Source organism: Perognathus longimembris, chromosome 6 (assembly GCF_023159225.1).
Source record: "Perognathus longimembris pacificus isolate PPM17 chromosome 6, ASM2315922v1, whole genome shotgun sequence".
Lineage (NCBI taxonomy): Eukaryota > Metazoa > Chordata > Mammalia > Rodentia > Heteromyidae > Perognathus > Perognathus longimembris.
The window spans coordinates 37421337-37709694 of record NC_063166.1 but is presented as its reverse complement, the minus strand read 5'-3'; the positions used below and the strand labels follow the sequence as shown (position 1 = coordinate 37709694).

The 288358-nt window shown below is 41.5% G+C and overlaps 1 protein-coding gene across 2 annotated transcripts; it reads right to left on the bottom strand.

The window, feature by feature from the left end:
• Window positions 1–49862: 49862 nt before the first annotated feature.
• On the bottom strand, window positions 49863–260180 carry F13a1 (coagulation factor XIII A chain). 2 transcript variants are annotated; one of them, XM_048348563.1, is made up of 15 exons: window positions 260107–260180; window positions 257234–257388; window positions 239966–240154; window positions 194864–195115; window positions 173326–173444; window positions 171497–171604; window positions 152337–152511; window positions 142259–142397; window positions 108747–108850; window positions 106650–106738; window positions 86983–87136; window positions 78679–78966; window positions 72612–72772; window positions 62379–62515; window positions 49863–51533 (listed from the first exon to the last, which is right to left on the bottom strand). In XM_048348563.1, exons 2-15 carry the CDS (start codon window positions 257361–257363, stop codon window positions 51380–51382), a joined length of 2199 nt encoding a protein of 732 aa, XP_048204520.1. In that variant the 5' UTR covers window positions 257364–257388; window positions 260107–260180; the 3' UTR covers window positions 49863–51379. The 2 variants fall into 2 exon arrangements, with proteins under 2 accessions (XP_048204520.1, XP_048204522.1); XM_048348565.1 differs by lacking the exon at window positions 78679–78966.
• Between the last annotated feature and the right edge of the window lie 28178 nt (window positions 260181–288358).

Here is a 288358-nt window from a genome sequence, read left to right as displayed (position 1 = left end):
CTCTTTCACAAAGGATGAAAGATTGCTCTAAGGGAAAATATGACATATAGGAAATATGCATGATCACATATTTACCTATGAATCAAGTAGATACTGTTGAGTATTTATCTACCAGTAGCAGTAAACCCACTTGTGAAGCAAGAAAACTAGTTTTTTAAAGAGTATTTTTTCATGATTCTGGCTTGTGTTTATTTCTGTATTTCTTTTTTATTTCCCCCTAGGAGAAGATGGATTTCTTGAAAATGTCTTTGGTAGCCGAAACACCAGAATAAAATAGTCTGAGAAGGAACTGTGCTTGGTTTCAGGCCAGGATCCTATGTAAACCGAATGGAGTAGCCTGTGCTGCCTCCCTCCTCCACCTCATCCTCCACCTCCATCCTCTTCCTCCATTCTTCTGTCTCTCTCCCTCCCCCTCCTCCACCTCTCTTCCCTCCTCCCCTCGATCCTCCACCTCCCTCCTCCACCTCCCTCCTTCACCTCCTTCTCCACTTTATCCTCCTCCTCCCTCTTCCACCTCCCTCCTGCACCTCCCCTGCACCTCCCTCCTCCACCTCCTCCTTTACCTCCTTCCTTCACCTCCCTCCTCCACTTTATCCTCCTCCTCCCTCTTCCACCTCCCTCCTCCACATCCTCCTCCACCTCCCTCCTCCTCCTCTTCATCCTTCTGTCTCTCTCCCTCCCTCTCCCCCACCTCTCCCTCTCTCTTCTCCTGTCCTCCACCTACCTCTTCCACCCTCTCCTCCACCTGGCGCCTGGGCTTTGCTCTCTCAGGTCCTGCTTGAAGTCTTTCCACGCATCACATCCTTTTTAATTCAAATGCCTGGGAAGCTCCTGCACCCTTCCCGCGGCGCGCTTGCCCAGGCTCCCCAGGTCTTCCTGGCCATTCAGGTGCCCATGCTCCCTGCAGGGTCCCCCCCCGCCCCCCCCCCCAGGCCTGGCACCGCACAGCTGCTCCGAGGAGGGGGGGTGAGGGGGGGAAGTTTAGGTTGCAAACTTCACGTTGAGCCTGGAATGGGGCTTCGCAGCTGGGGAAGCAAGCCTTCCCTCCCGGGATCCCAAGGCTGCCTGTGCCCTGGCAGCTTCCCGGAGGTTAAACATCCCCACTTGTGGAGAAGAATCCATGAGGATCCGCAGTTCCAGCTCCACCGGACAGCGCGCTCCCCATGTTCCCTAAACGGAAGCCTGGTCTTGGATTCCTCTGCTGAGGTGGGCATGCCTGTTAGTTGGCTGCAGCAAAAGGAGCTCTAAACCACGAGATACATAAAATTGTTCCCTTCTGGCAGCCCTGGCTAGTTCCAAACTTCCACTGATCATAGGACATGGGAAATTGGAAAGGAAGGGGAAACACATAGGCTGGCTTCAAAAGATCTCAGATAGTATTCTAGAAAGTCTTCTCACATATTATTCTAGAAACTTAAGTCCCCTCACCTTTTTGTGCCAGCATGAAGGCTTGAACTCAAGACTTAAATATGTTCCCTGAGTATTTTTGCTTAAGGATGGCACTCTACCACTTGAGTCACAGCTCTATTTCTAGTAAGGGTCTCACAGACTTTCCTGCCTGGGCTGGCTTCAAACTATGATCCTCAGATCTCAGCCTCCCGACTAACTAAAACTATAGGCACAAACCACCAGTACTGGCTTTCCCTTCATTTCTTCTTAATTTGCTAGGAAGAAAGGATCAATGAACTATTGTATGTGCATCAGCTAATGCCATTAACATCCATATTAATGTAGAAACTGTAGCCACATATGTGCTCAATGAATGAATTCTGGTAACATGGAGCTGCAGGACTTTGCCTCTGTGGAGTGCCCTTTCCCTTGGCTAAGCCAAGTTCAATTCTGTCTTCCTTCCCCTTGCACTTATAAGAGGTTTTAATTGATGAAATAATGACCACCCTGTATGGTGAAAAGAGCACTTGTAGTGGACAGGGCATTACTAGTTTTACTAACCTTTCTGAATAGCAATTAAACGATTCAGGGTTTTCTTCTTACAGAAAAGAAAGTGAGCAAGGACATAGGCACCATTGTCCTTACTGAAAAGCTATTTTTGGCCTGGGTACTGGTGGCTTAGATCTACCTCCTAGCTATTCAAGAGGCTGCAATGTAAAGATCATGGCTTGAAGCCAGCTCAGTAGAGAAAGCTGTGAGACTCTAATCTCTGTTTAACCACCAAAAAGCCAGAAGTAGAGCTGCAGCTCAAGTGGTAGAATGCTAGCCTTGAGCACAAAAGCTCAGGGACACTTCCCAGGCTCTGAGTTCAATCCCCAGGATCAGCACAAAAATTTTTAAAAAAGGGAGGGGGAGCTATTTTGCACTGGCTCCATCTATGATAGGAAGTAAGTAGATGTTGTACTAGGCTGGCAAGCTCTGTCCCTACACCCAGTTTCTTCTGGTTAAATGGCAGTAAGGAGATTCTTGAGGGGCATTAAAATTATCACAAAAAATTTCAGATATGCAAAACAGAGTAAGAAAGTAAACTTGATTACTTAGCTCAGGAAAGTTTTTCAGTATTTGCTTTTATCTCTTTAACTTCATGCCTGAACTATTTTACAACAAATCTCATGTATCCTATCATCTTATCCCCCCTTTTGTTGTTGTTGTTCATGGTGCTTGAACTCAGGCTGTGGGTGCTGTCTCTTTTGCTTAAGGCTAGCTCTCTACCACTTTGAGCCACAGTGTCACTTCTGGTTTTCTGGTGGTTAATTGGAGATTAGAGTCTCAAGGCCTTTCCTGCTCAAGCTGGCTTTGAACCGCCATCCTCAGATCTCATCCTTCTAATTAGGATTACAAGCTTGAGCCACTGGTACCCGGCTACCATCTTATCCCTGCATACATAGTGTTTGTCTTAAAAATATTAGTGCTTTCTTAGGTTCATATCATTATTCACAAAATCAATGTTCTAACTTATTTTTTTTTTCCATTCCTGGGGCTTGGACTCAGGGACTGAGTACTGTCCCTGCCTTCTTTTGGCTTAAGGCTAGCTAGCACTCTACCACTTGAGCCACAGGGCCACTTCTGGCTTTTTCTATATATGTGGTATTGAGGAATTGAACCCAGGGCTTCATGTATACAAGACAAGCACTCTACTACTAGGCCATATTCCCAGCCCCATGTTCTAATTTTTATTTTAAAAGTTTAGACTCTGTGTGTGTGTGTGTGTGTGTGTGTGTGTGTGTGTGTGTGTGTATCCAAACAGGTTCCATCCATTGCATTTTGTTATTAGGGAATACACATTTAATGGCATTCTAAGTTGGTGTTGAGACATACACCAAATTTATTTTCTGCTGAGCAGTGTTGGTAGAGACTGAGGAGAATAGTGAAGCCACTGAAAACAGAAAAGTTGTGAATCTAAGAGTTTTATTTTTCTTCTCTTTTAGATTCTCACTTATAATATTTTCTATCCATATGTGTGTGTGTGTGTGTGTGTGTGTGTGTGTGTGTGTGTATGTGTGCCTGTGTGGGGCTTGAACTTTGGGCGTGGGCACTATTCCTGAACTCCTATTCTCTGGACAGTTGAGAAGAGAAGTAAGTTGTCACATAAAGCAATTTAATTTTAAAAGGAAAAGAAATAAAAACACCTTTCCCCTCTGGCCTGGGCTGTGGAGGTTGCATCTCACCATGCTCCCGACATGTGCCGAGTAGCCAGCTGTGGGCTTCAGGAACATGTGAGGGTGTCTTGAAAACGGAGCACATCTTCACCCTTGTAAAGAGGAAACAGTGGCAGATGCAGTGTATATGTGGGCTTGTAAGGAAAGGAACTTATGCTCTAGTGAGTCTAAGAAGAAATGTAAGAAGACATTAGTTGGGGACAAGTGGCTCACATCTGTAATCCTAGCAGATCCAAAGGATAATGGTTTAAGGCCAGCTCAAACAGAAGTCCCCAAGACTCCCATCTTCAAAATACCCACCAAAGGCCAGCCCAAAGCGTGGCTCATGTGATGGAGTGCAAGCCAAGCAAGTGCAAAGCCCTGAGTTGAAACTCCAGTATTAGCAAAAACTGCTAATGCAAAACATCCAAAGTAGCTTCTTAAAGTCATCACTACTCTTTATCATCCTTTCCCCACTGGTCCTGTGATGTGTACAAATTAGACTAACAAGGATACTCATGCTGCCCAACTACAACAGAAGTTAATAAAAGAACCCTTCTCATTGCCAGAGGGAAAACTTTATAGGTAAGCTGGGGAATATAATTAATAAGTACTACCAGCCAGGTGCAGTGGCTCACATCTGTAATCCTAGATACTCAGGAGGCTGAGATCTGAGGATCACGGTTCAAAGCCAGCTTCAGGCAAGAAAGACCATGAGATTCTTATCTCCAATTAACCAGCAGAAAAACGAAGTGGTGCTGTGGCTCACAGCGGTAGAGCACTAGCCTTATGCTGAAGAGATCAAGCCCCATGACTGAATATATACATATATATATATATATACACACACACACATATATATATATATTTATACATACATATGACCTATTACCTTTTTTGGTCACTTGATATGTAGGGAACTCTGAAGCTGAGCTGTAAGACTAGGAGAGGGATAAGAGGTTGGAATACCACCTCACCAAATGCTCAGAAGGCTGACAACAGGACTATATGAAGGGTGAGATAAAGGGACTGAGACTTTGGTCATAGCTCTGCCTGGAGTCAGTTATCACTGGGTATGCGCACTGTCTTACTATATCAATGATTGTTAAACCTGTACTAAACCAAATAAATAAGCTTGCCCTTGAAAAAAAAGAAATAAAAACAATGTCCTCAATCATTTGTAAACAGGTTAAGCAGAATATTTTTAATTTTATTTTTGTCTTTAAGTAGTTGTACAGATGAGTTACCATTCAACCAACTAGTATACTAATATAATGTATCTCAATTGATGTCAACCTTTCATCATTCTTCCCCAACTCCTCCCAGCCCTATCCCTTACCTCAATTTTCTTAATTTCATAGGATGCATTTAATTTTATGACTGCTTTTCCCTCTTTCCTCCCTTCATTCTTCTAGCTCTCTTTCCTTGATCCCATCCCCCATACCCATACCAGATTCCTGGTATTCATCTTGTTGGACTGTAAAGAATTACATTGTTCGTGTTTGCCTTTGAAACTACTGTTTGGTTAATACACTTATGTGTATACTTGGATTTCACCTCAAAGTGTATACTTATGTATTTATATATTAATTTTAGCTTTTCACATATGAGGAAAAACCATATTTTGGTCTATTTAAGCCTGACTTTTAACATGATTTTTTCCCCAAGTCCCTTCATTTTTTTTTTTTTTTGGCAAAAGCTAGATACCCACAACTTGAATCTAAGAAAGAAAGACAGAGAGAGAAATAAAGAGAGAAAGGAAGAAAGAAAAAAGGAAGGAAAGAACATGTACTACTAGATTTGTATAATTATGGAGAAAACATATAGAAAGGTGTTGGCATGGATATAAACTTGGAACAATTTATCCTTCAATATATGCTACATTTTTATAATTCTCTTCAGTGTTCTGTGTGACTTGCTTTTAGCAAACAAAGGGTGAAAACTCTCTGAAAGGTGAATTTTGGGAGAAGTGCAGGGGACTTATCACTAAGCACTATCTTTTCCTCTAAACTCCATACCTAGCACTGCCTCAAAGCAAGTTTGTCTGCAGTGGTGAGGGCCAGGCAATTAGAGCTAGAAAACCCCCAATCTAATGGAGGAAACAGGATTTTGAGAGAATAACTCCATGACATTTGTTTTTATATATTAGGTGCTTGGAAGTGAACTCTGAGTCAATCATGTGCTAGGCAAATGCTATAATGTATGATATCTTCTTGAGTCATTTGTATGGAAAGCATCCATGGGAAGAAATCAAACAAGTCACATTCAAACACCATTCTCTATAGCTTCTTGAATCTCGTTTTGGTTTACTCCATTTTTTCAGTTTATGAAACTGTTGATTTAGGCTGGGAAATCTGTTTCTTAAAAGTTTGAGGAACTTGTAAAACATTCTAAGCTCAGTCTTTTGGGGACATGTTTCTTTTTCTCCTATTTTCCTGAAGTAATTAATCTATGTCAACTTCAGTTTCTTTATGAATAATTTTGGCAGCTATTACTTTTCTCATGGAATGGTCTTTTGGGTTGTGTTTTTAATTTTTAAGCCTGATATTATGCATTGTGTTCTATTATAATATTTAATCTCTTCCATACCCATGCTTCACACTAATTTATCTATAGTTTTATTCATCTGTGTTGTTTTTGGTAGTGTAATAGCATTTTAATTTAAATATAAGTAAAGTATAAACCATAAATCTGAAAAGACAGAAACCTAAACATTACTGGCAGGCACCCCTGGGCTGTTAAATTATAAATGATTTAATTTTTGTTAATATTTTCAGTGTATTCTGAATGCATTGGGCTTTACTTATGGGAAAGATAATATTTTAACATAAGTAATGTGTCATAGCTACCAAACTTGCTTTTCAAGTGGTACTTTAGTGGCATGTTGTCTTTGTCTCTCAGTCACAGAGCACTGTCATGCAAGAAACAATTCCATCAGCCATTGGTGTGGGAATTTAAATTAACACAGGTTTCCAGATGCCAACTAGGCAAGAAATAAAATACATATTTGTATATTCCTTGTTCAGAAATTGAACTTCTAGGAACTTTTTTCTAATGTAATGATAGTATACTTGCATGAATATGTTTGTAAAAAATGTATGTCTGGATATGGTATTTTGAGGGTTTTTTTTTAATGGTTGAGATTTGTTTGAATCAGGTTTCAAAAACATGTTGTGCATAAGAGTCATAGGCAATGCTTCATTAATATGTAATAAGGATAATATTCGTGCATTGCTTAGTGATGGGGTAATGTTCTGAAGTACTTGACACTGGGTGATTCTGTAATTGTGTGAATATCACAGAGTGAATTTATACAAACCTAAGTGACATAGGCCAATCACTTGATGCAGCCTCCTGACATTACAAGAGATGCACTAAACCATGAGATGTATGAGTTCACTGCCAACATAACAAAACACTATTTTATAGTTAACTTTTTCCTGTGAAGCCACATATATGACATACTAGGTGGCTGCAAACTTAAGCTCCATGATAGCCTTGTGGGACGACCACTGCATATATGGTTCTCATTGACCTAAACATCATCTTGTAGTGGACAACTGCACATAAGCATTTAGAAAGTTCCCAAGGTGGGTCCACATTGTCTGCATGTTAAGATATGTAAATGCTCATCTGTACACATCACTTGGAGGCATTTCTAATACCTCCCTGTCATTTTGATGTGCCATTTCTGTTATCTTCCAGTTACTGAGGCCTTTGCAATAGACTTCTAGATGTCTGTCTTACCACCAACTTGCATCTGGTATTGAGAACATTGTTTTCCTCAAAGGTATTTTTACTCATCTTATGTCTTCCTTGTGATTACTACTAATGTAAGCTATAAAGGCTCTTTATCAATATAGAAAGACCCTGTTGTTTCCCACTAAGGTGTGTGTGTGATTTTATTTGAAGATAAGCAGAGACTAATAGGGAACTATAAACATAAAAGACTATTAAAATAGCTTTTCTCTGGGTAAGTCTGAATTTCCTTATAATACCATTTTTCCAAAGGCTATGTAAGCCCAAGAAGGTCCACTCAGGAAGGGCTACTGTCTTTGACAGCATGAGGAAGCAAGCCTTTCTACTATGAACATCTAGAAGTAAATGAAAAAGTAGCGAATACATGATCTTTCAAATACAGAGTGAATAGGTAGGGAAGGAAAAAGAAAGGTCTAGTGCCAGAAAAGAGAAGAAATGTAACTCCCTGAGTGATCTGGGCATGAATAGATGCTGCGATGTCCAGTACCTGGAGAGGAGAGTATATAATGGTCTTCTTAATTTAGGAGCTCGAGTGTCATCACCCATATAGGAACAGAAGTTGGAGACTCTGCCCCAGGCAGAAAACTCTGAGAGAATGGGAATTTTGAAAGGGCTACCACCTCAGCAAACAAGTGAGTCAGAACAGGAACCTAAAGCTAGCTGGTATCTACAGGTTTTCTGTAGGTTCTTTCTAGAGCCTAAACTTGAGCATCACAAAAGTTTCACTACTCCTTCAGTCAGAACCTCAAGCCAAACCAAGAAATATTAATGGCATTCATCCTGGGCTTCTGGTAGCTGCATGTGTATTGGAGCCAGTGTCATGTTTACTGTGAAGGAGAAAGCCATTACCCAGACCACACAGCCTCTGCACAGAAAGGAAGACTAAATTAAAGTGTTCCGCCCTACAAATCACAAAATAATCAAAGAAATAATTCAACACAAGCCAGAGTCATAAGATATAGATAGAAAGGTTACCTATCTCCCAAGAGTTTAATTAATAGATTGTTTGAAAGAGAGTATCAATTGTGTTTAAAGTAATGGAAGACATAGGGTCCCAAGAAAAGAACAGCCATCTTTGGAAGGGCTCTAATTCAAAGTCTTAACAACATACTATTTAGTATAGTACTCTTTGTATATGTTAGAAAACAATTATGACAAGAACTAGTGAAAAGGATATTGTTAAAGACTATCCAAGAGTCATAGTGAAATCCTTGGTACTAGGGCTGCAGAGATTGGAAGAACACAGTTCAAGGTCAGTCCAGGTCAAAAAATGTTGTGAGACTCCATCTCTACCAGTGACTGGGTGCAGTGGTGCGCTGCCTGTCACCACAAGCTATGTGGGAAACACAATGTCTCTGTGTGTTATCCTAACCATACAGGAAAGCTCAAGTGGTCCAGGCTGGGCTGGGCATCCATGAGACCCTATCTCCAAAATAACCAATCTGGGAGGCGATGACAGGATGGTTCTGGTGGTAGAGTGCCTGCCTACCAAACGCAAGGCCCTGAGTTCAGACTCCATTACCATCAAAAATCATAGAATTTAGTTTTTCTTTCTGAAGATTCAATTACTCACAGTCATTATAGTTTGGAAAAATGAATGGAAGATTCCAGAAGCAAGCAATTCATAAGTTTTAAACTGCCATTTATGAGTAGCATGATGAAACCTTGTGTTGTTCATCTGCTCTTCCTGAAATCTGAATCATCTATCTGGTTTTTACATTATATATGCATCCTGCCCTGTGGCAACTGAGCTGGCAGGGGGAGACACAGAGAGACAGAGAGACACAGAGAGAGACAAAGCAAAGAGACAGACAGAGACTGTGAGATGGAGAAAGACAGAGAGGCAGGGAGGGAGCAGCAGCTGAAAGTGAGACAGGGATGAAGGGAAAGAAAGTGACAGACAGAATCACAGCACAGGACATATTGCTATAATTTCTCCACAGTTATTCCCTCTTTTAGTACCTAGTTTACAAATTAAACTCTATCATAGGCATGTATATACAGGAAAACCATTCTGTCTATAGGGTTTCATAGCATTTGTGGCTTCAGGCATTTACAGTCTCTTGAGGATAATGGGAAGGGGAAGGGTGGAATTGTAACTGGTGTGTGTGTGTGTGTGTGCGTGCGCGCACGCGCATGCGTGTGTGCACAAGTTCAGGGGCTTGAACTCAGGCCTGAGGGCTATCCCTTTACTTTTGTGCTCAAGGCTAGTGCTCTACCACTTGAGCCACACTTTCTGCTTTTTGGGGTCTAATTGGAAGTCTCATGGACTTTCCTACTTGGTCTGGCTTTGAACTGTGATTCTCAAGTCTCCTGAGTAGCTAGGATTATTGATATGGAACACCAGCTTCTGGCTTGTAACTGATGTCTAAAGTTTACTAATAGTAGGATGAAGACACTGTCTTCCATCCACATTCACTAAGACTGGAAAATCTTAATGGGAAAGGAGTTCAAATACCACCTAATCTGTAGAGGGTTCAGGTAACCATCAGTGGTGTAGCTGATCTAGACTCCTGATCAAGTGTGAGGTAGGGTTTTTTAAAGCTCTGGAAGATGATGCTCCCTAAGCAATTAGCCTAGAAGATACTGAAAATGCAAATTTGGAGCAAATGTTTCTTGTGTGGCCATGGGAATCAAAGAAGTGGCATTTAAGAAGTTGTCAAGAGCTAAGAGAGCTTCCATGGAAAAGCAGGGCTGGGAAGAAGGGGAAAGGATAGCAAGCCCTAGGAAAACATCATGCTCATTGGTAATTAGAGACCAAGGTTGCTCATTCTGGCTTTCAAGTCAGTTACAGGGAAATAGAGAATGAATGGGCAGAGGAAATGGAGGAGATGCAGGAGATAGTCAATCCATTTATAAGCATCATAGAGCATACATGTTATACAATTGAAGGCAATAATATTTGTGCTGTAGTACTATTCATGTGTTCCATTTACTGGCCCCTTAAAAGAGAGTTCAACTCTCCTTTGCTGTTTAGCAAATAGCTTTATGTGTTTTCCTGAATGCTTAATGTTTTCTGGCCAGGGCCTGGTCAGGGAGAGCTGAGCTTGATCAATATTTGAAGTCTCTGCTTAAATGTCAATGTTCTGTGCATGACTTTGTGCAGATGTTTGCTGGGAGGTAGATCATACAATCATGGTGGTTGGAGAGGGATTTACAGGTGCAACACCTGATGGAATAATGAGTAGACGAACGTCACAATCCACAGAACTACGTCCTCCTACGTGACTGAGTCAAATATTTTCATTTTAACTTCACCGATGTGGCAACTGGAGAGCTCTCTGGAGGGGACAGAAAAAAGTTAAGGCTTGAGAACAAATTCCTATGCCCAGGTGCGTTAATCTATTAGGGAAGCTCTAACTAAATATGAGGGAATAAAGAACAAAAATTTAGCTCTCATTGTTTAGAAGGCTTGGAACAAACATTTATTTTCCATTGTTTAGACGGCTGGGAAGTTCAAAGTGCTAGGAGCTGTGTCTTCTGGGGGGCTGACCTCCTGCTTCCAAGGCAGTATGCTGTCCAGAGGGGAGGGAGACTGTCCTCCTGCAGCCAGGAGGAAAGATAGAGGGGTGAATTCCTTTAGTCAGGGGCAGTGTGCTCTCCAGAGTGGAGGAAACTGTACTCCCACAGACGGGTGGAAAGATAGAGGGGTGAATTCCCTTAGTCAGGCCCTTTAAAAGGACATTTGATCCCCAAAATGAAGGCTCCCCCTTCACCTCCTGAACCCCCCACCCATTACTCTATGTGTGTGTGTGTGTGTGTGTGTGTGTGTGTGTGTGTATGTGTGTATGTGTGTGTGTGTATGTGCTGGTCCTGAGGCTTGAACTCAGGGCCTGAGTGCTGTACCTTTGCCCTGGGTAAATTCTAAATTACAGTAAGTCTTAAAGTGGAGGTGAACAGAGGGTGCTGGAGTGAGGGAGAGACAGAAAGAGCAGAGGGGGAGGGACAGCAGCAGCTGCTTCAAAAGGGCTGTCTTCAAAGCAGATTAGTTGAAGCTTTAAGGAAAGAGCTTTTTTTGTGATGAATTTGAGCAAATTCTGTATTGTTATCAATTACTATTAATGGCAAATCTATTCCCCCCAGACAAAAGTGGTTTGTATTTTAGAATTCTAAACTCCAAGCATCCCTGTTTCATAAGGATCTTATTGGTTTCCATGAAAGCAATTGCATATCTGATCACTTCAGAGGGTGCTGTATTAAACTAGGAAGCACCATATACATATTAGTTATTTGTATGTGTAATAGACAAGTATGTGAAAATAGAACAGTGTCAATTGCTGAGATGCCACAGACTATCATGCCTTTCAGAGTGAGGCAGGAGAACATCTTCCATGGATCAAATGTTTCTGATCCCTCAAAAATTGATGCATTGAAACTCCTTCTACTAATGTGATGCCATTAGAAAGCATGGATTTTGGTAGATATACTAGGGGTCTTCAGAGAAGCAAAACATTGGCCTTTGGGAACACACACACACACACACATACACACACACATGGCATAGGTTCTCCATCTGTGTTACTATCGGGGATTGGTGAAACCTGTAAGAGGTGGGGCCTGGTTAGAAGAAGTGAGGTCATTGGGGGGCAGGTCCTTAGAGAAGATATTAGGACCTTATTCCCTTCCTGTCTTTGTCTTTGCTTTCTAGCTGCCATGAAGAGAACAGCTTTCTCCACCACTTGTGTCCTGCACATGGTATGTTGCCTTGTCTCAGGTCCCAGAGTCACAGGGCTACTTGATCATGAACTAATACCTCTGAAACTCCTAGCTGAAAATAAAACCTTAACCCATTTATTTTTCTAATTTTAGGAATCTGTTACACTAATGGGGAGCTGACAAATATTACCACAGAGGCTGGGATTCATGGTGGATGGTGACCATCTGAGGGCAATTCTATACTTCCACCCAGGAGCATTACCCACAGGGGTGCGATGCACCCCAAAGTGAGATACACTAACAGGATCTAGGGGCTGGGTGAAGCATCTCAAGTTGCAAAGCAGAGCCCATATGAAGGAGGTAGAAGTTGGAAGGTCCCATGGGAATATGCATCCTAGTTACCCCAGTCCAGTAAGACTTCTTTTTAATCTTCCCTTCTCACCCATTCCTACCCTCCTGCTCCTCTTCCTGGATCAACCCTGAGCTTGGTGATTGGATGAGGAGCTGTAGAAAGACTTAGTGGCAGACAGAAAGGAAGCTATGGACACGACCCTTTACTGACTTCCTCTTCCTGTAGCTAGAATGTTTGGATCCAACTGCTTTATTATCTGGAGGCCTGAGGAGACTTTATTCATGGGCTGGAAGCCCCACTCCATAGCTGAGTCTGCATGTACTATCAGTAAAGGAATAGTACTGAGAAGAATAAAATTTTCTGATTATATATTGGAAGTGTCATTCATTCAAGGAAGTATTTACAGAAATCTTCTTAAGGGCAAGGGTATGTCAAATCTACCCCTTTATCCCTGTAGTGGTAGGAATATGTGGTTCTGGAGTGATAATATTCTTGACATTTGCCTGATGAAGTTTCTTTTTTTTTTTTTTGCCAGTCCTGGGCCTTGGACTCAGGGCCTGAGCACTGTCCCTGGCTTCTTCCCGCTCAAGGCTAGCACTCTGCCACTTGAGCCACAGCGCCGCTTCTGGCCGTTTTCTGTATATGTGGTGCTGGGGAATCGAACCTAGGGCCTCGTGTATCCGAGGCAGGCACTCTTGCCGCTAGGCTATATCCCCAGCCCCAATGATGAAGTTTCTTAAGCAGTCAACACAATCTGAATCAGACCTCAGATTTACTGGATGCTACTCTTGAAAAATTTGGGGATTCTACTCTTCCAGATGAACAAATTCCTAAGTGGGCGGCCTATGCTACCACCTAGGTGCTGACTAGAAACTATATTTTGCAAGTACTGATTCAGCATATTCATGCATTCATTAATTAATTCATTAATCCATCAAATATTAACAAAAACGTCTCCTGTTTTCTGGGCTGAACAGGCCTGGGATTATTCAGTTAATATGCTTGGCCCAAGGACCCAGTCCATTTTCTCCAGGAAGGAGGAATGTAGGAGCTCAGAGATGGCATCTTTCCCCCCTGCTCACTGAATCTCATGAGAGGGTTTCGGTTTCCTTGCTTGGCCTAGTTCTGGTTAGAACTGAAACCTTGCTTCATATTTAATAGAGGTTTTGTTCTCCCTCCACACAATATATCGATTCTTATGATTGGACCTTTTTGCTCTTTCCCAAACTGCATTACCCACATTAACAGCTAGCTTAAAATGCCATTATAAAACCATGTGGGTCTTAGTGGAAGAGAAAAAAAGGAAATGAACCACTCCAAGCTCCATCTCTTCCAGTAAGGAGGCGTTCCACAGATGGAGAAGCCTGGCAGGTTTGCTTTTTTGCCTCTCTTTGGACATAATCCCCAGAGCTTTCTAGGCAGCTTTGTAGCTAGCTGGTCACTGCTTGCTCAGCTCTGTCCTGCAGACCTGGAACATTAAGATGTGCAAATGATGGGTCCCCTCATTCTGTACTCTCTCCACTAGTGAGCCTTCTATCCCATGAGTTTGCTCATATGCATTTAAGTCCTATCCTCAGCCTTGGTATATTCCATATGGAAGGCATAAGAAACTACTGAAGTTCCCAGGTTAGCAAAAACAGACCCAGTTTGGGGGCTCTCTCTTTAGGATCCATAGGCTTTCTTGGCTAAGGGCATATCTGGCCATTTTGACACACTCTGGATGTGCTTTGACATTTTCCTGAGTATCAAAGAGATTTGGAAAAGGGATGATTATTTTTATTTGAATTCTTTTTCTTAAAGATACTGTAATCAAGTATGATGCAGAGAAGTGATGGCGCCTCAAAGGCAGAAGTCCTGCAAAGAAAGCCCTCAGGAATTTTGTTTGGTGACAGAAACCTAGCTGGTTGTACCACTCATAATTTTTGTGTATGATTTGGTTGGACTAAACATGGCCCATGTTTGCTGAGAGACTGAGATTAATTTCATGCGTCACTTGGCTGAGTCATGATGCCTACATATGTAGTCAAATATTCCTGTTTCACTGTAGATTACTTTCTATAATATGGGCCTCATTCAATCAGTTGAAGACATGAATGTAACCAAGACTGAAGTCTCAGGAAAAGAAGCAAATTCTGCCAAAGACTGATTTGGAGCTTGAGTTTCAGCATTGGTTCCCTGGCTCTTTATTTTGCCCATCATTTCTGTAGATTTTAGATTTGCCAGTTTCCAGAACTGTGGAAACCAACTCCTTGAAGTAAATCAAGGATTGAATTCATAGATTTTTGTATCTACAAATTAATAAATCAGGAATGGAAAATACTAAAAATTTTTGCATTGGTACTAAGAGCATAGAGATATTTTTCTTTTCAAATATAGTAATTATTTACATAATACTTGGTTGCATCAGATAAGCAATCTTGTGAGTATTTGAAGTATATAGTAGGTATGGAAATGTGTAGGTACTATGTAAATAAGCTCTTTTATATAAGGGACTTGAGCCTCCTTAGGATTTGGCTATCTCCAAGGGTCCTGGGACCAGCCTCAGCTTAGAAGCTAAGGGACATCTGTCTATGCCCACTGTGGTAGTTCTGCTTTTCTGGAGAACCCTGAGTAACATAGTCACTAACACCTGAGGATTGCATCCTCAAGCAATGCTGTGTCAAGATGGTGATGAGAACTGTTGAGAGGAGCACTGAGCTTAGGTAGGATGTCTATTCTTGATGTGAAGAAGGAGAATTCAGCTTGAGTAGATTGCAGATTCTCTTTAGAGAGTAACAAAGTCTACTTGCCCAAAGGACCAGACATGGCAGTGGGTGGCAGGGAGGCAAGAAGAAAGGGAAAAAATGTACAACTGTAATGGGGGCAAATTGTTGAGGATATTAAGAAACATAGATTTTATTTGGTGTGTAACATGTGTGGAGAAAAGAAAGGGAGGACAGGATTTTATTGGGGAAGAATAGTCCAGAAGCATTTGGTGAGATTCCTACCAAATATGAAGAGGAGACAACTGAAGAGGAATGAGAAATTATGAATAACAGAGATGATCAACCAGGTATCCAATACAGAGCCTCAGGACATTACTGCAATAACTATACTACACATCTAACTTTCAAAATCAGTATTAAAGGTTCTGGGTTTGAATCATTGGGCATTTTTGATCCTGGCAGCAGTATTTTCAGCTCTATTGTAAAACCCTTTTTGATTCCTGCAAAATAACTTCCAATAATGTATATTACTCAGGAATTAAAATGGCTATCCCCCTGTGGGTGGCAAGTCCCATGGTATACCTTCACTTTGCCAGGCTTGGCAGTCTGAGAAGCTCTTGAAATGAGACCTGTGGGTGGAGGGAATCAAGAAGACAGACCTCCTTTCCACTGATTTGAACATTTCCTCCTTCAAATTTTGGTGATGTTGGAGGAAACAGTGATATAAAATGAAAACACTTCTGCATTTTCTTCATGGCCTCATACCAGGATCTAACATAGTTAATACAACTTTGAGTTCCTGGTTGACCTCTCTAACCCACTTGCAATAGATTTTGAATTGTCATCGTGAGGCCCTGTCTAAGCATGTGCAATGATAGATAGACATGACTACACCGGCAATGAAAGCAAAAAGCTTATGAGGACACAATTTAGGAGCTTGTTTAAGAAGCAGTTACCATTCCACTATACCATAAAGACACTTCCTTATATGTGTAAGGGTACCTGTAATAACTGAAGTGATAACCAAACTGTTTCGCCTACTTGTGTCATATAAAATAGTTACTGAATTATGAGGGCATCTTCTGCTTTTATTCTTCAGACTCCAAGATCCCATCATGGAGAGCCAGGAATAATGTTGAAGTTGAATGTCTCTTTAGTTTGTGTACATCTTCCCTTTCCAGGAGCTAATGATCTGTGCTTCTCACAAAAGGAGCTTTTCTGAGTCAACTTCTTAATGGCATCACTTCATGAGATTTCTTTTTGCCTGTCTGCATCTGTCCAGGAAGGCCTCTCCCATTTCCTAACTCTCCTTTCTTGACTCCCTTCTTAGGAAACTTTTCTTCTGCATTTACAGATCTGTATGTAATGGCCACAAGGCCAGCAGGCGTCCTTCCAAGTCACAAAATCATTACTCCAGCTCAGACATTGGTCATGTCTGAAGATAAAAGTGAGAGACATAATGGGGGTGGGGAGAGAGACACACACACAGAGACAGAGACAGAGGGACAGACAGATAGAGACAGAGAGGCAGAGAAAGTGACACACAGAGAGACAGAAAAGGAGACAGAGAAAAGGAAAGGGAGGGAGAGAGGAAGAGAGAGCTCTTGACATGTTTTCTTTCTTAATTTTACTTTTCAAGAATTTTTCATTACTTGCTATGCACTAAGACTTGCTTTGGTCATCACAGAGACTGTGGTGGTTGGATTGGAGGAGCCCCTGGGCCAAAGGATATATTATCACAGTTAGATAGTAGGAGTACATTTTCCAAGATCTACTGTATGATATGGTGATTATGGTTAAGCATATTCTTGAAAACTGTAAAGAAAATGACTGCTATGTGCTGCCACCACAAAATGATAACAATTCGAGGTAATGCATTTGTTAATGAGCTAATTTAATCATTTTACAATGTATATATATATATATATATATATATTTTAAAGCATGATTTAAAAAACCCTACACACATCACGGAACTAAAAAGAAATAGATAAGAAGTAGACTGGCTTTGAATTTATTTTTTCTTTCCTTCCCCTTGACCATACCTTAAAGATAGAAGCTTAAGGGCTGGAGGCAGACACGTAATCACATAGGATCAAAGATTGCATGTATTTTCTTATATGTGGAAGTGAGAATTAAAAGATGAACATGTATGTAAACATACAACAGCAGGACTCCTGCTGGCCTTGTGGCCATTACATACAGATCTGTAAATGCAGAAGAAAAGTTTCCTAAGAAGGGAGTCAAGAAAGGAGAGTTAGGAAATGGGAGAGGGCTTCCTGGACAGATGCAGACAGGTAAAAAGAAATCCCATGAAGTGATGCCATTAAGAAGTTGACTCAGAAAAGTTTCTTTTGTGAGAAGCACAGATCATTAGCTCCTGGAAAGGGAAGATGTACACAAACTAAAGAGACATTCAACTTCAAATATGTTATAGTGTGCATATGTATATATGCATATTAAATGCTGTGGCACCATTTTTAAGATGAGAAGGAGATTGTTAAAGGGGAAATAATTCTGACATGCATTGCATCTGTGAATGAAAATCATAAAACAACTCACTGAAAGCTGTTGAGTAATAGGGTGTAGTAGAGAATGGAGAAAGAGTGAGGTGGTCAAATTGATTAAAACATTATATATACATGTGTTAAATACCATGCTGAAGCCTGTTTGGACAATTAATGTACATTAAAAAGTGAATGACAAGAATAAAAACAGGTCCTGTTTGGTTTTGTGGGCACTAAGTAGAGGGGAGAAGTAAAAAAAGGGTGAGCATGTTCAAATTATTTTGTGTACACGTATGAAAATGAAACAATGAAGCTTTATGAGCTGAGATGGCAAAGGGAAGAAGAAAAAAGGAGATGATGAAGAGAATGAGTCTGATTAAGATATAATGTATGGACAGCCAAAGTAAGTTCTAACAGTACAGGGATTCTGAACAGGAAGGAAAAATCGACTTTGCTGGTCTGAAAACACAGTTTTGAGCTCCGGGTGGCGTCCCGCCGCAGCGCCAGCGCTGGCTCCGGCACAGTGCCGGGCACAGCCCCCAGCACTCCACGCAGCTAAAGCGAGAAATACTCCAGACGGCAGCCGAGCACGGAGGACCTGACATCGCAGAGACAGCGTGAGTACCCTGCAAAAAAAATAATTATTCTCACTTGTGCCTACAGTCCAGCTTCTGGAAGGCATCCCTGTCCCCACCGCCAGAGCAAAGCGCCATCTTTGCCACTGGCATAGGGTCAGACCAGACTGGAACTGAAGCGGGCCTGGGGAAAGCGAGGTCAAAAAAGCCATCTTTGAAAAGGGCAGGAGGGGCGGAATCAGTGAGAACCAGCTCCGCCCAGAAGAACGCCCCCTGCCCTGGCAGGAGGCGAGTCCGGGGATTATCCAGAGATGCCCCGCCCTGCCCGCCGGAACTTCTAAACTTAAAGCAAAAGCTGCGAGCAGCTACCAGGGGCACGGAAACAACAGAAGGAGGAACAAACAGTTCCGGGGACAGCTAAACGGTCCCGTCACAGAGGAAACTAATTCCCAGCCCAAAACGGAGCTGCATTCCATAGCTACCTATGCCAAAGAGGCCGCCTCCCTCAGGCAAGCAACTCTTAGTGGAGCAAAACAGGCCAGAGGCACCACGCTCTGCTGAGTTCACAGTCTAGTCAAGTCCAGGCATCAATGGCAGCGGCCCCACAGCAGACAGAGGAGCCACAGTTCCTGTGACTGCCTACGTCCCCATCGACAGAGGACGCCCAAGGCCTGCCTGCAAGCTGTGCGAACCTCAGAGACCCACGATTGTACCAACAGGCGAGAAAGTCAGAACAGATCCACCCCTTGCCAACTGAAATCAAGTCAAACCAGCCAATCAGGAAAATAGACTGCAGTCCACTGCAGGGAAACCTGAGACTGGTTTCTTTTTCTTTTCAAACATTTTTTTTTAACTTTTCTTTTAAATTTTCTTTTTAATTTTTTCACACCTGAAACATCATTGGCTGTTTTTTTTTTTGTTTGTTTGTTTTCCATATTTTACTGGTTTGTTTTATCAAGTTTTTTTTTGTGTTTGTTTATTTGCTTGGGTGTCCCTTTTTTTTGTGTTTGTTTATTTGCTTGGGTGTCCCTTTTCTGTTATTTTCCTTTTTATTTACTTATGCTTCCTTGAAATAATTTTTCTCTGTTTTGTGTATCTGTCTTCCAGTATTTTTACTTCATTTCTCTCGTTGCGTCCTCTTCCTTTAAAAATTACTTTCCTATAAATAACACCTACACCCTTTTCTGCTAACTCTCCAGTGTCTGTCATTTTATCAATGTGCTTTCTACTGATTCTACTCTTCTCCACATTTCCACGTCACTGAAACTAAACCAAAATCACCACCACCCCCCCCAATACACTTTACTCTATTCTCTTTACTACCTCCAACTTACCCTCCTGACTTACTGCCTGGACCTCCAGGCTCCATTGACTCCTGGTTATTGGATAGAGGGTATCCCAGCTTAATACGAGTGAATCAAAGGGGTTCATAGAGAAAGCCAGTCATAAAAGAACTTAATATAAAAACAAGAATTGTGTATAAGGTTGTAACAGTAAATAAGTAACTACTGAATACAGGGCCCAGGATCAGATGTTATATTGAAATTGTATTCTTTAGGAACACCAAATCTAACTTTATAGACAGGTATACAAGTTATCTGTATATAATTGTGAAATTGTAAGATTTACACAACAGTGCTTGGTAAGGGCTGCTTTGGGTCTTAAACAGTGCTCACAGGTGCTGGTAGACTGGCATTCCCAATCCAAATGGGCAGAAGAAACACAAGAAAGATGGCAAATAATGAAGTCTTATCCCCCACCCAAAACAAGCAGGAAGCAGAGCAGTCAATCAAAAACATAGAAGAAAACCCCCAAAATGCTCTACAAAGTTTACTGATAAACATGATAAATGAAAAGTTTGAATCTCTTCAGTCAATTATGTTAGAGCGTGAGGAGGCAAAGCAAAAATTAATGGAGAATTTCATGGCATCCACAAATAGAAAGATAAGTGAGCTTCAAGAGTCAAATGAAAAGATAGCTACCCAACTTAAAGATTTGAGAGACAACACTCAAAACCAAAGTAATGAAGTTAATGAAGTAAAGAAGTCCATACAGGACCTAAGAAATGACATGGAAATCATCAGGAAAGACCAGTCAGAAGCAAAAGAGATTCGAAATCAAGTAGCTAGCCTACAGTCCCGACTAACTGAAGCAGAGGATCGAATCTCAGGAGCTGAAGATTCCTTAGATTCTATGGAGAAAGATCAAAAATCAATACAAATCCAGTCCAAGCAACAAAACAGATCGCTACAGGAGATTCAAGACACAATCAGGAAGCCCAATTTAAGGATAATAGGTATTGAGGAAAACTTGGAGAAAGAGGTTAATGGGATAGGCAACCTATTTAACAGAATATTAGCTGAGAACTTCCCAAACATCCAGAAGGAAAGGCCTATACAGATACAAGAAGCATTTAGAACCCCAAATCGACCAGACCAGAATAGGACATCCCACCGACACATTGTGATCAAAACAGCTTCAGCAGAGTGCAAGGAAAAAATACTCAAAGCTGTTAGGGCAAAGAAAACAATCACATATAAAGGAAAAGCAATCAGAATTACCCCAGACTTCTCAGCAGAGACCATGAAAGCAAGGAGAGCCTGGAATGAAGTATACCAAACTCTAAATAAAAATAACTACCAACCAAGAATTCTGTACCCCGCCAAACTCTCCTTCATAGCCGAAGGTCAAATAAAAGTCTTCCACAATAAGGAAAAACTGAAACAATATATCTCCACCAAACCAGCTTTACACAAAATCCTTAAAGATGTACTATACAGGGAAAATAATCAAGATCCCAACACAGACAGAGAAATGAACCCTAATTAGTAAACACTAGATCAAGAAATGGGAAGACACAGCTTTAAACAAGACAGTGATAATGAAAGGAACAAACGATCACCTCTCAATCCTAACTGTCAACATTAATGGACTTAATTCTCCAATCAAACGACATAGGCTCATAACTTGGATGAAAAATCAAGATCCATCTTTCTGCTGCCTCCAAGAGACACATCTATCCAGCAAAAGTAAACATCTTCTAAAAGTGAAAGGCTGGAAACAAATCTATCAAGCAAATGGCCCCCATAAGCAGGCTGGAGTTGCAATCCTAGTATCAGACAAAATTGACTTCAAATTAAAAAAGGTAAGAAGAGACAAAGAAGGTTACTACATACTAGTAAAAGGATCTCTCCAACAGGAAGAAATAACCATCCTAAATATCTACACACCAAATGCAGGAGCACCCAACTTCATCAAACAAACACTACTGGCTCTAAAAACATTCATAGACCCAAACACAATGATAGTGGGGGACGTTAACACTCCACTATCACCTCTGGACAGATCAACACGCCAAAAACTGAACAAAGAAACCACAGAACTAAACAATTGCATAGACCAACTAGACTTAATCGACATCTACAGAATATTCCAACCAGCAAGGACAGAATACACATTCTTTTCGGCAGCACACGGAACATTCTCCAAAATAGATCACATCTTAGGGCACAAAGAAAATCTGTACAAATTCAGAAGTATCAAAATCATTCCCTGCATTCTTTCAGACCACAATGGAATAAAATTAGAGCTCAACTCATTCAGCCACCACAGAAAATCCCACAATTCATGGAGACTAAAGAACACACTGCTGAACCATCAGTGGATCATTGAAGAAATTAAAACAGAAATTCAAATGTTTATGGACTTCAACCAAGTTGAGGGCACAAAGTACCAGCTCCTTTGGGACACAGCAAAGGCAGTACTCAGAGGAAAATTTATATCTCTGAGTACATACATCAACAAACTGGAGAAACAGCAACTCAGTAATTTAAGGAAGCACCTTAATTTTCTGGAGAGAGAACAGCAAGCCAAACCCCAAGTCAATAGACGGAAGCAAATAATTAAAATCAAATCAGAATTAAATCAATTAGAGACGAAAAAAACCATCGAAAGAATCAACAAAACAAAGAGTTGGTTCTTTGAAAAAATCAACAAGATAGACAGACCCCTGGCAAACCTGACCAAAGAACGAAGGCAGCACACTCAAATAAACAAGATAAGAGATGAAACAGGTAGCATCACCACAGAAATAACCGAAATTCAGAAAATAATAAGGGACTATTTTGCAAACCTTTATGCCAACAAATTCGAGAACGTGGAAGAAATGGACGATTTCCTAGAAAAAATTGATACCCCCAAACTCAACTATGAAGACTTAAACCTTCTAAACAGACCCATATCCAGTATTGAAATAGAAACAGCAATAAATGATCTCCCATCCAAGAAAAGCCCAGGTCCAGATGGATTCACCGCAGAATTCTACAAGGCCTTCAAAACAGAACTCACTCCAATATTTCTCAAACTCTTCAATGAAATTGAAAGAGAATGTTCACTGCCAGACTCATTTTATGAAGCCAGTATAACCCTCATCCCAAAACCAGGCAGAGACTCATCACGGAAAGAGGACTACAGACCAATCTCCCTGATGAACATAGATGCAAAAATTCTCAACAAAATTCTGGCCAATCGACTTCAACAGGTCATCAAAAAAATCATACACCACGATCAAACTGGATTCATCCCAGGGATGCAAAGCTGGTTTAATATACGCAAGTCAATTAATGTAATCCACCACATCAACCGGAGCAAGGTAAAGAACCACATGGTTTTATCGCTGGATGCGGAAAAAGCGTTCGATAAAATCCAGCACCCATTTATGCTAAAAGCCCTGGAAAAACTGGGATTCCAGGGAACATTCCTGAATATAATCAAGGCAGTTTATGACAAACCAACAGCAAGCATAACTCTAAATGGTGAAAAACTAAAGCCATTTCCTTTAAAATCAGGAACAAGGCAGGGATGTCCATTCTCTCCCCTGCTCTTCAACATAGTACTAGAATTCCTAGCCAGAGCAATTAGGCAAGAAGAGAATATAAAGGGGATCCAAATAGGAAAAGATGAAGTTAAACTTTCTCTCTTCGCAGATGACATGATCCTATACCTAAAGAATCCCATAGACTCTACCCCCAAGCTACTAGAGCTGATCCAAAACTTTGGTAAAGTTGCAGGATATAAAATAAACCTTCAAAAATCAATGGCCTTTCTGTATGCTAACGACCCGAAGACCGAGGCTGAAATCAGGAAAGCAACTCCTTTTGCAATAGCCCCCAAAAACATAAAATACCTAGGAATAACCTTAACCAAAGAAGTGAAAGACCTCTTTGAAGAGAACTTTAAAAGCTTGAAAAATGAAATTAAGTCAGAACTAAGAAAATGGAAAAACCTCCCATGCTCCTGGATTGGGAGGATTAATGTAATCAAAATGGCAATATTGCCAAAGGCTATCTACAAATTCAATGCAATACCCATTAATATCCCAACACCATTCTTTAATGAAATAGAGGAAGCAATCCAGAAATTCATATGGAACAATAAAAGACCTAGAATAGCAAAAACACTCCTAAGCAGAAAGAACAGTGCTGGAGGAATTACAATACCCAACTTCAAGCTGTATTATAAAGCTATAGTAATAAAAACAGCTTGGTATTGGCACCGGAACAGGCCTGAAGACCAATGGAACAGAATTGAAGACCCAGAATTAAACCCACAGAACTATGCCTACTTAATCTTTGATAAAGGAGCTAAAACAATAGTATGGAAGAAAGATAGCCTCTTTAACAAGTGGTGCTGGCAAAACTGGCTCAACACATGCAACAAACTAAAACTAGATCCTTATATATCACCCTGCACCAAAATCAATTCCAAATGGATTAAAGACCTTGAAATCAAAACAGGCACCCTGAAGACACTAAAGGAAGGAGTAGGAGAAACACTTGGGCTCCTTGGCACAGGACAGAACTTCCTTAACAAAGACCCTGAAAGGCTACAAATCAAAGAAAGGTTGGACAAATGGGACTGCATCAAACTCCAGAGCTTCTGCACGGCAAAGGACATAGCTCTCAAGATAAACAGAAAGCCCACAGACTGGGAGAAGATCTTTACCGGACATTCAACAGACAAAGGCCTCATCTCTAAAATATATGCAGAACTAAAAAAATTACCTTCTTCCAAAACAAAACTGCAAAGAACCAATAGCCCCCTCATCAAGTGGGCTAAAGACTTACAAAGAAACTTCTCTGATGAGGAAATGAGAATGGCCAATAGACATATGAAAAAATGCTCTACATCACTGGCCATAAAGGAAATGCAAATCAAAACAACATTGAGATTCCATCTCACCCCAGCAAGAATGTCATATATCAAGAAAACTAATAATAACAATTGTGGGAGGGGATGTGGCCAAAAGGGAACCCTACTTCATTGTTGGTGGGAATGTAAACTGGTTCAGCCACTCTGGCAAGCAGTATGGAGATTCCTCAGAAGGCTCAATATAGAACTCCCCTATGACCCAGCAGCCCCACTGTTGGGTATCTATCCAAAAGCCCACAAACAAAATCACAGTAATGCCACCAGCACAACAATGTTCATCGCAGCACAATTTGTCATAGCGAGAAGCTGGAACCAACCCAGATGCCCCTCCATAGATGAATGGATCAGGAAAATGTGGTACATTTACACAATGGAATTTTATGCCTCTATCAGAAAGAATGACATTGTTCCATTTGTAAGGAAATGGAAGGACTTGGAAAAAGTTATACTAAGTGAAGTGAGCCAGACCCAAAGAAACATGGACTCTATGGCCTCCCTTATTGGGAATAATTAGTACAGGTTTAGGCAAGCCATAGCAGAGCATCACAAGGCCCAATAGCTATACCCTTAGAAACACATAAGATGATGCTAATTGAAATGAACTCCATGTTATGGAAACAAGTGATATATCACAGTTGTAACCACTTTCAACGTCCTATGTGTATGTGTAGTTTCTATTATAGATAATGTTTTGTATCACCTTCCTATGTTTGTACCTACACTATCTCTGTAATCTTATCTGAGTATATTGGAAACCGTGTTTACTGGTATTGGAAGTAGGAAATTCAAAGGGAATACCAAATTCGAGAGACACAGGGTAAAAAAAGAGAAATAACTACAAAAGCAATACTTGCAAAACTGTTTGGTGTAAGTGAACTGAACACCAGGGGGGAGGAGGGAAAGGGGGGGAGGGAGGGGGGCATGAGGGACAAGGCAACAAACAGTACAAGAAATGTATCCAATGCCCAACGTATGATACTGTAACCTCTCTGTACGTCAGTTTGATAATAAAAATTTGAGAAAAAAAAAGATATAATGTATGCGTGTATGGACATGTAAAAATGGAACCACTGGGCATCAATGGCTCATGCCTATAAACCTAGCTACTCAGGAGGCTATGATCTGAGCATCATGATTCAAAGCCACCCAGTCAGGAAAGTCTGGAAAGATTCTTCACTCTAATCACCAAAAATGGCCAAATGTGGACTGTCACTCAAGTGGTAAAGAGCCATCCTTGAGCAGAAAAAGCTCAGGGAGAGTACCCAGGCCCTGGTTTAAGCTCCCGGATCGGCACACACACACACACACACACACACACACACACACACACACACACAGAGAGAGAGAGAGAGAGAGAGAGAGAGAGAGAGACTTCTTGTACAGTTAAATGTTGCTAATAAAAATATGGGAGAAAAAAGAATCACTGGAAAATAAAGAAGGCTCTTGTGGAAACTGGTTGTATTTAATGAGGACCCATTGTCCCCTACTTCCTGCATCCCTATGGGGATTTTGTTGCCTGAACTTCAGCAACTCTGTTGTGGTAGAGATCACATGGCTAAAATCCTTCCCCAGTGGAGCTCCAGGGACAGTGCTCAGGCACTGGTTTCAAGCCCCAGGACTGGCCAGAAAAAAAAAAATCTCATATAAAAACCTTCCCCAGACCCAGATGTGTCTCACTTAGAGCAAGAGCAAGTCCCAGGCATGGTCCTGAGGCCTCAAGTCATCGTCCAGCTACCTGCTAAAACCCAGCATCCACACTCTGCCACTCACTAACTCCATCCCAGCTACCTGGATTTTGATGTTCTCTTCAAGATACTTTTCTGCTTCAAAATTTGCTCTTGCAATGCACTCAGATGGGAAAACCTTTGCCTGAGAGACATACATGGCTCCCACATACTCCTTCAAATGTCACCTCTTCACTGAAGCTTTCCTTGATGAGTCTATCTAAAATGACAGTACCGGCTGAGAATGTGGCTTAGCAGTAGAGTGCTTGCTTAGCATGCATGAAGCCCTGGGTTTGATTCCTCAGCACCACATAAACAGAAAAAGCCAGAGATGGTGCTGTGACTCAAGTGATAGAATGCTAGTATTGAGCAAAAGGAAACCAGGGACAGTGGTCAGGCCCTGAGTTCAAGCCCCAGCACTGGCAAAAAAGAAAAAAAAATGACAATATCTACCCTGCTGTTGAATCCAATCCTCCTTTCCATGCTTCCCTGTGGTTTCTTTTTCTTTAGTACCTAAGTCTTAAACAATACATATTTCAGTTGATTAAATTGCTATCATCTTCAATGTCTGTGAAGGACTGGTTTGAGGATCCCCTACAGATAGCTAAATTCACATATACTTAAGTCCCTTCTATAAGATGCCATAGTATAGTCATATAATCTTTGCACATCCTCCTGCGTACTTTCAATCATCTCTGCCTATACTGAACACTATAAGGTGAATGTGTCAATAGTTATATTGTATTAGGGAATAAAGACAAGAAAAGCAAGTCTGTGTTCAATAGAGACACAGTTTGTTTTTCCAACTATTTGGCTGGTGGGCTTTCGGGATGCGAGCCCATGAATACAAGGGTTGAATGTATTCATTATCTATATTCCTCAATTGGAATGGATGCTTCATGAGGGCAGAAATGTCTGTTTTCTTACCACTCTGTTCTGTGCCAAGTGTTGTGGTACATAGAACATGCTGATTTCATATGCTGATTAAGTAGTCAAATCCCATCACCCCAGCGAGTTTTGGGGCTTTTAGCTATATACCTTTAACTGTGAACTGCCCTGACAGATGTTCTGTGGCTATGACTTACAGACCAGATTTGTAAAAGTTTGATGATAAATTCTTTGTCACTAATAAAATTGAAAGTCACTGGTGAGTGACTTGGTAAATGGCCTACAGGATGAGAATGAGAATCAAAGAATCTTGATACCTTCTAGGAGTGATGTTGAAGTAGCTCAGTGATTCATAGGAAACAAAAATACAGAAATGTCAGCACTATCAATCCCCCCATCCCTCAGCTAAATTCACTATTACAGAGAACTTGTCTTTCAGATGTATTTCAAATATTCCTACCAGAAACATGGTCAGGGTTTGTTATCTCATCACACATAGTTCAGAAGAAGAAAGCTGGATTTGTACCAAACATTGTTTATCCCTACGGAACATTTTATTCTCTCCTTCCAGCAAGCACAACACAAACACCACAGTTTTGGGAGCTCACTCATTCTTGATAGATTAGCTTCCCAAATGGCTAAATCAGCCATGCAAATCCATTCTGTTGTTGAGGACTCAACAGAGAACTGCCCTGGTTTGGGCATGACCTGAACAATGTGTTTGCCACTAGAGGATCTTAGTATTTGGATAACATATGCCCTGATCAAGTTAGTGTTTGCTTACCCTGAAAACCCTCATTCTTTAAAGACAACCCTTGCTCCCATCTGTACCCACAATGGCAACAATTTTTATGCTTTCTTTTCTAGAAATTTTTTTATTGTAGGAAGTGAAAGGATATGTCCCAGCCATCCCAGGGGACCATGCAGAGATAGTCACAGATAGGAGAAGACGGTTCATAAGGAGGTTTATTAGTGGGGCCATACCTCCCATAGGAGAGGGAGCAACATGGTGTCTGGCTTTTGCACCTCATCCAGGCTGTAGCTTCTCTGGGGCTAAAAGGGAAGTAGGTAGGTCAGTGGGAGTGGCCCATTATAGTTCTAGGGCAGGGACTTTAGGTATGGGTGGATCTGGGGACTAATGGGAGGAGCTGAGAACCTGAGGCGAGGTAAATTCTAACAGAAAGGACTTGAAAAAAAATCATACTAAGTGAAGTGAGCCAGACCCAAAGAAACTTAGACTCTATGGTTTTCTTCATTGGGAATAATTAGTACACGTCTAAGATAGTCTGAGCAGAAGATCCCAATAGCTCAATAGCTATGTCCATATAAACATATAAGATGATGCTAAGTGAAATGAACTCCAAATTATGGAAACAAGTGGTATATCATTGTTGTTATTTTCAACATACCATGTGAAATTATGTCCTTTTTCTTTTGTCTTTCTTTCCCATGGTTTTGCCCCTGATATCACTGTAACTGATCTTAGTACCCTGGATATTGTCTATATATGTATTGGAACTAGGGAAGGTAAAGGGAATACCAAAATTGAGAGACAAAGGATAAAAAGACAAACCAATGCAACAGCAATACTTACAAAACTATATGGTGTAAACCAACTGAACAACTCATTGGGGTGGGGAGGAAATGGGGAAGGGGGAGGCAGAGGAAAATGAGGGAGGAGGTAACAAGTTAGATAAGAAATGTACTCACTGCCTTATGTATGAAACTGTAATCCCTCTATACATCACTTTTACAATAAAGAAATGAAAAAAATATTGTAAAGTGAAGTACAGAGGATTACAGTTACAAGTCAGGTAATGTATACATTTCTTTTTGAACAGTGTCACCCCCTCCCTCATTTTCTCCCCATTTTTCCCCCTCCTGACCCCCTCCTCTCCAAGTTGTATAGTTCATCTCCAACATAGTATCTACAGATTATCATCACTGAATTAGTTCACCCTTTGTCCCACAATTGTCATGATTTCTATTAACACAGATAGTCTTGCCTATTTTTAAATTTCATTTATATGGAATTACATAGTGTGCCTAATTTTTTTGTTTGGCAAATTATATTGAGATTCATTCACCCACACATATTCAGCTTCTACTTTCTTACTGCTTAGAGACATTCCTTGTGTGAGTGCAACAACATTGTTTGTTCATTCTCCTTGTGGGGACATTTGTTTTTTCTCTTGTGCAGAAAGTTGGTATTTATTCTTAATGTACATATATTTTCCATTTCTCTCAAGTAAATGCCTAAAAGTAGAATTTTTGGCTCATGAGATATGTATGTTCTGAAAGACACTTCCAAATATTTTGTGCTTTTCCCTAGAAGCTTTGTAGTTTTCAGTTTCGCATTTAAGTCTATGATTCATCCTAGATGAATTTTTGTGAATGTTGTATGAGTCAATTTATATTTTATTCCCTATATGAATAACTAGTGGTTCTGTAAACATTTGTTGAAGACTTTTTCTTTCCATTGAACTGCTTTGGTATCTTAGCACAGAGTTTGTCATACAGCAAGACTGTGGGTTTATTTCTGGACTGTTACTTTTTGATTGTTCTGTTAGGATTATCTTGACATCAATATCTTGATTACTGTAGCTATGTAGTGAGAATTAAAATCAGGTTTTGTGTGTGTGTGTGTGTGTGTGTGTGTGTGTGTGTCTTTTAAAATTATCTTTAAGTAGTTTTACAAAGGAGTTGTCAGTTAACAAAGTAGTTTATGAATACAATGTGTCTTGATCTGTGTCACTCCCTTGAACAATCTCATCTCTGCTTTCACCCACCCCTTTCTCTTACTTTATTTTGTGGTATATACAAAGAGTTCTTCACTACATTGTTTCTCCTCCCCCCCACCCCCCATCATTGTCTAGCCCTCTCTTCTGGCTTCCTTTGCAAATACCCATTTTCTGGTGCTTATTTTGTTGGTCTTTGACTTAGTCTTTCTGAAAAAAATTGTACTATTTGAGATCTCCATAGTCTATATATGATTTAATCAATTCATTTGGAACTGCTTGCATACCACACAGGGTATTTATTTATAGATTTGTAGGCATACTATATCTACCATTAATAGGAGAAACGATACAGCCTTTGTATGTCTGGGTCTGGCTTAGTTCACCTAATAAATTTTTTAAAAGTCTTTCTATTTTATTATAAATGGTACAATAACATTCTTTCTAGTTGTTTTGAGTACAATTGACATGTAAATTTTAGAATCAGTTTGTCAATGTTCCCTTCTGGAATTTTTGTTGCAGTTGGTTTGAATATATACATTAATTTGAGAAGAGTTTATATTTAACAATATTTAGACCTCTAATAACATTGTACATTTCTTCATTATATATTTATTCCTTCATTTAATTTTAACTTGGTAATTTTTATAGTTTCAAATTTTATTGTTTTATTTAATTATTTTATATTTTCAAGTGATTGTAAATAAAATTTCAGAAGATTTTATTTTTCAAAACTTGATGCCATTATGTAGAGATATGTGTGATCCCTCTATGATAATTTATTCGTACAAAAATGTTAAATTCACTTGAGATATCTATTAGTTTGTTTTTTCATTTTCCATAGAATTTTGTAGGTAGAAGTCATATCATCTCTGATCTAAGGCATTTTTACTTTTTTTCTAGTTTACATATTTTTATTATTGCTTTTATTTATTGTCGTAGTTTAGACCATTTAAAATGATGAATTGAAACAATGTACTTTGTTTTCAGTTCAGTCATTCACTATAATAATCTGTTCAATGAATGTTTTATAAGGTTAAGAAAATTGCTTCCTGCCTTACTTTTACTTTTAAAACCATTAATAGGTGCAGTGTTCTTTTACTTTTGTATATCTATGAAATAATTATGACTTTTTTTTCTCTGTGTTTGCTGGTCCTCATGCTTGAGCTGAATGAGGGCCTGGATGTTCTCCTTGAGCTTTTGTGCTCAAGACTAGCTTCTTAACTCCTGAATAAATACAGATCCACTTCTGGATTTTTGGTGTTTACTTAGAGCTAAGAGTCTCACAGATTTTCATGCCTGGGCTGGCTTTGAATGGTGACTCACAAATCTCAAACTCCTGAGTAGCTAAGATTATAGGCATGAACTACCTATGCTTGGGCTAATCATGATTCTTTTCTACTTAGTTTTGTTCATGTGTAGACTTAGACATTGATTGGTTTTCAAGTGTTAAAGCAATTTTACATTCTCTGGCATGGCCTGGCTTGGGCCACCCCCCCACCCCCCCGCCCATTAGACTCTTTGTGTATTTCTGGACTTGGTGTACTGTGTTTGTATTTGTGACAAATATTAGTCTATAACTTTATTTTCTTGCAATATCTTTGTGTGGTTTTGGTATAGGGCTATTGCTGGCTTTATAGGATTAGAAGCCTTCCACTTCTCCCTTTTTATTTCTGGAAGTTTATTCCTTTCATATCCTAGCCAGCATCTGTTGCTGTTAGTGTTCTTGGTGATTGCCAATCAGATGTGAGTGTGAGGAAAACTCAAATGTTCCTTTCATTTGCAGTCTTTTATGATAAAGGATATTGAAACTTCTTCATGTATTTACCAGACATTCATATTTCTCCTTTTGAGATTTGTCTGTTTGGTCCATTTTCCCATTTATTAACTGGGCTGTTGATTATTTGAGGAATTTCATTTTTATGTGGCTAGCAGGGGATGAGGAGAGAGAGCAATAGAGTAAGTTAATCTCATTAAAATGTAACATATATATGTGTGTGTATGTGTGTGTGTGTGTGTGTGTGTGTGTGAAATAACAAGGTTAAGCTTCTCTGTACAATGAATACACACTAAAAAATGGAATGACGAAATGAAAAACAGTTGGTACCAGCAGGAGGTAGGAGGGTGGTTGAAAAGAAAGTGAAGAAAAGGAACATAAGAGTCCTTTACATACATATGTAAAAATAGACCAATGAAACTTGCTGATTTTTCATTTAAGAAAAGGTGAATGAAAATGAATGTTACTGATAGAGATGAATTTGATCAGTGTATTGTATGTGCATATGGAAATATCATAATAAAACTCCTTTATACAGCTAATATATACAAATAAGATGTTCCAAACAATTAAAGAGAAATAAAGACCTTCCAAGACAAGCAAAAAAAATTGTGTAGAATTTGTGTTGAATCTCCAACATGATTGAAGATTTATCTTTTTCCTTTCAGACCTATGCTTTTTGTTTGTGTTTTATTCCATAAATCATATGTGCATATTTAATCCATAAATCATATGTTCATATTTAATCCATAAACCATATATACATATTTATTCCATAAATCATATGTTCTTATTTAAGATGATTTCCCAGATGCATTGGGTTTTGTTGTCATTATAAACTATCCACTTTTCTTTTCTCCTCACTGGTTTAGGGTATAACTCAGGTCCTTGAGCTTGTTTAGCTAGCTTGCTCAGCTAGTGCTCCACTACTTGAGCCAGCCTAGCTTTGTATTAGTTATTTTGGAAGTAGTATTGGAGCCTTTTCTACCAAGGCTGGCTTCCAACTGTAACCCTCCAGATCTCAGCCATTGAGAAGATCAAATTACAGATGTTTTGTTTTTTTTTTTCTTGCCAGTCCTGGGCCTTGGACTCGGCTTGAGCACTGTCTCTGGCTTCCCTTTGCTCAAGGCTAGCAGTCTGCCACTTGAGCCACAGTGCCACTTCTGGCGTTTTCTATATATGTGGTGCTGGGGAATTGAACCCAGGGCTTTATGTATACAAATCAAGCACTCTTGCCACTAGGCCATATTCCCAACCCCGTATCATATGTTTTTTAAATATGAGAATCTGAAAAAATTAATAAGCAAACTTTCTATTTCATAACTTGTCTTTCCCTGTACTTACAGAATAAGGCATTATAGGTCATATTTTCAATGGCAGATTTTGTGTGTGTATGTGTGTGTGTGTGTGTGTGTATACATGTGCACGTACTGCTAGTGGGGTTTGAACTCAGGGCCTTGGGTTCTTGCTTGTCTTTTTCACTCAAGGCTAGTGCTCTACCACTTGGGCTCCATCTCCACTTCCAGTTTTTTGCTGGTTAATTAAGAGTCTCATGGACTTATCTTCCCAGTCTAGCTTTGAACCACGATCCTCAGATCTTAGCTAGGTTTACAGACATAAGCCACCAGTACATGGCACTTTGTAAGTAAAAGGAGGCAGTATTTCTGGATATCTTTCTTAAGTTGGCACAATGAACCATATTAATGAAGAAAACTAAATGCAGAGTAAATCTATTCTCAATTTTTACTTTATCTGAGTTTAAAGTGCTTGTGGAATTTAAGGTCACCTGACTCAAAGAATGATCACGTGAATGTAATGTCATCCACTGCCAGGGTTCTGAGAAGGGACTGTGTAGAGGGGCCTGGAGCAGGAACTTGAAAGTTTGGCTCATTTTCCTACAGGTTCAGTACAGGGGCTCTGTTGCTACACATACCACTGGGACATTGGCATACTTTTGACCCTCATTTTACATTTCCTGTGTTCTGACATTTTGTGAACCCCAAGGGTCTGACCCAAAATAGTTTTCATTCCCAATAAGTCCACAGTCCTTGGGAAGAATGCAAAAGAATCATGGGAACGAAAACAGTTTCAGTTTCACTAAGCTACTAGTTTATGTAAGGCTTGCTAAAAGGAAACCACCAAAAGGTTCAGGCAGAGAGAAGTTTATTGAAGGGAGAGCAAACTGCTGGACCATTTTGCAGTGAAAGGTCTGAAGAAAAGGGCAGATCCCTGGTGGGGTTGGAGTTGATTTGGAAGAGGGTGGGGAGGAGGTGTGGTGTGGATGTGGAGGAGACCTCAGCATCTGGGAACCTCCCACTGGCTGGGTGGTCTAGGATGTGACCTCAGAGAAAGGGGAGGTAACTGCCCCAGGTGTGCCAGTCCCCTAGGTAAGGCAGGTGCTGGGTGGAGACTTCCTGCATGGAAAACAAAGAGGAGGGGGAAGCCTACTGCAGACTGGCATGGAGCAACCTTCCTGGGCAGACCTATCAGTTTAGTAAAAAGGAGAAGAATTTCAGGCAGATCACTGTTATTTCACTTTGAGATCACTTTTTATTTATCTTATTCTATTTTTCATTCACAAGAAATAAAAATTAAGTAAAGTAGAATCAAACAGAAACTGTAAGGTCAATGAATTAAGTCTTACAGAGAGTGATGGCATCACTGGAAGTAAGGCTCTTGTCTTCAGCCTAAACTTTTTTTTATTTCTGTACTAGGGGTTTGAATTCAAGACCTCAACACCTCTAGCCATAGTTTTCACTGGTTATTTGTTCTGCTTGGACTTCCCTGGTACCCAGATACTCCGGTTCTCAGCCTTCCAAGTAGTTAGGATGACAAGCATGAGCCATCAGTGCCACCCTTTATCTTACGCTTTCTTAATATCCATTCCTAGAATCATTTTGGTGACCTTTATAGTTAATATGACCTATGTGTTCAGCACTGCTCAGATTTTAATTTGGGTCATTTTAGGATCAGCCACACCCAAATTCCAAAGTCTAGCCCTATTCACATGCACATACAAACAAAGGGAAGTAGAGAGGAGTCTTACAGGGAGGCTAAGGCTGGACCCTTCCCCGAGGGCCAAGAAGAGGAAAATATGAGCTGGATTCTGTAGACAGCCTGTCTGTCACAGAATCATCTCTTCAGTTCCCAGTCCCCTTATCTTCTTTCACTCATTCCTAGGATTTGGTGTCAGTATATTTAATATTAGTTAGATGATGTCAGATATAGTCTTTTGAGACATAAGAATTTTCCTCTTTTATCAGAACATCATTTCTTTTCACTCAGATTTCTCTAAGACTGGTTCTTACACATTTAGGTCCCTGAAAACTTGGAAATAATGAATATCTATCTTTTATTTTGAATGAGGCATCTGTGTATCTGCAGTAACAAGCTTTCAATTTCCCAGAAAGCTACTTCAGGGGAGGCAAAGGGATAAAAGCAAGAATGAAATTTGAACGAGGACTCATTCTGTGCAGGGCTGTCATTTCCTGGGCCCTGTGAAGATGGAGGACACTGATGCCATTATTAGCATTCTCTTCCCCTTAGGTCCTCAGCCCTCCACTCCCCACGTCATTTCCTGGGGCAGCTTGCAGCCCCCCAGGTCCACCCAGACCTGAACTCCTCCATGCCCTAGAGCTCCCACCAGGATAAGAGGGCACTCCCACTCTCTGCCCAGACCTACCTGCACGTGCAGAGTACCTCGCCCTCTAGCCTCAGAGTTACAAGCTTCAACCTGGATAAGGTGCAGACACCATATTGTTCCCTCTCCTGTGGGAGATATGGCCTCACCAATAAACCTCCTTATAAACCTCCTTCACCCGTATGCGGCTGTCTCTTTATGGTCCTCTGGGATGGCTGAGATGGATTCTTACAGTCATCAGGTCTTAATCCCTTCGTTACAGAACAACAGTCCCAATTTTCTATGACGTTTGTTAAGGTTGTAGACTGAGTTGAACAAGCTCAGCTGTGCCCCACAGAAGACTCATTTCACCCCCTTGTGGCTAAACTATGAGAAAACATTTTCCTTCAAGGGCAAAGAACCTGCAAATGCCATCAATAATTCTTCCATAGTGGAGTAAAAAGGTGGAATAAGTGGATATTGAGCTGTACAGTAGAGGACAAGCTGGCATCTCCCTCTTTGACTGGATGGTCTCTGTTTTACAGTGCCTCCTTTTGTCCCAGACACTTCACTGCTGTCTTCATTCTGACCCTACACTCACAGATTCCTAATACAGCTCAAGTTTGAAGCAGGAGTTCCTCTTTTAGCTTACAAGGGAGGAAGAGCCTCTAACCATTGCACAGGTTCTGTCATCTAGCCACACCTAGAGTTTCCTCCACTCCCTGTCTTCTCATTCTAAGCTACCTTAATGTTCCTCCGTATTTGGATGGTGGAGAGTGAGGAATGAATTCTATGACACAGAAACAAATTTCCAGTGAATTAGTGTATAATATATCTGCAGTGTTTTTTTTGAAAAAATTTAACCTTTTCCAATAAGCCAATGTCATCAACAGTCATTGTTACAGCCCTATGATCATTAACTGCTTAATCTTTTTTGCTTCCTGATTTTTATTTTCCTTATTTTTATTAAACCAACATTGTTAATTGGGAGACAATTTTCAAAAAATTAAGCCTTGGAAACTATGAGGAAACCTAGCAATACAGCCAGTAAATAGGGAGTTCTGTCTGTTTTTGTTACTTCTTCCAACACTCTTCATTGGCATTCTAAGAGCTCATTATCCCCATATAAGAAACACAGTTGGCTAGGACATACTAACGAAGTTCAAGCTGTGGGATGAATTCTTATCTGGGTAAGGTAGACATATTCTTATTTGTGGACATACACTGCAGACACAATCTGCAGTGCCTTTTTGGTCATGGGAAAGATGGTAAAATACTGTAGGTTTCAGTTCAGAATATTAATGGGGAAAAGTTAGGTTTTCTATCAAATACAGAATCCCATAATAATAGAGTCTTAGATTTGGAACTGGCACCAGAAACCATCCTTTCCATTCTCTGTTCTTACTTCAGCAACCCCACTCAGCTTTTCTGGCAAAAATCCCTGGGCCCCATCTCATCCTGAATTCCAATCTGAGGAACTTTTTAAAACATTTTTTTTGCCAGTCCTGGGCTTGGTCTCAGGGCCTGAGCACGGTCCCTGGCTTCTTTTTGCTCAAGGCTAGCACTCTGCCACTTGTGCCACAGCACCACTTCTGTCTGTTTTCTGTAAATGTGGTGCTGGGGACTTGAACCCAGGGCTTCATGTATGCGAGGCAAGCACTCTTGCCACTAGGCCATATCCCCAGCGTCCCCCTCCCCCCCCCCCCCCCCCCGCCCCAGGAACTCTGAATGACAGATCTCTATTAAGTTGTTTAAGGCCACTTTGGCAGCAATACAATAAAAAGAAAAAGAGCATTTCTGGTTTCCTGTTGATTGTTTCCTACACAAGAAAATGAGAGGTAAGTTGTTAAGAAAACTTGGTTGGGATAATTCAGGTTATGTTGATTCAGCTTATTCTATGCCTAGGGAGAGTAGATAATGGGGTATATTCAAATGATCAATGTTCACTAGTAAATTTCTTTTTTTTATTAATTAAAAAAATTTTTGACAAAGTGTTGTGCAAAAGGGGTACAGTTACATAATAGGGCAGTGTGTACATTTCTTGTGATATCTTACACCCTGTTTTTCTTTCCCTTCCCTAGATCAGGTAGACATATATACAATACACAGTGTACCAAAAACATATACAGTAGCGAGGTGGTCTACGCCAAAGGAAATTCACCTAGGACTTTAAACGTAATGTCAACAAATAGAGTTTGCTTATCCTTGTCTTATATGAACAAACATGCATAGCAATTGAGCTATTGTGATCCGCTGAGAGGTCTATTTTTGACCTTTATATGTTGAGTAGTTGTTTGGTTTTAGTTACATAATGTAGGGTTGCTGACCCAAACCTGTGGGAAATACCATTTGACAAGAAGTTTTTGGTTTCACAGACCTGGTCTCTACAGTCTCCCCCTCCCCCCACCTTAACAGTCATATATCAAGGAGATCATGCCCCTTTGTTTTCTGTGTTCTAGGCTTGTCTCACTCAACATTATTTGTTCAAGTTCTGACCATTTCCCTGCGAATACCAATACTTCACCATTTCTAATCGCTATGTAGTATTCCATTTTGTATAGGTACCATATTTTTTGGATCCATTCATCTGTGGAGGGAGGGGCATCTGGGTTCTTTCCATATTTTGGCTATTGTGAATTGTGCAGCGACAAACATGGAAGTGCAGATGTCTTTTTGATATCCTGAGACCTGTTGTTCAGGATAGATGCCTAGGAGTGGTATGGCTGGGTCATAGGGTAGGTCTATGTTGAGCTTTTTGAGGAACCTCCATACTGTTCTCCAAAGTGGTTGTACTAATTTGCACTCCCACCAACAATGGAGAAGGGTTCCTCTTTCCCCCCACCCCCTCCAGCATTTGTTCTTGCCTGAGTTCAGAGTATGGGCCATTCTAACTGGTGTGAAGTGGTATCTCAGGGTTGTTTTTATTTGCATTTCCTTTACTGCCAGGGATGTTGAACATTTCCTCTTATGTTTCTTTGCCATTTTTATCTCTTCTCTTGTGAAGTCTCTCTTTAGCTCCTTTGCCCATTTCCTAATAGGTTTACTGGGCTTGGAGGGGCTTAGTTTTTTGAGTTCTCTGTCGATGACAGATATTAGGCCTTTGTCTGTTGCTGTGCTGGTAAAGATCCTTTCTAGTTTGGTGGCTATGTCTTTAGCTGTGCAGAAACTTTTTATTTTGTAGTAGTCCCATTTGTCGAGTCTCTTCTCTATCTGTTGTGCCCTTGGGACTCTATTCAGGAAGTTCCTTCCTGTGCCTATAAGTTCTAGCGTCTTTCCTACTCTGTCCTTCAGTAGTTTCCTTGATCCATTTTGCGTTGATCTTGGTGCTTGGTGCTTGGTGATAGGCTAGGGTCTACTTGGAGTTATCTGCATATGGCTGCCCAGTTTTCCCAGCACCAGTAGTTAAGAGGCTCTGTTTATTCCACTGTATGTCTTTAGCTCCTTTGTCAAATATCAGCTGACTGTAAGAATGTGGCTCTATTTCTGGGTCTTCTATTCTATTCCATTGGTCTTCAGGTCTGTTTATATACCAATACCAGGCTGTTTTTGTTATGATGGCTCTATAATAGAGCTTGAAGTCTGCTATTCTGATACCTCCTGCACTGCTTTTTTTGCCTAGAATTGCTTTGGCTATTCTAGGTCTTTTGTTGTTCCATATGAATTTATGGGTTGCTTTCTCTATTTCAGTGAAGAATGTAGCTGGCATCTTGATGGGGATTGCATTGAATTTGTATAACAATTTGGGCACTATGGCCATTTTCACTATATTGATTCTGCCTACTCATGAGCATGGGAGTTCTTTCCATCTCCTTGTGTCTTCTTTAATTTCCCTTTTTAGATTTTTATAGTTCTCATTAAATAGGTCCTTCACGTCTTTAGTTAGGTTAATCCCTAGGTAATTTATTCTTTTTTTAGCTATTGTAAATGGCATTATTTCCATAATTTCCTTTTCTGCTTGTACATTGCTGGTGTACAGAAAAGCTGCTGACTTTTGTGGATTGATTTTGTATCCTGCTACTTTGTCAAAATGGTTTATTAGGTGTAGGAGTTTGGGGACTGAGTTTTTTGGGTCCTTCAGATAGAAGATCATGTCATCTGCGAATAGGGATAGTTTGATTTCTTCTTTGCCGATGTGGATCCCTTTGATGTCCTCCTCTTGCCTTATTGCTATGGCTAGGGATTCCAGCACTATGTTGAAAAGAAGTGGGGAGAATGGGCATCCTTGTCTTGTTCCTGAGTTTAGGGGGAATGATTTTAGTTTCTCTCCATTTAATACGATATTAGCAGTTGGTCTGTTGTATATGGCTTTTATTGTTTTAAGGACTGTTCCATCTATTCCTGTTCTCTCCAGGGCTTTTAATAAGTATGGATGTTGTATTTTGTCAAAGACTTTTTGGGCATTGAATGAGATAACAATGTGATTCTTGATTTTAGTTTTGTTGATGTGGTGAATTACATTAATAGATATATGGATATTGAACCATTTTTGTGTCTGTGGGATGAAACCTACTTGGTCATGATGTATAATTTTCTCGATCAGTTTCTGGATCCTGTTAGCTAATATTTTATTGAGGAGCTTTGTGTCTGTGTTCATTAGTGATATTGGTCTGTCCTCTTTTTTTATTTGTTTATTAATTGAACACAAATTTTTTTACAAGGTGTTGTGCAAAAAGGGTACAGTCACATAGTAGGGCAGTGTGTACATTTCTTGTGATATCTTACGTCCTTTTTTTCTATCTCTTCTTAGGTCAGGTAGACACATATACAATATACAATGTATCAAGAACATATACAGTATTCACAGACTTGGTCTCTACTGTCTCTCCGTCTCCCTTTGTTAACAGTCATATATCAGGGAGATCATGCCCCTTTGTTTTCTGTGTTCTAGGCTTGTTGTCCTCTTTTTTTGTTGGGTCTTTGCCTGGTTCGGGGATGAGTATAATCTTAGCTTCATAGAATGAGTTTGGGATTTCTCCCTTTGTTTCTATTTCGCGGAAGAGTTTGAGGAGTACTGGTATTAGCTCCTCACTAAAGGTTTTATAGAATTCATTGGTGAATCCATCTGGGCCTGGGCTTTTCTTTGTTGGGAGGCTCTTGCTTACCTCCTGTATCTCGCTGTAAGTTATTGGTTTATTTAGTTGATGTATTTCTTCCTGATTCAGTTTGGGGAATTTATATTTCTCTAAGAATTGATCCATTTCTCTAAAATTACTGTTTTTTAGTGAGTAGAGGTTCTGGAAATAGTTCCTTATGATTGTTTGAATATCGTGTGTATTTGTTGTAATTTTTCCAGTGCAGTCCCTAATTTTGTGGATATGAGTCTGCAATAACTCTATTGAAAATATGTTGTAGCCTTCTGCTCTGGTATTTGGCTCCTTCATCTATTCCAATTATGCGCAGATTATATCTCTTGTCTTTGTGCACTAGCTCCTGGATTAGTCTGCCCTGGAGTTTAACCGTTTCTTGGAGTGTGGTAATTTTCTGGTCCTTATCAGCTGCATTGTCGTCCAAAAGAGAGATTCGAGATTTGATATGATCAATTTTTTGTGATGTGGCTCTGAGTGTGGAGTTTATGGATGTCAGCGAGCTATTTATGGTTGCCAGATCAGCTCTCACCGTGGAGTTTTCTTTTTTTAAAGCGTTGTATTTTAAATCTATTTTTTCGTGCATTTCGCTTCTCAGGATGTTAAGGTCTTCTTTAACGGAGGAGTGCATTGTATCCATTTTTGCTTCTATTTCTTTCTTGACTTTCTGAAGGTCCTTCGAGACTTCCATTCTAAACTCCTGGAATTGTTTTGTGATTTCGTTCCTGAGGCTTTCCATCATTTCTGCTATCTTAACCTCAGTTGTTTTTTTATTCTCCATCTCCTCTTCAGTAGTACTACTCTTTGGAGCTGGCAAGTTGGTTTGACCTCTCATGAAATTTGTAATATTTCTTTGTGATTTGCGCATCTGGAGATCTGTAGGTGGCGACCTTGGCTTGGTTTTGTGCTGGTTCCTGCTGGTCCATCAGTGGAGACTTGTTTGTGTCCTGGCTCTGGGTTTGAGTTTGGCTGTTGAACCTTACTGCCCCATGGGTGGGCATGACCATCTCGGTTGTTTCCAAGGTGGTCACCTTCACTGCACTTGGGGGTGGGTAGGTTCTGTGTCTTTCTCTGAAGGACTGTGCCCTGCCACTGTGTTGTGCTGACACTAGTGTGTCCCTGATGGGGGTTTGCGGGTCGTTGGTTCAGCGTGGCTTGGAGACTTTTCTCTTCTTTGATTCTTTTCCTACTAGGTGCCATGGTTAAAAGAGCTCACCTCTCAGCTTGAGAATTGCCGCTGAGAGGCAGCTTGCCCACATGTGTGGAGTGCTCCTGTCGGAGCAGGTGTTGCTGTTGAGGGGTGGCCCGCCCACCTTTGCGGAGTGCACCTATCAGAGCGTGCCCTGCCACTGGGGTCCCTGCCCACCTGTGCAGAGTGGGCCTATCCGAGTGGGTGTTGCTGCTGAGGGGGCAGCTTGCCCACTTGTGTGCTTCCACGGGGGGGTGGGCAGGAGCTTCTCCTGTTGGGGGGCTAGCATGCTGACCCATGCTGGCCCTCCGGGGGCATGTGCGAGTGCACTCTACTGTTTCCTTTGGGGGTGTGCTGCCCTGAGTTGTTGGAGGGTGCTTGTGCCCTCTCGCGAGTCTGCTGTGGGGGTCGGTATGCATGGACCCCAACAGGTTCAAGTGACTGGTGCGTATTAGTGCTCACAGAGTCTCTGTGCCTCCGCTGTGAGGGGGGGGGGTATGTTTGGGCCCAGGTGTCCCTGCTGGGCTGGTATTGCACACCAGGAAGCCTGTGACTGTTGTTCAAAAAGTTTGCGCAGACCAACGCGCCTCAGGTGGTGTTCCAATGCCTACCAGTCCCCGGGTCCCTGCTGGCGGGGGGCTGGTGTGGACAGGTTTAGGCTCCCCAGCTGGGGCTTTGGGGGGGTGCCTGTCTAAGGTGTTTTTCAGTCACTTTTTTGGGCACTCCTCCACCTCTGCTAGCTCCTGTGTCCTCCCAGAGGATGTAGGGTCCTAGAGCCATCAGATATGGGGCTCCTTTGTTCCCTGTGGGTAGGGAGGGAGAGGGAGGGAACTCTAGCTTCTTTGTAGGGCTTGAGTCTCTGCTAGAGCTGGTCACCTGTTGTGGGGGGTGGGCAATGGGGAACTTACTGGTTCTGGATTGTGTGTGTGTCCCAGGCTGCTGTGGGCTTTTTGGGGCTGGGGTGCTGGGGTGTGGCGATGGGTCGTTTGGTGGTGGCAGTCCTGGCTCTCCCCGTCCGTGCCTCCCGGTTCCCCTGCTGTTGTTGTCTGTTCCCGGCCATTCGGTCCCGTGCTGCCGTCTGTCTTGGTCGGTCTGCGCTCCGTTTGGGGCCTGTGGAGCTACTTCTGTGTGGACTCTGCACTCCTGGTGTGACTTTTCGGCTGTTGCTTCTCTGGTCGCTGATGGTCTGTGGTCCTGTTTACCGGCGCCGGGTCCCCTTTCCCAGCCTGGCCCTGTTGGGGCCGGGATCGGCCACTAGTAAATTTCTGATTCACACTTATCTTATACTGATAAAATTCCTTTGGATACTATTTGAACTTTGATGTTTAAAGCAACTCCAGAAGGCAAGATGGTGAAAAGGAAACTAAGTGCCTGGAGACAAAGGCCTTTGACACTTAAGTGACATGAAAAATGCCTCCATGGGATTAACTACAAAGGTAGGAACTGACAGAATATGGACCACCAGGGAGAACAACACCTCATCCCATTCCTTCAGGTGCCATTAAAACAATTCATATGTCCATTGAATGCCTATTCTTCTCTAGGTACAAAGTGAGGTGTGTACCCAAACTAGACAGCTCTCTTCATACATTGGAAAACAGATGCTTGTCTTAATGAGCTTTATGGTAGTCCTGTGGGATTGTTAGCCATTTTTGGCAAAGGAAATACTGGTTGATGGGTCAGCCAGATACTATACATTCTTTCTGCATTTGATAGAAATTCTCAGGGAAGCCATGCCAAGGCACAGCAGAGATGGGAGAAATGATTAACTTGAAGCATAAAGGACATTATTTCCCTGTGCATTAACATATGGTCTGCCAGGCAATGTCTGCTTTATTTGTTTGATTTTCTGTACAACACCAACTGAGATGGTCCAAATGCTGAGAATGAAGAGTAGTGGTTTTCTGGGTCTCTGCCAAGCTGTTTATACAGTGCGGTACTACTGTGAGAACAGCAACTCTTCCCTCCTTGTCCTGACACTGCTTCTGCAAGCAGGTCAAGCAGGCTCATTTGGTTCTGATCAGATGGTGCCACAAAGAAGTAAATTCTGAAGCTGAAATAGCTTAAGGTGGGAGATGCCCCCAGGAAATAGAGTTAGACCTGCTTGGTACGTACTCACTGAATTAGAACTTAGTAAATGTCATGGAATTAGAACCCAGTATTCATGGAATTTGAACCCAGTAAACATTCACTGGCAGCTTCTTACGCCAATGCAGTACAACATAAAAAAGACAAAAACACTTGTGTAGCTAAATCTTGTGACAATGCTAAGAATATTTTTTCTGTTAATTTTACTGAAGCGTAACAGTCTCCAATAAGCCTACTTGGCTAATTTATATGACCTTGTATAATTCCCTTCCTTTTACAGTGACCTGGACTCAGTGACTCACTTTAAATAGCAAGAATACAACAAGAATGAGGGTCATAAGAATAACTTTTGCTTCCGTTTTACTTACCTTGCCTTTTTTCTTTTGTTTGTACTCAGAGACTGAGCACTGTCCCTGGCTTCATTTTGCTCAAGGCTAGCACTCTACCACTTGAGCCACAGTGTCACTTCCTGCTTTTTCTGTTCATGTGCTGCTGAGGAATCGAACCCAGGGCTTATGCATGCTAGGCAAGAACTCTACCATTAAGCCACATTCCCAGCCCCATAGTTTGCTTTCTTACTTCCTCATGGAAGTTAGATGTTAAGTTATAAGTTGTCTTATAGAGAGACCTGCATGGCAAGTGACAGAGGCATTCATTCATCAACATCAAGGAGATGTGAGGAACTCCTGAATGATCTCCCAGTTGAGCATTCAGATGAGGCCACAGCCCTCTCTACCCTTGCAGTTAATCTACGAGTAACCTTGAGTCCAGCAAACTCATCCCTGGAGCACAAAACTGAAATATAAATGCTGTCTTAAGCAGTTAAGTTTTGGGAATAATTTGTCACAACAACAATAAATAATGAAACTACCACCAATGTATACTTCAATGAAGTTTTACAACACTTTGATAAAGAAATGGAACAGTGCCAGTATCCCAGGAGTTCTCTTTGCTCCTGTGTGGCCACTGTCCACTGTCCCTCTTCCAAGTGTAAATGTCATCTTTACTTCTAGGCTTATGATTAGTTTTCCCTATTTCTGACCTCTAATTGAACAAAATCATATTACAGTACATTTTAGCATCTAGCTTCTTTTTTCTGTATTGGGTGGCAGTTCTTTTGTATTATAACATTTTATATCATCTTATGTTTTGTGGTTGTGTTTAGTTTTTATTTGCTTTACTAGCATTTTTGTATACAAGTCAATTGTATAAATGTTGCAATTTGTTTGTCTCTTATTCTATAGCATATGTTTCAAAAATATACCTGGAGCATAATTACTAATTCACTGTGTGTGTATTCAGATTCAGTAGATGATGCCAAATAACCAAGTCACAAATTACAGCAGTATCCAACTTTCTAATCTCACTCTCCCAGGAAGACTTTTTTGTCGCTTCTCGGCTTTATACAGGACAGAGCATGCCATGGCATTTTGGTGGCTTGAGTAATAGTCAATAGTAATTATAATGATTAAAAGAATAAGGGAAATTTTTGATGCCTAATTATCTGGATCATTAACTAAAATCCAAACAAGATGTAGTCACTACTACTTCATTATATATTTCCTATTTTTCTATGAAAAAGCACTAACAGGATACAACATTAAAGACTTGCTAAAACATAAAGATATCAGGTTGTCCTTAACTATGACTCTTCAGGAGAAAGTCATGATTAATGAAAACATGATTTAAGCATAATGTTGTTATATTATGCTTTCCACATTTAGATAATGTAGGCGAGCCCAGGATTTTGTGCAAGTTTAAATTTCTCAGATAATGGTATTCATTTTCTGGTTAAGATGATGCTCATTTTCTGGCAAAGCTATCACTGAAGTGTATTGTTTTTCATCATAGGAGGAAGTTTTATTGTATTATACCAATTATTCAGTTTCATGTCATAATAGTAATTTGTTGACTTATATTGGTTTTTAGCTTGCCTAGTCAATAAAGCTAATTGGGATATTACTGAAGATACCTAGCATTTTTTGTAATGATCAGCAAAAAAGGCAGATTCCTTTATTGGAGCTATAATTTCTGAACTCATAGTCACTTGTGAGTTCAGCCTTGGGTCTAGGATACAACTCAAATACTTTCATTGCAAGCTGGGTAATAGGAGGCCATGGCATTGATAACTTCAGAATACAAGGGGTTGGTTTGGTCAGGAAAATGCTTGTGCTCTGAAAGTCTTGGGATATAGAGATGTCCACATTTGAAACATGGGTAGTATCAGCCACAGGGGACAAGCATCGGAATGGCAACAGTAAGTGAGTGAAGACATGTCATTAAAGGTGAGGGAATAAAAGACTCATGTGGTAAGGAAAATATTCAGAGGCCATATTAGTTCATTATACAAAGACCTGCTCTACTCAATTCAACAATTTCTCTTGAGGACAGAAGTATAGAATGGCAGGTTGGGGGTCCTCCTCATTCTGTGCTGAGGAGCACAGGGAGAACAGGAGAGTGTACCAGAGAGGTGAGTTCCTGTGCATTCGGGCAGGGATCTTAGGGACATCACTTGAGAGCAACCTCCTAGGGGCTGTAGAGGCGCACTGAAGAATGTGTCTGCCCAGGAACATGGAACCCGTGGAGATGTAAAGGTCTGATGGATGGAGGCTGAGCAGGGAATGACTGGCTTACTGCAACCACCAGTGAGCACTGAGGATGTCTTTCACATACTGTGCCTGACTGGCTTGCTACAATCGTGCCTTATTTCTGAGTCACTTTTATCAGAAGTTTCTCATGCTGGGCCATTACTGGGCTTCTTTTGCAGTGATTATAATTTTTAGGCTTTGGTATTGGCTACGTATTATGAATTCAAATAAACAAAAATTGAAATGCTTCAAAATCTGAAGGATCTTGCTAATATAGCATCACAGTTGGGAGTTCTATACCATGAAACTTTGGGAGTATATCTCAGGGACAGAGTATAAGATTCATATGCATGAGGCTTTAAGTTTGATCTCTAATATTCACCTCCCCTCCAAAAAAAAACAACCCTCCAATCAATTTGCTTTATGTGCACAATTATTTAAAAATACAGTATAAAATTACCTTCAGTATATGGTTATAAGGTGTACATCAAAGATAAATGAATTCTGGATTTAGATTTGGGTGACAGTCCCAACAGATCTCAATATATATATACAAATATTCCAAAAACCTGAAAAATCTAAAATTAGAAACATTTCTGGTTCAAGCTTTTTGGAGGAGGGCCACTCAATTTGTATAACTAATAAAAAGAAATTATTTTGTATTTCGTAGAGTTAGGTCTTTGTAATCTTGGTGTAAGTCAAAGCATTTCTGAATGTTAAAGGAGAAAAAACATGGGGTTTGGGATCATGATTGGACCATTTGACCAACATCAAGTGCTTCAACTCCCTGAGGGGTTGAGTTTGTGGAGGTGGCAGAGGGTTCAACAGCTCTTTGAGGTTCTCAATGGGAAGGACTCCTTTTCCAAGGAGATGTCACAGGAGATTTCCTCAGGCAAGTTTTTCCTTCTCTTCATTTACTTGGTGCCCTAGGCATACTTTTATTTTTTTTATCTTTCTATCCTTGCATAAGTAGAAAGATTTGTCTCTGCCTAGGGTGTGTTTCTAGGCAGGGGCTATGGACAAACAGGGTTCTGGAATGATGCTGGCGCATGCATGCATGGATGACTGGCAAAAAGAATAGATGATAGCTATAAGAATATATCATTGGTTGGAAGCTAGGGGAATAGCTGGATGGTAGAAAAAGTGGAGGGAGGCTGGTTAGGTTGATTGGCTATTAATTTCCTAATGGCATGGAATGAATATTCACAAATGTTGACCTTCTATCTGGTATTTTATGATATTTGATTGCCAGTGAGTCTAACACAACTCTACCCCCCCCACGTTACATTAGGAATGCGTATATATTTTAATTGTGTTATTTTGCAGTTCTTCAAAGAGTTCTGAAGGTGCTCTTAAGTCAGCATTCTTCAGGCTCTAAGGAGATGAGATTAAAGAGTGCAGCAAATGGTTATTTTGAAAGCAGAGTCTCTTCATATGCGCTATATCTTGCAGATTGATTTGTCCTAATACTAAGCTTCTTGGGCCTTAACAAATTCATTATCAGGTTAGAAATAATTGCATTTCCCTTTACAAGGTTTGTGAGTTGTAATTATTTGTAAAAAAAAAAAAAGTAGCATCTATCTTATCATCTATCTGTCTGTCTGTGTGCCTGTCTATCTGCCTGTCTGCTTGCTTGTCTATCCATCCATCTCTATGTTATATAGATTGCTGTTAAGGTTTATTAGATGTATCTACTAGAAGAACTTTGTGGAAACTTAAGTGTTGTTTTGTTTTCTCTTAGTGCCTTGAAGCTCTAAACACAAAGGAAGATTTGTTCAAAAGCATCAAGGATTCTGCACATGCAGAAATTAGAACCCATAGCCTTTACACTGAGATTGCTTGTTATTGAAAAAAATGATTTTGATAGCAACAGCACTGTGTTAGTCACCTTTCTGGTAAAAATACCTTAGATCAACTTAAAAAGGGAAAATATTTACTTTGGCTCATATTTTGGAGGTCTAATTTCTTTGTTGATTGGCCCTATTACTTTGACAACTTATGGTGGGGAGTGTAGTAAAACAAAGCTGCTCACCTCATAGCCAGGAAGTAAAAAAAAAAGAGAAAGAGAAAAGGGCTGGGGTAACACTGTCTCCTTCAGTGACCTGGAGAACTGTATCTGGGCTCCACCTCTACAAAGACCTACCATTTCCCAACAGCACCAATCAGAAAACTAAGCTTTTAATTCATGGGCCTTTGGGTGGTACTTAAGATACAAATCATAGCAGTGTTAATATATACTAAAAATGAGTGACAGGAATGTAAACAGATTGTGTTGAGGAATGGGTACCAGCAGGAGTAGAGAAAGATGAAGAAGGTGAATGTAGGTACATACAATCAAAGTTATATATATATATGTGTGTGTGTGTGTGTGTGTGTGTGTTTGTGTGTGTATACATATATGTCTATATATAATGTACATATGTATATATAGATTTCATATATTTCATATATATATGGAAATAGAACAATGAAGTCTGTTAAATTACTTGTTATATTTTTAAATTTTTAAGTTAGTTCCCATTCAACATCTCAGTTCATAAGTATAATGCATCTTGGTCAATGTTACCCCTTTCCTCATTTCCCAACACAATCCCCCAGTTTTCCTAGTTTTATAGGATACATATTGAATACTATGATTGCATTCTCCCTTCCCTTTCTCTCATCATTCATCTATACTTTTCCCCTTGACCTCCTCCTCCACACTCTCAAGTGCCAATTTCCTGATATTCATTTTGTTGGATGGAGTTAATTTCTCTAAGGAATTATACCATTTGAATTCTTCCCTGAAAATACCATACTTCATTTACTACATTTTTGTGCACTTGCATACTAACCCCACATGTGTTCACCTGTATATTTATAAATTAGATCTAACTTTCACATATGAAAGAAGACATGCATCTTTTGTCTCTCTGGGCCTGATTTACTTCATTTAATGTAACTTTTTTTTGCAGGTTCATCCATTTTGTTGCAGATGTTATAATCTCATGCTTCCTAATGGATGAGTAAAATTACTTTGCATATATATACACCACATTTTCTTGATCCATTTGTCCATTGAGGAGCATCTGAGCTGTTTCATATCATGGCTATGATGAATAGTGCAGCAATGAACATAGTTGTACAGGTGGCTTTACTGTGTCCTAGTTTGCATTCTTTTGAATCAATGCCAAGAATGGTATTGCTTATTAAGGTATTTCTGTGTTTAGTTTTAAGAAGGAGATGAGAGAACATGATCAAGAGGGTGAATTTGATTAGGGCCCAGTGTATTCATGTGGGGAAACATCACAACAAATTCCCCTTGAACCTGCTGATGAAGATGTTATAAAGTAAAAGCCAGCTGTCAAGGATGATGGGCCTGCATATTGAGTGTCAACTCCAAATCAGTTGGCAGTCTACAGGTGAAAGGGATTCTGAGGCCCTCAATTGTCCAGTGAGACCTGCCATCAGAATAAATCGCCTGGACCATGTACTTCGCCATTCTTTTCCCTCCCTTCTAAGACTGTAACAGGTGTTAATGATAAGAGGTCACTCTGCTAGCTGTTCACTGAGTCAGCATAGTGGTTCATGAGGTTGTTTATGAGGAAGCACCTACTCACAGAGACTTTTCAATAGATCTTAAGTCTGTAAATTTCTTCCTTGAGCAAATGTGATCTATAAGATGCAAAGAGGAGGTGTGAAAGATAACTATTAGAGTTGTTTCTTCTTAGCTGGGAGTAGCTTCCTTATGGCAGAGGATTATGGGTTCTCTGGTAGTTGTGGTTAGTTGTGTGGAGTATTGAAAATGAACAATATTCATTTTTGTGAAGATGAAAATATAATCAGATTAATTTTATTTTAAGCATCTATTACATTCTCATTTTATAACAACATAGTAATTAAGCCAGTTAACAGTCTAGAAAACAGCATTTCATTTTAAAATTGCTTATTGAAAGGCTTGGCAAATACTGGAAGATGACTGCAAGAGTTATGAGTGATGTCTTATAACAGGTACCTGCTAACCCTCAGGTGCTGGCCCTGAAGGCTCAGGAACATCCTGAAAGACTTTGAAATAAACCACAGCATAGTTACATAGAGCATAAAATTGCCTTTCTGCTGCTCCCCTCACCCCCAGTTTCCTTCAGTTTTTTCTGAGAATCTCAGTTTCTTGACCCAATCGTACCCAGGGAATGAGAAATTCTGACTCTAAATCTGATTTGCAATTAAATACCAATAGTCCTGCCTGTTGCAACCTGGATCATAAATAGCATTGGCTATTTGCAAGAGTCCTTATTGTTTAGCACCTGAATGTGGTGCTTGACAGAGGTGACCTAAAGAAAAAGAGAAAATGGGAGAGGGGCTGTCTGTCTTTGTGTATATCTAGCCACTAAATCTGACCATTTCTCCAATGTATTGGGCTCATTCTGCCTCCAAAATTAAAAGACCTGGTGATGAGAGAGAGAGAGAGAGAGAGAGAGAGAGAGAGAGAGAGAGAGAGAGAGAATATAAAAATTGATGGAGACTAATCCTTACTGCAGTTCTAAACCAGTCTTGTCACTTTCTAGTTGTGCATTCCAGAAAGAGTTAAAGGATTTTGATTTCTGCTGATCAGGGCACACTATGACACCAATCAAAGATACCATATAACTACAATATTTAATATATCCGAGTATTGCACCTGTTTTTTTATCTCCTTTTAGGTGATTAAGTTTTCTACAAATGCAATTTGTTAATGTGGGGCTGCATTTTCTTACTAGCTAATTTGTGAAATTTGGCAGGCAGTTGCCTGGTTGCAGGTGGAAGATGAAAGACCTTTCCTTTGCTTTGCCAAGAAGAAAAATGATGTTGTGCTGAATTCCTAGGGAAAAAATTCTAACATTGAGGTTAGAACTTGATCCTAAGAAAGGCAAGGAGGACTCCAAGGTTCGATCATATCCTTCTCTTTGGGGGACTGTGTTATCCCCCAAAAGATTAAGTGTGGAATTGAAAGTTTTTAATAAGACTAAGTATTGAGCAAATCCCACTGTTAAGGGAAACCCTCTGATATTTGGAGCTGGAACCATTTGCAATGATAAATGATGTCTTTTCCTCTCATAAGCTATAAGAGCTTAATTAGAGCTTAGTTAAAGCTAATGTTCAGAAAGCTTTGGAAGGGGGAGTGATTCAAAACTAACTTCCATGCAAATAGCCTTGGTATGGAAATTATCTCTTTGAAAAATGTGGCATCTTTATGCTGGGACCCTCTCCAGTAGCATCTAAATTAAAGTAAGAGCTTTTAGACCTTTTTTTTTTTTATTAGAACTTCCTTAGCCAGTGCTGCAAAAGGCCTACATCCATTTCAGCCTCCTGAACATTTACATGGAAGGTCGTCTTTGAATCTCCAAGTCCAACTCGCCATATACATGTCTCAGAGAGTCGCTGGTCATGCTGGCTATCAACTTCCGGTGGCCAGAGACCCAAGGCCGACACAATTCCTCCCACTGCACCGTGGAGTTGGGATGGACTTCACTGAAATGACAGAAAAGAGAGGAGAGGTTGGCCCATCCAGTATCTTACCTTATCAGGACACAATGAGAGGCCTTGTATACCGTTGGCCCTCTTTCTCTAAGCTGGTGGTGGCCAGAGGACTGAAGGGCCTGGTTTGCTGAGGCCCCTCAGTGAGCCACTGCAAGGTTGATCATCAACAGTTCCAGAGGCTATGATCCTTCCCTTTGGATGCGTTCACTGGCTTCCTCATTGCTATGACAAGCTAGCCTGCCCAGCACTGAGCCAATTAAGCTGTAGTTTGACTCCTTTACCTCCACAGTATCCATGTCCATGTGACATGTCTTGGCCCATCTTTTGGTCATTCAGTTCCATCCTGGGATTAGGTTCTATTGGAACCCTCAAATGGCTTTGCTGAGGCCCTAACATTCTAATTAGTTTTTTCCAAGCCCCTTGGGATGGAACCTATTCCCTAGTCCCACATCTGGACATGACCTGACTGCTGCCATCTGATTTTGAGTGTCTTTCTATAATCCATATTCTACACCAAATTGGGTTTCCCTTACCAATGAATCTTGCTGCTACTTGTTTGTTGCCAAAGCCTAGAACTACCTTGATAATGGATAATGCATGGTCTGAGCTCCTAAACCTACTCCAGAACATGATGGAGGTCAATCAGGACAACAGAAATTTAGGTTTAGACTTCTCTGCATTGCTTTCACACATTGTTCCATGGAAGCATGGAAGCAGAAAATGTGAAGGTGCATACTTGTGGCCATTCATTGGGATACTCTTTGATATCTAGAAGGTTGAACATAGATCAGCGAAGTCACTTTTCCAAGATATCTAGTTAGTAAATGGCAGAAATGATGCTAATCTGAGCTTTGAATCCGTGCTCTGTGAATGAGCAATGTGTTTTATGCTATATTCTACAAAAAGGTGCCTTTTATGACTGCTATCCCTACTGTTCCACAGGGTTTATTACTCGAAAGAAGGCAGAGGCCCTTTGGATCAGTATTGAAAGCCTCCTGAATGTATTCTGCACGACTCCTGACTGGTTCCTGGTATGTGGCATGTATGGCGTGTGTAGCATGCACTAGGTGTGGTCTGGCTCGGATCTTGGAGCAGGATTTTTCTTTTTTAAATTAATTAACTAATTAATTAATTGTCAAAGTGATGTACAGAGGGGTTAGAGTTTCATATGTAAGGCAGTGAGTACATTTCTTATCAAACTTGTTCCCTCCTCTCTCATTTTTCTCTTATCTCTCCCCTTCTCCCAGTTACCTCTCCCCCCAAGTTGTATAGTTGGTCTCCAGCATATTGTATTGTAAGTATTGCATTGGTTTGCTTTTTACCAATTGTCTCTCAATTTTGTTATTCCCCTTCGCTTCCCTAGTTCTGATAAACGTATATACAATACCCAGTGCACCAAAATCAGTTACAGTGACATCAGTGGTAAAACTATGGGAAAGAAAAACAAAAGAAAAAGGCATAATTTCACATGGCACACTGAAAATAACAACAATGATATCCACTTATTTCCATAACTTGGAGTTCATTTCCCTTAGTATCATCTTATGTGTTCATATGTACACAGCTATTGAACTACTGTGATCTTCTGCTAGGACTATCCTGGACATGTACTAATTATTCCCAATGATGGGAAACCATAGAGTGTGTGTTTCTTTGGATCTGGCTCACTTCATTTATCCTCAAAGAAACAACTGCCCCCTTAATAAATGGGCTAAAGACTTAAAGAGAGACTTCTCTGAAGAGGAAATGAGAATGGCCACGAGGCACATGAAAAAATGCTCAACATCACTGGCCATAAAAGAAATGCAAATCCAAACAACATTGAGACTCCACTTCACCCCAGTTAGAATGGCCATCATCAAGAAAACTAATAACAACAGATGCTGGTGGGCCTCTGGCCAAAAGGGAATCCTACTACACTGTGGGAGTGTAAATTTGTTCAACCACTCTGGGAAGCACTGCGGAGATTCCTCAAAAGGAACCTATGACCCAGCAACCCCGCTCTTGGGCATTTACCCAAAGGATTACAAGCAAGATCACACTAAAGCTACCAGCACAACTATGTTCATTGCAGCACAATTTACCATTGCTAAAGTATGTTGCTCAGTAGATAAATGCACCAAGAAAATGTGGTACATATACCCAATAGAATTCTATACTTCTATCAGAAAGAATGACGTTGCCCCATTAGTAAGGAAACAGGCTTTTTTCTTAATTAAAAAAAATGAGAACAAAAGGAAAGCAAATCAGGACCACAATGACCTTTTCCCATGGGATTATGTAGGCACAGCATGTTAGAATTGGAAAAGGTTTTAGAAATGACTTCGTCCACCATGAGACTCTTATTTCCAAATAGCCACTAGAAAGCCAAAATCAGAGCTGGGGCTTCCAGTACTCACCCCCTCCCACTTCACACACACACAAATCTATACATAAGTCCCAATGTTTGATTATTATGTAATCACTAATTTGACTGACAAATACTGGGCACCCAACAGGGATTAATCAGCAATGTGTAAGGCAGATCCCACTACTGCCCTCCTATTGCTTACTGTTAAGTATACATTGCTGTGATTTGTATTTGCTCAGTATTGCGATTTCTTAGTGAGCTTGGAGGGCAAAGGGAATTTTTTTCTTTTTAATTAGTTTTCTCTATTGCTTAAATTATTATAATGCCCATGCTGTTTATTTGTAATTCTTAAAAATGCTTAATTTTTGTTTAAAATCTGAAAGTGCATGTTTTGCTGAGCACAGATGCTGGGATATAGCTATGTCAGAAGTGGTGCCCATGTGTGGCTGTTGGACCAACTTACAAGATTTTCACTCAGCAAGCATCCAATTCAAAATTGCCTGTTCATTAAAACTGTATTGATTAAAAAAGAATTGTATTGATTACAGATGAGGGAACTGAGATCTGATAAAGTCTAGATAATCTCCAAGATCACAGACTCTCCTGCCCCCCAACAGTAGAAGAGATTGGAACCAACTATATGCTATTTCTCTACTCCTACTAGTAGAAAAGATTATATCATTGTGAGTTTTCATGAAAGCTTGAACATCAGGAAGCAAAGTGAAGGATGGAAAATGATTTTTCTCAGCAGAAGAACTGGATGCTTCCACCAAAAGACAAGAGCACAGGCTGCACCATGTCCTTAGCAGCACAGAACTTGGTCCAAATATGACATGCACACAGCTGATTCTCAACATCCCTACAAGGTCACCAAAGTGGATATATACTGAGTTTGAGTTTCAGTGAGTTTGGAGACTCAAAGCCTGTGTAAATATTCCAGTAAGTTTCCTAAATTAGAATTCAGAAAAATGAAGGTATTTGATCATTATGCAATGAAGAATATCAAGATATTTTTTATGAACACTATTAAACACTATTACAGGTAGGATTTATTTCATAGTTAGAGTTGTCAGTTGGAGCCATAAGAGACAGACAAATGGGAATGGATACTTCCATTCAAAGAAATCAGACATCACTTTAAATACCATGCAATGCCTGAGGTCTATATAATGAAATGTTGTCTAGTGGCTTACAAGTGCCATGGGCTCTAGAGCCTAAAACATATTCCTATTACTTGTTAAAATTTGTATAATTTCAGATTATTGTTCTAAGTCTCAGTTTTCCCATCTGTGAAATTGGAATTATGCTGTTTACCCCACAGAAGTCCTTTCAGACAGAATGAAATAATCCAAACAAAGGAGGGATCCTTCAGAAGACATCAGCATCAACTTTAGTCACACTAGATCATTTATTCATTTCCATAATGACAGAGGAAGAGCTCAGTTGCTCCTCTCACCAGAGGAATCTGTATGATGAAATATAACTGGATTATGGTGTCATGGTGATGAACCAAGGGCTGTCCTTGGGCTACATCAAACTTGTGGGCTGAAGGACACATTACCACATGGGTGTATTAGAGCTATAAATGGGCAAATCTGCTAATTTGGGACTGAGAGTAACAATTGTGACAATAGTGAATAGGCTGGATTCTGTGCTATTCTCGTGTCCTCTGGTGGTGAGTAGACCTGGAGGATGTATGGGGTCTGTACCACAACAGTGTGGCTGAGTTAAAATAAATGCTTGTCTAAGAACACAAGAGACCAAGGCTTCCCAGGTCTCTCCAAAGGGGCTGAATCCAGGATAATAGAAAGGTAATGAATGAGACTTAAGGAGGAAAAGGGAATTAGCAGGGCAAGGGACAGCATTGCATTTCTTTTTTTTTAAACAACTACTTATTAGATATATTGTATTCATCAACTGCTTTGTTAAATGGCAACTCCTTTGTACAAGTACTTAAAGATAATAGAAAAAGTACATACTTTAGAAAAGATAACTTAACAAATAAATTTAAAAAGAGTAACCACAATACAAGTTAAAAGGCAGAAAGAACTATCATTTTCCTTAATATCCTAGTTATTACAAATGAGTGGCATCATGTATGAGTTGGATGACACTAGATTGTCACCATGTTCTTAAATCAACAAAACAAAACAACCATAAAAAAAAACATGATTTCTAATTGCACAGATTTCTAGCAGCCTATTCCTCCCCTCTCCATCCGAACTCCTTTCAAGCTCTATTTCCCTATGATACCCTATTCTTAAAGTCACAAAAGTCACATTATAGAGGGAATGAGGAATTAGAAATCTCCCAGTCTGAGATCCTCCTTTGGGAGAATCAGGCTTAGGGATATTAAGTGATTTATTTTTATTTATTGTCAAAGTGATGTACGAGAGGTTACAGTTTCATATGTTAGACCTTGGGTACATTTCTTGTACTGTTTGTTACCTCCTCCCGTATTCCCCCTCCCCTTTCCCCCTTTCCCTCTCCTCCCATGAATTGTTCAGTTGGTTTACACCAAATGGTTTTGCAAGTATTGCTTTTGGAGTCATTTGTCTTTTTATCCTTTATCTCTTGATTTTGATATTCCCTTTCACTTCCCTAGTTCTAATACTAGTATATACAGTATCCAGGGTACTCAGATGAGATAAAGTGATAGTGCAGGTACAATCACAGGAAGGGGATACAAGAGGATTATCAACAATAGAAGCTACGGTTTCACATGGCATGTTGAAAGTGATTACAACAGTGATATAACAGTTGTTTCCATAACATGGAGTTCATTTCACTTAGCATCATCATATGCGTTCAATAAGGGCATAGCTATTAGGCTCTTGTGATCCTCTGCTATGACTAGCCTAAACCTGTGCTAATTATTCCCTATCAGGGAGACCGTAGAGTCCATGTTTCTTTGGGTCTGGCTCACTTCACTTAGTATAATTTTTTCCAAGTCCTTCCATTTCCTTATGAATGGGGCAATGTCATTATTTCTGATAGAGGCATAAAATTCCATTGTGTATATGGACCACATTTTCCTGATCCATTCGTTTACTGAGGGGCATCTGGTTGGTTCCATATTTTAGCTATGACAAATTGTGCTGTGTTGAACATTGTTGTGCTTTAGTGTGCTCTTGTTTGTGGTCTTTTGGGTAGATGCCCAAAAGTGGGGTTGCTGGGTCATAGGGGAGCTCTATGTTTAGCCTTCTGAGGAATCTCCATACTGCTTTCCAGATGCTTATCCACCCATCCAATAAGGAAGGCTTTCTTATTCCCCAGATTACAGGTAAGAAAAGGGCATTTTGAAGGCACTGAGAGGCTTCTTGAAGGTTAAATGGCTTAGGCAGACAAGAATCTTACTGCGCACACCAGCATCCAGGATGCAGGAGCTTGCTAGAGCAACTGAAGCAATAGGGACAATTGGAGTCAAGAAAGAATAATGAAAAGTCTGGGTACTAGTGGCTCATGCCTGTAATTCTAGCTATGAGAAGGCTGAGATCTGAGGTTTGCCATTCAAAGCCAGTCTTAGCAGGAAAGTCTGTGAGACTCTTATCTCTAATTAACCACCAAAAAAAAAAAAAGAAAAAGAAAAAGAAAAAAGAAAAGGAAAAAAAGCCCAAAGTGGAGCTGTGGCTCAAGTGGTAGAATAGTACCCTTGACCAGTTCAAGCCCCAGGACCAGCACAAAAAATTAAAAAGTTTAGTAAAGGCCCCAGATTTCAGAAATCCAGATACTAAATATGGAATCATCTCTCTCCTATCCATGGCAATGAGGCAGTCTTGGGAGCTCTCTGTAGGGCATCTGGGCATTGAGTTAATACTGAAAATCTAACTCAAATCAATTTGGTATTTGTTAATGTTCTTCTTTTTAGGCAGTACTGGGGTTTGAATTTGGGGCCTTATGCTTGCTCAACTGGTGCTCTATCTTTTCAGCCATGCCACCAGCTCTGCTTTAGTTGGTCTTGTGGAATTTTCTGCCTGGGTTTGCCTCAAACTGTAATCTTCTAGATCCCAGCCTCCTGAGTAGCTAGAATTATGTAAAAATACACAACATAACTTAAAGTTTGAAGAACATTTATCTCATGTGGTTTTCTTTGCTTATAAAAGGTTAACACTGTTAAATATTGAGTAGGGGGAGATGAGGGTCAGGGGTGGTTAGTATTGGTACTGCCCTTAGAACCGGCAGTTAAAGATGCATTATTATGATGACCATGCTTATGGCTATTATTACCATCACCTCCACCTTTGTGGTTCTCTCTGTAAAAGAACTCCTGACTGTATGCTGGCTTAAGACACCGATTTCAAAGCAGCTGTGCTATTTTACTCAGATCCACTCATTTCCCATGTGACCAACCAGAAGCACATTGTGAAAGTTATCCTGCCTAAGGATCTGAGCTGAGACTGAGCATAAGAAATGGCCTCAAACAGGAGCTAATTCTTGAGCTGTGTCTCATCAACTGCTTCTTCCTAAAACCAGCTGCACGATGATGGACACCTGAAAAAATGCTCCGACATGAAGATGCCATTATTATACATGTGCTGGGAAGCAAATATCAGAAAGAGAGAAAAATCATTTTGTCATTTTGGTAAGTGGAGTACCATTGAAATAATCCTATTTACTGGGGGCTGATGTGATAAATGATTTTCAGTGATGTGCTGAGTCATTGGCATATACTGACCATTTATCACCTTGAATGCACCCAGACAAACAGGATTACTATTACAGTAAACTGTAATGACCTGGTGTTTGTTTTATGGGTGTTTGCCTCTTAGTTTCTGTCTTACTTGAGAAATTTAGAGCTTAAATCCAAATCATAAAGTTGGGGGATTTTTCTCTTGAAATAACTCAATGAACCTGATTATTTTTAAAGTAAAAAAATGAGCCTGGAAGGTGAATTCTTTGATATTCTGGAGGTATCAGGTATAGAAACTTGAAAGCTAAGAATCTATGGAAACAGAACCTCTGAGAATGTGAGATGGGCAAGGAGGCAGTGGGGGGTGAGAGGGAGAGAATTTACTCCAGAGTCCAATTGATTCCAGTCTGAATGAAGACTGAGACCCTGCATTGCCTTCTGTAGACCTGGTTCCAATTTCTTGTTCACCAGCCATTTCCTTCTAGGCCCTCTGCCTTAGGCTTGAGACATGAATGGGTGGATGAATGGGTTGGCGATTCCCCAATTATCAGAACGTTGTAAAGGATTTTGGTTTTGTGGAAATGCACTTTCTAGGGGTCCAAAGTGTTACATGGAGCTGGCACTGCTAGTTCAGATCTCAGCAACCTTAGGCTGTGTGAAGTGTTTCTAATTGGCCATATGGAAGTGGGCGCTGGCTGGCACAGGTCTGGATTATAAAGGTCTATGCCAGAGTCAAGAGGAAACAGAAAGCAGTGCTTGCTCCAAAGAGCTAAGCCAAGTCTAGATAACACATGTTTTCTATGTCATGCTTCCCTCAACCCTCCGTTTCTGACTGCTTCTGAGAAATGAATCTTTCATTGCCTGGGGGAGATTTCACAGCAGATCTGAACTCCCATGAGAGACTGAGAAGTATTATGGTTTGAACATTTGTTGTCTTTTGAAAATTTCAAAATTTGTGGAAGCCCTAATTTCCTGTGTGGTGATATTTAGAGAGGAAATTTGGGGGAAGATGAGATAGTGGGGGGAGGAGGAGGTCTTCATGATGCTATCTGTGCCATTAGGAGAAGAGCACACATACACGTCCTACTCTTTCTCTTCCTCTGCCATGTGCAGACATGGTGAGGAGATGACTGTGCTCAGGCCAGGAGAGAGCCCTCAGCAGGAACCTAGATGGATGGTTCCTTGATTTTTGCCTCCCTAGGCTCCAGATATGTGGTTTATACAGGTCTATTATTTCAGCTACCCAGTCAGTGGTATTTCTATTGTAGAAGCTTGAACTGTCAAAAATGGGGCCCTTGCTTGTCTGTGACCCATCTTTCAAACACCTATGTGTTAGTAGTAGTAGTAGTAGTAGTAGTAGTAGTAGTAAGTGCTAATAGTTCATGAAGCCAGAGTGTGGGCAGGACACTTCCCTTATGTTCATGTGGGGACTGGCCTGGTCTATCCTTGCTCAGATTTATTTCCACTTTGCCTACTTCAATGTCAGATGCTAACAATAAACAAAACATCTTGACCCTTTATGTATTGTGAGTCCTGAGCCTTCATACTATGTAGGATTCTTCTGTTCTAACACATAATGTACCTTTTCATTTGGTACTAGTCTGTTTTTCAGCACTATGATGGATACCTGACACAGATTACTTATGAATTAAAAATGAAGTCCCCCCCTCCCCGCTTATAGATTTATAGGTTCAAGTAAAAATTTGGGCATCCTTATGGGTTTGGGAGCATCTACTGGAGCAAGCAAATGCTTCTTAAGCCAGAAAGGGCAGGGGAGGGAAGGAGGGAAGGAGGGAGGGAGGGAGGGAGGGAGGGAGGGAGGGAGGGAGGGAGGGAGGGAGGGTGAGCACGCCCGAGAGAATATCCTATAATCCCCCTTCAAGGGCATATACACATCTTCTCCTGAGCTCCATCTCCTAAGGTTCCATAGCACCTCCAATGCCACTGCCCTTGTAGACCATGTTACACAAGGAGTTTGGGGGACCCTTTATTAAATGATAGCAGATGAATTGGCCTTGACAAGGTGGGATCCTTAAGCCAGTCAAGGTATAAAGGTAGTGGGAGGTCCTGGCACCCTCAGAGAAAGCTTGTGGGGCTACTGTTGGAGAAGGAGAAGTTAGACCCAGCAGGAGCTGCTTGGAAGAGGAGACATGATTCATTCTGCCTGGGCGATTCTTACACCTGACTTGAGTGGGAAGGTGGGAGAATGGGTGAGTGAGACTGTCATTTCTGATGAAAGCAAGGCTATTACTGCTGACCTTTCTGTCTAGCTAGGCTTGATTTTTACTTTAATTCTTTTTTATTCCCCCCCCCGCCCTGAAAATTTCTTATTAGCACAGGGAGGGGGCTATGTCATGTGTCTGAATTTTTTCAAAAGGCACTCAAATTATTTTCTCTGTTATGTTTTGCATATACAATAAGTCATTTTCTTAAAAGATGGAGTGCAGAAGCTGCAAGTGCCAGAGTTGGAAAGAAATGCAGAGAGCCCTTTGGGAGCAATAAGGATATCCCAGAAGGTGAAGGAAGCCTGTCACTGTCCTGAAGCTTAGAGCATATGGTAACTCCCATAGAGGACACTGGGAAAACTCCTTACAGTGTGGTCATAAGACAGTGTGCCTTTGCACTTCCTTTTATACCCCGCAGAAGGTCATCCCAAAGAAATGTGCTAGATTGATTGATGCTGACAGGGACTTACTTGCAGCAGAAATGAAAGTAATAAAGCTCAAAGATTGGGCTCCATTCAGAGTGTCACACTTTAAGAGGAACACTGACAAATTGGAGTGTGTTGAGAAGGGAGGGAGCTGAAACCACAATAGAGGCCAGAGAAATGAAGGCAGGGCGGGAATTTGGTCCCAAGCAGAGAAGACTCAGGAAAGATGTGACAGCTGTTTGCAAACATTTGCAAGTCATCTGATGGAAGAGAAATTGGCTTTCTCTTGTGAAAGGGATTAGGACCACTGGTAGGATGGAAAAGCAGAAAAGACATGTTTTCTTACAATTAGAACTACCTGAACATAGAATGGGCATAATCTGATAGTTCTATGTGGAGAAGTTGAATTCCAGTGACCATCATCATTTTGTGCTGGCACTGGGGCTTGGACTCAGGGTCTTACTCTCTCACTTTGTTTTTTTGTTTAAGGTTGGTGCACTACCACTTGAGCCAAAGCTCTATTTGGGCTTTTGGCTGGCTATTTAGAGATAAGAGTCTCACCGACTTTTCTACCTGGACTGGCTTTGAACCAATACCCTCAGATCTCAGCCTGTTGAGTAGCTAGGATTCCAGGTATGAGCCATCAATCCTTGGCTTATATTCACATTATTACTGAGTCTGAGGTAGTCTTTGGTCCTCAGGATGAAGCCCGTTCAAAGGAAGAAAAGCAACTGAGAGTAATTGTTTTAGACAGTGAATGAGTTGTAAAATCTGAGAAGTGGAGTTGGAAAGAAAGAACTTAAAAAGAGCAGACATCTTTTAGTGTTACATCTGACACATCGTGAGTACTTAATGAATATTGGTAGATTAATATATAAAGGAAGTAGAATGGTATTATAATCAGAACCAAACTTCTGGGATTAGCCACCTTGAATCTCAACTTTGACTTTATTCACATAAGCTTCGTAACATCAGGCAACATAAAATCCAGAGCCTCAATTTCCTCATCTGATCATTGAATCAATTGCTTTGGGGGTGGAGTGAAGATTCAGTGATGGAACTGCTGGTCATTTTTATTCTTTGCCCCCACAGAAGTGGTCCATAAAGAGGTAGCAGCTTCTCATTTCCACCGGGCTCCAGATGCACAAGTGGAAGAGAAGGAGCACTTCCATGCCCCATACTGCCTCCTCCACTTTCAGTACTCACCGGAACATCTTCCTCTTGGGGATGATCACTCCTGGACCCTCCAAGTACATCCAGACAGTTTGCAGACTCTCAGTTAAAGGGTTGGTGAACTCAACAGTCACAACCATGTCAGAGCCAACCATAGCAGCACCTCGGACCTAAGAAACAAGTCAACGAAGGACACAGCTCATCAGTTAGAAAGAAAATCTTTCTGCTATCTCCTTTCTCCCTGTCTCCTTAGCCATTTTCACTTTTGCTGAAGGTTTACAGGATTGTTATTTATTTTGGCAATGCCATTGTGAAGAGAAGAACTGTTTTGACTGGGAGAAACCCATGGAGGGAAAGGTGGGAAATTGCTAATTAGAACTACATTTTCTCCCTCATTATAAAAACTACCCTCATTAGAGTGCAGGTAAAGAGCCATAGCCATGGGCTGCTCTCTCAGTGGGAGGTGGAGTGCCTTCCATCTTGTCACTGATTTCCTCAGTCATGGCGGCCAAGTGAGCCCTGCTGCTGGAAAGGACTCAAACTTCCTGCCAGGATGTGGGGGATAGCTGTGTTCATGTGATGGGAAATGCTTTGGAGGACTTGCACCTCCAAAGATGAGGAAAGGTATCTAAGGAGACAGAACACATTCTTCCTGTTGAACCAGAGGACTTGAAACACTAAACCCAGGCATCATATCTAAGTCCAGAAAGACATAAGGCTACTTGTGGATAAGCTTATCCCTTAACAACTCTCAAAGCGATGAGGTATTTGACAAGCGGCACATGAGATGACAAGAGTTTGACACCAGCTTCAACACTTACTAACAAGCTGAGCTATGGGTGACTCATCCCAACTTTCTGAGACTCCATTTTCTTCTTTCTAAAACAAGATGGCTGTTTGTATGAGGTGATATATACAGAATGTTAGTATCATTTCCATGGCTGCTGCTGCTTCTTCTTCTTCTTCTTCTTCTTCTTCTTCTTCTTCTTCTTCTTCTTCTTCTTCTTCTTCTTCTTCTTCTTCTTCTTCTTCTTCTCCTTCTCCTTCTCCTTCTTCTTCTCATTATTATTATCATCATCATCATCATCATCATCATCATCATCATCATCATCATCCCTTATCCTGTGTTCACTATGTGCCTCACATTTCTCTGTATGTACTTTCCCGGTGTTGGAAGATAGCCAACTGGCTCTAAGATCTGTTCAGGGGCTATGTTAGGCAAGTTGGTAGATTTATATAAGACCAAGTTACTTGAGAACAAGATGATACTGATGCTGATGATAGTGATAATGGTGGCGATGATAGTGATGATGGTGATGTTGCTGATGGTGATGATAGTGATGGTGGTGGTGATGATAATGATAGTGATGATGGTAATGAGGCTGATGATAGTGATGTTGGTGGTGATGATACGATGATGATAGTGATGATAATGATGATAATGGTTTCTTCTTTGTTAGAATGGGGTGGAATGAGATGTTACACATAAAGCAACTTACTGGACTCAGTGAAGCTTGGGTTCTTTTAGAGTATCTGTACCCTGGATAGTTTACTTACCTTAGATTTTAATCTACTTTTAACTCTCAATGCTTAGCCAATCCCCCATAAATACTTCTTAATCTAGATAAACTGTTTAAAAATGGAATTTTCTGGTTGCTTGAATTTTCTTTGCAATAACCAGCCACTGTCACACACCATTCCTCTAGCTCTCTCAGAGGGCACACACAGGAATGAACCATACTTTTAATAGGATAGAGCAAAGGAGCAGGGCACTCTCCAGAAAAGTGGATTCTTGCTTACTGATGCTCCAGACAGAACAGAACAGAACAGAATCTTAGGGTTTTAGTGTGCAAATTGTGGTTCATAATTAAATTCATGTCTATGTGATTCTTTACATAGCCTACCAGAATAATGAATTTTTTAGCCAGTCCCTGGTACTCATCACAGTCACCATCTAATTCCCTGAAAGGGCGGTGGGGAGAGAGATGGGTTCAGGTGGTTAGAGGTAGGCAGACAAGGGTCACTACGGTGACAACAGCAGGCACAGCTAAGAACATGATTGTATGCCTGAGGGTAGTGAGGGAATGTCAGTACTTCAATGGAAACTTTAAAACAACACACCCCAAATTATTATCCTAGGTGATGGAACCTTTAATGCATTTGTTTCTAGCACTCTTATTGACCACTAAGAACTAGCTCCAGCTAAGAAACATAATTCTCATTCATTTTCATACGAGCCTCCTAATACCAGGGCTGAGTTTGTATGAACTCTAAGGAACTCAGGAACCTGATAATAGAATACTAGTTGTCTCTTAGGAAGGACAAGGACTATTGTTGCTGACATTGCATTTTGTGTAAGAGAAAACCAGTTCAGAGAAATCAAGTAAGTATTGTGCATGAGAATTTGAAGCTATGATCAGTTTAGGACTCAAGTGTACAACTGTAATGAAGAAGCCCGGACTAATTGTTTGGGACCACATGGGCAGAGGAGCAGGAAAAGCCAAGACCCCCAGCAATAACAAAACAATCCAAGCCATCCTTCCCTGAGGCCTAGTAGGCCAGCCAGACTTTATCTCTGTGATTATCTGGTGACAGAGGTATCAGTAGGGCCTGGACTTCCCCAACACTGGAGTTAGGGGAAAGGTGGGGCGAGGTGGGGAGATCAAGAGGCACTCTTGACTAGGCAGTTGTGCTATGTTTCTTTGGCAACTAACAAAGGCCCAGTGTCTCTTTTCTGACATTTGTCTCCTGCGTACAGAATTTAACCTTCCAGTCCCTGACCACTGAGATGATATTGGAGCTTACAAACTCAAACCAACCTCAGGAATAAAATTTAGCCAATGTCCCTGCTTGGGAAATTTAAATGGAGGTGTTACTTCTCACTTCCTTTGAGGAACATGAAGCCTCCACACAGTGTTCCATGCTGTGTGTTGACTCAGATGATGCTGAAGCACAGACACATGCTGAAATGACCATGAAATGCTGACAGCAGTGACTATTTTTATAGAGAAAAGGCCTGTTTGCCTTGGGTTTTTCCAGCATTCTGCACATTTCCCTTTGATTTGGTCCTGTAAAACTATTCCTCATCAGCACAATTATATTTCTGACTTTCCCTGTTCTCACAGAACTTTAAATAAAGGGATAATTTAGGCAATACAGGGAAGGTAGGCCAGAGGAATCTTTCATGAGGAAGTATATGTATTACACAGCCAGAAGAAAGGTGATCTATCTGAAGATACAACACAGAATTTTAAAGCTTTGATATTTTCCCACTATTTGAATAAAAAATTATCTTTAAAAGTCTGTAAAATGACATCTTTTCCAATTAAATTTCATTCATCAATATTGACATACCATGTTCTTGTCTTTCATACATTTCATGGTACTTCATTCTCTGGTAAACAGCTACTAACACATACATACACACAAACATACACATACACACACAAACACATTTTTAGGGGGAAGGAAATGCTGTCTTCCAATGAATATACACTTTACAAAATGCATAAATATTCAAAAATCAAACTAGCAGGAAGAAAAAAGTGAGAGAGTGAAAATGAATGAAGTTGGCGATTTGATTCACACAATTGATTGGATTCACCTAGCAGCCCTTATTTCAACCACTTTCAATCATGTCTTCGATGTATTAATGGAAATTGAATTTCTTCCCCCTACTTGTGCCATGGTCACTTGCCTATTTTTAAACAGCCCCTGCCTTCAAACCCGGCTCCAGCACCTGTGCTGTTCCTAGTCGTGCAAACCTATGGACTAGATACTATGGGCCTTCATTTTGCAGATGAGGAAACTGAGGTACAAAGAAGTTATGTAATTTGCTTGAGTTCATACAATGAGCATATGAGATATAAATGCTATCTGGTACCAGACCACTGCTTAACCCTATCCTACATAGACTCTATTTACTACTACTATTGCAAAGCAATCTACATTTTATTTAGTGTTTAACTTATTGATGCAGGCACTCTGCTTATTGTTTTCCTTACATTATTTCTTGCATCCATATGGCCCCACAGGCTTGGAGGTTGACATAATTATTTTCCATTATACTGGCATGAACTAAAACTTAGATTACAAGTAAGATGCTTGTAGGGTCAGTAAACTTGCAGAACCAACCCAGATATAAATCTAAGTCTTTTTGTTGTTCTTGTTGTTTAACATTCCCTGCACTGCAATCTCTGACAGATGAGAGATTAAAAATAGTAACTTTCTTTTGCAATCTACTGTAGAATCATTGGCAGTGTGAGCTTTTTGTGTTATTACTGAACCATTCATTGAGGATAAGGATAACATGCTGACCTTGAACTAAATTTGAAGAATTCGACCCCAGAGTGAAATGTGACAAGGTGGACTTAAAATATGCCACTTGATTGTAATAGGAATATCTAGGTAAGGCTAATCTAGAGATCACATTTTTTGAAAGCCATCTAGTAGCCCAAGCACAGTGGTATGACAGGTAGATTGGATTGGTCGTCCTATGTGTTTTTCTTTGTGTTTATGTCTTTTTTTTATAAGATTGAAAATAAATGACAAACAGGCAACCCATAGAGCAAATTAGGTTTTAGGTGTACTCGCTGTCTGATTTTTCTTCTGAAACGCACAAAGACGCACAGATGCGTTGAGGGCTGTGCTTATGGGAGAGGCGGATGCGTTCACTCAGTGTCAGGGGCTCCTCACAGACACGGGGCTATGATATGCCCTCCTGGCAGGCTGAGCACACCTGCTGTTTGATGCTGGGTTATCACGTGCCATAACCAACTGGCTCTGGATGGGAGCAGCTAAAACCTGGGTTATGTGAAGTTATGGCTAGAGCCACCTTCCTTGGGCCTCTGGGGAAGTAAACGATGACACCCTTATCGCACACCTCTCAGATGTCTATTAACACCTGGATTAGGTGAGGCCCTGGCTGGAGCCACCTTCCTTGGACCCTCCAGGGAAGTAAGCAATGACACCACATGGCACACCTCTCAGATGTCTATTACTTTCCTCATCAATGACCTGCGGCCGTGTGAGGTCTGGTAAGCATGTGCATATTGAATGCCTACTCTGCACAGTGATATTCTTCCATGAAAGTTTGAAGGGAAAGCAAACTGGACTCTGGATCTGAAGACCCAGAGCTGACACTATGTGTCCTTTAAGCTCTCTGGGCTTTAATTTTTTATGCAGTTATTGGAATGATTCAATGCAATCTTCAGATGATGGACCCTCTGAAATATACTAGCATTTGAGGTAGAAAGGGAGAAAGTGTTGCCTAGATGACCAGAAGATTTTCATCATCGCTTCTTTGTGAGGGTTGATGGGGCTTCAGTTTCTTGAGTACAGAGAAGAGAGCCATGGAAAAATAGAGGTGTTTATCTTCCTCCTGCTTTTCCTACTCTTGGCCTCCTTTTGAAGGGCAGGCCAGAAATGAATCCTAGTATGTAGGACAGGGTTAGAAAGCACACAGAGAGGCTGGAGGGAGAACATGCTTAGTTGGAGACCTGGAGGGTACTATGCTTTGGATCTGAAATATTTTTGTGTTAATGACTTGGTCCTGGCCTGAGGCACTTCTGAGAGGTAGCAGAGCTGTTAGAAGGTGGGGCCTAGCTGGTGGAAGTTAGGTCATGGGGTCATGGGGGCACTGGGAATGTGCTATTAGAAGGGATACTGCTCCTCTCCCCACCCCCCGCCTTTTCTTTCTCTTTCTCTCCCTCTCCTTCCTCTCCTCTCTCCTCTAGGCCCTTTCTCTCTCTCAACCCCTCCCCTCCATAAACCAGTTGTTTGTGAACAAATTGCTAAAAAGCCTTTTCCTGACTTAAAGCAGCTGAAGAAAACCAACACATGGGAAAGCAGAGAAAAATTTCATGTCTGCTTTTAATAAAATATATTTTTCTCATCAAAATATTTTGATAGCACAGAGAAAGAGATACATGCTCATGAAAGTTTAATGAATGCCTCTTCCTGCCATTTCCCACATGAGGATCACGCTGTGACTCAAGCATGGGGTATGCTAGGAGCAGTTAATTATGAACAAACTCGATCTTCATTGCCATGGGGACGAAGGATGACATCCAAGATGAAGTCAATCAGGACCTGAGAAAACGTGGCCACTACCCTACATATTTTGGTTGATGGTGACTTGGATGATGCAGACAAGTGGACCCAACATTGTTCTAGGTTGGTTGAGACTTCTTTGTGTGTGTCTGCATGTGCGTGTGCATGTGTGTGTGTGTGTGTGTGTGTGTGTGTGTGTGTGTGTGTGTGGTACTTGGGCTTAAACTCAGGGCTTGGGCTTTGTCCCTTAGGTTTTTCACAAGGGATGGCACTACCACTTAAGCCATAGCTCCACTTCTGGCTTTTTGGTGGTTAACTGGAGATAAAAGTCACATGGATTTCTCTGCTCAGGCTAACAGAATTGTGATTTTCAGATAGCAGCCTCTTGAGTAGCTAGGATTACATGTGAGAGTGAGCCACTGGTGCCTGACTGAGGCTTGCTTTTGAAAGGAATTAGATAAGAACAGCTAGGTTCTACCTTTTGGGCAATCCTAGTGACAAGGCTGATTTGAAAAGTTCTAGAAGCAATGGGCAGGGACTTAGAAGAGAAGGGAGAATAAGAGAAAGAGAGGAGAGATGTGAGGACAGAAGAGAGAGGAGATGGATGAAACAGAGAAAAGAGAGGAGGGAGAAAGAGAAGAGAGGAGAGACAGAGTGTGCCAAGGTCCTCATGATTATAACTCCTGTTTAAATCATGCTCTGAAATCTTCAGTGAAGCCTGTTTGTCCACAGATTCAACTACAAAGCTCTCATCCACAGATTTTAGGCTCATCTCGAAATGACGCTAAACTGCCTTTTTTAGGTTAACCTGCATTCTAGTCAAGATCAGCTCTTGCTGTTCCTAATATCCCCCTTGACCTTGTTCTTGCATCTTCCTCCTCCTCCTCCTCCTCCTCCTCCTCTTCCTCCTCTATCTTCTCCTCTTCCTCTTCCACCTCTTCCCTCTCTATCTTTTCTTTGTGTCTGGAATAATCTCTTGTCCATATCTCTTAGATAAATATTATCCATTCATTGGTAATTACTTATCTTTGTGTGTCTTTAATTCTGGATTGTCCACTCCATTCCAACTGTTGAGACCACTCTTCCCTTGAAACACATAAACCATTTCTTTAGGTAGTCACCACCTCTACTTCCTATGGTCAGAGTAACACAGTCTAATGGTCAGCTGCACAGTGAGAAGAATCTGAGTTAAAGGTTGTTCTCTTCCCTGCTCAGGTATGATCATGGGTCAGTCAATGATGAACAAGCACAATTGCACCAATGTGTACCTGGTGTTAATTGTCATGCAGCCACCAGGCCCTTATTGGGTCACTACCCCAGAAGAACCCCATGAAGTGAACCTTGCAGTTTACTATCCAAATTAGAAGACAGAATCTGATAGGTCCCATTATTTACCCATAGCTAAACAGATATTATGTATAGAAAACAGCTCTGAAGTCAGCAGTCCACTTCCAGGGCCCATGTTTTGAAGACTGTGCTACAAAGTACTGTTCTCTCTGGGCTTCTGTAAAGCAAAGACTTCACCCCAACCTTGTGGGATGGTAATGAGCTCTAACTATGACAACAAAGAACTGCTAGCCCAATATGATCATGCTTTGCAAACCACAGCTGTATCTTCCTTGAATTTTGGGACACATGCTACAGAATTCTTGGCCTCAGAACTGCTGTGAAGTTTGCACTTTTAGTATATCGAATTCCCTGTCCATTTGGTGCTATTTCTCTGACTAATTTCCCTGCAGTCTCCTGTGTAACACTTGGTATTTTCTTATTGTTCTCTTATCCTCCTCTCCAACCTCTTTTTTCTTTCTCCCTTCCTGTTTTCCTTAGGCTTTCAGGATGAACGCTGCAGTCTGTACACCATAGCTCTGTATCTTACTTCTCCAGTAGGTTAAGTAGTGTTCGTGTCTTTGTCTTCTACTTAATTTTTTTTGTCAGTTGTGGGGCTTGAACTTAGGGCATGAGCACTGTCCCTGGCTTCTTTTTGCTTAAGGCTAGCACTCTACCATTTGAGCCACAGTGCATTTCCAGCTTTTTCTATATATGTGGGGCTGAGGAATCGAACCCAGGGCTTCACTGTACCACTAGGCCATATTCCCAGCCCCAGGCCTTGTCTTTTATAAGCAGCATGTGGAGTGTGGCGACTTGTTAGCTGGGTGACACCGGACTGGCGTTTTCCTTAGGATCATCTCTTGGAGGCCTGTTTAGTTTATCCTGGGCTAAAGGAGGTTAATTGTTAAAGCTCATGTAACAATGCCTCATTTCACCTGTTATGAAGAGAAGCCAGAAATTTCCTTTTGTCCCACACTGAATTCTCAGTCAAATCAAACCTCCTTAACTCTAAATCAGATTCCTCTGGGACCAGCATCCTTGTGGGAAAAGGTGTTTCTGCTCATCCCCTGGGGGAATTAAACTAATTTATAAGGAAATTCAGAAGAAATGAACAAACAGCCTTTCAAGTTAGTAATGCCTATAAGATCAAAGGTATCCATTGCCTTCACACATATAGTTTATTATCAGTGGTGCAATTAAATTCTATTTTATACCGTGGCTTGAGCCCTTCGCAGCATGGAAAGGTTTTCCCTGAGACCTCTGCAGGAACAGACCATTGGTTTGTAATCAGGTGAGCACACAGACCCCACCTCTGGTGCTAAGGGCTCAGTGCTAAGCACAGGCAAGGGCCTTGCTTTCCGTACTATGGAGAGCAGCCAAAGATCTCTCCACCATAGGGCCAGGAGGCGCTCATTGAGTTGGCCTATGTCTGATGCACCTAATTGTGGCTTTCCCTGTCACCCCCCCCCCCCCGCCGGGGCTTCTTACTGCTGAATTCACAGTCCTACACATGACATGTCTGGAGGAACCTTGGCGCTTACTTCCCTGCTTTGCCTTTGTTTCTGATTCTGCCTGGAAACTGCATGTCTGTCATCATTTATATATTCCTTTTGCATAGTGGAAGCCCTGCTTTACTGTTTTGTGGCTGTGAAACCTCAGGCAAATAACATAGTCTCTCTGTTCTTCAGTTTTTGCATGTGCAGAGTGGAGATGTTAGTATCCCCTACCTTATGGGGTTATTGAATGTCGAAAATGCAACAGTGGATGTAAAGTGCTTTGATAATAGCATCTACAACCCAGGAAGCACGCAAAGAAACTGCAATTTTGAATACCACACACCAGTCATTAGCTTTACAAATGACTTACAACAAGGAATTTATAAGAAACAAGGCCCTTTTCTTGCTAGTACCCATTGTCACCAGCTCTAAGGCCATTTAAATATGATAGGCTTTATAAAACTCTAACCTAGCTACTACTCAGTGGAAGCTTAGCAGGATCTGTGACTCCAGATCATTTCATGGGCAAAGTTCTCCAAACACTGGGGAAGGTCTGTAAGCCCCAGATTAGGAATGATATAAGATAGTAGTCTTCAGGGTCTCTGTCCAATGCTCTGACTCTTGCTTCCATGGTAAGAAGGGGTTTTAGGGATGGACTTGGCTATAGATGACACCAGGAAATACAGTTAGGACTATACAGATATACTAGAGATGTGGGCTGTGAAAGTCTCAGGCCTTTGGAGAGGAGCCATTAGAACAGTTGGTCAAATGGGCAAAACAAACCTACAGTAACAGAAGACAGAATGGTGGCCATGTTGGTGATAGATGATGGGGCTATTGGCAGGAAGAGGAGGAAGGAACTCTGTGGAGTGTTGGGAAGCCTCTATTTCTTCATCTGGCTGCTGGTTACAAGGCATAGATATATAAAAAGCCATGGTCCTCCTGCTTCACTTGTCAGTTTCTGCATCCCACTCTGTACAATTGTGCCTGGGTGAAAAATATTACCGCCCTAAATGCAGATGGGGTGAGGCAGCCAGTCTACTCAGCATATGGCTTGCCTGACCCACTTTATTTTGGAGACATTGAGAGATCTAAGTCCCTGTATCCATTATACAGCTTTTTCTTCCTCCACAAGTGTGTTTATATCCACAGGTTATATTTATATCTGCAGTCACATCTATATATTTAAATCCGGAGAGGAGTGTTATATGTAAGCGACTATATATAGGGTGATGTGCTTCTTTCAAAGAACAGGAAGATCCTAGCTCCATTATATTTTTTGAAGCAGGAAACACACAGACACACACACACACACACACACACACACACACACTCACACATCCACAACCTTGCCTCTTTCTCTTGTCTGAGAGGAGATGCTAGAACTAACCTTGATGATGACCTTGGGGATGGTTAGCACAACAGACTTCTGCTTCGCCAAGATATCCCTGGACTCCTCGACTCGAGCAGTGACGAAGAAGTGGAGGAAGGCCTGCTCCAGCAGCTGGCTCATGTACTCACCAGCTCTGACCAACACCTCCTCTTTTTTGACTGGAAGAGGAATAACAAACAAGTATCATCAAGACCTTATACAGGGTCCTCATTGCTTTCTCCTGTTCCCCTGTCCTTCCCTCATTCATATTGTAGTCACCAAGAACTCAGCAAAGGTAAAAGGAAATGGAACAAAGAGCCATTCAGGGACAAATGCCCATGGTTTTGGGAGAAAGAAAGAATGAGCTAGAAATTTAGTATTCAGTGAAGCCTTGCAAGTGAAAATGTGCCCAAGTTCCCAAATATTGTCTTTTCTGTTGCAAAGTGGCAATTTAAAGTGGAGGACCAAGGAGTTAAGATAGGGGCTTCTTTGATCTGAGTGGGAACATGCCCCATTGCCCGGTAGGCAGAGCCAAATGCTTTCAGCAGCTCTTCCCCCACCTGCCATGTAGAAGACCCATAGGCCAAACACTGGCTTGTTTCCTCAAGGCACTGCTGTTAGTTCCAGGTGATGGGACAAGCCACAAAGGAGGACATGGCAGGTCAGGAGGAACCCTGTGTCCTCTCTGACCCCCATCCGGGCTGAAGATGGTGACCTCTTACTTTGTAGTTCTGACCCACTTTCCACATCACTTACATTTCCACTAAGGTTCTGGCTGTCAAGAAGCCGACCTTCTGCAGGCCAAGACCAGGTGTGGTACCTGTGCCAGCAGATGAATGAGTGGCTCACACCTTCATCCTCATCCACAGCCACAGACGCCATACACATTCACACATGGAACAGTTTCATGGTGTTACTCCCCAATGTCTGCCTGTTGCTAAAGATGCTTCCTTCCTTTGAAGTTATTGGAGTCCATAGTTTCATGCAGGTCACTTAACTGCAGAGATAGTTCAGTTTAGCCTGCCACGCTGAGCAGCAGTCCTGGCCCACTAGAAAGGCTGCCCAACTGGTGGTTGTCAAGGGACAGTTTAGTCCTCTTTAGAGGTCCTTTGGCAATGTCTGAACACTTTTCTGGGCTTGGGAGTGGATTGCTACTGGTTTCTGGTTTCTCATGGTAGAGGCCAGAGTGCTGTTAAGCATTTTACCATGCACAGGTCTATGGCAGATCAAAGCAGCAGCCAGCCCCAGAAGTTAGACCCCTTCCCTAGCTACAAAGGTCCTTTGCATACATTGTCCATACATGACAAGCATCCAACAACTAGCTTGGCTGCCTAGGTTCTTGATATAGTGCTATTCTATTCAGAGCCTATTCTTTGAAGCTATGGCCTTGCTTTCACCTTGGCCCCCAAATGTTGCTGGATTTTAAATGTTTCATGTATACTGTGTTCTTTGGATCTTAGACTCTGTTCCTTCTGTGGTTCTTCCAGCCTCAGCTCTTCCTCCATTGCATGCAACCTCAAGCACCCACATGTGGCCTATTTTCCATATCTCCAGATCTGATGGATGGAGTGGCAAAGTGTCAGGCATGGAAGATGCTTCCATTAATAGAATTTTTTACAAATGGACTTCCTATGGCTATTTTTAGAGGGTTATGTTTCATCACTACATTTCTATAGACTAGTGGGATCCACCTCCCTCCTCTCTACCCATCTTAATAGAGCATCTTGCTACCCCTATATTGTCAGCTTCCTTTCTTCTTAGAGACTGAGCATTCCTTAAATCACAGCACTAAAGAAACAGGACTGTACTTCAGAGCCCAAGAGAACAGTTCTCCTGAAATAGTTCGTTATGTAAGTGCTGTGTTCTGCCACTGCGCAAGAAATTGTTCTAGATAATGTTTATTAAGCGTGGCAAGAGAAGGAGGGATAGATTCTCACTGTATGAGTGGTGGATCTGGGAAGCTGCCAACATCATTTAGGGTGTCTGGGGAAAGCCAAGGGAGACACAGACTTGAGCTGCCTCATCTCTTTCCCACAAACCAGAGAAAACTAAATTTAGCCAAGTGGAACTGATAACACCTTTGAAGGTACTGGGAGGTTTAAGTTATTCAGATATTCCTGACTCTAGCACCCACAAACCCTTTCATCTTCAACCTGCGAAATCTGCCTCCCTTTCTATTTCGAGAAATTTCTTTGTAATAGAGGCACCTAAAAATGGTTGATTGAGGTTTAGAAGCATGTGGCTTTTTGAAAAATATTGCAGTTGGTATTGCAATATGCAGTTTATTACATTCATTAATGTCATCTACCTGCATTGAGTAAATTGGTAAATGAAGAGTTGCACGTGTGTGTGCATGAATGTGCACCGTGCATGCACTTGCGTGCACTCGTGTGTTTGTCCCAGGGCTTGAGCTTGGGGTGTAGGTACTGTTCCTTAGCTTTTTCACTCAAGGCTGGCATGTTACCATTTAAACCACAACTCTACTTCTCGCTTTTGGTAGTTAGTAGAAGTTAAGAGTCTCACAGACTTTCCTGCCCAGGTTGACTTCTAATCATGATCCTAAGATCTCATCTCCCTGAGCGAGGATTACAGGCATGAGCCACCAGTGCCTGGCAAGGAAGAGTTCCTAATTCCCTTTAAGTTATCCAGCACAAGCCCTGGGGTGGTCTGAGTGTGTGAGAGATGAGTTAATACTGACTCAGTCTTAGCTTTGATCACCTGTTCTTATGCCATGACTAAGTGTAGCAATATGTTGTGCCATTTCAGCCCTCTAACTCATATAAACTCATTCTTTCATTGGGTTAGAGAGAGAGAAGGGAGGAAGATAGACAGGATGCTTCTGGATAAGGAAAGGACTAATGTTTAGCTGATTGTCTAGGTATGTGATCTGGACTTTGGTAATAATAGGGGCAAAAGGAAGGGATCTAGGTCTTTTGGTGACTAAGTTTCTACCCAAGTTAGATCAAACACAAATGGCTCCTAGCTCAGTAGAAATAGAAATAATGTCTGAATAAGACAATTCTTGACAATTCTTTGCTTGATCTGCACCCACCACTCCCTGCCACCCCCACTTTTGCTCTTGTGTTTTGTATTCTATTGTTGTGTGCTAAAATACTTGACGCTGGGTAGTTTATAAAGAAATGAGGCACCATGGGGTGTCTATGGCTCATACTGGTAATCCTAGCTACTCAGGAAGCTCAGATAGATGTGAACATTGTGATTCTAAGGCTACGGAAGTGAGAAAGTCTGTGAGACTCTTCAATTAATCACCATAAATCCAGAGATGGAGCTGTGGCTCAAGTGGCAGAGCATCAGCCTTGATGAAAATGTTAAAGGACTAGGACTAGTTTGACTCCTAGTACTGGCACAAAATAAAAAGAGCTTTATCTGACTCACAATCCTAGGGGCTGAAGGAACCAAATGCCGGCATGGTACTGGTATTCTGGCTTCATCTTCCCATGCCAGGTGAACATAAAGGGATTATCCCTGAGCAGAAGGGTCCAAGCTCATGAGATGGCCTCATTAAAAAAAAAACAAACACACAAAACCAACAATTTGCTCTCCCAGGAACTGGTTCACTCCACGGGACAACTATTAATCCCTTCTGAGGGCAATGTCCTCATGGACCTTTCACTATGAGGTCCCACCCCTCAAAGGTTTTAGCAGTTCTGTGCCAGGTGCTGGTGGCTCAGGCCTGTAATCCTAGCTACTCAGGAGGCTGAGGTCTGAGGATAATGGTTTGAAGCCAGCCCTGGCAGGAAAGTTCGTGTGACTCTTATCTTCAGTAAACTACTTACAAAAAGCTGGAAGTGGTGCTGTGGCTCAAGTGGTTGAGTGCTAGCCTTGAGTACACAAAGACTCAGGGATAGAGCCCAGACCCTGAGTTCAAGCCCCAGGACTGGCAAAAATAAAGTTTCACCAGTTCTAATGTCAGCACATTGAGGACCAAGTATATGAACCCTAAGGGAACAAACCACATCCAAGCCATAGTGATTCTCCACTCTAGCTCTCTGGTTCTCATTGACTACCTCCAATATGTTTTGGGTCCAGATCTCTGTGCCTGTGGGTTCTTTTGGCTGTAATACCATCTGTTTAATGTCATTTGTTGGGTAGGTTTTCCTTGACTATCCCTACCCCAAGATGGTATTCTCTGTTCCCTTTAAACCTCTTCACATTTTCCTATTATACATACAACCATATTATACATTCACTTATTTGATTGCTTCATGCACGATTCCTCAGGCGACAAGCAGATCAGCACGGGTAGGAATTGCTGTGTCCCTATAACAAAACTGAATGGGAACTTCCAGGTGGTAAGTACAAGCTCAGGCCACCCGTGGTGTGGGTGGTATTTTTTTCCATATGCAGATGAAGTGAGAGAGAACTCAGATTGCTTAAACAAGTCGCCCAGGGATGCAGGGCTAGTGGTGACATCATCCCATATTATGTGCAGATGAGTTTCATGTTAAGGCTGAGGCTTTCTGAAATTGAACATGCCTGCCTTTTTGAGGACTTTTCCTTTTCAGTCCCTAAGGCTGACTGTTTTTTTTCTATAAGAATCCTTTCCTCCCCCTTGGATTAAAACATGTTAAATCTCCTAAATTTCCAAAGAAAATACCATGGTGATTTTCTTAACTGTTAGCTACATCACTGAAGCTGAAAAAATCCACTTCCTTTATATTCTAGTTAGTTTCTGGAATGAGGAATTTTAGGAACAGTTTTCCATTTGCCGGGGGGTGGGGGGGTGGGGGATACCTTTCTGAAGGCTTATTCTGGGTAAAACAGCCACCAAATGCAGAAAGCTGGAAAACAACTGGCATATCATGCCGTGTGTGTGTGTGTGTGTGTGTGTGTGTGTGTGTGTGTGTGTGTGAGAGAGAGAGAGAGAGAGAGAGAGCGAGAGGGGAGAGAGAGAACATGTGTGTGTAGGGAGGAACCTTGTCTTGGCTTTATAAAAAATTACATGTAATCTTTTCTCTTTTTTTTCTGGATCATGTCATGTCAACAGAAGTCCAGGCCTCCAACTATCAAGTGCTCTCTAGTCTTCTCAGTTTCAGTATACATGCTCCACCTGGAGAGTTTCTTTTTATTAACTCATTTTGTCCATCTATGGCCCATCATGATACCCACCCAATACTAACACCCCAGAAAACACAGGACCAGTCAAACTGCCATCTCTAGTATAGCTGCAACATGCCAGCCCAATCCTGGTATGCAAATAGTCTGTAGAACCACCATGATGAAACAAAGGGAAGTCTGTGTGCAGGAGAGGCTGGGAAGTATACAGGAAGGAAAAGTACCCCCATGAGAGATGGCAGAGAGTCCAACCCCCTTCCCAGGCTCCCAGTGGCACATTCTGTGTCTCCAGCTCCATCTCATGGTGGTGGACACTCCTCAGACATCAGATTATTCAGATTTTATAAGCAGGCTAGGATACAGATGTAACTCAGCCTCCTGGGAAGGCTTATGATTATACTTTGCATAAGCAAGATATCAGGTTTGATCCTAAGCACTGAAATTAATCAGTTAATTAACCAGATAAATTGTTCACAGAGCTTGGAGATCTTTTTTTCTCTACCTTCGGAATGGTAAAGCACAGCATACCACTTTCACTGGAAAATCCTGACAGGGCCTTTCCTCTGAGGAGTCAGTCACACCCCCACAGGCTGCTTTCCTGAGCAGCATCATTTAAACTGAACTTTGCTGTGAAGACCCATCCCAGCATCTTGTTCATGTGCACCTTGTGACTCACGCGGTCTAGGGTGGGCCTGGCAGTCTGCATGTCTAACAAGATCTAGGAAGCTGACCCTACAGGTCTATGGGGCCACAAGTTGAGGAGCAAGAAGTGAGATGACCGTGAATTCTCCTGACTCTTGGGGTCTAGGCTTTGAGAATGTCGATATTCACTTCTATGAGATGTAAAGGTGTCAGTTGAAGCCTTGCTAGAGTAGAGGAGCTCTCCCTCGTGGGTTGGGTCAAGCTCCAGGGAGAACCTGCACTGGACAGAAAGCTATGAGGAGGTGCTGCCACAGAGGGGGATGAGCTCCCGGTGGCGAGTCCTGGAGAGACACTGCTATGTGCTTACAGGTTATGGGATCCAGGGTGACATCAAAGGCCTCCTTCTTGAATTCCATCTTGGAGACTCCAGTATAGAAGGTAATGTTGCCAGACAGATAGGCTGAGATGGTGTAGCGGTGGGAGCTATTGTTCTGGAAGGTGATGATGACCTTGAAGTCTTTTCCCAGCACAGCATTTTCTACTTCAAAGTTCATATCCACGTCAGATCTGGGTTTGACAAGGCCTTCAGTGTTAAGGACCTTTTTAGCTCCATACATCAGAGCCGTTTCTAGAGACAACCTCTCTTCTTCCTGTCCTAAGACACAGTGAGAAATAATGACCGGTAAGAAGGAACACAACCCATCTTCATAAATGCCCTGCCTGCTGTCCTTGTCATGTGCCTCTGAGAGCCTCTCAACCTCCACAGGAGCAAGGTACACTTGTCATTCTGGCATAAATTCTGCAAAACCAGGTTCCCAGAGGAGGAGTGACCTGCCCAGGAGATTAGGTTATTGGACCATCATCTAAGTGGAAACAGAGTTACTAAAGTGATTGTGCTAAGGATTTTTTTTTTCAGGGCCATAATTTCAGGGTTCAGCAGGTTAAATAGAAACAAACAAACAAATGCTAACTCTTCTAGAGCTGTGGTGTTGATTTGCTTTCCCTTCTGAGTACTAGTCATGAAGCTAGACTTGGAGGTTCTCTAAGCAAAGACATTAGAAACAATTGCCTCTTGTTCACCTCCTTCCTATCATGTAAGTTTCTCTGACTTGTGAATATCCCCCCACCCCATAGCAGAACTTGATCCCCTCGTTACTCTTTCCACTTAGGTTTCTTCCATCTTCTCTTGCTCTTTCTGAGCCTGCCCTGCCTTTCTCTCTCTGCTGTCCCTAGAAGACAACAGAAATTATTTTGTTTTCCATATTGTGAGCCATTTCACTGGGCTGCGGCATGATGTTGTCTTCCTTCCCTACAGCATCCTTCTCCTTAGGAGCTCTGAGTTATTTACATCCTGCGGGACATGCACAGCCTTCATGAGCCTGTCAGGGTTTGGAGGAGAAGCCCACCGATGGGGGAACCTGTTCATTTTCTTTAGCACAAAACCTCTCAGACACATGGGACAGCAAACATTTCTGAGAAACACCTACTGTCATATGGCAATGTACCACAGTTCTAACACAGGTTGGGAAGACTGCTTTGAAGAGTTTCTGAAGTGGTGGAGGAGAGAGATGGAGGAGGGAGAGATAGAGAAAGGGTTTGTTCTGGAGAAGAAAATAAGAGCTTAGAGCAGGCAAAGCAGAAGGAAATAGAGATGTAAATTAGGACCCTGAGAGGTTGTTCTCCCAGCCTGGTAAGCTGGACTAATGGTTCTTACCGGTCTATGGGTGAAGTACTTGGCTTAGGAAACAGGTTTGTGACAGTGTAGGGGGAATAACCACCATTCTCCATGATAAATATCTTTGGGTGCCTTGGTGCATTGTGAAAGATAGAGAAGAAAAGATGAAAGCACATTACTTGGCATGTAAAACTAGTAATGGGAATGACTGGTGGAGAGAGTCACTTTATGATAAGAATACTGGTCTTTCTGGTTATGATAGTTGTTTTGTTTCCAGGTACTGGGGTTTCATCTTAGGGTTTCATGCTAACTCAATTTGCATACTGATATTCAACCACTTGAGCCAAGCCTCCAGCCCAGTGGTTTTGCTGATTAATAGGAGATGGACTCTCAAAGACTTTTCTGCTTAGGCTGGCTCCAAGCCTCAGTCCTCCAGATCTCAGCCTCCTGAGTATTTAGGGTTACAGGTGTGAGCCTATGATGTCAATTTTAAGATATTGTCTTCTACTTCACTTAGTTAATAATTGAACACAATGATGGAGGAAGCAAACTGAACACAGCAGCTGTCATGAAGTGCTAAGTGTATGTTACACCTCTGGACAGATACTTGCTGTGCATTATCTCATTTAATTCTCATCATAACTCTACCACTGAGGCATTAAAAATCCCATTAGATTCCTGTCTGTACAATGAGGCCACCCACATTGTGGGGTTGTTAGCTGGACTCGAGGAGTAGGTATATAATAAGCAGGAGTACTTCGGAAGGACAGAGGAGCAGCATTATGTGCCAGTATATGATGAGTCTGAGTGTGTGTGTGTGTGTGTGTGTGTGCGTGCACACACGTGCGTGTGCATGCAAGTGAAAGTTTCTGGATGTGTTTGTCTATTAATATTCTCCTTGATTGTGAAGACTTCAAGTATAGGCCAGAAACAATTGGTGCAGGACAAAAATTGGCTAGAGGTCACATTTTCAGTTCAACAGGAAGGAGTTAATATAATGAACAGAAGGAGGGGTGAAAGCAAGTGCAAGTATTTTAGCAGAAATCCTCTGGCACACAGGTCCATGAGAAAGAGGGCATTAATGATTATTGCTTTGGATATGGGGCCAAATATGCATTTAGGCAAAATGTAGGAGGCAAATTGGAGCAGCAGGAACACAACCTGTGAGGGCCTGCCTTTGGTAGAAGAGCTGACCCAGCTCCGGGAGGAAGAGGCCTGTGTAGAGTTCTGTGCAACTTGATAGCCTGCTCTGAACAGGGCAGCCCTGAGCTTCCTTCCTTCTGGAAGGCACTTGTCCTCTGTGAGCAGGGCACTGCCAGGCAGAGATTAGTGAAGGAATTCATAAACAGCAAAGGTCTCAAAAGAGGATGGAACTGCAGTTCCCCAGGGCCGGATGGAGTCATTTCTCTGTGATGACACTCTGTGTTCTGGTAGTCTTCCATAACTCAGGGCAATGGACAACACAGAAATTATCTAAAGCCAGGTTGTATTCAGAGATTCCTCTACAGCTGCAGGAACCAGGTCAAAACCATTTTCCTTTTAACTAGGATATAAGAGTCCTTTTCTGTTGAATGAAGCCTCTTCTCCTTGTCCTACTTCTCATCGACATCACTTTCTCCAAGTTCCTGGCCCATAAATCTGTAACCCCAGTGAGTCCTTCAGTGATGCATATCTGGTTTTTTTTTAATCCTTTTTCATCCCAGTTGCAGCACTGGGCCCTGTGTGGCACTGGCTCCTGTGCCACACAGGTCTGTGACATCAGGGACATGATCTACTTTGTCTGCAGCTGTGTCTCCAGGACCCTGGAGCTGACTAGCACAGGGATCTAAAGCACCACACATTACAGAAACACCCTGCTTTCAGCTACAGCCAAAATTTTGTGTCTGTGACAAGTACCAGATAAAGCATTTGTCATTCAGTTCAGCCCATTTGTACAAGCACCACTTCTGAGACCACTCATTTGCTCATTTCATACCACTAGAGCCCCCAAGGTGCTCCAGTTGCAGTTGCTGTGTCAGGCACTAATAAGAGATGCTATTTTCCTCACAGATACAGAGGACATGAAGGGCCATTGTAATACAGATGTGTGCCTCACAGCTGCTGGAGCCTGAAGATACGAGGGAGAGACCCTCAAGCAGTGTGAGTGGCAGTGGAGCCTCCTTGAAGGGCTTCTTTATTGCACTGGGAGTGAAGACAAGAAGGTAGGCAATAGATTGGCTTGGTGGAGAAGGTCCAGCTGTTTAGATGTTGCTGCTTGTGGCACCCATGGAGTGCCAGTAGGAGGCACAGCAATAGGACCAAAATGTGAGCTGAGAAGATGCTTTGTGGGTCCCAACTGGAATGGTTTGGAAGCCACAGGGAGAGTGGCTGGTTAGCTGTGCTATGATGGACCTGAGTATCTATGAGTTTGGTTGAGAAAAAGGGAAGAGGAGCAAAGTTGAAATGGGAAAGATGACCTTGTGACCTTGAGGAAAACAGCTTTTGAGATACACTGATAGCAGAAATCAGGGTACAATGGGCAAGGAGTGAATGGAAAAGGAACAAGATGAGGTGCAAGTCAGGCAACTCTTTCAAGATGTCAGCCAAGGAAGAACGCAGATGGGGCATGGGAGATAGGGAAGGCAATGTTGGAAAGGATTCTGTGAAGAATTTTGTTTAAATTGTGCTAATTGGAAGAAGAATGTAGAATAAGGAAAGATGAGAACAAAATGAACAAGGAAGGAATTGGTAGAGCAAAGAGGAAATAGGATGGAGGCACAGTCACAAAAGAAGTTATAGTGTCACTGCAAATGATTTTTTTCAGTATATATTAATTGTATAGAGGTCCTTCACCATGAAAATGCACACATGCATACATTATAATTTAGTCAGATTAACCTATCTATTGTTCTGTTCTACTCCATCCCGCCTACCTTCAGCTATTCAATAGCTTTCAGTGGGTTTCCTAAAAATGAATTACATGGAAGGAAAACAGGTTATGTTGGGGAATAGGTATTGCGGTGAAGTGGGAGGGAATCGTTTTGGGAGAGCCAGTAGAGAGAGTAAATTAAGGTGAATATGGTTCTAAGTATTTCAGAAGAGGGAGGGAGATGAGAGAAAGAGAAGGTAAATTTGACCTAAGTACAATGTATATTTGTATGTAAATGTCACAATGTAATTCTTCTCCTTGAACAACTAATATATGCTATTAAAATGTTTTTAGGATTCTGGTTTTCAACATTTTGAAGTTTCTTAGTCTTATGTTCTCAAAAAAGCTTTAAGATTGGCATTTAAATGTTAAGTGAAGTAGAAAATTATCTTTTACTTCACAATCCTTCACTTTATAATTTAATAAATTTTAATCCTCCCTCCCTTTCTTCCTTCCTTCTTTCCTTCCCTCCCTCCCTCCCTCCCTCCCTTCCTTCTTTCCTTCCCTCCCTCCCTCCCTTCCTTCTTTCCTTCCCTCCCTCCCTCCCTTCCTTCTTTCCTTCCCTCCCTCCCTTCTTCCCTCTCTCCCTCCCTTCTTCCCTCTCTCCCTCCCTCCCTCCCTCCCTCCCTCTCTTCCTCCCTCCCTCCCTCCCTCCCTCCCTTCCTTCCTTCCTTCCTTCCTTCCTTCCTTCCTTCCTTCCTTCCTTCCTTCCTTCCTTCCTTCCTTCCTTCCTTCCTTCCTTCCTTCCCTCCCTTCCTCCCTCTCTCCTTCCCTCCCTCCCTCCCTCCTTCCCTCCCTCCCTTCTTTCCTCCCTCTCTCCCTCCTCCTCCCTCCCTCATTCTTTTCTCTCTTTCCTTTTGGTGTCAGTGCTGGGTCTCCAGCTCTTGTCTGGCTTTTCTTGTTCACAGCTATACCACTTGAGCCACACCTCCAATTCCAATAATAGTTAATTCTTAAATCTGGCAATAAGTTACTTCTTACAGTTTTACTTAGCTCTCTCTTTGAGTGTCCATACTCCGAATTTGTGGATTCAGAGAAACCAAATGAGAGCTGTGCTGTGAGGATCAGCGTGGCCAATACATGTTCCTGAACACTGCTAGTCCTTCATACCAGCCCATGGGAGACATCAATAACTGGCCATGTTTGCCACTAGATGCAGATAGAGTCCTCATATCCTTCTCAAAGCAACCATTCACTCCATTATTAGCAAAATTAGAAAGTGAAATGAATGCACCAATCTTGATTAAGAGACTAATTATCTACCTGGGATCAGTCTCAGCCCAGAAGCATGATGTGGTAGAAGGTGAGTATCTCTCCCAACTATTCAGGTAGATGTAGGGAGTTTTCTAGTTATCTCAGAACACATATGGCCTTCCATCTGAGCCTTGTTTTATTGCCTATTCTGGTTGTATGGGCTTCTGAAGTCTTCCTCATGGACAGTTGGTGCATTTTATGTGTTTGAATCTGTGTCTATGGCTGTTTTTTTTTTTTTAATTTTTCCTCTTTTGACATCCGATTTTGTCCTTTCCTGATTTGACTTTCACTGTCACCTCCAAGGTCAACAGTTAATGAGAGCCGTGTTCTGCTGCTTGTTTGATAGAGCATTTTGTTACTGACTGCTAAGTTGAGAAAATGCATCAGATTGGACTCCGTTCAGTGGGGAGTTCATACTCCCATCCCCTCTTTTGTCTTTTCCAGGGAAGTTCTCTTTCCAGTGCCACCTGCCATTTTCCATTTATTCTTTTTTTGGGGGTGGGGGAGGCCAAATTATTATTTTGTAATTTGATTACAACCAATTTTGTTGGCATTAAATTAGAGGTATTTTAAGTTTGTGAAAAATGGCTATACCAAAACCAGAAATTATATTTGGTAAAAATGAGAATAGTTTCCCAATAATTACAGATTAGATGGCAGAAATCACTTAAGGAAACACAAACCTCATGTTCACAATGATTGTGCCACAAATTTAAACTTCAGTAGTGCATTAGTAAACTTCACATTTAGATTTTCACTTTGAGATTTGTCAGCTGTTTCTTAAAAAAGAAAAACAGTATCATGTGCAAATAAATTGGTCTTCCAAGTGCCTTAGCACATAAAATTTCTCCACTGTATACATACAAAACACCTACTTTCATACTTTCATACAAAATACATACTTTCATAACAAAACTCTAATGAACCTCTCCCCATTTATTCTTTGGGCACAGTTTTACTCTGTTTCAAACCTTTGGATTCCCACACAGGAAATGTCCATTCAACATGTTGATAAGACAAAATGGAATGCATCCCATCACCCCACTGGGGGCTAGTCAGGCCACGAGTCAGCACTGAATGAATTATTCCTTCATTTCTAATGCAATGCACAAGCACAGCCACAAGACTCAAAGTACTGTGAGCACCACAGGCTGTCTTTGACCAGGTTGGATGGGAGTCTTTCTTTGTGTCCTGTAATCTCTGTCCACCCAATGTGATGAGGGCTGGATTCTATTTTTCTCTACAGCTAGATGGGCAAATGGGACTGCACATATTCTAACTAGCTAGCTCATTTTCTAGCCTTGCAGCTATACAACATTGGGCTGAGGACAGTTGGTTAAGAACAAGCTGTTGAATGGATATTTAAATGGACAAAGGAGAGAAAGAACAAAACTGGCTTCTTTCACATTTTCTATGCAGTACTCTTTTCCTCTTTCTATAATTGTAACTCTATAGTGAAAGGCATTGCCTACTTATATGTTTGTTTAATTATGCACATTTTATTTTTTAATTTCTCTTTTAGGAAAAAGTCAAAAAGAAAAAAAAACAAAATATGGCCAGACCTTTTCCATATCTATGTAACAATCAAATAAAGAAGAGAATGAAACTTTTTTCCAAATATAGTAAAAATTCACTAGTTCACATGATGATAAAAATTCTGAATTTCCAACACCATGCCCACGTGTTCAGCTTTTTCTTTGTAGTGCAAATTGCTTTTGTAAATATGAGCAAGGAGACCATCTAAAATATTTAAAACAATCCTGTACTCTTTAGCACTTCAGGAATACTGACAAATATTTAGGTATATGCTAATTACTTGTCATTTCTATCCATTCACTAAAATCAATGTTGCACTTAAAAACCTTGGGAAATCCCATCAGGACACTCCACACCTTCACCTCCTGATGGAACTGACCTTGAAGAGCTCTGTCTCTAGCCACCAGGCATTCTGAGCTTGACCCATCAAGCTCAGAATGTTAAGACCTGTAGGACCTTAGACATCTGGGTTGCTTCATACCAACGACCTTTGGCTATGGCCCTATTGCCTGCAACCCCATTCTGTGCTTGCTTTAGCCAAGTTTTACTTTTTCTGAGTCTCCTTGTAGTTCTAAGTGACCCTGTTTGTTCCCATAGCTTTCCCCAGATAATGTTTCTAGCTCTTAGCTGGGAACAAGAATGAGTCCTGCTCACTGCCAGGATGTCTTGCACCAAAACAATTGTGGAGAGGCTCAGTACTAAACAGGAGGGCAGGAATGCAGTAACACCATCTGAAATACTGTATACAACAAAAATGCACCAAAACATTATTTTATGGTTGAAACTAGTTTTCAATCTAGTTGGCCTGAGTTAGTGAGATTGTACTATCCTACTAATATATTATCTATATCATCTGGTTTCCATGGAAATTCAGTGTAATAATATATTAAAAATAATTTTCAAAGTACTCAATAAATGTGAGTTAATTTAAATTTCTATTATTGAACTAATCTTATATAAGTTATGCAGTATTTTCTAATATGATTATTATTATAAGGTTCTCTCCTGACAAAATTATTAGACATTAAGGTTCTTATGAGTGAGGACATAGTCTGTGTTCTGTTAAAAGTGGTATAACTTTAAGCTGACTCAGGATGCTGCTCAAAGCAAGCAAACAAACATAATTACAAAGGGTAGCATCAATGTGGGTGATCATGAGAGGTTAAATTCCTATTCTTCCCACCAAACACTGCAAATGCCTGTGTGTTCTCTAGAATACATGTCTAGTTGACAGGGAGTAAGCACTATATGAAACTGGACAAAAACATACACATAGTGTAATAATTGTAGCAAATTACCTTCTTGGAATTTGTAAGTATCAGTGATATCCTCCATGCCATCTTCTCCAACTTTTTTGGTCACTATTAATTTCCCAATGTGGGTAGTATCCACGGATTCTACCACATGAGTGCCATCTTTCTTAGCTGTGATGTAAATGACATCACTGTTGACCTGAAACAGGAGAGGAGAGCATTAGCCATCCCAGACTGGCCTCATAGCCTGGTGCGGCATTGACCATATCAGCTAAAATATAAAACCAACCCAAATGCCCACCATCAGGTGAGACATAAATCCAATCCTTGATGATACACTGTAAGCTGCAGCAGCATGGGTGGAACAGGAGGCCATTATAAGCTAGACACAGAAAAACAAATACCATATGTCACACGTTTGTAGAAACAAAAAAGTTGATTTTTATAGAGAAATGGGATGGAAGAGCAGCCACTGTAAACTAGAAAAGGAGCGTAGAGAGAAGACAGAAAGAAATATAATAATGAACATGAAAAATATGGTTGAATGAGTGAGTTACTTCTGGCTCTTCTTCAGTTCTATAAAGTAACAGTTTAAACAATCCTTGATATATTCCAAAATGGCTATAGGAACATGACATTCCCAATACATAATAATAATTAATGTTTTCAGAGATGGAAATGCTATTACCCTGATTTGGTTATTACACACTGCATACACATATTAACTCATAATTTACCCCCATAAAGATGTATAAACATTATGTCTCATTAACAAAAGCCAAAAGAACTCCTTGTCCCTGAAGTCTAACTTTCTATAATGTAGAAATCTAAAGATTCATAGAGTTGTTGGGCACTGGTGTTTTATGGCCTGTAATCTTAGCTACTCAAGAGGCTGAGATCTGAGAATCATAGTTTGAAGCCGACCCTGGACAAGAAGTCTGTGAGAGTTATCTCCAATTTAGTACCAAAAGGTATAAGAGGAGCTGTGGCTCAAGTGGTAGAGCATCAGCCTTGAGCAAAAAGCTGAGGGAAAGTTTGCAGGCCCTGGGTTCAAGTCCCAGTACTGACATACTCACAAAAAATTATTCATAGATATTCTCCTCTAACAGCATTGGGTTCACGAGGCCAAGGTCAGTTAAAATTTTTTCTGAATGTGAAATCTACAGCCATTGTGACTAGCTCAGGTGAAGAATGTATGGGCTAAAACCATCAGTTGTACCTGAGCAAAACCATTTCTTTCCTTCTTTTTCCTGGTAAGTTCTGCTCCTTCAGGAGAGACGCACCATGGACATTCCTTGCCTTCCCAGCAGAGGTGGTGTGACCTACTTCTAGTAAGGAAAGGAAGGCTGCCATGTGGCTTTCTGAAGAGAACTTTCTCTTTTAAAAAGGAGTTTTCTTTAGACATTCACACACAATGAGACAAAGGGAGTATACTTGTAGGAGAGAAGCAGAAAGGCACAATGCCTATGTGGTTCTGATCATACAAAATATTTATCAAAATGAACACCAGGAAATGAAAACAAGAGGTTTTTTCCCTTTTTGCTGTTTTTGTTTTCTTCCCTTTTTGTTCGGTTTGTTTTTTCATTTATCTGTCTTTGGGAGTATATGGGGAAGTGCAGAAATGGAGGGAAAAAGAGTGGACAAATACAACAATTACTCACTGGACACTATGTTGAAAATGAACTATGCAAAGTGAAGGAAAAACTGGGAGATAAAGGGGAAGGGGTGACATAGTCCAAGAAGAAATGTACTCTTTATCTGGCTTATGTAATTGTAACCCCTCTGTACATCACCTTTATAATAACAATAAAATATGTTCAAAAAGGAGGGAGTTCACTCCACAGTACCCACAGGAGGATCTTAAATGACAAATGCTGTCAACAAAGAAAAGCTGACAGAGAAGAAAGTGGGGAGGAACTCTCAGGCCTGCTAATGGAATTCCATGGCTCAGTCAAACGTGAGATGGTCTAATTCAGGACTTTTTACAGGAGAAAAGGAAACCCCAACTTCTCAGTCATATTAATTGTGTTACTTGCAGCCAAAAGTATCTTAATTAAGAAAAAGAAGCAATTCAGGCAATTAAAATATGCTAGCTGTAAGACTTTGAAATAGCATCTTGGGACCATGGTGGCTGAGCCACAAGTGCTCTTCTTTCCCATTCTACTTTCTAGAAACAATGCCCAAACCCATGTCTGAAGCTGGATTTCCACAGAGTCCTTTATCATATTTTCATAATGAATTTCTTGAAGGTTTCCCTGTTCTCAGCATGGGAGCAGATAGGACACATGACCAGCAGGGCTAAAAGTCACAGATGCATCGACCACATGCTCCACCTGCCTCCCAGTTTCAACTCTCTTTTTAAAAAAATAAGGTGATGATAGCTCTGTCTCCATAGGGTGACTGGTAGAAATAAGTGAAATAAATGCAAGAAAACTACTTATGATCATGCCTGCATAGAACTAACACCCAGTAAGTTATTGACAATGATGTATTATTTAATGGCATTCTCAGCATTCAAAGGGCTGGAGGACTAGCAATAAACAAGTATTTCTGGCCCCTTTTTGGTAAGAATTACATAATAAGAAGTTCAAATAAGAAGTGCAATGGGCTGGGGATATAGCCTAGTGGCAAGAGTGCCTGCCTCGGATACATGAGGCCCTAGGTTCGATTCCCCAGCACCACATATACAGAAAACGGCCAGAAGCGGCGCTGTGGCTCAAGTGGCAGAGTGCTAGCCTTGAGCGGGAAGAAGCCAAGGACATTGCTCAGGCCCTGAGTCCAAGGCCCAGGACTGGCAAAAAAAAAAAAAAAAAAAGAAGTGCATTAGATTGCCAGACTCCTTCTAAAAGTGGGGGGGGGGGGAGGGGAGCAACAAACAAAAACAAAGGGCACACCTAATTAAAGATGTGTTAGATGGGGCTCTAAATTTATAAGATTTTAAATGAAGTCTTATAATGATTCTAAGGAACAGTCAGTTCTAAGTGTCCTGTCATATCGAACTGTAAGTATCTTGAGAAAATAACTCTAAAAAACTCTAGAAGCCATGGGGTAGGGGTGCACAGAAAGTAACAGCTGAGTTGGAATGTGTAAGATGAATAGAATTTTGTGACCTACAGAATGGAGGGAAAGGAGGCTGTGAGAACCCGAGCAGTAGGCAGGTACCATGCTTTTTAAGAAGGTCCTAGGAGAAGCATTAGAGTTGTTGATCTTGGGTGTGCTTTTGTAGAAAGGCATGCTAACCTCTCTGAACTTTCTTAAACATGAAAATTACTCAGGCTCTAAATTTCATAGGAACCTTTTAGGCCACACTGAGAGAAGATTTACGATGTAAAAATTTCAAAACAAAGTAAAAATTGGTGTGGCCATTATGGTGCGATAGTCCTAATTTTTTGAAGGTTAAAAAGAGCAACTTCCGGGCTGGGAATATGGCCTAGTATCTTTGGAGCCATGTGCTGGTAGCTCATGCCTGTAATTCTAGCTGTTTAGGAGTCGGAGATGTGAGGATTGTGGTTTGAAGCCAGTCCAGTCTGGAAAGTCTGTGAGGCTCTTATCTCCAATTAGCCACAAGAAATAACAGAAGTGGAGCTGTGGCTCGAGTAGTAGAGTGCTAGCTTTGAGCTTAAAAAAAAAACCCTCAAGTACAGCACCCAGACCCTGAGTTCAAGCCCCAGGACCAGCATAAAAACAAAAACAAAATCATGGGCTGGGAATATGGCCTAGTGGCAAGAGTGCTTGCCTCCTACACATGAAGCTCTTGGTTCGATTCCCCAGCACCACATATATGGAAAATGGCCAGAAGGGGCACTGTGGCTCAGGTGGCAGAGTGCTAGCCTTGAGCTGGAAGAAGCCAGGGACAGTGCTCAGGCCCTGAGTCCAAGGCCCAGGACTGGCCAAAAAAAAAAAAAAAAAAAAAAAAAAATCATGTCTTTGAAAAGTACCAAACAAGGTAGAATGATGGCCTAAATCTAAAACCCTAAGATTTGGGAGACAAAACAAGAGGATCACAAGTTCAAGGTCAGCCTAGGCTTCATAAAAAGACAGCAAGGAGTTGGGGATCTGGCTCAATGGAAGAGTGCCTGCCTGGCAAGTGCAAGGCCCCGAGTTCGGTCCTCAGCTCTGGAAAAAAAAAAAAACCCTACAAACGACCAAAAAAAAAAAAAAAGAACAAGGCAACAGCGTAAAAAGACAGCAAGACACTTTCTCAAAAATAAAAAATGTGAGTGGGGAATGAGGGAGGAGGTAACAAACAGTACAAGAAATGTATCCAATGCCTAACATATGAAACTGTAACCTCTCTGTATATCAGTTTGACAATAAACATTTAAAAAAAAAAAAGAGTGCTTGCCTCCTACACATGAAGCTCTTGGTTTGATTCCCCAGCACCACATATATGGAAAACGGCCAGAAGGGGCGCTGTGGCTCAGGTGGCAGAGTGCTAGCCTTGAGCGGGAAGAAGCCAGGGACAGTGCTCAGGCCCTGAGTCCAAGGCCCAGGACTGGCCAAAAAAAAAAATTAAAAAGAGCAACTTCCCTCTACTTTTTCACAAAATCTTCTGAATTTACAAAAAGTTTGATCCTTACTATAAAGATGATACCCAATGCTTACTGAATGGCCGTTGTGTTTCAATGACAGCTTATAAATGATTTAGCACAAACTTCAAACAACAATCTTAGGACTATATTATTATCCATATTTTAAAATGACAGCATCGAGATTCACAAGGATCACATCAAGTGTTGTAGTCATGTGGCTCGGTGCTAGGGAAGAGGGGTGAATGCTGAAGCCCTGAGCTAGCTGTGGCTCTTAATCTTCACCCTAGCTAGCCTATCCTATTTGACCTCCATTCTAGGCTATCTCTCACAAACACACACACACACGATATGCATATACATATATACAGACATGACCTTTACTCTGATAGAGTATGAGGCATACATACCTCATATATCTCATATCTATCTCTCATCAATCTCTCTCTCTGTCTCTCTCTAATCCATCTATCCTTTATTCTGGGTTGGCCCCCATTCCCTTGACCTTGACCTTGGACTGGCCTATCGCCCATTCTCTTGATCTTCACAACACACTTTGTCTTCCATATGATCTTGTTTTGAGCCTCAGGTCTGAGGATATAAATGGTGCCCCTGCTCCTTGGCAGAGAAGCCAGAGCTTGGTAGTGCAAGCCAAGCTATGAAAGGTTAAAATGTGAACTCAGGAACCAGGATATGAGAATGCAGAGCAGTTTCTTAAGGGATATTTATCTATTTGGGGAAAATTTGTTAAGGAAGCTTTCAAGGAGGTACCTGACGACTTAGGCATTGCCTCAGAGGCCATGCAAGCATAACCAGCTACCTCTTCCACTTGCAGATTTTTAGCAATTTAGCAAATATCCTTAATAGCATCCCTCGCACAGCTGGTGATGTTCTAGGGAGACAGGCCAAACAGGAACGTGGCTAAATTCTTGCCTCCTCTTGGCTTAAGAAATTGGTCGAATTTAAAAATCTCAAGCCAGTCCTACAACCCTGTGTTTTGAGGGAAGAGATGGGAAGAAACAGCTAAGTCTTTCTATTGGTGTGCTGGGGCAGAAAGTGGAGGGACACTATTCTCCAACAAACACCAAGAAGCTTTCTTCCAGGTTGCAGTTGCTAGTGAAGTGGTTCTCCATCCTGAATTAAGGGTGAGCATTTAGCGGCTTGCAAAAGTACCCATGATCTGCTGTACTCAACATTATCTGACCATAGGAGATCGGTAATTAAGTGCAGGAACTGGATATATGCTGTGCGACTTTAAGGGAGTTAGTGAAACTGGTTGGTAGATCGGGATCACACATGACAGTTCAATGCTTGAGGCTAATTTCTTTTCTTTCTTTTGAAAGGAAAGGCACCTCCACGATGTTCTATACCTGACAGGGCAATGGCTGCTTGGAACCTGGGCCTCATGATGTAAAATCCAGTGCACAGGGGCACTCAAAGTCACGGGGGTGGGGGGGGGTGGGGGTGGTTCTGGAAGATGGCGCCACCACAGTAGGGAGGCACCCCAACTCGCTCAACTGAAGAGTGAGCTGGGAACTCCAGCACTCAACACCCCATCAAGAATCCAGCAAACCCAACAACCAGAAGCAACAGAGGAACTCAGGAAACAAAAAAGAACAAAAAAAGAAGAGCTTATAACCTGCATGGAGCCAGAAAATCTCCGGGGTACCCCTCCCCCACCCGCCGACCCTGGCCCGAACAGGGCCAGGCTGGGAAAGGGGGCCCAGTGCCAGCAAACTAACTGCCAAAAAGTCATGCCAGGAGCGCTGAGTCCAGACGGCAGGAGCTCCACGAACCCCAGAACTGAGTGTAGACCCACAGAGACACTGGAGCTGCGGGACAGAAAGGCCGGGATCAGACATAAGCAGCAGGGGAACCTGGCAGTGCAGACGGGGAGAGCCGGGGCCACCACCACCAAATGACCGATCACAGCACCCCAGCACCCCAGCCCCGAAAAGCCCAAGGCAGTGCGGGACGCTCACACAACCCAGGAACAGTAAGTTCCCCATTACCGCCCCCCCCCCCCCCCGCCCCATGGGAGACCAGATCTAGCAGAGACCCAAAACCTACAAAGAAGCTAGAGATCACTCCATCCCCCTCCTTACCCTGAGGGAACAAAGGAGCCAGCCACAAATCAGGCAGCAAAAGGTCCCTACAGACTCTGGGAGGATACAGTAGCTAGCAGGGGCGGAGCAGCACCAAGGCAGCAGAGGAACCTGAGCCAGGCCCCACCGGCCCCACCCCCTCCCCAACAGGGGCCCAGGGACCGGTGGGCATTGGAAGCCCCACCTGAGGCGCCTGGTCCTTGCGGACTTTTTGAACAGCAGTCACAGGCTCACTGGGCCCGAACACAGCCCCCCTCGCAGCTGAGGCACAGAGTCTGTGGGCACCAACCCGCGCCTGGACACTTGGCCCAGCTGGGGCTCACGCATACTGCCCCCCACAGCAAACTTGCAAGAGGGCACAAGCACCCTCCAACAGCTCGGGGCAGCACACCCCCAGAGAAGCACTAGAGTACACACACACGCGCTCCCCCTGAGGGCCAGCATGGGCCAGCATGGGCCAGCGTGGGCCAGCGTGCTAGTCCTCCAGCAGGAGGACCTCCTGCCAAAACCTCCACAGTAGCTTTGCACAGGAGGGCAGGGCCCCGAGCGGCAGCACCTGCTCTGGTAGGTGCACTTCACACAGGTGGGCAGGGCCCCTCTGCGGCAGCGCCCACTCTGCTAGGCGCATCTTGCACAGGTGGGTGGGCCGCCCCTCAACAACACCAGCCCCGAAGCAACCCACACACGTGGGCAAACTGCCTCTCAGCGGCAAATCTTAATCTGAGAGGTGAGCTCCTCTGACCAAGGTACTGACTGGAAAAAAGAACCAAAGAAGAGAAAAGCTTCCATGCCACGATGAATCAGCAACCTGCAAACCCCTACCAGGGGCATGCTAGGGTCAGCACAACACAGTGGCAGGACACTATCCCACAGAGAAAGACACAGAAACTACCTCCCCCCAAGTGCAGTGAGGGTGACCACCCCAGCAACAACCGAAATGGTCACGCTCACCCATTGGGCAGTAAGGTTCAACAGCCAAACTCAAACCCAGAGCCAGGACACAAACAAGTCTCCCACTGACGGACCAGCGGGAACCAGCACAAAGCCGACCCAAGGAAACCTACAGATCCCCAGATGAGCAAATTACAAAGAAATATTGCAAACTACATGAAAGGGCAAGCCAACTCGCCAGCTCCTAAAAGCAGTACGACCAAAGAGGAGATGGAGAATAAAAAAGCAACCGAGGCTATGATAGCAGAAATGATGGAAAGCCTCAGGAATAAAATCACAAAACAATTCCAGGAGTTTAGAATGGAAGTCTTGAAGGACCTTCAGGAAACCAAGAAAGAAATGGAAGCAAAAATGGATCCAGTGCAAACCTCCGTTAAAGAAGACCTTAACATCCTGAGAAGCGAAATGCACAAAAAATAGATTTAAAATACAACTCTTTAAAGGAAGAAATTTCCACGATCAGAGCTGATCTGGCAACCATAAATAGCTCCCTGACATCCATAAACTCCACACTTGAATCCAAAGCACAAAGAATTGACCATATTGAAGCCAGAATCTCTCTCTTGGACGATGATGCAGCCGTCAAGGACCAGAAAATTACCACACTCCAAGAAAAGGTAAAGCTCCAGGGCAGACTAATCCAGGAGCTAGTGGACAAAGACAAGAGATATAATCTGCGCATAATTGGAATAGAAGAAGGAGCCGAATACCAGAGCAGAGGGCTTCAACATATTTTCAATAAAGTGATTGCAGAAAACTTCCCCAGTCTCACAAGGGACCTCCCCCAGGTAACCAAAGTCTATAGGATGCCTGGCAGACCAGACCCTAGAAAATCCTCACCCAGGCACATAATAATCAAGACTACAGATGTCAAGAATAAAGAGGAAATTTTGAATGCAGCCAAAGCGAAGAAAGAAATTTATTACAATGGGAAAAGGATCCGAGTAACAGCAGACCTCTCCACACAAACCTACCACACGCGAAGAGAATGGAAGAACACATCCAAGTCCTACAGGCCAACAACTGCCAACCCAGAATAAAATATCCAGCAAAGGTAGAGTTCATATTCGAGGGAAAAACCAGATCTTTCCATAGCAAAGAGGATCTAAAGGAGTATGTGAATCAAAAATCAGCCCTACAGAGAATTCTAAGAGGGGAACCCCACCCAACAGAAATCGTACAGGACACACAGACAGAAACAGAAAGAAACTACAATAGCCAGAACCCAACAGAAAGAACAACTCACTAAAGACAAGAAAAAAAAAAAAAAGAGGAAAAACAGCCTAACAGGAAAATGGAGGGGGAAAAACACTCTTATCCTTGATCTCTTTGAATATAAACGGTATAAACTCTCCCATAAAGAGGAGCAGACTGGCAGAGTGGATCCGCAAACAAAAAGTGGCCATCTGTTGTCTACAAGAGACCCATCTTACAGCAAGGGATAAAAACAGGCTCTGAATGAAAGGATGGAGCAAGATCTTCCAAGCAAACGCACCTACCAAAACAGCAGGAGTAGCCATCCTGGTCTCAGACAAGCTGGACTTCTCATTAAAATCAACTCAAAAAGACAAAGAAGACATTACATTTTAATACAAGGAAAACTCCAGAACCAAGACATCACGGTGATAAACGTATACTCACCGAACAAAAGAGGCCCTACATATGTCAAGCAAATTCTCACAGAACTACAGAACAAGATAGACCCAAACACAATCATAGTGGGTGAATTTAATACCCCACTCTCTCCAAGAGACAGATCCAACAAACATAGGATTAGCAAGGGAGCCAAGGACCTAAGTAACACCATATCACAAATGGATCTGACAGATCTATACAGAATCTTCCACCCTACAGAGACCCAATACACCTTCTCAGCAGCCCATGGATCATACTCCAAAATAGACAATGTCAGTCCACACAAAGAACCTCAGCAAATACAAAATTATCGACGTCATCCCATGTATTATATCTGACCACAGTGGAATAAAGGTATCCCTGAATAACAATGGTTACCACAGAGGCTATACACATTCCTGGAGGCTAAACCCTTCACTGTTATCTAACACTTGGGCCACAGACCAAATTAAAGATAAAATTAATGAATTCATAAGCCACAATGACAATGAAAATATATCACAAAGGAACCTATGGTATACAGCTAAAGCAGTACTGAAGGGCAAGATCATTACCCTCAGCACTCACATTAAAAGAATGGAAGCAGAGCAGGTAAATAACCTCAAGATGAAACTAAAACAACTGGAGAAACAAGAAATGATTGAATCCAAAATGACTAGGAGAGAGATCATAAAGATTAAAGAAGAGATAAATCTGATTGAAAATAGAAAGACTATTCAACAAATAAATAAGACTAAAAGCTGGTTCTTTGAGAAAATAAATAAAATGGACAGACCCCTTCCAAGACTTACAAAAAAAAGAAGAGAAGAGACTCATATCCGTAAAATCAGGGACTCCACTGGAAAAATTACAACAAATACACACGATATTCAAACAATCATAAGGAACTATTTCCAGAACCTCTACTCACTAAAAAACAATAATTTTACAGAAATGGATCAATTCTTAGAGAAGTATAAACTGCCCAAACTGAACCAAGAAGAAATAAATCAACTAAATAAACCAATAACTTACAGCGAGATACAGGGGGTAATCAAGAGCCTCCCAACAAAGAAAAGCCCAGGCCCAGATAGATTCACCAAAGAATTCTATAAAACCTTTAGTGAGGAGCTAATACCAATACTCCTCAAACTGTTCCGTGAAATAGAAACAGAGGGAGAAATCCCAAACTCATTCTATGAAGCTAAGATTATACTCATCCCCAAACCAGGCAAAGACTCAACAAAAAAAGAGAACTACAGACCAATATCACTAATGAACACAGACGCAAAGCTCCTCAATAAAATATTAGCTAACAGAATCCAGAAACTGATCAAGAAAATTATACATCATGACCAAGTAGGCTTCATCCACAGTCACAAGGATGGTTCAACATCCGTAAATTAATCAGTATAATTCACCACATCAACAGAAATAAAATCAAGAATCACATTGTTATCTCAGTTGATGCCCAAAAAGTCTTTGACAAAATACAACATCCATACTTATTAAAAGCCCTGGAGAAAACAGGAATAGATGGAACAATCCTCAAAACAATAAAAGCCATATACAACAGACCAACTGCTAACATCATACTAAATGGGGAGAAACTAAAATCATTCCCCCTAATCTCAGGAACAAGACAAGGATGCCCACTCTCCCCACTTCTTTTCAATATAGTGCTGGAATCCCTAGCCATAGCAATAAGACAAAAGGAGGACATCAAAGGGATCCACATTGGGAAGGAAGAAATCAAGCTATCCCTATTTGCAGATGACATGATCTTATATCTGAAGGACCCAAAAAACTCAGTCCCCAAACTCCTACACCTAATAAACCATTTTGGCAAAGTAGCAGGATACAAAATCAATCCACAAAAGTCAGCAGCTTTTCTGTACACAGCAATATACAAGCAGAAAAGGAAATTATGGAAATAATTCCATTTACAGTAGCCAAAAAAGAATAAATTACCTAGGAATCAACCTAACCAAAGACGTGATGGACCTATTTAATGAGAACTATAAAAATCTAATAAAGGAAATCAAAGAAGACACAAGGAGATGGAAAGACCTCCTATGCTCATGGGTAGGCAGAATCAATATAGGAAAATGGCCATAGTGCCCAAATTGTTACACAAATTCAATGCAATCCCCATCAAAATCCCAGCTACATTCTTCACTGAAATAGAGAAAGCAACCCATAAATTCATATGGAACAGCAAAAGACCTAGAATAGCCAAAGCAATTCTAGGCAAAAAAAACCCCAAACAACAGTGCAGGAGGTATCACAATACCAGACTTCAAGCTCTGCTATAGAGCCATCATAACGAAAACAGCCTGGTATTGGTATAAAAACAGACCTGAAGTCCAGTGGAATAGAATTGAAGACCCAGAAATAAAACCACACTCTTACAGTCAGCTGATATTCTACAAAGGAGCTAAAGACATACAATGGAATAAACAGAGCCTCTTCAACTACTGGTGCTGGGAGAACTGGGCAGCCATATGCAGAAAACTCCAAGTAGACCCAAGCCTATCACCATGCACCAAGATTAACTCAAAATGGATCAAGGACCTCAATGTAAGGCCTGAATCCTTGAAACTACTGAAGGATAGAGTAGGAAAGACTCTAGAACTTAAAGGCACAGGAAGGAACTTCCTGAATAGAGTCCCAAGGGCACAACAGATATGGGAGAGACTTGACAAATGGGACTACTACAAATTAAAAAGTTTCTGCACAGCTAAGGACATAGCCACCAAACTAGAAAGACAGCCAATCATATGGAAAGGCTCTTTACCAGCACAGCAACAGACAAAGGCCTAATATCCGACATCTACAGAGAACTCAAAAAACTAAGCCCCTCCAAACCCAGTAAACCAATTAGGAAATGGGTAAAGGAGCTAAAGAGAGACTTCACAAGAGAAGAGATAAAAATGGCAAAGAAACATAAGAGGAAATGTTCAACATCCCTGGCAGTAAAGGAAATGCAAATAAAAACAACCCTGAGATACTACCTCACTCCAGTTAGAATGGCCTATACTCTGAACTCAGGCAACAACAAATGCTGGTAGGGGTGTGGGGAAAGAGGAACCCTCTTCCATTGTTGGTGGGAGTGCAAATTAGTACAACCACTTTGGAGAACAGTATGGAGGTTTCTCAAAAAGCTCAACATAGACCTACCCTATGACCCAGCCATACCACTCCTAGGCATCTATCCTGAACAACAGGTCCCAAGATATCAATAAGACATCTGCACTTCCATATTTATCGCTGCACAATTCACAGTAGCCAAAATATGGAAACAACCCAGATGCCCCTCTACAGATGTATGGATCCAAAAAATATGGTACCTATACACAATGGAATACTACATAGCGATTAGAAATGGTGAAATATTGGCATTTGCAGGAAATGGTCAGAACTTGAACAAATAATGTTGAATGAGACAAGCCTAGAACACAGAAAACAAAGGGGCATGATCTCCCTGATATATGGCTGTTAAGGTGGGGGGAGGGGGAGACAGTAGAGACCAAGTCTGTGCAACCAAAAACTTCTTGTCACATGGTATTTCCCACAGGTTTGGGTCAGCGACCCTATACTATGTAACTAAAACCAAACAACTACTCAACATATAAAGGTCAAAAATAGACCTCTCAGTGGATCACAATAGCTCAAAAGCTATTTATGTACGTTCATATAAGACTATTGTGGACATGTTGTCTATTGTTGACATTACATTTAAAGCCCTAGGTGAATTTTCTTTGGCGTAGGCCATGTGGCTATTGTATTTGTTCTTGGTACATTGTATATTGTATATATGTCTACCGACCTAGGGAAGGGAAAGAAAAACAGGATGTAAGATATCACAAGTAATGTACACACTGCCCTACTATGTAACTGTTCCCTTTTTGCACAACACCTTGTCAAAAAAACTTTTCTTTAATTAATAAATAAATTACAAAAAAAAAGAATTTAGTGTCCAATGCTATTCTCAAAGCTTCTTAGCCACCTTTGCACTTTTTCTCCATCTATCAATCCCCAAACTATATTCACCCCTAGTTCTTGGCTTTAGAGTTTCTTTTTCTGGATGACACCTATTCTAAACTCATGATTCGTCTCTTGGATTTATTTGCCTTCTACTTTCACTGTATTTGCCCATAACTGCTCTGTCATTTCCCAATACCCTACAATAACTACCATAATAAAAAGTCCTAAACCAAAAAAAAAAAATTCACAGGGGCACTTTCTGTCCTTTTCCGCAAACAGTAGCACTTCCTATGCAGCCCAAACCATTGCTCAGGGGTCTGGGGGTTCAGTTAGGGTGACCTGTGCCCTCAGCAGTTGGAGGGCCTCTTCAAACTTCAGCCCATTCCCACAGATGTGAATGTAACCAGGTATGCAAATACTGAATTCCCTGGTGGGGATGAGAAGCGTCTCCACATTCATGATGAAGGCCAGAGCTTCATTTGGTTTGTCCATTTGTTCCCAGGAAGGGAGAACTGTGCAGCAGGCCCTGCAGAGAAAGCACTGCCTCTCTGGGCTCCATTCGAGTTGAATGCCCACAGGAGTTGCAGGGCCTGCTAGGCACAATTGTAACATGCCCAGCCCTACACTTGTCCTTTCTTTAGCCTGTGGGTGTCAGGGCTGTCTCTGCTTCTTCATGCATGTGCCTCCTCTTCTATTTTGACTAAGGCTCCATATTTGAGACAAAGTGAACCCCATACCAGCTTGTTTGCTTGACTCATTCATTCAACAAATATCTATTGATGCTTATTATGTACCAGACTCTGATCTTAGCAATGAGAATGAAACAAACTCTACTTTCAGGAAGTTTCTACTCTAGAAGGGTGAGAACAAGCATCAAGCTGGGTAGAAAGAACTTTTATGGATGGATGGAGCCAACAGAAGCCCCTTAGAAGTGGTTCTGAAGCAGACAACCAGATGTAGTGAGGGAAGAGTAGGTTTTTCTTCCAACAGAAGATGAGAGTATGATGGGGAAGGGTTAACTTTCCTAGAGAAAGGATCAGCTCTGATATAAGGACATGTTTGGATGCTTTTAGAAGAGCAAGAAGCTGAGCAGGGATAGAAGAAAGGATCAAAGTGGAAAAAGATGGGATCCAATCTTGGGACCAGATTCTGGAGCAAATGTAGATGCCTGTTCAATTTTATTGTAAAGATGACAGGAACATGCTGGAACATTCATGGAAGATTTGTGACATGTTTGATTTACAGTTTCAAGAACAATTCTGGCTGATGAGTGGAGAACAGACAGAAAGGTAAGAGAAAGAATAGCAAGGTAAGGCAGGAGGTGACTTCACAGAGCTCAGTCTTGTGCAGAGCTCAGGGGGTACTGAAGAGGGTTGTGAAAGGGGCTGGATAACACATCTTTTTGAAGGTATTTTTGAAGACACAGGAGGAATTTTATGCATTATTTGAACATATGGGCATGTTGGTTTTGATCTGTACAAGAGATACTTTTAAAAATGATCTATGTCTTTGTCACAAGACAAATAGGTTTAAATTGAGAGGCAAGACTCTCCAGGAGCACACTTGCACAGGCTAGACTTGACATCTCAGAGCCAGGGGAGGTAGAGCTCCTGGAGCCATGGATGTGAGGAAAAGGGCAATGTGGCCCTGAGGAGCCAGCCACTACTGCTGTGAGTCACCTTATCCCGGGATGTGGGTGTGCCATCCATAGGTGTGTGGTATATGGGTATGTAGTATAGTTGGGGGAAATTGCTGTCAAAGGTTTCCAGAGCCAATTAGAAGACTTAGAGAGTCCAGATCCTGAGTGCTCTCTCTCTCTCTCTCTCTCTCTCTCTCTCTCTCTCTCTCTCTCTCTCTCTGCTTGCTCACTCATACTGAGAAGTGAACTGAGAATCTTGAACTTGCTGGATAAGCACTCTACCACTGAAGGCATGCTGCTGTTTTTGCTTTTAGTTTGTTTTTCAAGTAGGGTATCATATTTTTCCCCTACCAGCCTTGGACTTTGATCCTCCTATCTCTGTCTCCCAAGTAGCTGGAACTACATCTGTCTCTATGACCTGCATTTTTTTGTGTGCTGTTCCTAGAGCTTGAACTTAAGGCCTGGGCACAGTCTCTTAGCTTTTTCTCTTCAAGGCTAGTGCTCCACTACTTAAGCCACAGCTCTATTCCTAGCTTATTTTCCCCCCTCTGGTGGTTAATTGGAGATAAGTCTCACAGATTTTCTTGCCTTGGCTGGCTTCAAACCCAAATCCTCAAATCTCAACCTCCTGAGTAGGTAAGATTACAGTACAGGTGTGGGACAGCAGTGCCCAGCTCCTGCTTTTTGTGAGATGGTCCTGATAACTTTTGCCTGAGCTGGCCTTAAACTAGTATCCTCCTATCTCCACCTCCCGAGTAGCAATGGTCAACAGATATGCACCACTATTTCTAACTCTATCTGATTCCCTGGAGATCCTGAGCTACCCTGAGTTGGGAAGAGAAATGGCAGGTGGGTTTTGGAATTAGGGGAACTCACTAGAGTACAAAGGTGTGAGGAGGGAGGAGTCAGAGAATGGAGCATGCTCAGATGCTGTCCTCCCTGCCCCTTTTTGTCCACTGTGCAGAAGGGGTGAAAAAGGACCAGAAGAGAGAACACTTTGCATACATACTCTTTCTTTCAGGTTTTGTTTTCCAACGAGAACAAGGCTCTAGAAAAACAAAACAAATGAAACAAAACAGATCAAACAGAAAGAAAGAGTCAATGAATAGGATGCTATTGGAAATTGGAGAGGAATGGCCAGGAAGTTGGCATGCTCACAATTCTGCTGATGTAGGTAGAGTAGGAAGAGGCTCAAAGATATTGACGGTGATGCAGAGGAAGAGCCTCACCCTGAGTCATAAAGACTCTTACTTAAGTCACATACCACAGCCCCCAGGGACACCCTTGATAAAAGATGCCCGAACATTTCCAGCAGCTTGCACATCTCTTATAAATGGTGTGGTCCTGGAGCTCAGCCCAGGTGAAAGCAACGAACTGCACCCTCTGTCAGACAAGCTTCTGCAGAACACAAGAGGAATAATTATAATCTGCAAATTCTGATGACATTCCTAAAACCCTGATCTACATTTAATAACAGCAAAAATTGCTTGCATTAATGGCTATTAAACCATTCACTTGTGCAAGAAGTGCCTCCCTCACTCCTCTGCAGTAATATGACATACTAAAGATATTAAAAGAGATCACTATGAGTTTTAGAGTGCTTTCCCACTAAGAGGTTCTCAGAGCATTAAAAGCTGTTAGATGACACCTGGGAAGGTTTTGACAAATCTTCAAATCTCAAAATGAAATCAAACAGATAGGACACCAAATAAAGTAAGCCTGATCTCCCTGAGGATTCCAGAAACTGCAATGGCAGGTTCAGTGGGCAATGGGAAAAAGATGGTTCCTTTTGTATATCTGGATTCAGTGGAAGAAAGATAGTTCCTTTTGTGTATTTCAAACTCCTTCTTCTGATGTCTCAATACAGAAGTGTACTTTTTTCCCACAAACTTCTCATTTCCCCCCCTCTTTTCCTGTGATTGCTCTTCTTCTGGTTCAGGCCCTTCTTTGCCACGGAGGGATGACCTAGTCCTCTGCTTGCTCTCCCACCTAACTTGTGTTTCTTAGGCCGCTAGCATCCTAGTTTATGCCCTCCCTAGTGATGGCTGACCCTGGTTTATAAGATGAAGAGACAATTTCAGAACTAATTTCTCCATGTAAACGTCCTTCAGCTTTTGTTGTAGACACCCTGATGCATCACTGACGTTACAGCCACTGTGACACTTTCAAAAGTGCCCCTATGACCCAACAACACCACTTCTGGGCATTTACCCAAAGGATCTCAAACAAGGCCATACTAAAGCTACCAGCATAACCATGTTTGCTGCAGCATTATTTACCATAGCTAAAATATGGAACCAACCTAGATGCCCCTCAGTATGTGAATGAATCAAGAAAATGTGGTATATATACACAAGGGAATTCTATGCTTCCATCAGAAAGAATGACATTGCCCCATTAGTAAGGAAATGGAAAGACTTGGATAAAATCATACGAAGTGGAGTGAGCCAGACCCAAAGAAACAGATTCCATGGTTTCCCTCATTGGTAATAATTAGTATATGTCTAGGATAGTCCCAGCAGAGGATCACAATAGCTCAATAGCTATGTACACATGGTCATATAAGATGAAGCTAAGTGTAATGAACTCCAAGACATGGAAACAATATATATATATATATTTTGCCAGTCCTGGGCCTTGGACTCAGGGCCTGAGCACTGTCCCTGGCTTCTTTTTGCTCAAGGCTAGTACTCTACCACTTGAGCCACAGTGCCCCTTCTGGCCATTTTCTATATATGTGGTGCTAGGGAATCGAACCCAGGGCTTCATGTATACAAGGCAAGCGCTCTTGCCACTAGGCCATATTCCCAGCCCGGAAACAATATTTTTAATGTGTTATTTGAAATTATTTCTTTTTTCTTTTGCTTTTATTTCTTATGGTTTGTGCCCTATTGTCACTGTATTTGATTTTGGTATGCTGGGTATTATTTATACATTTATCTGAATTAGGGAAGGGAAGGGGAACATCAACATGATGAGAAAAAGGGAAAAGAGTAAACCAATGCAACAGCGATACTCACAAGACAATATGTTGGAAATTAACTGTACAACTGAGAGTTGGTGGGAGGGAGGGAAGACGGAAAGGAAGTGAGGGGCAGTGTAACAAGTATGACTTGTATTCACTACCTTATGTATATAACTGTAATCCCTCCCCTCTGTACATCACCTGGACAATAAAATAAAATAAAATAAAATAAAATAAAATAAAATAAAATAAAATGTCACACAGCCTTGTAATACACAAGTCATCCTCTCTGCCCAGAGTTCCTTCCTCAGGTTTCTGTCTAACCCCCTTTGCCTGAATGACCATCTCTCCTTCCCCTGTGATCCCACAGTATTCTGCTCAGGGCACTAGGTCCACACAGGATTATTTCCTGATAAGCCTGCTACAGTGTTGGCCACGAACAACATGTTCCCTCATGAGCATCAGGCTGACAGCCGTCCGCTGTTCCCTAGCATTACCAGACAGGATGCTATCATAGAGCTAGCCTAGTAAATGGTCCAAGATGGAAATTCAAAGAGCAATTTTCACTTAAGTTTTATCCCTTCTGCACCATTATAACGGCAGAAAAATGTAAGTGGAACCATTGTAGATGAGGGACCCTCTGTTCTGCCACACTGTCTGTATTTCTTAGATCCGTCTAAATCACTGTTCCTAGGGAACCCTCCTTAGACAGCATCCTGTGGTTTCTGCAGTCCCACTTCAGCTCCTACTTCTCCATTAAAGTGGCTATCCAAATACATTCAGATTGTGTGCTGACAGTGTTGCTTATCTGACAATTATCTCCATGGAATTCTTTCTCCATGTGACCCTTTCCCTTTTGGTTGGTCAAGGTACTTACTTATCACCTCAACCAAGAGTTATGCTTCCTAAAGACCTGAGAGATCCTCACAGCACAGTGCCTGAGGCAAGCTCATACTAAACACTCACCCTCCAGCATGCTTGCATAGAATGGCTACTCACCTGAGCTCAGGCATCTAGCTTGCTCCTGAAGTAAGCACTACTGTTTACTAGCTAGTTGATTATGGTACCACTCCTTGCCTCAGTTTTTCTTTCTGTTCAATGGGGAGAATTATATACTCACTTTAAAGGGGCACTAACAGCATCAAATGGTAGGAAAAATTATTACATAGCAAGAACTCAAATACATGAGAGGTATTATTTCAGTGTGTTTATTGAGGCAAATACCCCTTGGGGAAGTTATGCCTTTAGCCTTTCAAATATCAACCTCTCTGCCTGTAGCCTTTCATTCATCTCCATTACCTGACATCTCTTGCGTTTAATTTGATTTTTCAGCATTCTCTTTGAAGCATTCTCTAATCGTTTCTTCTGCTTCTAGCCCCTGCACAGTTCTGGAATTTCAGATCTCTCATTCAAACATCCACATGGACCCATTAAGTGAACTATATTCCTCTTTTGGAGTAGCCCCTCCCTCCTCCTGGTGAGAGAATGGCTGGGTATGCATTGCAGCATCCAAAGACTTGTGCAGATTGGGAGTTGGTCTTACAGCAAGGTCAGTTATTCTGAAATTTATATCCATGGACATTTCTACCAAATTTTAGTTGAATGATGCAGTTAGTCATTTACTTTCTCTGAAGCTATTAGTTGGTAGCTAGTACCCAGGTGCAAAGAATTAAACTAAGGCTATAAATCATTTGCTTATAAGGAAGAATAACAAAAACCACCTCAAACCATCAAGGGAAAAACATTAAGAATTGTATTCAATATTGAGAATCTGGAGTGTTGGAATGATGTCCAGCTGAGTTTATGAACATGACACCTATGCTGTGTACCTAGGAAACTGAGAAGTAACAACCACGTATTGAATTGTTTCAAGGGCTTAAAGGTCTGGAGAAAAACACTCCTTCCAGCAGCTTTTGACTTACCTCAGCAAAAACAAAAGGAGCATCAAACTGGAAGCAGACATGACCATGCTTAACTGCTTGAACAGAGGCGGGGCCGCAGCGGTACATACCTGGATCACACAGAGAGGGAGGTGTGAGCTTAGCATTTCTGATTCTGCGTATGTGCTGAGCAGCTTCACATAACAGCACAGTGGATCTATAGACATCAGTGTTCCGCAGCTTCACCATTGATGGATGTTTTTTAGTGGGGCTGAAGTTTGAACTCAGTACTTTGAGCTTGCTAAGCAGGTATTCTAGCTCTGAGCCATATCTCCAGCCCTTTTTGTTCTATTTGTTTATCGTGTGTGTGTGTGTGTGTGTGTGTGTGTGTGTGTGTGTGTGTGTGTGTGTGTGTGCTCATCCTGAGCCTTGAAGTCAGGGCTTGGGAACTGTCCCTGAACTTCTCTTTTTCTTAGGAGCCAAAGCTCTACTTCTGACTTTTGGTAGTTTATTGAAGATAAGAGTGTCACAGACTTTTCTGCCTGAGCTGGCTTAGAACCTCGATCCTTAGATCTCAGCCTTCTGAGTAGCTAGGATTACAGAAATGAGCCACTGGTGCCTAACAATGTACTGGTTATTTTTAAGGTAGGATCTGCTTTCCTGCTCAGATACACAATTGGACTTTGATCTAGACCTGATTATTTTAGTATTTCTGTTGAAGTCGGTGCGGCTGGTGTAACAGGCATGAACTACCATGCCCAGCTTCTTTTTGCTGGAATGAGGTGTTGAGTTTTCTTCCTGAGTTGGCCTAGAACCATAATCTTCCTTCTCTCAGGCTCTCAAGGAGCTAGGATTATAAGCATGACCTACTGTGCCTGCCTTCATTATTGATATTTCCCAAATCCTTTATATGGCTAGAGAGGGTACATAATCAATGTATGAAACCCCTAGTCAAACCAAAACTTGAAGCCAGGAAAAGAACAAAGATTGTGGGGGAACACTATTGCTTTTTCTATTCTGCTATCTATGAACATGTACTTGAGTGTTTGCCAGGCTGTGGGCTTACATGGTGTTTGCGCCTTTTCAACTGATGTCTGATATGTTGGGAATGGTGATATGTTGTCAGGTGGTTGTGTTGTGTCCATTTGTTTTAGTTTCTGTTTTGTTGTACATTATGGACATAGGTCAGGTTTAGATGGAAAATCTGGAAACTATCCACATAGGTTGACCAAGGCCCAATGTTCATCCAGGAGGCTGGCAAGCTTGTGTCTACTTTTATGAAATTATTGACATTTCAACCATCTATCCATATTAATGTGCAATGCCTGCCCATAGTCTCCTCTGAGATTGCCTCATGATACACAATCTAGCACATTAGAAAGTGTTAACCTTCTCTTTCTTAGAATTCAGTATTTCAATATTGTTCCATTGTGGACATTTGCCGAAGGTCTGTTCACACAGGCTCTATATCAACACCACTATCTTAGATCAACACCAGAGGAAATACCCACAGGAAAATATAATTTTCCTAGTCCAGTAATTTTAACACCATCATACTAAGTAGAGACGGAGAACTGGGGTATGATTTTATACAATTCTGGGGTGGACCATGGGACTCATGGTTTAGCAAGGTTGGCAAGTTAGAAGACAAATACTGATAACATTCAGGTTTGGAAGGAATTTTGTATAACAAAATGAAATTTGACTGTGGGAGATCAACAATTTGGAGGATGATTTATAATTATTTATCACATTCTCTTTTTTTTCCTACAGCCTTATATCTTATTACTGGAAACCAAGAAGGGCTAAAGTATAGTTTATGGCCAAGTAAAAAATGCTTACATAGATATATTTTTTGGTTCTTTTCAGAACTGCTTATCGAAGCAAGAGTAGATGAATTATATGGGTTAAGTTTTATATCCCTTTCCCCAAAGCTATAAAACAATCAGGGTAAAGCTGACTATTAAAATGAATGGAAACCTGATTGCCAGGCAGTTAATATTATCCACTTGCCCAGAGAACGCATTACTGATGTTGGTTCCCAGTAGGCGTGCTGCCCATGCAACCAAGCGCAAACATCTAATTGAAATATGATAGCAGAGAAACAACTTCCCCGAGGGAGGGAAGATGTAGTTTTACCATCACTGTTTTCCTGGGGAGTGCTGTCCACAGCTTGCCAGCCCCCAAATCCAACAGGAAGGTCAGGCCTTGTCATCCATGCTTCATTCCAGCAGTGGTAGTTCCTGAGAAAACATACCCGAGGAGGTTACTCTTTCTGCCATATGCAGTGCTCCAAAAAACCAATTCGTAGCCCCAAGTCTATAAATGCTAAGTTTTAGATTTCTGGGGTGCACTAAACTGAGCTGGAGGCTGTCAGAGATAATATGGAACCCGGGATGAGTTTTCTGGACGGATCTATCTGGACTGACCTGTTAAGGACACTGACATGTCAGGTTGTTGCAGTCCCTAGGTCAAGGTCAACTTCAAGCTCATCCAACCTGGTTTTCCTCAATGTTTTGAACAGTTTTGATCTTAACAGCTGAATGGAACACAACTTTCTATGTATTCAAAGTGTGGGGAAAAGTGAGCTGAAATTGGGATATTTATCTCCGAACTTGTTTTATCTAGTTCTGATTTATAAAAAGCAAATTCTGTTGCAATTGATGAAGCAATGCTTATTTTTGTTTATGCCCCAAGACCATTGCCATAGAAACTATAACATTAACTGCTGATTATAAGCCTCTATATTTTGTGGCATTTGCATTTGGTGTTCTACAAAGAGAAGAGGTCATCAGAGCTCTTTGCCCTTCACAAAAGATGGTAGCTCATGATGTAAGGCCCTTGCAAAACTCCTCAGAACTTTGCATATGACCCTTGAAGTGTGAGCACAGAATAAAATGTCAACATGACTTGTTTTATTACGTCCTTGTAAAGAAAGACCTGCGATTACATGGCAATACAGAATCAAATGAGAGCACATTAACCCCTGAGCACTATAGAAAATGTTCATATACTCATAATGATTTGATGATGGGGTGAGGTAGTTACAGCGGTCTTTGCTTGTAGCACTGATGACTTTCAGATCCAAGAACTATCCATCTTTTCCCCAAATACCCCTCAATGTATGTTTTCCATCTCTCTGAGTACAGCCCATTTCTGATTGGTTTTATGAAGACATGATAATTTAATCATGGTCCCACAGTGCACCAGGCACCTTAAGGACGCTGGAGATTCAAAGATATCAAGGTAGGATTCCTGGAGTGGGAGGAATCGCAAATTTGTTGTAGGTTTGCTGTTTAAATAAGAGAGCATGTATAAGTACCCCAAGGACAGGGCTTGACATGATGAGCACTCAAGAAGAATAACTCTTGGGCTTTTAAAAATAATTAATCAAAATGAAACAAGCTACAAGAGAAATTCATTTGGAATGCCTTGGGAATTCAAGAGGGATGGTTTAGGAGGAAGGCTTCCCAGAAGAGTCAATGATTGTATTGAGTCCTGGGTAATAAAGAGGAACTTAGTTGGTTGATAAAGGGAGCTCAAGTAAAGTTATGGGAGATGGTGAGCCACCATGATGGGTGAGGAACTGGCTGCTCTTGATTGAGGCTGACAGGAATACTGACACGTGTGTGCGTGGAAAAGAGAGATCACAGGAGAGGTCATGCAGGCCATCCACACACCAACAACTACACACAACGTTCCTCTGTGTCAGATGATGTTCTAAAACTTTCATGTACATGAGCACATCTGATGTTTCTGACATCCTGTAGATTCTGTTATGCTTATCCCAAAATTACCAGAGTCTAGGAAAGTAAAATCCAGGGAGATGAGGAATGCTGATTTAGGTAGCTTCAGGGTTGATGATCTTTTAAAAACTGAGCTCTCCCACAGATAAAGATAAGACCACAATATACTTTTATGTCAAATTAATATTTGTGCTTTATTTTTCTTAGACAATCGGAAGGGGAGCTGCTTGCAAGTCTGTGTTCATGTGGAAGATATGTGGAGAGGCCAGGCTGGAGTTGGAGCTTAGTTGTTTCCCCTCCATTCCCTTTACCCTGAAACACTGCAGTAGTCTAGAATGGATCAAAAAAGCAGTCACTGGTGCAAAGCAGTCACTGTGGAAAGGGCAGAGAGGCGATGGTTTTGTGACTAAGATTCCGAATGAATGAGGAAGAGGAGGTCTGCATAGAGAGTGGCAGGGATGGATGAAGACTAGCTCGGGCATTTGCCTGCTTAGGGGAAGTTAATTTTTTTTCCCCTCAGGGCTTTGAACTTGCAAAGCAAGTGTTCTACCGGCCAAGCCATATCCCCAAACTGTTTTAGCTCTGTAGTTGTTTTTCAGATATTGTCTCTCACATTTGCCCAGCGATGTCCTTGAATCAAAAGCCTCCCCCTAAGCTGGGATTGGGTATGTACTACTAGTCCTGGATTGTTAACTTTTTTCCCAGCCTGCCCTCAAACCATGGTTCTCCCATCTTTGTCTACTGTGTAGCTGACAAGTCATGTGTGTCACTATGCTTGGCTTTCAAAAGGCTGTTTAGTATATACCTGTGACACTGGACTTGACAAGGAGGAGGAGGTCTTTAGAGACTTAATGGATGGTGAGGAAGGAAGGGTAAAAGCTACTTGGAAAAGGATGGAGAGAGAGGTAGTACAGACTCTTCCATAAGTGATCTAGGTTGTGAAGGCAAGAAGAAAGGATAAGGAGGGACCTAGCACTCCCTATAATGCAAGGACAACTGTGTGGATTATTTGTAGCTACTAGAGACCAAGATATGCTCATGGAAAAAGAAGCAGCAGAGAAATAAAATGAGCTCTAATACTAAGGGCCAAGAGGGCCAGGCCAGGAGCAGCCTCCTCCCCTTCCCTCCCATGGAAACAAGTATAGTCTGTAGGGTAGGAAGGTAGTATAGTTGGCAAGTGAGTGATCCTAGGAAAAGGTGGAGAAGGAGGATCATGTCCAAGGATAGTGCTAGGCAGAAGTGAGAGACACTACCTGGAAAATAAGTACCATCTGAAAGATGGAGACAGGGTCAAGACGTGGTCTCTGGACAGGAGCAGGAAGCCACTTCCTACCAGAGGCCTACACAGTCTCTTTGTTTCTGTCTTATACTTTTGTTATGCCTTTGCTGACTGTTCCCCCACATCTTAGCACTGTGGAAGAGATACTAAGCACAGAAGTCTCCTCTTAGCTACAGGGGGTACATTGCAAAAATTCCCATGGGTGCTTAAAACTGCAGGCAGTGTGGAACTCTGTATATACTATTCTTCCTGCGATAAAGCTTAATTTGCAAATTATGCATAGCAAGAGATCAACAACAATCACAAAATAGAACAATTGCAGCAATGTGCTGTAATACAGTCTGTGTGAATGTGGTTATTCTCTGTCTCTGTTATCTCCCTTTTTGTGTGTCTCTGGCTGTCTCTTTGTCTTTCTCTCTGATCTCTCCCACTCTCTTGGATACAAGCCCTATAATGTGACTTTCATTAACCAATATGGCTACGGAGTGACTTAGGGGCAGCTAGCATACACAGTGTGGCTATAATGCTGAACAAAGGGAGGATTCTCAGACAAACATAGCAGTACACACCTGTAATCCTAGCTCAAGATGTGGAGGTAGGTGGATCATAATTTGAAGCTTTTGTTTTCATGCCAGTCCTGGGGCTTGAACTCAGGGCCTGGCCATTGTCTCTAAGTTTCTTTTGCTCAAGGCTAGTGTTCCACAACTTGAGCCACGGCTCCACTTCTGGCTTTTTTGGTGGTTCATTGGAGATAAGAGTCTTATGGACTTTCCTGACTGGGCTGGCTTTGAACCATTATCCTCAGATCTCAGCCTCCTGAATAGTTAGGATTATGGGTATGAGCATCAGCACCTGACTTTTTTTAAATTTGAGACCCTATATTAAAAAGAAAACACAAATAGACATGACTCAAGTGGTAGGAGACTTGATTTAGGCCCTGGGTTCAAAACGCTGTAATGCAAATAAATAAAAACAACCCCAAACTAAAGGAAGATAGTATGACTTGTTGATTCATGTCCTCAGTAGGATGGTGGCTGGATGGGATGAGATTAAGTCCTGCTACTAAGAATAGTGAAACATTTAAAAAATGGACATTTTTCTAGAAATTTCTATCGAATATTTTTATGACATGGTTGAGACCACATATAAGGAAGCATCTACTGTATTTATGGAAAGGATAGTGAGGTCATCTAGAAAGGCAGAGGTTATTAAATATCTGTTTGTTTGCTTATTTTAAGATGTCTCATGGTTTCTTCAAGACCTCATTTAAAGCCTGAATTCTTATATCACAGTCAACATGTTTTTTAATGCCAGAAAAATATTATTTTCCTTCAAAGTGACATAGTTTCCCACATAGATGGAATGTGAAGTGAAAATAAAAGTTGGGTTTGTTTTTTTTTTAATGTGGGTCCTGGGGCTTGAACTCAGAACCTGGTCAGTATCCCTGAGGCTATTGTACTACTTGAGCCACAGCTCTACTTCTAGATTTGGCGGTTAATTTGAGATATGAGTCTCATGGATTTTCCTACCTGGGCTAACTTCAAACTGCAGTTCTTAGATTTCAGCCTCCTGAGTAGCTGGGATTAAAGGTGTGAGGGACTGGTGCCTGGCCTAAAGTTTCACTTCCATCTGGAGCTGGTTGATCAAGGTGAAGTGCTTCCAAAGGGGCTAACGCTGGACAGCAAGTTTCTGCTCCTGATGCCCCTACATAGTTATTGTAGAGACAGCTACAAATGTTTACCAGCTGTTTCCAGCATGCTAACTAATCAGCAGTGTTGGAGCAAAGCTCCTTGAGCTTACACCAAAAGCAAGGCCTACATTAGACAAGAGCAGCACCTGTTATGTGGGATGTCAGTGTTGCTTTAGTTCATCCTCTGACTCTGCAAACTCATTTGCTTCCTGTGCAAGGACAAGCTATTCGTAGTGGTCACCTCAGCATGACTGATAAGAAGGAAAAACAAGCAACAAAACTCCTGATCATTATGTGTTTATGTTTTTTGAAATCCATACTAGAATGCTATTCATCTGTAGCCATGTAGATCTGTATGTATTAGCAGGAAAGTTATCTCTGGTTTATTCTTTTTCTTAAAAAAAAGTCATACGGCAGAACACTACAAACAGTATGTGCTTGTTGTATATGCATGCTGGGGTTTGAACTCATGACCTTGTACTTACTGGGCAAGCATTCTAACACTGGAATTATACTCCCCCATATTTTTGCTTTAGTTATTTTTCAGATCGGACCCTGTGCTATTGCCCAGGGCCAGCTTTTGATCCTCTTACCTCTTCCTCTCACATAGCTGGAGTGACAGGCATATACCACCATTTATGCCTGACTTGTGTTTTGAGATGGAGTATTGCTAATGTCTTGCTTGGGATAGCCTGGAATTACAGTTCTCTACCTCCCAAGTAGCTGGGATTACAGACATATGCTACCACATTTGGCTGAAAGGCAAAATTTTAAGTGAGTCTGATTACCCTTGCTCAGTTTAATTCCTTGAGTACAAGAAAAATTTAAAATTAGGATGGGATATGATTACTGTGATGGTGTTACCTTTTATGCCATGAAGGATTTTGTAATAAGAGTCACTAATTAATTGACTTTGGGTTAACTAAAGGAAGGTTGTTGGAATGGGCTGGTTCTAACCAGGTGACCCCCTTAACTCTAGATCTGGAGTCAAAGATGAAGTAAGTCAGGGAAAACAAGCATCAGGGTCATTCTTCTGATGGCTGGAAGAAGATGGAAGGTTCCACAACAGTTCTACAACTGAAGAGAACTGATTTCATGAAAGATTTTGATAAACTAGGAAAAGGACCCTCAGAATCAGATGAGGCAGGATCTCAGCCAACACTGTGGCTGGAACATTTAAGAACCTGAGTAGAAGAGGCAAACACCTCTGTCTAAAATCCTGACTCATCCTGTTCCCATGAAAACTGCTAAGGTTTTGGCATTTGGCTATTCAGCCATAAACCGTTCATAGAATTCCGAGAGCTATTAAAGGATGTTTTACATGCTACAAATGTTTTGAAGAATTAGAAAGTGGAGGAATCTTACCTGTTAAAATGCTTTTTATAATTTCTAAAAATTTTTAAATGACAAACATGGACTTTGTTTTTTACTGCTGAACATTCTGAGATATTTCTTTTATCCGAAGAAGGTAAAAGACAGTTCAAGGTCTGCTTTAGTTCTAATGACTGATGGTGCCATTGAAAGGTGCAGAAATAGAGAAGAGATGGGCAAAGGTGGGCTTCAGGCTTCCTGTGCTATGGGTTTAAGAAAAATAAGGTGACAAATTCAGCAAAGAGACCTTACTTTTACTGCCTTAGCTTGGCTAAGTGCTTAAACAACACAGGGTCTACTCATTTGCAACGTGTCCAGAGAGATTTCAGAGGCAGAGTCCTTGCAAGAGAAGAAAGAAACATAGGCTGGGGGTTCTGCTTGGACAATTTTAAAAGGGCTTGAGGGAGGGCACACCCAATATGGAGAGAAAGCCCTGCAGAACAAGCCATGGGTCATCCTCAAATGTGAGCCATGTTTAAATTCTTTTATTACAGAAAAGCTAGAGGCTGCAAGACAGGCACTATGCCTACCATCTTGTAAAGGATTTGTATATTTGCAGGCACATGGAGGCAGCTCCACCCCTCAAATTATGCTGTTATTCTAATGCAGGTGATGACATTGGTGACTTTTTAAAAAAGCCAGCACATACTGGGATTATTAAACTCTGGCTAGTCCAATGGCGATGGGATGTGATTGGGTATGAATTGTTGGAAAGGTGTGAGAATGAATTTGTGGACTATGAGGATTGTCCATAAAGACACTCCACAATGGAAATGGAAGTTGAGATTTAGCAAGAACACGTCAGAAAATGTAATTCCATGGCAGAGAAGGGTTATTCAGGGTCCAGGCCCAGGAAGTCAGGAGCGTTACTGCCCTTCAGACAAACTGTTCATGGAATCCTGAAAACCAGAGACGGCACTTGGATGCCTCCTGAGGTCATGTCAATCACAGGCTGGAGGTCCAATCAGTTGGAAACCAGTCCAGTGGCCTCTCCTCTCTAGGCTCAGCTGCTACAGTTCTTGTCTCTGGTAGACACTTGTAGCAGCCCCAAAAGTATGTGCTGTGATGCTTTGGGAGGTGAATGAAGGACCTGTGGCCTCCCAGTTCAGCGGAGGATGGATGATGGAGAAGAAACCAACTGCCCACCAAGAAAAAAAGAAATGACAGTGCTTATTCTAGCTTGTCCTGGGAAGGAAGGAGATTTGTTCTGAGAAGCCTAAGCTTAACAACATCTCATGTCTCAGGAGACACCAGTAGAAGAGATTACAAGTAGGTGGACTTGAGGGTGTATGGTTACTCCAGCATGAAACTGTAAGTGTATTTATAGTAGAAGTTAATGCACAGTCATTAACAACTGCTCAGACCCAGCTGAGGACCACCAATTCCACCACTTAGAAAGGACATTGGCTCAAGATGCTGGTACAGGCCTACCATAACACACTGTCTAAAAATCAACCCATATATATATATATATATGTGCATATATATATTTAAAACTTTATTGTAAATGTGATATACAGAGGGTCACACTTATATAAATCAGGAAATGAGTACATTTCTTTTCAAACAGTGTCACCTCTTTCCTCGTTTTCTCCTCATGTTTTCCCTCCTGACCTCCTTCCCCACAAATTGTATAGTTCATTTCCAACATAGTCTCTAGTGAGTATCACTGCTGCATTTGTTCACCTTTTGTTCCACCATTTCTGCTCTCCCCTTACATCCTCCAAATACAAAAACTTACATACAAGACAAAGGGTATAGAAATAAAAAACAGTGACACAGAAGAAAAAAACAACAACCCAGGAAACAAAAAAGCAGAAACAAAAAGTAAAGTAACAAAAAACATCTTGTTTCCATTTCTTGGAGTTCATATTGACAAACATCATTTTACCTGATCCTATGCACATAGCTATTGAGCCCTTGTGATCATCTTCTTTTTTTTTTTTTTCAAATTTTTATTATCAAACTGATGTACAGAGAGGTTACAGTTTCATACATTAGGCATTGGATACATTTCTTGTACTGTTTGTTACCTTGTCCCTCATACCCCTCTCCCTTCTCCCCCTTTCTCTTTCCACCCATGAGGTGTTCAGTTCACTTACACCAAACAGTTTTGCAAGTATTGCTTTTGTAGTTGTTTGTCTTTTTTTACAATGTGTGTCTCAATTTTGGTATTCCCTTTCAATTTCCTAGTTCTAATACAAGTATACATGGTTTCCAATATACTCAGATAAGATTACAGAGATAGTGTAGGTATAACCACAGGAAGGTGATACAAGAACATCATCAATAATAGAAGCTACAGATACAGATGGGACGTTGAAAGTAGTTACAACTGCGATATAACAATCATTGCCATAACATGGAGTTCATTTCACTTAGCATTATCTTATGTGTTCATAAGGGTATAGCTATTGGGCTCTTGTGATCCTCTGTTGTGACTTGCCTAAACCTGTACTAATTATTCCCAATAAGGGCGACCATAGAGTCCATGTTTCTTTGGGTCTGGCTCACTTCACTTAGTATAATTTTTTCCAAGTCCTTCCATTTCCTTACAAATGGGGCAATGTCATTCTTTCTGATAGAGGAATAAAATTACATTGTGTATATGTACCACATTTTCCTGATCCATTTGTCTACTGAGGGGCATCTGGGTTGGTTCCAGATTCTAGCTATGACAAATTGCGCTGCAATGAACATTGTTGTGCTGGTGGCTTTACTGTGATTTTGTTTGTGGTCTTTTGGATAGATACCCAAAAGTGGGGCTGCTGGGTTATAGGGGAGTTCTATATTTAGCCTTCTGAGGAATCTCCATACTGCTGATGTGGCTGAACCAACTTACATTCTCACCAACAATGAAGTAGGGTTCCCTTTTGGCCACATCCCCTCCAACAATTGTTATTGTTAGTTTTCTTGATATATGACATTCTTACTGGGGTGAGATGGAATCTCAATGTTGTTTTGATTTGCATTTCTTTTTATGGCCAGTGATGTAGAGAAGATGGCAGAGGAGCAACAGTACCATAGCTGAACTCCCTCCAACAGCGCAGTTTTCCCACCTCAGAGAAACTTTTACTGCTAGATAGATAGCTCAAATAAGTTCTAACAGTACAGGGATTCCGGCCAGGAAGGAAAAATCAACTTAGCTGGTCTGAAAACACAGATTCGAGCTCTGGGTGGAGTCCTAACACCACACTAGTGCGGGCGCTGGCACCACGCTGCGCACCCTGCGCAGCTCAACGGAGACCAGGGAGAAATTCTCCAGATAGCAGCGTACTTACACATCGCAGGCTGAGCACGGACGGGCTGAAATCGCAGAGATAGCGTGAGTACTCCCACGAAAGACAGTCTCAAGGGCGCCCAAAGAGCAGCCCCTCCCCCAACTGTGAGAGCAAAGCGCCATCTTTGACACTGGCAAAGCGTCAGACCAGACTGGAGCTAAAGCCCGCCTGGGAAAAGCGAGGACAAAGCGGCCATCTTTGAGAAGGGCAAGAGGGACCAATTACTTGTGATCCTCTTCTAAGAATATTCTCCTTTGGCCACACTGTGTCAGTGTTTAGAGTCCTGTTTAATTTATCATGTCCAAGTATAATTTTTGCCTTTTGCCATCCATTGTGTTTACTTATTGATTTGTGGGCATTGATTTTAATGACCACCAATGAGGGAAAACAAACAACCTATATTTCTTTAAGTCTGGCTTATTTTGCTAACATATTTCCCCCCAAATCTTTCCATTTCCTTATGAATGGTGCAATATCATTCTTTCTGATAGAAGCATAGAATTCGATTGTGCATATATACCATATTTTCCTGACCCATTCATCCACTGAAGGGCATCTGATCAACCCAGAGATATTACAGCACATTAGGAAAAACTAGTACTTAACATGTATCCATTTATTGAGTTTTTCTACCTATAAAATTTCCAGGAGTCTGTCCTTCCTTAGTCCTGAGAGTATAGCTGTTCTAGCTTCAATCTTCAGGTAGAAGTGATATGAATATTTATTAAGATATGTTCCAACCACTTTAATAAGAACAATTCTTGGAAAATTAAGGGATAATCATGCAGATTTATTTTTATCTCTCCTTTCATTGTCTCCTTTCCATTGGGTTTTATGTTTTCTACTTAAAAATATTAAATGCAGTGTCAGAAAATGGAAGAGACAGGGGATGGAACTATATTTAGCAAACAAAAATCCCATAAACAAATCAAGACAGAAAACTGAAAAGAATCCTCCCTGCCAAGTCCCCAAACTAAAAATGGTCAAAACACTTGTCTACTTGTCCATGGCTGCCATGGTCAGTGAGAAGCACCCCCCTCAGCTTCCCTCTGTTGAACTCATTTTGAAAGTGAGAGCCCCCACTCCCATTTATTGACAGTGAGCCAGGAACTGGGACCCCGACTGAAAGTGAAGTAAAGATATGTGAAGATATGTGTTTATATAACCAAAATGGATAAATGACTCTCTATAATGAATTCTGACCAAGTTCATCTATAATTATTTGAGAAAAATGAAAACAAAAATCCAGCCAACAGGCTCAGCAGGTAACAAAGTTCTGTTTTACATTATGAAGGTGTTTATGAATATAATATGCTAAAGTTGATAGCTCTTGTTTTTATAAAGTTTTCATTAATCATATAAAGAAATTCACCTTGGTAGTGCATATTTCATTAGCTTCTAAATCTTTATAACAACCTTTGTATGATGAGTCTATCTTAGGCAGAATTTATGATTAATGAGAATATGACATTTTCTTATGGAAAATGCCTTATATACATGTATGCACATGTCTCATATATACTTTAAGTCATTAAAAGCAATATATACATATATATATTCACTCTGAGTCCATCTAAAACTATACAACCCTTATCCTGTGTGAGTGTGTGTGTGTGTGTGTGTGTGTGTGTGTGTGTGTGTGTGTATGTATGTATGTATACTGGTTGCTGGTACTGTGGATTGAACTCAGGGCCTGTGTGCTATTCCTTAGATTTTTGCTGAAGGCTAACTCTCTACTGCTTGAACCATAGCTCTACTTCTGTTTTTGGGGGGAGGGAGTGGTTGGAGGTTAATTGGAGATAAGAACCTTGCAGACTTCCCTTCTTGGTCTGGCTTCAAGTTGTGATCCTCAGATCTCAGCCTCTTGAGTAGTTAGGATTACAGGTATGAGCCATTACACCTGGCTCCTTCATATGTTCTATGTGGCTCATTCCTACTTTACCCATTTTGCCTCTGAGTTGGCACTATCCAAGCTCTCTGTCCACTCCCAAGTGAGACTTGAGAGAATATGGACATCAGGTACTCTTTGGAGACATTCTATCAGTAGGAATAGGGTAGCTGTGATGATGGAAACAGGAAGAGAGACTAGACCAATAATTTTTAACCTTTGAAGACTAATGCTTCTAAGTTTCAAATATTTCTTTATTATATTAAAATTCAATCCATATGCAGAAAAAACATTTGACAAGATCCAATACCCCTTCGTGATGAAAGCTCTCAAGAAACTAGGAATCCATGGAACTTTTTGCAATATAATATAATTAAAGCTGTATATGACAAGCCTACAGCCAGTATTATACTTATATTATACTTAATGGTGAAAAGTTAAAGCCATTTCTTCTACATTCAGGAATGAGACAAGGATGTCTGCTCTCTCCACTCCTCTTCAATATAGTATTAGAATTTCTAGCGAGAGCAATAAGGCAAGAGGCAAGCATAAAGGGAATCCAAATAGTGAAAGAAGTAAAATTCTCCTTCTTTGCAGATGACATGAGCCTGTATTTAGAGAATCCCATAGACTCCATTCCCAAGTTACTTGAGCTGATACAAAACTTTGGAAAAGTAGCTGCAACTTTAAAAAACAAATCCACAAAATTGGTAGCTTTTCTATAAGATAACAACAAGAAGGGAGAGGCTGAAATTAGGAAAACAATTCCTTTTGCAATAGCCTCAAAAAATTAAATACCCAGCAATCAACCAAAGAAATGAGGGACTTCTACAATGAAAACTTCAAAAATGTGGAAAAGGAAATTAAAGCGGATCTAAGGAAGTAGAAAAACCTCCCACAGTCCTGGATTGGGAGGATCAACATGTAAAAATAGCAATACTGCCAAAGGCTAGCTACAAATTCAATGTAATACCCATCAAGATACCAACTTCTTTCTTCAATGAAATAGAAGAAGCAATCCAAAAAACTTATATGGAATGATAAAAGACTATGAATAGCAAAAAACAATCCTAAGCAGGAAGATCAGTGCTGGAGGAATATCAATATCAAACTTTAAACTCTATTACAAAGCCATAGTAATAAAAACAGCTTGGTACTGGCACAAGGACAGGCCAGAGGACCAGTGGAATGGAACTGATGACCCAGAAATGAACCCACAGACCTAAGGCCATCTAATCTTTGACAAGGGAGCCAAAAAAATAGAATGGAAGGACAGCCTCTTCAACAAATGGTGCTGGCAGAGTTGGCTAAACGTGTGTAAAAAACTAAAGTTAAATTCTTTTATACCACCCTGCACCAGAATCAATTCCAAAGATCTCAAGATAAAAGCAGATGCCCTGAATATATTATAGGAAGGAATAGGCAAAACACTAGTGCTCATTGACACAGGTCAAAACTTTCTCAGTAAAGACCCAGAAATATAGCAAATCAAAGAAAGGCTGGATAAATGTGATTGTAATAAACTTCAGAGTTTCTGCCAGAAAAAGGACATAGCTAGCAAGATAGACAGAAAACCCACAGACTGGGAGATGATCTTCACTACCCATACAACAGACAAGGGCCTTAAATCTAAAATATACCTATGGCTCAAGAAATTAAATACCCCAGAAACAAACCTCCAAAGAAACATCCACTCCATTAACAAGTGGGCTAAAGACTTAAACAGAGACTTCTCTGAAGAGACCAAGAAATACATGAAGAAATGCTCAACATCTTTGGCCATAAAAGAAACCCAAATCAAAACAACATTGCGATGCCACCTCACCCCAATTAGTGTAGCCTTTATCAAGAAATCTAATAACAGATACTGGTGGGAATGTGGCCAAAGGGGAACACTACTACACTATTGGTGGGAATACAAACTTGTCCAATCACTATGGAAAGCAGTATGGAGATTCCTCAAAAGACAAAACACAGAACTCCCCCATGATCCAGCAATCCTACTTCCGAGTATTTCCCGAATGACCACAAACAAGGCCATACTAAAGTCACTAGCACAACCATGTTCACTGCCCCATTATTTACCATAACGAAGATATGGAATCAACCCAGAACCCCCTCAGTAGATGAATGGATCCAGAAGATGTGGTATATATACATAATGGATTTCTATGCTTCCATAAGAAAGAACAACATTGACCCATTTGTTAGGAAATGGAAAAACCTGGAAAAAATCATATTAATGGAAGTAAGCCAAATCCCAAAAAAGTAGGTTGCATGGTTCCCCTCATTTGTAAGAACTAGAATAGTACTATAATATTCTTAACAGGGACCTCAACAACCCAAACTGCTTAACACATGGGACATATATAGTGAAGTGTATCAACATGAACTTCAAGATATGGAAACAAGACATTCTTATTATGTACTGTATGTATTATTTATTTATTTTTATTTGTATTTATTTATTCATTTTAATTAATTAATTAATTAATTTTTATTTTTATTATTTAATTTTTTATTTTTATTTTTTCTTTCTCTTAAGTTTCTGCACCTTGTGTCATGTATATAAGATTATCGGATCAGGAGAAGGGAAGGGGAATCATGGAAACAGCAGGTCAAAGGATGAACTAATACAGCAATGATATTCACTTAACAATAGGTTGAATATCAACCTTAAAACTTTGGGAAGGGGAGTGGGAAGGGTAAGCAGGAGAAAATGAAGGGTGAGGTAACTCTATTTAAAAACAAATGGAGCTGTAGGGGGAAGACAGCAGAGCAGCTGCAGTGCAATAGCTCAGCTCCCTCCAGCACCGCAGATTTCTCACCCCATAGAAACTTTTACCACTAGAAATACAACCAGCCTAAGTTGTAACAGTACAGGGATTCTGGCCAGGAAGGAAAAACCGACTTTGCACATCTGAAAACACAGATTCAAGCTCTGGGCGGTTTCCCACTGCCCCGACAGTGTCGGCGGCACCAGCACAATGCCCATCACAACAACCCGTACTCCACGGAGGTAAAGCACACAGCGGAGACCTGCCGGCGCCTGAGCACGGACGACCTGAAATCGCCGAGAAAGCGTGAGTACCCACGAAAGATATTCTTACTCATGACCACAGAGCAACTCCGGCAAGGCAGCCCTGCCCCCACCGCCAGAGCAAAGTGCCATCTTTGCCACTGGCATAGGGTCAGACCAGATTGAAACTAAAGCGGGCCTGGGAAAAGCGAGGTCAAATTAGCCATCTTTGAAAAGGGCAAGAGGGACCAATCAGCAAGAGCCAACTCTGCCCAGGAGAACGCCCCTGCCCAGGTGGGAGGTGTGCCCTGGGCCTCGGCTTAGCCAGAGGTGCCCCGCCCTGCCCACCGGAACTTCTAAATTTAAAGCGAAAACAGCCACCAGCTCCCAGCGGCAGGGAAACACCAGACTGAGGTTCCTGAGACAGTTAAACGGTCCCGTCACAGAAGAAGCCCAATTCCCAGCCCGAAAAGGAGCTGCTTTCCAAACCACCTCCGTGAAAGAGGCCACCCGGTGCAGGAGGCAGAAGCCTTGCACAGGCAAGCACCTCTCAGCTGGGGAAAAGAGGCCAGAGGTGCCCCTCCCTGCTGAGTTCACAGCCTATTCAAAGGCAGTCTGTAAAGGCCACGGCCCTGCAGCAAACAGAGCAGCAAGCTGAATTCTGCCAAACCCAGAAAATCAGGAATATAGACTGCAGACCATCATAAGGAAACCAGAGACTGGGGAAACACGACCCAAACAAAGAAGACTCCATTTTTTTTCTTTATCTTTTCAACATTTCTTAAAAAATTTCTTGGGCTGGGGATATAGCCTAGTGGCAAGAGTGCCTGCCTCGGATGCACGAGGCCCTGGGTTCGATTCCCCAGCACCACATATACAGAAAACGGCCAGAAGCGGCGCTGTGGCTCAAGTGGCAGAGTGCTAGCCTTGAGCGGGAAGAAGCCAGGGACAGTGCTCAGGCCCTGAGTCTAAGGCCCAGGACTGGCCAAAAAAAAAAAAAAAAAAATTTCTTAAAAATTTGGAAACATCATCTTTTTTTTTTCTCCCATGTTTTCTATTTTTACCAGTTTGTTTTATCAAATTTTTTTTTCTTTTCTGTTTGTTTGGGTTGTTCCTTTGCTGATTTTTAAATTTTTTTTCCTTTTTATTTTATCTTCTTTTTTAAATAATTATTCTCTGTTGTGTGCATCTGTCTCCCACTACTTTTACTTTATTTCTCTCTCTGCATTCTCTTTCTTTAAAACTTACTTCCCTATGAAGAACACCTCCTCTCTTTTCTGCTAACTATCCATTATCTATCATTGCAACCTTATTCTCTCTACTGATTCTACTCTTCTCGACACTTCCACGTCACTGAAACTAAACCAAAATCACCACCTCCCCTCCCCAATACATTTTACTCTATTCTCTTTACTACCTCCAACTTACCCTCCTGACTTACTGCCTGGACCTCCAGTCCCCAATGACTCCTGGTTATTGGATAGAGGGTATCCCAGCTTAATAAGAGTGAATCAAAAGGGTTCATAGAGAAAGCCAGTCCTAAAAGATCTTAATATATAAACAAGAATTGCGTATAGGGTTGTAACAGTAAATAAGTAACTACTGAATACAAGGCGCAGGATCAGTTGTTATATTGAGATTGTATTCTTTAGGAACACCAAATCTAATTTTATAGACAGGTATACAGGGTATCTGTACATAATTGTGAACTTGTAAGATTTACACAACAGTGCTTGGTAAGGGCTGCGTTGGATCTTAAAAGGTGCTCACAGGTGCTGGTAGACTGGCATCCCCAATTCAAATGGGCAGAAGAAACACAAGAAAGATGGCAAACAATGAAGTCTTATCTCCCACTCAAAACAAGCAGGAAGCAGAGCAGCCAATCAAAGACATAGAAGAGAACCCTCAAAATGCTCTACAAAGTCTACTGATAAACATGATAAATGAAAAGTTCGTATCTCTTCAGTCAATTATTCTAGAGCGTGAGGATGCAAAGCAAAAATTAATGGAGAATTTCATGGCATCCACAAATAGAAAGATAAATGAACTTCAAGAGTCAAATGAAAAGATAGCTAACCAGCTTAAAGATTTGAGAGACAACTCTCAAAACCAAAGTAATGAAGTTAATGAAGTAAAGAAGTCCATACAAAACCTAAGAAATGACGTGGAAATTATCAGGAAAGACCAGTCAGAAGCAAAAGAGATTCGAAATCAAGTAACTAGCCTACAGTCCCGACTAACTGAAGCAGAGGATCGAATTTCGGGAGCTGAAGATTCCTTAGATTCTATGGAGAAAGATCAAAAATCAATACAAATCCAGTCCAAGCAACAAAACAGATCGCTACAGGAGATTCAAGACACGATCAGGAAGCCCAATTTAAGGATAATAGGTATTGAGGAAAACTTGGAGAAAGAGGTTAATGGGATAGGCAACCTATTTAACAGAATATTAGCTGAGAACTTCCCAAACATCCAGAAGGAAAGGCCTATACAGATACAAGAAGCATTTAGAACCCCAAATCGACCAGACCAGAATAGGACATCCCACCGACACATTGTGATCAAAACAGCTTCAGCAGAGTGCAAGGAAAAAATACTCAAAGCTGTTAGGGCAAAGAAAACAATCACATATAAAGGAAAAGCAATCAGAATTACCCCAGACTTCTCAGCAGAGACCATGAAAGCAAGGAGAGCCTGGAAGGAACTATACCAAACTCTAAATAAAAATAACTACCAACCAAGAATTCTGTACCCAGCCAAACTCTCCTTCATAGCTGAAGGTCAAATAAAAGTCTTCCACAATAAGGAAAAACTGAAACAATATATCTCCACCAAACCAGCTTTACACAAAATCCTTACAGATGTACTATACAGGGAAAATAATCAAGATCCCAATACAGACAGAGAAATGAACCCTAATTAGTAAACATCAGATCAAGAAATGGGAAGACACAGCTTTAAACAAGATAGTGATAATGAAAGGAACAAACGATCATCTCTCAATCCTGTCAACATTAATGGACTTAATTCTCCAATCAAACGACATAGGCTCATAAGTTGGATCAAAAATCAAGAGCCATCTTTCTGCTGCCTCCAAGAGACACAACTATCCAGCAAAGTAAACATCTTCTAAAAGTGAAAGGCTGGAAACAAATCTATTAAGCAAATGGCCCCCATAAGCAGGCTGGAGTTGCAATCCTAGTATAAGACAAAATTGACTTCAAATTAAAAAAGGTAAGAAGAGACAAAGAAGGTTACTACATACTAGTAAAAGGATTTCTCCTACAGGAAGAAATAACCATTCTAAATATCTACACACCAAATGCAGGAGCACCCAACTTCATCAAACAAACACTACTGGCTCTAAAATCACTCATAGACCCAAACACATTGATAGTTGGGGACTTTAACACTCCACTATCACCTCTGGACAGATCAACACGCCAAAAACTGAACAAAGAAACCACAGAACTAAACAATTGCATAGACCAACTAGACTTAATCGAAATCTACAGAATATTCCACCCAGCAAGGACAGATTACACATTCTTTTCGGCAGCACATGGAACGTTCTCCAAAATAGATCACATCTTAGGGCACAAAGAAAATCTGTACAAATTCAGAAGTATGAAAACCATTCCCTGCATTCTCTCAGACCACAACAGAATAAAATTAGAGCTCAACTCAACCAGCCACCACAGAAATTGCTACAATTCATGGAGACTAAACAACACACTGCTGAACCATCAGAGGGTCATTGAAGAAATTAAAATGGAAATTAAAATGTTTATGGAATTCAACCAAGTTGAGGACACAAAGTACCAGCTCCTTTGGGACACAGCAAAGGCAGTACTCAGAGGAAAATTTATATCTCTGAGTGCATACATCAACAAACTGGAGAAACAGCAACTCAATTAATTTAAGGAAGCACCTTAATTTCCTTGAGAGAGAACAACAAGCCAAACCCCAAGTCAATAGATGGAAGCAAATAATTAAAATCAAATCAGAATTAAATCAATTAGTGACAAAAAAAAAACCATCGAAAGAATCAACAAAACAAAGAGTTGGTTCTTTGAAAAAATCAACAAGATAGACAGACCCCTGGCAAACCTGACCAAAAAACAAAGGCAGCACACTCAAATAAACAAGATAAGAGATAAAACAGGTAACATCACCACAGAAATAACCGAAATTCAGAAAATAATAAGGGACTATTTTGCAAACCTTTATGCCAACAAATTGGAGAACTTGGAAGAAATGGACGATTTCCTAGAAAAAATTCATATCCCCAAACTGAACCATGAAGATTTAAACCTCCTAAACAGACCCATATCCAGTATTGAAATAGAAAAGGCAATAAATGATCTCCCATCCAAGAAAAGCCCAGGTCCAGACGGATTCACTGCAGAATTCTACAAGACCTTCAAAACAGAACTCACACCAATATTTCTCAAACTCTTCAATGAAATTGAAAGAGAACATTCACTTCCAGACTCATTCTATGAAGCCGGTATAACCCTCATCCCAAAACCAGGCAGGGACTCATCACGGAAAGAGGACTATAGACCGATCTCCCTGATGAACATAGACGCAAAAATTCTCAACAAAATTCTGGCCAATCAACTTCAACTGATCATCAAAAAAAATCATACACCACGATCAAACTGGATTCATCCCAGGGATGCAAAGCTGGTTTAATATACGCAAGTCAATTAATGTAATCCACCACATCAACCAGAGCAAGCTAAAGAACCACATGGTTTTATCTCTGGATGCGGAAAAAGCGTTTGATAAAATCCAGCACCCATTTATGCTAAAAGCCCTGGAAAAACTGGGATTCCAGGGAACATTCCTGAATATAATCAAGGCAGTTTATGACAAACCAACAGCAAGCATAACTCTAAATGGTGAAAAACTAAAGCCATTCCCTTTAAAATCAGGAACAAGGCAGGGATGTCCACTCTCTCCCCTGCTCTTCAACATAGTACTAGAATTCCTAGCCAGAGCAATCAGGCAAGAAGAAAATATAAAGGGGATCCAAGTAGGTAAATATGAAGTTAAACTCTCTCTCTTCGCAGATGACATGATCCTATACCTAAAGAATCCCATAGACTCTACCCCCAAGCTACTAGAGCTGATCCAAAACTTTGGTAAAGTTGCAGGATATAAAATAAACCTTCAAAAATCAATGGCCTTTCTGTATGCTAACGATCCGAAGACCGAGGCTGATATCAGGAAAGCAACCCCCTTTGCAATAGCCTCCAAAAACATAAAATACCTAGGAATAACCTTAACCAAAGAAGTGAAAGACCTCTTTGAGGAGAACTTTAAAACGTTGAAAAACGAAATTAAGTCAGAACTAAGGAAAAGGAAAAACCTCCCATGCTCCTGGATTGGGAGGATTAATATAATCAAAATGGCAATATTGCCAAAGGCTATCTACAAATTCAATGCAATACCCATTAATATCCCAACACCATTTTTTGATGAAATAGAGGAAGCAATCCAGAAATTCATATGGAACAATAAAAGACATAGAATAGCAAAAAACAATCCTAAGCAGAAAGAACAGTGCTGGAGGAATTACAATACCCAACTTCAAGCTGTATTATAAAACTATAGTAATAAAAACAGCTTGGTATTGGCACTTGGTATTGGCACCAGGCCTGAAGACCAATGGAACAGAATTGAAGACCTGGGAATGAACCCACAGAACTACGCCTACTTAATCTTTGATAAAGGAGCTAAAACAATAGTATGGAAGAAAGATAGCCTCTTTAACAAATTGTGCTGGAAAAACTGGCTCAACACATGCAACAAACTAAAACTAGATCCTTATATATCACCCTGCACCAAAATCAATTCCAAATGGATTAAAGACCTCGAAATCAAAACAGACACCCTGAAAACACTAAAGGAAGAAGTGGGAAAAACACTTGGGTTCCTTGGCACAGGACAGAACTTCCTTAACAAAGACCCAGAAAGGCTATAAATCAAAGAAAGGTTGGACAAATGGGACTGCATCAAACTGCAGAGCTTCTGCACGACATAGCTTGCAAGATAAACAGAAAGCCCACAGACTGGGAGAAGATCTTTACCGGCCATTCAACGGACAAAGGCCTCATATCTAAAATATATGCAGAACTAAAAAAATTACTTTCCTCCAAAACAAAACCGCAAAGAACTAATAGCCCACTCAGCAAGTGGGCTAAAGACCTACAAAGAGACTTCTCTGATGAGGAAATGAGAATGGCCAAGAGACATATGAAAAAGTGCTCTACATCACTGGCCATAAAGGAAATACAAATCAAAACAACATTGAGATTCCATCTCACCCCAGTAAGAATGTCATATATCAAGAAAACTAACAATAACAGTTGTTGGAGGGGATGTGGCCAAAAGGGAACCCTACTTCATTGTTGGTGGGAATGTAAACTGTTTCAGCCACTCTGGCAAGCAGTATGGAGATTCCTCAGAAGGCTAAATGTAGAACTCCCCTACGACCCAGCAACCCCACTTTTGGGTATTTATCCAAAAAACTACAAACAAAATCAAAGTAAAGCCACCAGCACAACAATGTTCATTGCAGCACAATTTGTCATAGCAAAAATCTGGAACCAACCCAGATGCCCCTCTGTAGATGAATGGATCAGGAAAATGTGGTACATATACACAATGGAATTTTATGCCTCTATCAGAAAGAATGACATTGCCCCATTTGTAAGGAAATGGAAGGACTTGGAAAAAATTATACTAAGTGAAGTGAGCCAGACCCAAAGAAACATGGACTCTGTGGTCTCCCTTATTGGGAATAATTAGCACAGGTTTAGGCAAGTCACAACAGAGGATCACAAGAGCCCAATAGCTATACGCTTATGATCACATAAGATGATGCTAAGTGAAATGAACTCTATTTTATGAAAATGATTGTTATATGAGAGTTGAAACTACTTTCAACATCCCATGTGTATCTGTAGTTTCTACTATTGATGATGTTCGTGTATCACCTTCTTGTGATTGTATCTACAATATCACTGTAATCTTATCTGAGTGTATGGGAAACAGTGTGTACTGGTATTATAATTAGGAAATTCAAAGGGAATACCAAAATTGAGAGACAAAGGGTAAAATACGAGAAACAACAACAAAAGCAACACTTGCAAAACTGTTTGGTGTAAGTGAACTGAACACCTCAGGGGGGGACAGGGGGAGGGGGGAAGGGGGGTATGAGGGACAAGGTAACAAACAGTACAAGAAATGTATCCAATGCCTAACATATGAAACTGTAACCTCTCTGTACATCAGTTTTATAATAAAAATTAAAAACAACACAAATGCAATCATTACCTTACTTATGTAGCTGTAACCCCTCTGCTAATCACCTTTTCAATAAAGATAAAAATTCAAAAAATTTCAACCCATAGATAGCTTTATGTGCACATAATATCTAAAAGGTCAGCACAATGCCTATACTATGCAGGACAAGTAGAGAAATGAAAATCCATACCGGCTGCTGCTGGACTGCATGTTGATCATGATCACATGAGATTATAAGATGTTCTATTGTTGGTGACATGATTCCTGTTTTGTCATCAGAGTGTGTTGCACTTCGCATGTGTTTGTGTGGTAACAGAGTAAATGGGGCTAGTGGAGTGCTGCCTGTTTAGTCCTATGATTGTGCACAATATATAATACTTAATTACAATAAACAGTTGTGTTGTTATGTGTATACTATATGTTTTATGATTATTTTAGTCTACCCTACTTACTAAGGAAAGTTAACTGTAAAACAGTATATTGTGCTACACGAACAGCAGCTACAACCATATTTCCTGGTTTGATAAAGAACATGTACACCCATTGAGTTAGAACATCCAGGTATATATAAATGTATTCCAGGGTGTTCAAACACAGTGAATTCCTTAATAATACATTTTTTGCCAGTCCTGGGGCTTGAACTCAGGGCCTGGATGCTGTCCCTGAAATGCTTTTTTCAAAGTTAGTGTTCTACCATTTGAGCCGTGGTGCCACTTCCAGCTTTTTTTGAATTGTTTATTGGAGATGAGAGTCTCCTGACTGGCTTTGAATGCAATCCTCTCACATCTCAGTTCTTGAGGAGCCTGGGATTACAGGCATGAGCCACTGGTGCCTGGCCAAATACTATATTTCTCAGAACATATCTTCATCATTAATGGACTCATTATGGTGCATTAAATAAAGCATTTTAACAGATATATGCCAAGAATACTATACTAGATGCCAAAAATATCCTACAAAATATAAGCCTTTGAGGAGTGTGCAAATCCTGGATTAAAATCAGTTTTAGAGCCAGGTGCTACTTAGGAGTCTGAGAAATGGAGGATCATGGTTTGAGGCCAGCCCAGGACAAGTCTAAGATTCCGTTGCTAGTTAACCAAAAATCCCAAAAGGAGGTACGGCTCAACTGGTAGAGCACAGGTATAGCATGCAAGCTAAAAAAGTGTGAGGCCCTGACTTCAAGCTCCAGTACCAGAAGAAAAAAGAATGAGGAAGAGATGAAGAGAAGCAGGCAGGCAGGCAGGCAGGTAGCCATGCAGGCAGACTCAACCAGCTTTGGGAAGTGCTTCCACAATGGCAGTGCAGCAGTGAATGTGCTCAAGCACAACTCTTCCAGAACTCTGAAAAAGAACCAAAAACTGGAAAAGTTTGAGTAGTGCTTATTCAAGAAGAGATAAGCTGGGCACTGGCAGCTCACGCCTGTAATCCTAGCTACTCAACACGATGAGATCTAAGGATGGAGGTTCAAAGCCAGCCTGGCAGGAAAGTCTGTGAGACTCTTATCTTCAATTAACCACTAGAAAACCAGAAGTGGAGCCATGGCTCAAATGGTAGAGTGCTAGCCTTGATCTGAAGAGCTCAGGGACAGTACCCAGGTCCAGAGTTCAAGCCCCATGACTGACAACAACAACAAAAAAGACAGATAAATCTCAGGGCTGTAAGAAGACTGAGGTTTGTGAAGCTTTACTTCATTTCCACACCCTCTCCCATAGCCCATGGCAGTCTTGAAAACCAACAGGCTCATTGACTCTAAAAATACATAGACGAGAAACCCAAGGAATGGGCAAAAATGGGGCTGGAACTCCCTGAAAGCTCCTTCTACTAAGCTTCCTACTGTTGTACCTTTCTGGCAGCTCCCTGAAAAGCTTGATTCCCAGGGCTTATTTTTGTTTGATCTGATTCAGTACTCATTTGGTACAAATAACCCTTTCTATAGGAAAGTTTCCAAACACAATTTGAAGCAAATATTTCATATCACAGCTGCCTGAAGTAGATACCACTTGAGGCTAATAAAAGATAACACAAAGAACTTGGAAAGAAAAGCTAGAAAGTAATATATTCATGAGGAACCTTAAAATCTGTAGCACATTCCTGAGGGTCTAGTTGGCCACACACACCTACAGGGCTAAAGGCATAGACAAGTAAACTGCAAGAAGGTCCACATCTTTTCCATTTGATTGACCTTGAGGCTCAGTCCCAACCTGAAGTAAAGCCTATAACAGAAATGCAAACTTCCTGGTGAAGCATTACTTTTCCACCACACACACACAGGGGCTTTTTGGCTAAGGCTGGGAATGTGTTGGTTGAGAGTGCTTAAGAAAGTCCATGTTTATTTGTTGTCTGATCACTAAGCTAACTCAGCATTGACTTCAATGGCATAAGTGACAATGAATACAGAATTTAGAGAATTAGGAAAGTCATTAAATTTATAAGCAGCAGCACTAGTAACAGCAACAAAAACAATTAACAACAACAATAAGCCAGGTACCAGTGTCTCAAACCTATAATTTTAACTACTCAGGATGTAGAGCTTCAGAGAACATCATGAGTTGAAGGCAGCCTTGGCAGAAATGTCCACAAGACTCGGTTTCCAAAATAACTAGCAAAAAGGCAGGCTGTCCAGGTGCCAGTGGCTCAGTCCTATGATCCTAGCTCCTCAGAAGGCTAAGATCTGAGGATTGAGGTTCAAAGCCAGCCTTGGCAGACAAATAAATATGTGAGACTATAATTTCCAAATAATCAACAAAAAGCCAGAAGCAGAAGTGTGGCTCAAGTGGTAGGACAACAGCCTTGAGCAAAAAGTGAAGCAAGAGTAACTCTCTTCATATCTAAAATATACCTAGAGCTCAAAAAATTAAACCCACTCAAAATAAACTCTAAAAGAAACTACCCAATTAATAAATGGGCTGAAGACTTAAAAAGAGACTTAAAGAAGTAAGACTGACCAATAGACACATGAAGAAATGTTCAACATCTCTGGCCATAAAAGAAATGAAAATCGAACTAACATTTAGATTCTACCTCACACCAGTTAGAATGGCCATTATCAAGAAAACTAACAGTAACAGATGCTAGAGGGAATGTGGCCAAAAGGAAACTTTACTATGCCATTTGTGGGATTGTAAACTTGTTCAGCCACTCTGGAAAGCAGTATACAGGTTCCTCAAAAGACTAAACACAGAGTTCCCCTATGACCCAGCAATTCCACTCCTGGAAATTTACCCAAAAGACCACAAACAAGGCCACACTAAAGCTACCAGCACAATTATGATCACTGCAGCATTATTTACCATACTGAAGATATGGAATCAACCCAGATGCCCCTAAGTAGATGAATGGATCAAGAAAATGTGGTACATATACACATATATTTATATATAGTTATATGCTTCTGTCTGAATGAATGGCATTGTGCCACTCATAAGAAAATGGAAAGACTTGGAAAAAAATCATTGAGTGAAATCAGACCCAAAGAAACATAGGCTCCATGTTTTCCCTCATTTGTAATAGTTAGTATATATCTAGGATCTTCTTAATAGAGGATCACAATAACTCAATAGCTATGTGCATATGACTATATAAAATGAAACTTATCAAAATGAACTACAAGAAATGGAAACAAGAGAGTTGTGTGTGTGTGTGTGTGTGTGTGTGTGTGTGTACTGTTTGTAGTTATTTCTTTTTTCTTTCTTTCTTTTTTTTGTTCCTTTGGTTTATTCCCTGTTATTATTGTTTTTGGTTTCTGTATCCTTTGTCTTGTGTATAAGCTTATCTGATTTGGGGATGAGAAGGGGAATTACAGAAACAGTAGGACAAAGGGTGAATCAATGCAACAGTGATACTCACAAGCCACTATGTTGAAAATGAACTTTACAACTTGTAGAGAGGGGAGTGAAGTTGAGAGGGGGTGCTGGGAACGAAGGAGAGGATAGTACTGTTCAGAAAGAAATGCACTCATGACCCTACCTACATAATTGTAACCCCCCTGTACATCACCTTTCAAAAAAAAGCATGAAACAAGTAATCCATCCATGCATGGTTTGTCAACAAGATGATATTATTCTTGCTTAATTTCTCTTCCATTTTCTTCTGTCTTTACTTTTACTTTTATTCCTGGTGTTACAAAAATGTTAAATGTAAGTCAGATGCTGGTGGCTTTACCTGTAATCCTAACTAGGCTGTTGAAAGGAATCCTTAAATATGTCACCACTGAAAGAAATGCCTATGGAAAGGAAGTCAGCAGACAGAAGTTATTTTATTCTTTGCAGGTGGCAAGTAGTTTTCCCGTGTGTGTGTGTGTGTGTGTGTGTGTGTGTGTGTGTGTGTGTGTGTGTAAGCATGCATGAATGTGCATGTGTGTGTGCCAGTACCAGGGTTTGAACCAAGAGCCTCCAACCTGCTCAGCTTAACTTGTTTGGCTAGTGCTCCATGATTTAAGCCATGCTAATTATTTTTGAGGATAGAATCTGAAGGACTTTACATAGTTAATTTCAAACCACTATTCTTCATCTCTCAACCTTCTGAATTGCTAGGATAATAGACATGAGCTACTGGCACCTGGCTTATGCTCTCTCTTTAACATGCTTATATGCTTTTGGTGCTTTTGGTCTGAGTCTGAGTGAAATTTATATAAATGCTTGGACCAAATGTGTGATTTGAATGATGATGTTTGAAAATAAACATGTTGGATAGACATGAAGAATTAGTAACTTGGATGTGTCATGGAATAATTTTACAAATCCTCCAGTATCTTTAAGCAGTTTGGTACATTTTTAAAATTTCTCTATTTTACTTGAAATTCATTTAGAGATCACTCTTATTTTCAAAGGTCATGATAAAAACTGCAGATGGTTTAACAATATGTTCCAACTACTTGGGACCTTAGAGCATTTGCACTTATGTGAATATTGAAAGATCTATGTTTTACAGACATGCTTATAGTTGTAAACCGCTATTCAGGGTGCAATGAGCCTCAGAATTGTGAGAGTGAACTCGTAGGTGTGAAACTAGTGAATTAGTGCTCTCAAATTTGCTTTGCTTATGGAGTAATACTTTACAATACATCATGCACCAGCGTGGGTTTTTCCCATTTGGGTTTCAAACCAAAATAATAAAAAATAGTACCCTGTTGTTTTTGTGTATGCCAGTCTTGGGGGGCTTGAAATAGGGCCTTGACACTGTCCCTGAACTTTTTTTTTTTTTCTCAAGGCTCTCTACCTCCTGAGCCACAGCTCTACTTCTAGCTTTTATGGTAGTTAATTGGAGCAAAGAGTCTTAGACTTTCCTTCCCTATCTATCTTTGATACATGATTCTCAGATCTCAGTCTCCAGGGTAGCTAGGATTACAGGCAGGAACCATCACTGCCCAGCTTAAAATGGTACCCTTTCTAAAATACATTGAACAAAGGTTTTTTTCTCTCTCGCTCTTTCCTCTGTTCTCATATTTAGACCCAGAGACAACAATTGCAGACATTTACTGTGTTGCCTTTGCTTTCTGTTTCTTGCTTTCCTGGGGAGTTGGTATGCAAATTAGCAAACTGCAAATTAGCACCTAGATGTGAGGGAGCAAATCTCAGCCTAGCCACGTGCTGTGAGTAGGTCTTCACACTAAGCAAATGGTGGGAACTGGGGAGCCTAGGAGGAAAGGCTGCGCTGGAAGAATACTACAATTTATTTTAAATAAATTCATTCTCAGCTCCATTTCGGAGCTGAGAAGGAAAGTATAGCTCATTAAAAATCAATTCTTAAGTTTTCATATGAGAATATGAATGCTCAGAGAAGTTGAACAACTTGTTCAAGGTCACTCAGCTGAGTTAATCATGTTTCCTTGTTCATGGAGAAAGAGAGACCAACAGAGAAAGAGCCAGAGCCACAGAGGAAGAGTTAAAGAGAGAGGGAGAGACTCACTGAATGACAGAGAAAAAGGGATGGATGAGGATTGAAAAGAATGGTTTGACTTTGATGTTTTTCCATAGTGCCTCCTAGAAAAACAAACAAAAACATGAGTTTTCTTTCTACTTGGATCACTGACTAATCTTAGATATTCATGACTCTGAGCTGAAAGTGATAAATGCAAATTAGCTAGTTCACAATTATTTAAAAGACACTAAATTGATAAAACCTCTTTAACTAAACCCAGTTAATTTCAGATGGAGAGGAAATATAGGTAATAAAGACTCTTGTTAATTCTTTTAACACTCAGTTCTTACCATTGTCTCTAACATAAAATGAGACATTTAAACCATCCAGGTTAGACTTTTTATCTAGCTGCCAATTGGTAGGTTAGCTGTTGTTTGTGAAATGAATGAGGTTAGCTCATGTACTTTATGTGCACATGTGTGCTCAGCCTTCTTCCTTTCTAGTTGGAAATAATGGATAGATACCACCACCCATCACGATCCCCCCATATATGATCCTATACTTCCTGAGAAGAAACAAATGATCCTCTACTTATGGTCATTTTTTTAAAATCATAAAATTGGAAAGTGTGCTGAATTCACACAGCCCTCTGAGCATCCCAGCCTGGTCATTCAGCTGTGCTGGTTATTTCTGTGCTGTGACCCTATAGCTGGCCCAGAGCTGTGACTCACTGCTGCTGCCTGCCTGGTGTTGAGAGAGGATCTTCCCATAGCTTCCTAGCTCCTGCAAAGATCTGAACTCAACACCTCAAGCATGGTTTCTGCTGACTACAGCCATGACTGTCCTTCCTCTAGCTTTGGGAGCAAGAAGAAAGGGAACATGCCTGAAACAGGGCTTAGGAGCTGGATGAAGGGGCCACTATTGCTTCTAAGATGGCCTCAGGAAGGTAGTGGACTGTTGAAAGTAAGAGAGCAAGGGTAGTTTGCCCTTTTGGAGACAGAACCTATGCTATGTGGTCCCCAGAGGGTGAGCAGAGGGAGGGGAGGGGACATGAGGGTACTAGCACTCCATCCCCAGCTACTTATAAATCCAGCTGCTCCTTGTGGGTGGCCAGCCTGCAGGCACTAGCCCATCCAGAAGGGTGGCCAGGGACACCACTGTCATATAGGACAGAGTGGCAAAGGCTGGCTTAGGAAGGCTTTCTACCTTTGCACAGCACAATTGGGGGAAGGCAGGGGGAAAATGGCTTTCACTTCATGGCTATTTCTGTGGGAACAGCCCAACCTCCCTGGGCTAAGGAAAACCCCTTCATGGTCTCTATGATTTCCAGTGCACCCTATGACTCTCCGTCAATCTCTTTTACAGTGTTGTAAGCATGTACATTTCCTTTCAACATTAGCTGGAGCTCTTTACGGTTGGTGACACTGGTTAATTTCTCTTTGGATCCAGCATCTGGTTTTTGGACGCAGTCCTGTATAACAGGGTTTGTTGGATGATGGAATGATATTATGCAATTGAGTGAGCATTAAAAAAATTCCCAACCAACAACATTTATTCAGTGTTTGCCCCATGCCCTGTGTTCTGTTCCATGCAGACAACACAAACAAACAGAAGAACAACCAGAACCTGCTCCATTGTTTGGGGGTGGCTGCTTGGTGTGTGTGGGGGGGGGGCACATTAACAAGCAGGAATCATCAAATCTGACTCTGCTGGCTGCAGCCTAGGATGGCACAGCACTTGCCCCGAGACAGAGCTGTGCCTAGCATTGAATCCTTTCACGTCTCTGATAAGTGCTACAACCCTGTCTTTTCAAATTGCTTCTGTTTCCACCTGACCTTTGTATATATTGAGGTGGTCAAACAGGGTTCTTGCAAGGGGCAGTTTCACTGCCCCTGACTCTGCCGATCTTCATGAGCCCTGGCTGTTCCTCCTCCGCGGGCTGTCACTTTCTCCTTTATTATTTGCACTGTGGTGCAGCACTGGACAGCAGCTTCATCATTCCATCCACTGGGGCTCACAGATGTCCCCCAGAGTCCAGCAGCATGCTGAAGACAAGCAACTTAGACTGCTCTGTCCAGGGCCTGTGTCTTTACCTTTGCCACTTGAAAATTCATTCTCTGATGGGGTTGTTCTGTCTTAGTATGGCTTTCTAAGGTCCCCTGTTTCTTTGCCTGCTCCTGAACAGCTAAGGAGTTCCTTCTCCCCAGGGCAACTGTGCCCTCTGATGGTGCTGACAAGATGTCTGCTTGGGGTAACTCTGCAGCCTCCAGGGAACAAGGCTCTTTGGGAGTGTGAATAGCCACTAGGCAGAGGACCCCAGATGGCAGAGAAGCTGTCTGTTCTCCATGGTTGCTGATCAGAAGAGAAGGGCAGAGCAAGGGATGATAACTAAACTTTGTCCTTTGTTTTGGAGGTTGTGAGCATAACATACCCACTTCGACATCCCTGAGCTCTCTCTGAACCTCTGGTGGCTAATTTCTGGGTTTGACACTCTGAGACTTGGCAGAATCCTGGGTCACTGAGGCTGAACTGTACAATTGATTCCTCACAAACCATGGACTACTGGGACCTAAGTGTTGAAGAGGTGTGTGTTTGTGTGTGTGTGTTTGTGTGTGTGTGTTTGTGTGTGTGTGTGTGTGCCTGTGTGCCTGTATGTGTGTGTGTGAGAGAAAGAGAGAGACAGAGACAGAGACAGAGACAGAGAGGAAGGGGGGGGAGGAGGAGGAGGAAGCGAGGAACACAGGAGGAAGAGGAAGAGGAGAAGGAGGACAATAAGGGGGGTAAAGAAGATGAGAGGGGCGGAGATAGGGGAGAAGAGATAAGAGAGGAGAGGAGGAGGGACAAGTGAAAGAAAGAAGAAAGAGGGAAGAAGAAAGAGGGAGAAAGGGGAAAGGAAGGGAAGGAGGGAAGAGGGATGGTGTAGAGAGTAGCGACCACATACAACCTGATGTGAATGGTCAGGCTGGGGTTGATTGGGTAACTGGAGCCTATTGAGGAGGTGAATCCGGGGCTTGGATGTGACCACTGCTTCTGGGACCTGTGTTAGGAAATTCGCTAGGTCATGTGTTGTCAGTCTGACCTCCAAGTGGTCAGCTGGTACCATGCAAATGACTGCCACCCTCACTTTAGCCTCAGTTTAGCTTCTCTGCTTTACCTTCTCACTTGCTCCCAGCCCTAGCTCAGGCAGCCCCTCCTCCATAGCAGTGACTACTTTAGAGCTGGGATTGGCATCAGGCTGACCACTGTGGCAGGTACTGGTAGGGTTTTCTGTACCCAAGATGCTTAGGACCAGAGCGTCCAGGAGGTTTTTTTCAGATTTTGGAACTTTAGCACACACACACACACACACACACACACACACACATTGAGGTATACTGGGGATGGCCCCCATGTCTAAATATGAAATTAATTTTTTTCATATATATTTTGTACATATATTCTGAAGGATATTTTGTACCTTTTTAGCACAACTGAGTTTTAACTAAAAAACTTTTGGATTTGGTAACAACAGATTTCAGATATTTAGATTAGAGATACTCAAGCTATATTTTACCATGATAACCACATAATAATCATGGCCACTCCATTAGGACTAACTGCTAAGATTAGCCTTATTCCAGGGAAGTCAAGTCATTTTCTCAAAGCCACAGCAAATAACAGCCCAGAGCTTGACACGTAGGCATGGCATGGTGACCACACCTGGGTTGATGTGTCATGGAAAGGCCTTCTTCCTTGACCAGAAGTCCCTAAGCATCCAGATCCTGGAGCTGCAAAAGCCACAGAGCTGGCATGAGGATGAACAAGCCTCCACTGTCACCTTAGGACACCAGCCACCCCTCTTTTTTGACTGCTTCAAGGAACTTGGGTAGATGGCAACATATTGTCTCTACAAAGTTCCAGCTGTGCAACTAATAATAAAGGCCGTTGTGACAGCTGACATTCATTAGCCACCTGTTATGCTGTACTGGGTGGTAGTGGGAATTTGATGCCTCCAGTTTAGAGGAGAAAAGAGGCCAAGAGGGTGAGTCTGGCTCAGTATCACACAAATGGTGCATGGCAAAGCTCTTTAAGCCCTGTGCTCAGGGTGTGGGTTTGTGCTGTGTTGAGTTAGCACCAGCCATTGCTGGTTGGTTATCATGTATTAGAAACCCACAAGGAGAGGAAAGGAAGTGTATGTGCGGCGGGGGTAGCTGAGAGTCAGGCAGTGAGTACAGTCTCAGGGTACAGCAGTGGATATTTGAGCCCTGAGGGACAAAAAGGATGGGGGATAGGGAAAGAAATTTGAAGTAGGGTGCCTAGAGAGAATGGGGGTACCAAAGGCAAGATAGGTCTGCTTCACGATTTTGTATCAATTTTTCTTAGGGTCAAGGAGGGCTATTTGGTGGGTGTCCCTGCACTTAGGAGAGCAGTTATTTGGATGAACACGCTAGGAAAAAACTGCCCCCAAAGACACGTGTGTGTGTGTGTGTGTGTGTGTGAACATCTGTGTACATATGCATAAGGAAGAGATACAGAGTGGAAAACACTAAAGAATTGTCATTTTGTAGCCAGGCACCAGTGGCTTATGCCTGTAATCCTAGCTACTCAGAGGCTCAGATATAAAGACTAGAGTTCAAAGCCAGCCTGGGCAGGGAAGTCCATGAGACTCTTATTTTCTATAAACCAGCAAAAATCCAGAAGTGAAGTTGTGGCTCAAATACTTGAGAAAAATAAAAGCTAAAGAACAGCATCCAGTTCCCTGAGCATACTTAGCCCTCAGCACTCTCTCTCTCTCGCGCGCGCGCGCACGCGCACACATGTGTGTGTGCACGTGCACACACACACACACACACACACACACACGACATCTTTCCATCTTCCACTGTCCCTGAGGGCTCTGGAGTATCTGAATGTCTGTTCCAGTTTGTCTTGTTGCTCTGCAGGCCTAAATGGTGCTTTAACTTACCGTATGGTATTTAGGGTAATGAGGCTCCCTTTGCCTTGCCCACACTTTCCTGTTCACCATGGCTCAGCTCATTCCCTTCAAATGTGCCACACTGGTGATAAATCTCATTGCCACTAGTAGGCAATTCTCTTTTTGCACATTCTCCAAAGAGCGTCCTGATCAGCTAACACTGCAGTGGAAATGCAACACACATCCTGGCATCCTGGGGCCTCAGGCGCTGCTAACTTCCCATTTCTCTTCCAATGAGAAATCCATTTGGATTCTTTCACTATGGATATCATTGTAGCTTTGTTACTTTTAAAGAACAATTTTATGAGACACATTTTGAGCTTGGAAATTCCAGCTGGGTTCAAAGGCTGGGGACAACAGAAGTTCTGCCACTCCTTCTTCACACAGATACCATCCTTTCAACTTGATCTCTTCAGATTTTGTGTTTGGTCTTTTTAAGAACCCTGATTTGGATTGAGGGGGTCTTGGGGAAAATCACAGGGGATGTTACAGTCTCCCTATAGGATGACAGCCTGAGATGTAGCCATTTGGGGAGGTGAAAGAGGCTGGGGTTGGTGTTTGGAAATGACTGTAGCTTTAATCCTATCTCCAAGTGAAAGGTGGGGATATAATAAAAGTGAATCTTACTTTTAGACTCAAAGAAGAACTCTATATATACTGAGGTAAAAATAGGTTGTGGTTAAGAGTCAGAAGCACTTGGAATTTACTCCCAGTGTACCAGACATGTCGTAATGTACAACACTTCACTAAGCCTCAGTTTCCTCATCTGTAAATTGAGATATTAAGATCCTTCACCTGATAAAACTGCTGAAAGAATTAGATAAGTTTGTGTGTACATAGGAGCGGCTACACAGGAAGTACAGTAACCTCACTAGGGGCACTGCCCAAGAGAATGCTCCACCCCTATCCCTCCTTCATCAGCTATTACACTAATATTCTAATCCACCCCATCACTCCATCATCAACTGTTCTAAGTTAGAGGCCACCCAGGAAGGGCATACTTGGCAGCGAAAACCATGCCTTGTTTAGGTAATTGCTGTCATAAGAGATGATCAATTTTTATTACTAGGCACCCAAATTGCCTGTCCAGTATCATTTCCAGTTTCTTGATAACTGATACTTATGCCTATGGGCATCAAATGGCTCTTAAAATAGAAGAGAAAGAAACAAGTGGAGCCTGTCTTGTGGTAAGTGTGTGATGTCATTCTAATTTGATATCAGCCACTGCCCTCATAAATCAAACTCACCACACCGAATCCTTGGTGAGCCTGGAACTCACTCTCCCATCCTCTTCCAGGAAGATGTCCATTTGCAAGTTAGCATCATTGTCATGGGCTGAGAAATAATTGGTGATGACTCTTGCTGGTATTCCAAGACATCGCAGAACTACAAGAAAGGTCCATAATTAGGCACACCATCAAAATGTAACAAATGCAGTGTGGGGGAAAAACTCTCTTGAATGGAGGCCTTCTTTCTCATCTTGAGAAGTTCCCCCTTGGACATGCCCTCAAATGTTCCAGATTCTGCCCCTGGGGGCAGAGGAGAGACACATTGCTTTGTGGTAGGTGGGACCCTTCAGAAATCTAGTTGATGACAAATGCGTCCGACTGGCATAACAACCCACCCACACAGCCCTAGAAGTTTAATTTCTAATTATAGGGTCATCAGAGGAGTTGTATTTTATAGGAAGTTAGAAATGTACAGAGAAGGTCCCAGTGGGGTTTGTTTCACCAGGCTGGAATTCACTCCTGTGACACTCCATGTAAGGGTAACACTTCAGATTCATCTTAATTGTTCTATAATAAATTACCTGGATGCATCTGTTGCCATATGCATCTGTTGATTACGCTTAATCTAAATGCCCTCCCTGGCTCCCAGGACGCCAGACATCAGGATTCATTGAAAATAATTCGGCTGACAATTTTAAGATTAATGACTTGGCTTGTCTTATTTCCCCTCTCTTGGAATAGTTTAGCATTTTATTTTTTTATTTTTTTTTTTTTTTATTTTTTTTTTTTTATTTTATTTTTATTTTTTTTTTTATTATCAATTGAACATAAATTTTTTTTTTTTTTTACAAGGTGCTGTGCAAAGAGGGTGCAGTTACATAGTAGGGCATTGTGTACATTTCTTGTGATATCTTACAACCTGTTTTCCCATCCCTTGTCTAGGTCAGGTAGACCCATATGCAGTATACAATGTATCAAGCACATATACAGTGTTCACAGACTTGGTCTCTACTGTCTCTCCATCTGCCTTTGTTAACAGTCATATATCAGGGAGATCATGCCCCTTTGTTTTCTGTGTTCTAGGCTTGTCTCACTCAACATTATTTGTTCGAGTTCTGACCATTTCCCTGCAAATAACAATATTTCACCATTCCTAATCGCTATGTAGTATTCCATTGTGTATAAGTACCATATTTTTTGGATCCATTCATCTGTGGAGGGGCATCTGGGTTGTTTCCAAATTTTGGCTATTGTGAATTGTGCTGCGATAAACATGGAAGTACAAATGTCCTTTTGATATCTTGGGTTTTGCTGTTTAGGATAGATGCCTAGGAGTGGTATGGCTGGGTCATAGGGTAGGTCTATATTGAGCTTTTTGAGAAACCTCCATACTGTTCTCCAAAGTGGCTGTACTAATTTGCACTCCCACCAACAATGGAGAAGGGTTCCTCTTTCCCCACAGCCCCTCCAGCATTTGTTGTTTCCTGAGTTCAGAGTATAGGCCATTCTAACTGGGGTGAGGTGGTATCTCAGGGTTGTTTTTATTTGCATTTCCTTTACTAGCAGGGATGTTGAGCATTTCCTCATGTGTTTCTTTGCCATTTTTATATCTTCTCTTGTGAAGTCTCTCTTTAGCTCTTTTGCCCATTTCCTAATAGGTTTATTGGGCTTGGAGGGGCTTAGTTTTTTGAGTTCTCTGTAGATGACAGATATCAGGCCTTTGTCTGTTGCTGTGCTGGTAAATATCCTTTCCCATATCGTTGGCTGTCTTTCTATTTTGGTGGCTATGACCTTAGCTGTGCAGAAACTTTTTAATTTGTAGTAGTCCCATTTGTTGAGTCTTTCCCCTATTTGTTGTGCGCCTGGGACTCTATTCAGGAAGTTCCTTCCTGTGCCTATAAGTTCTAGTGTCTTTCCTACTCTGTCCTTCAGTAGTTTCAAGGATTCAGGTCTGATGTTGAGGTCCTTGATCCATTTTGAGTTGATCTTGGTGCATGGTGATAGGCTTGGGTCTACTTTGAGTTTTCTGCATATGGCTGCCCAGTTCTCCCAGCACCAGTAGTTGAAGAGGCTATGTTTATTCCATTGTATGTCTTTAGCTCCTTTGTCGAATATCAGTTGGCTGTAAGAGTGCGGTTTTATTTCTGGGTCTTCAATTCTAATCCACTGGTCTTCCGATCTGTTTTTATACCAATACCATGCTGTTTTTGTTATGATGGCCTTGTAGTAGAGCTTGAAGTCTGGTATGGTGATACCTCCTGCACTATGTTTTTTGCCTAGAATTGCTTTGGCTATTCTAGGTTTTTTGCTGTTCCATATGAACTTATGGATTGGTTTCTCTATTTCAGTGAAGAATGTGGCTGGGATTTTGATAGGTATTGCATTGAATTTGTATAACAATTTGGGCAGTATGGCCATTTTCACTATATTGATTCTGCCTACCCATGAGCATGGGAGGTCTTTCCATCTCCTTGTGTCTTCTTTGATTTCCCTTATTAGATTTTTGTAGTTTTCATTGAATAGGTCCGTCACGTCCTTGGTTAAGTTGATCCCTAGGTACTTTATTCTTTTTTTGGCTACTGTAAATGGAATCGTTTCCATAATTTCCTTTTCTGTTTGTCTATTGCTGGTGTACAGAAAAGCTGCTGACTTTTGTGGATTGATTTTGTATCCTGCTACTTTGCCAAATTGGTTTATTAGATGTAGGAGTTTGGGTACTGAGTTTTTTGGGTCCTTGAGATATAAGATCATGTCGTCTGCGAATAGGGATAACTTGATTTCTTCCTTGCCGATGTGGATCCCTTTGATGTCCTCCTCTTGCCTTATTGCTATGGCTAGGGATTCCAGTACTATGTTGAACAGAAGTGGGGAGAGTGGGCATCCTTGTCTTGTTCCTGTGTTTAGGGGGAATGATTTAAGTTTCTCTCCATTTAATATGATATTAGCAGTTGGTCTGTTGTATATGGCTTTTATTGTTTTGAGGAATGTTCCATCTATTCCTGTTCTCTCCAAAGCTTTTAATAGGTATGGATGTTGTATTTTGTCAAAGGCTTTTTGGGCATCGACTGAGATAACAATGTGATTCTTGATTTTAGTTCTGTTTATGTGGTGAATTACATTGATTGATTTACGGATGTTGAACCATCCTTGTGACTGAGGGATGAAGCCTACTTGGTCATGATGTATGATATTCTTGATCACTTTCTGGATCCTGTTAGCTAATATTTTATTGAGGAGCTTTGCATCTGTGTTCATTAGTGATATTGGTCTGTAGTTCTCTTTTTTTGTTGGATCTTTGCCTGGTTTGGGGATGAGTATGATATTAGCTTCGTAGAATGAGTTCGGGATTTTTCCCTCCGTTTCTATTTCGCGGAAGAGTTTGAGGAGTATTGGAATTAGCTCCTCACTAAAGGTTTTGTAGAATTCATTGGTGAATCCATCTGGGCCTGGGCTTTTCTTAGTAGGGAGGTTCTTGATTACCTCCTGTATCTCACCGTAAGTTATTGGTTTATTTAGTTGATTTATTTCTTCTTGGTTCAGTTTGGGCAGTTTGTACTTCTCTAAGAATTGATCCATTTCTGTAAAATTATTGTTTTTTGTTGAGTAGAGGTTTTGGAAATAGCTCCTTATGATTGTTTGAATATCGTGTGTATTTGTTGTAATTTTTCCTGTGGAGTCCCTGATTTTACGTATATGAGTCTCTTCTCTTCTTTTTTTTGTGAGTCTTGCAAGGGGTCTGTCAATTTTGTTTATTTTCTCAAAGAACCAGCTTTTAGTCTTATTTATTTGTTGAATGGTCTTTCTATTTTCAATCAGATTTATCTCTTCTTTAATCTTTGTAATCTCTCCCCTCCTAGTCGTTTTAGATTCTGTCATTTCTTGTTTCTCCAGTTGTTTTAGTTTCATCGTGAGGGTATTCACCTGCTCTGCTTCCATTCTTTTAATGTGGGTACTGAGTGCAATGATCTTGCCCCTCAGTACTGCCTTAGCTGTGTCCCATAGGTTTCTTTGTGATGTGTTTTCTTTGTCATTGTGGTTTATGAATTCGTTGATTTCATCTTTAATTTGATCTGTGGCCCAAGTGTTGGATAGCAGCGTGGGGTTTAGCCTCCAAGAGTGTGTATAGGCTCTGTGGTATCCTTTGTTGTTGAGGGTTACCTTTAATCCACTGTGATCAGATATAATACATGGGATGATGTCAATTCTTTTGTATTTGCTGAGGTTCTTTGTGTGGGCTATGACGTGGTCTATTTTGGAATATGATCCATGGGCTGCTGAAAAGAAGGTGTATTGGGTCTCTGTAGGGTGGAAGGTTCTATATAGGTCTGTTAGATCCATTTGGGCAATGGTGTTATTTAGGTCCTCAGCTCCCTTACTAATCCTCTGGGTGTTGGATCTGTCTCTTGGAGAGAGAGGAGTATTAAAGTCACCCACTATGATTGTGTTTGCATCTATCTTGCTCTGTAATTCTGTGAGAATTTGCTTGACATATGTCGGGCCTCTTTTGTTCGGTGAGTATACATTTATCACCGTGATGTCTTGATTCTGGATTTTTCCTTGTATCAATATGTAGTGTCCTTCTTTGTCTTTTTGAGTGGACTTTAAAGAGAAATCCAGCTTGTCTGAGATCAGGATGGCTACACCTGCCGTTTTGGTGGGTGCATTTGCTTGGTAGATCTTGCTCCATCCTTTCATTCGAAGCCTGTTTTTGTCCCTTGCTGTAAGGTGGGTCTCTTGTAGACAACAGATGTCAACTTTTTGCTTGCGGATCCATTCTGCCAGTCTGCTCCTCTTGATCGGGGAGTTTAAGCCATTTATATTTAAAGAGATCAAGGATAAGGGTGTTTTTTCTCCTTCCATTTTCTTGTTGGGCTGTTTTTTCCTGTTTTTTTTTTTTTTTTTTTCTTCTTGTCTTTAGTGAGCTTGTGTTTCTGCTGGACTTTGGCTATTGAAGTTTCTTTCTGAATCTGTCTGTGTGTCTTTTACGATCTCTGTTGGGTGGGCTTCCCCTCTTAATATTCGCTGTAGGGCTGGTTTTTTATTCACATACTCCTTTAGCTCCTCTTTGGTGTGGAAAGATCTGGTTCTCCCTTCGAATGTGAACTCCAGTTTCGCTGGATATTTGATCCGAGGTTGTAAATTGTTATTCTGAAGTACTTGGATGGTGTTCTTCCACTCACTTCGAGCTTGGTAAGTTTGTGTGGATAAGTCGGATGTTATTCGAATCCTCTTCCCATTGAAAAAAGTTTCCTTCTTCGCTTTGGCTGAATTCAGAATTTGCTCTTTAATCTTGAGGTCTGTAGTCTTGAATATTATGTGCCTTGGGGTGGTTTTCCTGGGGTCTGGCCTGCCAGGTGTCCTATAGGCTTCGGTTACCTGGATGGGGTCCCCTGTGAGATTGGGGAAGTTTTCTGCAATAACTTTATTGAGAACATGATTAAGCCCTCTGCTCTGATATTCGGCTCCTTCTTCTATTCCAATTATACGCAGATTATATCTCTTGTCTTTGTCCATTAGTTCCTGGAGTAATCTTCCCTGAAGCTTCACCTTTTCTTGGAGTGTGGTCATTTTCTGGTTGTTGTCAGCTGCTTCATCGTCCAGGCGAGAGATTCTGGATTCCATATGGTCCACTCTTTGTGTTATGGTTTCAATTGCGGAGTTTATGGATGTCAGAGAGCTATTCATGGTTGTCATATCAGCTCTGATCGTGGAAATTTCTTCCTTTAAAGAGTTGTATTTTAAATCTATTTTTTCATGCATTTCAATTCTCAGGGTGTGGAGATTTTCTTTAAAGGCGGCTTGCATTGTATCCATTTTTGCTTCCATTTCTTTAAACGAGGCTTGCATTGTATCCAGTTTTGCTTCCATTTCTTTCTTGGCTTCCTGGGTGTCCTTCCAGATTTCCGCTCTAAACTCCTGGAATTGTTTTCTGATTTCATTTCTGACGGTTTCGATCATTCCTGTTAACATGTCCTCATTTGCTTTTTTATTCTCCATCTCCTCTCCAGTCGTGCTGCTTTTTGGAGCTGGCGAGTTGGCTTGTCCTTTGATGAACTGAGTTATGTTTCTTTGTGATTTGCGCATCTGGAAGTCTGTGTAGTTCTTCCCTCCCTTCTGTGTAGGCGTGTCTGCGTCAGCAGGTGCTGTCGCTGTGGCCCCGCCCACCAGTGCAGGGCACGCCTATCAGAGCGGGCGCTTTCGCCGGGGCCCCGCCCTCCTGTGCACTGTGAGTCCCCTACAACAGGCACTTAAGTGGGGTCTGCCTCCCAGAGCGAGCCCTGGGTTGTTGGGTTGTGCTTGCGCCCTCCCGCGAGTCCGTTGGGGGGGGGAAGCAGTATGTGTGGGGCCCAGTGGGATCGACTGTCCGGGTGTGGCTTGGCACCCTCAGACCTCGCCTCCGCTTCGAGGAGGGGGAACGAGATCAGGCTCAGGTGACCCTGCTGGGCTGGTATTGCCCACCAGCGCCTGTGATTTTAGTTGTAAGAGTCCGCAAGGTCTAGGCGCCTCGGGTGGGGCTTGCCCTGCCGGCCGTCCCTGGCCCCTGTTGGGAAGGGGACGGGGCCGGTTCTGCCAGTTCAGGAACCTTTGGGGGCTTGGGGCTGTTCCGCCCTTCCCCTGCTAGACTGGCTTCCCAGTGCCTGCTGGGAGCTTCCCGCCTGATTTGGGGAATCTTTGTTCCCACGGGAGTGGGGAGGGGGAGGGAGGGAGATATATCGTCTTTGTCGGGCTTGGGTCTCCCGTTGGGGGAAGGGATTATGGGGGACTCACTTTTGCTGCTTTGTGTGCGTGTCCCGCACCGCCGTTGGCCCTTCAGGGGTTGGCGAAGTGTCGTGGTGGCTCCCCCGTTCCCTCTTTCTGCCGCGCTGGGTTCCCTTGTCCGAATCCGGTGTGGACCCGAACTTCTCGTCGCTGCTGGGTGTGTCTTGGTCCGCACCCTGCTTTGTGTCCGTGGGGTCTCCCGCTATATGGATTCTGCGCTCCTGGCAACCTGTCTGCCGATCGCCGGGTTTCCCTTTCCCAGCCTGACCCTGTTTGGGCCAGGGCCGGCTGGTGGGGGGAGGGTGCCCCGATTAATCTCCGGCTCCGTGTAGGTTTTCGGTTCTTCTTTTTTGCTCCTTTTTGTTTTCCTGCGTTTCTCCACTGCTTCTGGATGCTGGTTTTGCTGGGTTCTTGGTGGAGTGTTGGGTGTTGGAGTTCCCAGCTCGCTATTCAGTTGGTGCGAGTCGGGGTGCCTCCCTATTGTCTCGGCGCCATCTTTCCGCCCTAGTTTAGCATTTTAAAACAAAGAGTATCTACCTCCCTCAGTAGAACAACCTTGAAAGTCCAAAGATCTGGTAAGGATCAAGTGTTCCCTTAAATGACTTAATCTTAAATCCCAAAGTCATCATGCTTCCCACTTACATTTCCTCTCTTGACCTCCAGCCCCCATTCACCCATGCTCTTACCAGAAAATTCACTGGCACTCTCATTCTGGTTCTGGTGTGTGTGTGTGTGTGTGTGTGTGTGTGTGTGTGTGTGTGTGTGTGCGCGCGCGCGCGCGCGCGCATATTATCATTGAAATTCGAACTCAAGGCCTTATACTCTTATTCAGCTTTTTTTTGCTTAAGGCTGGCACTCTACCTCTTGAGCTACTCCTTCACTTCTAGCTTTATTTGCTGGTTAATTGGAGATAAGAATCTCACTGGCTTTTCTGTCCTGAGTGGCTTTGTACCTCGAACCTCAGATTTCAGCTATGTGAGATTGTGGACATGAGTCACCAGGGCTTGGCTGTTTCTAATGAATTTTAATGTGAGTTGCTGCATACTAATTCCTAATATAGAATAAGACTTGTTCCTGAGTCTGCTTTACTCATCTTTTGCAGACCGGCAAAGCTCAACTTTGGGGGTATCACCTCTGTGTTCCCTTCAATATCTTTCTTCAGGTTTTCTTTGCCTTTTCTTTTTTTTGTTTGTTTTGTGTTTTACCAGTCCTGGAACTTGAATTCAAGGTATGAGTACTGTCCCTAAGTTTTTGTGTGCAAAGCTAGTATTCTACCACTTGAGCCCAAACTCCATTTCTTGCCTCTTCCTCTGTCCCCCCTTTCCCCCAGTCTTTTTTTGGTTGTCAATTGGAGATAAGCATCTCATGGACTTTCTTGCCCAGGCTGGCTTTGAATCACAATCATCAGATATCAGCCTATTGAGTAGCTAGGATTACAGGCATAAGCCACTGTCACTCAGCTTGTTTCTATGTTTTCATAATTTACCACCAAAGCCTGTTTTCAGGCACAGAGCTCATACCTCATTTATGTAAAAGGCATAAATGAAGCCATGTGTTAGTGGATCAGGCCTGTAATCCTAGCTACTTAGGAGGCTGAGATTTGAGGATTATAGTTGGAAGCCAGCCAGGGCAGAAAAGTCCATGAGACTTTTATCTCCAATTAATCACAGAAAAGCCAGAAGTAGAGCTGTAGCCCAAGTGGTAGAGAGTACTAGCCTTAAGCAAAAGGAGCTTAGGCCTAGGCCCAGAGTTCAAAGCCCAGGACCAGATAAAAACGAGGTACAAATGGATGTAAGAAGGTCTGTGTTTTATGTGGTTCTAAGCCCAAAGGAGTTATGGGACAGTGAGATTGTAGGCAAGAAGAGGACTTGGGTCCATTTTGTCTTTTAGGAATGATTTACAAGACTTGTGTTTTCTCACTGCATTAGTGTGGGATCCTAGAAGGAAGGAGACTCCTGCCATGGTCACTTTTAGCCCGTCCTGAAGCCCAGGGTGATGCCTAGAACCTCCAGGAGACCAATGCTTTGGCCTTGATTGCTACCAGGGAATACATATTCTTTTATTGTTGGGAATATTTTCAAGACTAAGAAAATATGCTTATTCAGTTGATGCCAATGGGAAACAAAACTTATGATTACTTTCTACTTGGTTCATTTTTTTGGCCAGTCCTGGGCCTTGAACTCAGGGTCTGAGCACTGTCCCTACCTTCTTTTTGCTAGCACTCTACCACTTGAGCCACAGAGCCACTTCTGGCCATTTTCTGTATCTGTGGTGCTAAGGAATTGAACCCAGGGCTTCTTGTATTTGAGGCAAGCACTCTTGCCACTAGGCCATATTCCCAGCCCCCTCTATTTGGATCATTGACTGAATCCTAGACTGTTACCACTTTGAGGTAAAATGGTGGATTTAACAGTCGCATTTTTAAAAAATCGTCTTGTCCTAGTCTCCAATTTCTTCAGTTTTTATTATAAAATTGCTAACTAGGCAAAAAATTCTTTATTAATAAGCAGGCAGAAAGAACATTTTAACTTGAGCTTAGTGTTTCTTCAAGGCTGGAAAAATGGCAGATGAATGAAAATCACTACCAATGATAGAGACACATAGAAACAAATGTATTTTCTAAAATATTCACTGAATTAACGATAACATTATCTGGGCCTGGAGAGGCAAATGGCATTTTGACAAATGAGGCATAAGCCTGAAGAGAGTAATTTCGGTTCCTGTCTGTTTTGCTCCATTGATTGGCTGTTGGGTGGATTGGATATCTGAGAAACAACAGGGGAGGTAAAGATGGTTCATTATATTTTGATATCTAATTGCTCAAGAACATTGAGACTCACTTGTAAAGGAGGGAAATGAGAGTACTTTCCATAATTCCTTTCATAATTTGAATAAAAATTAAGTGAAAGTATTTATAAAACTCAACAGCAAATCAGCATATGAGCTATATGTCTGCATCTTTTCAGTAAGTCTCTTTTCTTGTTATTATTTTAGTTTTTCCATCTTCAGTCTTTTAAAATTAATTTTAGAAATAGCTAATCATTTCTCCCACATTCTTCCTTGGTCCCTGTAGGCCTCTATGCTGTGGGTGTTGTATGATGGATGATATAAGGAACAGTCCATTATTCTTTCTATAAAGATTCTGCAATCAGAGACACTTTGAGCATATTTGATCCATTACACCTTAATTATGTATTGACTACATCCCAGAATAGTCACCTATAAATTCTATAGAGCCAACAGGGGATGCTAAGTCTCTTTGTCAGGTTATAGATAAAATGTCTTGAAGTAAAATTTCCTTTACATTTAAAAATATGTTAATCAGTTGGATACTTACATGTGTTAAAGACACCAGCAAAAACCCAGCACTGGCCATAGCGGACTGGCTTCTCAGAGCTCCTGTATTCCAGTAGAATGTCAACACTTCCAGTCCAGGCCGATGGGGGAACACCATAAGCATAGATATTGTCCCAGGATCCCACGAGGACACCTTCATCATCTTTGGCATTTACCTAAATGAGGCCATGGGAGATGAGAAAAAAGTAAAGCCTTTTAGATAAGTGCTTCTGGATTATGGCACTGGGCAAGTTAAAGCTTCTAGTACCTTCCATACGTCCTGTATTGTGTCAACAGTTTCACTCCTGTCCAATTCTGTTCAATATTGCACAAATTAAGTGTGCAAAAAGGAATACCAAATAAGCAAGACTGCCTCTTGATGACTATTGAATGGTAGATGGGAAGGATCTTGTGATATGCTTTGGACAAGATCTACAGGGCCATTGGTTTGGGTGAGAATGACATGGGAAAGAAAGGAAGAAGACATGTAAAGGGAAAAACTTGGGAGGAGATCTTGTGGTGGTAGAAAGGGCAACAGAAAACTGGTAAGTGACAACTGCTGGTCCCTTGGGCTTTGGGTCCCATGGTGAGTGGCAGATTTCAATGAAATGAAAAAGAACAGATGTTACAATAGGAGCCATTAAAAATTAGTAAAAAAAAAAAAAAACATTCCTATGGGTGCTTTCACAGAATGGTTTTCTTATAAATTTTATTAAAGAAATAGTCTCTTAGTGATAATTTAAAAACTATGTGTATGTATACACACATATTTGGTATCAAACTCAGGGCCTTGCATATGTTAGTCAAGCACTTAAACACTTACCACTGCACCAAACCTCCAGCTCCAAGCTTGATTGTTTTGTTAAAGGGCATTTCTGTTTACCTAAAGTACCCTGAAAAGAGGAGACTTTGGCAGACAGTAGCAGTCTTGAATATTTAAGAAAACCCTACTGTACACTCAGACTACAATCAGCTAATCCGTGTGGACCTCAGTAGCTAAGACCTTTCATGCTTAGATAAAACCACTAAGTAAGACAGTTTTGAAGCATTCTGTCACCTTAGTTGTTGTTTTTTTATTTTCTAGGTACTGAGGAATCACCAGATTTAATTGTAGTTGAAGAGCCTAAGTGGAGAACAGTGGGAATTGTCTAGAAATGAGTACCACTTCATTGTGTTTTACAATTGACTTGGCAGTGTGTCGGAGCCTTGCCATACCAACTGTGCTCTGTGGACCAGCAGTGTCCACTTTCCCTGGGATCTCATTAGAAGTACAGAATCTCCCAGGTCTCCTGAAAAAGAATCAGCATTTCAATACGATACCTGAGTGGTATGTGTGAATACTAGTTTGTGAGACAGAGGTTGGGATGATGTTGAAAAACATGGCCAGCAATGTGAAGTTCATGATTAGATGTACTTGGATTATAAATGGGTCTGTTGCCTTACCAACAGTGCAGCCTTAGCACTTGCCCAGGCCTATCAATTTGATATACTGCATTTGGTTGTAGATAAACATGTCTTTTAAATGATTCAAGAGTTACATGAGGAACTCTTCAAGGGTGACTTTCATGAATTTTAAGAAGTATGAGCAAAGAATTAGTGCTCCATAATTGTTCAGTAATCACCTGTGTATTCAACAGGTATATACACCTTTTACATCAAATAAGAATAAGACCTTGGATCCTGGAGTGAGGTGGGTAAGGAGTCAATAACATGAAATCAAAAGTGACTGGAATTAAAAAAGCTAACCAGGCAGAGTGGAAAACCAAAGAAGGTTACAGAGTGATGGCAATTTTGGGGGTTCATAGAGAAGATAACGTGAAAACTGGCAAGAAAAGGCATCCATATAGTGGGAAAAATTAAATGAGTGCTTGATGACATGAAAATAATTCACAGCAGGTTCAGGGTCCTCTGTATGAATATGATGTAAGTAGGTTATATGGGGTGAAATAGAAGACGTCAGGAGAAAATAACAAACGTGTACAAGCACCTTCTACAGTGAAGGACACACCCTCCCCTGAAATGAGGTAGAGCGCTTTCTAGAAGATCACTAGTCCATCTGATTTAGACACACTATTGCTCTCTTTTGACTTTGTCCAGTCAGGTTAAAGTAAAGAGCAGTAAAGAGTAACTCCCCTTGTAAATGTGTTCAATGCAGAAAAAAATGACATTCTCTGGAGATTTCTGAGACTTTGTTCAGCAGATTGGAAACTCGTGCCTTTGATATGAACTTGGACTTTTGCCTGTAGATCCATGTAATGCCCCCATGCAATGACCAGGAGTCAGGAGGGTCTGCTGACTCTGCCTCTGTTCTACTTGTGGTCAGTACTTCTCATTGCAGTTGAGTTGATTAGTAAAGAAGTGTCTATTCTAATGGATTTCCGGGAGTATCTTGGTTGACTATGATATGGTTTAGTCTTTAATGGTAGGTTGATTTAACTTTGAACTCACCTTACCATTCCTTTATCATTGAGAAATAAAATAGAACCTAGGAATCCTGGAAATAAAAAGTTCCTAAACCGTGGTCTTGATGCCGGATTTTTCAGACAGATACTCATTACTTAGAAGGGCTATTTATAGCATAAGTCAGAAAAGTAAGAAAGGAAAAAAAGGCTCTCTTCAGACCTTTTAATTGTTAATGCTGAGTTGTTTCCCTATTGCTAGATAAATCACAATTCTCATTTATTAGCATTTGACCAGATTAGCTACTGTTTTCTAATTAGAATATTGATTTCTAGGGAGTTCAGATACTGCAATAGATAAGTCTTTGGTGACTGCTGTAAGGAGTTAAAGTAAAATCTCCCTCCCTAGACAATAAGATATATTTGGAGCACAGTTCAAGGGCATGCTACTCCATTTCTCCCCACAGTTGCCTGATGCAATACCCTAGCATGAACTCAATAATTGTGCAATTCAAGGAAATATCTTGGCCTTGAGTCATTGGTGATCAAAAGACAGTATATGAGCCCAGGACTCTGGACAGGAGGCATCTTCAACTTCAATATAATTGCACTAATATCCCTTCCACATTGACTACAGAATTGAGGAAATGAAAAAAATTGCAATCTCTCTAACAGTTACTATCAGTAACCTCAGTGGCAGGCTTTACTGCAATAAATACCTAGTGCCAAGAGAAGATGGGGACTCTCGATTGAAGCAAAGAGGCAGTCTGGCTCACAACCTGACCTTGACAACCAGTCTTAAGCCTTACTATGAGTCAAGACAATATTGAAAGTTTTTTCATTTGTCTTTCAAAATCTGGAAAGTAAAACCTGAATTAGAGCATTAGTTTTCACTATTTTTTGTTTGTTGTTCCTAAAAATTGTGGGAATAATTTCTCTGGGGAAAAAGATGAAAAAAGGCCTGCACCTCAAAAGAGGCAGATACTCTATGTCCATGGAGGGGGAGGGGCGCAGGAAACAATACAAAGCCCCCGAAAATCCTTCATGGGAAGGAGATCTAGCTCCAGTTAGAGGAGTGGGCTCTGGAATGAGAAAATTAATGAACTTAATGGGAGGAGCAGCAGCAAATGCTCTAAGGAAGATGCCTCATTTCTTCAGTTAACTTTCCTCCCTCATTCTAGTCTCTGTGGGAACTGAAAATTAGATAGAGTTAAGTATGTTAAGTACACTGGTCTCAAATTTATCTTTTTTTTTTTTTTTTTTTGCCAGTCCTGGGCCTTGGATTCAGGGCCTGAGCACTGTCCCTGGCTTCTTTTTTTTTTTTTTTTTCTCAAGGCTAGCACTTTGCCACTTGAGCCACAGCGCCACTTCTGGCCATTTTCTATATATGTGGTGCTGGGGAATCGAACCCAGGGCTTCATGTATACGAGTCAAGCACTCTTGCCACTAGGCTATATTCCCAGCCCCTCAAATTTATCTTAGGTCCAGAATAGGTAAGATGTCTTCTCTTAGAACAAATGAAAAGTCATGCAAATAGAAATACAAATAAAAGAAAAAGAAGCCATAAAAAGGGAAAAAGAGAGAAAAGGGGAGAAAGGATGGTGAGAGGGAGAGAAAGACACACACACACACAGATTGAGAGAGAGAGAGAGAGAACAAAAACTGGCAGGCTCTAGTCGCTCATGGCTATAGTTCTAGCTACTCAGGAAGCTGAGCTCTGAGGATTTTAGTTTGAAGCGAACTCTGGGCAGGAGAGTCCATAAGATTCTCATCTCCAATTAATCACGTTAAAAAAACCAGAAGTAGAGCAGTGGCTCAAGTGGTAGAGGGAAAGCATTCAACAAAAAAGCTCAGGGATAACACCCAGGTTCTGAGTTCAAGTCCCACAACAAAGAAAGGAAGGAAGGAAGGGAGGGAGGGAAGGAGGGAAGGAGGGAGGGAGGGAGGGAGGGAGGAAGGGAGGGAGGAAGGGAGGGAGGAAGGGAGGGAGGAAGAAACATGCATGGAAGAGAACAAAATCGGGGATCACTAAGACTTCTCAGAAGGACTTCTCTCAGTCTCTTAGGAGATCACTGAGCTAAGGGAAGTGAAATCACATCATCACAGAACTCATAATAAATCATTAAGATTTATTATGCAAGAAGAATAGACTGCTAAAAAGAGATCAAATGACATAGAAGGTAAGTTTGAGATCATTAAAAAATGAATAGAGAAGAAAACAGTTATCAAAGACAAAGATGATTCAGCACAAGGATAATAGTGTCCTTAAACAGAGCTCTGCCCTCCCCAATGAAACAGAAAGTACAGTCACAATGGAAGAATACTTTACTCCATGAGGGAAAATAAATCTATACATTCAAAGAATAATGAGTCCATGCATTGAGATGAATCTATAAACACATTAGGAATGATGCATGCTCTCTAGTGACATGTGGCAGAAAGCTCACTGCCTAGGAATTTTAACTAATTTAAACTTTCGCACAAAGGAAGTATATAGTTATCCAGAAAAATAATGCAAATTAGCAAAAAGTGGGGGAATAAAGTTGTCTTTGGATTTCTCTCGGTGTCTTTTGTTAAGAAAGCACTGCTAGCCAGTTCTTACATGGTGGTGAGAGAAGGAAATTTGGCCTGAGAATGTTGTGTACACTGAAGTTACAGTGGGAGTGTGGGGGTGAGTGGCACATTGTCAGACCTGGAACGCCTCAGTGAATAGGTGGTTCTCCTGAGCTACTTGAGAGCCATAAATGCAGACAAGAATCCAATGTTTATTCTACAAAATGAAGAGGGGCAAGAGAAGAGTTAGGTGGGGGGATGGGTGAGAATGTTGAAAGGAGTGGTCAAATATATTGTATTTATAAACTGCTTTGTTAAATGACAACTCCTACACACACACACACACAGACACACCATAAAACAGCAAATAACAAAAAAAGCTACCTAAGATCGAATCAAAGGGCTCAGAAACAAAGGCTCATAGGTGAGAAAGATCTATGTAAATCCAGCATGTTTGGGAACTATAGCTCCTGAGAGACTTTGAAAACTTAGTAATGCAAAAACAATAATCAGAAAAATTAGACATGAGAGAGGAAAGCTGAGAGAAGGAACAAAAATACTAACTTTAATGTGTTTGTCTCCCATAGTTAATTAACATAATCTAAAGATAAAATGCAATTTAAAAATACATAATTGCATTTTGTTTTAATGGGTCTCATAATTTTTAAGTAATTTAAAAAGTATCTCTTGGGAAATGATTTCCTTATAAGGAACTACTGACTTGAAATTTAGCAATTTCTTCTGTTTCAACTCAGTTTTCTCTTCTATTAAAGTAAAATTTACTAAGATTCAATAAAACTTAAAATTAAATAAAATTTGAGAGCAACTGAATATAATACTTTTAAAGTCAATACAATACTTTTAAATTAAATATCATAAATGCAACCAGATTGCTGGAACACCATACATAACACAGAAATAAACCCACCAAATACAGTTTGTTAGTTCTACCAAAGGGAATTTCATAGACTAAACAGTCTTTTTAACAAATGGGTTGGAATAATTCGATAGGAGTTCCAGGCTAGCTTGAACAGAAAAACGTTTGTGAGATCCATCTCAAAAGAAAAAACTAGATATGGTGGTACACGCCTGTCATATAGACTGGCAAGACTGCTTTCCAAGCTAGCCCAGGAAAAAAAGCAAGGTTTATCCTCAAAATAACCAGAGCTAAAAAGGCTAGGGCATGGCCCAAGAGGTAGAGAGCATGGACCCAGTCAAGCAATCAGATGAGTTCAAATCCCAGTATACAAAAAAAAAAAAGCCTAGTCTTTCCTATTTTAAGCCAAGAAGTATATACTGAATGTAATTACCCTACAGTGAAGAGGAATTTCCTAAACAGCCTCTGTAAGATATAAGCAGTCACCAACCCAGGTCGCTGCATTTTAGGATTGGTACTTTTCAATCATTTTTAATATCATGAGGGCCATTCTGTCACACGAGGATCCTAATGCATTGTATGTTTTAATTTGGAAGCCTCTTTCCAAATTAGAAGGCAAAATGTCAATCATTGCTTTCTTGATCTACAATGCCCTTTTTGTGTTGTGACCTGTTTTTTCCTCACATTTTTCTTGTTAGTATCAATGGTTTTAGTTTTCACACACACACACGTATATGTATATACAGTGTACTTTGATCAGACTCATGCCCTCACCCTTGTGTGTACACACACACACACACGAACATGTAAATGAATTACAGGAAGTTATTTAACCTTAATATTTTAGCATTTCTGGATATTCTGGATAAGCTTTTCTGGATATCCTAAATTGTTATTTTATAAACAAAGTATTTTCCTTGTGAGTTAAAAGAAAAGTTATTTATAAAACATCATCAAGATGACAACTCTGTGACACGCATTTAGCTAATTTCCCAGTATTTACTTCAAGGGAGAACAAGCAGCTGCATTTTTCTTCTGATGACTGAGTAGGTACATGGGGCATCTGGGATCACCAACTCTGGTCTCAGTGGGAATAAGTAAACTGGCTTCGTTCACATATGCAGAGAGGCAGAAAGGAAAAGGTCAGCCTTTCAGAAGGTGGGTCTTCCTGGTTGGGGGGGTGAGGGGGGATGTGAGAAGTGCACAGGAAATGCAAGGCCTTTTGGGTAGGAAGCCCTTTGTGGAAGGCTAGCTGCAGGATCGGCCATGCTTGGTTCTGACCTTGGGATATGTCCTGGGATTCTGTACAAGTCAAAGGATAAAACTGTTCTCTCTTCTTGAACCTCTCTGTACTTTTGGTCATGGGGCTCCAGTAGGTTTTAACGTGATATTGACAAGTAAAAAAAATGACAGTTCTTGATTCAATTTCCTGTAGCAAGCATTTACATTTTGTGTAGTTACAATTCATTTTTCTACCTCTTCTTACACACAGAAAGGTATTTTTTCTATCATATGCACATTCTATATGGCTATGATGAAATGACTTTTCTGTTATAAACCTATTACAGTCTGCTAAGTTTCATTGCTAAAATTATGTTCTCATAAAAGCCAGGATTTCTGTAACACTTAGAAAACACTTTTATGCCTTAATCATGTCTATAGTTGTTTCTCGAGACTGTTGGCTATAAATTTTGGGTAGCATGAACTAGCTTTGAAGGCATATAGTTAAATTTGAAATGAGAAAAAAACACTCCTTGTAAAAATGCTTTCTAGGTTTTGTGAACTACAGTCACTACAGTCTGCTAACCACGCATCTTAGACGAGGCAGGAGTAGTGGATTAAAGGACCTTCCATGTCCTCATGCTCCAGATTTGATCCATGCACATCAGTAGCTACTGTAGGCGAGAGAAGCAAGAGAGGACTGAATAGTAAGGATGAGGGCTTCTGCTACCATCTCTCCTCCATGACAGCTGCTTTGCCTTTGGATTCAACTGGTATTTAAAAAAAACACACAAGAAACAGTTGTAGAAAATTGGAAATCATTGGTCTGGGAATGTAGACATCTATTTGTTTCTTTGTTTCTTTTCTCCTTCTCCTTCTTCTTCTTCTTCTCCTCTCTCTCTCTCTCTCTCTCTCTCTCTCTCTCTCTCTCTCTCTCTCTCTCTCTCTCTTTCTCTCTTTCTTTCTTTCTTTTGCCAGTCTTGGGTCTTGAACTCAGGGCCTGAGCACTGATCTTGGTTTCTTTCTGCTCAAGGCTAGCACTCTACCACTTGAACCACAGCACCACTTATGGCTTTTTCTATATGTGTGATGGTGAGGAATCGAACCCAGGGCTTCATGTATACAAGGCAAGTACTCTACCACTAGGCCATATTCCCAGCCCTATTTCTTGTATTCTATTTACCAAGCTATTTGGACAGGACAGGAGATATTACTGAAGAGAAAGTACTCTAACAGGTTAGTTCAGGGGCACGCTGCCCAGCCCACACACAGAGAAAGGAACTAGGATGGCAGGAATTTCTGTTTGCCTTCCTGGCACCTCAGATTTGATCCTTTCTGGGCATTCATGGTACTTTTAACAGCCAGGGTCACATACACTTGCTTCATTTCCTCTCTTTGTCTGTTCCTAGTGTGGACCTTCACAAGCCGCAATTCCTCCTTTACTTGGTGAAGGTCTCCTTATTGTTTTAAATCTCAGCTAGTTTTGCTCCTGATCACCTGTGCCTTTGACACTAGTACTATGCTTACAGTGTACCTTGGCTTAGCAGTGTGTCCTCCTGTTTGTCACTCTGTATTGTGTCATTGCTTTGATTGTCTTTATTCCCATAAGCAGACTGTGTGTTCCTGGAAGGAAGGAGATCATTGTGCTGTTTTGTCTTTGCATGCCCCAACTTACCGTAGAGTGAGCACTCAAAGTTCTGCTGATTAGACAGATGTACTATTACTGGCCACTTTTTAATATTTCCTTGTTTTGTCAGTTGTGGGGCTTGAACTCAGGGCCTGAGCACTATCCCTGAGCCTTTTTGTGTTAGACACTTGAGCCACACCACCACTTCTGGTTTTTGAGTGGAGATAAGAGTCTCACAGGGACTTTTCTACCCAGGCTGGCCTCTAACTACAATCCTCAGATCTCAGCCTCCCAGTAGCTAGGATTATAGGCTTGAGCCACGCACACCTGGCTTAATATTTGTTTACAAGAGCAAGACGATGGGCTAGGGAGAATGCCAACAGACATTTTGAAATTGGAAAGATCTAGAGTAATCAGAATAATATTGAGAAAGAAGAACAAGGTAGAATACTTAATTTGAGTATTTTTATAGCAATGCACTTATATGTACTGAGTTGTATTAGCATAAAGACAAAAAGCTGATGGAATAGAACAGAGTCCTGAGCTATAGACACACTGATGAAGTCATTTGATTTTCAAAGAAGTCACCAAAGTAATTTGATAGGGAAAATGAAAATCTCCAGCAAATGAAAACCTTTTCAAACATCTTTTTAACAAATCTTGCTAGGAAAAAAATAGATAAACAAAACCCCAAACATCCTTGATCCTTGCCCTTATACCAAGCAGAAAAACTCCAGATGGGTCATAGTTCAACATGTAAAAAATCTCAGATTATGAAATTCTGAAAAGAAAACATAGGATGATTGTACCATTACCTGTCACAAGAAAGTATTTTTATTTATTTATTTTGACTTAAAAATGATGTTTAAGTAGTTGTCCAAAGGAGTTAGTACTTAACAAAGCAGCTTCTGAATTACAATATATCTAGTTCTTGTCTCATATGTGCCTACAGTCTCAATGAGATAGGAGGTAGAGGTAGGGGGTTTGAAGTTGGAGGCTAAAACAAGCAAAATGACAAAGTCATTCAGCTTCCTGAAACCTCAGTCTTTCCATCTGCATGTTGGGTAGGTATGAGATGGATATGATGTCTCAAAAGTGCCTTTCCATGAAAGTGCTTTCTTGTTAGGTAAATTCTATTTTCCCACTGGATTCAGATAGGTTGGCTAATTGTTAAAATCTTTAATAGACATGAAAATCCCTGGCAAATCATATAACTTGTTGTATTGTCTTTTGTTGGGAATGCGGTAGGGTTGTTATGACCTCTCTGTTCACCATTTGATTCCCTTGGTTTTAGGGAATGATAAGAAAGATAGAAATGTCTTTCATTCTTAATACTTCTAATTTAGCTTTCAAGATTTAACAAAAATCTTCTAAAAATTAATAATTTATAACCCTAGCTACTCAGATGCTGAGATCTGAGGATCATGGTTCAAAGCCAGCCTAAACAGGAAGTCTATGAGATTCTCATCTCCAATTAGCTACTAAGAAGACAGAAGTGGAGCTGTGTCTCCAGTGGTAGAGCACCAGCTTTGAGACAAAAAGGCAAGTGAGAGAGTGAGTCTCTGAGTTCAATCAGCACGCACACGCGCGCGCGCACACACACACATATACAGGAGAATTGGGAATTTAGAATTTTGCCATCATGTACTGTGTCACACTCTTTAGCAATACTAACCAGTAATTTCTCCAAACATTGCTATGATGAGCTTCTGTCCATTGAGTTGTGTTATCACTGGAAAAGCAATGCAGGCTTTAACTTTGTTTTCCTATCACCAAGTGAGGAATTTCTTTCCTGACACGTATGTTCATGACAGATAGATACTAATAGTATAAATAAAGGCTAACAGGTTTGCTTCCCTCCAGAAGCCTGTACTTGGCAATGAGCTTCAGCCTGGGAATTTTGACTCCAGGGCCCTGCAGGTTAGTAATGCAAGCAGGCCTTTGTCATTCTTGTAAACAATCATCAGAATTGTATTAGGTGGCCCTGAATGGTGTCACCGTGCTCACACCCATTATCTGCTGGCGGAAATTACATACTCCACTGCCACCATCATCACCATTAGAAGTTCCGAATGGCAGTTAGCTAAATCAGGCACAAGAATGGGAAAACCAATTGTGATTACATAATCATGCTTTTTTAATAGATGATTTTTCCTTTCAAAAATAAGATCCAACATGAACAAAAAGCTCTTTGGTGGTAAAGGTTAGTAACAGTGACCACTGAGTTCTTAGATTTCTCTGTAACAGTTCACTCCAAGAGAGTGATTTTGGGCCGCTTTACAATCAAAGGCACAGTTAAGTATTGCTTAGTACGTTGACTTGTTGTTGTTGTTTTGTTTCTTTTTAAAAAAAATATTGTGGGGCTGGGAATATGGCCTAGTGGTAAAGTGCTCGCCTCGTATACATGAAGCCCTGGGTTCGATTCCTCAGCACCACATATATAGAAAAAAGCAGGTGGCGTTGTGGCTCAAATGGTAGAGGCTAGCAGCCTTGAGCAAAAAGAAGCCAAGAACAGTGCTCAGGCCCTGAGTCCATGCCCCAGGACTGGCAACAAAAACAAAACAAATGCTTAAAAAAATATTGTGACTGACTCAGATGTGGGATTTTTAAGTCAGGCAAGTGTGTGTGTGTGTGTGTGTGTGTGTGTGTGTGTGTGTGTGTGTGTGTTGTGTGTGTATTGAATGCTTGTAATTAAGATTTTTTGGCATGAAGACGTTTGCTAAATGTGAAACTTCCCACTCAAGATGGGCAAATAAATGACTAGAGGAAGATTTAAAAAGAAAAAAGAAGAGCAAAAATCTAAATGGTTTTGTAGAAAATCCCCTGTGGAGTTGCTTGGCAACATAGCTTAGTAATAATGTTGTGACTGTCTTTTTCATGTATGAAAAGGAAAATAACATTTGTGTGTGTGTGTGTGTGTGTGTGTGTGTGTGTGTGTGTGTGTGTGAAGTACTGGAGCTTGAACTTAGGGCCTCCTGCTCTCAAATGGCTTGCTTACTCAAGATTGATGTTCTACTACTTGAGCCATACCTCCACTTCTGGTTTTTGCTGATTAAATGGAGATAAGACTTTCACAGATTTGTGTGCCCAGGCTGGCTTCAAACAAGAATCTCAGTCTCCTAAATAGCTAGGATCCTAGCCATGAGCCAACAATGTCTGGTAGAAAACAAATGTCTAAATATTGGGATGAGAAGGAGAGAAGAACAATGTGGACAATGTGAACACAGATTGTTTTCAGTTCATCTAGTCATTGTATGTCCTCGAAGATGACAGGTCATAAAGTCCTTTTCTCTTATGGGGCTCAAGAAGAATCCAGGATATGCCACTAGTGTGGTCAGTCAGATTTAATAGCTGTAGGTCAAGATTTTTTAATAATACTAAAGAGTACACAGAATATCGATCCGTTAAAAAAGTTCAATCTAGAATTAATTCCTCAAAGGCACAGTCAGGGCAAGGCATTAATGGGGATTAATGATGGCATCGTGGCTCGATATCAGCAAAAGACCAAGGTTAAAAATAAATGTGCATACGTCAAGGGAAGCAGGGGAGTCCAGGCTGACAATAACGTATACCACAGGAATTTTAAAATCTGACCGTATTGACCTTTTTCCTTCTCCTGTGCCTTCCAAAGTTTCCCATTAACATTACCTTTTCTCTTCTCAGAACTGTTTCAAGGGATCAAGCAATTATAAGTGTTGACACACTATGAGATAAAACATCTGTTCGAACCTTATGTTTTCTGCATTACAAAGCAACCAACCCCCTAGAGTAGCAAGTTATGGTACCCACTAACAATTTTCCTTCAGTATTTTTGGTACCTGGCTGTTTGGATATAGTTTCCAGCATGCAAAAGGAGTTTCTATGGGTAATCATATGTCTTGGTCAGCCATTCTCTTGATGTTTTGATGTGCTATACCTACACTCACTAGGCCAATATTAGATTGGGGGAAGCTTTGAGATAAATTTGATTTTTTGCTCATTTCAGTCAGCAAATGTGTTGACATGTACATTTTCTGTTCACTTGTTGGTCTTCTTTATTAGACTAGAACCTCTGTGAAGACAGAAACTATGCTTTGTTCACAACTATACTCCAGTTCCTAGATGCTGGTGGAATACTTAGTGTGTCAATTGTGTACTGCTGTCAATATCATCACCACCAGCCACTCCCACCCTCAAAGCAATCAGCACCCTTCTTCCTCCTCACCACCAGACAGCAGCCATCACTCCCCACACCTCCACGGTCATCATCACCACAACTACTACCATCACCCTGCCTTTAGTACCTAATGCTTTTAGGGACCTCTTTCTCAGAGACATGGTACCTTTGGCTATTTGGAATGATCTGATTTATATTTTTCTCACTTATTCCCTTTTTCCTTTTTTAAAATTCACCTGCTGTTGGGGACTTACTCTATTTTAAGAGATACCCACTCAGTTTGCTAGAGTAATTTTGTTACTGATCATAATGTATTGTCAATGGCCCTCTGAGGTGATACAGCCACTTATTTGCTATGTCACCTTAAGGGAATCACATCCCCTCTGAGGGCCTCTGCTTCCACAGCTGGAAGACCCCTAAATACTTCTCTAGATCTCACATGCTGGTGTTTGTACAGATCTTCATTTGGCCAAGACTTGGCCCATAGGAACAAACCTGCACAGAAGTAGGGAGGCTCGAGGAACATGCTGGCGTTCCCAGTGACTCAGCAGGCAGTTCACCTGCAGCAATGGCAGCTTGCCTCATGAGAAGGTGCTCAGCCCACACTCATTGCCAGATCCAATCAGCTAGAGTATAGAGCAGGCAGGGCCCAGTAACCACCTCACAGCAATGCCAGCCTGTCGTCACTGTTGTCCCTCTTTCTCAGCACTTGCTGTTTGGAGCACATAATACCATGGCACAAGTGTTTTGATAGTCTTCATGGGTTTGATAGTCTTCAAGTGTTTGATAGTTTTTGATAGGCTTCATAGCCATTCAGAGCTGGCAATGGAACGCTATATCAATGCAAAGTTTTCAGGTGGCATAAGACATCCTTATCATCTTTCTTGGTATATTTCCTGGAAATTTTCTTGGAGGAGACTGTCACATTAGAAATGAAGTAGAAAGAAAACAACAATCTAGGGATGTGACTTGGAAGAAGTATAACTCGGTGCAGGTTCTTTTTGACACTCAATTTCTTCTTTTTCCTTCTTAAATGAATCTGTGGCATAGCTTTGGTAAGGTACACTATTCGGTATTCATAGTCAAAATAGAAGTCGCCATATGTGAGGTTATAACATCACAGGTTCAACCTCCAGGGAATGTGATTACATGATTTTTGGTTATCCTTTCTCCTTGGATTTTCCAAGAGTCCTAGGCTCCCCGGCCTGCCACCAACATTTCCTACTTTCCCATAAAAGCAAAATAACAACAATCTCCAATAACTAGAGAAGATCTGAGTTTATGAAATGAAAAAATTGAAGGAATGAGAATATGGTTATAAAAAGAAAAAAATATATTGTTGCTATCAATGGGAATGACAAACATGGTTTGAGTGGGCAGACAAGGTTTCACTGTAAAGACAAATACATGAGCGTGTGAGCTGTGTGTGTTGCCTGAAGTCACACAGTGCATTGGCAGGTAAAGCAGAACTGGGTCTCATCTCTTGATCTGAGCCAAGGCTCAGCTTCTTTGAAGCTGTCACCAGTTCCTCTTCAGCAGATGATAAAACTGGGTAGGATTTGGAGGAATTAAGGTGGTTTATTCTCTATGCAGTGAAGAACAGAGTGTTACTTCTCTCTCACAGGCCTAGAAACTGAGCCACAGAGGGGTTGGTGTTCTGCTTCTCACTAGAAGGGTTAATGGGTCACTGGTAACATCTGGAGACATGTTTGAATGTCACAGTTGGTATGGCTGTGCAGGAGGTAAGAGTCTACTGACATCCCTGGAGATGTGTGAACATCCCACATGCTAAGATGTACCCACCACAAAACTGGCCAAGGTCATAGACACAGCACCACAGAACATTTTATCTGCAGGTTGTGCATTTAAGAGCCAGGTTGTTCCTTCTCTTCCTCTTTCCTCCCTCCTTCTCCTCCTCCTCTCCTTCTCCTTCTTCTCTCCTCATCCTCCTCCTTCTTTCTTCATCTCCTTCTCCTTTATTTCGCCTCCTCCCTCTCCCTCTCTCCACTTTCCTCCTCCTCCTCCTCCTCCTCCTCCTCCTCCTCCTCCTCCTCCTCCTCCTCCTCCTCCTCCTCCTCCTCCTCCTCCTCCTCCTCCTCCTCCTCCTCCTCCTCCTCCTCCTCCTCCTCCTCCTCCTCCTCCTCCTCCTCCTCCTCCTCCTCCTCCTCCTCCTCCCCTCCTCCTCCTCCTCCTCCTCCTCCTCCTCCTCCTCCTCCTCCTCCTCCTCCTCCTCCTCCTCCTCCTCCTCCTCCTCCTCCTCCTCCTCCTCCTCCTCCTCCTCCTCCTCCTCCTCCTCCTCCTCCTCCTCCTCCTCCTCCTCCTCCTCCTCCTCCTCCTCCTCCTCCTCCTCCTCTCTCCTCCTCCTCCCCTCCTCCTCCTCCTCCTCCTCCTCCTCTCCTCCTCCTCCTCCTCCTCCTCCTCCTCCTCCCTCCTCCTCCTCCTCCTCCTCCTCCTCCTCCTCCTCCTCCTGGTGTCCTGCAAGCTCCTTGTCACCTTTAGTGCTAGACTGGTCATCATTTCAGGAATCTAGTTTTCTTTGGGATCCTGATTACCTGTTCCTGGGTCTTGTTCTCTTCCACTTCCTCTACGTATCTAAGCAGAGATGGCTTCTCACCTCCAGTCCTTCCCACAGCGACTGCTCTCAGGAGAGTTCTATCTGCTGTGGTTTTCATCATAGCATGACTGAAGTCAATTTGTAACTCCTCTGGGAGGAATTGTACGCCCCATTCATCCCTCTTCTAACATCATATTCTGTGAAAGAAAGTTCTGTCCTCACATATTAGCCTGAGAGTGCACCTGAGAAAATTCCTATGAAGCAGGTCCAGTTCCTGAGGCCTGAGTCCATCCCTGGAAAACAAATCCATCCCATGTGCATGTGATCATCACTGTAGATACCAATCCTGGCTGGAGTCACTTAGCTTCAACTCACTCTAGTTAGCTGTTCCAAAGATACACATTTTAAGGCAAATTCATTAAGAAATTGCATCTTCTATTCTGTTCCATTGGTCCTCAAGCCTATTCTTGTGCCAGCACTAGGCTGTTTTTGTTTTTGTTTTTGTTTTTTTGTTTGTTTTATTACTCTGGCTTTGTAATAGAGTTCAAAGTTTGGTATTGATATTCCTCCAACACTATTCTTCATGCTAAGGATTGCTTTTGCTACTTGAGGTATTTTATTATTCCATATGAATTTTTGGATTGCTTTCCTACTAAATTGAAGAACGTTGTTGGGATTTTGATGGGTATTGCATTGACTTTGTAAATTGCTTTAGGCAGTGTTGTCACTTATACGATGTTAATTCTTCAAATCCAGTAGCATGGGAGGTTTTTTCCATTTCCTTAAATCTCCTTCAATTCCTTTTTCAGATTTTTAAAGTTTTCATAATAGGAATCATTTTTGTTCATATTTTCGGTTGTGCTCTACCTGCCTTATGTAACAGTAACCCCTCTGTACACCACTTTTTTAATAACAATAAAAATGCATGAAAAGAAAAAAATAAATAAAATTATGAATAAAAAAGAAATTGGGTATATTTTATTTCTTAATCTGCACTCAGAAATTTCATGCTACAATCCCAAGGCTTTTTAAACAGGAGAGGTATTGCCTGAATGATCAGAAAACATTTGAAACTCCCCACTCCCCACCATATGATCTTTCCATTGATTTTTGGAGGTTCAGTATTTTAATAACAGAATAAAATTTTGAGAGATTCACAGAGCTGTTCTAAGGTTTAAGGACATTATAGAGGTGAAAGACCTTTGTAAACTATGTATCTTTAGTCTTGTAAACAACACATGATGGAATGGACATATTGCCTGAAATTGCTCAGAGTGGGATTCTTGTTCCTTTCACACCCAAATTCTTCTGCTCCAAGCACCAACCCAAACCCATACCAACTAACTGCCCTAACAGTGTCTCTCTGTCTACTTCCAAACCTTTCAATTGGGATGTACATTTTCAAGATGAAAACTCCACGGGCTTTTTATAATTAGTAATATTTCAAGGCAATTTGCATTTGCAGCTAATGTTTAATTTAGTATTTAACAGCTTCCACTTGGGCAGATGCCACTGCAGATGGGAGTAGGTTAGCTTTTTGTTTTCCTTGTATACTGGTTTGTGTTGAACAGTGATTCAGTGAGTGCACTTATACACACCATTTTAGAATGTTTAAGAAGAAATTTCTGGCTCCCAGCTGTTGCTTCCCATCTCACTAAAAGCCTGGTGTGGTAACTTCTAAGGAGGAAAAGAAAGGATGGGCTGTCTATCTAACACATGTTGTATAAATGGTTATAACAAAGGGATTCCCCAAATGTTTACCACTCTATTAACATAGAACAAAACTGCCTTTATTTCTTAATTTTGTTGTTATGGATTGAGCCCAGGCCTCACGCATGTTAAGGATATACTTTACTACTGGGATAAACCTATAGTTATACTATGCCTTTAAATGTTAATATGTATCTTGACCTGTGTGTGTGTGTGTGTGTGTGTGTGTGTGTGTGTGTGTGTTACTGAGGTTTGATTTCAAGACCTTGAGTTTATTATGCTCCACCTTTTTTTTTTTAACCTTACTTTGTTTTCAGATAAGGTCTCTCACGTGTGCCCAGGCTGACTTTGGACCAAGATCCTCCAACCTCTGGCTCCCTGGCTGAAATTATAGGAATGAGCCACCATGTCCAGCCCTACCTTCACATTTTAAACTCTACTGTTGCTTATATTTACATTTAGCTGTGTGTGTGTGTGTGTGTGCGTGTGTGTGTGTGTGTGTGTGTGTGTGTGTGTGTGTGTGTGTGCTGATAGTGGGGCTTGAACTCAGAGCCTGAGCACCATCCCTGAGCTGGCATTTACTACATGAGCCACAGCTCCAGCACTTTTTTGTGGTTAATTGAAGATAAGAGTCTCATAGACTTTGCTGCCCAGGCTGGCTTTGCATTGCAATCCTCAAATCATAGCCTCCTGAGTAGCTAAGATTACACATATGAACCACTGACACTTAATTTTTGTGTGTGTTTGTGGGGAGGGCTGGTAGGGGGTGAGTGTGATGGTCCTGGAGCTTGAACTCAGGATCTGAATGCTGTCTCTGAGAGTTTTTGCTCAAAACCTGCGCTCTACCACGTGAGCCATTGCTTCACTTTTGCCCTTTTGGTGGTTAGTTAGAGATTAGAGGCTCCTAGACTTTCTTACCTTGGCTGGCTTCAAATCAAGACCCTCAGATCTCAACCCCCTGAGTAGCTAAGATTACAGTCAAAAGCCACTGGTGCCCAACTTACGTTTTTTTTTTTTTTAATCAACCTTCTTACTGGATTGGCAGAAACTAACCTGCTATATCATCACCTAGACTAATATTTGCAACTTAGCAATATTTATGATGTTTAACTCAAATATATATAAATCAAACTCAAGAACAAAATTCTTCCCAGGGAAAGTTGTTCAGAAAACTTTTAAGAGCATGGATAATACAAGTAATTTTCCCCAGTTCTTGTATAAAATACAGCCTAACATAATATTTCTGTCATCAGAAATATTTTCTACTGAATGAGACATGATACAACTTTCTGTATTCGGGTCTGAATGTAGACTGGGTATATCAGTATGGTCCAGGACTACACAAGGTCACTTCCTCTGACACAAGCCTTCAGGTTTTCTCTCTCCTTGCAGTCATTTCACTGGAGGATCTACAGTTTTGAGGCTATCTCAGGCTGTCTTGCAGAGATCAACTTGAAAGGCAGAATGTGTTTAGATTAAAAGTTAGCAGAACTGGTTGTGGTGGAGCCTTTGTCACCAACAGACTCTTATCACTTATGGTATGTTTTGTTTTGTTTTGTTTTTTTTCATGATACTGCTGGGAGAATCAATACCCACTTCATAAGTGCTAAAGCCCGAAGGCAAAGTATTGTGCAAGAGATTGGTTTATTCAGAGCTATTCATTTCTTTACACTTATTATAAGTGGAAGCACAGAGAGAATCTATATTGTGAATCTTTGTCTGAACTGTGAATCTTGATAGATTGATTGATCCTTTGGTTATAGTCATTGATGTTTTTGTCATGGTTATTTCTCCATCCCTAGGCAAGAAGTCCTTAAAGATAAGCACTTAATACTATGATGATTTCCATCACCATTTGTCTGAAACTAAAGAAACAGAGTATTGAGAGAAAAAATTGATAGTACATGAGAATTCAAGAGCTATACTGGGTAACATAAACTAGAGTCTAACAAATAAAAGTTTATTAAGTGTAAGTCACTATTTCAACAGCTCTTAATGAACTGATACTCTGTGGGGGCTAATAGCATGTATGATAGATTTCAGTCATCAAGGGCTATGGCTTACCATTGCAGATCCAACCCGGCTGACTTTGATGGGATTTCCTCTACCAGAAAGGTCCATTTGTGCTCTGTCCATCACATACAAGCAAGCATCCAGGATGCCATCTTCAAACTAATTAGGGAAAAAATGAGAGTCTACATCATGCTCATTCTGCTCTGTGGAAAGGTAAAAGTGAAACCACAACCCAATGTTTAAAAATGTGGACTACATACTTACCTACTCTAGTCTTTTATATGAACCATTAAAATGGAAGAAAGGAAACTAATTTCTTCATCTTTCAGAAAAGTGAAGAATAGCAGAAAAGGAAGCCAAAGGGGCTGGGTATGTGGCCTAGTGGTAGAGTTCTTGCCTAGGATGCATGAAGCCCTGGGTTTGATTCCTCAGCACCACATAAACAGAAAAAGCTGGAAGTGGCACTGTGGTTCTAATGGAAGATTGCTAGCCTTGAGCAAAAAAGAAAAAAGCCAGGCACAGTGCTCAGGCCCTGAGTTCAAACCCCACGTTGGGCAAAAGAAAAAAGAAAAAAAAGAAAAAGAAAAGGAAGCCAGAAATGCAAACAGAACTATCAAAGAGCTAATGTACACACAAAGATCACAAGCTGGTCTGAGTTCTTCAGAGAGCTGTGCCAGTTAGTTTAGAAGATCCTTCCAAAGCTCCAGTACCCAACAGAGAAGGAACAAATGACTTACTAAAGTCATTTAAAATGATAAGAACACCAGAGTAACCTGAGTCCTGTGTACATGGCTCTCAAATGTGTCACAGGAAGGTAATCCAGAGGCGATTGACCTGTACCCCCCATAGAAGAGGACCACACTTGAAGAATGCCCTCTCTTGAGACAAAGTGGACCTTGGGTCTAAGAGAGGGCACAAGTGCTGAGGAAAAGTAGACTGTGTTATCATGAGGAAAGTCTGGTAGCCACTCCAATTTCTTTAGAAACAACTGCTGGCCATAGCAATAGAAGAATTTTCTTTAAAAGAAAATACAGATCAAATAGTGGTAAAATGGCAAGATGGGAGATTTTACCTGTATAGCTCTGATTGTTCTAATAGATTTATTTAAGTATAGAGATCTTGCATAATACCCATCCAAGTTCAGTATATAGTATGTATGATTCCATCTCCAAAATAGCTAGTGAAAATCTGAGCTGGAGAAGTGGCTCACATAGTAGAGCACCAGCTGTAAATAAGCAAGATGAGGGAGCTCAGTGCCCTGAGTTCAAACCCAAAAACTATAAAAAATATCCCAAAGAAATGACACTTTTTTCTCCTTATGTTTCTAGTGAAACAAAATTTCAGGCCATACATTTTCTTCTGGAAATGTAGCAAGATTCCATTCATTTGCACCATGGTGAAAGTAGTTTGAAGGACTATCTTCAAGAAGCACTGTTTACTGCTCTGCAGCCTGACAATCATTCCAGGCTGAAGACAATGAAAGGTCTATGAAAGTCCCCTTTGACAAAATGGTAGGACATTTTTTCTGATTAGCAGTATCCTAGAATAATACTTTTAAAAAAGCCATTTGAGTAGGGCACAGAACTTTCAGTATTCTTTTATCATTATCAAGATGCCAGAGTATTTCTTGGTGATAGCCACATTGGCCCTATAACCCCCAGGTCTTGGCAACATTGGCAGTAAGAGGAAGATGACGTGGTTTCAGCTGCTGAATTATGCAGTTGTCTTTATGTCTCTGCTCCTATGCTCTATCTTGGAGTCTCGGATCCTGAAAAGCAGGAAACTGTGCTTGCCTAGTAATGACACAAGGGATCTTATATACATGTGACAACAAATATCAAATAAAAATACTTGACAATGACCAATTTTGAGTGGCTCACCTGACCATAGCTCCAACTTCTACTCTTCACATTATTGAAGTCGCCATAAAAAATGACTCCAATGTCATTGAGGACATACTCTTGTCTTTCCTTCTCATCATCCAGATACACCGCGTCTTCTACATTAGGATTTAAATACAGTGACCATTACTAGACTAGACCGTTTTTTTTAAAGACTTGCAGGTTTATTATGTTATTAAACTGAAATTTAATCAACCAAATGGTGAAAAATGACTTATTGTACAAAGCATAGCTCATTTCCCAATATTTTTAGTCATGGGGAACATAATCAGCACCCAAAGATCAGCCTGTAAATGATGGCATTTGTCAGTAAAATGCTGACAAACTCAGGCTGTGGAAGCACCAACAAGCACAATTAAATTGACATGACTCATTAAACATTTTATAATTCTAATGTATCCGTAGTTTCCTAATCAGAATTCTATAAGGCAGATGCAAATATGCAGGATGGATCAAAAAGTACTTTTCAACCTACTAACAGTACTAGAAAAATAGTTGAATTGAAAATGATTTTTAAAGTAAGTCTGGGACACATTGAAAGGCAGCAGCATCATTTGTCATGCCTGCTTATGGCCCATTAGGCTACGGAAGAAAAGAGGCCATAGATTGTCTTCTTTTAATAGAAAGTTCTTGAGGACATGTTGGTAGGTGTGTATGCCCACCAGCCTCCCTGGTTTACTTGGTCATTGACAAGCCCTTTATTCCTGCTAGCTTGTATCTCAGGATGCCTCACTTCCTAGCTATCTGTCTAGCCATCACTCTCTTATTCCCAGTACTTATTCTCAAGCCTGACATGAGAACAGCAAAGCATCTTCAACATTGTTCTAAAACACAGTAAATCATACTCAAGTAAACTTGCACAAGAATGGGATCTATCTTCATTCTGGTTGGAGGCATGGTTAGTAGGTTTATCTAGTCCATATCACCCCTCTTCTATCCCTGTTACTATTGGGGTTCTGTCACTGTCATTGCCTGACTTGTTTTATCACTTTCTCGCGATTTAGTGGTTGTCAACCCTGCCTGTACATTTGAATCATTTGGAGAGATTTAAAAATTCCTGATTCCTAAGGATTATTATTTGGATCTAAAACATCTTCCAAAGGCCCATATGCTAAATTCTTGGTCCCTGGCCAATTGGGAGGTTGTAGAACCTACAGAAACTGGGGTCGAATGGGAGGAAGCTAGGTTATGGGGGTGTGATATGGAAGGGAATATTGGGGCCTTGGCTTGTTCTTCTCTTCCTTTTGCTTCCCAGCCATCATGAAGTGAATCGGTTTCCTCTGTCATGTGCTTCTGCCATGATGTATTTTTTTTGTTACAGGCCTCAAAGCAATGGTCAAGTGACCATAGACTCAAACACCTGAAATCATTAGCCAAAACATACTGTTCTTCCTATAAATTTATTTATCTTAGGTGTTCTATCACTACAACTGAAAGCTGACACATTCAGGCTTAACCCTAGGTCAGTTAAATCTGTATCTCTGGGGGTGGGATAAGACCTAGGCATGTGGATTTTGTTTGTAGCTCTCTAGTGATTTTCTTTTTTTTGCCATTCCTGGGCCTTGGACTCAGGGCCTGAGCACTGTCCCTGGCTTCTTTTTGCTCAAGGCTAGCACTCTGCCACTTGAGTCACAGCGCCACTTCTGGCCATTTTTTGTATATGTGGTACTGGGGAATCAAATCCAGGGCTTCATGTATACGAGGCAAGCGCTCTTGCCACTAGGCTATATCCCCAGCCCTCTAGTGATTTTCAAATGCAACCAAAATTGAGATCAGTGTGGTCCCTCACTCCTCAAAGAATGCCAGAAAAACAAGCAGCATAGATATCACTTGGGAACTTATGAGAAATACAGACACTCAGGCCCCTTCTCAGTCAGAGTCTCCAAGATCACTAGGAGATTTATGAGCTCAGTGAGGCATGAGGATTTCTGTTCAACCTAATCATCTTGGACCCCACTCTGATTATAGTGTGGTGTTCATTGAGTCTTTTGGTGTTCTTGGTCTGGTTTGGTCTCTGGCAATTTCCTGTATCTTTCTGCTCTTTGCCTGGAGGGCATAGAGAATAAAATTGTGACCATTATGCCCCTAACAGCTATTTTGCTTCTGTACCTTTGCTTGCTAACCCACGGGGAAGGGGAAAAATACCAGCAGTCCTCCTATAGCTACTCTGTAACCACATGCCGCCCCCCACACCCTTTCTGTGAACTCTGTACTACCTGACTCTGGGCATTATCTGGCCAGGGACATGATTAATTGTCCGCACCCGGAGCCCACTCAAGGTTGGACATGACTAAGTGCCGGGTCTCAGACCCTGGCCCCGGATCTGGACACAAAGACAAGAACCATCTGGCCCCAGGAATGTGGCTACATGACCACTCCTGGAGGCCCACCCGAATCTGTACTCTAAGGTTAAGGCCTTCTGGCGCCATACTTTGGCGGGAAGACCCAGGCCAATCCTGAGACAACCTGTAAACTAGGGCAAATGTCAACCAATCGTGAACTTGTAACCGGGGGTCTTCCTCGTCTTCCCTCATCTTCCCTGTACCCTGTCTATAAAAGCTGTGCTGGAATTGTGCCCGGGGCCTCTCAGCGTCACTGACAATGAGTGCGCAGGGGGTCCGGGTTCGAACTCGCAATAAAACGACCCTTGTGGTTTGGCTTTGACTGTGGACTCTGATGGTTGGCTTTGGGGGCCTTAAAAATCTGGGCATGACATGACTTTTACCTTCCATTTGCCTGAATTTAATGCAACGGTGTCATGTACCACCCCCTCACACACTCCCAGCACACCCTGGGGTTCTAAATCTACACATTTACTCACTTATGAATGCAAAAGTATCTTGAAATAAAGCATTTGTAAATTTTTTCTTGTCATTATTCCCTGAACAGTATAGTATAGAAACTATTTCCACTGCATTTATGTTGTATGAGCATTATAAGTAATCTAAGGGTGATTTAAGGCATACAGGAGGAGTAGGGTCTGTCCAAGTATCACATAATTGTGAGCACTCCTAGAGTTTGTTATTCTGAGAAAGAAACATGGAACCAATCTCTTGTAGATATTGAGGAAATACTGTATTTTTCAATGGCCAGTAAACTGCATACATTCAAATTGTGCAGTTTCACAATTGAGATGATAAGTATATTCATCACCCAAACAGTTCTAGTGTGTGTGTGTGTGTGTGTGTGTGTGTGTACTAGGGCTTGAACTCAGAGCCTTGAACTCTCACTTGGCTTTACTTCCTCACCCCCCCCCCCAGGCTGTTCCTCTATCACTTGAGCCATACCTCTACTTCCAGCTTTTTGGTGATTAATTGGATTTAAGTCTCATATACTTTTCTGCCCAAACTGGCTTTGAATCATGATCCTCAGGTTTCAGCCTCCTGAGTAGCTAGGATTATGCCAGTGCATAATTATCATCTCTAAGACCACTCCTTCCCCCTTCTGTTGTCCCACCTCTATGCCAGGGAACTGTTCCTCCTTTTCTGTCACTGTAAACTGTCCTGAGTGCCACAGGAGTAGAATCACACAGCATGTACTCTTTTTTTAGAGATCATTTCATTGACTTGGGCTCCATTATTTGAAATGTGCCCAGGTTTTTGCATCTATCAATAGTTCATTCCACCCAAAGCCATTTCATCTTCCCAGAAGATTCCAGGTGACATAACCAGTGTGTCTAGCCTCCCCTTGGCCCTCAGAAGTGTGAGATGTAATTCCTTTAAGCCACTTGTCTGGCTAACTTCTGGAGGCAAAATGCCAATAGTAATTATATCTGAGTAAGCTGAGGTTGCAGGCTAAGGACACCTTACCCCAACTTTAGCTTCCTTCCCAAGTGAGACTAAACAGAGACAACAGGTAAGGAGTGAAGAGCTGAACACTGGAGTTTGAGGTCTATTTTTCTAAGTAAATGCATGAGAAAAGCACTTAGATTTAAGAGGAAAATAAGCCAAGAATATATGTGAAGAACATTGAACATTTATTTATATGTACATATTTGTCTACCAGATGCTGCCAAACATCCAGAAAATGAAAGGGTACTTTGTGTATTTTGAGCATTTTTATTGTTTTATAATAATAGCCAAATGGTTTTGTTGTGGAGACAGAATCTCCTTGTAAGACTTGTGAGTCCTGGAAGTACCATTATGGAAAGTTTTAAAGGGTGACATTATGATGTTTTCCTTTACTAGAAGATGTTTATGGACAGATCCTCCTGTAAGATACTGCAGAAAACCAAAAGCTTCAATAATGTTAACAACTTATATAAAATAGGTTAATGGATCAGAACTTATACAAAACAGATAAATGGATCAAAAATGGATAGCCAAGAAATAGATATGATAGCATGCATGTGTCTTTATATATATATGTATATACATGCTATATATATGTATATATATGCTATATATGTATATATATGAAGTTTGTTTTAAAAAATTATTTACTAAACTCAGTTGAGAAAATTGATGGGGAAAAGTACATTTCCTATACATCAAAATAAACATCAATTAATTTAAAATATGAATTAAAAATAAAAGCATAGGAAATCTACAGACCATAGATTATTTGCTCTCTAGATGAGAGAAATATCCACAGTGTTTTATAACTTTTGGTCTAAAGCTAATCTTCTAGAGATTTTGTTAGGATTCTTCCTCTCTATATTTTTATATTTCCTATTTCCACATTTCAGTTGCATTGCTTTTAATTTCTAATTGGCCATGACCAGTATAAGAAACTAGGGTGAAATATTGATACATTTTATCTTTTGAATCTTGTTAATTTTGATTTTTTTTTTATTTCTAGAAGCACATGTCTTAGATTTGCAGGACTGTTTGCGTGGAATAAAAGATGTTTAATTTGACTTTCCAATCTAGATATCTTTCCCTTTCCTATTGCACTTGACAATAATAGCAATGTTGAATAGCTACCTCCCCATCCCAGCCCTGTGAACACGATAGTCTTAGGGTAGCTACTTGCATATACACATGATGCACAATTTCTAGCAATGATTATCTGCTTCACCTGCCACCTACCTTGTTAAAACTTAAGCCTGACCTCTGCTTGAAGGGGAGACTCCCCAGCAACTCTACACTGTGAAGTCTTGAGAATCTGAAGGCAGAGGTTTCAATCCTGAAAACCAAACACCAAAGGAACAGCTGTGGACACAGGGAAAAAGAAGTGGATGGTTTCCCCAAAAAGGGAGCTTCAAGATAGTTAAGAGCCATTTATAGGAGGTATGTGGAATGATCATATCTCCACCAAGACTCAAATATGGTCACATTCCCTTGAACAGCTATAGGTAAGACTTGGGTTATGATGAAGAATGGAAGAAAACAGAATGTAACACTGAACTGAGGGTCCATGAAAAATATGTGGAGAAGCCCCTGCTTCCTGCCTGCTGTGTGACCAACTACAATTGCTACAGGGAGACACAGAGGGATGAGGGGTGTTAAAGCAAGGCCCTATTCCTCCAACTTCCCTTCCACAGGAAGCGGGGTGGTGCTTTGTGATGCACAAGCCCCTCCAGGGCCAGAGCTGTGCTGGTTGGGAGGATGCTCCATGAGGAAACAATGGGAAGGGTGTGGCCACACAGTTTCTGAAAGTACCTAGGACAGTCAGGAGGCCCTGGGGGAGACCACTGGCAGACATCAAGTGGCAAAGATGTCCAGAAAGTCATCAACTTCCAACAAAGAGTCTGAAAATCCATCCTCAAGTAATCAGCAGAGAAGAAAAAAGAAGGCTGTTTCTCACCCGAGGTCCAAAGTCAAGTTGGCCAAGACAACACTGAAAGTGAGCAGAGGCCATCAAGGAATGTCAAAGAAAAAAGCCTCCTCCAGAGTACAGACAATTATAAACAAACCTAAGACAAGGAGAGCACCAGTACAATTTGGCCATTATCACAGACTGAATGCAAAATTCTGTCAAGATGAACCCAAAGAGGATGAGAGTAATGAGGATTCTGCCACCTGCACTGAATTCCTGGACGGCTCGTAATGTGGAACCTCAGAGGCCGGAGACCTCAGGGCTGTATGGGAAGTCTCTAGCCGCCAGGCTGCCAGCAAAGTGATCAACTGTGTAAACAGTGAGTTTTCCACTCACTGCTTACTGGTGAACAAGTGTGATGAAAATAAAATTGACCACTTACGAAGAGAAAAGATCTCAATGGTAGTTATTGCAAATCATAGGAGCAGATAAAATATTTTAGTATTTATAAATTAATTGTGTGTGTGTGTGTGTGTGTGTGTGTGTGTGTGTGTGTGTGTGTGTGTGTGTGCTGTTACCAGGGCTTCAATTCAGGGACTAGGGTTCTCACTTGACTTTTTCACTGAAGGCTGCTCTACCACTTGAGCCACAGCTCCACTTCCAGCTTTTTGCTGGTGAGCTGGAGATGAGTCTCCCAGACTTTTCTGCCTGCTTGGTTTTAAATGGAGATCCTCAGACATCAGCTTCCTGAGTAGAATTACAGGTGTGAGCCACACTTCCAAGAAAGTGAATATTTAAAAAATGCATTAGTTACCTTTGTAGATTGCTAGGAATAAACTTATTAACTTAAATACTGAGAAGGAAAAGGCATATGCAGTTTTTACTTCAAGGTGATAAACTAGTTGATACTAATACGTGTACAAGGAATGATGAATTAAAATATCATTTTGCCATTTCTAAGGAATTAATGGGTCTAGGCTGAAATCTAGAGGAACTTCATAATGGACAGACTAATGAAACCTGATTCTACTGGTAAATGTAAAGGTACCTAAACTTAATCCACTAAATGCCCTGAGAAACACTTTGCTTTCCTTCAAAAGACCCCAAAACATGAAGATGAATCTAATCTAATCTCTAGACCTTATAACTTAACAGATAATAGCACAAGGGTTAGAGGGACATATTCATGAATGGGAGGGTATATTGAGAATATTCTGTACATCTGTGGATGGGGAAATACATAACACTAGGAAGTGGTCAAAGATTCTAGATGTCAGGAAAAAGGAGCCAGAAGCCAGTGTACAGGAACTCACACTCGCCATAAGTGGAAAATTCAATTAAGGAGACAGAATCAGTATGGTTAAGGATATGGCAACTTCTAGAGACAATACAGTTTCAACACAAGTTTTTAGTTGAAATATAGTCTTAATTGGATGTGAAGAATTAATATTATAAAAATATAAGTTCTATCCAAATTAGTTTATAATGTTAATATAAGCCAAATCCAAAGTTTTGTTTGAAATTCTGCATATTCAGAATTTTATATAGAAGAAATAAAGTGAAAAAACATAGCTAAGAAGCAAGATGTTAAATGAGAAGAACCACTCTGGGGAGCCTTGCCAATTGGTAAGCTGAACTTCAAGTTCCTCTGTCTATGGCCTGAGCCATGTTACAGTTCCTGTAAGGGCTTGGGTAAGAGTGGGATAGTGGAAGTGACTCAAACAGTGGCCTGCAAAGCATATGGTCTTACAACTCTGCTTTTTTACCATGGGAAAAGCATTTTGGCAGTCAACTGGTCGAACGATGATGAACCAAGAGGTGAAACTCTTGAACTAAAGCAAATCTGGACAGTCAAGTCCCATCCAGATTAGCCCAGCCCCAGGTTCTGAGAACAAACAGGTATGTTTGTATGCCTAAGATAGCTAGATAGCTGCTATTTTCTTGTCCTCCTCCTCTTCTTCCTCTTCCTCCTCCTCCTCCGTTTCCTCCTCCTCCACTTCTCCTCCTCCTCCTCCTCCTCCTCCTCCTCCTCCTCCTCCTCCTCCTCCTCCTCCTCCTCTTCTTCACATTACTGTGATTATAGCTGACTGAAGTGAAGCTCTAATTTAATCTCATATTGGCATGACACAGGAATATGCAGATACATGGGTTGAGCAACATGTATATTCAAGGCTAATATGCAATAAATATGGCATTTAAAATCATTGAGTATGATAGGTCTGATCAATGCATGGCATTCTGGCAACTGGCTAGCCATGTGAGAAAGAAACAAGTGGGATCTCCTTCCTTTATATCGACAACTTGGTGATCTAAGAGCTGCAAGTGTGTTTCTTTTGGTCAATTCTTAACATGTTTCAGTAAGAACAGATAAACAATATTCAATAAACATGAACGATGCTCAACATCACTAATAATTACAGGGATGCAAACTAAAATAGTCATGATTTCTTCATCATATATGCTAATATTGAGACAAATGTTAACAGTACCAATGAAGGTATAGAGAAATTGATAGTTTCATGTATCATGTCTGGACTATAAAGCAGTAGACATTTTAAAAGGGGTTTTGGCAGTACCCAAATTTAAACTGTGATCTCGTTGGTAAAGCACTGGTGTGTGTGTGTGTGTGTGTGTGTGTGTGTGTGTGTGTGTGTGTGTGTGCTGATCCTGGAGCTTGAACTCAGGGCCTGGGTGCTGTTCCTGAGCTTTTCTGCTCAAGGCTAGTGTTCTACCACTTGAATCATGGTTTCACTTCTGGATATCTTTTAGTGCTTAATTGGAGGTAAGAGTTTCACAGATTTTCCTGCCTGGGCTGGTTTTGAACGGTGATCTTCAGATCTCAGCTTTCTGAGATTATAGCTAGGATTATAAGCATGAGCCACTGATGCCTGGCTTAGCATTGCTATTTCTAAATGTCAACAGAGAATTGTTTGTATAACATATATGTCCAACATTCAGGTAGAATGGTATGCTGTGATGAAGATACCTACAAATGAAATCTAAATTATTGTCAATCTGAATACTTGTACATGAAAAACCAAATCAACTATGACACAACCATATCAAAGCGCCATTATAAAGAACATTGTAAGTAGCACTGGTAGCTCATGCTTGTAATCCTAACTACTTAGGAGGCTGAGATCTGATGATCACAGTTTAATGTCAGCCCAGGCTCCTTCTCATGAAGCTCATCTCCAATTAACTGCTTGAGCTGTGACTCAAGTGGTAGAATGCTCGTCTTGAGCAAAAAAAGCTCAAGGACAGTACAGTACTAGCTTTTAGCTTAAAAAGGTGTAGGGACAATCTCCAGGCCCTGAGTTCAAGCCCTAAGACTGGCAAAAACAAAAAAGTATTTGTACCAATACACAAAACTGTCCAAGACACACTGCCTGGAATGGTAATAAGTAAAATATATAACACAATTTCATTTGTGATCAAAGAGTATCCATGCACACTCTAAGTATACATAGGGACCAGAATGAGTCAAATCCTAGTGAAAAATCTGTAATATTGACACAATATTGGTTTTATCAAGATTGAGAAGCAGAGAAAGTGCAATTTCACTTTTTATTGTGGATATGTGCACATAGTTATATGTTTGGGAAGCACAGTGCATTCATTAGAAGACCAAAATATATCAAATGGATAGGAATTCACCTAAATGTTCCCAGCTGGTGTATCAACTTGTAGGTGTCTGAATTCTTTTTAATATTTTTATTATTTTTGTTTCTATAATAAGACTTATATAATCAGAAAATGATATTTTAAAAATGTATTTAATGTAAGCCAATAAAATGATGTATTTATGTAAAGCTATCTAATTCAATAAAAGATTAACAAATCCAACTTTCAAAAATGATTTTTCTTTAAATTGTTCTCCATTACTACAATGTCCTCATTAGATATCGTCTTATCGACACAACTTTTCTTCCTATCTGTCTTCCTTCCTGTGTGATCTGAATGAAGCCTTGCTTCTATGTCCTGTGGATGTTGTGATTACACTCATTCCACTTCATGGAAATGGTCATTTTTTTGGTTGCAAATTTTTAAATGAACAATCTATGCCAGGAACATTCAACATTTTGTACAAAAGTTAACTCCTCATAACTCACAGCATCTTTATGAAAAAGGCATTCCATTATTCCCATTTTTAATTTAATTTGGTGTACCAGTACTTGAGCTTGAACTCAGGGCCTTGTGTTCTCACTTGGCTTTCTTGCTCATGACTGGCACTCTACCACTTGAACCATGTTCCCAATCTGGCATTTTGCTAGTAAACTGGAGATAGTAGTCTGATTTTTCTTCACACCTAACTTTGAATGTTGAGACTGAGATCTTGGCCTCCTGAGTAGCTAGGATTACAGGCATAAACCACTGATGCTCAGCTTATTATCCCCATTTATGGCAAGGCAACTGGGTCTGACACAAGTAACTTGTCTAAGCTGATCCCACTCCACATAGGCTGTAACTCTTACAACCAAGGGTAGTGCCTGTGGGGACTTGATGTTCTTTGTCCCTCTTGCCAGAACCATGGTAAAAACAAGAGTATAGTATACAGTCAGTCTCTGTTCACTGCCAGGATGAGAGCTCTGGGTCTGGAGCTCAGTAGAAGTTCAAGAAAGAGAAGGATTTACTTCTGGGTCCTGGGTTATTATTGATGGGAAGTTATAAATTTGAACATTGTGAATAGGAGGAAGGGCCCCACACGGGGCCATCCTCTTCCTTCCAGCCGCTGAATTAAATCCCGCCTCCAACCAAGCACACATCACAGCAAGGGAAAAATGTCAATTGGGAAGCCTCAATTTTAATTTAAAATTTATGATTTTTAAAAGAGATTAAGGGAGGAAAGAAATGCTTTATTTCTTCTGTTTTCATTTCAGCCTGTCACTTTAAAATATAGATTTCTGATGCTAGGTTTTACACACACACACACACACACACACACACACACCCCACTATGGAAACTTAGAAGAAAAATCCCTATGATAGGAAAGCTAATAAAAACATAAAATTTAAAAATAATATTTGTCTCTTGGAATTTTTGCTGTTGCTTTTTTGTTTTCTTTTATAATTTTGGGTAGGGTTCACAGGAGAAGTGGGTTACAGTTTCAAGAAAAGGCTGGTTCTGCTTAGTAAAGCCAAGGTTGATACTAACAGGACAAACTAACTCACTGTGCTAGGCCAAACAATTTGATCTGGTAGATGGTAAGGGCGTGTGTGTGTGTCTGTCGGTCTGTGTCTGTGACTCTGTGTGTGTACTTGCCTGCTCATGGGTATGGAAACCTCACTTTTCAGTTATGGGAAGACAGAGAGCAAGTTAGGAAGAGTGAGCTCATAGGATGAATATCCTCATGGGCCTCCTGACAGCGTTTGAATTGCCAGTAATCTTTGGCAAACCATCATCACTACAATAAAACTCAAGAGAAAACATTATGCACAGCTTCGTGGGCAGATGTGGCAGAGCCTCTCCTTTGTGTTCCCAAGAGACACTGGCATCACAACAGACCTTCAAAATGCCTTGTAAATATCACCCCTTTCCAGGGTGACTAACAGTTTACACAAGGCAGGCAGTAAAGAATTGATGCTCTTATTCATTTACTGTTTCTCTGTTGGAAAGAGTGGGAGAGTTAAAAAAAAAGAACATTGTAGATGGCAAAATTTTAGGACTTACTTAAAGGCTGATTTCAGGCACCCTTGGAAATTACCACTGGTCTCCTTACCCAGGGAAAGTTAGAATTTATAACAAATATGTGAAGATGAATGTTGAGCTCATTGACTTCAGTGTCTGAATAGGCTCTTTGGGAGAAGGAGGGCCATTCATCACTGCTCAGACTGAAAAATTCCTTTTGCTGTTTACATGCTATTTTAAAGTTAAAGCTAGTACTATTTCCAGTACTATTAGGCTCAAGCTTTGTGAGGCAATGGCTCAGGAATCAAAGAAAACAGTACTGGGAAGGCCAACTGGAGAGATTGCCTATGGACTAACAGTTTTCATCAGGGGTTGCTCTTGTTATCCATCCTTTAGAAGAATAATGGCAACCTGTGTCACCTTCTGAGTGAAGGGAAGGATTTAGAGTGAGAGGATTCGGTGTCACTTCACTTGCCTCCTCTTTCTATGAAAGCCAAACATCACTAATGAAAGAGGCAAATGGGTGCTGGATGTCCCCATCACTCTTGGAGGAAGATGGATGCCAAAGTCCCCGTCACTTTTGGAGGAAGATGGATGCGGGATGTCCCCAATCACTCTTGGAGGGAGTGGCTTTCTCTGCAGAGCACTTGTGGCTCCAGACTGGTGTCATCATGGTGTGTTTATCCATTGCAAAGTAAATCAGGAGAGGCTGCAACCTCCAGCAGGCTATGTATGTGCTGGCAGCATATTCAAAACAACTTCCAGCCTGGCGCCTGTGGCTCACATCTGTAATCCTATCTACTCAGGAGGCTGAAATCTCAGGACAGCAGATCAAGGCAAACCTAGGTAGGACAATCTGTGAGACTCTTTTTTTCCAATTTAGCACCAAAAAGCCAGAAGAGGAACTACGGCTCAAGTGATAGAGCAGGAGCCTTGAGCTAAAAATGCTCAAAGGCAGCACCAGACCCAGAGTTCAAGCTCAGGACAGGTACCAAAAAGAAAAAAACACAAAACTCCCAAACTTCATATTCCGGAGGGTTGTGAAACACTGAGGCATATGAAGGACTATTATATCTAGAATCTGTGCTTTTCATTCTGGAAGACTCCAGAGCCACATATTCTTGATCTGGTTTAGTTCAGCTATACACAGGCTGTGCCATGCCCCTGTTAGCCTCCTGGATGGTTGTGTCCTCTTCCATTTGCCACAGGACATACCAGCCTGGGAAATTTATTCCCTGTATGCTAATAGGCCAGTTTTACTGGTTAAAGAATTTTCAGTTTAACTACCTTTGGAAGGTAGAATGTTATTCATGAAGCAATTCTACAAAGAAAATGTCAGAGCTGTTTTGCTTAGCATATATTCTCTGAGGGAACCTGTGCTCTGGCTGGCATGCTTTAGTTTCCTTTCCTTCCATGTGTTTGCTCTTATAATGTCTGTTAATTTCTTTCTTTTGAAGGGCAGAGCTTTCCAACATTGACAGATCATCACAGAAGCGTCTCAGCTGGCCCTGTACATCTTGTCCCTCTTGCTCCACAGGCCACATGTCAGTGACTTTTGTTTAAAAAGAATAAAATAGCTTGCTCTTGTTGAATGAGTATACTTAAAGTTTTACCCCAGTATCTTTTCTAATTTTCTATATGACCATGAGAAATTTATGTAACATTGTAAAATAAACTCGTTTCCTTTCTTGGGATAGGAGCCTAATAACACCCTCCCAGCTTTTCAGAGTACGTTATCAATTCATTTCTGCAAACATTCACTCTTGGAGCTCCATCTCTCTGCCAGCTACCCAGGCCAAGTTGGATGGGATAAGGGTCTTTTCTATAGCATACAAAATAGGAAGACATGTTGATGAACACTCTTAGATGAATATTTTTTAAATCCACATGAAAAGAATTGTAAGCCACATACATTTGTAGATGAGCGTGTTTCTGAATTACACCTCTCCAATCTTGCTCCTTCCAGAAACAAAAAGAGGTTTGGATCTTGATCATGGGGTCTCCTATATGCCACTGAGAGAATGTTTTCTGTAAGGTCTCTGGTGTCTCTTATTGTAGTTCTATTCTGCATAATACTTGGCATAATAAGAACAAGGGAGGCCTTAAGTGACTCAGACATTGTGAAGAGTGATACAGTAGTCTTCTATGTCTCATAGAGGATACATTCTTGGACCCCTACTGGATGTCTGAAACCTCAGAGAGTTTAGAACCCTACACACACTATGCTTTTCTGTTTCCTTTGTGTTTTTTTTCTGCAACATTGCTACATAATGTTGAGATTACCCTGTCCTTCCATGTTTCCTGCCTTGTGCCTCCTTTGTATTATTACTCTTGTACTTTGGAACCATTATTAAAGGTTGCATGAACAAGCACTGTGGTCGGTGACAGTTGGTCTGATTACTGAGACACTCCTCAAATAACCTGTAGTGGGTAGCACAGTATGGGTACTCTGGACAAAGGGGTGATTCACATCCAGGACTGGAGCTGGATGGTAGGAGACAGTGCTTCTCAGAATGGCATGCAACTTAAGATGTTTGGAGTTTTCTTTTTGGAGAATTCCATTTAATAATTTTGAAAGAGCTACACCTTGGGTAACTGAAACATCAGCATCCAAAATTATAAATAAGGAGACAGTATTAGATAAACCATTTTATGAAATAGAAAGTTAAATAGAAGGCTTAAATAAGTAAAGATTAAACTTGTCACTGAAGTTTTATTTGAAACTTCATGAAAATTCAAGTAATCAGACTGAATCAATCAATCAATTCAATTTTATTATTACTTTTCACAAGCTCTGTTCTGTGAGGGGACAGAAAGATAAGCCACAGACTGGCCTTTCTTTGACCCCCAGTGATGTGGGAGGCCCTTGTTTTATACACTTGTTGTCCCTGACTTACTTCAGTACTTTTTACAATTATAATTAAAATTTATTAGCAGCTCACTTGTAAAAATCCTTGTTAGCAGTCCTGTGAGGGCAAAATAAATGTGTCTATCTTTTTCATTGCCAGATCCCCAGTGCTGAATTCCGTACTGATTCTTTATTTATGACTAAGTAAGTAATGTGTTGTACTTTGTGTGGGGCACATCTGGAAGTCAACTAGCTGACCCTGCCTGTTTCTCAGTCTTGGGGCCACATGTGGCTAAGATGGCGGTGCCTAACAACAATGTGCAGCTGCTACAAGTGTCTTTGGTTATAACCCAGAGGCAGTTCTGTGGGCTGTGATGCCCCGGGTCTTCTGCCTTTGATGGACAGCTCATGCCTCCCCTTCCTGCTGATCTTAGACCTGATTGGGTCCTGTGCCTTAAATTAGTGGCATGATCTTCCCCAATAAATGAGATCTTGTGCTGACTTGCCTCCCAGGCCATCTGATTGTCCTCCAGTGAGGGAGGGCTGGGTGCGGGCGGTCTGCCGACCCTTCTCCTTGGTTGGTTTGTCAGGTCGGGGCGTGCCTTCCCCGTCTCTCCCGCGGGTCATGGGAGCACGGGGGGCTAGAGACCCCAACAATGGCACCCAACGTGGGGCACGAAGAAGTGTAGGTTTAAGCTTTAGATGACCCGAGGTAAGGGTATCTCCGAAAAGATGGGACAATCTCACACTAAAAGTGAAATTCGTCGAGCCAAGCCAAGCGAGTTCCGAGGTAAGGGTATCCCCGAAAAGATGGGGCAATCTCACACTAAGCTTTAGATGACAGGAAAATGAACAAAGAAGACTGTTTAAGGAAGAAAAGAAGAGCAGGAGGAGGAGAGAGGAGGGGTGTGAAGCGGAGCAGAGTGGAACCAGACCGACTGGAGGAGCAGAGTGGAAAGCTGAATCCAGCTGCCTGGAGGAGTGGTGCAGAGCCCACTGGAGCCGGACGGAGGAACGAGATGTGGGAGGAGGACCAGGAGGAGGCCGCCAAGAGGAGAAGCAGCAGCCAGAAGGGCAAGAGGAAAGGGGGCCGGCCAGGCCGGGAGCAAGTGCAAGGGAGTTCACGCGCCTCAAGGGCATCTGCCCCTGGAACAAGAGCGGCATGGTGTGGGATGCAGCCTCCCACATGCTGGCAGCAGGCGAGCGTCGAGTGGCGGCGCCACTGGGGATCGGCGCGCCCGCGAGGGAGTGCGTGGCGTGGAACGGCGCTGTGGCCGGTGGCACGGGACAACACGCAACTGCTTGTCAACCGGCTGTGGGGCCCTGGCGGGAGCATGTGGCGTGGAAATGGCAGCCCCAAGAATGCCGAGGATGCGACCTGCTGCTGGGCACTGAGGAGCTCCATTGAGGACAGCTGCCCCGCTCAGTAACAGGACTCCCTCTGAGTATCAATCTCTCTGCCCCCCCCCAGTAAAACAAAAAGGGGGAGATGTGGGGCACACCTGGAAGTCAACTAGCTGGCCCCGCCTGTTTCTCAGGTGGTGCCTAACAACAATGCGCAGCTGCTACAAGTGTCTTTGGTTATAACCCGGAGGCAGTTCTGTGGGCTGTGATGCCCCGGGTCTTCTGCCTTTGATGGACAGCTCATGCCTCCCCTTCCTGCTGATCTTAGACCTGATTGGGTCCTGTGCCTTATATTAGTGGCACGTACTTCCCCAATAAACGAGATCTTGCACTGACTTGACTCCCAGGCCATCTGATTGTCCTCCGGTGAGGGAGGGCTGGGTGCGGGCGGCCTGCCGACCCTTCTCCTTGGTTGGCTTGTCAGGTCGGGGCGTGCCTTCCCCGTCTCTCCCGCAGGTCGGGGGAGCATGGGGGGCTAGAGACCCTGACACTTTGTATGGATAATTGATGTTGTACTGACCATGGCAGATGACATGCCACCAATATGTGTGGATGGATGATGAGCCTGAGGGTGTAAATCTGAGATTGGGCTAAGATGGGCATGGTGGCCATTGCAACTTGGAGAATACCAGTCAATATGGATCTGCTCTTGCTAAAGTGTCTATACAAACATGTGTATTATAAGGCAAATACCCTAAGGATGAATTTAATAATACAGAATATATTGGCCACACTTCTTTATTAAGGACACTTAAAATATCAAAAACGTAATGATTTCTTTACATTCAAGGACAATGCCAAACTGGTTTTGTTTAAAAGAAAATGCAAAAAGTATACTGAATAATCAAAGAACACTAGATGCTTAGTATTCGAGGCTAATAGAAATCTATACACTTGTTGCTCACAAATGTACTACCCCGAATATGCCAGATGGGCTTTAACTCTTTTCAAGATAGGAAATCTTAGAATTACATCAACTACTTGTTGTTATAATAGGATATAAAGAACCTAAAAAGCTATTTCCTTGGGATTGTAAAGTCAATTCAGAAAACAGCAGCCAGTATATGCCAGGTACTGAGCAGGCTCACAGGATATAAAGGTGGCTGATGCAAGATGTCAGTGATGAGGACTACAGAGGAGTCACAAATGCTTGAGAAGAGCAAGACCCCATGGAAAGGCTGATACCCACCAAAACATAACAACTGCTGGTGCCTCAGGCAAAGCCATCAGAAATTTAAATATCTCAGAACTCTCTGACATCTGTGTCACAGTAAGAATCAGTTCTGTTTGGTAAAACTCAACATTTGACATTTAAATAGTGAAATACATTTAATCGTAATATTAGTAATAATAACAAGACATTCAATAATTTAGAGTTCCTCAGTGTCCAAAGAAACGGGGTGGATGGTATAGTATATGTCTAACTCATTCCTGTTGCCTTTGTGGGTACAATTCTATCCCTATATACCTGGAGAAGGCTCCCTTATAGAATGAAGTTGAAGACCAGTTAGCACATTTCTTCCTGCAAAGACCCTGGGTAGAGGACACAATGGAGATGCAATTGATTTTCATTAGTGATTTAGCAATTAATAAGGATGAATCACCTGTGAATGCAAAGCAGGCTGAAAGAGCCCTCAGGAACAGAGCTAAAGACTCCTCATCAATAATACACTCTGTGATGGAACTTTCCACCCAGGGCCTATTGTTCCCTTGGCCTGTACATGTGGTGTGCACTGCTCCCAGGATCTACATACACCTAGCTCTCCTTGGAGAACTCCTGGACACTTTTCTTCTGTGTGACCTTTACCACCTGGACAATGGTCGCACCTCTGTTTTGACCTACTTTCCAGTCACTTAATGAGTTCTTTAATATCTGCAAGCATAGAACTGTGGTGATCATCAGGCTGGAGTATATCTGGTTGTGTTGATCTCCTTTTTGTATTATGCCTCAGTTGTCAGGCTAGAAAAACCACACAATAAGGGAAATGAAACAATAATTCTCCCATTTCATCAACCATCCGCAAAAGCTCAGTGTGCATTAAGATAAGGAGCTCAACAGGTACTTTTTTCTAAAGCAGGCACTAGACTTTTTCTTTCTGGAGGGAATAGTCTCCAAACAGGTGCAGTTGCTCAATGTATGATTGTTGAAAGAGACCAAGCAACAAACTTTATAAAGCTTGCAATGTCCTTGTGTATGAGAGAAGAGACTCTTCTGAGAAAAAGAAGAAATAGAGAGAACAGAGACAAGAAAATCTGGGACTAGAATCACAGAGGAGCTAGTGAAGTTTTAAGAAGAATAAATTATACTCTCCTGTGGGGTGTGTGTGTGTGTGTGTGTGTGTGTGTGTGTGTGTGTGTGTGTGTGTGTGTGTGTGTGCTGGTCCTGTGGTTTGAACTCAGGTGCTGAGTACTGTCCCTGATCCTTTTGTGCCCAAGGCTACCCACTCTACCACTTGAGCCGCAGTTCCACTTCTGGCTGTTTTTTTTTTGTGGCTAATTGGAGAGAAGAGTCACAGAGACTTACTTGCTCTGGCCGTCTTTGAACCATAATCCTCAGATCTCAGCCTCCTAAGTAGCTAGGATTCCAGGTGTGAACCACTGGTCCCCAGTTCTGTGTTTTGTCACTGTTGCTTTGGGATTATTACATCTGCCAATCTTTCTCAAAATTTTGTTCCAGCTAGTAACTTAAGCCTACCCTAGGACTGGTTAGAAATGCTAATTGTCATATTTGGCCCAGACCCTAGTCCTGCACATTCTCTAAGCTTGAGAACCACTAAGGAAACCCTCTTAAGTTTCACTCTCACACTGGACTAAGGTCTACACATGTGCAGATGGTTGATGTGACTCTTCTCGTTGCTGTCAGTGCTAAAAAGAAAGAAGGTCAAATTTCTCATTTGTGGTGTCACAGGGTAAGCAATGGAGGAAAGGCGATTCCTAGAGGTACAGATGCCATGAGGACAAAATTTGCAGAAATGTTGAGATTTCCACAGGGCAAGGAATTAAAGGGATAGTGGCTATTTTCCCTCTGTTCAAGAGAGCAGGGGACTTCCTGTCATGCTTCTATAATGAACTCACCTCCCCCCACTCATTGATGGGTTTCCTTCATCAGTCTCCTCTCCTGCCAGCTCCCTTCCTGTTGCTTGTCCTTAACATGTGACTGAACAAAGAGAGTCACAAAATGGCAGTAAATGTTTTCCTTTCTGATTCATTCCATCTCCACAGTTCACAGCCACTCTCTCCTATCTTTAAATGTTCACCGTTGCCCTTCACACCCACGTGAGGGTCTGCAGTAGGTCTGTTTCTGTAGCTCTCCCATCCCCACCCTCATTTCCACAGCAGCCCATCTCCCTGGCCTCTGTCCTCATTGCTTCAATGAAACAGTCCTTATCAAGACCATCAGTGACACCCGTACCTCCATCCCAAAGACCACTCTCTTATCTGGGTCTAATAAAGCAGCATTTAGCCAAGTTGTCTTCTGCCTTCTTGAATCAAAGGATACATCTGACTATCTTCTCTTGCCTTCCTTAGACTCTACTGAATGCTCCCCCTCAGGCCTTTGCTGGATCCTCCCAGTTGCTGCTCTTTATTGCTGAGGATCTTGACTAGTTTTTGTTCATTGCTCTTGATGGGGCCCATGTTTGCATGACTATCTGGGTCAACTCTTCTGAGTTCTATGCTCACTTATTCAAGTGCCCACTGGATATCATAAATCACACAGATATAACCCAATGAACATTTTTCAATATATGACTTAGTGAAATACTGCCAAAGTATAATTTATCAACATAATTCTTAGTTTTGCCCCTAAACTATCCCCTCCACTTCTCCAGTCTTTGCAGCTCTGAAAATGGTGCTACCATCAACTCTGCTACCCAAGCCATACAACCTGGACTTATTATTAATCCGTCCCCCATCTTTAGCTCTCTTCTTTAATCTCCGTGCAACTTCTTTTCTAAATCCAAAATGCATGTTCTTTCCATCCTCTTCTCCCCAATTCCATTGTCACCACCATCATCCAGCCTGTCATTGTTGTCTTGGACCACAGCTTGCAACTCAGCCTTTGGTTTTAATCTCACCTTCTTCCAATCATTTTTCTACATAGAAATAGCAAAGGGAAGTTGTACCTTTGTAGCACAGCATCTAGGGCAGGAGCCATGCTACCTCTACATCTACGAAACTTTGTGAACACAGATACTTAGAAGCTGCTCATAAATGCTCCAATTGAAAGACAAGGCAGAAATTAGGAAGTCAAAAATTACTGGATTGCCTCCTCCCACCCTGGAAGTTCTCCTGTAAAACCAACATGTCACACAGCATGGTGAACACTCTTTATCATACAAAGAGTGGTCACACCACTGACATGCTTGGAGGCCTGTTCTCCAGCAAGTACATGATGAAATCCAGAAGAGCTATGGACAAAATAAAGTGGGGAATAAATCATGCTTTTCCTTAAATACTTTAGAGTGCTTGAGAGTTATAGGAAACCTGCTATTTCTTTCTGTAATGTAAAGGAAGTCAACAAGAAACTCCTGAATGATTCTATTTTTTTTTTTTGTTTTTTTTTTTTGTTTTTTGGCCAGTTGTGGGCCTTGGACTCAGGACCTGAGCATTGTCCCTGGCTTCTTCCCGCTCAAGGCTAGCACTCTGCCACTTGAGCCACAGCGCCGCTTCTGGCCGTTTTCTGTATATGTGGTGCTGGGGAATCGAACCTAGGGCCTCGTGTATCCGAGGCAGGCACTCTTGCCACTAGGCTATATCCCCAGCCCTCTAATTTTTTTAAGTATAAATTTTTTAAATAAAATTTTCTTAGACCACATCCTATGTGTTCTTCCATGTCACTCTTCTTTGCCAGGTCTTCTACTAGATTCTTAAGTGTTGTTATTCCTGACAGTCTGATATTCTACCTTATTTCCTTCTATATCTACATTTCCTTCTTAGCCATGGAAAACTCTCAATTTCATATCCCTGATTCTGTCAAGATCCATATACCTAGTTACAGCTTCTTCTTGTTATCTATAGTCATGTCCAATTTAATGTTTTTGAAGTGTTAATTTGTCTCTGTAAAAAGTATCTGTAACCCTCTACCCCATCAATCAGTTACAAAATGTCTTATGCTGGATTGATGAGTTATGTGGCCCAGGAGCCCACCATTGAACTACACATGGTCCTGCCCACTTCAACTTTGAACATTGGTTTCATAGACAGATAGGCCCGATGAAAGACAAGTTTAAGAAGCCCAACAAAATAAGTATCAGGAAATGGGTATTGGCAAGAGAGGAGAGTGGGGCCAAGGGGAGAGGGATAGAGGAATGAAAAGGGGAGAGAACGCAGGCAAGAATTAATTGTGTATACCACAGAATTGAGATATGTAAGGGAAAGGGTGGGTCAAAAGTGAATGAAGATATTGAAGTGGTGACACAGATCAAGATGCATTGTAAATATTAAACTGCCTTGTTAAATGGAAAAAATTCAATATATAGCCTAAAATTAATATAAATAAGGGATGGAGCAGGTTGGGAGGTATGGATGAGAATGTTGAAAGGGGTGGCACCGATTAAGATGCACTATATTCATAAACTGCTTCAGTGAATGGCAATTCCTTTGTACAGCTAAAGATAATAAAAGTGTTCAAAAATTTAAAAAGGAACATTCATTGTTTATAAAACAGTGACACAGGGGCTATACTCTCAACACATATTTCCACCATGAGCTCAACTGTGGGACTCAGTAATTGTCAATTAATTCCTAGATTAAATGTGTAACAGCACTAAGTTCACATATTCAGGTTTTATACCCACAGGTACCAGTTGAAAGCAATGTCTGTAGGAAAGGGATGTGCATTCTCTTAGAAAGGTTCTGCTCCCTCCACCACCTATGAGCTGCCTTGCAATCATGTGAATTACTTAAAGTGAGCAAATGAAATGCTTGTTTCTTACCTTCACACCAGGGATTGAAGAGAATGTACGTATCTGTCTCCTGGTTCCGGGGGGTGCGGAGGATGCCATAGGGGGTCCAGACAGCAACATACATGCGGAATTTCCCCACAATGCACTCGGGGGAAGACTGGATGGACAGCCGGACTGACCTGTCCTCATTCATGATAACCTTGGCTCCCCATTTTCCACTTTGGAACTCTGAGACTATAGGCACGGGGATGTAGGTGCCTTTGTTCTCCTGGGGATAGCGACCTGGGAGAAGAAAGAAGAAATGGTGAGTAGATTTCACTGACTCTTTCTATTCACATCTTAGTTTGTGGATGGAGGGAAATTGTGCTTTGGGCATGAGATCCTACAATGTATGTTTAAATTTCATCTCTATTACCAACAAACAAAATAGCAGCTGATTTTCCTAATTTCTTTGGTGCTCAGATTTGCATGGCTACAAATAAAACAGATAAACAAGTCTTAAAGGGATTTTTGTTGGTTAGTAATTTGTCCTGTTTTCTGTTACTGACAACATAATACCCCAAGCTAGAGAATTTGTAAAGAGGTTATTTGGGCGCATAGCTCTGGATCAAAGTTAAGGAACCACATCAGATAATGACCTTCCTTCTGGCAGAGTCCTGATAAAGTGAGGCCTAGAGCTTGTGTGTCACAGAAGAAGCATGTGTGTGTTCTGGTCTCTTTTTCTCTTCTTGCAAAGCCACCAGCATTCAATTAAGGTGTGGGGTCTCTCATCAATGCATTTATCTAATCCCAATTGCTACTCAAAAACCTCATCTCTTTTTTTAAATTAATTAATTAATTAATTTATTATTTTTTTATTATTAATTGAACATAAATTTTTTTACAAGGTGTTGTGCAAAGAGGGTGCAGTTACATAGTAGGGCAGTGTGTACATTTCTTGTGATATCTTACATCCTGTTTTTCCATCCCTTGTCTAGGTCAGGTAGGCCCATATGCAATATACAATGTATCAAGCACATATACAGTGTTCACAGACTTGGTCTCTACTGTCTCTCCATCTCCCTTTGTTAACAGTCATATATCAGGGAGATCATGCCCCTTTGTTTTCTGTGTTCTAGGCTTGTCTCACTCAACATTATTTGTTCGAGTTCTGACCATTTCCCTGCGAATAACAATATTTCACCATTCCTAATCGCTATGTAGTATTCCATTGTGTATAAGTACCATATTTTTTGGATCCATTCATCTGTGGAGGGGCATCTGGGTTGAAAAACCTCATCTCTTAACCTCTTAACATGATAGACACATCACATGTACACCCTTTTTTCTTGAAAGGGCTGATGTGCATGTGTGGTGGTACTGGAATTTGAATTCAGGACTTCACACTCTTGCTTAGCTTTTTCATTCAAGGCTAGAGCTCTATCACTTGAGCCATATCTCCACTTTTCTGGTCTTTTGCTAGTTAGTTGGTGACAGTCTCATGAACTTTCCTGCTGGCTTCAAACTGAGATCCTCAGATCTCAACCTACTAAGTACCTAGGATTACAGGTATGAGCCACCAGCATCCAGCTAATTTATACACTCTTAATAGTCCACAACAGAGATTTATTTTATCATGAGTTTCAGAAGGGTCCAATCATTTCAGTTGTTTACACAGTGAATTCAAATAAGATGTAGGAACACCAACTTGCAGGCCAAAACACAGCTTACAGGATACTTTTAGAGGTTGTCATTTACTAAAATTCAAATCTACAAAATGTTATATTCATTTTTAATCATTTAGAAGCACTGTGAGCATACCATACTGCTTTTAGGGCCATAAGGCAAATGTATTTTTGTTTATTCTCAACAGAATTTCTTCATTTTGGCATTAACTATAATATGATTGACCTCTTAGATTTAGTACATGCAACCATTTTTTTTATTTATCCTAAATATGTATTTATTGCCAATCCCTTCAATGATTTAAACTGAGGTCATAAGCCATATTTAGTTCAGGCTACATGGGCAAATGATCTGGAAAATATTGCCTCTGCGGTTTCTTAACCTTTTGACCTCCAGCAAAGAAAAAACTTGATCTTTACAAATCCTTACTTCATAAGAATAATAAGGCACTGAGTTCACAGCAAGTCAAAATAATATGTGTAAGGTGCTTTGTACATAAGTTCTCATGCATAACAAATACTTGAACAAATAGCTGTGTTTTTTTTTTTTAACAAAATGTCATTTTGCTGTATTTTAAGTTCATCCTATTATGTATAAGTTATCTTAAGGCCATTTAGGGGCCAAATTCTTGTTAACATGGTCATAACCTCGAAATTGTATCTAGTCTTCTAAGCTATATACAGAGTCAATCTCACAGCACTCTTTAATTCCTCAGTTTATAGTTTCATTTACAATTTAGTTTTTAGGAAACAATAAAATTCTTAGCTTGACAACTGAAACAAATCTTTCATTAATAGACTTTTTCAAAATATAACAAATTGAGTCCTTTTCAAGAAAGATAGAAAATTAGGACAGTTTGGGGTAAGTAGAAGAAAGCTTTAAGAACAGTGTTCATCCATTTCAATCATTCTTTTGTACAAAGTGTATAGAACATTGTCCAAGTAACAGTGAATTTTAAATTCTAAAAAGAATTCTTTGGTAGGCATTTCATCAGAGACAGAGCATTGGGAGGATGGGGTCATTAAAGTTTCTGCTGTGTAATTCTGTAAGGATACTTAATTTTAATTAGAAGACTGGTTTACACAATGCAAACCAGAGAGAAAGATTAGAACCCCAGCGTTTTCTATCTGTTAAAGGTACCAATCATAGTTCAGCATGAGTATCACATAGTCTCATCATAAATCTAATAAAGAGTTAAGTATGGTTTATTTTATCAAGAGGATTTGAGAGTTTGTCTAAATAGTGCTTTGGGGAATCCATGTGCCTAGCCTCTCAGAAATCCATACATAAATCTATCTTCAGGAGCAGCTATATCCCAACAACACCTCTGCCTGCCCTTTCCCCATGCAGCCTTTAATACTGGCTTACACGCCAGGTCAAGGCTGCCCTTTTTCCCGGAGGCCTTGTTGCTCTCTGGAGCCTCCATCTCTATTGGAGTGTAGACAACAAAGGCAATTTTGTCAGATAAATGGGACCTATAATTCAATTACTACAGTGTAATCAGCAGCCGATGCCACAAAAATACTAATTTGGTATTTAAAAAACCCCACAAGTTTAGTAAAAGTGAGAGAAAAATCTGGATGGTAGATAATATACTTCAAGTTAAAAAGCAAGAGATGAATGGATTGCCTGGGGCTCACACCTATGATCCTAGCTGCTCAAGAGACTGAGATCTGAGGGTACGGTTCAAAGTCAGTCTGGGTAGGAAAGTCTGTAAGACTCTTATCTCTAATTAACCAACAAAAAGCCAGAAGTGGAGGTGTGGATCAAGTGGTAGAGTGTCAGTATTAAGCAGCAACTCCGGGCATCAGGCCCAGAGTTCAAGCCCCAATACCAGCATGTACACACACACACACACACACACACACACACACACACACACGAGCTGAAAGTTAAAGATGAATTACGTGGACACTTCATATCACCTGTCTACTAACCTGCTTTTATTAGAAGCTTTGAACAAACTAAGGTAGCATTAGTTTCCGCAACAGGTTGTCAACTCCTTATCCAAAATGTTTAGAATCATAAGTGACTTGGATTCCAGACTTTTCAGATGTGGGAATATTTACACATGTAGAATGAGAAATCTTAGGGCCAAGGCAAAGCATGAGATGCATTGTTCATATAGAGCATATACATCCAGCCTGAAACCTTCCATTTTTCTTAACTCTTCACAGTGGGAGTTCTAAAAAAGGAAAGGAAAGTAGATTTTGTAACAGTGAAAGCTTTGTGCCTGACACACAGAAGGGATTGGCTTGAAAGTATGCATTGTTTGTGGTTTTAAACATAACAGCTCCTGGATAATGAAGGTGGAGGAAAAAGAGGTAACTCCCATGTGGTTCTGAAATGGAGGATGGGTGAGTGCCCCAGTGATAGCTGTGGTTGTTGTGTTGAAGGCAGTGCTGTGGCCCCGGGGAATGAAGTGCAACCTCTCATCCTGTGTTACTAAAGTGCCACTCATTCTGTGAGGTGGGGATGACAGTGGCCAGTTTGTGATAGAGTGGGCACTCAATGAAGGGCATTCATGGTTGCAATGCTTCTCAGGCTTTCTGACTCCTCTAAGTCATGCCTTTAGTGATTCAGCCATGGGAAGTCAGGAGAGAGGTCACCAGTTGCCAACATACCCATAGAGCCCAAATCTACTTCCAAAGACCACTTTATCCTAGATTCAAAAACCTTGTGTCAATAGATATACTTTTTTCCAGCTGAGAGAACTTGTACAGATAAAAATAGATCCCCATCATCATAGTTCCATTCCTCAAAAAAACCAAAAAACCTTTTATATTTTAGAATCATATGAGTCACTGTAAACATGCCATCCAATTGAAGATTATAATTTTCTCTATCATTTCTGGTGACTTCAGTCTCCAATCATTGCTTAAGAGCAGAGGTCAGCAAACTATAAACCAGGGGGCCAATCATAGCTTGTCTATTTGTATAAATAAAGTTTTATTAGAACACATTTTTTATCATGTTTTATAAGAGAAGTTGAGTGATGGTGGTAGAGACCACATGATCTATCATCCCTAAAATATTTACTACATGGCTCTAATAGTAAAAATATGCCCACCTATGTGTTAGAGGATATTACATTTTATTTATTTAAGGGGTAGATTTATTATACATATTCAGTGTCTTAAAATGGGGGCTAAGATCAAACTGCCAAAGCTACTTTTTATTTCCAGAAAGAATATATTACTAAGTTACTAACAAACATTAGTTTCTTCAAAGTCTGCTGGTTAAACTACTCCCCATATCAGTGAATACTGAAAACCTAGAAAATTGCTTGCAATTTTTTTTTTTCGTCATGAGGTTTGAACTTAGGGCCTGGAAGCTAGCCCTGAGCTTGTTCACTCAAGGATAGAGCTCTACTACTTTGAGCCACAGCACCACTTTCTGTTTTCTGGTGGTTAACTGGAAATAAGAGTCTCATTGACTTTCCTGCCTGGGCTGGCTTTGAATGCGATCCTCAGATCTCAGCCTCCTAAATAGTTAGGATTACAAGTGCAAGACACAAGTATCTGGTACTTGTAATGTTTTATTGATGGCACTATTCATAGCTGAAATGCTAAGTCTGAAGATTCAGAAAGTTGTTCAAGTTTTGGCATGGGAGCTCACACATACAGATGGAGATCAAAGAGTAAGGGTGAAGGTTTGCTCTCTGGGAGGGAATAACTACATAAGGGAAAGCGAGACTGGGTCAATGCCTAGTTCATGCTCTCACATAGCGAGGCCAAGCGAAAGGCAGGGTCTGGACCATGGCTTTTGTACTGTGAAGCCTGTTCTTCCTCTGCATCTTGCTGCCTTTGTGGAGTGTACTGAAGATGGATTAGAGAAGATGCAGGAAACCAAGAAAACAGAACTGGAAAACCTGAAGGAAGAAGAGACAGATGACAGACAGCTGACACCTTGTGGCTAACCAGAGCTACACGAGCTAGAAATATGGACCAGAGATGATGGTCACTGAGAGAAGAGCAAGGACACAGGCAGAGAAGGACTCACACAGGATCTCCAGACTAACAGAGGCCTAGGCTGATCTGGAAGTGACATCAGAAATGGAAGGGCAAAGGGAGAAGGCTCAGTGGCTCAAAGGCTGTGGTCAGGCCCTGAGGCCCCAGCAACATCTGCAAGCTAACTGGAAGCAGGTCCTGATTGCATGAATTCGAAAGGGAATTAAAAACAACAACAATCCTGCCGTTTACAGGGCTTTTCATAGTCAGTATAAAGGATAATTAATGTGGGACCTGACATGTCAATAGGACCTCAGGGTCTTGTCAGTGCTTCCATTACACCATGCTTAATTCTGAGTGTAATGATTTCAACAACAGCACCGGGAAAGAATTTTCCTTGATTGCATTGTGAATAAGGAAGTTGTAACAGAGTAGTATTTCATTTGGCTAAATAGCCCATCTCACCCTCAGGAGTGAGCATGTTTGCAAGACCCCAGTCGGGGTATGCTCAGAAGTCCCATCCATCAGCATCCACGCCTGCCAAACTGCTCTTGTTGGCCAAGGCTGGGGGAGAAGCACACTGTCCTTAGGTAGAGAGACTGCCATGCACGTTTGCTGGATGTATGCAGTGGCACCATGAGTCCTCCCCACCCCCCAAACACCCAATCATTCAACTCTGCTAATAAAGAGAAGGCAGAGCAAAGAATAAGAACACACACACACACACACACACACACACGCACACACACGCACACACAAAGATACAAAGATATAAGAGAAGTAGTAAATACAGAATCCCCCAAAACAATTCTCATTTTGTTCTAAAGTATTTAATCATCATAACTGGGCTGCACTCAATACTGGAATTAGAACTAGGAAACTGAAAGGGAATACCAAAAGCCACAGACACAGGGTAAAAAGACAAACGACTACAAAAGCAATACCTGCAAAACTGTTTAGTGTAAATCAACTTAACAACTCATGGGGGGAAAGGGAAAGAAGGAGAGAGGAAGGGGGAATGAGGGAGGAGGTAACAAACAGTACAAGAAATGTATCCAAAGCCTAATGTATGAAACTGTAACCTCTCTGTACATCCGTTTGACAATAAAATTTTTAAAAAAGAGATTAGAATTACCAATTGCATCTTTCATATTAGGTAAAATTAGGGCCATTTTCTCAAGTGATCTAAAAATTAACATATGCTTGGTTTAAATTCTGGCTTTAATTTGTGAATTATTTTTGAGACCAAAAGGCAAAATCTGATTACATACAGGCCTATTCATAGGCTTATATTCAAATGTCTCACTCTCCTGAGAGTCTATTTTTGTATGTGTGCTGGTACAGGAGTTTGAACTCAGGACCAGGCAGTCTTCCTTCCTTCCTTCCTTCCTTCCTTCCTTCCTTCCTTCCTTCCTTCCTTCCTTCCTTCCTTCCTTCCTTCCTTCCTTTTCTTTTTTTGTCGGTAGGGCTTGAACTTAGGGCCTAGGCTCTGTCCCTGAGCTTCTTTGTGCTCAAGGCTAGCACTCTACCACTTGAGCCACAGTGCCACTTCCAGTTTTTGAGTGGTTAATTGGATATAAAAGTCTCACAGGGACTTTTCTGCCCAGGCTGGCTTTGAACTATGATCCTCAGATCTCAGCCTCCTGAGTAGCTAGGAGTACAGGCGTGAGCCATTGGTGCCCTGCCTGTTCCTTCATTTTTAACTCAAGGCTGTCCCTCCACCACTTGAGCCACAGCTCAAAGTCTCACAGACTTTCATGCCTGGGCTAGCTTTGACTGGGAGGACACAACTGCAATTTTCTGGTCCCTTTTTGCCCTGAAATGAAGTCAGTAACTCAGGGCCCACAATTAATTTATCTCATCCATTGAGTAGGTCATCTGTACATTTTTTAAAAGTATATGCTACGGTGGACAACAGTAGTAGGAATCTAAATTAATTTTTAGAAAACCCCATGCAAAACATTTTGTGCTAAGTCATTTAAATATCTATTATCAAAAATAACTCTTCCATGTCTGTGTGATCCCTATAAAGTGTCACTTGGCTTTGCATATAGCAGGTGCCCAACAAATGTCAATGGGACTGAACTGAGTTCTCAGCAAATATCTTGCATGAAGAGAATTGCAGGGACTTTTGCAAACTGAGGAATGAGATGCCTGTCCCAGGCCAACTTTCCATTCCAAACACTCTGCAGAAGAAAAGATATTGTTAGTTTTAATATTTTTCCCTCAGGATGGGTGCTTTCCATTCATATCCAAACTGAGCTCTCAGCGTAGACGGCACAGTCTCCTGAGAGGATCATCTCTAAGGAGCCCATACATCATGCCTCCAGTTGGGAAGGTAAATTTCATGATGTTAATTCATTTTTCTGTTCAATTCATTGTTTTTCCCAAGATGCACCGGTTTTGTGCTCAGCATGATCAATCTACTTCTAAATGAGCCCTGGTAGTATTCAGATGCTGTGTGATACACAGCACAGAGTTGGGAGCCTAGATACTGTGAATATGGTGGCCCATAAAATGTTCTAACTCACTGTCTTAGCATGGACCGACTGGAGGGCAGTATGGAGTAGGTTTCCAGGTGACTGCTACAAACATTGGGGTGCCAACTGCACAAACCAAACACGATTGCCTGAAAGACACCACTCAATGAGGCATGGAAGTCATGGGTGACAGCAACTAAGAGGAGAGAAACACAAGTGTTCTAGAGCTGGGAATACAGTGGTAGAGTCATTGCCTGGCATGTACATGGTTCTGGGTTCCAGCCCCAGCTCAGAAAATGCGTTTTCAGATTATTTAACATTTACATTCAAAGTAAGCCTGGTTTATAGCACATCTTTTGTCTGGTGTGGTGGTGCATGCTTGTAACCCAGCACTTGGGAGGCTGAGGCAAAAGGATCTTAAATTTGAGGTCCTGGCTGTCCCCGAGCTTCTTTTGCTCAGGGCCAGTGCTCCACCACTTGAGCCAGAGCTCCACCTCCAGCTTTTGGAGGGTATTTTATTGTAGATAGGAATCTCACAGACTGCCCAGATCCTCAGCCCTGAACCACGATACTCAGACCTCAGCCTCCTGAGTAGTCTGGAACCATGGGCTCCTAGTGAAGCTAAGTATTCTGTAAGGTGGCCTGACCACCTCATTTTATTTCACTTTTCCTTTAATTCTTTCTAAACTACTTAAAACTCATTTCAGGTCTTTTCTGGAATAGTGAGTCATAAGGAACACAATGTTGAAACCCAGCAGAGAATGGGACTAATGGTGTTTGTGAAAGTCTGAGGAAACCCAAGGAAAGTGGCTTTGGATGATGTTCTTCAAGATGAATGGGATGGCTCATCTTGATTATCAACTTGGTTGGATGAAGAAGCTCTAAGAGATGAGTAACACATACCTCTAGGTGTATGTCTGTCATGGTTTTTCCAAAAGGATTAACTAAGGAAGAAGACTTACCCTGGATATGAGGAACATTGATTAATAGGCTCTGGTCAGATGGAGATGAAGAGAAAGTCCACAGGCATAGCCATGATCTCTCTCTCTCTCTCTCTCTCTCTCTCTCTTCATCTCTCTCCCTTTCTCTCCCTCTCCTTCTCTGCCTCCTCTCTCTCTCCCTTTCCCTTTCCCTTCCTCTATCTCACTCTCCCATCTCCCTTCCTCTCTCTCCCTTCCCTCTCTCTTTCTTCCCCTCTCTCTTCCCCTCCCATCTCCCTTCCTCTCTTTGCCTTCTCTTCTCTCTCCCTACCTCTCTCTCTTCCCCTCTCTCTCCCTCTCCCATTTCCCTTCCTCTGTCTCTCCCTCTTTTACTCTCTCCCTCTCTCTCTTACCCTCTCCCCCCTCTCCTTCTTGGCCATCCTATTCTGTCATCTGTCACACCCTCCATGTCAGATGGATAGAGACTGTGAGCCAAAACCACTCCTTCCTCCCTTAAGTTGTTTAAAAGCTATTACCAAATAAACACCATTACCCCTGTAGATAAGTGGAGTAGAGCCTTTCTGACAAAGAGCTTACTGAAGGCCTGATGGGTAAAGAGAGTGAGGAGTGCTCCAGGATGCTGTGGCAAGAGAAAATGACACAGGCAGGTGAGGACCACAGCAACCTTTGACCTTTTGCAAAGGCCTTTGAATTATACCCTTGGGAGATGCTGGCAATAGGGTTTCTCAGAGCACTGAAACACTTGGCAGCCCAAGGAGGCTAAATTTCTGAAAGAAAGATCTCTTTCTGCAGCCTGGAAAATGGTGGAGGGGATTGAGTGGAACCATGGAAGCTAGCCAAGGGGCTGCTGAACACACAGGTGAAGTATGAAGGTGCCTTTAGAATAACCACACTTAGGTCAGCAGGGAAGGTTAAGTGGAGGAAGCAGGCACTTGGTCAGGTGTGAGATGTTGGGTACTAAGTGAGGACCAGGTGCAGAGCTGAAACTCATTCTTCATCAAGAGTTTCTGAATGTTCACAAGGTACTAGGCACTCACTTAGATCTTGGCTACACAGCTACAAAGTAATCACCCCTCTGCCTGTAAAATTTGTGATTGTGCTGCAAATGTTTATAACAGGGTTTCTCTGTCAACTCCAGAATTAGGTTTGGTGTGGCTAACTGCAATGTGAATTTACTCAATGAAAAGCTAGTTTCCTAGAAATTCCCTAAACATACGTATGTTGTCTCCTTGAAGAGAAAATAGAACATTCTTAGTCTTTAAGAAAAATAATCAAAACTGAGTGCTGGTATATGCCTATAATTCTAAGCTACTCAGGAGGCTGAGAACTGAGGATCACAGTTCAAAGCTAGCTCAGGCAGGAAAGTCCATGAAATTCTAGTTTACCAACCAATCTCCACTTAACCACCAAAAAGCCAGAAGTAAAGCTATGGCTCAGGTGGTAGAGTGCTAGCTTAGGGCATACAACCTAAGGGACAGCACCCAGACCTATCAGCACAAGAAGAAAAGAAAATTGACAAAGTAGATTTATTCGCACTAGATTTAATCATATTGCTGTCTTCACTCCTATGCATCAGGATAGGATATAGACAATTTGAATTTGAGGTCTCTGCTGCCCACTTGGGGGCTGCAACTACTATCTGTGCCCAGAAACTGTGCCTGTTGGCTGAGATCCTCACCTGTACCTTCAGAGTCCTCGGTTTGGCGCTACAGGAAGCCACAACCCAAGACTCCTTTCTCCTTCATCTTCCAGGTAGACTTGGCCAATGAGAGAGCTTGGAAATAGTAGTGCGCGAAAGAGAGCCCTAGGCCCATCTCTCCTTCTGTCTCTGACTCTTGGAGAAATAAACAAAGTCCTCCTCATGGCTCCAGCCCTTACTTTATGGCCCTTCTCCAATGCCTACTCCTGCGGAGGGCTTCCAGGTTGCGAAAACCTCCCTGCCCAAGGTGTAAGGATCAGCTTTCTCCCATCACTGATTCCTAGGTTCTCCCATGGTGTCACCGGTTCACATTCAGAGTTTCTCCCTTCCCTGTGTTTTCCTCATTAAATTTTCATTGCTGCTAAAATCTAGAACACTTCTCTTTCCCACTTTAAATAAACCTGACCCTGCAGTGGCTCCGGCACAGTCTCAAAGCTCCAGATGAGCGTTCATCTGGACCTCAGAGACAGTGAATCACTGCCTGGGGGCATCCAGCTATCAGGTTGCAGAACTCAAGGTTGTTTCAGATCAGATCTGTGACTGGAGAAACTAATGGATGGCTCAGGCTCTTTTCCATCTACAAAATGGCCATATCATAGATGTTTACAATCATATAAGCAAGTCTACCTTATTCCCAGACTTAGTATGTGTGGCTTTGACCAAGAATGATCAAGAAATAATAATATATTAATGTCATAGGCAGGTGCCAGTGGCTCACACCTGTAATCCTAACTACTCAGGAGGCTGAGATCTGAGGATCTTGGCTCAAAGCTAACCGAGGCAGGAAAGTCTGTTACACTCTTATTTCTAATAAACCATCCCCCCAAAGATAGAAGTGGCAGAATTCAAACCCGAGGACCAGCACAAGAAAAGTTAAAAGAAATTGCATTAAAAAACCCCTTAAAATTCCCATGTGGTGTTATGTTATTGTTGGTTGTGATAAAAATCCTTGTGTGATCTTCTGAATGCTGTTTTAAAGTCCTGACTTCTGGAGTATTCACAGCTTTTGCTCCCTGGATCCCCTCAGAACCATGTAACTGAGGAAACTCAGGCTCCAACATATAGAAGGGCATTTCATGTTCCAAACACAGCATTGCTACTCTCATTACCACATGGTATCTGATGGTCACAACAACAAAGAAAACCCACTCACCTACTTGAGTTCTATTTATTTATTTTGCAGTGGGTACTAGGTCTTGAACTCAAAGCCTTGCATTCTTGGTGACTGTTCCACCATTTGAGCCAAACCTCCAGTTCTGGCTTTTTGCTGGTTAATTGGAGATAAGGAGGGTCTTCCAGATTTGTCTACCTAGACCAGCCTACAACCTCAGTTCCCAAATCGAAACTTCTTGAATAGCTTGGATTACAGGCAGGGGCCATTGATCCCTGGACTTGTTCTATTTCTTTTTTTTTTTTTTTTTTTTTTTGGCCAGTCCTGGGGCTTGGACTCAGGGCCTGAGCACTGTCCCTGGCTTCTTTTTTCTCATGGCGAGCACTCTGCCACTTGAGCCACAGCGCCACTTCTGGCCATTTTCTGTATACGTGGTGCTGGGGAATCGAACCCAGGGCCTCATGTATATGAGGTAGGCACTCTTGCCTACCATATCCCCAGCCCGACTTGTTCTATTTCTATGCTTAACCACAGATGTGAGGAAGGAGGCTGCTGATTTGGGATGATGTGAGGATTTGTATTGCTCTCAGGTTCTTTGCTGAGCACCAGGGGAGCTCCAGGCACTGTTGTTGGCACAGAGAATACAAACGTGTCATCAGAGTTAGAGATCATGGAGTGTATGCTCTATATGGAGTAAACAGACAATGAACAGATGAAGATGTGCTGTGTCCAAAAGAGATGAGCCCTAAGAAAAGCAGAGAGCAAGCAAGGGGGTTCAAGCATGCTGGAGTCAGGGAGTGGCCAGAGCAGGACATTTGAGCCTAGGCATGAGAAATGTGAGAAAATAAGCCACACACCAGGGAAATAACATCATTGTAAGTGCAAAGACCCTGAGCCAGGTGGAACCTGGCACTCTTGAACAAGCCAATGGTTTGACAAGATCTGACAATTGACAAAATTGTTTGACAGATCTGACAATGGGAAATGGATATCAGAGAGAGCTTGGAGATCAAGCAGAGACTTATAGGCCATTGTCTGGGCTTCAAATTCTAATCTGAGCAAAAAAAAATAAGTCACTGCAAACAGACATTGTCTGCCTTAAGTCCTTTAAAATATTAACATATATTAATTGTACTAGGGGAGTTTATTGTGACAGATCTATGCTTTCACTTAGTATAACCCATCAACCTCACCACCTCTCTCATTCTGCCACATCTCCCACATGCCCTGTCATAAAATAATTTCAACAGCTTTCATTATCTTGTTTACATACACGCAAATAAAGTACTTTAACCATATTCACCCTCATCCTTTTTTCCATTCACCCTTCTTATCCTGTTGATACTTGCCTTCCCAACTCATCGCAGTTCCCTCTCCTCTCACTCATTTTATAGTGTATATTATATAGAGGGGCCTCACTAAGATATTTAATTGTTGGGGATGGCTGTGACTTTAAGAGGACAGTTGGCTTTAGCCCGTTCTGCCTCCTTCCGTCTTCAACCGGAAGAGAAGTCCCCACCCCTGGGGGGTGAACATGTGCGTGCCATCATGGCGGCAGAGCCCCCAGAGACTCGGCTCTTGGGAGGGCTGTGGTCTCTGCCCATAGAGGAAGTTCCATGACATCACTTGAGGGACAGCCCATGCAACCAATCGTTAATATTCAATTAGTCCCTCCTCTTCCTGCCTGCCATTACCGTCATAACCCCCCCCCCCCCCAACTAAAGCTTCACGTGAGGGGGGACTGGCGGGAAAGGGGATTTTGGCATTTCTCCTCCGCTTAGCAAAGTCCACAAAGATATGCTTTATTCCTTCTGCTGGCGGGAGGGGTAAAGCTGAGTCTCTTTCATAGTTTGGGATTTGGGCATCACGGGGAGAGGGGGGTCTAGAACCCCAACATTTAATAATCCATAAACTATATTATACAGTCTTTCTTTTCCTACTCTCATCTTTTATTATTCAACAGCTTTCAGTGAGATTCCTTATGCCATCTTCATACTCCTATATATTGATTTACACTTCTTTGGATATGTGCCCAATAGTGTATGGCAGGGTTGTCAGGTAGGACTATTTTTTAGTTCTTTGAGAAGCCTCCATACTGACCTCCTTAGAGGCTCTAAGAGTGTATGTTCCCATCTGGGAGTGTGATCCTCAGAGGCTGTAGGTCTGTATGTTCCCACCTGGGAGTGTGACCCAACTAACAGTATACAAAGGTGATTTATCCCCAGCATCCTCACCAGCATTTGTTGCTTGTTTTCTTGAGAATAGCCATTATGATGGGAATGAGAAGGAATTTTAGTGTAGTTTTAATTTTATTTCCTTTATGTGTAAAGATGTTGAACATTTCTTCATATGTTTATCAGACATTTTCATGCCTTCCATGAACATTTGTATTCTTCAATTCATTTTTCCATTTATTAATTGAAAATTTTGAACTCTTTGTATATTCTGGACATGAATCCTTTATCTGTTGAAGAACTGACAAATTATTTCCTGTGCTGTGCCATGGGTTGCCTCTTAGTTCTGGTAATTGTGTCTTTTGCTATACAGAACCTTTTAAATTTGATGTTGTCTTGCTTATCAATTCTTGCTCTTACATCTTAGGCAATTAGAGTCTTATTCAAACAATAATTACTTGTGCTTATAACATCCAGGAACTGTCTTATACATTCTTATAGTAGATTTATAGTTTCAGATCTCATTTGCAGTTGATTTTGATAAAGAGTAAGAGATAGAGCTTTCAGACTCTTACATCTGGAGAACAAGTTGCAAGTGCTTCTGCTCCAGTGTATGTTTTTCTGCCATAACTTCTCTAAAATGCCTGTGAAGACTTGGGAGAGCAGTCACATGGTCACCCTTGACCTCCAATAGTATCCAAATTTGCATATTGTAATGGTAGTACTACCAGTGGAGGAGGAATTAGAGATAATACTAAATCATGCTAATACTTTACAGCCCTGGGGAAGCAGTGAATTTGTTTAAATGTGTTCCACAGGGATGTAAGACCTGAAGACAATGTCTTTTCAAAGAGCCGGTTTTCACTGCCAGGAGGGAATCTAATGCTGGCAATAAAGGAATGTCCTCTGGAAGATGGTGCTGAAAATGTGGCCATAAGAAGGACAAAGAAAAAAAAAATCCAACAAGGACAAAAAAATCAAAAGGTTACCTAACAAATTTTTCTAAGTAAAGCATGCCAACAGATGACATTTCAGCTAAAATAGTCAATTCTTATTAATAGTTAAATGACACAGGTATAATAATAAATCACTGGTAATTCTGAGAAAATATTAGTTTATCTTAGGATGCAACAGACATGAGCGCAGTGAAACAGCTAATGAGAGATGAGTCTGCAATGCTAGAGGTTCAACCAAGTATGGTAGAGCAAGCCTCAACACAGGAACACTGTGCAAAGGAAGATGCTCCTTTTCCCATTAATCTACAAGCAGATATTCACAATACATGCTGCCTAGCTGTGTGTGTAAACAAATAGACACTAGTGATGCTGTGAAGAAGCAATTCCATTTCACCTGGGGAAGATGGGGTAAGGAGTGTCCTGAGATACATAGAATATATGTCCTTTGCTCAACAGGTTTCAAATTTGGTAGCAAGTTTAGACTAAAATTAAAGTCAGAATACTATTTACCATGTGAGAATAACAAACCAAAGGCAATGGATTGTTGAAGAGAATCAGAAATGATTGTACTCGCGACCTAACAAGAGGTTGGGCATGGTGGTACACAGCTGTAACCTCAGCTACTCAGAGACAGACAACCCATACAAAATCTTGAAAACCTAGCTGGCAAAAACAGAATTAAAAAAAAAAAAAGTTAGGGCTGGGGATATAGCCTAGTGGCAAGAGTGCCTGCCTCGGATACACGAGGCCCTAGGTTCGATTCCCCAGCACCACATATACAGAAAACGGCCAGAAGCGGTGCTGTGGCTCAAGTGGCAGAGTGCTAGACTTGAGCGGGAAGAAGCCAGGGACAGTGCTCAGGCCCTGAGTCCAAGGCCCAGGATTGGCAAAAAAAAAAAAAAAAAAAAAAAAAAAAAAAAAAGTTAAATGGCAAAAGAACCAGGGTGTGGCTTAAATGACAGAATGTGTGCCTAGCAAGGGTCACCCCTTCACAAATTAAAAAAAAAAAAAAAAGAAAAGAAGAGAAACAGAAGAAGAAAAGTAACAGGAAAAAGAAAAGAAAAAAGTGAGTAAGCCCTGAGTTCAGTCTTGAGTATTACCTACTCAAAAAAATAAATAAATAAACCCACAAAAACAAAAACACTACAACAAATAGGTAACTTAATATAGGAATAGGAAGAAGGACACACACACAAACACACACACTCATGTATGTATGTGTGCATGAATGCTTATGTGTAGGTGTGTGCTTAGGTATTCATTGTTACTTCATGAGTTGTATGTTGCTTTCATCTAACAGCTTCATTAAGAGACAGTAGACTTGTCTTCACATGGCACATAGATTACACAAGAGATCACAAAGAGCTAGAATAGAACATGAGAATGTAAGAGAACATAAATGAAGACAGGACAAGTGGAGCCTTTGCTGGGTGCCTGTGTGAGATGTCCATTGCTCTCCAGGCCTTGGGGTGCAGGAAAACAATTGTCCTCATGTCCTCTGGTTTCTTGTCTCCTACCTTCTTTAAGAAAAGTCACTGCTGAGTGTCTCCTTATGTGGGCAGAGGGGACAATTTGGCATAGTGAGGAAATTTTGTGGAAAACACTTGCCACTGTGTGTATTCTTGACACAGCTCAAGTTATTTGTTGGTTGGGTCACATCAAGACCCATTCCACCTTTTCATCTTTGTAGAAAACATAGCAGAATGCATTCTTTGATGAAGCTTTTTTCTTTTTTTCTATTTTTTTGTGGTTCAGTACTACTCATCAACTCTCAAGTGCTTGAGGCACGCACTAGAGTTTCACACTATCTGCAGAGGACTGAATCACCTTCCCAGGGACTCCCCTGGGACGGCCTTCTCCAGCAGCATCTGCTTCACCTTCAAGAAGTATCACACATTCATTCATATCTGAGAGTACAAATCCATTTCCTCTGACTTTGTGGGAGGTAGTGCTATGACAGCTGAAAGGGATAAGCTACCATAACAGAATCCCATTCCTTGCATAACAGAAGGAGGAAGCCCTGGGTTTCTGTCCTTCAGTTCATGGCCTGAAAACCTCAATTTCTTCCAAGACCTTTCAAGATCACAGGCCCAGGGCCCAGCCAGGACCACTGGGACTAGCTAGGATCTTATTTCCCCTAATTCCTTGTTCAGAGACTAGAGTAGATCTGCAGCGTTCACTTAAGATTTCCTTCTGTGTTTATATGTACTATATCTTGCACCAAAATTGCACATTTTTCTTGTCTTGAGGCATAAGGGTGGGGTGCTAATTTGTTATACCTGTGACAGAAGACTAACATGAAAACAAATATACTCTAATATCTAGTAGAGACTCAGTAAATGTTAATTAATATTGTCATTATTGCATATTACCCAAATTTACTCGTCTCTTCAGTCATGGATTTAAAGCTGCAAGGATTAAAAAAAAAATGACAGAGGTTGAGGATTGGGGGCCAGGGGTCATCATAGGTGTGATAGGGGTAAAGATAAATGACAACCTGGATTGGACTAGGAAGGGCAGAACTGGGGTAAAATAGTAATGAGCACCCCTAGAACCCAGACCTTGGTGTCTAAACATTATTTTCTGTTGTAAGAAAGTAGAGAAGCAGTTGGGCACTGGTGCCTCACGCCACTGGTTCTAGCTACTCAGGGGGCTGAGGTTAGAAGCCAGCCTGAGCAGGAAAGTCTGTGACTCACTGATGTCAAATGAACCAGCAGAAAATCAGAAGTGGAGCTGTGGCTCAAGTGGTAGAGTGCTAGTCTTGAGCAAAGAAGCTCAGGGACAACACTCATGCCCTGAGTTCAAGTCTCAGGACAAGCACCCAAAGAAAAAGAAAGAAAGAAAGAAAGAAAGAAAGAAAGAAAGAAAGAAAGAAAGAAAGAAAGAAAGAAAGAAAGAAAGAAAGAAAGAAAGAAAGAAAGAAGAAAGAAAGAAAGAAAGAGGAAGGAAGGAAAGAAGGAAGGAAGGAAGGGAGAGAGGGAGGGAGGGAGGGAGGGAGGGGGGAAGGAAGGAAGGAAGGAATGAAGGAGGAAAGAAAGAAAAAGAAAGAAAGAAAGAAAGAAAGAGAAAGGAAGGAAGGAAGGAAGGGAGAGAGGGAGGGAGGGAGGGAGGGGGGAAGGAAGGAAGGAAGGAAGGAAGGAAGGAAGGAAGGAGGAAAGAAAGAAAAATAAATAAAGAAAGAAAGAAAGAAAGAAAGAGAAAGGAAGGAAGGAAGGAAGGAAGGAAGGAAGGGAGAGAGGGAGGGAGGGAGGGAGGGGGGAAGGAAGGAAGGAAGAAAGGAAGGAGGAAAGAAAGAAAAAGAAAAAGAAAGAAAGAAAGAGAAGAAAAGAAAGAAAGAGGACTTTGGAGAAATGACTCCCCCTACCCCAGGGCTGGCCAGAGAATAGATTCCATCATCTGCCAGCATGTTGTTGTTCCAGAGAATAAGGATGGAAGGATATTGAAGCCAGTTGGAATAATTTCTAACTGGCAAAATCTAGGATGGTTTGAACATCAATTTAATTGATGGTAATAGCATACTTAACCCATTTCATCAAAAAAATAAGGAATTAATACTGATTCCAGTCAATCAATCACTAAATATTTCATTGATGAAAGGAATAATATCAGTGATTTGCTTTCCTGTTGATCACTTGCTAGCCACACGGAGAACAAAGCATCACTTTGCTGTGGTTGATGCCAACAGATGCCCCTGTGTTGTGCCTGGCTCTTCCAGTAACTGCAGAAGTTGATCCCCAGTTGCTGGGTGTGATCGTGGAAAATGGTTCTCTGGAGGTCAGTTTTACCTGAGCTAAAATAAAGGGCTCATTTAGACTTACCTCTCCTTTTGGGCTAAGATCACATCTTGTAACTATTGTAATACAGAGCATAGTCCTCCTGTTCTTTTCTCAGCAGAACTATAAAGACACTTCCTAACTTTGTAGTTCCATTTGGGGCCAGCAAAGGCTCTTGTGCCAACTGAATTGTGACCCAACTCCTCCCTGGCCTAACACTGCTTCCTTCTTCTAGAGCTGATCCCCAGAGCATTCACTCCCCAACCCTTGTATGCTAACATCAAAGTCTCATTCCTGGGAAACCCACCTATGCAATGCAATAATGACCAAAGTCAACATCACATTTTTGCAGGTAATGAGACCTGGGGGAATAAAACCACATATACCACCAGGCAGAAGGTTGTTATGCTTTGAGGTCCTCATCAAAACTCATGTTGGAACTCAATCTTCATCATGAGCTATTGAGAGGTGGAAATAGGAAGAACATTTAAGCAATGGTTCCATGATGAAGGCTCTGCCTCTGTCAGCCACTGAGTCCATTTGTGTATCATTGGAGTCATGGATCATTGAGCTAATGGGTTATCTCAAGACAGGGGCTGCCATAGAAGCCAACGTGGCTCTGTTTCTTGCATGTTCTCCTCAGTCTATGTGGTGCCTGCTGCTTCTCAGGGCTCTGGAGAGAGGTCTGCAGAAAGAAGGATCTAACCAAAAAACAGTTGCCCAGTCATGAACTTCCCAGACTTCAGAATTGTAAGACAAATAAATCTTTCCCTCTTATAAATTATCCAGTCTCAGTTTTCCTCTCAGAGTAGCAGAAAATGAGCTGAGGCAGTTGCTCTGAGAAAAATACAAAATCACCTCTGCAATGATCCTGTGAAAGGTATGTGAACTGATTCTAATCCCGAGGCACCGACAAATCAAACCTCAAAGGAGGGGCAAGTCATAAAATTATCCCTGTGTAATCTCCAAAGATCCTGAGTTATGAAAGACTATGACATGCTTCTGAATTAAACACACACACACACACACACACACACACACACTCACACACACACTCAGAGAGAGAGAGAGAGAGAGAGAGAGAGAGAGAGAGAGAGAGAGAGAGAGAGAGAGAGATGAGATAGTCAGACTAGCCAAATGCAGCATGTGATTTTGCACTAGCCTGTCTGGATGTAGGGAGGCCATTGTCCAAAAAACTGGGAGAGACTCAAATGGACTCTGAACATCAGTCGTGCTTAAAAAAGCATACAGAAGTATTCAGGGATGGCAGGACATAGTTCAACAACTCTAATGTTTCTGGTATATAAACAGAAGAAGAGACAGTACCAGTGGCTTTTGCCTATAATGCTCACTACTGAAGGAATTCTCACTACTATTCTCAGGAAGCTGAGATCTGAGGACGGTTGTTTGAATCCAGCTTGCAGAGGAAAATCCATGAGACTTATCTCTAATTGACCACCAGAAAGCTAGACATGGAGCTGTGGCTCAAGTGACAGAGTGCTGGCCTTGAGCAAAAAAAGCAACAAACAAACAAACCCATAAGTTGTCTTGAACTGTTCTTGCCAATTTCCTATCAAGGAGACTTGTTTCAAAATTGAAACAAATGCCAGTGGCTCCCAACTATAACCCCAGCTACTCAACTCAGGAGGCTAAAATCTGAGGATCACACTTCAAAGCCAGCCTAGACAGACAAATTCAGTAGATTTTTGTCTCCAAAAAACAAGCCAAAAGCCAAAAGTGGAGATATGGCTCAAGTAGTAGAATACTATCTTGATTGGAAAGAGAGAGAGAAAGGCCCTGAATTCAAGCCTTTGCATACACGCAAAAAATTTCAAACAAAACAATTACACACACACACACACACACACACACACACAATTCATGCTTCGTACAATTACCTTATATATCTATGTCCTCTGGGGTTTTTTGGCCACCAGTGGTGTAGGCCTTTTAAATTTCTTAAAACAAGGAACATTTCTTGAACTTTATCTATAGTGGCATTCTCAATTCTTTAAAAGGAAATGTGGAAGGGAGGAAGGGACATCCTCCCATTCACCTTTTCTAGACATCTTGACTTCCTCTCTCAAATAAGGGGCACATGGTGGCCTTTCTTTTAAGTAGCATCTGTTCTACGAGCATGTAAGATAGTATGCACCTACAGAGCTTCAATTTGGTGCCCAATCTATGATCTAATAGCATAAACTAAATCCAGAGGCTGAATGAATCATTGCTGCAGTGGTTTCTTAGTGAATTATAGAAAAGAGAACCATCAGGCGTACCCACAACATCAGGGTCTTCAATAACTCTAGAGAAAATAAGGCAGAGAGCAGGTGGGGGAGGGGATTTATCCTTAACTCCTGAAAATGATTGCCTTATGATTGTTCCCTAAATAATGAAGACTATGACTTTTTTCCTAAAATTTTCTTTTGATGGCTCGAAACATGAGAGCTGTCTTTATGAATCATCTTTATTTTTAAATTTTGGCTAACACTCCACTCAAGTGTCTTTTGACATGTTTAAAGCAATTTGTTTCACAAATATGAAATTTAAAGAGGATGGAAATGATGGGATGGAGATAATAGAGACAATGTGTCATATCCTGTCACTTGGGAACATGTGGCACAAATTAAAAAAAGTTGTTGAATAGAAAAATGCCACACAATTTTCTCCACACAAATGCCATTTCTGTCACTGCATCATAGAAACATGCTTTTGTCACTTTGTTGAACTTAAATGCTTTTCAGAATGCCAAAGGCTTTTGTCTACCTTGTGTACCTGTACGTTTGTCCCCTGGCCAAGCTTATTTTGGGACATGGGGTCTCAAACGTGGCTCCTACCTTTGGAGGCAGCTAGGAGGGTGAGTGAGAAAATACTTTGCCTTTGTGTTTCTTCCAAAGAAATAAGACTTGAAACAACCTTATCCCTAAGTCCAAATGGAAAGCACATGCCTTTATTGGAAGTTATTAGTGCTATGAAGATGTGAAGATTTCCTCATCCTCAACATACACACACACATGCACACACATCCATGTGGACACACAACATCTGGTTCCTGTATTTTTCTCCAGACAATGCCTTCAGGATCACATTCTTCCATTAGCTATTGGACCTCAGGAAATAAGCTCCATGTGTTTCATTCCTTGATACCTGTGATCATGAGCTTGGGCTGCCATAGAAACATAACATGGATGAGGGTGACCTGAATGACAGAGTTCCATTCTCACAGTTCTGGAGGCCTGGATGTCCAACATGAAGGCACTTGGCAGCCTCAGCTCCTGGTGAGAGCCTCTTTCCTGGCTTATAGCTGGTGGCTTCTCCCCATCTTCCCCAGAGCAGTGGGAAGAAATACTGAGCTTTGGTTCCCCTATTCTCAGAAGGGCACTAACCTCATTCATGGGGCTCCCCACTCATGACCTAGTCACCCCAAAAGGCTCCACTTCCAATTACCATCACAGCAGGGTAGGGTGTCAATACACGAATTTGGAAGGGCTATGAACAACACTGCCCCCTTCCACTTCTTCAGCTCCCCTCATTCCCATGCTGCGGGTCTCCAGGTTGTCCCATCTGGATTGTCCTTGAACCGAGCTGTATCTGTGATCTGGAAAGGTCTACACGATTTATTTTGGGGGGATATTCAATTTGAACTCTGGACCTCACACTTATTAGACAGGTGTACTACCACTTGAGCCATGCCTCCAGCCCTCTTTTCTTTAAGTTTTGTGTGTTTTCTTTCAAATAGGGTCTTTTTAAAAAAAACTTGGCTGTGCTGAGCTATGATCTTTTTATTTAAACCTCACGTGTAGCTGGGATGACAGATGAATGCCACCATGCCCAGTTTCTTTTTTTTTTTCTTTTTCCAATCCTGGGGCTTGAACTTGGGATCCGTATGCTGTCCCTGAGCCTTTCTGTGTTCAAGGCTGGTGCTCTACCACTTGAGCCACCAGTCAACTTCCAGCTTTTTCTGAGTAGTTAGTTTATTGGAGATAAGAGTCTCATGGACTTTCCTGCCTGGGTTGGCGTTGAACTGCAATCCTCAGATATCAGTCTTCTAAGTAGCTAGGATTACGGGTGTGAGACAGCAGAGCCCAACACCCAGCTTTTTGTTGTTGTTGACATGCTCTCTAGCTAATATTTCCTGGGCCAGTCTTGAGTCACAATCTTTTCAATCTTTGTCTCCCAAGTAACTATGATTACAGGAGTAAGTCACCATGCCAAGCTCCTCATCCCCAGCCTCTCAAGCTGCTTTACAACTATTTGTGGGAAAAAATGGTGTCTTAGTTACACTGGATCATGTTAATGAGACCTGGTTATTGGTAAGTGATAGATTTCAGGGTTTACATTTGGGGAAAGTAATGATCTACTGCAGGATATCCAAGCTCTGAAATCTATTACAACGAAATGCAAAGATTCACTGAGCAAGCAGTAACTGCAGATTGCTTCAAAAAAAGAGCACATTCCTTGCCCCCAGCCATGCCACACTCTTCAACTCTGCTTACCTGGAGGTTAAGCCCCGAATAATCTGTTCAACTTGATTCTGTGAAGAAATTCTTGTTCATCAGAAGCTAGCATGCATCTACAGAACAATAAGCTCCTGAACCTCCAAGAACTCCCTCCTCCAGCCAGAAGGATATATATTTGTTATTACTCTTTGTTTTTTTTTTTTTTTTTTTTTGGCCAGTCCTGGGCCTGGACTCAGGGCCTGAGCACTGTCCCTGGCTTCCTTTTTGCTCAAGGCTAGCACTCTGCCACTTGAGCCACAGCGCCACTTCTGGCCGTTTTCTGTATATGTGGTGCTGGGGAATTGAACCCAGGGCCTCATGTATATGAGGCAAGCACTCTTACCACTAGGCCATATCCCCAGCCCTGTTATTACTCTTTAAAAAATCCAATTCATCAAGTTTGATCTTAAGACACTCCTACCTTGTCTTGATACGTCACCTTCAATTCTAGCCCATCCTTCTAATTTCACTTGGCCAGAGCAATTCCTACTTGCCTGCAGCATCCAATTCTTGTTGAGAATTTTGTCAGTATAGGATTTGATATGCTACATGGTAATGGTCATTAATTGTTTACAGATTATCTCACACTTTATAGTAAATTTCCTAAAGACAGGGATGGGTTACTGTATGTTACAAAGGACATAACATCAGTAGATCAAAAGTTGTCTACACTGCCATTTTTAGGGTGCTGCTATTCTTGCTTAGAACCAAGATATTAAATGAAGAGAAAGGTAAATGTTGTATACACATGATGGAATACTATGCAACAATGAAAAGAATAATCTCCAAGTCTATCCATATTGCCCCAAATCCTGTTATTCATGTGAATAGGGATGGATTCAGAGATGAAAATTTTAGCAGAATTAGCTAGGTACATAAAGACAGTGCGTGATTATACATTAATGTGGAATATGAAAAGGCTTATCTCATAGATGGAAAGGGAGTAATAGTTATCAGAGACCTGGAAGGGTAAGGAGGAGAAGTGATGGGGAGATTGGTTAATGAAAACAAAGACACAGCTCCATAGGGAGAATAAGTCCTAGGCTATGGTTACACAGAAATGTTATTGTAATTAACCATATGATGTGATATGAGTCAAAATAGCTGGAAGAGAGGATTCTGAATGCTCTTATTGCAATGAAATAAGAAACATTTGAGATAACCTGAAGATTCTAAATTTACAAGATCCTAAAGAGCCAAAATATCATACTGCTCACCATGAAAATGTGCAATTATGTCTGGTTCTGGTGTCTCATGCCTGCAATTCTAGTTACTCAGAAGGCTGGGAAGTGAAGGACTCTGCTTTGGGGCCAGCCCTGTGAGAAAACTTCACCAGACTCCATCTTTAATTAACTAGAAAAACTCTGAATTTAAAGACTGGCTAAACAAGCTGAACAAGAAAGCTAAGCAAGAGCACTAGGCCCTGCATGATGGCCTATTAAACTTCTCTGAAGTCCCTTTCCCCTGTAGAGTCTAACAAAATGCTGGACATAGCAGCAGTTTTTGCATCAGAAACTCCTTGAACCACACTGAGATGAGATGTTGTTCAAGCTCTTGAACAGCAAGGAAGAGGAAATAGATGAGGGAACTAAAGATAAGCCAGGGCAAAATTTCTGTCAGTGCAATAAAGAAACATCCAAATAGCTCTGCAAGGCTTTGGCAGAAATGTGATACCACATTCAGAGTAGCAGGCTGCAGAAATACTCATGAACAGATTTGCATGGTCCAGTCCTCCTCCCAGGGGAACTTCTCTTTCTCCATCGGGATGGGGAAAGGCAGATATTCCCACACAGGAGGCCACAGATGCCTGCGTGAGAGTAATTGCCAGGGGAACATAGAGATGAGATGGAGGAAAAGGGAACAAAGATCAGAAAAAGGTGGAGCCATGAAAAAGGATGACAAAAGAGAAGCAGGGCTATTTCTGGAGCACCTTCTGGTCATCAAGCCCTTGTGGGGTACGGAGCTGACAGAGGAGCATTTTTGTCAATTATCCTTTCTTAAGGAATTTTGTGAGGAGTCTGCTTTCCTGTATCATTCCAATATTCAAAACAAGGTTGTAATTGGGTCTTCTTAATAGGAAGCCGCCATCACTGAGCAGTTCAGAGAGCTTCCAGTTATGCCTCATCAGTGCTTGTAAGTCGCTCACTGAGTGACCAGAGGGCATGGGTAACAGATAATTAGACCACTTGGATTCTTTCTTTTGTGGGTTGTAATTGCACTTAGGTGCCATCTCTTGTCAGATGGAGCACTCGTGCATGAGGTCCAGTGGTTGGCACATTAATTCTCATTAGGTAGCTTTTCCACTTCCTCACCCCTGTCTCCTGCAACACCCTAAGACAGTTTAGGATTTGTGTGGATCTCAGGGAGTGGCTGCCTTGCATGGTGCCTGAGGGTGTGTATGGTTCTCAGGGAGTAGCCACCCTGCATTGTGTCTGAGTTCCAATCACCACTGGAACACCCTAAGATGGTATAGGGTGTATGTGGATCTCAGGGAGTGGCCGACCTCCATTGTGGTGGAGTTTCAATTACCACTGGAAGAGCATGGTTTTGATTACACTGTGCCTAGGGAACCAAGATTATGAACTCTTACAAGCAAAAGTGGTCACAGTAAGACTAGGCAGGAAGATGTAAACACAGGGGAGGAGCCAGGAAGGGCAGATCTGGATACAAGATGAGAGAGAAGGAGGAAGAGAGGTATCTTTTTGTTTTTATTAATGCATTCATTATTATTATTGTAAAGGTGATGTACAGAGGGGCTATAGTTACAAACACCAAGTAAAGAGTACATTTATTTTTGAAAAATGTCACCCCTTCCCTTACTCCCAGTTTTTCTATCCCATCCCCATCCACAAGTTGTATAGTTCATTTTCAACATAGTGTCTAGTAAGTACTGTAAGGTTCACCCCAGGAGGGCTCCATGCAGATACCCCACCACCCCCGTTTAAGTCTGTTCCCGAAACCTGAGTTACCTAGGTAACTGGCACACCTGGAGGCAGTTACCTCCCCCTTCTCTGAAGTCACATCCAACCCACCTGGCCATATCTCCCACCTTTTCCTATATAATCCAGTTCAACACAGTCCCCACTGTCTTTCCTTTTCTCTCTTACTCTCCCTGGCTCTTTTCTCTCTTTTCCCCTTTTTCCTTCCCCATTGTCTCCCCATGCCTCCATCTTGTGTGGGCTGGCAGTTTGCTTTGCCCCCAATAAGTTCCTTTCTGCCTGAACCATATGGTAGGTTTTCTTTCCAGCTAACCTTACAAGTACCACGGCTGTTTGTTCACCCTTTGTCCCATCATTTCTGTAATCTCATTACCCTCCAAAAGAAATAAATGAACCAACAACACAAGGAGGAAAAGAAATTGAAGGCAGCAACAAAGAAAAAAAATCTCTTCTCTTTCCATTTCCTGGTTCATTTCAATAAATATTATTTCACATGATCAGATATGTATAGGCATTGTGCCTTTGTGTTCCTCTCAAAAAGAGGGTTTTGTGAAGCCTAGAACACAGAGAACAAAGGCACATGGTCTCCCTGATATGTGGCTGTTGGGGTGGGGAGAGAGAACAGTAGAGATCATATCTGTAAAATAAAAAACTTCTTTTCAAATGGTATTTCCACATGTTTGGGTCAGCAACTTTACATTATGTCTCTAAAACCAAACGATTACCAAATAAACATAAAAAGGTCTAGGATAGACCTATCACAGGATCACAATAGCTCAACAGCTACGTACATATGATTATATAAAATGAGGCTAAGCAAAATGAACTCCAAGAGATGGAAACAGGAGGATTTTATTGTTGTCATTATGTTTAATGTACTAGGTGAATTTCCTTTGGTTTACCCCCTGTGGTCACTGTATATGATTTGGGTATACTGGATATTGTATATATGCTTATCTGAACTAGGGAAGGGAAAGAAAAATGAGGGAGGGCATAATAAATATGACAAGAAATGTACTCACTACCTTATTATGTAACTGTGACCCCTCTGTACATCACCTTGTCAATAAAATTTAATAAAAAAAGAGAGATTTGTAAGATCTCCTTCCAACACCCATGGTACTCGCCAAGCGCTCCATGTAGCATCGTGGATATCACAACTGCACACTGGCTGCTTTGTTACCCGAGGCTTAGAAACTGGTCTCTTCAAGCTGGGACACAGTCTCCAGAATGGCTGAAGAGGTTCTAGTGTTAGAAGATGCATGTCAGTCTCTCCTGCTTTCACACCAACAGTTTCCTTCTTCAACAAAACTTTGGGTGATAATCCTAGGCAAAATCTAGTTCAAGGCTGCAGAGATTCTGTTCTGATAAATGAGGCATGAATGTTGCAAAGACACTTATTATTATCTTCAAATAGATGCACAGAAAAGGTTCAATATAGCATTCCCATTTATGTGATCATTGCCACCTCTTCCATCATTCCCCTGCCCCAGATCTCCAAAAGTTTCCAAGATCCACTTTTATGTATATCCAAAAGTACTCTCACTTTATTTGCCAAGATTCCTTGGCACCACCTCATTCAGACAAGGCCTGTTTCAGATAACTGGTATTCATTTTGCTCAACTGTCAATTCTTCAAAGGAGTTATATCATGGGAATATTCTTCTGTGTATACCATATTTTAGTCAGTTTGATATTGTTTATATGAATATGTAACCCTGTATGTTTTCAGATGTTTCTATTTAGGTCTAAATATATTTAATATTTAGTCACATTATGTTTTATTTAGGTCTTTCATATATGAGATAAAACTTAGACTCTTCACCCTTCTGAGCCTGACTTACTTCATTTAATGTGACCCCTCCCCCGGTCCATCCACTTCCCCAAAAATGAAATATTAATCTTTTTGATGGATGAAAAAAATTCTGTTGTATACATGTATACACATTTTTCTCAGTCCATTCATCAGTTGTAGGAAACTTGAGCTGTTTTTGTAACATAGTGCAGCAAGAAACATGGATGTACAAATGCTTTGGTTGTATGACTTGCAAGCTTTTGGGAAAATGTCCAAGAATGGTATCACTGGATCATAGAGTAGCTGTATTTTTAGTTTTTTGAGGAATCTCCACACTAATTTTCATGGTGGTTGCACCAATTTACATTCCCAACAAAGCTTGTAACTACTGTAGGAGAGAATAAAGGAATTACTAGAACTTATTGGTATTTGCAAAAACTTCCTGAGTGGAACTCCAAGGGCTCAACAAATAAGAAAGAAAATTCGCAAAGGGAATTGCATCAAGCTGAAAAAGCTTCTGCACAGGAAGAATATAGTCACTATGCTATAAAGACACTGCAGAATGGGAGCTCTTTGCCATCTATATGTCTGACAAGGGTTTACTACCCACAGTACAAGGAGCCTAAAAACTAAATCCCCCCAAAATCAATAATCCAATCAATAAATGGACACCTCAAAAGAAGTAGAAATGGCCAAGAAATACATAAATATTTAAATGCTCAACATTCCTGGTACCTAACAATATTGAGATTCCATTTCACTCAAGTCAGAATGGCCATTACCAAGAATAAGAAAAAACCAAGCTAGATCAGAGGAAGATGGCAGAGGTGCAGCTAGACAGCAACTGAACTCTCTTCAAGAACCCAGCATGCATCAAGTGACTAGGAGTGGAAGTGGAAACCTCTAGACTGCTGGCCAGACAGAACACAGATTATGGGCAGCCTGAAAAACCAAGGGAAAGTGTGAGAACCCCACAAAAGACATCCTTACTCCTTCTCATAGAACAGCATTTGGAAGGTACCACCAGAGAAGGTACCCCCACCCACCAGAGAAGAATGCCATCTTTGATTCTGACATAAACTCTGCCAGAACAGCTAACAGATAACTCCACCCTGAGAAGCAGTGACAATAGGGCCATTTTTCCAAAGGGCAAATGAATCTGAGCAGTGCAAGTCAGCTCCCACCAAGGGAAGTTAGCCACACCCAGGTGCAGGGAAACTCCTCCCAGGGCAGGGCAGCTTTCTTCCTCAGGTAAACACAGCCAGAGGCAGCCCTGCTCCTCTGCAGAACTGCAGCTTAGGAAGCTTCAGGAGTTTAAAAACAACAACAACAACAAAAAAAAAAAAAAAAAAAAAAAAAACAACTCTGGTTAGGCCATAAAAGCAGAGAGCTGCTCCAGGCAGGGCCGAAAGAGTGTCCCAGTAGGTAGCTCCTCTGGGAAAAGCCACTGATTGCAAACAGACCACAACCCTGCCCATACTCAAGCTCCCTGGAAGTGACAGAAAACAGCCACTTCCCTCCAGCATGACACGCAAAGCAGATGGCCCTACCACAAAACTACTCTGGGAGGAAGGTCATAAAGTCCCCCACATCTGTAAGACACAGCTTGTTTTCTGCCTGCTTAAACAAACTGATTTAAGAAACCAAGCCACAGGAAAACTGACAATCACAGGAAATCAGAGACTCCATCAAGAGACTGGATAGTGGACACAGGGGAGACACAAGATCACCAAATAAATCGAAGAGTTCCTTTTTCTAATTATTTATTTTTTTCTAATTTTTTTCATTATTTTTATTTTTTCTCTTTTTAAAAAACTTTTTTTCTACTTTATTCCTAGATACATAGCCAACAGTGTTTATTGGACCTCCTCCTTCATTGTGTACATATATAATTCATATGCTGATTACTGAAACCTCTATTTTTCAAGCTGAGTACTTTTAATTTTAGTATTCTTTTATACTTATATAATTTTAAAAATTTCTATTTCATTATTTTATTTTTTTCATATATTTATTTTTATTTTTTTCCTCTCTCTGAATTTAGGTCTTTATCAGCACCCTTCTGTTCCTTTTTCCCCTCATTCCTCTAGTCTTACTTTCTCCTAATTTTCCTTATACTTCTTTTTTTTTTTTTTTTGGCCAGTCCTGGGCCTTGGACTCAGGGCCTGAGCACTGTCCCTGGCTTCTTCCCACTCAAGGCTAGCACTCTGCCACTTGAGCCACAGCGCCGCTTCTGGCCGTTTTCTGTATATGTGGTGCTGGGGAAACCGAACCTAGGGCCTCGTGTATCCGAGGCAGGCACTCTTGCCACTAGGCTATATCCCCAGCCCTTCCTTATACTTCTTAACTTTTGGTCCTTCACTTCTTCTTGGATCTTTTAGTCCATTGATCACCAGTTGTTGGTTGTCTAGCTAGACTGTATCTGTATTCATTATGATTGTATCAAAGGACTCATTGAGTAATCCTTTCAGTTAAGATTGATTTAAATGAAATAACAGATTTGTTCACTGATTACAACTATATATAATCTGACTCCAGAATCACAATACCCCTTCCCTAAAAAGAAAAGTACTATCCAGAGATGGATAAGGGAATAAGCACTTAACATTTTGAACCTTTAATATCAGTGCAATTTTAGGGCTCAGGGTTGGTTTTTGTCTTAAAAATGTGTTCTGTGGTAGTACTGGATCTGTTTTTGTATCCAAAAAAGGAGAGAGTGAAAATACCTATCCATGATTGTGACCCTCTAAAATATGTGCAACTACAAGGCTCTGGGCTGGCTTGGTTTGTGTCTTAAAATTGTGTTCTGGTGTCCTATTGGATTTGCTTTCATTCCCAAATGGGCAGAAGAAACACTAGAAAATTGGCAGTCAAGGAATTTAATCTCCCACTCAAAATAAATAGGGAACAGAACAGCCAATGAAAAACCTATAGTCCTCAAAATACTCTACAAACACTCCAGATAAACATGATGAACGAAAAGATTGAAAGCCTGCATATGGCTACATGTGGGCATGATGAAACTAACCAGCATAACCCTCATCCCCCAAACAGAGAGGTATCATAAAAAAAAAAAAGAGAACTACAGAACCATTTCTTTGATGAACATCGATGCAAAACTTCCCAACAAAATTCTGACTTCAATAATTCATCAATGATCAAACCGGATTCATTTCAGGGATGCAAAACAGGTATAATATATGCAAGTCAATTAATGTAATTCATCACATTAATAGGAGCAAGAACAAGAACCACATGGATGCAGAAAAAGGATTTTACAAGATCCAACACCCATTTATGATGAAAGCTCTGGAGAAACTAGGATACCATGGAACATTCCTGAATATAATAAAGGCTGAGTAGGACAAACCTACAGTTAGCATTATACTTAACAGTGAAAAGTTAAAGTCATTTGCTTTAAAATCAGGAGCAAAACAAGGATGCCCGCTTTCTCCACTCCTCTTCAATATAGTACTAGATTTCCTAGCTAGAGCAATAGGCAAGATGCAAATATAAAGGGGATCCAAATAGAGAAAGATGAAGTAAAACTCTCCTTTTTTGCAGATGACATGATCCTGTATTTAACAAACCCCAGAGACTCTACTGCCAAGTTACTTGAGCTGATCTAGAACTTTGGCAAAGTAGCTGGGTATAAAATTAATTCTCAAAATAAATGGCTTTTCTGTATGCCAACAATGAGGAGAGTGAGAAGGAAATCAAGAAAGCAACTCCTTTTGAAATAGCCTCAAGAAATACTTAGGAATAAATTTAAACAAAGGAAGTCAAAGACCTCTATGATGAAAACTTTAAAAACCTGAAAGCAGAACTAAGGAAGTGGAGATACTTACCATGCTCCTGGATTGAGAGGATTAACATTGTGAAAGTGGCAATACTGCAAAAAGCTATCTACAAATTCAATGTGATACCCATCAATATTCCAGTAGCATTCTTTAATGAAATAGAGGAAGCAATCCAAAAATTCATACGGAACAATAAAAGACCCCAAATAGCAAAAACAATCTTAAGTAGGAACAACAGTGCTGGAGGAATATCAATACCAAACTTCAAACTCTATTACAAAGTTATAGTAGTAAAAACAACTTGGTCACAAGAACAGGCCCAAGGACCAATGGAATAGAACTGAAAACCCTGAAATGAACATGCAGACCTATGGTTACCTAATCTTTAATAAGGGAGCCAAAAATATAAGATGGAAGAAAGACAGCCTCTTTAACAAATGGTGCTGGAAAAATTGGTTCAACACCTGTAGACAAGTAAAGCTAGATCCTTATATATCACCCTGCACCAGAATCAATTCCAAATGGATCAAAGACCTGGAGGTAAAACTAGATACCCTGAAAACACTACAAGAAGGAACAGGAAAAATACTTTGGCTCCTTGGCATAGGACAAAACTTTCTTAATAAAGATCCAGAAACACAACAAATCAAAGAAAAGTTGGACAAATGGGATTGCATTAAACTGCAGAGCTTCTGCATGGCAAAGGACATGGCTTGCAAGATAAATAGAAAGCCCTCAGGTTGAGAGAAGATCTTCACTGGCCATACAACAGACAAGGGGCTCATATTTAAAATATACTTAGAACTCAAAAAATTAAGTTCCCTCAACACAAATTCTCAAAGAAACAACTGTCCTAATAATGAGCTAAAGTATTAATGAGTGACTTCTCTGAAGAGGAAATGAGAATGGCCAAGAGGCACATGAAGAAAGGCTCAACATTACTGGGCCATAAAAGAAACGCAAATCAGAACAACACTGAGATTCACCTCATCCCAGTGAGAATAGTCATTATGGAGAAAACTAATAACAACAGATGCTGGCAGGGATATGGCCAAAAGGGAACCCTACTACACTGTTGGTGGGAGTGCAAACTTGTTCAACCACTCTGGAAAGCAGTGTGGAGGTTCCTCAAAAGACTAAACATAGAACTCCTCTATGAACCAACAACCCCACTTCTGGGCCCAAAGAATCACAAACAAGGCCATACTAAAGCTACCAGCACCACCATGTTTTTTTTTTGTTTTTGTTTTTTTTTAAGTTTTTCTTATCAAACTGAATTACAGAGAGGTTACAGTTTCATACATTAGGCATTGGGTACATTTCTTGTACTGTTTGTTACCTTGTCCCTCATTCCTCCTTCCCCCTCCCCCTCTCCCTCCCCCCCATGAGTTGTTCACAACTATGTTCGTTGCAGAATTATTTACCAAAGCTAAAGTATGAAACCAACCTAGATGCCCCTCATTAGATGAATGGATCAAGATGTGGTATACATACACAATGGAATTCTGTGCTTCTATCAGAAAGAATGACATTGCCCCATTCATAAGGAAATGGAAAGACTTGGAAAAAATCATATTAAGTGAAGTGAGCCAGATTCAAAGAAACAGACTCTATGGTTTCCCTCATTGGTAATAATTAATACCTGTTGTAAGGTCTGTCCCCGAAGGGCTCCATGCAGATGGGCCCCCACTTCATTAAGTTTCCATCCAGTTACCTGGGTAACCAGAAGACCTAGGTGCAGTTACCTCCCCCTTCCCTGAGGTCACATCTTAATCCAACTGGCCCTGCCCCTGCCCTAGATAAGGCAGGGCTGTGGGGGGGGGGGGTTGCCCCTTTTCTCCCTTCTCTCCAGCCATGCATCATCTCGACCACAGGCCAACAGTTCGGTAATAAAAATAAACTTTTCTCTCCTGCCTGAATACTGCGTGGCATTCTCCTTTACCAGCTACCTACTTAAAAACCTAACATATATGTTGCCTTGTGACTCAGGAAGGGCTTAAGAGTCAGGACAGGTGGAATTCCCCTCTATTTTTCTCCATTTTTCTGGGAGTATCCCCAGTCCTGACAGTGCTTTTTCTGAGAACCGAACTGCTGCGAGATGCCACATGGGACTTTTCACCAATACCATTGCTGGTCTCCATGTCCACACCACTTCTCTACTCTGGTGAGTGAAACTGCTGCTACTTAGGTTCTCTGTCTCTTGGTACCTTGACACAGAACTTCCCAGGCCCAAGGCCCAGTCACCTCCGGGGCCTAGGATGCTTGGCTTTGGGGGCCTGGCCTTCTCTCTCTCTCTCTCTGGAGAGTGCTGGGGGAAGTCATGACACTGCTTCTGCCAGGTAAGCTCTCATTCATGCACCAGGCTGCTTCCCTCCCGCACTTTAATGGGTTTTTGTGGTCACAGTCACACCTGAGCCGGGACACTGCTAGCATGCCTCTTGACAGTGTAATGAGGCCTGCTTGAAATACTCCCACAGATAGTTTTGCCGCTGCAATGGTAAATGGTCAGAAGTCACTTATATTCAGGCTCTCTCTCTCTCTCTTTCTCTCTCTCTCTTCCTCTTTTCCTCTTCCTTTCTGCTTTTCTTGTCTGCCTGCTTGCTTGCTTACTTTATAAAACTCCAAGTCATACCATCCTGATAATGTGCCTTGCTAACAAAGCTGCCTCTTTTCACAGGCCTTTGAAACTGAGGCTCAACCACCAATGTGCTTTGTCAGCAAAGATATCTAAAAGTTATTTTCTCTAGCATTGACCATGTGGTGGATATTGGATTTAACAGGCACCATCATGGCACCAGCTCAGGCACTATTATGCCATGCCACGTGTTCTTTGCTAGTGTGTTTGTGTCCTCCTGCTTGCCCCCCACCTTCAACATGGCATCCCACTTGAGTTGAATTGGTTTATCAAAATATAGTTTGTCCATTTTATAATCTAAAAATTCTTGTTTGCTAGCAAAATTGTTTTTCTAACTGACCACGTGGCTCTAAAATACTGGGCAAAATGTCATTTGCTGCTAGAATTCCAAAAGAGTCTAGAGCCGAAATTCATTTTTGCACACTGTAAAACTAGTGCACAGTGTGTATGTATGTTCCATGTGTATATGTCTATCTGTGTAAACATCATTTGTTAGTGAAGTCTTAGAAAAGGGAATTGAAGAAACAGTGTAGGGAGACGATGGTATGGGTATGTCTTAAATTGATACAAGACAAAGATTGTTAAATTGGAGTATAATTGTTAGCTGTGATTTAAACACTGATGTAAAACCAGCATGCCATTCTTTATATGTCCATCTAGCTATATATCTGTGCTAAAACTCCTACTGAGTTTTGTCATTGCAGAATTCTGGCAAGTATTTGTTGGTCAATTCTTGGCAAGGTACAGGTAAGCTCTAGTCCTCTTTGTCTCCTTGTTGCTTTAATTGGGAATAAAAAAGGGCTTTTTTGTGGCAAAGATTCCTTGGATTGCAGTGCGAAGCCAACCTGGGCAGAAAATCTCTCTTAAACTCCACCTCCCAGGCTGGAAGCATGGCTCAAGAGACTTATCTCTAACCAGCCAAAATGCAAGAAGTGGCATTGTGGCTCAAATGGTAGAGTACTAGCCTTGAGCAGAAGTGCTCAGGGACAGTGCCCAGGCCCTGAGTTCAAACCCCTGCGAATGCCAACTGGGGCGAGCCATCCCAGCAACAAGCACCTAGACCCCTGGGACTCAGACAGTTCGGGGAACTAAGAACTTGGAGAGGAGTGAGAGGAGAATGATGTCACATCTAAATGGAGTCACTTTATCTCACCCTTTCAAAATCAATCAGAGCCGGAAAATCAAGAGATAGTAGCTCGTCCATCTAATGTCCATACCTGAATATAAGAACTAGTTGAACTAGCCAAGTCATCTAATTTTTAATTTTGTGCCCTAAATCCTTCCTTTTGCCTTAATATTTTTTATTGTCCAGCCCCTGCGTCATGAGACTTATTCTAGGCTTCATTAAAGGACTTGCATCTACCACCAAGGGACCCTGTTGCTCGCCTTCTCCTGGAGGGGCCACATTTCTGCCTTTTACCCCTTAAGTCGATGCCCCTTGCCAGCAGGAAGCAGCCAGTGAGAGTCTTTCTCCTTTTTCATAACTATTAAAAGGCTGACTGTAAGGTGCTTCTCCTGAGGGCTCCATGCAGATGCTCCCACTCCCTTAAGTCTCCACCCAGTTGCCTGGGTAACCAACAGACCTGGAGGCAGTTACTTCCTCCTTCCCTGAGGTCACATCCTAATCCACCTGGCCACATCCCCTGCCCCTGCCCTAGATAAGGCAGGCCTGGGTGGAGGCTACCCCTTTTCTCTGGCCATACATCATCTTGGCCACAGGCCAGCAGTTTGGTAATAAACTTTTCTCTCCTGCCTGAATACTGTGTGGCGTTCTCCTTTACTGGCTACCTACTTAAAAAAAACTAACATATAGGGTGCCTGTTAAACCCAATATAGGGCAGAGGCAGGGGTGTGTAGCCAGGTGGATTAGGATGTGATCCTAGGGAAGGGGGAGGTAACGGCCTCCAGGTCTGCTGGTTACCCAGGTAACTGGGTGGAGACAATGAAGTGGGGGGCGCATCTGCATGGAACCCTCCCTCCGGGGACAGACCTTACATTCCAGTCTTTTAATAGTTATGAAAAAGGAGAAAGACTCTCTCTGGCTGCTTCCTGCTGGCAAGGGGCATCGACTTTAGGGGTAAAAGGCAGAAATGTGGCCCTTCTGGGAGATGGGCAAGCAGCAGCTGTCCCTTGGTGGTAGATGGCAGTCCTTGAATAAATCCTGGAATAAGTCTCATGAGGCAGGGGCTGGACAATTAAAAAAAAAAAGTGAAGGCAAAAGGAAGGGTTTAGAGCACAAAATTAAAATTGGATGAGTTGGCTAGTTAATACCAGGTGGCATTCTCCTTTACCAGCTACCTACTTAAAAACCTAACCCCTGTCTAGGATGGTCCTAGCAGAGGATTACAATAGCTCAATAGCTATGTATATATGAACACATAAGATGATGCTAAGCAAAATGAATTCCAAGTTATGGAAACAAGTGGTTATTCATTGTTTTTATTTTTAATGAACTATGTAAAATTACTTCTTTATTTCCATGTGTTTTTCTTCCCTATGGTTTAGCCCATGTTGTCACTGTATTTGACTTTGGTACCCTGGGTGTTTTATATATGTTTATCTGATTAGGGAAGAGAAATATCAAAATAGTGAGACAAAGTACAAAAGGTGAGCCAATGTAATGGCGTTACACTATATTGGAAATTAACTGTACAACTTGGGAGGGGAGCGTTGAGAAGTAGGGAAGGTGGGAGAAAAATGAGGGAGAGGGTAAAATGTTTGACAAGAAATGTACTCACTACCTTATATATGTAACTGTAGCCCCTCTGTAGGTCATCTTGACAATAAAATAAAATTAAAAAAAATCATGCTAGGCACTGGTGGCTCATGCCTATTATCCTAGCTACTCATGAGGCTGAGATCTAAGGATATTGAATCAAAGCCATCTTGAGCAGGAAAGTATGTGAGACTCTTATCTTCTTTGCCTTTCTGACTGGTTTATTTCACTTGGCATAATGTCCTCCAGTTCCAAAGGAGGGAACAAGAGATAGAATCTCTTTTTCCTTTAAGGCTGTATAGTGTTCCATTGTGTGTGTGTGTGTGTGTGTATCACATTTCCTTATCTATTCCTCCATTTTTGAACATTTATGTTACACAGATTCTTTACCTTGGCCAATGTGAATGATACTAAAATCAACTTGGGAGTACAGATCTCTTTAGATATTGTTATTATCAAGGATCTAGGGAGAGTGGAGATAAGTCTGTCTCAAAATACAGAAACTGACACCCACAGTGGTGGTGTAATTTATCCAGGGCTGCTGGCAAAGAATTTGAGCAGCCATTTCTCAAAAAATTGAGAAACAGCTGGGCACCAGTGGCTCAGACTGACAGTCCTACCTACTCAGGCAGCTGAGATCTGAGGATCATGGTTTGAAGCCAGCCCAGGCAGAAAAGCCTGTAGGCAGAAAATAGCTGTAGCATAAGTGGTAATGCCTTAGATAAATTACTTAAGCTTAGTGGATTTCTGTTTCTATATTTTTGAGTGAGTTTTGTCTCCACTCTCCCTAGTTCCTTGTTCTTTTATGAGGATAAAATGGTGCTTTATGAAAGTTATATCATTTGGATCATAAATAGCTATGGCTATAATCATATACCTAAGAGAATTAGGAAGAGAAAAAGTTAGTTTTACATCATGGGTTTAGAAGTTCCAGTCCACAATCCTGTGGTCCTATGGCTTTGGGCTTCTGACAAGGGAGGGAGGTCCTGGTGTGCCTGTGTAGAGCTGACCTGCTGATCTCAGCAACCAACAAGGAGAGAAAAAAGGAGGAAGAGCCCAGTGTCCCATAACCCTCTCCCATACCCTGTGTCCATGACCTAATGACCTTCCTGTTGGCCCTCCATGGGGAACTTTAGGACTTTCTCACCAAACAGCAGCATGGCTGCTTAGAACAGGCATTATCTTCTGGACCTTTAGAGGAGGAAGCAGTAATTTAGAGGCCTGAGTAACTCTGTCATTGCTTCCAAGGGTGGAGCTGAGAGTCTGACCAGGGGTCTGTATGAGGCCATTTCCCCTGTCCCTCCCTGCTCTCAGCCTTCCATTGAATGGGGTCCTTCCTGAAAGGGCCCCACAGGTGGAAGGGGGCCAGATCCTGCTGCACACAGAGACCTCCGTCCACTTTAGGAGTCTTGTGCTCCTAAGGAAAAGGAAAATAGAGCTATTTTGTTGCATCTTGTTATAGATGTGAATAGAGATTCCTAGGGGAGAAAAGAAAGAAAATCACACAGATTCATGCAGCATGTGTGCATTTTGTCAGTTATTATTAGTCTTAGGCCTTTAGCCAGTGTTATTGAAAAAATTTCTCCAAGGTAGCCTCCATATTTCTGCCACAGTATTCTAAAAAGTGGAATAAAATTAGATTTTCTTAATACTCTGCCTAAAATTCTATAGAAGGCTTCTGATTGTTTACCAAACTGCCAAGTTCTTATCAAGGCATAGGGCCATGTGCCAGCAGTTCACACCTGTGATCTGAACTACTCTGGAGACGAGAATCCAATAGGGGTTCGAAGCCAGCTTGGTCAGGGAAGTCTCTGAGACTGCTTTCTCCAACTAACCACCAAAGAAGTCAGAAGTGGACCTGAGGCTCAAGTGGTAGAGCACTAGCCTGAGCAAATTTTGTTCAGGACATGAGCCAGGCCTTAGGTAAACCCCAGGACCAGCACAAAAGCAAAGGAAAAGAAAAACAAAGTTTGAATGTTACATGGGACTCTCTCTCTCTCTCTCTCTCTCACACACACACACACACACATGCGCATGCACACACACACACACACACACAGTAAAGGGCATTATTATCAAACTAAAGTTGTAGTAAGGCAATGTTTGTAGTAAACCAGTTTGTGGAAATGCCAGGATGAACAAGATTCACTTTTGACTGCATGATTACTCAGGGCCTTTAATCCATTGATGATTTTGTGTGTATCTCCAAGAAGACAGAGAACACAGCATGATTCAAATGTGTTTGGCCACAGCCCTTTTCTTCTAAGGAGCCTCTCAGGAGATGTGATCATGGGAAAAGCACTCCAGGAAACACTGTCCTAGTTTCTCAGTTGCCATTATTAGTCTCTTCACAGAGATGCTTAAAAATGAACACATTGATCATCAGTGCAGAAGCCTATAAGAATAACAATTAGAAATAACATCCTAGAGACGTGCTCCTTGAAGATGGTAGAAAAAAAATTACCCCCTTTCAGCAAAAGGCAGTGTAGAAGGTGTGTGGTTTAAGACTTCTGTCTCTACATCTCACCAGCTGCATGAGAGCTATGTTTTATATGTGTAAATCACACATCTGAACTTTGAGACAGAAGTCCACAGGGAGACCCTGTCCTACAATATTTGTCTTTCAGATTGCTTTGGGCGTTTACGAATAGGTTAAGTGCATCTGTGAGGCTTTATATATCATAAGCTTGGTTCTCAGGGTGATGGTGTAAGGAGGTAAAGCCCAGGAGGTAATTAGGCCTTTGGCAGAATCGACCTTGTAAAGTATTAATGCTCATCTTTCAGAGACAGTTACTTCTGTGAGAATGGTTGTTCCACACGGAGTGAGCTGGCCCCTTGGCTCCCACATGTGATCACTCTGCCATAAAACCATCTGCTGTGGTATGACAGACAAGGGATGGTGGATTACTCACGAGAGGCTGAACAATAGGACCACCTAGCCTTAGACTATCCACTGTCCAAAAGAGTGAACCAAATAGACCTCTTTTCAGAGTCAACCCAGGTGGGAAAGTTCCTGGCACTCTTATTTCCAATTAACCACTAAAAAGCCAGAAGTGGTGCTGTGGCTCAAGTGGTAGATAGTTAACACAGCACAAAAGCTCAGGGATAGCGCCCAGGCCCTGAGTTCAAGGACTGGAACAAAAAAGTAAATAGAATTCTTTTCCTTCAAATTTAATCTAGATTTTCTACATCTACTTATTCTAATGGCATTTACTTTCATATCTTAGAACTTAGTTTCTCCACAAGTGAGGAGGAGGAAAGAAGAGGGAGGAGGGAGGTGGGAGGAGGGAGAAGTAAAGAAGAAAGGACAAAGATTTCCCAGAGGATGTGTCTATGTCATAAAGCATCACAAAACATATCTCTTGACTGCTGAGCCCCATGGATAGTTATTACCTGATTTTGTCCCCTCCTCACATTGAATAAAATTGGCTATGATTTCTTCTTTAAGCACATATCCCTTTTAGACTCAAGACACTTCCCTGCTTTGATTATACTTCTACTTCAATATAGAGTATAATATAATATAAAAGTATAATTTGATCATTTGGCCTTTTCCTCCTTCAGGGACTCTAGCTCCCAGATCTCTTCCCTAGAAGTTGTTTCCTCCCAAGATTTGAGTCTTAGTCTAGTGTAAATCAAGTAAATCAAAATGAACAATGTCTATATTTTCTTTGTCCACCCACACTTCACCTTTAGACTTCTGTTTTTGAACACTATTGCTCTCAAAGTCCCCCAAATTGTCCACCAGAATCAAACAAATCCACCTAACTCTGCTGTCCTCCAGGTGAAGGAGAGTGTACTGTGACCAGGAGAGGCACTTGGATTTGAAGAATAGCTCCAGCTCTTTCTGGTCCGGGATGGATAAGTTGCTTAATTACTAAGTCATCTAGAAAATTATAACTATAGTCCAGTGCCCAGAAATATGATTGAAGAACTCAATGGGAACTACACAACACATTTGTATGACAAATGTGTGTATAAGTAGGTATACATCATGTGCATATGCATATCTCCATGTGTGTATATGTATGTCGTGTGTATGAGTGTGTGCATGTATGTATGCATGCATGTTGTACCAACACTTGCATACTTGTTACCCTGAGCCAATGGGTTATCAATGGGAGACATTATCATCAATATAACTCACATTAGAAAGTTCTAGCACATGTCATCAAAGTCAGAAGGAAGTGGCAATGTGAGAGTTGCCCTTGACTCTTTCCTCCCTCTCATCTCTTACACAGCCACACTTCTAGTAGATATTTTTCCTCAAGATTTCCCAAGTCCAATCACTCTTCCATTTCTCTATCCAACTGCCATAACCCAGGCTGTCATCTTCTCTCCTCCCAAAATCTTTATCCAACCTGGATCTCCTGTTTCAGTAATCTGGGCTGGAAGGAGCATGACATTCTGAAGGAGAATTCTCTGTGTTACTGTAATCTTTCAAACACACCAGAGGCTGAAAACTAGGTGGATTTTATAACCATTATTTACCAAATGAGTGAGGTGTTTTAATAGTAGACTATTTTGATGTTCAATGGGTTAATGAGATAGGACCTGTGAAACTGACCCTGGCTGGGGATGCTCAGCACATGGTGACCAAAACTGCATATGGCTCGCCACAGTGCCACATCACCAGACTGCACCTGTCCCTCATAGCACAGCAGGTGTGCAAGTCCAGTGCATAGTGTGTCCCAGGCACCATTCTTTTTTTTTTTTTTGGCCAGTCCTGGGCCTTGGACTCCGGGCCTAAGCACTGTCCCTGGCTTCTTCCCGCTCAAGGCTAGCACTCCGCCACTTGAGCCACAGCGCCACTTCTGGCCGTTTTCTGTATATGTGGTGCTGGGGAATCGAACCTAGGGCCTCGTATATCCGAGGCAGCCAGGCACCATTCTTATCCTTCCATGACCCTCCCCCACACAGCCCCTTACAGATCAGAGTAGCAGATAAGCTGTGAATGGATTTCTGGAAGCTTCTGGGAGAGGCCTGGCTTTCCGGATATACAGATCAGATTTGTGGTTGTTTTCCTTCCCCTCTTTTCTGCTGAAGCCAGAAATAGGAAGCATGGAGCAGGGCAGGGGTCTGAGGAGAAGATCTAGAGAATCTCCAAGTCCTGGCCTTGACATCCTTGGGCTTGTGTGACTAACTCTAGGGAGAAAAATATTACTCATCAACCCTCTAGTGACCCGAGGGCCCACAGAGGCAAGCACTCTCTCCTGTCTTGAGAGAGCTGGATAGGACAACTAAAGTTTTTCCTTAGAATCACTCTCATCCCAGCCAAAATAACTATTATCAAAAATAAAGCAAAACAAAATAAACCCCAAAGAAGAAGAAAACCACAAATGCTCACAATTATGTGGAAAAAGAAACTTTAAACTACCAGTGGCAATATAAGTTCATGCAGATTCTCTGTAGGAAACTGTATGGAAGTTCTGCACAAAGTTAAGAGAACTACTGTGTGATCCAGCTATGCCACTCCTGAGTGTATGTCTGAAGGCAAGTAAGTCAGCATACAAAAGAAATACCTGAATCTCCGTACTTAGTAGCAGCACCACTCACACTAGCTGAAATTTAGGATCAGTGTGGGTGTCCCTTAAAAAAAATAATGGATAAAATGTGATATATATACACAGTCAAATATTACTTAGCCAAAAACAATAACAAAATCTTGTCACTTGCAAGAAAATGAATGGAGCTAGAGAGTACTGTATGAAGAGAAATGTTTTCTCTCATATGAAGAAACTGAAGATGACTGGGAAGGGGAAGAGGGATAAAGCCCAGCATGAGTACAGTTAATGCATGTGTGGAAATGTCACAAATCCATTTGTTTCTCCAGATAATGTGTGTTAGAGATAATATTAATAAAAAATCAGTCTCAAAAAAAATGACTCTCCTCAAAACTGGGCATCATAGATGTCCTGTCTACATTAAAGTAACAGCTATTTAATAATACATATTGTCCTAAGCATTCACAGCTCCAGCTACAGGCAAACACACCAATTAGTAATGCCCTGTTCCAAGTCTGCCATGATTTGCCATGGCCTCAGGCTCAAAGCTGGAAAGAGAGAAAAGGCTGCTGGGCACATTCTCTCTTCATACCCACATCTAGAACTTCATTTGCATCTCCACCTGCCTCTCAGAGGCTGTCCTGCTGGCCAGCACTTAGCTAATACTCTTATGAGGCCGAAGCACCAAGGCCTGGGCCAGAGAAGGCTCACCCTCACCATCACTCCCTTCTCCCGGTCACCATCTTAACTACTCTGAGAACAGAACACACACAGGGGTTAATCTGCCACTCTTTCTTAAATATTTAAAAAGCAATTACTTAAATGTTAAAGATGTATTCACTTAAATATTTTAAAAGTGAGATAGAGAAAATAAGAAGGAAGAATTGAAGGGAAGAAAGGAGGGATAGAGGGATAGAAAAGGGGGAGAAAGGAAAAAAGAAAAGAGAGGAAAGGGAGGAAGTAAAGAAGAGTGGACAGAAGGGAGGGAGGGAGGAGGGAAAAAGGGTGGAGGGAAAGAGGAATGGGAGAAGGAGAAAGAAAAGAAGAAAGGGAAGGGAGGGAGGAAAGGAAGAAAGGAAAGAAGTTTATTAGGAAATGCCCTAGGTCCTCAGCATAGAAACAAACACTTCCAAGCATTAACATATCAGTTCATTTTAGACAGTCATAGGAAAATGAAACAATCAAATGTGAAGTTATTTTTCTATAGTTTTGATATAATAATAGCTTTCTCCAAGTAATAGTGATCTTTTAAAGTAATATTTCAACTGACGTTATTGGTACAACTAATTACGTTAAAATTCTGAAAGAAATACTTCCAGAGATTGTTCCTTACCTCCTTCTCTTCCTTCCTGGCTGCCTGCCTGCTTTCTTTCCTTCCCTCTTCCCTCCTCTCCTTCTTTCCTTCCTTCCACTCAAAATATGGTCTTTTCTGTTTGTGAAGTTAGTATTTTCCCATTCTGGGTTTCCTGATATTGAGGTAGACCAATGATACAAACTTTGGCGCTTAATTTCATTTCCATTTCTTATTCTCTATGTATGTTTCTTTTTTCATTATGATAATCACATTGAAAATCTCATTTCCATGGCTTTATTCAGCCCTACTGAAAGAAGTCACAGTACCACTTTTTGTGTATGTGGTAGTGAGTAACTAGCTCAGGGCCTTCTTGCACTTGTTGGGCAAGCTGTCTTTGAGATAAATTGCTAACTCAAGTACACATTTTATGCAAATGGTTCCTGGATTTTCTCCTATCTTTCATCCACTATTGATTTAAGTTATTTTAATCTTTAATTTGTGTATAGAATTATGTGGTCTCTTGCTTTCCTATGCATATGTATTCCTGATATTCATTCTTGCAAATTTCTGGAGAAATGTTTACCAAAATACATCAAATATCAAGTTACAGCTAGTAAACTGTCACTTAAAGACAAAGGTTCCCTGGTTAGATTAATTTGAGAAGAACTGGAAGTAAATGGTATTTCCTGCAACCTTTCAGGCTACTGTGCACTTGTCAGTTTTCCAGAGGAGATTCTAGTACAAAGCATTCAGTGAATTGCATGGAACATCCACTTCTCCTGTGCCATCCACAGGACTAAATTAGGACAGAGCAAACTTTGGGAGAGACATTTGTTGGAATCATATGCTAAGATTTGCAAGTATTTTCAGCTTAGAAAACCAATTAACCATTGTGATAACTTAAAAATCACAACTATAGAGTGTCAAAGCTATTTGGGAAATAGTAATTCAGTGAAATAACATTTTACAATTACAATTACTAATTACAATTACTAATGTTTATACAAGGCTTTGACCAGGGTGGGCCCAAATTATTGGTGTTCTGCCTAAAGCAGAATATAGGGTAACTTCATGGCTGGATGTCATCCCTGCTCCAGGCAGTGTTAAGTGTGATGCTGGGAAACAATGTAATGACAGCTGAGCCCACCCTCTTTGCAATTCAATCTATGACATCATGTCTAGGACTTGCACCCAGCACTCACCAATGACATATTCCACTCTGAAGTGATCTCTCCTAGAGTTGTATGGACGATTGAAGTCAATCTGGACATAGAAGGACTGTCCTCTGCGGACAATCAAATTGTTGTTGTCATACTGGTCTGTGTGATGGTCGATCTTATTGCTGTCCCATCTCTCTTTGAACAGGTGAACACTTGTCACATGAAGGTATTCTGGACATTGAGAAAACAATTGAAGGAAACTGTTAAGTGGCTTTTAGTTTAAACACAGACAAAAAAGAAACCAACCAAACCAAGCCAGGATATTTTTCTGAAGAAGGAAGAGAGTAATAAAAGTCTGTATGGAAACAGCAGGGACAGAAGATCTGACCATCAGTCTCTTTTCTTGCTTAGGAAGAGAGTTTTACTTTTTAAGCATGCATTTTCCACTCATAAGCTCATTTCCGATCACAAGACACTCACTTTGGGGGAGATGGATGCCTGGTTTATAAATCTAGATACAGGGAAGAGAAGGAGGGCCAGAGTTCAAGGCCTCAGCTTCTCTGTCTCATGCTGGGTTTTGCTATGCTAGGCTCTCCCTATCATGCCTAAGCTTCTCTATATGAGGCAGTCACTTCAATTCCCCCATCTTTCCAAAGGGTGGAATCAAATCTGAGAAAACCTCAAAGGGATGTTCTAAGAACAAAGTTGGCCATTAGTCCAAAATTCTCCTGTCACCTCAGGAAGGGTCAAATGTCCTCTCCTGAAGTTCCAAAAGTAGATCTGGGCCCTCAAAGGCAGCTGAGGAAGGGAACAGGTGTGCAGAAAGGAAGCTGTGAGATAAGTATGATTGCTTCCAGCTACACAGGCCTTCCATCTCCTTACCTACTAAGCGACACATCTGGATATCAAACCCTGGTCTGTTTGATGCTAAAATTCCAGAGTATTCCTTTATCTTTTGGGATGAGGTATATGTGTGTCAATTGTGTGTTGACCAATCATCTGACTTTGTGTACATTACTTAAATTCCTTTCCTCATTGTAAAATGAGAACACTGACTTTATAGACTACCATGTGATGCTTCAACATTTAGATGAAGTGATATGGAAGTGACATGAAATGAAATGCACCAAAGCAGGAGCAGAGGCTGATACAGCCTAGCCTTGCACAGAGGTAAGCTGCCCTCTGCCCCTTTGCTATTCCCTTCTGTGAATGACCACTTCTGGGAAGGCAGTGTCAACTACAGTCTACACTGTGGTTTAGAAAGCTGAGCCTAGAATCAGATCCATGGGTACATGTGGAGTTCTCCAGGGACATTGGGATGAGAATATTGGGGAGGGATGCTGTGTCCCCTGCTTTCCCCTATCCCTTTCTCAGACCTGATTGGGTTTCCTTAATGGCTACAAACAGAAAGCATACTGCTTAGCTTGTACCCATTCAGAGGCATAGTCCTGACATACTGCAAAGATATCTTTGCTTTTATACAGGAATCCTATGCAGGCTTCTGGGTTCCTTGGTGCCATTTTTTCCTCATAAATGAAACCAAGTACTTGAGCTCTTTAAGATCCACCTTAGCACTGAAGTCCAAGAGTGCTGAAACCCTTATTACCATTATTTTTTCTTTAAGTAGTTGCACAATGGGGTTTCAACTCAACATGTAAGTTTATGAGCACAATGTATCTTATTCAAAATCATCCCTTCCATCATTCTCCTCCATCTCCCCCAACCCTACCCATATCCTTCAGTTTCCTGGTTCCATTTTCACATATGTATATTGGAAATTAAGTTTTCACCCATTCTTTCTGTCTTCATTTGTCCCTCTTTCTTTTACCTCACTCCCTACCTGCCAACACATGTTCCAGCTTCCTGGCATTAATTTCATTAAAATGCAGGTTAATTATTCGTAAGAGTTATATCATTGGTATGCACCTTTTGTATAATATACACCTTTTGTATACCATATTTTGGTCAATCCATTTGTGCATATCTGCATATTACCTTTACATATTTTCATATATGTTTATAAGTTAGATCTAACTCCTGCATGTGAGAGAAAACATGTGTCCTTTGTCTTTCTGATCCTAACTTACTTCACTTTGATACATTCAAGGTTCATCAAAACCCAAGTCTTAATCTCAGGTGTCAAATTTATTCAGGTAAGATTCTTTATCTCTAAGGCTCACATAGGTGCATTTCCTTAACTGTAAAATGAGGATGGTAATGAAATTGAAAACAAAAGTTCACTATCAAACTCCTTCTATGAAGCCAGCATAACCCTTATCCCCAAACCAGATAGGGACCCATCAAAAGAAGGGAACTATTGACCCATTTCTTGAATGAACATTGATGCAAAACTTCTCAACAAAATTCTAGCCAATTGACTTCAACAAGTCATCAACAAATTATACACTTTGATCAAACTGTATTCATTCCAGGGATGCAAAGGTGGTTTAATATAAGCAAGTCAATTAATGTAATAAGCCGCATCGATAGGCGCAAGGACAAGAATCACATGATTTTTTTTCTATAGACATGGAAAAGGCAATTGACAAAACACAACACCCATTTATGATGAAAGCTCTGAAGAAGCTAGAAAACCATGAAACATTCCTGAATATAATAAAGGTTGTCTATGACAAACCTACAGCTAGCATTATACTAAATAGTGAAAAGTTAAAGCCACTTGCTTTAAAATCAGGATCAAGACAAGGATGTCCATGCTCTCCACTTCTCTTCAATATAGTACTAGAATTCCTAGCCAGAGAAATAAGGCAAGAGGCAAATATAAAGGGGATCCAAATAGGGAAAATGAAGTAAAACTTTTCCTCTTTACAGATGACATGACCCTGTATTTAACAAACCCCAGAGACTCTACTCCCAAGTTACTTGAGCTGATCCAGAACTTCAGCAAAGTAGCAGGATATAAAATTAATCCTCAAAAATCAATGGCTTTTCCATATGCCAACAATAAGGAGAGTGAGAATGAAACCAGGAAAACAACTCCTTTTGCAATAGCCTCAAAAAATTAAATACCTTGGAATCAACTTAACCAAAGAGAAAGACCTCTATAATAAAAACTTGACAAAGAAAATTAAAGCAGAAGTGGAAATTAAAGAAGGCAGTGGAAATACTTGTCATGCTCCTGGATTGAGAGGATTAACATCATGAAAATGGCAATACTGCTAAAGGCTATTTACAAATTCAATGCAATACTCATCAATATCCTAACACAATTCGTTAATGAAATAGAGGAAGCAGTCCAAAAATTCATATGGAACAATAAAAGACCCCGAATAGCAAAAACAATCCTAAGTAGGAAGAACAGTGCTGGAGGAATATCAATACCAAACTTCAAATTCTATTACAAAGCTATAGTAATAATAAAAAGTTTTTTTTTTAAATAACCTGCTTGGTATTGGCACAAGAACAGGCCTGAAGACCAATGGAATAGAACTGAAGACTCAGAAATGAACCTGCAGATCAATGGATACTTAATCTTTGATAAAGGAGCTAAAAAAAATAGGATGGAAGAAAGACAGCCTCTTCAATAAATGGTGCTGGCAAAACTGGTTAAACACCTGTGGAAAAGTAAAGCTAGACCTTATATATCACCCTGCACCAGAATCAATTCCAAATGGATCAAAGACCTGGAGGTAAAAGCAGATACCCTGAGAACATTGCAGGAAGGAATAGGAGAAACACTTGGGCTCCTTGGCACATGTAAAAACTTTCTTAATAAAGAACTCAAAACACAACAAATCAAAGAATGGTTGGACAAATGGGATTGCATCAAACTGAAGAGCTTCTGCACAGCAAAATATATAGCTAGGAAGACAAATAGAAAGCCCATAGATTGGGAGATCTTCACTGGCAATACAACAGACATATCTAAAACATACATAGGACTAAAAAAATGAAGTTCCCCCAAAACAAATCCTCAAAGAAACAACTGCCAGATTAATAAGTGAGCTAACTCTGAAAAGGAAATGAGAATGGCCAAGAGACACATGAAGAAGTGCTGCACACTGCAGGCCATAAAACAAATGCAAATCAGAACAACACTGAGATTCTACTTCACCCCAGTAAGAATGGCCATTGTGAAGAAAACTAGTAACAGCAGATGCTGGTGGGGATGTGGCCAAAAGGGACCCCTACTATACAGTTGGTGGAGTGTAAAGTTGTTCAACCACTCTGGAAAGCAGTGTGGAGGTTTCTCAAAAGGCTAAACCCCTATAACCCAGCAACCCCACTTTGGGGGCATTTACCCAAAGGATTACAAGCAAGACCACACTTTAGCTATCAGCACAACTATGTTCATCACAGCATAATTTACCATGGCTAAAATATGGAACCAACCCAGATGCCCCTCAGTAGATGAATGGATCAAGAAAATGTGGGACATATGCACCATGGAATTCTATGCTTCTATCCAAAAGAATGACATAGCCCTGTTTGTAAGGAAATTAAAAGACTTGGGAAAAAATCATATTAAGTGAAGTGAGCCAGACTCCAGGAAACATAGACTCTATGCTTTCTCTCATTGGTAATAATTAGTACATGTCTAGGATAGTCCTAGCAGAAAATTACAATAGCTCAGTAGCTAGTACATATGAACACATAAGATGATGCTAAGCAAAATGAACTCCAAGTTATAGAATTAAGTGGTTTATCCTTGTTGTTATTGTCAGTGTAGCATGTGAAATTATGCCTTTTTTGTCTTTCTTTCCCATGGTTTAACCCCTGATGTCACTGTAACTGATTTTGGTACCCTGGTTATGGTATATACATTTATCTAAATTAGGAAAGGGAGGGGAACATCAAAATGGAGAGACAAAGGGTAAAAGGTGAACCAATGCAACAGCAATACTTAGAAGACAATATGCTATGACCCAAATGTACAATGTGAGGGGTGGGGAAGGAGTTGGGGAAGGGGGAAGCTTGGAGAAAAATGAAGGAGGAGGTAACAAGTTTGATAAGAAATGTACTCACTGCCATAAGTATGAAACTTAAACCCCTCTGTACAATACTTTGCCAATAAATTAATTAATTAAAAATGAGGATGAGAATTTCTATGAGGACTCAGTGAGATATGATGTAATGGGTCTTGTTTGACACCTGCAGTACAGTGATGTTACAGGCGTACTGTGACTCATTGAGCAGAAACTGTGACAAGCGTTCCATGTGGCTTGGTATTCCATGGGTTACTCTGGCTGCAGCATTTCAGTAGAGCACAAGATGCAGTTTTATTTTTACCTCATTTCACAGCTCAGTCAGAGTACATGGGCCCCTGAAGGGTATTTTCTTTCCAATATGCTGTGAGCTGAAGATGTTTAATTTTCTAGACCTCTCTTTTCCAAGCTACCTTTCTCCTAAGTTCTCTGACTTTATTAAGGTCACATTCTCTAGTGTTAAACCAACCTAAGAAAGAGTGGGGAGAACCCAATGTGTCAGGGATTGAAAATAACTTTATTGACCAACTCTCCTGTTCCTCTTTCTTTGCACAGTGATTTTTAATAACTTAAAAAATAAATAAAAGTCAAAATCCTCAGGAATGGGCTGAATGAGTTCACCATTCATCAGTATCAAAGAAGGGAACATGCTAATATATAGCTCACAGGGTCTCAGGGGGAAGGCATTCCCCAGCTATCTGGTATACCTGCCATGTAGATACTACAGGGGCATCTCCAGGAAAGCTTTAGGACTTGGGCTTTTGGCCTCTGACTGAACAGGGAACCCAGTACCTGACAGAACCAGCAGTCTATTTTTAAACAACTTTAATTCTCTTGTGATGAACTGACAGCTGCTTCTTTGTAATTTTCTATCCAGGGATCCTGCTTGGGTTTTGTATAAATGTAGAGCAAATTCTCTAGTCATTTCCTTTGGCATCCTCTAGGTATGTAAAGGATCCCTAGGCATCCCACCCTCAGAGTTAAACTGTCTCCATTCCTTCAACATTTCTTTAAGATGCTTCCAGAACTTTTACCCATCATTCTGTTTTGGAATATATTTCACTTTGTACATTTCTCTTTTGAACTGTTTCCCTAGAAGAAAGTACATACTGTGGCTGTGATTTTTTTTCCAATAAAGTACAATGAGACAATTACATCTTTGAAAACAAACAGTACAAATATATTATTTTAATTCAGGATATCATTAGTGTCTTGAACACTATTTTCTTACATGAAGTCCATTCTAATGTCATTTGCCCCAGTAATGGACTATAATTCCATTCAGATTCCTGCAAGTTACTTCCTTGAGTTTCTGTTTGGTCATATGTATTTATTAAAATGTTTTCTTTGTTTCTCCCTTTATTTTAAGGCCTTACATATATTTATTATTAAGTTCTACTTATTGGGTTGGCTCATTGTTCCATACTCTTAAAATAATTTTAAGAAGCCTGAATGTACATTCAATACCTTTCTAGTGGTACTAGGGATTGAATTTAGGGATCTCATTTGCTAGACAGGAATTTTATAACTTGTGCTAAAACTTCAGCCCTTTTTGCTTTTTAGGATAGGGTCATAATTGATGCCTAATCTAGCCTCAACCATGATCCTCCTATTTATACTTCTCACGTACATAGGATGACAGGCACACACTACCAACCCCAGCTTTTGGTTGAGATGGGAGGTCTCACCAACTGTTGCCTAGGCTAGGCTTAAACTGTAATCCTCCAGATCTCTACCTCCCAAGGAGCTAGAATTCTAGGCAGGAGTTACTGTATCTGGCCCTGTATTCAATATATTTAATATTCTCTCCAGTTTTCTGACCTCCGGGATTTCTAAAGTTTGCTACTTATGTGTCTATCTAAGGCATGGGCATAAATGCTGATTAAACAATTGCCTAATAATTGCAAGCTAAGTAAACACATAGTGGTAGATACTGAAAAGTAAACAGTGGCCACTAAATTATACAGACACACATACACACTCACACACACATACACACATAACAGTAGTCAAAAGACAAGTAATTGACTACTTGGAGAAGAAAGTGGGGCAGAATGCTTCTGCAGTGAAAGCAGGATAGGGGAAGACTGAGGCCAGGGTGTTGGGAGGAAGGGGGAAGCTGCTAAAAAATGATTGGCTGGCTGGAAGCAGGAGGCAGAGCTACAATGGAAAAGCAAACAGAAGCAAATTTATTGCCTGTGTTACAGGGCTTGAGCTTTGCGTTAGAGATACAGTGAAAAATCTGCAACCACAACTTTTCCTGATTTGATTGATAAATATAAGTTCACATTGCTTCTGGGGACAGATGGGAAGAGGAGTTGGATAAGGCCAGTGCGGGGGTCTGTTAGGAAGTTGTTGCCTTGCTCTGAGTAAGAGATGGTAGTCAGCTATCTGCTTATAAGGAATTATGTTCGGCTCTTAGAAAGGTCCCAGGTTTTGATGCCTTGGTCCTCGCCCTTCTCCATCATGATTCGATGCCCTGAATATTACTATATTAGCTCTTTGTCTTGGCTTCCCATGCAGCTCTCACTTCGGGGAAAAAAAAAGTTGGAGAGGAATTTTCAACTGTTTCTTTGGTATCTAGTTGCCAGTGGTGCAGTTCTCACTGCCACAGAAAACCTGACATTCTATCTCCAGCCTAAATATACAGCTATCTGGTTAACACCTAGTGAATCTGATGAAATTAGTCAATCCTTGTACAGGGCAGCACCCAGCTCTGTGAGATTTGGGGAGGTCCTGTAGAAGGGCTCTGTGGAGAGGTGGGTTGGCATTGGCCTAACTAAGCAGACGTGATCAGGTTTCTGGACTGCAGAGGTGACAGGAAGCAGCAATGGTGGCTGAGCCCTGCAGTGCTCCTACAGATGCAGTGCTCTCCACACCTTCATGACCACTGGGAAAATTGTTTTCTTTGGAGACTAGTATATTTTATAGAATATGATTTGGGAGATGCTCTATGCCTACTAATTGTGCAGCCCTAGGAAAGTTATATAGTCTCTCTGAGCTACTGTTGCTTTGCCTTTAATATGGACATGAGATACCTCATAAAGGGCCTGCTACCGAGTATATTCTCAATAAATGTTGAATGTGGTTGTTGATATCAGGGTTATACTAGCTCAAAGTCAAACTGCTGGACTCAAATCTTAACTCTGCTATGTGTCCTCCTTATGACTTTTACAAGTTGCATAAGCTTCCTTAGCCTCAGTTTCCTCATCTGTAAAATGGAGTTGGCTGTTTGTGATGAGTATATAAGAAAACAGAGGAATGCTGAGACAGGGCCTGGAAGAACATGCTAAATTCCCAGAAGTTGGTAGTAATGACAATACCAGAACCAAGCAGTTGGCAGAGCCATGGAGCCAATGTGTTAAAAGCACAGTACTGGGAATATGGCCTAGTGGCAAGAATGCTTGCCTCCCATACATGAAGCCCTAGGTTTGATTCCCCAGCACCACATATACAGAAAATGGCCAGAAGTGGCACTGTGGCTCAAGTGGCAGAGTGCTAGCCTTGAGCAAAAAGAAGCCAGGTACAGTACTCAGGCCCTGAGTCCAAGGCCCAGGACTTGCAAAAAAAGAAAGAAAGAAAAAAACAAACAAACAAACAAAAGCACACATATCTGGAGCTTGTGTTGGAAGGCTGGGTTCTAAGCAATTTACCTGGTAAAAATGTCCCCAGAAATCTTTTCAGAATTGGCCTTTCAGCCCTTCCTGCAAGCATGCCCATCTTCATCTCCTGTGTTCTGAGTGGACACAGTTGCTTTTCCTTCCCTGAGTTCTACATATAGATGGATTCTTCTCTCCTTTCAACTTGTATAATATACTTCTCTATCTGTAATAAATACTATATGCTATCATTAACACTTTGTGTTACCTTTAAATAGATTATGTCACCCCTGGGACTGCAAACCTCTTGAGAACTGGATCACATTTCCACCATCTTGTCACTGTGCTTGAGAAAATGAGCAAAAATACATCCACAGCTCCATCACTTTTCTATTGGACCAATTCTAATAATGCCTGAAAATGAGGCACTTGGTGTAATTTAATTCATTTTAAAATGATTTACCTTATTTGCCATGGGATCAACCATATCAGTTCTTTAAATATCATTTATCACACTCTTATTCTCCAAAGACATGAGTTCCAGGACCATGAGTGTTGGTGGAGACAGTGACTAGAGATTGTTATACCACCTAGCCACCAGAAGAGAAATTTTGCTTCACATTGAAATAAAAATACCATGTCTTTATGCTGTGACAAAGTGTAAGTAAAAAGGGAGCTAATGAATTCCTTTGAGTATATAAACCTAAGGAAAAAAAATCATATGCATTTGCAGTTTCTCACACTGAAAATAAACATACAGAGAGAATTTGTTTTCAAAAATATGTAATCCATACGGTCATGTTTTTGAGAACATTTAATTTGAAGCATAGAGTTTCCCAAACTGTTTTTTCTAAGCAATCATTTCTGTTACTCTAATAAGTCAAAACGTTTGGAAAGGAAGTGAAAAATCCATAAGGTTTAAGTGTGTTGTAGGGTGTGTGTGTGTGTGTGTGTGTGTGTGTGTGTGTGTGTGTGTGTGTGTCTTGAATTCAGGGTTCTAGCCTTTTTGCTCAAGGTTGGTGCTCTGCTGCTTGAGCTACACCTTACCTTCTGGCTTTTGGCTGGTTAATTGGAGATGAGAGTTTCTTGGTTTAGCCTGCCTGGGCTGGCTTTGAACCTTAATCCTCAGATCTCAGCCTCCTGAGTAGCTAGGATTACTCACCTCCTGAGTGAGCTACCAGTGCCTAACTAAGAATTTATAGTAAAGAATTTATAAGTAAAGAAAAACTGAAGTAGTAGCAAGTAAAAATCCTCTGTACAATCTCTGCAAAATCCATCCTCAAATGATCTAAACTAATAAAAACATCCCATTTAGTAAATAGCAGTTGGAAAAAAAGACATACAAAACAGAAATCGGTTAAAATGGGAGCTAAAAACTACTCTGAGAAACAATGTCCCAGCCTGTAAAAGCATGTAATATATTTAAGAAGGGCATCAAAGAGGTGGCAGCTTCTTTGAAAAGATGGAAAACGACAGCCATACCTGTTCCTCTTCAGAGTAATGGTCTCACAAATCAACACATTGAATCGGGTCACCATTTGTTTTTCCTTACTATAGAGAAATAGCAGTCATAATATTCAATGTACATGTGTAAAAACGGAACCAGTTAACTAGATAGGGTGGGTAGGGTTGGGATAAATGGGGGTGAGTAATGGATGTGGTAACACTGATCAAGATGCATTGTACTCACAAATGGACATGTTGGTGTTGTTTTTTTTTTTTTTTTTTGGCCAGTCCTGGGCCTTGGACTCCGGGCCTGAGCACTGTCCCTGGCTTCTTCCCGCTCAAGGCTAGCACTCCGCCACTTGAGCCACAGCGCCGCTTCTGGCCGTTTTCTGTATATGTGGTGCTGGGGAATCGAACCTAGGGCCTCGTGTATCCGAGGCAGGCACTCTTGCCACTAGGCTATATCCCCAGCCCCTCAAATGGACATGTTGGATTAAAACTTCTTTATACAACTACTTCAAGATAATGAACAGTAAAGGAATTACATGAAGCTGGGTACTTATAAAGAAAAGAGATATATACACAGAAAAGAGAAAATTAAGCTCCTAGTTTTGTAGGCCAGCCTTCCACATCACATGGTAGAGTTCAGATGAGGGTCCCTGACTCCATCCCCTGAAGATCTACCATATGACCAGAACACATGCAAGAAGGAGGACCACGTGCGGGGGTCAGACTAAGGTTTTATAACCATTCACTTTCCTGAGAACTAACTCAAGGTCCTACAAGAACCATCTTATTCTCTTTCAAATATACCTTAATATCTTCCAAACCAGCCTGTAGTGACCCACTAGACCCTTATCTCTTATATTTTTTAATTATGTTTAAGTAGTTGTACAAAAGGGTTTCAGTTTAATATGTCAGTTTATGAATACAATGCATCTTGATCAATGTCACCCCTTTTGGAATTCTTCTCCATATCTTCCATTCTCACCCCTCAATTTTCCTAGTTCCATTTTTCCCATATGAACATTGAACATTATGACTGTATTCTCTTACAAGTCCTACCATCTCTTACATTGCCATACTGTGGATCAAGCTTCCAATACTTGAACCCCTGAGAGACAAGCCACATCTAAGTGATAGCACACTTCCCCACACAGAGCTGAAATCCTAGTATTATGGATGAAACAATATTACCTTTATTACTCATGGATAGTTATCCCCAGATCTAGCCTAGAATAGAATTAGGTTGTTACAGTAACTGACAGTAGCAAGGACTGTGCAGATGGTTATCCTAAAATGCAAGACACATAAAAAAAAATCACCATGTCATCTGTTGTCTATTTTTCTAAGGAGTGCCCTTCTCAGGTAGTGGTTACCCAGTAAACATTTGTTAAGCTGGTGAATTAATTTTTACTTTGTTTATTGGCCTATAAAGAGGTAGCATAGTTTGAAAGAGACTTCTTGTTGTTCAGGCTTCATTTCCCATAATAGAAAATAAATTTGCATTCCTCTGTATCTTTCCAGATCTTGGCAAAATGGAGAAGCTCATTTGTAAACAATTGTTTAAAAAAAAAAAGAGGCAGAGAAAGAAAAAGAAAAAGAGAATGTGGAAACTTCAGAGATTGCTCTTTCAAAGTGACAGCTTTCAAAAGTCTGCCTAACACAATTTAGTCTAATTCCTAACACATCAAAAAATGGTTTGTTCAAGGAAAAGAAAGTTTCTCTTCAGAATCAGCTGCCTCTCTGTCCTCCGATCCCCTTCCTAATGTGAATAAAAGTAGATTATCTTCTCCCTTGGTTACAAAAAAATATTCTTCTGAGAATGATTATACCTGTCACAGGCAGAATCTTGAAATAAGTTAAATGTTTAGACTCATATTCTAGGAATTCCCCGGTGAGCTGAAATCTCCACTCAATCTTTAGTAATATTATTACTGAGATACAGGCCTTAATGCTATGCATAAGAAAAAGTAGGTCTATTTATGGAGAACAGAATAACAGGGAAAAAATTCCCTCTCTTTTGTTCTAGATACCTGAAATCTTGAAGTACCATAGTTAGAACAATTAAAGATACTTTCTTTAGCAGTTAATTTTTAAACTATTGCTATGAAGATGTCGCATACTTTAAAATATTTAAGAAATCCATAGCTAGCTGCTCAGAGGGAGCTAGAACAAGAGAAAGGAGACTCATCCCTTCTCCACGAAATATAATCCCTGGTTCTCCTGTCCTCTAGCCTACAGTATCTTCTCTCTATTTTTATCACCACTGGACTTATATTTATAAAATATAATTCTGCTATTTTGAATCCTCCACATTTCTTCCCCTATCATCAAAATAAAAGTGACCAATCTAGTGTGATTCTTTCATTCTCAGGCTCCTCTCCTCTCTGATGTCCTTGGATCTCTTTTCACTATTTGGCATACACTGCTCCTTGTGTTGAAAAGTCCCTCTCATGTTGTCCTTTTTCTGGAACATTCTTAGGCCCAGCTCAGATATCCTCCCACTATGAAGTGTTCCCTCAACCACATCCCCAGTCACCACACACTGAGAGTGTGTAGTTATTGCACTGAACCATATTGTTCTTTCTTTGCCTGTTTTATTAGACAGATCTGCTGTGGCAGGAAAGTGACTTAGTCACTCTGGCAACCCCAGAGGGAGCCTGGAGCAGCTCCTAACACACAGCTGATACCAGGGCATGTTTGTCCTGAACTGAGGGAAGGGCAGAGCAGCATCATTTCTGACCTATGCATTGGATGTCTCTCTTTCAATAATCTGGAATTGAGAGAACCCAATTGATCCCTAACTGGTTGATTGGTTAATTTAGTTCTGACCAAGAAGAATGCAAGGGAGAAGAGCCTCAGGAGAACACTAGATCTCACCCCCATGTGGTTTTTCCTAGAACCAGACTTGTTTTCTTGTTGGAATTGAATATACCAATTTGGCATTAGACCTGCCAAATAAACATTAGACTTTCTGTCACCAGTGATCACTTATTGCTTATAATAGTCAAATCAGCCCAAGAATATGCATTTTTTTCTGGCACTTTATAATTTTAGTCACCAGAAAACTGTAGACAGATGTTTTAGAAACATGAACTGAAATAATTTTGCTCTAATAAAATAATCTTCAGTCAAATATTCACAGCTGATGTATATGCATTGCTGTAGACTGTAAATTTCATAGACAATAGAATCTCTGGCTACAGAGCAAGTGAAAACAAAACAAAACAAAAAACTGACCTTTTTCTTTTTTTTTTTTTCCTCCCTTCTTTTCTGGCCTCTCTAGGCTTCTCAGTCAGTGTCACAAGGTCAGCTTTTTGAAAGGTAAAGACCAAGGCTTAACATGATCAAAGACCTGGGCAGAGGGCTGGCTTTTCAGTCCTGGGGCCAATAACAGCTGTTGAGATGGTTGGGGAGACTTGAGTGATCTGGAGGCCACTAGTGGCTACTTGACAAACTGCAGGAAGGTGGACGTGGAACCACTGGGAATTAATGATTCCTTCCTAGCATTAGTCCCTTAGCAAAGGCAACACAGGGAAAAATGGATATATTTAGTGACAGAAACCCTGCCTTTTATAGAATTAAACAGAAAACCTGAATTGTGAGGAATAGTTTCCTTATTCGGAAAGCCTGTGCTCTGGTATTTTTGTTCTCCAGGATTTTTGTTTCAGTTAGGGTCAGAGTCCCCATTCTTTGAGATATAGTACTAAGTGCATGCCTTTGAAATCTGGAACTTGTTATTACTAGTGATACAAACACATAAGGGATGAAGACTCGTTTAAATTTTTTTTTTTTTTTTTTTTGCCAGTCCTGGGCCTTGGACTCAGGGCCTGAGCACTGTCCCTGGCTTCTTTTTGCTCAAGGCCAGCACTCTGCCACTTGAGCCACAGTGCCACTTCAGGCCGTTTTCTATATATGTGGTACTGGGGAATCGAACCCAGGGCTTCATGTATACGAGGCAAGCACTCTTGCCACTAGGCCATATTCCCAGCTCATCATTCAATTTTTAAGTGACTTTTTATTTCTTGAAATAATTGTTTAAATCGTCATTGGGCTCTCTCTTTCCTGTGGAAAGGCCTTCACAAATATCCCAGAGTGTAGCAGAGGCCATGGAGACATGACTACCAATTAACTAATAGCTGATTTCCCAAATCATTTGGTTTTATCCCCTTCCCCTGCTTCTGAAACAAAGAAACCAGTAAGTTAAGATTAAAAATAAAAACTGACCCACTCAAGTTATCTGACAATTCAGATGTCTTATTGCCTACATTTTGCTCATATTTTTGACTTACAGAGGCTACAGTTTGCGCACATCTGTACAATCAGGTATTCACTGGCTGATGGATCAATGATAATCTTGGTGAGCAGGGTAAAAGTCATTTGCATGTTCCAACTCCGTGAGCGTCATTGGTCAGGCTCTTTGGGTCATATGCCCTCCACACACTGCCTATCAGATTCTCTAGAAAGCATGCTAAGTAGACATTGCTTCCATTTTGGTTTTGGAACACTCAGATGTCTTGTTTACCATCAAGCTGGGTCTTTTGCTTCCTAGGCCATAGATTTTCCACACTGCCTGTGTTTAGGATTCCAGGCTTCCTCACTGATCCTGGCAAGGGTGGCTGTGCCCTTTGCTTTCTCTTCTTTCTGTCCCCTTCCTCCAATGCTAAGTCCCCTTCCCCAGGGCCTCCAATTTCTTCTCCATCAAAGAGGAACTTTGCTAGAAAATAGAATGTTCCAACGTGACCTGCTTGATCATTTAAGGGATGCAGGATTTTGTTTTATTTGCATTCTAAAAAATATAAAAACAACAAATCCCACAAAAACGAAGACTCCCATTGTGGGCAGTGAAGGAGTGATATAACTAGATGCTTTGGGCCTCTGTTGCCTAACCTGTAACATGGCAACTGAGATTATCTGATTTACATGTCTCCTTTAATTCAGTGCTATGGCTTCATGGTGAGATTTAGAATGGGGCACTTAGCTGGGAGAATTGGTTCAGAGTAAGTGTGTCTGGCTCTTCAAACTGTGCTATGCACTTAACTGGGGACACCCTTGTGTTCTGTGGAGCCCCATCTTAACTGGGGATGCCTTTGTGTTCTGTGGAGCCCCATTGTAACTGAGGACGCCCCTGTGTTTTGTGGAGCTCATCATAACTGGGGATGGCCCTATGTTCTGTAGACCCCCACCCAAACTTGCATGGTACCTAGTGACAGCTTTCTGATTTTACAATTTGATCTCAAATCACCTTGATGGGCTTAGAACACAATCAATCCCATCTATACCATGTAGCCAGTTCTCCTACTCACTGCCTGTGTTAGGATCAACACTGACTTTTCCCTTTGCTTCTGGGGGTCCTGCATCTACTGGAGGCTTTTGAGCACTCTTTACCTGACAGGGACACTTAAGCACACAGCCATAGGGTTGACTGTGCCCACTTACCTTTCCCTTGCCTGGATGAAATGTAGCACAGAGAATCTTCAGGAGCAAAACTGGGTTTTGACACATAAGTGATGTTACAGAAAATCCCTAGATAACATTCAGGAACATGAGTCTGAATGTCCCTGTTGTGGCCCAAGGGAATGGCATTTGCATCTTGAAGGCAGCACTGGCACCTGGGCCCTGTCACAGCTGACAGAGCTGAGAAGAGGTCAGCTGCTGGCTGCCGCACCTGGAGCAAGCCCCAGAGGACCAGGCAGAGGCAAGAGGCAGAGGAAGCCACATGGCTTGCCTGCTCTAGAGAAAAATTGAAGACTTCCATCTCTATTACTGTCACAATCTGGCACTTCTTGCCCGTTCTGAAATTCACAGCTATGGAGGGAGGAGGGAGAAGGAAGGAGGTGCAAGCCAGACAATAAGATACAGTCACAATATTTTGAATGTGAAATCTCTCAGCTAGAGAGCATTCTCAAAGGCATAGAACTGTAGGGCTGCAAAAGGCCTCAACAAACTCAGCACATTTATTTTGGAGAGGGGATGGTTGAAAGTAGAATGACAAAGTGACTCCCCTGAGTCATTTGTAAGGTATCTGTAAGTGGCAGAACTGAGACAAGGATCTAGGTCTCTGATGATCTTACAACTCAGAAGAGGATTTTGTAGGTTTATTTTAGCCACCACCCCCCAAAAAAATCAAGGCTGGATGCTGGTGGCTCAAGCGTGTAATCCTAGCTATTCAGGAGGCTGAGGATTGAAGTTTCACGCCAACCCTAGACTAAAAGTCTCTTATCTCTAATTAACCAGCAAAAAAATTCAAATAATGGAAGTGTGGGTCAAGTAGTAGAACTCTAGCCTTAAGTAAAAACACTAAGGCACAGTACCTGGGCCCAGAGTTCAACTCCCAGTACTGGAAAGGAGAAGAACAAAGAGGAAGAGGAAGAAGGAGGAGGAGGAGGAAAAGAAGCAGGAGGAGGAGAAGGAGGGGAAGGTGAGAAGGAGAGAAAGAGGAGGAGGAGGAGGAAGAGGAGGGGCAAGAGGAGGAGGAGGAGAGGAGGAGGAGGAGAGAAGGGGCAGGAGGAAGAGGAGGAGGAGGAGGAGAGGAGGAGGAGGAGAGGAGGGGGCAGGAGGAAGAGGAGGAGGAGGAGGAGGAGAGGAGGAGGAGAAGGAGAGGAGGAGGAGAAGAGGAGGAGGAGGAGAGGAGGAGGAGGAGAGGAGGAGGAGGAGGAGGAGAGGAGGAGGAGAGGAGGAGGAGAAGGAGAGGAGGAGGAGAAGAGGAGGAGGAGGAGAGGAGGAGGAGGAGAGGAGGAGGAGGAGGAGAGGAGGAGGAGAGGAGGAGGAGGAGAGGAGGAGGAGGAGGAGGAGAGGAGGAGGAGAGAGGAGGAGAGGAGAGGAGGAGGAGAAGAGGAGGAGGAGGAGAGGAGGAGGAGGAGAGGAGGAGGAGGAGGAGAGGAGGAGGAGAGGAGGAGGAGGAAGAGGAGGAGGAAGAGGAGGAGGAAGAGGAGGAGGAGGAGAGGAAGAGGAGAGGAGAAGGAGGAGAGGAGGAGGAGGAGGAGAGGAGAAGGAGAGGAGGAGGAGGAAGAGGAGGAGGAGGAGGAAGAGGAGAAGGAAGAGGAGGAGGAGGAGTAGAAGGAGGAGAGGAAGAGGAGGAGGAGGAGGAGGAGGAAGAGAGAAGGAGGAGAGGAGGAGAGGAGGAGGAAGAGGAGGAGGAGGAGGAGGAGAGGAGGAGGAGGAGAGGAGGAGGAGGAGGAGGAGGAGGAGGAGGAGGGAGGAGGAGTAGAGGAGGAGGAGGGGAGGAGGAGGAGGAGGAGGAGGAGGAGGAGGAGGAAGAGGAGGGGGAGGAGGAGGAGGAGGTTGTTAGCCTGTGTACAGTGGTGAGTTTCTACCTTCCAAGTTGACACCCCGGGGCACCAAGCCCACTAGCTCCTCAGTGGGGAGGTTGTCTTCCGCTGCATTCGAGTTGTTGAGTGGGATTGCTCTTCTGCCCCCAAAGGCAGTCCTGGTAGTGTCTGACATTGTTACCTTTTCAAGGTCCTTGGAGCTGTAGGAAAGGGAGAGGGAGATAGGGGAAAGGAATGGGAAATGAGTTCCACTTGAGACCAGGATTCAAAAACAGGGAAGCAAATATACCTGTGTTGGATAGTACTTGAGCAACACATTTTGAGTTCATATGAATAAAATCCAAGAAGTAGCATCATTGAGGATTCATGATGGAGTATTATTTCCCAAGGATCTCGGGTATACTTTGTGTTTGTCAAAACATATGGCAAGAAAAAGAAAGACTTTATCTGAAGACATTAAAATTTTCAGATGTTTAGAAAGCAGGATTCTCCTGTCCCTAACTGTTCTGAAGACAATACTTGTATAGAAAATATGCCATTTTATGAAACAATTCCCATCTCATGAAGATCAGTATGACCTAAATCTCTCTGAAGATTAATTCAAGGGGTATTTATTGAGGACCTGCTGTAGCCCAGGCTCTGATATAGGTACTTGGAATAGATACATGAGAGAACGAGGTGACATTTCTGCACAGGATTTATGGTAGAGGAGAAAGGATCCTGACATGAGTCCTAAGTAAATCCAGTTGATGTGAGAGATTCGAATTGCTTTGGAATTCATATCTGGTAAAGGGCATTATGGAGATGGAGAGAATTGGTGCATAAGATTGGGGCCCAGGCCTATAACTGACTGTTCTCTGGGCTACTTAGTCAGAGGTGCTATCCTTTGGCTATATCTGGAGTTTATGCAGGCACTGGACCAACCTCAACACCACCTCTTACCCTTGGTGCCCAGTAAATACTTTGTTGACCAACTGGCTAAATGAATGAGGACTTTGTTTCACCAACGTCATCTAGTTGTGACTTCCAGAGACTTAGTTGTTTTCAACCCAGGCATGCCCTCCAAGAAGAAAAAGAGGTACCATTGTAGAATCAGCTAGATTAGATGTTTCCAGAAACACATGATAGAACAAGACTGAAGACAAGAGGAGTCTTGGAAAGATATTAGCTGGTATTCATAAATATCTATACATAGTCAGGGTAAGCCAAGTCAGGGAGGGAGGAGAGGGAAACGATTTTAGTGAAGGAGGAGATGCAGGTAAACACAGTCTTTTGGTAGGAAGAAGCCAAAACGGCCTGCAGGACACCTAGGGTGGGCAGGATTTGGGGAAAATATAGCGTAGAGCTGCTAAGCAGCTTGTTGGGAGAGAGAGCAGGTGGAGAACTGGGGAGACTCAGAATCTAACCAGACAGAGAGACTGCAGCCATAGCTGAGTGAATGCAGATGGACAGACACTGCGCCTCTGGGTTGTTCTGGTGGAAGAGGAGCAGGACGGACTCAAGGTCAACTCCTGCCTTGGGAAAAAGAATGGGGTTCAGGAGGAGATGGGCTAGGAGGAGGCTGGGTTCTAAGACCCTGCCCCCACCCATTGTGTTTCCTACTCCCTGCAGTCTGCTTCCCTAAGGAAAAAGGACTTGTACTTTGGGGGAGCAACCCCACTCCCTCATTCCCATTTGATAGCCTTCACAAGCACTGCTTTCAGGGTAGCTTCATGGAGTCCTCAAGGGAAGTCCTCTTTAGAAGGGACCTGTCATCCTAGCTACTCAGGAAACGGAGATTGAGGATCACAGTACAAGGCCAGCCCAGGCAGAAAAGTCTATGAGCCTCTCCCTCTATTTAACTAGCAAAAAGCTGGAAGTGGAGGTGTGTCTGAAGTGGTAGAGCAAAAAAGCCAAGAGAAGGCCGGAGATCCTGAGTTCAAAAATAAATAAATTAAGCCTGGTGCCAGTGGCTCATGCCCATAATTCTAGCTACTCAGGAGGCTGAGATCTGCTGGGGTTTTTTTTGTGTGTTATTTTGCCAGTCTTGGGGCTTGCACTCAGGGCCCTGAGCACTGTCCCTGGCTTCTTTTTGCTCAAAGTTAGCACTCTGCCACTTGAGCCACAGTGCCACTTCTGGCCTTTTTCTATATATGTAGTGCTGAGGAATCAAACCCAGGGCTTCATGTGTACGAGGCAAGCACTCTTGCCACTAGGCCATCCCAGCCCCACTCAATATTTTTAATTCAAGGTTAGCACTCTACCACTTGAGCCACAGAGCTACTTCCAGCTTTTTTACTATATATGTAGTGCTGAGGAATCGAACCCAGGGTTTCATGTATATGAGGCAAGCACTTTACCACTAGGCCGTATTCCCAGCCTAAGGCTGGGATTTGAAGAACATTGTTCAAAGCCAGCCTGGGCAGGAAAGTCTGTGTGACTCTTATCTCCAATAAACTACTCAGAAAAGGCCAGAAGTGGAGCTGTGGCTCAAGTGGTAGAGCATTGGTCTTGAGCACAGATGTTCAGGGACAGATCCCAGGCCCTAAGTTCAAGCCCCATGACCAACAATGATAATAATAATAGTAGTAGTAGTAGTAGTAATAATAATAATAATAATAAATAATTCAAGAAAAAGAAGAGAAGTGAGCAGAAGAGCTGGAATTGAACATGCTGGAATTGAAAACTGGAAGTAGAGCTGTGGCTCAAGTGGTAGAGTACCAGCCTTGAGCACAAAAGCCAAGTGAGAGTGCCAGGTCCTGAGTTCAAGCCCCATTACTGGCACACACTGGTGCGCGCACACACACACACACACACACACACACACAAACACACCATTCCCAGTCCTAGAGCAGCCACCCAAGTGTCTACCAGGAAATGGAGGCACAGCAGGCAAGAAAGGGACAGGTCCAGGCACAGGGCTGTGGGCGCCGGCTTACCTGCCTGCACTGCTTGGGTGATGATGCTCCCTGTGAGCCTGGCTGCTAGCTGTGGGTAGCTGGGGCTTCCTCAAAAGGACACATGAAAAAGGACATGAAAGTTGGTTCAACTTAAATAACTTCCTAGCTGCTCCCACCCTCTTCTCTGTCCCATGAGCTCTTCTCCTCCCACTTCTTGACAGCTGGAAGCTGCAGAGGAGCTTCTAGGAGTAGCTCTTCTCCTCCCACTTCTTGACAGCTGGAAGCTGCAGAGGAGCTTCTAGGAGTTTCCGTTTACTTGGGCTGCCCTGCTCTCTTGTTTGGAAATACATTCCTTTCTCCCCTCCCACCCCACCTTTCCGGCTCCCAACTTCCTGTTCTTCCATCTCCCCACCACGCTACTCCCAAGTTCTGTCTCTTCTCTCCTCCCGTAGCTCCTGGAAGTGACAGGCGAATGGCCCTGAAGTGCCAGGTGGTGCCCTCCCTCCTCCTCTCCCTTGCCAGAGCGCTGGCAGGGACCTTCACAAAGCATGCTTTGCCACTCAGGTTGGCTGGTGTACGTGGCAGAAAGGAGGGTCTGACCTCTGGAAGATTGGTCACAAGATGGTTGTGAGCATGCACAAAGCTAGAGCAGTGTGTCCTTCTTGCGCAATTAAAGCCATCTTCTTGAATCATCCAGTGAGCCCCAACCATCGCCAAACCACAAAACTTCCTGTAGAACTTAGATGCCCATGGCAGCCCTAGGGAGCCATGAGTAAATGCTTGAAGAGTGCCACACAAATTAGAAAATAACACTTTGTTTTTCTCCCTGAAAACTACTTTGGTGTAGCTTCAAAAAGAAAATAAAACAGAGAAAAAGAAAATAACATTTTCTTCCTAAAATTTTCCATAATTTCATTTCAGAATCTTTGTGTCTCTACTCCTATTTCCAGTCCTGGCTGTTTCTTTTCAAATGTCTGCTCTTACCATTTCATCTACAAATTTCAGAGAGCAAAAGAGAGGAAGAGGAGGAAAGAGATAAAAACAAAGACAGACAGACAGAGAGAGAGAGAGAGAGAGAGAGAGAGAGAGAGAGAGAAGAGAGAAAGAGAAAGAGAAACTCTGGTTAGAAATGCTCTCGATTATTTCCTACCAAATCTATGAACTTAACTGCCCCTTTGCCTAATCTTTCCATTTTCTCCAAGAAGCTACCATGAAAACATCTCCCCTATGCACTGCATGTCCAAACCAAGTGCTCTAGGTCCCTTTGCCCTGTTCAGTGTCACCTGCTTGGCAAGGGCTTTTTTGTGTTACTTATCCAGTCTTCTCTCTCCAAACTCTTGTTCCCTCACAGCTGCTTCCTGCCAGCACTGACACAACTTCAAGTCAAGTTCTTCCATATTTTTAAAGCCTTCCTTCAACTTGGGTCCCCACAGCTATAACTTCTCCCTCCTCCCCTCTGTCACCCAGCTCCTGCCATCTGGCTTCTATATTGATCATTCTACTGAAACTGTAGGTCAAGGTCCTGTCTTAGTCCATTTTATTGTGATAAAAAATGCATGAGAGTGGAAAATTTACAAGGAAAATGATTTATTTAAGTCATGCTCCTGGAAGCTAGGAAGTATAGGTGGCCTCAATTTATTTAAAAAAAATAATACCACTCTTCTGGCAATTAACTCAGTCATGTGAGAACTACATTTGTCTCCTTCCACAATGCAATAATCTCCTAAAGGTTCCATTTCCTCTGGTACTGTAGCATGAGAACCAAATGTCATACAAGAGTTGAAAGGGACAAATGACATCCTCACCCTAGCAGGCTCTTGTTACTTGTTTTCAAGAAACAGGATGGGATTCAGTCCTCATGTACTTGATCTTTTGGAAGCACTGAAGTCTACTGCCTACTCGGTCCTTGAAGATCTTTCCCCGTGTTCTCAGGGATGCCACACACACTTGGCTATTGCCTCCAGGGTGGCGCACTGCCTTAGTCACCTCAGCAGTTCCAATCGTCTTCCATGCTCATCTGTATCCTGATACTTCCTAAATCTGCATCTCTAGCCATGCTCTTTTCCAGATCAATAGACTCCTCGAGGTAGCAGCCTGCTGGCTCTATTCACTTGGCATGATTCAGTTCTCTGTATCTGTGGATGTGATCCCTTCACATAATTGCCAAGCCAGATACATTAGTCTCAACATTTCCTTCTCCTCTCCCTCAATCCTGAAATACAACACTTTATTCAATATTTCCCATACTACCTCTTTAATTACTCTTGAACCAACCCACTTACTCCCATCTAATCCATTCTCTACAATGCAGTCACTCACCATGAGCTTTGTGGGGCTGAACCCAAAGCTCTTTTGTGACCATGTAACTTTGCTTTTAAGGTGAATTTCAAACATCAGTTGACAAGGCCCTGCATAAGCTCTACCCTGTGTCAATGCCCAGCCCTGTTAGGTCAAGAACAGGCCCTCCCCCTTCCTCTTTATGAAAGACATCAGGTAACCTCACCAGAAATTACCTGCCTGAAACCAGTGATCACCTGACTGTGAATCAGTAAAGGACCCTGGACTCTGAGGTCACTTACTCATCTGGTGAAGTTGCCTCCTCCACTGCACCAGTCACGCCGCCTTCAACAGTGAGAGGTTTCCCTGGCTCTGAGATCATTTCTGCATCTGCTGTGGTCCCGCCGCCTGCCTTTCCCTATAGAATCTACTCAACCAAAGTCCTGCCCTCTTCTTTTCCTCTCTTCCTCTCCCTCTTTTTTCCTTCTCTTCTCTCTCTGCATGCCTCCATCTCATGTAGGCTGACAGTTTGCTCTCCCTCCAATAAATTATTTTGTCTGAACCATGTGACAATCTGCTTTTGCCAAACCTTACAAGCCCCATCTCCTTCATGCTCTCTGGCCACTCTACCTCACTTCCCAGCCCCTCTTGAACCCTGTTCCAGCCACAGTGAATCTCTTATTTAGAAACCCACTGCACTTGCCTCTCCTCCTCTTGCCATAAGATTGTTTCCTGTTGACTCTCTATATAGTATATCCCACATTGCTCAGATGCTCTGTAAGATATTGCCTTGTTATAAGACTCCTCATGTTTCAAATTCACTTCCTGTTTCTTGGCTCTACCCTTACCAGACATCCAGGATAAGGACGCCCACCAGAGATCCCCAGAGGTAGGTGGCTGACCATTCAACACCCCAGAGCCCATGTTACGAAAACGGAGGACAATGGGAAAGGAATAGGCTAGACTCCATTGTCAAAAGGTGAGGACTGTTTATTGCCAGTGAGGGGGACAGACCTTCCCATAGGTTTGGAGGTTGTGCAAGGGACTGGATTTTGGGGTGGGCTTAGCAAGGAAGCAGAATTTTTTTTAAATGGTCTATGGCCTCTTGGGGTCCAGGGTGGTATCCATGGGCAGGCCCAAAGTGGAATTCTCTGCCTGGAGTGAGGTGCTGTGGTCCCCTGGGGGCCAAGGTTGGTATCCTTGGCCAGGCCCAGATTGGAATAACCTGCCTGCAGACAGGCATGTGGTCAAGTCTGTTAGTGTACACCTAGTATCTCTCTTGACCTGGGGGAATAAAGCATGAATCAATCCTTCATATTCTATCTTTAGATACATAAAAAGCTGGGCCAATAAGGAAGAGGTAAGTCCTTCATTCCCTTCTTTCTATAGTCTTTGTTGAGGCCAAAGTCCCTAGCAAAGGCGTCATTATATTTGATAGTTCTCCTACCACCATCAAGCCTGAGTAATGAGGCCTCCTAGATGCCCTCACCTTGTGGGTTTCTATTTTATTAGATGCCAACACAGATGCCAATGCCCTATCTGACTTGTGCATTTAGGGCAGGCTTATCACCCTCTAAGTACCAACACAGTACCACTTTTCATCGGAGACTCGGTGATGGCCAAGCAGACACTGATTAGCTTTCTCCTAACCATTCATCCAGTACTATTATAAATGCAATGCTTTTCCTTGTGCTTAAACAGAAGAGTCAGTGACATCAAGCCCACTGCACAAGGCTAAAAACCCTTTATCCAGAGAGTATTGCTTCATGTTCCCATGGCTTAGAGCTCGCTGTGCAGAAATTGTCACTTCTGTTGAAGCAACCTGTGTGCATAAACTGAGTTCCCCAAGGATGAATGGTGTCATTTGTATCTGAATGTCCTTGGCAGGGCACGGAGGAGGCACAGTGGAGGAATTTAAGGAATGGATCAAACTAGGAAGACAAAATCTACTTTAGATATTCTTTTTTTTATTTTTGTGTTATTTTTAATGTACTACGTGAAATTATTTCTTTTTTATTGTATTTTTCTTTTTTTCAAATTTTTATTATCAAACTGATGTACAGTACTTTAGATATTCTTTTACAGATGGAATTTAATACAAGAAATGCAACTTAGGGAAATTGGCTACAAAGGGGGTAGCAGAGACAAAGAGCCACACAGAGGAAAGTGAATCAGGTCCACAATTAGCAAAAAAACCAGTTACTATCAACAGAGCTCAAGGGTTGAGGTATGTGGCAGAACCTGGACCTCTGCACCAAGTCCCTGTCTGGCAGGAGCTTGAAGTTCAGTCCTTACCGTGTTGTAAAGTAACTTGATCCTTGAGATACAGAGAGCTACATTTTGAGAAGTTGAATTGGGAGTTATTGGAAAGCCAGTGGCTGCAGGTAGATTCCTGTCTCAAAGACCTACAGCCCAGACAGAGCTAGCACATAGCTTTTAAAGACAAAACCCACATGTTGGGGTGGAGACCAAGCCTTAACAGCCTTACCAAAAGTGTTATACATAGGCAGAGAAAACTGGATAAGAATACTTAAATCTAACAAAAGTGTTATACATGAAACAAAGCAGGCTAGATGAGGATAGCATATTCCTAATAAAAATGCCATCCATAGGCAGAGAAGACTATCCAGGGGAACAGTAAGGGGCAACAGGATCCCAATTATCTAGAGGAAGCATGAGCTTCCTGGAGCCCAACAACTCATGACATATTTGCAATCCAAGAGTGTCCTAGATAACCTCAAGAGTTCTCATAAAGTCCTCATCTTCTACTAACTTTTATCAAGATGCCAAGATGGTGTTACTTAGATCCGATATCCTTATTTCATTGGAAACAGTCTGTGGTTAAGAGAGAGGGAAGAATTACCCTTGATTGTCCCTTTCTTCTCAGCAACTGTCTCTCTACCCCCTCTCATTTGCTGAATTTAGCTAACAATCAAGAAAGGAGTGTGAACACAGCCCTACCTTCCTGTGTCAGTCTCTCCAAGACCACAATCAGGTTCTATGATTGGCTAGCAGGATACAGAAGACCCTTCTGTCCTCAGGGCAATGATTCATTACAACTGAAAGATCCAAATCACCAAATTACAAAAGCAGTGAGGCCCAGGGACAACATCCATAGGAAGTCAGGCAGGTGCTCCCAGGGCCTTCTCCCAGGCTCTGGGCCCAATGGATTATTGTGTCATGTTTATCACCCAGGGAAGTTCAAAAGACTCCTTGTCCAGGATTTTTACTGGAGGATGTATAAGCAAGCATCCTCCACAAAGCTTACTTTCAAATTCTAAACCTCCAGAAGAGAGGTAAGTGTTCAACCAGATGCACAGTTTTTGTAGTTTGGGCATGGTGATCCACTCTTATTAGTCAGGGAGAAGTTGGAAGGTTCCTGAACTCACAAATGCCAACAAGGGCCATCTTACTGGCCTGTCTGCAGCCAGTTCCAGGCTTCCTATTGCAACTCTTCTGAACTTTCCTTTCCTTCATTACTGAGTAAATAGAGAAGGCTGAGTAGGGGCTCTTGGATCCAACAGCCCCATATTGGCATAGGAACAGTGGAGAAATTGAAGTAACAGGCTTTCATTGTGTGTGGCTGGCCTCTCACTCTCCACAGAGGACACTGCTGTTGAGATCCCAACTATGGCCTGCAGCAAGAGGAAATTCCAGAGTGAATGTCACTAGAGTGAACTTCAGTTCTGACCCCACTTTCCTGACCTCATTGGATCAGGATGGGACTGCTGAAGAGATCAGTATCCCTCTGCCTATCTGGGCCCCAACCTACTTAACTCTTTTGCCAGCCAACTGGGCTTGGTCCCATGTCTTGTTGGCCAAAACCTGGAGAAATCTATGAGTTGCAGTTCATTGCCTACTCAAGGGGCAGGAGACAATTCTCTAAAATGCCACTTAAGGATCCTGGCTCCCATCAGAAATATGTAGCAACTTTTAGGAGTTATGAGCAAAAAGAAGATGCTGGGGAAGAGGAATATGAGTTCCTATTGCTCTGAACCTTTAACTCACAGCTGTCATTTCTATGATACAGATACTCTTTTCTCTAGAGGAATCACCATCTTTGTTCGACTTGGCAATACCCATGAAGCAGACTGTATTTGCTCAAGTGATGAATGTCCAAAAAAGTTTATTTGATTTACATGCAAAATTACATGTTACTAACAAACAAAGAATGCAGTTATGTCTGGATGCTACTGGTTTTTTCCAGGTCAACAAGACCTAGACTTTGTTGGCTATAAATGTGATTCCATGGGGAGGTTACAGGATATAAATAACAACTGGCCTTGTTCAAAGATGCCCAGTGTTCTGACAAGAAGGCTCAGCTCCCTAGGATGACCTTTCTCCTCCATTGCCCTTGACATCTTGAGAGTTGAAGGAAAACTTTCCACTCCAGAAGGAGGTGTCATGGCAGAGAGCATAGGAAGGGCCTGAGTGAAAGTTTACAGCCAGGGTCCAGCTGTACTGAGCAGGTGACAAGGGCAAGGAGCCTCCAGCATCTCTCTACCCACTCACATCCTTACAAACTCCTCTAGGAACTTCTTATGAGGGCTGATAATGACATTTAAAGCTCCAAGAAGGAGTTTATAAAGGGCCATTGCTGTTGCCACCAAAATAGGACTTGGGCACTCAAAGAAGAACATTTCTCTGACTTTCTTTGGTATACTTTTGCTCCCCTCATTGTTTTTCTTTCTTCTTTAGGAGAGATGTCAATCCATGCTAGTGACAGCTCCGGGTAGCAGAGATATATCACTGTTGCTTAGCTACTCTGGGCAGGGCCTTGTCTGGCCAGTGGCCTCTGATCATCCTTCCCACCATCCTGGGGGCAGTGACTACTGAACTGTCTGTTCTCGAGGCAGGCCATCCTCAAGGCTGTCTGGATAAAAGCCATTCTTCCCTTAGAAATAAAAGATTCAACTAACCAAGAAGTGGTGGCTTGCATCTACAATCCTAGCTGCTCAGGAGGCTGAGATCTGAGGATCATGGTTCAAAGCAAGCTCAGGGAGAAAATTTTGTGAGCTTCTTATCTCCAGTAAACTTCCAAAAAGTCAGAAGTTGACCCGTGGCTCAAGTGGTAGAGTACTAGCCTTATGCAAAAAAGCTCAAAGATAGCATGTAAGCTCAGAGTTCAAGTCCTAGAGCTGACACACCCACACATAAAAGAAAGATTCAACTAGTACATTCACACTCTCAAAGTGAATACTTTTGTCTTTTGAAATTTTTATTTCTAATTAAATAATGCATTCATCTTTTTTTTTTTTTTGCTGGTATTGGGACTTGAAATCAGAGCCTCGTGTTCTCACTTAGCTTTCTTGCTCTGGCTGATGCTCTATCACTTAAGCTACACCTCTAGTCTGACATTTTGCTGGTTAATTGGAGATAGAGTCTCAGGAATGTTTCTCTTCATGATGGGTTTGAACCCAGATCCTTAGATCTCAGAGTCCTGAGTAGATAGGACTATAGGAGTAAGCCACCAAAGTTTTCATTTTTATTTTTAATTGTAATTACATACTTGCAACATAACATTCAGCATCATGACTATTATTTTTACTTTATTATTTTATTGTAAAAATGATATACAGAGGGATTACAGCTAAAACAAACAAACAATAACTCCTGAATTTACTACAAATGTATTAATTAAAAGGAGTGACAAATAAAAACTCTGAGGGGCTGGGGATATGGCCTAGTGGCAAGAGTGCCTGCCTCGTATACATGAGGCCCTGGGTTCGATTCCCCAGCACCACATATACAGAAAACGGCCAGAAGTGGCGCTGTGGCTCAAGTGGCAGCAAAAAGGAAGCCAGGGACAGTGCTCAGGCCCTGAGTCCAAGGCCCAGGACTGGCCAAAAAACAAACAAAGAAACAAACAAAAAAAACTCTGAAACCTACTGGAGATAATGCTCACATCACCATGCCCATTGTGTTTGTGTGCACATGTGTGGTGGGAGCTTTGTGGTCCTCCCCAAAGCGACATAACAGCTGGAATTAAAAATCCAGGCCTTCTCATCTACTACCAATGTGACCTTGAGTTACTTAAGCTTATCTGTAAAAGAGTGGTCACAATGGTGTCTGCTACACAAATTATGAAGGGACATCCTGGATGAACCATACAACTTTTTCTAATGATAGTTTCAGCAGCATTGTCTCATTATCTGAGCAGTGACTAACCTGTCAATCATTTCAGATATCTTGGGGGAAGGGGAAGGTCATCTTTAGCATCTATTGTAGGAGTTTTCAGTCCAGAAGTCTTGGGAGCTTCATATGCAATTCATACTTGTCAAGGAGGTTAGATTTCTAATTGGTTGCTGTTGTACATACAAACATTCAAATGGTAAATTTCTAGCTTAAATGAATTAACTAAAACAACAACAACAACAAAGAAAAAAACCAAACAGTTTCCTTAAAGTTCCATAAGGATGCTGTCAGGAAGGAGGTGGAGAAGGACAGTAGATGAACTATGCCAAGTGAACAGACCAGCTGTCACACAGTGGCTGCTCTCCTTGGAAGCCCCCTGGACTGGGCTGCCTGGGCATCTCACCAAACTTTTCTAATGAGGCCCATGGCAGCAGTGGGGGGACCCGTTTGTGATTGGCACTCTTCCAAGGGCTCTGCTGATCCCTTCTCGCTGGGGAGGGAGCAGTAGCCCAGGCCTGTGGTGCTGTTCTCCAGAGAGCAAGGGCAGCGACCAACAGTGAAATTGGAAAATGGAGGAGGAGCATTCCCGCAAGGCTGGGCAGCACTGTAAGGGACATGATGTTCTTCAGGGTCTTCTCCACAGCAGAACTTGCGGATAATGATCTACGCATTTCTAAAACAAGCCAAAGGCCGTTGCATAATCACATATGTGGCATCAAGACAGCCAAGGAACTGGAGAAGTTCTCTATTCTTCCATACTCAGTCAGCAATTTCTGCACTGAAATTTCAGATGACTGAGCCAAAGCCCTTCCTGTGGATGTGTTATTTAGTATTTCATCTCTCTCTTCATGATACTAACAATGTCTGGTTAATAGCATCTGACAGGCTAACTATACCATATGGGCATATATCAAAATTAACTGCAAGACATTTTAACTTATAGAAAAATAGTTATTATGCTTAGATTAATAAATTCAGATACTGTGACTTACCAACAAGAATATCTCTTGTCTATTTTTTTAATAGCACAGATGCCCAAGAAATCATACTAAGGGAGTTGAATATCCATTCTATTTTGGTATTATATACATAATGGCCTAGAACCATTTCCCCTTAAAAAGTTCTCTAATCATCATGGCTTATTACATTCAATTATCCTTGATTACTAAATTCTTTCTTACTCATAAAGCCCATTAAAACTTCCTATGTCGGGGAATAGAACTAATAATGTTTTATAAGCTTAGCTCTGTGACATCAATGACATGGATCTATGTCCATATATTTTTCTATTATGTTTTCCCTCGTCAGCAACATCCTAAGACACTATCTTCTCCTTCTGTCTAGTTACATGGCTATATAGTACTTCTGGTATTCAGTGTGGCCTCCCACACAGGAGGACTCGGCTTTATCTGTTGGAATCCAGTGGTCATGACACTTGGCTAGATTTCAGCTGAAGGTGGTTTTTACAGAACCCCAAACCAACATTAAGAGATCTAGCCTTACTCCAGGAGCCCAGCTGACATGAGGAGGAACTTGTGGAGAGTTAGAGACCATGATACCACATAGAGAAAGAAAAGCCCATTTGTCCACATTATTCCTAAGCCTGACTTCAACAACCCCCTCACTGACTTGCTGGAATCAGTGAGCTGTTGGAAAGCCATTGTGGAAGTGGCTCCTCAAACCTCAGTCAAAAAGTTGTAGCTGATAGTACATTGAACAGAGAAAAATTTCTGGGCTGAGCCCTGACAAAGTCAGAGTTGTGAGCAATAAAATTAATTGGCTGTTCTTCTCAATTTCTTAAGTTTTGGGGAACTTTATTACACAGCAATAGACAGTCCAGTAAGTTAGTTAGTCCAGAAAGTATTTACTGAATGCATACTGGTGGATGGTGTGATGACTAAGACATGACATCTATTAAGGTTTTGGAATTTAATCAACAACTGTTTCCATGATTTCATAGATTTCAAATGTTTTATATTTGCTCCCATGACAAATACCTTTGAGTGGACTAAATCTGGCATACATGTACACAAATGTGTGTTAACTGATTAGTGAATTAAATTCAGTGAAATCCCTCAGGTAAGTGAGAACAAAAGGGGGTTGATTATCAAGAGTAGGAAGTGAGGGCTTCCAGTGGGTCATGTGTCTATGTGTCCAATGGGTTCTTTTTGTTGTTGTTGTTTTCTGCCTTAAATGGTCATCCCTCACTTTACATTTGGGATTTCAAGGTTGAGAGTCACATGAAAGGAGCACCAACTGAGTATTACAATGTTTTATTCATATATACAATACCCGGTAATTCATACATAGTAATTCTTGGGTGAAATATGCCCAATATTACACACACAAACAAAGACTGAGCAGTTTCAGTTCCAACTCCAGTACCCAGGGATTTTCTCTTTCCGGTGCTTCTTTGCAAAGGTTATTTCCTGCACAGCTTTTATGACTATCTGATCAAACTGATGTAAGGAGGTTGATTGGTTCCATAGATGGGGAGCCTCCAGACATGGAAGGCTGACTACACTTAAATAGCATGGAGATGAATGGCTTAGGTAAGAGAATAGAAACCTGAGGTCTTTTACTTAGATTATTACCATTGCTTTTCTGGTAATTTCACTTCTAATGGCAACCATACTTTATCTTGGTGTGTGTGTGTGTGTGTGTGTGTGTGTGTGTGTGTGTGTGTGTGTGTGTGTCCTGGGGCTTGAACTCAGAGCCTGGACATGGTCTCTGAGCTTCTTTTGCTCAAGGCTCTATCAGTTGAGTCACAGCTCTACAGCTTTTTGGTAGCTTATTGGAAATAAGAGTCTCATGGACTTTATTGCCCAGATTGGCTTCCAATGGAGATCCTCAGATGTATCCTTCTGAGTAGCTAAGATTACAGGCACAATCTTATACTTTAAATTAAGTTTGACTATAGAAAACATAGTTCTGCATTATAATCATAAGCTGGCATGTTCAATTGCAGTCCCTTTGTACAACTACTTAAAATAATAAAAATATAATTAACAAAAGAAAATACAGCTCTGATTTACTATGGAACATAATGCCTTATAGTTTCCTGATCCCATACACCTTATGCTGCTATTTAATTCTTACCATAACCATTTTCAAAATCTCCAGTACACAAAAGAAGAAACTGAACTTTCATGGTTTGGATCACAAATGTTCTCTAAAGGTTGGTATACTAAAGTTGGGTCCTCAGTCTGCGACAGCATTGAGAAATGTGGAAATTCTTTTTTTTTTTAATTTAAAGGTGATGTACAGAGGGTTACAGTTATGTAAGTAAGGAAGTGAGTGCATTTCTTGTCAATCAGTGTTACCCACTCCCTGGTTTTCTCCCACTTTCTCTCCCCCCTTAAGTCCCTCCCCTCAAGTTATAAAGTTCATTTTCTTTTTTTTTTTTCAATTTTTTATTATCAAACTGATGTACAGAGAGGTTACAGTCTCATACGTTAGGCATTGGATACATTTCTTGTACTGTTTGTTAGGACTACTAGAAGAAAGCTAGGTCACTGGGAAGTTCTTTTGAAGGGGCTATTGAGACTGTGCCCTTTCCTGTCTCTCTGTTTCCTGACTGCCATGAGGTAAGCAACTTTGCTCCACTGTGTGCTCCTCCCATGATGCTGTGCTCACTGCAGGCCAAAAGCCTCAGGGCCAGCATACTATGAATTGAAATCTCTGAAACCATGAGCCAAAATTATCCTTTCTACTTTTAACATTGTTTATCTCATGTATTTTGTCACAGCAATGGAAAGCTGACTAACACAGGAGGTTTGGAGAAGCAAAGTGATTTTCTCATATTCACATATCTACTACATTATAGATCTGGGGTATAACTGATGTTTTAAGAATCAAATTCAGATCCTCAGCTAAAATATATTTTCAACAAGATACCATCTCACCCTTACTAGAAATTTCCCATTCCATGTATGCTTAAGTCTCTCTTTGGAGCTGGCCTCATGTTGCTTTTAGGTGGCAGGTGAATCTATCTAGATCCTTTAAATAGTGACACAAGCCCAGGTATTTTTACATGTAACAAGTGGGAGACAAGGTGGAGGGGTGGCTAGACTGTACCTACTGGAGGTCAGGCTTATGGATGATGGCCACTGTTTAGTGGACTTTTAGACATATCAGGGATTCTGTTATGCCTTAGGCTGTTCAATGGGAAGCAAGAGATGTTGTCAGCCCCTTAGTGTATTAGTGAAATGGGGAATCAGTATTTATCATACATCCTGGGCTTCCCAAATTCTTAAGATTTCTAATCCAAAGAATACTTTCCAATGCCTTGGCCTTGTGGAATTTTGCTCATATCTTTTGAACAACTTACATACCCAAAGTATGTTAGAACCATCCATGTATTTAAAACACAATGGCCAACTATCATCCTAATTCCAACCCTCACTTCTCATCATGTCTTTTCTCATTTAAAAATGCCTTTCATCACGAACAGGAAATGAGACAGGAGTACTTTGCCACCTAACAAATGATAATGGAAAATGCTCTTTGCTCTAGGTCTTGGTGATCAAAGTGCATCCCCCGAGTTTGTCTGTTATAGCTATATAGCTATGGTTTCTTTTTCACTCAGCATTAATGTTTTATGAAATCCCTCTAGGGCCCAGGGGACATATCACTGGCTCTTAGTTTTTTATTCTTCACTGCTGTGTCTAATTGCAGAGATGGTTCCAGAATAAGACTCACCATTTAAGGTGGTAGTAATGTATTTACTAGCCTTCTCCTCTGCAGGCAGGCTTACATCCAGAGATGATCTGAACCCAGAAACAGATTGAGGCTGCTGGATGCTTTTTCACTGCTTACTCCACAATGGCCTCTACAGTGTCATTACCAACAGGCCCCATAGTCTATTCAGAAGATAACATGGAATAAAAAAAAAGTCAGGGCTCACAAAATTGCTAGTGGTCAGGAGTTTCTGGTCCTGGTAGGCAAAGGCTGCCATCTCTTTCTCTAATTTCAGATATCTTATTCTTGCCAACTCCATGTGTTTTCTGAAGGAGTAGGGGGGGAGGGGAAGAAAGTCCAGTCATCTGTCTTTACTTCCTTAATGTGACTCCAATAGAGGTGGACAAGATCTGCCTATTGCAGCAGATTTTTCTTTCAACAGTGATTGCTTGCTATACACCCTGCATGAACCAGATGCAAGATTGCCCCCAAATATAACTTTGTATTTTTGATTTCTCCAGTTGGTTTCTCCTGCTCATAAGCCCATCTTCTGCATCTATAATTATGTTTGGGAAGAAAGAAAGCTGGGATGGACCAGTATCCCAGTATTCCAACTGGTTCATGAAGGGGCAGGATCTTGGTTTTGTGTTAGTTTTTCTTTTAAGAAACTTGTAGGTACCTGAGACTACATTCACTAAGAGTGTGTGTGTGGCTTTAAATACAGCCCCTGGTTAGTAATATGCCCTTTCTGTCACCATTAAACTCTTCTATTCTGCAAGACTGACCATCTCATAGGCATCTTTGGCATTATTGTTACATCTGTGGGCTTGCTTGTATTTAACTCACTCTTCACAGGCACTTCAATCTGTGCCCCTTGAAGTCTCCAAGCACAAGAAGGCTGACTGCTGAGATGGAGCTGCCTCTGTGTGTTCTCCAGCCAGAGGTAGATTCCTTCAGTTGAGTTATTTCAGCTCTTCAAGACTAAAGGCAACCCTTTTATTTGAAGCTTTGATTCATTCAAAGGGAAGCATTCAATTGTATTCTGAAATTATTCATTGAATACTTCTTAGGAGCTCAGGACACTGCCAGATGCTTTGGGGCAATGTGCAGAAAGATTGCTGGGGACTCTGATTAGAGAGATTGGAGCCAGGGCCAATCCATGTGCATTTCTGAATTTTCATCCATGGTCAAGTCCGTTGTGGAAGTCCTACTGTGAGAGTCTCTAAAAATTGTCCATTTTATGGGAAGATATTGGAATCCATGTAAATTAAAGAACAAAACAGCCAATGTTAGGATACCAAGCATTCCAATCTCTAGACACATCCAGAGATAGCAAATGCTAATGGCATTTACCAGACGAGAACACTGTGATCTGAATGTGTCAGATCTGCAGGATTTGGAAGTGGGGGGATATGGAGAAAGGACAAGAAGTGACCAAGTGAAGGAGATAGGAAAAAAAGAACAAAGGGACAGATAAAGAGACTGCACTGAAAATGGTAGGATGGGTATTGCAAGGAGTTACTTCTGGGGAAATATATGGAAACCAGTCAAGTGGGAGTCAGTTGCCTCTTTATTCAGTGCTTGCTATAGCAAGGGCATCAGCCACTGCTGTGTCTAGAAACTTGGCAGAGACTCAAAGGCACTCAGAGCAGGAAAAACCTCACAGTGGACAGTAGGAATGGATCATTGCAGGTATGCCCCAGATGAGATGCTGTTGCCATAGAGAAACTGGGGGCAGCTTATTAGATAGGTGCAGGATCTCCCTTAGGGGTATATATAAGGCTCTTTCTTATTGGAAACAGATTAAAGAATGTCAATAATTAAACCCTAGCCATTTTGAACCATTGTTTATTCATTTGGCTCCTTGAGATATTAAGAGAGACTTTAATGTAATAATACTAATAACCAGATCTTAATAATTAGATACTATTCTAACGATTGTATATAACATACTGGCTTCCTGGCTGGCTACGTAAATAATGGGTTGGATTTTGTTGTTGTTGTTTTGTGGGGTTTTTGCTTGTTTGTTTTGGGGGTGTGAGTTTAGAAACATACATTATTTTCTGGGTAGAAAGTTTCTCGCACAGTAAGGGAGGGAGAAAAGAAGGGAGAAGGAAAGAGAAAGAAAAGAACAAGGAGAGTGTGAAGGAAGGAAAGAAAGAAAGGAGGATGAAGGAAGAAAACAAGGGAGGGAGGGAAATGGAATGATTAAATTAGAACAAGATAAAGGAAAGATAAAATTGGAAGATCAAGATGCATTGTACCCATAAACTGCTTTGTTAAATGGCAACTCTTTAGTACAACTACTTAAAATATTTTTTAAAAAATGAAACAAGATAAAGCTAAATTAATTGGATAGTAAAAATCAGACACAACAATCTCATTAAAACAATTAGGGAGTAGCAATAATATTCATGAGTTAGGGCAGTGTCATGGCAAAACTTCATACTCAAAGCCTACGATCAATGGCTTTTCTGGACACACTTATGGCACACCTGGGAGTGGGTCTTATGTCTGGGCCATGGGTTTGGTGCTCCTAGTAATTTTTTTTTTTTTTGGCCAGTCCTAGGCCGTGAACTCAGGGCCTGAGCACTGTCCCTGGCTTCTTTTTTGCTTAAGGCTAGCACTCTGCCACTTGAGCCACAGCGCCACTTCTGGCCATTTTCTGCATATGTGGTGCTGAGGAATCGAACCCAGGGCCTCATGTATATGAGGCTAGCACTTTTGCCACTAGGCCATATTCCCAGCCCCCTAGTGAATTTTTTTGGACACCTATTGGTACAATTGATTTCATTCTTTTTTTTTTTGTTGTTGTTGTTGTTATTGTACATAAGTCAGATAAAGAATACTTTATTGTCTTTTGGACAATGTTACCTCTTCCCTTGTTCTCTCTCAGTTTTTCCTCCCATTCCCACCAACAAAGTTATATAGTTCATTTTTGACAGTGTCTAGTGGGTACCACTGCTGCATTTGCTCACCCACTGGTTCTATTTGTGCAAGAACCAATGTCAGGGTCAAGGTTTATAATTAAGAGTACAGTAAGACAGGTCCATACTATATCAGTACTCACTTCAGTAGGATGAGATCAAAGCTGTGAGGGCTTGAGCTTGGCCAGAGACACCTCTAGAGGCTAATGGAAGGACCCATGTTGGAGCCCCAAATCCCAGTGCCAGTAAAAAAAGGAAAGAAATCTTTATCTAGCCAGGGTGAGGACCAAGGGTACCAGCATCTCATACTCAACCAGCAAGCAGTTAGTCTTGGAAACATAAAACAAAAAGTACCTTAAGCAAGAAGTGGAATTTTCAAAGATTTTAATAAAACAATAAAACGGATTTCTTATGTGTCACATATCAAAGCCAGGGTTAAGGAAAGATACTATGCAAGAAATAAGGACTACATGTAGATAGACTGATAGATTTTCTTCCCATGTATCCACTAATAACTAAAAGTTTTTACAAAATAATTACATAAAATCAGGAGTAATATTAATGCTTTAAGTTAATCACCTACTCTGTTCAAATTCCACATATGTATGCATGATATATGTGTCTGTGTATATGTATGTACATGTACATATATATATATGCATGTATTTTGTGTGCATGTATGTTTTAGCAATCCTGGAGTCTAAGCTCAGGGCTTAGATATGCACATGCTAGTCAAGCCATCTACAACTTAAACCAGGCTCCTAGCTCTTTAGTTAGTTTTTGGGTAGGATCCCAGGTTTTTGCCCTGGGTTAGCCTCAAACCTTGATACACCAATGTAAGCTTCTCCCATATCTGGGATTATGGAAACATATCACCACACCTGATTTATTTTTTGAAGTGGAGTTTTGCTATCTTTCTGTTTTGGCTAGCCTGAGACCATAATCCTCATGATCTGCATCTCCATGTAGCTAGGCTCGCAGGTATGTGCCACTATACTCAGTCTCAAATCTCCCTTGTTTTCAACAGGTGATCTGATCCTGGAAATTATTACAATTACTTTTATTCCCTCAGTCTCTAATTTGATCGTGGACAGGCATGAAAAATTAATGCCTAGATTATTGTTAAAACAGGCTTCAATAGTCTTAACTTCCCCTATAATAAAGCTGATAAAAATTCAGAAAATTCAAACACATTTCTAAACAGTTTTCTGTTTCATTTTATTTTTCAGTATGCAGTGCTGTATCAAGAGAGCTGGTAATGAATCACAAATCTTCTTCTTCATAGTAATATCCTAAACTCTGAGGTAGACTTTGAGCTAGAGGACAGAGAACATGTATACAAGACTCAATTCATATGAAGCAATCTATGCAATGGTATTGAGGAGAAGGCTGGCCTATATCAGCTCAGTTTTTCCCATCCACACCATGGACCAATGGAGAAACAAATTGACATCCAAAAGGTCACTGGTTCTGACATTATTGGGACAGAAATGCTCCCAGCTAAGAGTCAATCCACAGTCACTGCAGTGTAGAGGATTAATCACTTTCCTGTGCTCATCAAATATTTAGAAGTGGTGCTTGCTCCCCTCCGGAGTGGGGAGTGGAGACCAAGAGGATCAGAAGGGAACTTTAGCTCCTGTGCTAGAAATACAAACATCATTGACACATTAGGATTATTTTTTAGTGGAAACAAAGTCTCTTAGAATTTGAGGAGAGTCTATGGTTCTTACAGATCTTCTGTTTCTTCATATAGTAATAATAAACATCAGGTATTTTATAACATGGAAGAGACTCAGGCCACATGAAGCCTCCCTGGCTTGATTTTTCATATTAAAGCTTTGACACTAAAGCTGTACTTTAAGGATGAAGTTGCTGGAGCAGGAGGACACTAGCAATGATTCCCACATACCTCTTCTTTCAAACAAATTGTTTTAGGGATCTGGACCAAAATAAGAAAGTACACTCAACTATATGTGTCTACTTGTAGAATACTTAAGTCTAAGACTTCAATATGTGTAAATGAATACTGGGGGCCATTCCAAACATAATAAAAAGAACTCATTGAGGAAAAAACCCGTGTGTGTGTGTGTGTGTGTGTGTGTGTGTGTGTGTGTGCGCGCGCGCACATGCATGCACACCATTACTGGAGCTTGAACTCAGCATCGTGCACTCTAGATTGGCTCTTTTTGCTCAAGGGTGTTGCTCTGCTACTTGAGCCACACCTCCACTTCTGGCTTTTTGCTGGTAAATTTGAGATAAATAGTCTCTTAGATTTATCTGCCTGGGCTGGCTTTGAAGTGTGATTTTCAGATCTCAGTCTCCTGATTAGCTGAGATTACAAGTGTGAGTAACTTTATAATCATTGTAAAGTTCCACCCAACTAAACTGTACAATCTATCCACAATCACCCTGGTTGAATAAGATACAGTAGCTTTCGATATAAAGCATAGTGATCGTGGATTAATATAACCCTTCTTAAGTTTTATCCACTTGAGAAGAACTTCTTCACAATACCAGAATGTTAAGAGGTAAATCTATACTCTCAGAAGGAAGTGGAAGTTACAGCAAACAAATGGTGCTTACCATTCTCCTCACTACGAGTTATCGTACCAAGCAGCTGTTGGGCTCCCTAAGCAATGGAAAAGTGATCAGAATCATATGTTGCTTTTGTTTTGATTAGTTAGGATGGAAAAAAATAGCTGGTGCTGAAAGGACACTAGATTTAAAATAATAATGGTCAGAACCACAGCTGTGCTATGTGGCTGTACAAATTTGGCAAACTCACCTGATTTTTGTTTGGTTAAATTATTTTTCTATAAGCAGCTGGAATAGATAATCATATCTGAAATCTTTTCAAGGACTAACATGTCACACAGGGATCTTTCCTTTGGAATGCCTGGAGGATTTTGCTGAAATTTATTCCTTACACCTCTTGGGAGTGCCATTGCTTCTTCCTTTCATCCCTAGGACAGGGGCATGGGGTAGGCCATTGGGTTCCTTTTCTGGTCATTTGTTCAGAAGTGGGAATTTGATCTAAGTCAAGTATATGGAAAATAAGGAATCCATCAAGGAAGGTTCATTCATTCTTGTTTGTTTGTTTATAAAAACTCCTAGAAGCAGTTTTGCTTTCTCAGGACATGGATATTGAATGTGAAATCTGAAATGTTATCATGATTTCTCTAACTCTGTAGAGGTGAAGCAAATGTTTTGAGAAAGACTGAATCAGAAGACTCTGAAGCACAGAACTAAGTCAGTAACAAGGCCAGCCTTCCCTGGACTTCTTGTTAGATGCTTCCTAGAACTTCAGCCACCACCATGACTGCAGCTTTCCTGTTGCTTCTAGCGAAGTCATTTGTATTTTCCATTGACTCACTCAATCACTGTGTGCTGCAGTGCAAGTCCTAAGGATGATCGCCCTCAATATGTTCATTTGATCTAGAATCTCAAATGGAGACACTTAGCTAAGAGGTATTATGCACAGAAACTCCAATCCATTCCAGGTTGTCTAACAATTAGCACAAGGCCCAGGAGAAAGCAGACCCTCAGTACATGTGCAACACAGACAGAAAAAATACTGAAAGTAACAGTTATTGAGTGCTTACACCTTATTTAGACAATTATCAAAGGAATTATTTCTTTTCAGTCTTCACAACCTGATGAGATGCCAGCATGGTTAGCTCCACTGATCAGATGAAAGTACAAATGAAGCAGCTTCCTCAGAAACATCCACTTGGGAAACAGCAAAATTCCAATGTACACTTGCCAGATTTCAGAACCAAAACTATTAGTGTTTAAGTTCAATGACATCAGTGGTTTTTCTAGTTCAGTGCTACTCAAAACTGGGATCCAGAGTTCAAGTACATTAGCTGACATTTTTTTTCCTGTCTAGACTTCACCAATGAGGAAAGCATGCATTCCTTTGAACAAGGGCCAGTTTTCCTCAAGAAACCGTTGTTGGCAAGTTTGTAGTAAGAGTGTGGTGTTTGTTAATAGTGTGCTAGTTCAGTTTCTCACCTGAAAGGACACTGTTAGATAATCACTGATATACAGAGTTCTTAGAATAGTGCAAAACTTTTGCTCATGCTTGTTATTCATTTCAATTTACTTCTTAATCTATTAGAAATGACACTTTGGGTACGACGGTTACTCCTTTGTCCATTTCCCCACACATCCCTCAGTATTTCCTGGCCTTGGTCTGCCCCCAAGAATCCTGGGTCCAACCCAGGTAGGCCACTACAGCCTCCAGACATGCTGTGCATGAACTTCTGGGTCCCCTCAGGACCCAGGAAGGCAAATTCTCTCCCTTCTTTGAAAGGGAAGGCCTGGATCTTCAGATGCTTTGGAATGAAGTATTTTTAAGACAAACACAGCAAACAATGCCTTCCTTCCATGATGGCAGGAATAAAACAACCCATTCCTTATGGAGATGTCTCAGGAATTATTGTGTTAATACACCATTGTTCTTCTCATAGGTAAAAGGAAAGAAAAGATGAGAGGAATACAAAATACAAATCTCCTTGCACAGATACAGCTTCCGGTATGCTCCTGAATCTTTGCCATGCTGTGGAACAATGCTCATGATACCTTCCTTGTATGGTACCAGTCCTGGACAAGCATGTGCCTGTGGCATGCATGCAAGCAAAATCCCTTCACAAACTACACTGTAGATTCAGGGAAGAACAGAAAAGATTGTTTAAAAAATTAAGAAAACTTCCTTAGGGTTTCTTACTGTGATGTCAGTCACTATCTGGTGGCTCCACAAGTAGAATAAAGATCTGTGTAGATTTGTGCATTTTCCTGGGAAGAAAGTGTAGGTACAAGTTAGTGGGTATGACTCACACAGGATGAACTGTCAACTCAGTAAATTGTTAGCTTACAGAAAGAAAACAGTCCTTCAACTCAGGCATCCAAGAGCCTGTTTAATCACACTTCAATAAAAAATGAACAAATTAATAAACAAATCATTGTAACATAACCATAGAACTTAACACCATGACTAAAGGCTATGCCCACATCTTTTTAAAGATATAGTATCTTTTCTCATCTGAGCAGAGGGTGCTGAGCAGTAGACAAGGCATCAAGTACACACTTCGCCCCTATCAGGAAGAGAAAATAAATATATGTCTTATTTTATGTGGTCAGAAAAGAAAGGTGGCAGATAGGAATTCCATATGAAGATGGCTAAATGAAGAGGCCATTTTATGTAAGGCAAATAAAACCTGAGAAGTAATGTCAAACTGGAATTTCACTCCTTCTGTCATTATCCAATTTAGAGTCCTGCAGGAAATTATTTTCTCACAGAAACCAAAAGAAATTTCTAATTTATTTCTAGTAATTATGAGTGCAATGTTATATGTCTGTTATGGCCTTCAAGTTTATTTGCTTTTTCTTAAGTGGTAGTTAAATCACTTATGAAAATATAATAAGGCAGACTATGTATTTTCCAAACAAGTACACTATAGTTAGTCATACTTTCAAAGAGAGGAAAATAAATACAATAAATCTTAACTTATTTTTAAACCCTTGCTATTTTTGTGGGTAAGAGTTTAGATTTTTATGTAAAAATTTAAAGATATTTATTAAGAAAATTTTGCAATTTAATGAAGACTTGTAAATGAACATACTGGGTTTGAACATCAAGCAGCTTATAAATAAAGCACTAAATAGTGAAAGCCATCTGCCTTCTTGGCTCTATATGTCTCAGATACCAAGTGCTTTGTGAGGTCATCCAATAGTCACCTCTGACATTTTCTGACATGTTTCCCAGAATATGGGACAAAGGAACATCTGGCGCCATATTTATGATTTATTGTTGCAGAAACCAAAGACACTTTGAGTGGCTACAGGAAAGATGCAAATCAATTTAGTTTCAAGAGTAATCACCATCTGATTTGTGGTACTAATTATTCAAATAACTCTCATAAATGAGTAAGATGAAAGTTAATTTCCATTATAGTTTCTCATCTCATCTACAGAGCCCTCTGCAGTCAAGATCTCATCAGTCCTCCACTAGCTTCTGTGAGGGAGATAGGACAAGGTCTCAGCCATCTCTCTGTACTTGAAAAACCTAGCTTAGACAGGTGAAAAAGGTTTCTGACAGGGCCACAGGCCAGTAAGGTTGAACCTAGAAACTCTCCTCAGCTTTTTTCACCAGCCTTTCATGAGACTCTCACTGAGTGCCTCCTGTGAAGCTCAAACCCTCTTTTCAGATAATTAAAGGAGACATTAAGATTGACATCATAATTAGAATGTAGCCTCAGGTGCATTTGGCAGTTACTTCAAAGATCCATTTCTGGGTTTCATGTGTTGTCCTTTCCTTTCTTTTCTTTTCCTTTCCTTTCATCTCCTTTTTCCTTTCCCCTCCTTTTCCATCCTTTCCTCCCCCCTTTTCATTCCTTTCCTTTCCCCCATTTCCTCTCCTTTTTCCTTTCCTTCCTTTTCCCTTCCCTTCCTTTCCCTTCATTTCCCTTCCCTTCCCTTCCCTTCCGTTCCTTTACGTTCTCTTTCTTTTTCTTCTTCTAAAACTGAGGGGGCCTACAAAGTTGTTAGATCCGGAAAGCATAGCATATACATCCATAATTTTACCAGTTATTGGGTAGATACAGGAACTCTATAAATAAGATCATCATTGTAAGTATATTAGATGGTGTTGTGCCTAGATAACTTGTAAGTTTTTGCCAAACCAAGTTTAACTTCTGAGAAAAGTCTCCAGCTAATGAAATGGCATTATTCATTATTACATGTATCACAGAAAAAAATAACAAGAGCACAGCTTTGAAGGAAACGGGTCTCTTCTACACAGGATTGAGTAAATCCAGCAGGAATTAGTTTTTAGGATAATTTAAGTTCTAGGCTGGCAGCAGACCAGCTCAGACATAGCCAGCTCCTGCCAGTGTTTCACTATTACTGCTGGGAGATGTCAGGATGAAATCAATTTGTAAGAGCAATGACTATCTGAAGTTCCCATTATTCATAGAACTCCAAAGTCTGAGTAACATATTTTATGGCCCCAAGTATGACTCTAAGACAAATCCATACTAACAGAAGTTTTTATAAACAATGACCATAGCTAGAAGTCATAACCAGTTTGTCTTCAGTTGTAGAGGTGCAATAAGCATGAAATCCACATTGGGTAATAGCTGCTCACAAATCAATGTATAAGAGCTTTAGTAACTGGAAAACAGTCTTTAAGAATTGTCATTATCTCACCCTTAATTTTGCTGGAAGTGTCATTTTGCTTTTTTTGGAGAAGTTTCTATTCATCCATGTAAGAAAAGAAGAATCCAGCTTCCCTACAGAGAGCAATTTACACCTGTAGGAATCACTTCTCTAGAAAATGATTAAATTAAAACCATTGAACTTGTCAGTTGTAAAAGATTGCCTCTCCTGTTCTCATTAATTTCATTAAAATTCAGATTTCAATATCTAGAACTGGAGAAAACTTCTGCACATTACCCTATAAAACCCTTATTATCTCTGGGCCTGAAAACTAAAGTCCTGGAACTAAAGTCCAAAGAAAAGATTTGCCTCAATATTTAAATGAAACAAAAAAGTCTTCTATCATAGCAGAGTCTGTTGGCTCTCTCTCTTTCATATTCCTGTGAAAAGATAGGTCAGGATGGGAATTCCCAGTGCCTTTCATCAAGCACCACAAAAATATATACCCTGCATAGCTAAGACTTGGGTCCCTCTCAAATTCCTACTCAATTTCCTATCCTAAGAAGCCCAAATGGAAGAACATTCTAGTGTGCATCAAGTCTATTCTTCAAAAACATCAAGGTTACAAAAATCAGGCAGACACTGAGGGATAAGTACTCTAGCTCTAGAGGTAAGGAGAGATGAAGGAGGCAACAAGTGACTGAAGAGCCAGACTAAAGCCATTTTGAAGTCAGGCCCCACTTTACCACGTGAACCTGAGATAAGTAGGCCCTGTGAGCAAACCCAGGACAAGCTTATTAGGGCCCAGCCAGTCAAGAACTCTAACCACCCCCAAAATGCCTCGAGCCCTGAGCCAATCAGATTTGTACCCGTGTCCTAATCTTGCTTGCTTGAACACCTGATTGCTGTAACTTTGTTTTTTGTCTTACCTGAACACCTGATGGCTGTAACTTTGTTTTTTGCCTTTATAAGCCATGTGCAATCGCAGCTCGGGGCTTCCTCCTAACCTCCGCTGTGTCAGTGGGTAGGATGAGGCTCGATTTGCAGCTCGCCTGAATAAAGCCTTGCTTTTGCATTTCGGAACATCTGAGTCTCGGTGGCCTTCTTGGTGGTCTTCTCGTGACTTGGCATAACAGTGACTATACTACATAACATTGGATTTTCATTGGCTGCACTGGAACAATGGAAAATAGCAGAAAAGGGTTAGTAGATTAGCATTTTTATCATTGTTAATTTCCTCATTTTAATATCTATGCTGCGGTTGTATAAATGATACTACTACTTACGGGGGGGAAATCAGAAATTCATGGTTCTACCAACCAAAATGAAGGAGAAAACAGATATGCATATAAACTAATGTCATGTTACAAAGTACATGCTCTTGAGAAAGTTGTAAGACAACATAATGAAGTAGAGATGTCAGCTCTGGCCAGCACCACACTGGCCACATGGAGAATGGTAGGGTCTGGTATCCAGCCTTCATGCTGAGGGAAGGTAGAGCCTCCCCACCCCACCCAGGTGATGGACATGCCCGAACCCCTGGAGTCAGGGGCAGGCACTTGGTTGATAGGTTACTAAACCTGTCAGTCCATTGCCTGAGACCCCGCCCCCTGACCTGATCCTATTTAGGTCCAGAACAGCTTAGATGTCATTATACCCTACCAGGTGTCTCTGTGTTCATGTCTTGGCTCCATGCTCCTGGCTCTTCTCTGGCCACCCATGGTATCCCAATTCAGTTCTCCATTGCAGCTGAATTGGTTTGTTGGTATTGTTTTTGTTCTTTCTTTCTCCTCTGGCCTATTTCCTAACTGTATTAAGTGTATTAGTGGGCTGCAGGCCTTTGTAACAATTGGTTGCATACAGACCACTAGCACTCCAATAAGACTCCAAGATTGATTTGACCTCTCAAAATGTTGCTTCTCTGTTTTCTTACCTTACAATAGTCAGCCAGGTATTGGTGACTGATGCCTGTAATTCTAGCTACTAGAGAGGCTGAAACCTGGTCCAAGGGCAGCCTGGTCAGAAAAGTCCATGACACTTTATCTCCAACTGATAAAATCCCAGCCATGAGTAAGCAAGCCAAATGAGAGCAGTAGGCCCTGAAATCAAGCCGTGGTACTGGTAGGGCAAAACAAAACAAAATTTAAAAAGTAACAAAAATAGTGGGCTGGGGATATGGCCTAGTGGCAAGAATGCTTGTCTCTTATGCATGAAGTCCTGGGTTCGACTCCCCAGCACCACATATACAGTGAATGGCCAGAAGTGGCGCTGTGGCTCAAGTGGCAGAGTGCTAGCCTTGAGCAAAAAGAAGCCAGAGACAGTGCTCAGGCCCTGAGTCCCAAGCCCCAGGACTGGCAGAAAAAAAAAAGACCATGGACTGGGAATATAGCCTAGTGGTAAAGTGTTCGCCTCGTATACATGAAGCCCTGGGTTCGATTCCCCAGCACCACATATATAGAAAATGGCCAGAAGAGGAGCTGTGGCTCAAGTGGCAGAGTGCTAGCCTTGAGCAAAAAGAAGCCAGGGACAGTGCTCAGGCCCTGAGTCCAAGGCCCAGGACTGGGAAAAAAAAAAAGTAACAAAAATGTCACATTAGTGGGCAGTCTCATAGATGAGACAATAACTCCCCCAAGATTCACTTGGATAGGGATGGAAGCATCATGCACTGAGTCACTCGTACTCATGAGGCCACATAATCTCCTTAAGGTCAACTTTATTCACAATCACTGTTTCTTCAACCTCCCACCTCATGTGTGTTTCTTAATGATGCTCCCTGTTCTTCAAGTCTGCATGGGATGGCGAAGCCAGCTTTTCCTGTCAAATGCCTAATTACGTCTCAGAACCCATGGGATTGTTTCACTTGTCTTTTTTCAGAATGTTGGCCATGACCTGTATGATCACCTCTGAGTTGATTGTATGTGGCTTAAGAGAAAATTGGCAGTTTGTATGGACTGTGGTTTGGATCTGGTTCATCCCATGAAGATCCACATACTAGAAACTTACCCCCACGATAATGATGTGGAGGGGGTAGGTGATTGAAAAACAATTAGGTCATGAGGGAACCAAGCTTAGAAGGAACTAATGCAGTTTTCACGGGACTGGGCTATTTTCTAGCAGAGTGGGTTGGTAGAAGAGGGGCCTGGCTTCACCCTATTCTTTTGCTTTTTTTCTCTCTCAGACAACCTTCTGTCATATAGTAGTACACATGGTCTCCCAAACTTTCACTGAGAGTTATGGATGCAGAGTCTCCCATCAAAATAAATGGTGAGAGGGATAAATGACCATGATTATCATACAGAACATGACACAGGCAAGATGCAAATGGAGAACATATTGGAATAATTTTAATTTGGGGAAGAAAATGGAAAAGGGGCCCATTCATTTCTGGAGATAAAGAACTATATGGATAAATCTGAGAACAACAAATCAAGTAGCCAGAGTAGAAATGTACAGCAAATGCAATGACAGAAATTGTTCCCAAGTTTAAAAAAAATTGTTGGAGTTTTCCAAAGTCTTTCATCCAAGAGCTTATAGATAGAAATCGACGGGCACAGGAGGGGGAATTGGGCAGTGCATCAAAGAGATCTGCAGTTAAATTGAAAAAACTGTGACCTGTGATGTTCCCCTCTCTCTGGTAAGCTTTCTGCTGTTACTTGAATCTTTCCCAAGACTCAGAAGGTCTTGGTAAATCTGGCAGCTGTCACAAAATACCATCTGTCTTAAGGAAATGGGTGCAGAGGTGGCTGTGACCCAGGGGATTTCTCCAAATGCTGTCAGCATGAGTTTTCAACCTGACCAAGTCTCTGACAAGAACATGAAGAGCTACAAAGTGAATCCTCGAAGTTGGATTCATAGGGATAAAGTATGTGGGGGGAAAGGGGACTGGAGGCTGACTGGACTGGGGCTCCCCATGATGAATGAAGGAGAAACAGGAAGATTGACTCACTTTCCATTCCCAGGGAGGCCCACATGGGGTTGGTGTGAAGCAAGGAGTGGGCTGGCTACCCTCTGTGTGGATGGCCACATCCTCCGCATGATTGCTGTTACCTCTAGCTCATGAGAGCATACCTCTAACCTCAACTAGGGACTGAGTTTTGTTTATTTATTTACATCATTTGCTATCCTTAAGTAGTGTACAAAGGGATTTTAATTAAACATAACAATTTATAAGAACAATGTATCTTGATCAATGTCATTCCTTCCATCATTCTCCCCATCTCTCTCAACACCACCCATTCTCTCAGGTTACCTGGTTCCATTTTCACATATGTACGTTGAATATTTTGGCTGTATTTGCTTATTCTTCCTCTCTCTATGCATCTGTGGGGGATGAATTTAAATTCTGGAAATGTTCAGTCTCTGCCAACTCACAGATTTAGAGGTGGCCCCTCCATGGACCATGGGATAAAGGGTGTATTTCTCTCAAGGCAGAGCTTCATGGTTGGGGCAGCCACAGGCTGCAGTCCATTGGGTGAGTGGTGGATGAGCAGGTGTGTGGGCTCCTGTGATGGCTCAGATCTCCAGCAAACCAGTGGCCATGGGTTCTGTATCCTTTGAGAGGATTCTGAACACTGTGGATCCAAGCACAACTGCAGACTCACTAATGACTGCTTCAAAGCCTGCCACCCAAGCAGTAGGCCCCAAACACAGGAGAGTGTGCAGTGTGGGCTCCTCTTCCACTCAGTGCTTGAGAAGAATGTAAGAGGTGTTTCTAGAAAGTAAGACCTCATCAAGACAAAGGTGACATGCACATAACTGAGAAAGGCACAGAAATGACTGCAAAGAACAAATGTGCATAACTACATACCTTAAATACACCCCCCACATGCACACCACACCAGACACAGCACAAAATCCGTACACCACACATCCCATGTACAGAACACATATCCACACCTTTCACTACACACTGCCAGGCACACGCACGCCATCTGTACATTCACATATACACTACATGTACTGCCTCTTCCCACCTCACCACCCTCAGCAGCAGCAGCAGTCCATGTATCCTCCTTTTTCACAAACAAATGACAGCATGAATTCACTTCTGGAATGGGATCTGGGAGTGGGGGAGCATCTGCCTGTTAGGAAGGGAGACTTGCAGGTTATGCCTG

Coding starts and splice junctions, on each gene's coding strand:
- F13a1 (XM_048348563.1), bottom strand. CDS start 257,363: ATGTCAGACACTACCAGGACTGCCTTTGGGGGCAGAAGAGCAATCCCA. Junction 152,512..171,496: donor GCCGGGTTGGATCTGCAATG/GTAAGCCATAGC, acceptor GGCCTCATTTAG/GTAAATGCCAAAGATGATGA. Junction 106,739..108,746: donor TCCCCAGGAAAACAGTGATG/GTAAAACTACAT, acceptor TGTGTGATCCAG/GTATGTACCGCTGCGGCCCC.